Below are 261,332 nucleotides of genomic sequence, written 5' to 3' on the forward strand. Positions count from 1 at the left end.
GATGTGCAAATGTATCCCCAATTCACAAAGGGGGATCGAAGGGTGACACGAGTAATTACAGACCAGTCAGTTTAACTTCTCTTCCAGGTAAAATAATGGAGTCACTGGTTAAAGGTGCATTGCAGGATCATCTAGACAAGACATCAGCAATAATTCAGACACAGCATGGGTTTGTTAAGGGAAAGTCTTGTCTGAGAAATTTGATTGGTTATTATGATGTGATCAGAAAGGAACTGGATGCAAAAGTTAATTTTGATATCATATACTTGGATTTCAGGAAAGCTTTTGACACTGTTGTGCATGGAAGACTACTGTACAATTTGGAGCAGAATGGTATTAAGGGTAAGTTGCTACAATGGATAAAAGGATGGTTAAGTGTGAGAAGACAGAGGGTGGTAATCAATGGGTGCTGCTCTTCGTGGACTAATGTTATTAGTGGAGTCCCACAGGGTTCGGTGTTGGGTCCACTGTTGTTCTGTTTATTTATCAATGGTACTGATGAAGGTATATCAGGCTTAATATCGAAGTTTGCAGATGATACAAAGGTTGGCAGGGTTGTTAATGACAGTAAAGGCAGTGTGCTACTGCAACAGGATCTAGATAATTTGGGCAGATGGGCTAAGAAGTGGCAACTGAAGTTTAACCTTGACAAATGCAAAGTACTGCATATGGGTAGAAGTAACCCCAGAGAAACGTACCAAATGTGTGGTACTACACTAAGGTGGTAGAAAATGAAAAAGACCTGGGAGTAATTGTGCAGTCAGATATGAAGTTTTCTGAGCAATGCAGACAGGCAGCCAGGGCAGGTCATGGAGTTTTGTCAATGATATATAGGAATTTTGCTAGCAGGGAAAAGAAGGTGATTGTCCCTCTGTATAAGGCAATGGTCAGGCCACGCCTTGAGTACTGCGTACAGGTCTGGAGCCCTTATTTTAGGAAGGATGTAGATTTGCTTGAGCGTGTACAGAGAAGGGCAACAAGATTGGTGAGGGGAATGAAGGGATCCTCTTACCAAGAGAGGCTTAAGTTGTACAAATTGCAGTGGCTGGAGACTAGGCACCTGCGCAGTGATCTGATTGAGGTGTATAAGGCCTTGAATGGATTGAGCACGCTGAATTCTGATGGGATCCTTCCACTTGTTCAGATTACGAAGCTAAGGGGGCATAAATTCAAATTAAGAAAAGACAGATGTAGAATAGATGTGCGGAAATTTGCCTTTAGCCATCGGGTGGTTAATTGGTGGAACAAACTTCCATCTGTCGTTGTGGAAGTTGATAGGTTAAATAAATTTAAGGAGGAACTGGATAGGCATTTGGGGGGAATGGTGTGATTTTTTTTTTGCTGATGCTGCATAAGCTCATACACTTGCTTTCTTGAATCACATGCCCCTACTACTACTACTACTACTACTACTATTACTACTACTACCCCTAATGGTAGTTACCTCTTTGAGTAAATCCCACTTCAGCAGACTGTGATCACTGTCACCTAGTGGTTCATTTATCTGCAGATTCTTAATGCATTAAGAATCACCTGTGATAATCAGATCCAGAGTATTACTACCTCTAGTTGCCTCCCGATCATGCTGGTGTAGAAAACCGTCATCCAATAAGTCCACAAAAGCCTTGCTAATGTGCGAGTGACCACCCCCAAATTCCAGACAATATCTAGGAAATTTAAATCCCACAATATAAGACTCTCTGATTTACTGACCCACTCTATTTCCCTGTACAGTTTCTTATTATACACATCAGAGTCATTAGGCCTATAGCACACTGGTACTCTCAATTTTGATCTCCCAATGCTTGTCACAGCAAACTGGCTCGACACTGCATTGTTCGTCGATGTCGACTGGCCTCACTTCCTTGGATTTTATGTGTTTCTTAACTAATAACATAACCCCTCCTCCCTTCCTGCCCTGTCTATCCTTTCTGTACACATTGCACTCCCCAAATTCCAGTTCTGCACTCCTTATATCTGTGTGACACCACGTCTCTGATATCACAACAATATCCGGTTTTGATGTTTTGAGCAACACCTCAAATTCATCAAATTTATTTACCAAACTCCTAGCATTGGTGTACACGCAAGTATATATGCACCTGTTCTTATTCTTAACTACCCTAACACAACCGATGTGTTTACTTGTCCCGCGATGACTCCCAGCAGTGTGTGAAATACCGTGCATCTTGTTTTCCAGGCCGCTGCTCATTCCAATAGAAGCAGTGCAAGAATCACTTTCACCTCTGCCAGTGGCTACTGTTAATATGTTAGTCCTTGTATCTCCCCAAAATATCAGTTTTCTGACCCACCTAACACTGCCTCGATAGCATCAGCAAATATTCTTGCACCCTTTCTATTTAAGTGTATCCCATCCATGTAGAATTCTCAGGAAAGACGCTATTGTTGACAAAGTGGAGTATCGAGCAGTGATCAAGTTCCTACATTTGTATGGCAATAAAGCTCACGAAATTGACGAAGAAATGGAAGCTGTGTATGGGCAGAATTGCCCATCCTATGACACTGTGAAAAAGTGCGAAAGGGAGTTCAATGCAATCGTAAAAGTGTCTTTGACGAGCCAAGAGAAGGGAGACCTTTAACAATCATACACAGTGAAACGGTTGCAAAGGTTGAGCAGCTGGTGCTGAGTGACAGACTTGTGAGAATTCGTTTTTATTGCAAATGAAGTGGGCATTACTTATGGGTCTGTCCACAGTATTTTACCCTACCAAACTATTATTTTAGGCCACCCGGTAATTAAATTGATCTGCCGTGCATTCTGTATTATGTCCATAAATTCCGTGTGTTCTGTGGTCGATTTGCCAATTTTGCTGAACGAAAAACCACTGTGATACCCGCGCAGACATTTTGCAGGACCAAAAAAAAACCAAACTACATTATTATATTTAGCCCACCCGAATTATTAAATTCATTTACCGTGCTGTGTCTTATGTCTGTTAATTGCGTGTGTTCTATGGTCGATTTGTCTGTTTCCAGGAAAAAAAATCCTACTTTCTGGGGAAAACCTTGCTATCTACGCCTGAAACCGACTAACTCACTCACGGAGTGAATAAAGTCCATTAAAATTCTTCACGCGAACAACGGGATTTGAACCCGGGCCTTTTCCACCTGGTGTGCGGAGGACTGTGACGATACTACTGTACTGGCGCAGACCAGTTTGCATTATCATCTGCATATGTCTAAAGTCTCCGCACAATGGGTTCCAAGATTGCTGACGCCTTTGCAGAAGCAAAGTTAAATGCAATGTTCTAGCTAACTGTTGGATTTGTGTAATGCGAATGTTGAGGATTTTTTGATCGGTTGGTGACAAATGCTGGGTTTGCTAGTATGATCCGGAGACTAAAGACATATCAAAGCAGTGGAAGCACACCTCCCAAAAAGGAAAAGACCATTCCATCTGAGAAGAAGGCGATGTTGTCCGTATTTTGGGATAGAAAACCGATTATCCTGACAGATTACCTACTTCGTGATTCAACACTTACCAGAGAATACTACAAAAATCTTTTGAAAAAGTTACGCGATGCTTTGAAGGTGAACAGACGTGCACTGTTAACCAAAGCTGTCATCTGACAGACAATGCATCGGCTCACACGGCCGACCACCACCAATTTTGTTGCGCAGTGCGTCGAACTATTGCAGCACCCACTCTATTCTCTTGACCTATCACCGCCAGACTTCTTGTTTCGAGAAATGACGGAACCATTGCGTGGACGCCGCTTTGATTCTTCACAGGAAGTCATGAATGTAGTGGAATCGTCGTTTCAGATAAAAAGTGCAGTCTTCTATGATTAAGGCCTTAAACCATTGATCCTTAGATGGGAGAAATATGTTACTATACGTGGAGAGTACATTGAAAAGGATTCAAGTTCCCGAGAAGTTCACGCTTTCTAGGGCTATTATTCCTAGTTAAGGGTACGAACTTTTTGATGCCCCCTCGTATAAGCACACGTCAATCAAATCCAAGATTCTTCAACTCCCGCCTCTGGGTCATAGCTTTAAATTGTTGAATGAAATCGAAGAATGTGGATAAGGTACGGGCTCAAACGAGTTGAAAAGTTTTGTAAAAATTATGTTTTACCTGAAGAAGTGCTTAGCAAAATCGGTACACAAGAAGCATATGTTGAGGAGGTATTGAATTTCGACTTTAATTTAGATATTTATTTTATATTAAAAACAGAAAATAAATAACCATTTATATATAATATATTTTTTAAATCCTTACAAACAAATGAAGGTTAAATCTTATTAATGGGGGCCATAAAAATAAAAAAAAATATATGCTTAAAAAAGTTAGAAAAAATTTAGTACATAAAAAAATAGGGAAAATCCAAATTCAATTAACTTTCAAAACACAAAAATTTACCATTCTTATTTATTCATTTCTAAAATAAGATAATTAAATAATTTCTTTTTAGAAAAGTTTCTTCTAAATAGAAACTCATATAGATAACCTTCTAGTAGACTATCCTGTGTTCCAAATTGGTATTTTAATTTTCCTTTGGCATGTAACCAAATGTTTTCAATATTTTGAGTATGAGCACTTGAATCTTCCTCATCATGGGTATGATTAATGTCTCGGTAGAGATCTTTATATGTAGACCATCCATCACTGATGATTCTTGTACCTGGCAAAATTCTCTCTCTTATAATTGATAATAGAGTTGTTTTATCTCTATTTTCTACAGTAACTAAAAAAATATCGTTTGATAATTCTTTCGAATGCAACAAAAACCAATTGGGTTCCTATTAGTCGTCCTCAATTATATTTTCTTTTGAAAAATGTTGATTCAACTTCGATAGGTATTCCATTTTCTGAACCACCCCCCCCCCCTTATTAACTATCTGAATCAATTATTGATATCATGCAGGTCTCCCTGAGAACTCTGCATTTTTCAATAACACTGTTTTTATTGATATTTAAATTAAGAGCAATGCCATCTTGATTGCAATCTTGGGAACAGAAGTATAGAAATAATAAATTTTCAGATAACGATAATCGTCTATCATTAAAAAATGAGTTATGTCTAATACTTTCTGTTTTACGGCAAGGTTCCTTTCAACCCCATCTAAACACATCAGTTTTACATTTACTTTTTGTTAGCCGCATTTGAATATTGCAAACTTCACAAAAAGCTGTGTCGACCGGGTTAGCCGGGTGGGTAAAGTGCTTGCCTCGCAACTCAAATGTCACGGGTTCGAATTCCGCCTCGGATTGAATCACAGTAAAAGGCAAAAATTGTGGGAGGTGCATTATGGCCACAGAAACTGATGCACAAACAAAAAAATTTAAGGCACCTGTTGTTTATTATGGCACCATTAATAGGATTTAACCCAAATGAAAATTTCAAAAGTTAGTGGGTTAAGTGTTAAAAATAGCGGAATTTGAGCATGAGGGAAGTATTATTAAGAGTTAGCAACACTACTCCCTTGTACAACAAGTCATTAAAGACTACTCCAGCAAAGAAATAAAGGCAAATCGTTATACTGAAATTGGAAAAGAAATGTTTCCGAACTGAGATGGACTACGTTGAAATATTACAATAAATGTCTATTTCGTACTGTTTCATTAGTTAACAAAAGACAGATTTGTTCACTTGCCGAGACAATTTATTGGTAGATTCCATTCTAGGTTATCTGGGTAGGGAATCAAGAATGTACATAACTTAAGTTAATAAAGAACCTTATTAATATTAAATAAGATGAAAACAGTAATCGGAAAACTGCTGAAGAATATCGACTGCAGCAGTACAACTTATGTCGGCGTTGACAAAAGAATAAAGCGCGCTCTCTGTCTTCTTCCTAAACCCTTTTCGTTTCAAACATAACTTCGGTGTCTTTCTTTATTGAAAAGTATTGTGAAAGCAAGCAATAAGCCGCAAAGTACAGAGTCGTATTTGTATATATATAGTGTGCTACTGCACACCCTCGCTTGCCACTCGGCTAAGGAGGCCGTTCATAAAAATTTCTAAATATATAATCTACATATAATAATGAATTTGAACACGAACAAAACGTGATGATATAGATTTTCAGTTCCTCGAAAGTTTAAAATTTCCAAAATGACGCATCTGTCAGAGAAAATAATTATGAAAAATAAGGTTCGACTTCTTCATCACACTTCACATGAACACGTGTGAAATTCAATATTTTATTCCATTAAATTATAAATTTCTTACCGTTTATATCCATGGACATCATTTTAGCCGGCAAATCGCAAAACTCTTCCAGAAAAATGTTCACTGATTAATTTCGAGAAATGCCATTACTCAGGCAGAAGAATTGATTAACACCACTTGTGAACTGCATTCTTTGTGGGGAAACTGAACCGCTTTGTCTATGGTGGCTCTCTCCCTCACTTCGTTCTTTTCTTGTATTGGTGGATGTCATGTGACTTTGTACAATGAAGAAAGCCTGAAGGCAACTACCGTACTTTGCAGACCGAGTGGTAAAGCCCAGCAGTAATATCAGAAAGTGGGAAAGGGGAAATTCGAAGTTTCGTTCGATTAAGGGATTTCTATAAATTAGAGGATATATTTTGCGTTGGTCCATCGGCAGGTGACATTTCAATATACAGTATACAGTTTCGGTCGGCCTTTGTCGCCTCTGCGATGAACGGGGAGATTAATCCCCTTAAGGTAAACAGCTCGAAAGGAAAGGGGAGAGGGAACTGCCTATCGTTCCAAAATTTCGGACCCGGATTCCTTGAATTTATCAGGTATTCAGTGATTTTCACGTAAAGATTATCAAGAGCACGGCCGTATAAAGGGAAGATTAAAAGGCCAGAAGATTAAAATATCAGAAAGGATTTATAGGGGGTGGGGTGATGGTAATGAAGTTGCTATTTAACGTCTCTTTTCAAATAAGACTATCACAGGAACTGAAATAAAACTTTCATTGAATGAATACAAGGACCTAATTAAAAGTGAATCAGGCAACCCTTGACTCCTGGTGAACGGTTTTAATATTAGATAAAACCATGTTGCACAGTGCACCGTACGATTTCCTCAGTAAGTCATCATGAATATCAAGAATGAAATGAAAATTATAATCACAATAGCAATAATAATAATTAATAAAGAAATTAATAGAAAAATTGTAAATTTTGACCACAAGAAAATCCAAAGCGAATATGAACATTAGTACTCGCAAATGCTGCAAAAAAAAAAAATAAATAAATAAATAATAATAATAAATAAACCTACAGCATCGGCAAAAAAAAATTCACTTATCGATTCAAAACAAACGTTTGTCCAGTTCTTCCATGAATTTATTTCACAAAAACAATGGAAATTCGTTCTATGAATCACCGGTCGCTAGCTAAGGGAAAATTTCCGCACATCTATTCTACAACTGTCTTTCTTCAATTTGAATTTATGACCGTCAATTGTATAATCTAAACAAGAAGAACAATCCCGTCAGCATCGAGCTTTCTAAAAACCATTCAAGGCCTCATACACCTCAATAAGATCACCTGGCGGGTGCCTAGTCTTCAGACTCTATAGTTTGCAGAATTGAAACCTTTCTTGCTAAGAGCATCCCTTTGTTCTCCTCGCCAATCTCCTTGCTCTTCTCTGTTTTCGTTCCAGCAGCTTACTTCTTTCTTATATGAAGCCTCCAGACCGGTATGCTGTACTCAAAGAGGGGCCTGACCATTGTCTTTTACAAAGGGATGATTATCTACTTTTCCCTGCTAGCAAAGTTCCTGTTTATCATTCAGAAGGTCTCATGGATTGCCCAGGCAACCAGTGTGCACTGCACAGAAAACTTCATAACTGACTCAACAATTACCTCAATTCTTTGTCATTATCCACTAGAGTTGGTGGAGAACGAAACATCCTGTAAAAAGAAGTTTACTGTCATTAACACCCTGCCACCTTTGTATCATCTGCACACTTTGACGTTAAGCATGGTATACCTTCATCAGTATCATTACTAAATATAGAAAACAAGAATTGACCCAACGCCGAAACCTGCAGGTGTACGGTAATAACTTTAGTTCATGAAGAGCGGTGTCCATTGATTACCACTCTCTGCCTTCTCCCATTCAAACATTCCTTTAGTCCAGTGCAGCACCTTGACCGTAATACCACACTGTGCCAATTTGAACAGCAGTCTTTAATGTGCAAAACCCTCAAACTCTTTCCTGAATTCCAAGTGTAACAGTAAATTCTCGCTACTCCGGGTTAATTGGGGAGGTTTCATCCGGATTAAGCGATAATCTGATTCAGGGAAGCAAAAGATGCTTTAAAGACAAAGCAACTTGGAACAGAAATAAATGAAAAATTTAATGATATATGTAGTGGTGATGAAAATAAAAAACAAATATCACTATAAAGCCATTATTTAAAAATTATAAAAAGACAATCCATCGATAGATTAATAAATGTCTTGTGTTTTTATACATTTACCTCTAAAGTTGAGTTAAGCAAAAGGGAAAGTGCACAGATATGAAACGTTTTGCACTTTTGCCATCTGATTTTTTTTCTAGCATATTCACAAAGGGATAGACTCATTCTCAGCAAATAATTTTAATTTTTCGATTTTTGTAATCCATTTTATGAAAACTACAATTTTAAGGGAAGAAGAGTTATTTTTAAGCAGAGTTTTTTTGCTTTTGTCAAAGTGTGAAATGGCTGATATTCTATATCAGCCATTTCACCGGTGGATACAAGTCAGTTTGGATATGTAGTCATTAGAATCACGCTATACTCATTGTACATTGGTGCACAAAATGTAAATCCAGACTTTCTAGACCACACTCCAATCGAAACATTAGTAATCCACTGATAAAGAGTTCAGTAATCGAGAGAAAGAGTTAGTAATCGAATTATTAATAGTTACAGTACCAACTAATATCGATTAAGGAAAGTCGAAATAATCATTTCATTATTTGGACTTTCCTTAATCGATTTATCATCAGAATTGGGAGATTCATTCATAGGATGTGAAGTTAAGCAAAAGAAATGGTTCGTTACGACTATTACTAATAGGCACACGACTAACCCCTTGGAATAGTACAGTTTCCAATGGATAAGGCAAATAAAGATTCCTTCCAATACAATGGATCTTTATTTGCCTAAAATGAATTTTTCAGTCATTTTCTGCAGACTGTACTCTCTGTTCTGACACACAATCCGCTTTAAATTCCAACGATTTCGTTATTCAATACCAGCTTTCTGCCGCATTTTTTTCTTTTAGACCTGCAATCTCCTATAGTCTTCCTCTAACCTGTATTCTTTGATATGGTTGCTTTCGACAAACCAATGATTTCCTTTGTTTTCTGAATTATGGCTCTTGCTTAATGTGCATCAATAATAACACCTTTCTGAAAATCGTGAAGATCAACTCTTTTAGCCACGATGGGATTCAGTACGCACAAATGGATGGACATATGTTAATGTGTTATTGAAAGGGGTGGCTCCTTGAACCTGTTCACCTCGGCCTCCTGTCTTTGTAAAACACACTACTGTACCGTGCTTGGGTTGGAGGATCAGAAGACAAAAGAAGATATTTGTTGTCATTGGAATTGAAATTCTGGAGACCTTACATTTCAGTAAATACGTATGAAGAAAGATTTTGTTCGAGAAAACGGCATTGAATGAATAAACGAGGAAGATGAAAAGTTGGTTCTGTTAGCTTGAAGTTGGACAGTAAATGGATTTTGGCTGGTGGCGGCACGTGTTCGGACAGTTTTGAAAGAGAGAGCGGGAATTATAGAAGCCAATTCAGAAGAACAGTGCCCATGGAAGTATTTGTAGAAGAGGCATACAGCACAAACATTACGTGTATGAGACAGCGAGTGGACAGACTGTGTTAGAGAGGAGTCATTAATTAAATTAACTGCCCTCTTGTGAACGCATTCCAGAAGCCTGAGAGAAGTTTTCTGGCCACCACCCCGGATGTGGGAACAATATTCCATGGGTGGGCGGATTTGCGATTTATACACAGCGAGCAGCTGTTTGGAAGAAAAGTAACGCCGAGAGTGAAAGAGAAAACCAAGTTTTTTAGATGCAGAGGAAACAGTATTTTTAACTTTCTTGTGCCAAGAGAGAAGGAAGTCAGAGTAATCCCCAAAAGAGATATATCATCTTGCCTAGAAATCGGAGTGTCACCGAAGATAAGCATAGGAGCAGAAGAACCTTTTTGCGATATAACACAGGACTGTCTTTTAGGAGGATTGAAAACAAATTAGTTGTCTTTGCCACAGAGGTGGATTACCTGGAGATCGGCATTTAAGGAATTGGTAACGGAAAATTGAGAACTTGAAACTGATTGAGCAGGGCAAGGTTTCTCAAAATGGAAAGTGGAATGCAATGTGTTATCAGCGGCAAAACTATGGATAGGATTTCCAGTCAATGGAAGAAGGTCATTAATATACAAGCCGAAAAGAGTGGAGGAAAGAACTGAACCTTGGGGAACAGCAGCATAAGTGGAGAAGTTGGAAGACAAAAAGCCATTTGCCATCACCTTCAGTGAACGATCAGAGAGAAAACTTGATAACCAAGTACAAAAAAACAGTTGGCAAACCATAAGATGGAACCTTGTTTAGAAGAACTTCACTCCAAACAGGAACGAAAGCCTATGAGATGCCAAGAGCAACTGCTTGTGTTTCGCAGAACTTTTCCATTGAATTAGTCCATAAATGGGTAATACAAGTCAGACTATCACAAGTGGATCGACACTGATGGAATCCATACTGCCGATTATTGATCAGACAGAAGGTTTCTAGGTAGTTTAAGAGTTGGCAGTTAATTCATTTCTCAATTACTTTAGAAAGAACAGAAGTAATTGCAATGGGACAATAATTGGATGGGTGGTATTTGACACTCTTTTTAGGAACTGGCTGGTTATGAGCAAATTTCGAAGCAGAAGGAAACACACTTTTGGGATAAGAAAATGAAAAAAGCCGGCAAAGAACAGGAGTAACTTCAGAAGCAGAGGTTTTGAGAACAAGTGGAGAAATACCATTAGGACCTGGAGCTTTCTTAGCATTAAGATTCGTCAAAATCCTTCTGAAGGAAGACCATAGGAGTAATTGAGTGGAGCGTGTTGGGAATGGTGGGGAGTGTTTTACCAAGGTCATTAATACATGAGTTCTAAGAAAAGTGGGATACTAGCAGGTCAGCTTTATCCTTCGCTGAAGTGACAACAGAACCACCTGGTTTTGAAAGAGGCGGGAACAGAGATGGGCAAAAGTTGCGGCCAATAGTTTTGCCAAGCGACTAGAATGCTTGGCTACCATTAGGGCAAGAAGCAAGTTTTGTACTCTTACCTGTTGAAACTCTAGTTTGAACTGATTAATAACTGCTTTATAATTGTTGTGAAGTTTGGTGTAGGCAGAAAATGAACCTGAAGAATTAGAAACAAGCCAATTATGATATGCAAAGTTCTTCTCTTGAACAACCTTAGCACATTTATTGGAAAACCAAGATTTAGATGAAGGACGAGATTTTAAACTGGAGTGTGGGATAAAGGATTCCATTCCTGCAAGAATAATTTTACTGACACGATATGAGCAAACGTTGACATCAGAAGTTTTGAAACTATAATCCGACCAAAGAAAAGAAGTAAAGAAATCTTGCAGGTCATCCCATTTTGCATACTTGTAATTCAAAACAATACGAGGTTGTAAATAGCCATGAGATAAAGGCTCCTTTGGAGAGGAGAAAATCAGTTGTGATCTGCGCTGCCTAAAGGACCTCTCACTTCGACCGTGCACTTAGAAGGGATGTTTGTGAGAAAAAGATCAAGCGTGTTGGCTGTATGATTAGGATTGTACTGTATTCTTGTACGTAAATGAACAATCTGCGCAAGGTCATTACTAATTGCAAAATCTCAGCATCTCGACCAGCTGGGTCAGTGTGACTAGAAAACGGACCCAGCTGGAGTTGTGAGCATTAAAATCACCAAGGAAAATTTCCTCACCGTTAGGAAAGTTGAACTGGGAAAGTCAAGTTGCAAAGAGAGCAAGTCAAAGAGCTCCAACTGATTAGTGCAGTTGGGAGAAAGGTAGAGAGAACAAATTAATTTGACACAATGTGGTAGAGATTTCAAACCAGAGAAGATCGAAAAGCGGAGATTCCGAATTACCAGATGTCAGACAAGGAATATCTGAACGGACATATGCAGAAGTACCACCTTTGAGGCGGAAGGAATCGTACAGCGATTAAACAGATAATTGAATTCTGTTAGAAAAATTACATGGGGTTTGGCAGAGTGCAAGTGGAAATCGTTGAGATTACAATTGAGACCACGCATATTTTGGAAATGAACTAGGAAGTGTTTGGGAGGTTTACATCTTTTCGCAGACAAACTTACTCTATTAGTGACAATGCATGGTGAAGTAATGAAATTTTTGGATATGGCGTATACATGGTAAGAATATAGTATATATATGCAGATCCTTGACATAACGTAGCCTCGACAATGTCCCCGCATACACTGTACTCGGACTCCCTCCAGTCATTATCTGGCACAGTAAAGGTAGCAAGATTATACACTAGCTGATCCGGAAGCCTTCGAAAGGAAACCAACAGGTTCAGTCCAGTGTGTGCTATTAGTGGCGGGCCTGTGAACGCCGTTTTAGAACTGTACGCTCGAAATGTAAGGAAGATTGGTTCTCGCCACGATGTTCACCATAACCTCAAAAGTCAACAATCATACTGCATGATGGAAGAGATGGGGAAGGGTTGACCGGAACTTAGCTCTGGAGACTAAACAAGGGTTCCACCTCTTCAAGCCTTCAATAAGCGAAGTGGTGGTATTGCACTGGTTGACCAGAGTCATCTACCACAACTGGAACTGACTTTGTTTTGATCCATTTTACTGCAACTTTTTGACTTCGTTTTTTTGTCCTGTTTGAAGTAGTCTGAATTTTTAAGTAGTCTCATATCCCTAAATACGTTAATAATGTGGCGTATTTCCATTACAGTATTTAACAATTTAACTTTTCTTGTTTGAAAATATCCATAGAGTCTGTAATTTAAAGAAAGCAGTTTACCCGACGTAAAATTTCCGATCCGAAAAGGAAACATGCATATCACATTTCGTAATGGTAATGAATATTTTCGTAATTAGAAATCAATAGATTATAATAATGATAATATCAATGTGTTTTCTTTTTTTGATGAAGCATCCTGGTTTTCTAATTTAATGGTTTCGAGAGTTGAAACAGTTGAAACATTGAACAAATGGTTCAATGAAGCATTCCGGAAATCACAACGAGTTCCCATAAATCTTTACTAAGGTTACAATTGAGTTTGGCTTCATTTCCATAATAGTATTTTGAGGTGCAGCAGGATTGCTTTAAGCAGAAAAAATGTGCAAACTTCGGAAAGGACATTGAGGGCATTTCGGATATCAGCAACTGAAGTACATTCGGATAAAAATGATTTAAGTAGTGTGCTTTAGATTGTGTATATAAATCTTTTGTTTTTTTTTTTTTTTTTCTTAGAATTGCATCAGCAAGTCGAAATTGTCCACAAATTGTTTTAAATTAAGATTTGTGTCTAGTGATATTTTCTCTATTATAAATTTAAGTGAAGTGCAAGTCACATCAATTACTGGAACAAGGCGAATACCACTAACTTTCTATTTTAATCATTAACTTAACAAACACAGCAAAAACTGCACCACTTTTACAAAGTTGGCAGTGTTAAAACAGTAAATTTTAGATTTCCTAACCTTACTCACATTTGTTTGTATAATGTTATCAAATATACTGATTATGTGATTTTGTACTACGGCACTTGTATACATTGCGTTGCCAGCACTTATTCATAAATGTTCCTCCAAAACCTTATTCTCGCCATTTAAGGACATGGCAGCCAGGACTGGCTCAGCAGTTGACAATATTTTAGAATATTTTTAGTTAGAAATTGCCAATATTCGTCTACCACACACCCGTGTTATTTGTATCCTACACGCAAGTTTCTTTCTATTTTGGATGATGACCCGTACACGATTTGAATCGAGCTGATCAATTGTTTTTGTTAAATAATTTTTTATTATTTACCAGCACTGACTCCTGAATTTTTATTATATTTTGTAGGTCCATGTTTTTAAACAATTTTTCTTAATTTTGCATGATTGATTAACCAACTCTATAGGTACAAAAGAAGTAGGCTCTCCGGACAACGCACATTCACAAAATAACATTTTTTTCACTTGCGAATAACTCAGGCATTTATATTTTTTAAACGACTCTGTTATTCACATGAAAACACTCATATATTTAAGTTGAAATTTCCGTATATAAGGGCCTTCGTCTTCAGTTGGAAAAGCATACTTTGCAGATGGAAATGCAATAAACACATCGCTCAGTAACACAATCTTTTCTTCATCGGTTAACATTAATCTCTTTTACAGTATCAATATATAATTTTATATTTATTTATAATATCAAATAGTGTATTATAATAGACTGCTTTTTTTTGAATAAAAAGTAGGTGCTGGTATTCATTCTTTGCTATCAGGAACATTTGAAAATTAAAAGAATATGAAAAGTGCTCCAAAATTTTAATTCTCCTGATATTGTTGCTTTAGTAGTAATGTTTTTAGAATTAGAACAACAGATTAAGTATATTAACACAGTTTATAAAGTATAAATTTATACTTCAATATATAAAGAAATATATAAATTGTGAGATAAATAAGTAAAAATAATTTCATAATAAAATTTTAGTAGTATATTGCAAATATTTATTACGTTCTCATCCGGCACCCTTAGCTGACTTTTTTTCTTTCTCTTTCTGTGTCTGTTGCTGAATGACGTTTCAGAAGCAAGAACAAATCGACATATTTTGCTGGATTGAAGCCGGTCAGCGGTGGGCCTACAATTTTAAGAAACAGTAGTGAAGAAACTGTTTTTGTCATCAACGAAGCGCTGGCGATCAGATTCATTTGTACGTGGGACAGGTGGTCCGATAGGTTTTACTAGTTACCACTACGTTGTAGAATGCTAATCCCTTTAGCTTTCTTAATTCGTGCAGCAGCACTAATTGCCTAAATTCCTTGAACTCCAGAAATGTAACTTCCAAGTGGAATTTACTTTATTCCAACTAAATCAGTCAGGCACTAAAAAAAGCCGGTATAGTTCTTTACATCATCAACGGGATTCGAACCCGAGATTTTTCCACCAGATATGTAGGAAATGGTCACTATACTACTGCGCTATAAGCGCATGCGCTTTGAGCATATACACTATTTACAAGATATTGAGTGTTATTACTGATCACTCCTACGGTCCTCATGGGTAGCATGGTTGGTATGATCGCCGTCCCCCCAAACCAGATGGAAAAGATCTGACTTCTAATCTCGTCGATGAAGGGAGGAAATTTTATAGGTGTTTTTCAAACATGGCTGAATTGTTTTTTTCTTCCAGAGACTCGGGTTTTTCGTATAGCAAAGAGAAAATCGACCTCAGAACACAGGAAAATACCCATATCCCAGTCATAAGAAACATTTAGTAATGATTGTAAAAGGTGGAAATTTATGGGAATAAAAACCCCAAAATATTCCCTTCATACATAATATTACTTCTGAAGCTCAGGACTCGCAATGATAACACAGTGTACATCAAAAGACAACCATGTTGTATTGTTGAATCTAATCGAGAAAATTTGATCTACTCCATAAAAAGAAATCCAGTTCATCTCAACTCTTACTGTACAAAGAACTGCACAAATTATCGTGAACCATATTGAAAGAATTCGAGTAACGGAAACTCTTTACTCTGAGGTAGGGTAAAGGGGCGGCTGATAACACCACTCACTCACTCACATTGACAGCGACAATAGTAAGTACGAGACGTGGCGTCGGCAAAATGGGAATCACTGAACAAGAGGGCGATTAAGCAATACAAATTAAAGAAAATTAGGTGCCATAAAAGGTGAAAGAACTGCACGATATTTGTGTCTACAGCAGTGACGGATTTAGCACTTGAGAGGCCCCAGGCGCAATTTAATTTTGAGGCCCCCATCTAAATATTTTCGGTACCACTACAGTGTGCATTCTATGCGCACGTTTTAACTATAGCACGCGCTCTAGATTTGGTGTTGCGATTTTAATCATTTTGGTTGAGCAATTCTTTCATACATATTTTAACAAATGTTTAAAGGAAAAAATGACACAACTTCCATCCTTCCCAAATCTAACATTAATACATAAAATCTAGCATTAATGATAATATGTTCATTTGGAGTGTAGAAAACAATGAAGAATACTGAGGGAAAAAATGGCAGAAGAAACCCATTCCGAAATTAGGATAGAAACAGACAGTAAAGTTCTTTATGCGGTACAGACAGCTGGCAACAGCGACATATGGTGTTCTGTGCACAACTTATTGAACAATTTCTTTCAGCGATAATTAATTAGGAAATTTCAGAGGCCAGCAGGAATCACTATGGTTTTAATTTGATTTTAAAAAAGAATAACTGAATTATCCAAATGAATAAATAACTAAAATATGTGTAATGGAATGTTATTTTTAAAGAGAAATTCATCAGAAATATGCAGATATCAACTCAGTAGAGGTTTTATTCAATGCGTTTCATTTTTCAAAAGGAATTTCTTGCCACACAGCTGTTACATGCATATTTATTTTGATCTGGTTGAAAATCTAGCAGTTCTTGTTTATTAGGTCTTTTTAATGTTTCCTACAGCTAAATGGTTTCTTCTTCCAACTGATGATGTGCAGTTTTTAAAAGAATCTTTTTTTTTCTTGGAGCCTCCTAGCGATGAAAACCGGCGGAATGATTTCACTGTTGCATTCAAACTCAGATGGTTTGAGATATATATATCACAGCACTGAGCACTTGAAGGTGTTTATCCTGTATGAATTCTTAGGTGTCCTGCAAGTTGTCCTCTGTGTGAGAACTTCTTATCTCATGTTGGGCGGCAAAACGGTTTTCCTCCACTATGAATTCTGAGATGACTTGTGAGGTGTCTTTTTTCTGAAAACTTCTTCTCACATGTTGGACAACTGAAAGGTTTTTCTCCTGTATGAATTCTTAGGTGTACTCTACGTTGTCCTCTGTCTGAGAATTTCTTCTCACATGTTGGGCAGCAGAACGGTTTTTCTCCACTATGAATTCTGAGGTGACTTGTGAGGTTTCCTTTTTCTGAAAACTTCTTCTCACATGTTGGACAGCTGAAAGGTTTTTCTCCTGCATGAATTCTTAGGTGTGTTGTAAGTGCTCCTCTCATTGAGAACTTCTTCTCACAGGTTGGACAGCTGAAAGGTTTTTCTCCAGTATGAATTCTGAGGTGACTTGTGAGGTGTCCTTTTTCTGAAAACTTCTTCTCACATGTTGGACAGCTGAAAGGTTTTTCTCCTGTATGAATTCTTAGGTGTACTCTAAGTTGTCCTCTGTATGAGAACTTCTTCTCACATGTTGGGCAGGAGAATGGCCTTTCTCCACTATGACTTCTGAGGTGACGTGTGAGGTGTCCTTTTTCTGAAAACTTCTTCTCACAGGTTGGACAGCAAAATGGTTTTTCGTTGGTATGAACTCTAAGATGCATTTGGAGGTCTGATTTCCATGAAAACATCTTCTCACATGATGGACAGCTGAAAGGTTTTTCTCCTGTATGAATTCTTAAGTGTCTTGAAAGTTGGTCTTTGCGTGAAAACTTCTTGTCACAAGTTGGACAGCAGAATGGTTTTTCTCCATTATGCATTCTGAGGTGACTTGTGAGGGATCCTTGTAGTGAGAACTTCTTATCACATGTTGGACAGCTGAAAGGTTTTTCTCCACTATGAATTCTGAAGTGTCTTCTAAAGTGTTCTCGTTGTGAGAACTTTTTCTCACATGTTGGACAGGTGAAAGGTTTTTCTCCTGTATGAATTCTTAGGTGTGTTGTAAGTGCTCCTCTCATTGAGAACTTCTTCTCACAGGTTGGACAGCTGAAAGGTTTTTCTCCTGTATGAATTCTTAGGTGTCTTGTAATTGCTCCTCTCCGTGAGAACTTCTGCTCACATTTTGGACAGCTGAAAGGTTTTTCTCCTGTATGAATTGTTAGGTGTGTTGTAAGTTGTCCACTCAGTGAAAACTTCTTCTTACATGTTGGACAGCTGAAAGGTTTTTCTCCGGTATGATCTGTTAGATGTCTTGTAAGTACTTCTCTCCTTGAGAACTTCTTTTCACAGGTTGGACAGCTGAAAGGTTTTTCTCCTGTATGAATTCTTAGGTGTAATCTAAGGTGTTCTCTTTTTGAGAACTTCTGCTCACATGTTGGACAGCTGAAAGGTTTTTCTCCTGTATGAATTCTTAGGTGTCCTGTAAGGTGTGATCTCGATAAGAACTTCTTCTCACATGTTGGACAGCTGAAAGGTTTTTCTGCTGTATGAATTCTTAGGTGTCCTGTAAGTTGTTCTCTGCGTGAGAACTTTTTCTCACAAGTTGGACAGCTGAAAGGTTTTTCTCCTGTATGAATTCTTAGGTGTTCTGTAAGGTGTGATCTCCATGAGAACTTCATCTCACATGTTGGACAGCTGAAAGGTGTTTCTCCACTATGAATTCTAAGGTGTCTTTTGAGGTCTCCTCTTTGTGAGGACTTCTCACTGGTTGGACAACTGAATTGTTTATCCTTAAAGTCACCTCTCAGGAGATTTTTAAGCATTTCACTCTCTGAGAACTTCTCACTCTTAAATAACAGAAGGTTCTACCCACTAAGAACTCATGAAATATCCGATTTATGAGACATTCATACCACAAGTTAAACAGCTGAAGGGTTTTTCAACAAAGTGATATTTGAAATAACTTTCAAGACTTCGAATTATTGAGAATTTGTGAGCACAGTTTGAACAGATGAAAGGTTTCTCCTGATTATTATGTTCTCTGGGGTCTGTTTCAAGATTATTTTCTGTAAAAACTTCTTCCAACCAGTTTTACAAATTAAAAATCTTTCCTTATCAGAAAGGGAGAATGTGTTTTGTGAGTTCTTCTTTGTTTCAGCTTCTTACAAGTGTTACAGCAAGTGTATTCATAAATTTGACAATTGCCAGACGTTGTGAGCAAGAAATGATCATTTCTATTATGACATAATTGCAAGATCAAAAAAGGTTTCATCTTAGGTATACTTGTTATACCAAATTGTTCCCAGTGATGTGGGGTAAACCAACTTAGCCGATGAGAATTCCCTTGAGTACTTTGTGTGAGATCAGCTGACACAAAATACCCTCGGTGGATAAAGTTTTGGCTATGTTATGAACACATTTGAGGAAATTTTTACTTCCAAATAAACTGTGTGCTCTTACATTTTTTTTTATCATATATGAAATTAAAATTGTGTGTAGAATAAATTTATTGTAATCTTCTATATGGTAACATAGAAGGTAACACAGTGAATAAAATTTTGATGTTATATTCGGGATTTATGATAGGTAAAAATATATTCCTTCAGTTTAAGTCATGATTGAGATTGACTAATTTTTGAATAATTAATAACGGTTTCTTCTAAGGAAGAAAATATGTAGAAAAGTACTTGATCAGCCATGTTCTTTATTAGAGATCTTAACTGTGTTTTTAATAGTTCCTTTAAAAGTGTTTCTTCACTAGTGATTCAGGTTTCTGTAATCTTGTCCTTTCCATTAACATGGTTCTCTTGGGTTGTATGAACACCTACAAAAAGAAAGAAAATAAGATATATAAATTCTATGTTCAACAAAGAGATATATACACTCACCAGCCAAAAAAATGTGAAAGCTATATTGAATATCATAGGAGCTTTATTCCAAACTGTGGACTGTAATTTTCATGGCATGGATTTCGCCATTTGAGGGAGCGTAGGCTCCGTGATTTTCATGAGCTGTTGTATTGTGATTTGGCACAGAAGACCGAGTCCCAATTTGACCTATCCAACATATCCCAGGCATTCTCATTTTGAATCTGATCTGGAATATTTAGTGTCAGAACAAATCTTGGAAATATTTGGAATGTCACTCGTACTATTCAGTGACAAATTTTGTGTGGGGAGAGTTGTATTTTTTTTTTTTTTTCAGCATTGTTGTGTTGAAAGAATATATAGCTATAGGGTAAAATTGAGGGCTGTTGAGTGAATGTGGGGGGAAATAAAAAAAAAAAAAACAAATGTATAGTTCAGGTCACATATCATGTTAATGGTATGATTGGATCTAGTTTTTAGCAAGAGAATCTATCCTAATATCAGACTTGCCATGTTCATCCACTTGAATAGTGGAAAGGGGAAAGTCTGGATGCTTGGATTGATGACTTCACGCCATGCATTGATACAACCTTGGGCCAAAAAGTGTAAATTAAAGGTCAGCAGACCACGTGATTGTTTTACTGCTCTTCAAATCGTGTATTGGCGATGGCGGCAATTCAAATCGTTTCAATTTTTAAAAGAATGAAGTCGCTTTCGTGTAACCGCGTGTCAACCAAAATCCCATATTCTTCAACAACCGGCGCACAGTTCGATTGGACACCGCCTTTTAATTTTAATTATTTGAAAATTTCAGACTTTTCTATTCTGACACACAATTCGATTAAAATTCTTGTTTTATGGCAATTATTCCATTTAGATTGCTTTCTGCTTTCGTCCTCCACTCATTTTATTCTTTTGAGTTGATTCCTAATGAGACACCAGGCGGTTCTCTTGTTTTCTGAAGTGTGACTCTTGCTAAACGTGCCCCAAGACAACAGCTTTCTAAAAATCTGAATGATCACCTGAATTGCCCAAGCATGCATTAATCATCCGGCCCCTGGAAAGCTTGCAGTATTTATCTGAAAGCAAGGAACTTTTTTAACGTATGTGGAAATTTATATTCTCATAATTTACGTTTGATTATCTACTGAAACCAATTGGAAAAAGTTTCTAATTTTTTGGCCAGTGAATGAAAATTTTCTCTGTTCCTTTTTGAAGTATAAAAATAGAGATGAAAGAAAAGTTTAGTACAAGATCAACATTTCATAATAGAGACTCCAAGCAAATAAATAAACAAACTCAATCTTATGCACATTACTGTAAAAATATCATGACCTATTGGAGAAATGCGACTATCAAATTCTAGGATAATAAAAGGTTCAATCAAAGGAATACCGACGTAAATAAGAGTGAAAGAGTAAATTTAAATTGAAAAGTGGAGAAGGGTTGCTCAGCTGGCTATATATATATTTAATCATTCGATATTTATTTCATTGCGCTCCCAACCAAAATCAAGTTAACAAAATAGAAGCGCCATAAAAATGTTTGTTTTTTTCCTATTAATCGTTTAAAGGGTTTGAATTTAATCCAAAATTTATGATTGTAGAGGAGGACGGAAGCCTAAATGAAAGTTCATTTCTATGAAAACTACATTGCTCGACAAATTTAAGAACACAAAATTTTTATGAATAATTTTTGTGAGCGGTATCACCAAAGGCAATTATTTACTGGAATAGACGTCCTGGTAAGCAAATGCGGTGTTTCCAAAAGGAATCGATCTACCATGTTAGAGTCCCATTATAAATATGATTTTTTATCTCAAGGTGCACAAGATCACTCAGGTACCATGATTTTACAAAACTCTTCACGGCACCATGATAGGTATTATGCAAATTAACACAGCTTGCGATTATATTACTTTAATCTAATATTTTTGTTTGCTCACTCGAATAGCCACATCTCCAATACTCAGGTTGGCAAGTGATCGTCGTCTAGACCAGTCCTACTCAAAGTGTGATGCGCGTCGAATTGGAAATTGGTAGCGGATCTTACTGGTTCCCGAAGATTCGTCAGTCATCATTCCACGAGATTTACATTTTACAAAAGTACCTGGCCCCGACGGATTGGAAATAAAAGAAACTGGTCTTTCACCACAGTTAGTTTGAGAAACACTGGACTCCAGATCAGTGGTACTCAAAGTCTGGTCGGCTGAATAGTTGTGATACGAGACAAATTGGAATTTTGTCGTGGATGCTAGCGGTCCGCAACCATTCCTCGGTTTCTGCTCCGCGAGGATTGCATTTTACAGAAGTACCCCTCCGGGATGGATAGGAAATAAAATACACTGGTCCTTCATTACATATAGCTTGAGAAGAACTGGGACTCTATTTGATTCTTTGAGATGGAGGGCTGTTTGACGAATTGAAGCCAGGAAATCGAAGTCCTGTTGCCCTTTGGCTTAATATGTTACACAGTGTCGTCTTGGCACTAAGGAAGCAGTTTCAGGAGTGAGGAATGATAGCCGAAGGCTTGGGAAACTAGAACAGACCGTTATTTTGTTGTACCAGGGTTCTGTTATCAATACCTGTCGAGGTAGCTGTGGCGAGAGCTGAAGATATTTCCAACCGGTTTGTCTTAAGAAAGCTCAATTCAAGAAGACATTGCGCAAGGTAACCAATGGAGTTTATATCCCGATTAATAGCTAAAATAATTACAATAGTATTCGCCATATAATGCAAAGAAGCTAAAGGCTTTTTCTGCAGTGGAGAAAAAAAACAAATAGACACGGAAACACAAATTATATTCTTTCCTCTTCACACAAGAAATATCCAGTTGATCTTTGAAGTTCTTCAAACTGTCAGCCTGAAATAACTGGGAGGACAATTTGTTCCAGTTATCAACGACCGGTATGTATCCAAATACTTACTGCTACTTGTCCCGTGGTGGTCGTCGGTTAGAAAGTGGGAAATTCCCGCCTTGTTTTTGTTTTATATGTAGTAATGCTATTACTGAGTAGTCGCGCTAATTGTATAAAGTGGTCTGATGGTGAATTCGCTGCGGGTTCGGATATCGTATGTCAAAGCTTCTAGGGAGGTGGTTTGAAATTGGGAGAAAACTACCGACGTGATACGATGGTAGAAATGATATTTATTATAAATGAAATATATATATAAAAGAATAAATGTTTTTACAAACGTATTTACAATTGTTTTGCCATTCCTTGGGGTGGGCCGGTATAGCTTTTCTAAGGCATAACGACCCGTATATGTCCAATGGGATGGCTATTTATATAATTACAGCCTCCTTCTAAGTGAATCATTTTACCCTGTGTCACTATCCGTGATACTGTCAAGTTGGTTCGGTGGTATTTTCCTTTACTAAATTTGTCAGTTTTAAATTTTCAAGGAATTTCAGTTTGGTGTGGAGGGAATTGTTTGAATTCGGTTTGCAGTACGGTCAGAAGACGAGCCTCCTCTGAGCACAATAGACCAGTGTAACAGATATGGGGATTAATTAACTTATTGCTTTGGTATTTTTAGACAACTTGGTAGCAGTGATCTATGGGCCGTTGGTAGTTTAAATTGGTTTCATAATGTTTTCGATGAATGTATATGGGTTGACGTTAGGGTGGTGTGTTTTGAGATTCGAATGAATGGCCGCTTTTATATGATGCCTGCTGTAGTTATTGGGTATTTTATTTTTAATGAGTTTTTGAATAGTTTCCGTAGTACTTTTAATATTATTGCATATGTGAACCAATCTATTTGGTTGATGTCCTAATGGTGTTTCCGTGTATGTGTTTAGCTATGTTGCTCTCCCAGTGCATGAGCTTTATTGCTGTGAAGTTGAAATAGTCTCTCTTATCATAGTTTTCCGTGTAGATATTGTCTGGTGTGATGGTAATTTCGCTATCGAGGTAGTAAGCTTGCCGGTTGCTTTCAGGGTTTCTGCGTTCAATAGTTAGGTCTGTAGGGTAAATTTCCTGGGCTAATGTGCCAAAGTTGTCGTGTTTGATTACCAGGACGTCAGTGATATATCTGTAAAAGGTAAAAGTTTCTTTGATGTTGCTTTCGAAGTGATGCAGGTATAGATTAGCTGTGGAGCATTAACTGCTAGATCCCATAGCTACCCTCCTGTTCTGTATGTATATTTTGTTTCCCATAAGCACGTAGTTGTTTTTGATACTGAGGTTGATGAGATCGTGCAATACTGTTTATTGCCTTTGATAACATTGTCGTATTTTTGGTAGTATTGCAAGAGGACCTTAATTAGATTGTCGTGAGATATGCTGGTGAAAAGATTTTTAAAATCGTACGTGTATGTGCTTCTGATGTTATTGTATTGGTTTTTGATATGTTCTAAATATTTTTTGTTGTTGGAAATAATTTTGGTGTCTTTGATTCCACTAGTTATGTTAGTTAATTTTTCTTCCTTTTATCCTACTGTATTGTTTTATCTAAATGTTTTTGCCTGATGTGATAAATCTTTTTCCAGTCGATACCTTATGAAATATGGGGATCCAATAAATGTAAGGGTATTGTATCTTGTTTATTTTTATTTTCAGTTTTTTGTGTATAGCGAAAATTTTCTTGCTGATCCTGTTTGGAGTGGAGTTTATAGATTTGTATGCGTCATTGAGGTTCATCTCCTCTTTAAGTGTGTCTATATAGAATTTTTTACAAGTAATGCTGAAATTGTTATTTGCCTTATCTGTGTTTGTGATATACAAATTTATTTTGTATATCACGAACACAGATAAGGCAAAAAAATATATACAAATTTATTTTGTATATCTTTTGCTTTGTATTTGATGTTATTGAGGTTAACTTGTTTATCATATTTTGAAGCGGTATGTTTTCTTTGAAACTGGTCAGTATGGTTTCTGTGGTAGTGTTTATCCAGCTTTGAAAAGCTTCTACTGGTGCGCTGTGCTTGCTTGCAGTTTTAAATGAAAACTGTAGTAGGTCTGTGTATATTGATTTGTGTATATTTTTTAGGCTGACTGGGGTGTTGGGTCTAAATTTGGTACCCTTTTTCATTGTCTCTGTTAGTGTATTATCTTCAATAATGCCGAGGTCGCCTGTGACTATATGTTTGTAATGTGGATCAATGTAATCTTAATATTTGTTATATTGGGAGAAGCAAGTTTGGTCTGTTTTATTCATATCGGAAATGATGTTTTTGTAGATGCAGATTGCGAATCCAATCGGTTTCATGTAACTGTTTCTAACTTTGATGTTGATGTTTTTAATAAGTACGTAATTCTTATTTTTATTGATAATATCCCTAATGTTGACATCGTCGAATGACCGGTTAAGGAATTTAATTATGCCGTATTCTTTTTTGTACAGTCTGCCGATTCCGAAATCCACCCTCCCTCCCTACACGCTTTGACATAGGATATCGGGACCTCAACACTGTATACAATTAGCGCGACTGCGCAGTAATAGCATTACTACATATAAAACAAAAAGACGGCAGGAATTTTCCCCCTTTCTAACCGACCACCACAGGACAAGCAGCAGTAAGCAGAGCCTTCCAACTTATTCGGATACATACCGATTGGGCTTTATATCAATGCTCTCAGTTTGCTATTCCAGTTGCTTACAAAAATTTTAAATAGAAACTAAAACTATAAAACGAAATTAAAATTTAAAATCAAAACTAAAACTATAAAACGAATATTAAATGAAACATTATAAGTATCCTAAACAAAAATATAGCTTAAATAATATCTTAGCGAAATAATGAATGTCAAAAGTGGTATTGGTACAACAGAAATCGGTAGGTATGTGACATTCCGTCAGAATGGCTATGGAACCACTGAAAGCCCCCGGTGAAGTACTGGATTGATGGCCATGTGGGGAATGTCTCTTCAAAAATTCCATTGCACATTATCATTTAGTACTGATATTTTCATTATCATTTAGGAATGATCGCTTCAAAGTACTTTACATGTTCACATTAACTTACAGGCCCAACGGATAAAGATAGCCTATAATTGCTAACTTGATTACCTGATCCGTTTACACAATAATGCCTATTGTAAAATACCTCTCAAATGAAATAATCGACCAATTGCCTATAATGTACGTATAAAAACACCCATTAATTGAATTTATCGACATTTATTAAATCAAGCAGGTATAATGTCTAATTGCCATATGTACAATGGCATTAACTTTGCACAAATGACAAAAACTATAAAATACAATTGTCTCATTATAAACAATAAACATCATATATACAAGATACTTTTTACCCTGCATTGCTAACCAGCTACTGGGACTACAGTTATAACTGAGATTAAAAATTAAGTTATAAATCCAAGGTAAAATTCCTTTCACAAGGTATTAGTGTGTTATCACATGGAAAATGAGCCTAAGAATCTCATATATAATATAAACTACACACTTAAAAATAAACATGAACAAAAAACGCAAATAAGAAACTCAAACCTGGACTAGAATGACCACACAGGAACCGTCATTTCCTGAAAACGGTCAAATTGCATAAATGCTGCAACAGGAAAAGTGAATAACACGATACCCATTGAACCTAATTGCCGCAATCTCCCACACAACGAAGACTATGGTGCTTACATACTCCAGAAAAGAAAACTTAAATGTAAAAAAATGTAACAGTAAACTACGTAAAACTTGTCCATGCATGCATAACCAACACCAACAAAACTCCGATGACACACCTTTATTCTGTCATACAAAAAACGTCATTTACTTAATTACATGTAAAATTTGTGGAATACAACATATATGGCAAACTATCATAGAGCTACACATTAGATTGAACCTTCACCGCTCACAAAATACGGCAAAAACCGCACGAAAGATAGAAGCTCCGACAATGCACAGAAATACAATGAAATCGAATATAAACACTTTCAAAAACACAAATTCACCGATATATCCCTTGCCATTCTGGCAATTATTGAAAATACCGCCAAAAGAGAAATGATGGAAGACATGTTTATACTCCTGTATAAATCCCTCTACCCATATGGTTTAAACAATAGATTTGATGGCAGAAACTTCACATACACTAACCACGAATAATGCAAATCCACCAGTTTTCAACTCAATGAAATCTGGCGGAAGTACGAGATTAAATACGGTAAAATCTTACAAGAACAAAAGGAAAGTAACAAGATAAAGCCACAAACCCTTAAAGACTTTGAAAAACTCCTCACAGAATGGGACACAGAACCTACAAATATAAAAAACCTCCACAATACCCTATTTGCAGTTACTATCAGCAAACCAAAAGCCCTAAATAAGATTCACCCAAAGCTCGAAACCCAGACAAAAACACTTCAAACATGCTCTAGAAGACATTTTTAAATTCGGAATCGGCATTACCTTTGCAGACTGTACAAAAAAGAATACTGCATAATTAAATTCCATAACCGGTCATTCCACAATGCCAACATCAATGATATTATCAATAAAAATAAGAATTACCTACCTATTAAAAACATCAACATCAAAGTTAGAAACAGTTACATCACACCGATTGGATTAGCAATCTGCAACTACAAAAACACCATTTCCGATATGAATAAAACAGACCAAACCTGCCACTGCCAATATAACAAATATAAAGATTACATTGATCCACATTACATCCATATAGTCACAGGCGACATCAGCATTATTGAAAATATACACTAAGAGAGACAATGAAAACGGGTACCAAATTTAGAGCCAACACTGCAGTCAGCCTAAAACATACGCAAATCAATATACACAGACATACTACAGTTTTCATTTAAAACAGCAAGCAAGCACATCCACCAGTAGAAGCTTTTCAAAGCTGGATAAACACTAGCACAGAAAGCACACTGACCGGTTTCAAAGAAAATATGCCGCTACAAAAATATGATAAATAAGATAACCTCAAAAACATCAAATACAAAGCAAAAGATATACAAAATAAATTTGTCATCGCAAACACAGATAAGGCAAATAACAATTTCAGCATTATTTGTAAAAAAATTCTATATAGACACATTTAAAGAGGAGATGAACCTCAATGACACTTACAAATCTATAAACTCTACTCCGAACAGCATCAGCAAGAAAATTTTAGCTGTGCTCAAAAAACTCAAAATAAAAATAGACAAGATGCAATACCCTTTCATTTATTGGATCCCCAAATTTCATAAGGTACCGAGTGGGAAAAAGATTTATCACATCAGGCAAAAACAGTTAAATAAAACAATACAGTAGGATGATGGAAGAAAAATTAAATAACATCACTAATGAAATCAAACAGACCAAAATTATTTCCAACAACAAAAAATATTTAGAACGTATCAAAAACCAATACAATAAAATCAGAAGCATATACACGTACGACTTTAAAAATCTTTTCTCCAGCATATCTCTCGACAATCTAATTAAGGTCCACTTGCAATACAACCAAAAATATCTAAATGTTATGAAAAGCAATAAACAGTATTGGCACCACCTCATCAACCTCAGTATCAAAAACAACCACGTGCTTATGGGAGACAAAATATACATACAGAACAGGGGGTAGCTATGGGATCTAGCAGTTTTGGTCCACAGCTAACCTTTACGTGCATCACTTCCAAAGCAACATCAAGGAAAATATTACCTTTTACAAATATATCGATGACGTCCTGGTAAACAAACACGACAACGTTGGCACATTAGTCCAGGAAATTTACCATACAGACATAGATATTGATCGCAGAAACCCGAAAAGCAACCGTCAAGCTCACTACTCGACAGCGAAATTATCATCACCCAAGACAATATCTACACGGAAAACGATGATAAAAGAGACTATTTCAACCTCATAGCAATAAGCTCATCCACTGGGAGAGCAATATAGCTAAACATGTACACGGAAACACCATTAGAAATCAACCAAACAGGTTGATTCACATAAGCAATAAAATTAAAAGTACCACGGAAGCTATTCAAAAACTCATTAAAAATAAAATGCCCACCAACTAAAGCAGGCATCATATAAAAGCGGCCATACATTCGAATCTCAAAACACACCACCCTGACGTCAACACCTATACATTCATTGAAAACTCTATGAAACCAATTTAAACTACCATTGGCCCATAGATCACTACTACCAATTTGTCTAAAAATACCAAAGCAATAAGTTAATTAATCCCCATGTTTGTTACACTGGTTTATTGCGCTCAGACGAGGCTCGTCTTCTGACCGCACTACAACCCGAATTCAAAAAATCCCCTCCAAACCAAACTAAAATACCTTGAAAATTTTAAACTGACAAATTTAGTAAAGAAAAATACCACCGAAACAACTTGACAGTATCACGGATAGTGACACAGGGTAAAATGATTCACTTAGAAGGAGGCTGTAAGTTTGTAAATAGCCATCCCATTGGAGATATACGGGTCGGTAAAGCCTTAGAAAAGCTATACCGGCCCAGCCCAAGGAATGGCATAACAATTGTAAATACGTTTGTAAAAACATTTAATCTTTTTTAAACATATTTCATGTATAATAAACATCATTTCTACCATCGTATCATGTCGGAAGGTTTCTCCCGATTTTCCCCCCCCCCCCTCCTACAGGCTTTGACTTAGGATTTCGGGACCTGAAGCTAATTCACCATCACACCACTGCATACAATTAGCGCGACTTCTCAGTAATAGCATTACTACACATAAAACAAAAAGAAGGCGGGAATTTACCCTTTTCTAAGCGACGACCACCACAGGACAAATAGCACTAAGTAGAAGCTTCCCGCTTATTCAGATAAATAACGGTTGGGCGTTTTTTGACCTATCCCAGTTTGCTACTCCAGTTGCTTACAAAAATTTAAAATCAAAACTTAAACAATAAAACGAAATTAAAATTTAAATTCAAACCTAAAAATTTTAAATCAAAACTAACCATAAAACGAATATTAAATGAAACATTATATGTATCCTAAACAAAAATATCCCTTAAATAAACCTTAGCGAAATAATGAATGTGAAATGTGGTATGTGGGCAACAGAAACGGGTAGGTATGTGACATTCCGTCAGAAGGACTATCGAGCCGCTCAAACCCCCGATGAAGTAGTAGATTGATGGCCATGTGAGGGAAAGTCTTTTCAAAAATTGCATTGCACGTTATCATTTAGCATTGATATTTTCATAATCGTTTAGTATTGAATTTTCATTATCATTTAGTAATGAATGCTTCCTAGTACTTTATATGTTGATATTAACTTATGGGCCCAACAGACTTAAGACAGCCTATAATTGCTAGCTTCATTACCCGATCCGTATACACAATAATACCTATTGCAAAATACCACTTAAAGGAAAAATCGACCAATTGTATATAATGTACGTATAAAAACTCCAATTAGTTGAATTTATCGACATGTAGATTTTTAGTCCAAAGGTTGAAAATTTCCAAAATGGCACTTATATTAAGTGCTAAACCTATTTAAGAAAATAATTATAAAAAATAAAGTTCGGATTCTTCATTACACTGTACTTGAACTCTGAAATTCGCTATTTTATTTCTTTAAATAAAATTTCTTACCTTTCATATCCATGGACAGTGATGTGGAATCAGAAAAACTGGAAAGTTGCAAAACTGTTCCCAAAAAATTTAAAGGTTCCCAAAAGCATTGCAAATGTAGCAGAAGTGAATAAAATAACTTGTGAACTGTACTCTTTCTTGAGAAACTGAACTGCTTTTTCCCTGTTGCTTGTACAATCTCCCACTGTGTCCCTTTCTCGGACTGGTGGACATTGGCCTTGGTGGGTGTCATGTGACTTTTATTATTGCTTCCCTAACAGTGGGAAGGCACTACTTGAATGACAGGATGGATGTGCCTAGCAGTGAGGGGGGAAAGGTGTGATATTGGAGAAGGGAAAGGGAAAATTTGAAGATTCGTCGGATGAAGGGATTTCTGAAAATTACAGCATATAGAGGGCGTTGGTCAAACGGGAGTATATCAAAACATTGTCGTTTTAATATTAAAGAAGGAAAATGAAGATAACCAAGATATTAAACCTTCTAAACATGAAATGTTGGCAAATTTCAATCTTCGTGGTGGCCTGCCAAGTATGTTAAAACAACTGTGCGGGACTGTGGGTTTATTTATTTTTTTAAAACTGACTGTAGATTTATTTTATCATGGCACTTTAGGAGGTGTTCTGCTCATCCAAGGAGTACCACAATTTTCGGTAAACTCGTGTACCTTTTTCTTGACTCCTCCCCCTTTCAAAATGTCATTTCCTAATGCTCCTTTGTTTCCCCAGTCGAAAATTTGTTCAACACTAATAACTGTGCATTTATGCATTTTCAAATCAGACGCAACAAGTTTATTTAACTGTCCTTGAGGAAACGACATTGTGAGTGAATTACAAAAACATGCTAAGTAAAAGATGAAAATAATTAATAGTTTCTTTTTAACCGCCTGCAGTTAAAAAAAATTAAAAACAAGTGAAAATGTGAATGAAGACTTCACTATAGGAACTGTTTCAAAGACTGTTTTTGTTCCTCATGGTGTCCGTCTCCAAAAGCAAGGGATGGTTTATTTTCAAATGATTGTCCAAGTTGCTGGACGGCTGATCAAAAAAATGACTTCTGTGAGAAGAATAATTGGTTAATTTATCAAAATAAGAGACTCTGCATGAGATAAACAAATTAAAATTTTTGGAGTAGTAAAGAAGTGGCTTGAAGATTTTTAAGGAATGGGCAAATAATGAGGTAAAGCTACTTGCGGAAATTGAGAAAGAGCCCCTTAAATCTGTGTCTATACAGTTTAACTCATGGAAAATTAATAACAGCAAAACTACATTGCTAATGAAATAAGAAATGTTGTCTTAATATAATCGTTAAGTCGAACAATAAAATTTCATTGATATTTCAGGAATTGACTAACGAACCATTCAATATCAATATCTCCAGGTAAAAATACCATGTAAATGAATTATCCCGTGTGTCGAAAAAAATGATGAGCATTGTCGTGATCCTGAACTTTTGTAAACGAAACGTTTTGGGCCTTGGTGATGATTTTGAAGTCCACTGTATGCTGTCTTGCTTCTTTCGTGGGACGAATTGAAATATCTAACACTCATCTCAAGTGATATTACAATCCAGGAACTTAGGACTATCTTGGCAAGTACGGATGAAATCTTCGCAGTGGCATCCTCCCTTGCTTTCGCTCATCTATGAGGATGAATGGCACAAATTTTGCACAGACCGTCAAATAATAAATATTCACACCACAGAATTTGACGAGCATCTTCATACTCATATCCAAATGAGTGTTATCAGCCATTATTGGTGTCAAACGATGTTTTCTTGGCACAATTTCCAAAACTTTCCAACTCTTTCAGCATTTTGAGATGTTGACGTACACCCATTACGTGCTTCTATGCAAACATGAACACGTTCCACTTTGAAACATATATGTCATGAAAACACACAGGAAAGACTTAACCATCACCATAAATTGTTTTTACTTTTCATGTGTTTCTCCGGAACATCAATGCTACTAACGAAACTGGCTAACACTTGCAGCCTGTCAGCCTACTGGACAGTCTCTATACCACCACGTGTTAAAGAAATTTGAAATACAACGTGTATCTTCAGTTTATTTTCAAAGCCATTGAACATAACTATATCAGCAGAAGTTTGGTTAGTTTTTTTGCTAAAAAACTAACCAAACTGTTGATAAGCATATTCAACAATGTGATGTAAATCAGGATATCTGTTTTTATATGAGGCCATTGGCATCATATAAAAACAGATATCCTGATTTACATCACATTGTAATGTAAATTTAATGTAAATGTAATTTACATTAAATTTACATTACAATGTGATTAAATTTAATGTAAATGTAAATGTAAATGTAATGTATTGCATCGCATAAAAACCCATAACCGGAAACGTCACCGTAAGTCGGTACACGGCGCTGTTCATTAGTTCTTACTGGCTTTCTAGCTTGTGGGACAACGTGGACAATAAACTACTTTGGGCCTACACTCTTGAGTAATGGTGAAATTTGGAAACTACATGGTTGTTAAAATTAAAGTATCCCTATTTGGATGGCTCTGTAGCGAGTTCTAAGAATCGTAATGAAGAGAAATTTGGACAGCAGGTACAATGAAGAATGTGCTCGTAATTTATTGGAAAAAAAAAAAAGTTGCAAAATTTTTCACTGCATGGCGCATAGCTATCTTAGTGACGATTATGCAAACAACTTACCTTATTTGCATAATCTATTATTTGGCCAGGGAACATCCTTTGCAGTGATGAAGCCTACTTCTGCTTAAATGGACAAGTGAACAGGCACAACTTTCGCATTTGGGCAACGGAAAACCCGTCAGTTACCCAAGCGGTCCCGTTGCATTCTCCAAAAGTGAGAGTGTGGTGTGGATTTATGGCCACATTCATGATTGTGCCATATTATTTTGAACAGGTAACACCGAATGGACCCCGCAACTGTTCCGTCACTTGATAGCGATATTATAAAATGTTGGCAAAATACTGCTTTACCGCTGTTTGATAATTCTTCTTCTTTCGTTATATCATATAAGATATTCACATTCTTCTCGCTTTCACACGCCCAAATCTACAGATGCTGCTATTCTTCTATTGGTTTCGGTATTTTGTGTAGTATACGCAACCATCTTCGCACTTTTCAACAGACTTATTAATTCTACCTCACAATCGTAAAATTTTGTATCCTTTGTTGTTGCTTTGTCATATCATCTCTATGATTATTTTAACCCCTTTAGTCCCATTTCACGTTTCAACCCATTATTATACTTATTTATATATATACAGGGTGTCTGAAATATATTGGTACAAAAGATTAGAGGAGGTAGGTAATGGAATGTGAATCGCATAAAAACCCATAACCGGAAACGTCACCGTAAGTCGGTACACGGCGCTGTTCATTAGTTCGCTGGAGGGAAAATTTCTGGTTCACTCATTCAAGCATTAGTCGCCACACGAACAGTGAGCAGCCAGACATGCACCTAGGGTATAGATTAGCAGAGGGCAATGGACGAGCCGCTCAACGAATTTATGGAGAACGCTTTCCAGACAGACATGTTCCATACAACCGTTTTACGCGTGTGCATCAAAATTTGTGCGATTATGGGTCATTTAGAGGTAACAGGAATAGGGTGGGTAGACCACGTTCGGCGCGAATTCCCGCCATGGAAGAAAGTGTGTTGAATGCCGTCCAGAATAATCCTACTACCAGCACATGTGCCGTGGCCTCTTCTTTAGGAGTGTCTCATTACAGAGTACAGCGTGTCTGCGATGATGATTCCTTACACCCCTTTCATCTCCAAAGGGTTCAGTTACTGCTCCCCCAAGATCATCCTGCAAGCGTGGCTTTTGCGCAGTGGTTTTCCAAGAAAGTGTTCAAGACTTGAATTTTCCAGCCTATGTTTTGTTGACGGATGAGGCTTATTTCACTCGCGAATGCTTATTTAATCAGCACAATGCTCATGTGTGGGCTCACGACAACTCGCACGGTGTGTGTCCCCATGCGGCACAACATCGCTTAGCAATAAATGTATGGGCAGGTATGGATGGTGACTGCGTAGGCGGCTCATACCTGTTACCATCCCGCATGAACTCCGCTAAATATCGGATCTTTCTTGAACAAGTTCTACCAGGGTTACTTGACGATGTTCCAACAAATGCGAGACGCAACATTTGGTTTCAACATGACGGGGCGCCTGCCCATTATGGAAGATGTGTTCGTGACCATTTGAACAGGCGTTTTGGGCGTTGATGGATTGGCCCTGGTGTACCCGTTGCCTGGCCCCTACGCTCACCTGATTTATCAAGCCTTGATTTCTTTCTGTGGGGGGCCCTCAAATCTATCGTGTATGAATCGCCTGTAGAGACGGAAATGGATCTGGTGGCAAGACTCTTCTGCGCTGCTGCTACTGTCAAAGAAACTCCTGGTGTGTTCGACCGTGTCCGCCAATCCATGCTGCGTCGGTGTCATGCATGCATCGCGTCTCGTGGTGGAACCTTCGAGCATCTGTTGTAACATCATGAAATGCATCCATGTCGTACTCCATTGTAAATATTATGTCAAATAAATGTTTGCCATTAATTACTGTTTTGTGTCATTTCTGCTTCTTGTGCCTCTGCTACTACTTTCCCGTGACGTTTCCGGTTATGGGTTCCTATGCAATTCACATTTCTTTAGATTTTACCTACCTCCCTTTAACGTTTGTACCAATATTTTTGAGACACCCTGTATATATACTGCGTCTAACCCCTTACTGACTACACCTTTAACGCCTTCACCTTAAGAATGAAAGGTCACAATGTGCACATAAAGTGTCCATGTGCTAGGAGAAAAACTGAAATATTGTAGTATCGCGCTCGTTTCTCCGATATTCCACCGTCGTATTTCTTGGTCTTTCCTGCCCTGAAATCCATTCGTCGTGGGAAGCACTTTGTTGCTGATGATCAGCCGATTTCCGTTGTAGAATTATGGTTTTGAAGGACAGACAGAGGACTGCGGGCAAAACTTGCCCTGCGGAAGTATACTGAGGGGTGCTAAAAAATTTGTTATTGTGTCTGATGACTATGTTGAAAAAAATGTAACACCTGGTGTTTGTTACAATCTTCTATCACAACTTCTAGTTCAATATAAATCCTTTTATTCCCACCCCCCCGCTCCAACATATACTTGCAAACAAAAATATTGTGTTTTCTTTAGATGTGAATGTCAACTCTGAGTTTTGGTTTAGTTCAACTACTAATGAACATTGGTCAACACTTGGAGGATTTTTTTACTAGTGGCAATCTCGGTATTCATAACAATCCTAATTTACCATCAATATTGTGTGGTGGCAAGGGTGAATCAAATATCCATTTCATTTTATCCATTTCTGGCCTTGATTCCACTGTTCATAACTGGAATATTTACATTGATGGGACTTCAAGAGATCACCGTAATATTGTTTTTAATGTTAACGCGGCTACTCCTTGTAGCAATAGACAACATTTCTTACCTAAGTTTATACGATTCTCAATTTAAAAAGTTGATTGGTCTAATTCTGATGCATTTTTTCCTTTAGACTTTCCATCTGAACACCTGCTTTTCCTACAATCCAAACTGGTTGATATTACAGAGCAATCAATCATAAATGCATCTTATAAATCGTCCAAAAAGAAAACAATTCGTTCTAAAGACTGTTCTTAGGGGTCCAGTGTGATATCTGCAATGCGTCGAGAAATAGTATATTGCACTCGCCTTAGTTCCAGAGACACCGGCATTGTCTCCTAAAGAGTGGGAAAATTTCATAGTAATTATTTAAGCGGCAAAGCTATTGCGAAGAGATGTGAAATCTGGATCAGTTTTGTTGAAAGCTGTGGAAATTCTGCCTGATGAAGTTTACTTTACAAAATCAGAAAAGATAAGATTCATACCACACTGATTGTTTTTGGCAGAATGAGAAAATCATTCTGATGGAGCAGCTGGAAGAACTGATCACATTGAAACCGTTCTTAATAAACTCTTTTCTTCCTGACAACATTCAAGATCACTCTCCTGCTCACACTTTGATCTGACAGGCCAATGCAATGTATAATTCTTGCCATCAATCTTCACTCTTCATTCTTTTCGAACTATCAATTATTCTCAAAAATATCAATGTTGACAAATGTCTTGGTATGGATACCACTGAAATATCTTTACTCTTCGAATTTTAAGATCCCTACCAAAGTTTATGTTATTTGTATTTAACAAATATTTTCAAAAAAGCCTATTTCCATTTCCTTGGAAATATGCTTGGGTAAACTGATTAAAAAAACAGAAAAATCCGTGGCGATCCGGAGGGTTTTCGTAATATAGTCCTTCCAAAACCAAGATCTACTTTTCAAGATCATTTACTTCTACGTATTTCACCTAAAGATGGGTTCTGTGTGCAGCAATTCCGCCCTCGTAGATTTTCTGTGTGGTGTTAATAATTCAATCTGTAAACACCCTTTGGCCATTTTTGTAGCCTTCGAGGATACATTTGGCTCTGTGTGATGGGAGGCTGCGCTCGATTATACACGTGAGGGTGCCCTCGATTACATACGTGATGTACCTTACCGTCTTAGATAACCGAAATGTAAAAGTGAATAGGTGCTTTGCATCGATCTTTACTAGACTATTCGGGTTGAGTAGTGGCTAAGCAACTGTGGTGAGCCATAAGAAATTGGGGATTTCAAAATTACAGATGACAGCTTATTAGAAAATCTTTCGCCCATAAAGGAAAATAAGGCTCCCATGGTTGATGGTATACCGAGTATCGGGAGATACGACCGGGAGAGCGAATTGAACCAGTGAGGTTAAACCTGGTATGAGGTTAAAGTTTTACAGCGAACGTATTTGTCATTATTAATTCCCAGATATCCGGGTCGAAAATTTTCAGTGTGTAGTGACAGACGTCTAATGCTTTTATTTAGAACATATATTGAAATTTTACTTTTGAAAAAATGTTTGCTATTACTGTTTTTACCATTTGGACCCAGAATCTGTGTGAATAAATTCAAATTAATGCCCAGTTCCGACAACATTTTGAAAAGGTCCTTGATATAATTTTCGAGATATACTGTATAAGGCTTTTGTTAGACACACACTTGGAATATTGTGTTCAAGTATGGAGACCGCACCTAAAGAAAGACATCGAGCTTTTTGAAAGGGTGCAAAGACGGGTAACTCGCCTAGTGAGGTCAGCAAAAGGGCGTCCTTACGAAGAAAGACTTGGAAAATGTGGATTGCAGAGTTTGGAAACTAAATACCTTAGAGGAGATTCGATTGAGGTGTTTAAGGCTCTGAAAGGCATCAGTAAAATGAATGTGGGCAAAATTTTCAAGATTATAAATGATGCTAGAAGTAGGGGACATAAATTCAAGTTACGGGGGGAAACATTTTAGCCAGCGAGTTATAAATTACTGGAATAAGTTGCCTTCATGGGTGGTAGAGGCTGACAGTTTGGGGTAATTCAAAGGTCATCTGGACAGTACCTTCGGGTGTGGGAAGCGCATCGGATGATAGGTTTAATTTCCTTTTCTTTTATTAATTATTATTTATCATTGTTTTATTCGGAGGTTTTTTTTTTTTTTTTTTAGCTGGTGCAGCATAAGCCACAGGCTTTCTTGCACCATGCGGCCATTTCTAATACTAATACTCCCAGTTAAGTTCTGCTATTTGTGACACTATACACAGAAAACCTTTAAAAAAAAAACTGGTTAGAATAGGCGAAGCAGGTGCTAAGCATGTAATTTCGGTTCTCTCATTTCAAATTATATGGAATTTTTAGATTATTAGAAATTTTCACTCTGCTTTAAATATTTTTATCAGCATTCTTTAAAACTTATAATTCAGTTGTGATTCCATTTCTTAGGATATATATTTCTCTCCTTTAAGAGGTTCACCTTAACTCTGTTTTCTCATTATATGCTGCTTGTTCCCTAAAATAACCAGTAAAAATTCATATAAATATCACCGTCAGTAATGAAATATACTCAGTGTCCAAAATATTGAAACCTTTGTTCAATCGGTAGGTAGAATCAACTTTTTCCGAAATACTGCCTGGAAACCTCGTGGCAGGGATTTCACTAAATGTTTCAGGGAGTCTAGCCCGAGATTTGCATATTCTTCCATAAAGATATTCGTCAGCTGCTGTACTGCGGTTGGCATAACACTGCCAAGCTGATATGGCATTTCCAACATATTCTATGCATCCTAAAGTGGACTTAGATCTGAAAAATTAACGTGATTAGATATTGGAACTACTGGTAATGTCCGTTGGACTAATCAGTTATAATATTTGCACTGTGGACAGTTGTGCTTATTGTACTAAAACAATTCACCGTAGTAGTGGTAAAAGTGAAGCACTGCAGGATGAATCCGGTCGGATACGACAAAAAAAATATAAAATTATTGGAGGTGACCTGACCATTTAAAGCTATGACCGGTTCCAGTTCGTAGCAAAAGAATACAACGAATATTATAAGTGTCTCTACTCGTGGAGTGGTGGGCAGTTGTCAGTCTGGATGCATGGCTTCACGGGGCCCAGGCCATCGTTTCATGCTACCACTGATGGAAAACAAATTGTAATTTTCACTCATTATACCAAATGATCTTTTTTTTTTTAACTATTCCACAGTTCAGTCTTAGCGTTTGAGGCACCGCTTCATTAAAATCTTTCCAATTTTTAAATATAGCACAGGCTTTTGTGTGAGCACACGGCTGAAAAATCCCATATTTCTGAATATCGAAATATTTCTCAATGGAAATGGGCATTTCTTTGCCAAAACTGAAATTTCAGTAATTTGCTGCACAATGGACCCTCTATTCTGACTCACAATTTATATTAAATCTCTGTGGCCTCATCCTTAAACTAGCGACTTTCGGTTGCATCGTTCATTTTAGAGCTGCATTTTCCTTTTTGCTTCACTCTTTATATGTTTTTGACATGACTTTTTCAAACACGCTACTGGTTTTCTGTTTTCTCAAATTAGACTACTGCTAATCGTGCTCTAAGACCAACAGCTTTCTGAAAATTAAATCACCTGTCTTTTTCATGATTGGATTGAGTAAGAAACACCAAGAAAGCTTACAGTATTTACCAGGTAAGAAGGATCTTTTGACCATACCATTTTGCAATTTATAATCTCCTAACTTAAGTTTGATATCTATTGAGGGCAAATGCAAAAGGTTTCTAATATTTTGGGCAGTGGGTGAAAATTCTCTGCATTACATTTAATATGGATAACACAATACATTAATATTTGTATATTTAAAAGAATTTTTTTCAGAGTTCTCTCTTCGTCATCCAGAAAAGTATTTCCAGACTTTTACGTGCTGTGTAGGTTCATGGTGCTCTCAAAACTTATTAATGTACAAAAGTATTTTTGGAATTTTTATGGTATTTTTAAGTGTCATGTTTTTTAATAATTTTTCATGCTTGATTAATCGAAAAATAGAATATACGTTTGGAGATTGATTCGATTAATTAGAATAGTGAACAATTAAAAATTGCAGAGGAAGATGAAGAAAGTCGTTCAGAAATTATGATACAGACAGACAATAAAATTCTGCGCAGTAAAAGCAGGTGGATATTTGTACCTGTGTTATCCTTCAGATAATTTATGGAAGCGTTGCGACAAGAGAGGCAGGGAGGGTCACAATTCCATTATATGACTGGATGTGGGTATATATTGGGTGTTGAGACCGACAGTTTTTGGAAATTCAAAGGCCACGACGAATTTTTTTTTATTTTTTCAATTTGAATAAACAATTTTAAGTTAGCTATCGGAATTTATAAAGTTTTAAAATAACAGTGTAATGGAATATCATTTTGTATCAGAAATAGTGAGATTTTAGCTCATTATAGTTTGTATTTATTGAAAGTAGTAACAAGATATTCATATATATGCAGAGAAGGAATTGTTTTTATTGAATGCTTTTCGATTTTCCAAATGAAATGATTGCCCTACAGATGTTGCTTGTTTACAAATTGTGAACATGCAGTATGCCGATCACTGGTATTATAAACAGCAGTTTAATTAAGCAATACGTCTCAAAGGGAAGCAGAAGTAAAATTGAGAGTTCTTCAGTCAAGGCCTGAGGTAGCCCAGTTGTCAGGAGCGAGAGTGCATAGCACGCGTTCCTTGGGTGGACCGGGGTTCCAGCCCGTGACTCCTAAATACGATAAATATTTGTATTGACGATTTATTATAAACTCTACTGACTTGGTTGTCGTGGCGGAGTATAAACAGAAAATTTATTTATTTATTCAAAATTATTGCAATTACAGTCTCACATTAAACGCTAATGTGATTTGAGAAACCAGAAAAAGATAACGTGAAGGGAAATGCTACAAAGTAGACGAAACTCTGTTCGTTTGGTTCAAGCAGGCCAGCTTATTTAATGCACCAATCAATCGTCGCATTCTTCTTCAAAAAGCTAATGATTTTGCTGAAAAAGTAAACGAGGAGTAAGGCGATGAACAGAAGGCTGACAAGATGGCAGTTGAAGCACGATATTGTTTACAAAAAACTTCACGGAGAAAAACAGGATTCCCATGATGCTCCAGCTCACAACTGGTTGAAAACCTCTTGGGAAACTGTGTTAAGCACTTATAATCCTGAAGGTATTTTCAATACAGATGAAACAGGGATGTAGTACAGTGCTAACCTAGACAATTGCAAGAATTTTAAAAATTCCTTTTCTTTTCTTCTGCAGGAAGGGTCAAAGACAGATAACATTTCTTTTAACATGCATAACGGGAACATTCAAGATGAAGCCGTCAGTTGTAAGCAAGAGTAAATCGCCAAATAAGCGGTTCCCACACTGGGCGCCTTGGACCAGTTCCAGGGGTTCCGCGATATGACCTTCTGGAACTGGCCAAGTTTTTCGTTCTATGTATAGCAAATTGATTCAACAGAATTACTTCAACAGTTCAACAGAACTGATCACCTCAAAAATAGCTAGACACTGATTAACACGGTATAAGGAGTGCGAATTCTATAGAGCAGCGGTCGCCAACCTTTCGGACTTCACGGACCACTAAACTGAAAATTTCAAATCCCGAAAACATTATTACCATGATGTTTTCCATAAAATAACATTCCAAATATGAAATGGTACTTACACTTGTTTTTGTACTCCAAATTATTTGCGAAAAATTTTATATCATTAATGTTAATATAATTAGTAATACAATGGGTTTATAATGATAAAAAAGTATAATGAATAAACACAGATATATTCATTATGAAAAATGCAAAAAAAAAAACATTTTAAATTTCATTTTATTAAAAAAAGAATTAAGAGAAACAATTAATATTAACAATTAACAAATATCGAGTTCACCGCGACATAGAGTTGTATAAAGGATTAATTATAGCAAAATAATCAGCGTGACATTTGTTGCTGCTTGTTTGAAATAAGCGGTTGGATTCTAGGTTCCAATGACGTTTCTACAACACGGAGAGCCGTTTGTATTTCTAGTCGACAGCGGTACTTGTTTTTAATTGCTGTGACTGATGAAAATGTCTTTTCACACATACAGGGTGATTCACTACCAGTGCGACAAACTTGCAGGAGGTGTAGGGGGCACAAAGTCGAATCGGAATCACATATCATTGCAGGGTCCGAAATGCCTTCGTCATGCAGTAGAGGACGTTGAACTGGAGGTCGCGTGTACAGAGATTCCGCTGGAAGTCAGCATTTCCGAACCGGTTCCTGAGGCAGTAGGATGGAAGAGTATTCAAACGTTGAACTGGCCGACATGCACCTCGCGTATGGAGCTGCGGACTGTAACGGGCGCGTCGCTCTGCGCTTGTACCAGAAACGTTTCCCGCACAGGCCTGCTCCTCATACGATTTTCGCACGTGTGCACAGAAGGTTACGTGAGAATGGTTGTTTCACGAGAGGTACCATGAATGGAGAGCGAACGACGGGGACGCCAGACAATGAGGAGAATGTCCTACGTCTTGCAAAAGGCAATCCGAGGACAAGTACTCGAGCGATAGGCCAACGATTGGGTATTTCCCAATCCACTGTAGGGACGAGTGGAATTTACTTTTGAGACTGTCGTCGTATGATAGATCGATTAGGCTTTCTTTTTCTTTCATGTTCAAATTACTATCCTCGATTTTCACCGAAAATGGATCTATTATCCACATATTTCCGTGTCTGGGGTCCTCTTCCTTTGGGTAATAACGACCAAAAGAGTCAGTGAGCGACTGTAAGTGCAATCGAACAAGAGTTATTACCTGTCGGTTGACATCCTCCTGTTTCATGTAATCATCAAAATTTTTGAACATTTCCAGATCTTCTTCAGCCAACCGCTTTTGCCAGAGCAATATCTTCCTTTGAAATGCACCCATTTTGCCTCGCAGTGTGAAGAAGTCTGTAAGCTGTCCTTGCAAGGACGTGTTCAGCTTGTTTAACAGAGAAAAAATATCTGCCAGGTATGCAAGCTTGGCTAGCCAATCATTGTCGGACAAGAGATCACGGAGCCTCGAATTATTTTGCTGGTGGAAGAATAACTTGACTTCTTGGCGCAGGTCGAACAATCGGGTTAGCACTTTGCTCCTCGACAGCCATCTCACCTCAAAGTGAAGAAGAACATGAGTATGCTGAGAGCCCATTTCTTCACAAAGTGCCTCGAATATTCGAGAATTGAGTGCTTTGTGGCGAATTTCGCTTACAATTTTAATTACATCAGAGAGCTTCGTGTAGTTCTGGAGATAATTGCTTCGCCACAAGTTGCTCACAATGTATAATACAATGAGTAAACAAGATGTCTGGGTGTCCAACATCTTTCACTTTTGCAACAACTCCTGAAAGATGTACAGTCATATTTGCGGCACAGTCTGTGCCTATTCCAACACATTTCTTCCATTCAATACTGTGTTTCAGGAAATAACCATTAAGTGCATTGAATATTTCGAAGCCGGTTGTTCTACCCGACAAGATTAGCGAACAACTGCCTTGTTAGTTATGTCTGTTGATCCGTTAAGTTGAATTGAATAAAACGTAGAATTTTTCACAAGTGCAATTACTTGATTTTCAATATCTTCGGCCATGTCTTCAATTCTGCACTTCACAGTGTTAGCGGACATAGGAATTCCTTTCAGTTTCTGGACAGCCTGTTTCCCCGGAACCTCTTCAAAGGCGTGTAACAAGCAAGGCTTAATTAATTCTTCTCCAATCGTATACGGCTTTTTACATCTCGCGATTTGAAGTGCTATCAAATAAGAAGATTTTACTAAGGACTTATCTTCAACAATCATTGTTGCTAATGGACTTTTTTGCTTTTGCAAATTTTCACGCATCCTTTGAAAGTATTCAACTGGCCTTTTACCTAAATCTGGGTGTTTTGACTGCAAGTGCCTGCCGAGTTTCGAAGTTTTCATGCCATCATTGAATAAACTCTCAGACCATATAACACAAAGCATCCATGGATCCAGTTCACTTCCAGGTTCTTGAATAAATCCAAACTTCAAGTAGTCCGCATCATATTTTCATGATATTTTGAACTGTTTCTTCTCCCCGACTCCAGTTCTAATGTCCTTCCTGATGATGCCTTGCGGTGGCTGCGGAGGCTCTGATTCATTTAACCAACTCATGACAATGCGGTGTATTCCCTATGAAGCGCAAAAGGCTTGTTTGCTTTTTCTCACTCATTGGGGTTATTTTATGTGAATCTAAAATCAAACAAGAAATAAGATAGTTATCAAACTCAAGCTCTTTGATGCCATTAAATATCACACTCTGCACAGTTAAAATTAAAATATCACTGATCACCTACCAAAGAAGAGTATCGTATTGAATAAACACCAGTATAGCGTTGACGAAAATTCCCTTCTTGAATAAGCCCAACAATAGAAATAGTTTTCTATATTTTTTACAATAAAAGCATCACTAATACCGGATATTGCATCGGGCTTTTTATAAACATGCAACGTAATAAGGCGCAAATTGCAAAAAAGTAGAATCAGAATGTAATGAAACATTTTAATAAACACGAAAATTGCAAATATATTCAAATTACTCTGCGGACCACCAAAATTCTCTTGCTGACCACTGGTTGCCGATCACTGCAATAGAGCAGTGGAGAAGAGTCGAGGTTTGAATTCGACCAGTCTGATGGCCGTCCTGGGTGTGGCGAATGCCAGGGGAACAGTTCCTTCCTGACTGTATCCTCCAAACAACGAAGTTTGGTGGAGGCAGTGTCGTAATATGGAGCTGCTTTTCACAGTTTGGCTTGGGCCCATTAGTCGTTATCTACAAATGATGAAAGAAAAGATTAGGTTTAATTACAAAAGAAAACTACAAATGATGAAACCCGTTTATATAAACGAATAAACTATAGATGGCAGTACAGGCGCAGCGTTAGCAATTCGCCCAATACTATCATGTGACATAATTATATTTAAATAATGTTGGAAAAGCAATATTACTTCATAAAAATAAAAAGGAGGGTACAGGTGATATTTCACATAAATTTGGACCTGGTGCACATCAGAGGGGGCACCGCTAAATTATCTATTTAATTGGCTTTAAATTTCAATGAATTATTATTCGTATAATTAGATTTTCTAAATTAATTTAGAGTTTCCGTTGCAATATATTTTATTATTGTTACCTCTCTCTTCCCTCCCTGTTTAGATTTGAATTTAGGTTTAATTTTGTTTTTTCGCTCTTGTCTTGCCGTACTGCTGGCATTATTTTATTTTAAACCTTATTCTAATTTATATGACTATTTCAAGCCTCAAATAGAGGAATATGCTTTTTGCTGCCTCTGATGTGTGCTGTGCTGTACCCTCCTTTTTATTTTTATGAAGTAATACTTCTTTTCCTACATTATTTAAATATATATAAAGATTTTGAAAAGTGCAAAGATTTTCGGCATTGATTTTTAAGAAGAGACTTACCTTGATGGCTAGGGCTATTTGAAGGACTTCTGGACTTGTCGATAAAAAACTTAGTACTGGACCGTAATTTGGTATTGAAATTTTTATTCTGTTTTGTTTAGTGCTGGCTTGTGCCAAGTTGAAAAGTTTTTATTTAACATTGCATATACTAAGGTACTATATATTTCTGAACAATTATTACTCTTCGGTTTATTATTATTTTTATCAATTCCATACTGTTCAGTGTGGCATTGATTTAAGTATAGCTTAAATATTGGAGGCTTTTCTTAAGCTTGGATGTTAAATGCAAACTTATTTGGTACACAGCTTAATATTATAATTATAAGTCTGATTGGCTTACTGCTTGGAGGGAATTAATGTGTACATAACTTAAATCTAATTGATTTTAGAATTGTTAATAATGTTATTTTACTGATTATTTCATTTGAAGATAGCTGACATGTTTATCTATTTCTTGACTAAAAAAATGTCTTATTTTCGACAAAAATCATGTTTATCCTTAGCTCGGTCAGAGTCTTGTATATTTCATCACTATTTTTTTTTTTCCCCTGCAGATTGGACAACCTGTGGGATAGAGCGCGTCCATTGGTTTTAAGTTTTTTTTTAAATATTGGGGGAGTTAATTGTAGAGTAAACAGTCAGTTTTCAGCTCAAATATCTTGTGTTAGGAAACACTGGAATTTGAAAGTTATTCCAGACACTCCCAGCTTAAGTTATATCCCTCGATTGTAAAGGATTCCTCAGTGAGTCATTAGTTGTAATAGACCGAAACAAATCCCATTTAAGACAGGGGCATACACTCAAGAGAAGAGGGCACTGAGTACGGAAGTACCCTCTTAAAAATTTCACGGTGCGACTACTAGCAGGTGTGGGTGACATAGTAATGGATGTGAGTATGAGGTCACAAGAGGATCTGGAATTTTCTTAGATGACCGGAACTTCCGTTTGCTTTTCGCGAAAGTTCCAGAAATTGCTAGAGAAACGGAAGTTCTGACATAAAGGATGGAATGACACGCCCACGGAAGAGGAGAAGAGACGAATAAGAATCGCGAAGGAAGGGGTGTGAATGTCAACGATTGGCCAGGAAGAAAGCGGAGGGAATTTTGAAGGGAACCAAGAGAGAGGTTTGTGGGGGTATTCGTGAGAGAGTCGTGGTCTAGTTTGGGTGGTAGCTGCAGTCCTGGGGTAGATGGAAGTTGTAGTGGGGAGAATTTGTGATAAGAACTTTGTGTAAGACTAGAGGAGGAAGGAATGTTCACTTGTAGAAGCTAAGGCAGTATGGAGGAAGAAAGGAGAAACGCACACAGAATTCTAGAGGCAAATTTAATTAAATGAGCTGTTGAGCGACTGGTCGACTCGGAAAATACCTCAGTCAACGGACGCTATGCAGACTAAGAAAGAATATAGGATCCTGATTTAAGTCCAGCAGTGCAGTACCCGGTAGGGAAACATCAGATAGATTACAGTGTTCCCCGGATGGGCAACCTTCCGCATTCCAGTCCACGCCGAGGGTAGACAAGAAAGGAGACCGAGCAGGGAGAAATGCCCGATCAATTACGTAAGTGTTAAGAAATTTACTGAAAATAAAAGAACCTAAATTAATAAGGAAAAGGACTATAGGAGAACGATATAAAATTTAGGAGGGAATGTCTAAGTAATAAATATATAAATGTAAAGACGTAATACATAAAGAAAGATAATCAGTCTAGTGGAGGGAATAAGAGTAATGTAATTAAGGTATAAGTTAGTCTGTAATTGGAAGTGAAGTTCTGTATTAATATTTGATTGAAGGAAATGATCTAAGAAGTAACTAAGAATTGTTAAAAATTAGGTAATGGATTACTAACTAGTGTGGAGTTAGAAGTTGAAATTTGAATTATTGAGAATGTTGATTTATAATGAATATACCTTATTGGAGTGAGATTGATTAAACAGGTAGACCATTAAGGGATTGTTGATTGGCTGAACAGGAAGGTAACTAATTAATTTAGTTGATTATTGTTGATTGTTGACCTGGCTACAAGGAAAGGTGATTGAATATATGTACAAATTTGTATTTTCCTAACAATTTTGTGAAACGAACACTTAGTGAATTTTATAGCCTGTTCATTAGCTGGTAGTTGATTATTCATTTATACGGACTGTTTAGGAGTAAAGAGAGACGGATTGTGTGTGGTGAATACCATGACCTACTGAAACCTAAGTAGAACATGAAGAGACACAATGATATATATGTATTAGAATTGGGTAGTTGTTGATGATATACTTTGATTTTGATTACACGATATATACACATTTAAACGTTAGTAGGATAACAAGTTCCCACTAAATATGGTATTCAGTTAGAAGTTGTAGCAAGTTTTATTATGTATGATATGCCAATAAACATTGTATTATTCTACACTTATGTGTTTGTCTGTCATTCCGAACCTCAGCCAGTCCTGTGGATATTTGGGGTCCCCGTGAATCTGGGATTTTTTGAAATCAAACAAGTCAGGTGTTAAAGTGGGAGGGGTTAATAAGGGGATATATACAATAACAAAAAAAAAAAAATAAATAAAGAAACACAACCCCCCCCACACCAGAACCGGTTCCAACTAAACGCGCCTAGGAAACGGGTGCAAGGAAGCGATTGTCCAGGTGTTGACTGTGTTTGTTTACATAAACACACAGACTTAACATTCGCAGTCCTTTAGCCAGTTTTACCGTTTCTAACAGAGATTTAAAAGTGGAATTTGATTTGCGTCCAGATGCCACCCGAAACATGTGATAGATACATACAGTTTCTATTACATAGAATGGATACAGATATAAGAGAATGTACATAAAATATGTATAAAAATTCTTGAGACAGTATATAAAACTGTGTATAATAAATGAAATGAAAAAATGCCTGGATGTTTTAAAAAGTAGTAAACCCGCTGCTTGTTGAATATGAATAAAGATGTTATCCAAGTTTTACTTGGATGGCAGCTTCTTTATTTGAAGATTATATTCGTAAATGCGATTAGCAATGGATAAGAAAAGCAAAAAAATAAAATAAAAAATATCCATTGATTTTAGACAAATATCCAGCTCATCCTAAGTTGACTTTCGAAAACATCAGTTTTTCTACGTTGGATAGGACATCACCGATTCAACCTCTCAACCAGGGAACAAAAAATACTTTTAAGACCTTTTATAGATTGGATATGAGGCGAAGAATCATCCACTCTATAGAAGACGGTTTGGGAACATTCGGTATTGCAAAGCAGATATCTGTTCTAGAAGCACTTCATATGAATTATTATTAATTGAATTATTTAATGATTTTTTGAGATGTCTTTTCCCCGAGAATTTCTCACATGTTCGGAGAATTTCCGGGTGAATAGCACGGAGGTTTTTGTATACTGCGAACTAGGAGATAATTTCTGTGGGTTCGACTATATGAAAACTTCTAACGTATTGGACATATGAATGACTTCTGCACAGTGTGTTCTCTGAAATTATATTTGGGACATTTCTCTGGGCGATCTTCTTATATATGAATTCTGAGATGATTTTTAAGACTTTGATTATTTGAGAACTTCTTTTCACAGGTTGGACAGCACAAAGGTTTTTTTTTTCACTGTGAATTCTGCGATGGATTTTGAGGGTTTGTGTTCCTGAAAACTTCTCCTCACAGGTTGGACAGCTGAAAGGTTTTTCTCCAGTATGAACTCTGAGATGGTAATCTAGATGTCTTCTCTGTGAGAACTTCTTTTGACAGGTTGGACAGCAGAAAGGTTTTTCTCCACTATGAATTCTGCGTTGGATTTTGAGGACTTGTGTACCTGAAAACTTCTTCTCACAGGTTGGACAGCTGAAAGTATATTCTCCTGTATGAATTCTGAGATGCCGTTTGAAGGCTTGTTTGATTAAAAACTTCATCTCACAGTTCGGACAGCTGAAAGGTTTTTCTCCAGTATGAATTCTGAAGTGTCTTTTGAGTGTTCCGCTCTGGGACAACTTTATCTCACAGTTTTTTGGACAGATGAAAGGTTTTTCACTACAATGAATTCTGAGATGTATTTTGAGGGATCCTTTCAGTGAAAATTTCTTTTCACGGTGTGGACAGCTGAACGGTTTATCTCCAGTATGAATTCTTAGATGGGTTTGGAAGGTTTTTCTCTGTGTAAACTTTTTCCCACAGGTTGGACAGCTGAAAGGTTCTTCTCCAGTATGAATTTTTAGATGTCGTTTGAGGGCTTTTTTGTATGAGAACTTATTCTCGCAGATTGGACAGCTGAAAGGTTTTTCTCCAGTATGAATTCTGAGATGGTGTCGGAGATATACGCTCTGTGGGAACTTCTGATAACAGATTGGACAGCTAAAAGGTTTTTCTCCAGTATTAATTCTGAGATGTTTTCTGAGGTTTTTCTCCCTCTGAGAAATTCTTTTTCACAGTTTGGACGGTTGAAATTTTTTTTCTCCTGTATGAATTCTGCGATGACGGCTGAGCTGTCCTGTCGCTGAGAACTTATTCTCACATGTTGGACAGCTGAAAGGACTTTCACCGCTACGAATTCTGAGGTGGTGTTTTAGGGTTCTACTTTGTGAGAAATTATTCTCACATGTTATATCTGAAAGTCTTTTCCCCAGTGTGAGCCTTGAGATGGCGTTTCAGGTCTCCACTCTACAAGTGCTTTTTCTCACATGTTTGATAATTGAACGGTTTCTCATTAATACGTGCTGTGAAATGATATTTGAGGACACTTGTCTGCAAGAACTTCTCGTAGGTTGGACAGCTGAAATATTTTTCACCCTTATGGATTTTGAGGTGGTGTCAGAGGGCACTAATCCATGCGAAATTCTCAAAGGTTTTGCAGCTGATCGTTTTCTTGTTAAAATCATCTCTGAAGTGATTTTTGAATATTTTTTTTTCAAAGAGAAATTTTCCCAGGTTGGACGGCCAAAAGCTGTATTTTCTGAAGTATCCTTCTACAAGAAACCTTTATGAGTTGGATAGGTGAAAGTCTTTTTCCCGCTGGGTGAATTTGAGATGACTTAATACTTTTTTTCCTTAACATTTTCTAAGCACATATTCTCTGAGGTATGTTTGAGGTTTTCACATATGTGTCTATTTATTCCTGCAATTGAAATATCTCTTTATCATCTTTATCTCAGTAAAGCTTTACGAACCGAATTAATTATAATCAGACGGTAGTTTGTTACTGATAAGTTGTGATGACTTTTTGGCAGCAATGGTAATTGGTGGAAGTGGCATTGTTTCATTTATTTTCTAGGTTCTGCTCTGGGTACAGAAAAGTGTTTCCGAAAACCTTGTTTGAATAATCAAAGCGGGTGCTGTTTAAGTTTCGAGTTAGTAATTTTATATTTCGTGGAGCTTTTCGATCATCGGAAAGCTTCAATCTTACTTTAAATATTTTCCTATTGAATTCTTTGAAATTGTTCCTTCAGAACTGTTTCAAGTTCTTATGTTTTTTTTTTTTTCCCTTAACAGCCTCACTTTAACTATGAGGCATTTTTCTCCAAGATCCCTACAAATGAACAGAAAAGAAATTATATAAATGTCATGTTGAATAAAATTTATATATATACACTCAATGGGTAAAAAATTCGAAATATTTATTCAATATCTAGGTAAAACCACATTTACCCCCTGTATAGCTGCATATTTAATAATTCAACTATTAGGATGTTTGTCAACAGCAGCATTGTGGTTGTCACAGAAGTGCAAATCTTAACAGCCCTTTCCAATCCAACATATTTGAGACATTCTTAATCGAATTCAGATAGGGAGAACAGAGCACCCAGAGTAGATGTTGGAAATACTACGATTGTCTCTCAAAATATTCAGTTAATTATTTTTTTTTTCGTAGAGGATTGATGCGCTGTTCTATAGAAAGAATCCATCGGAATAAAAATCGGTGAAAATGAAAAAAACGCAGACTGAAGATGGGCCTGTACGACGAAAAAATGCACCTTTTTCGAGGTGCCATGAGCTTGTAATAGTATGATCGAACGTACTTAGTAACAACAGAAAATACTCCTATGTCATAGTACCACCTCCATCTATTTGAATGGTCTAAAAGAGACTGTATGGAAGCAGGGTTTCATGAGGGTCATGCTTTCAACCTGCGGCTGGTGGAAAAAGAGTATATTTAAACTTTTTAGACCACATGTTCTTTTCCTAGTGTTCCTTAATCCAGTCTGGGCATTGGTAGGACGATTCCAGTCAAATTTTTCTAATGAAAGAAGTGGATTTCGTATAAGGAAATGACCATCAGATTGCAGATTTTTAAACTCCTGCTCATATTTCGATTGGAAATGGGGACTTTTTTGGCTAATTTTAAATTTTTCTTCATTTTCTGCAAACCGTTTGTTGTTGTATTTTGTCCAAGGGCCTCTTGAGCCATATTGTACCTGTTCGTTATTTCTTTATGACTATTTAAACATGTTATTATTATCAGAGATAATTATACAAATGTATCTCTTTCAAACAGTAAAGCAGTTCTTTTAAATCGGCATCGTTGCAATGAATATGTGATAGAGTTAAGAGTTCCTTCCTGCATGTTGGATTGTTAGCTAAAGCTGGATTTTCATAGAGTAGATTCTACGAAAATAGATAGAGTAGTCACAACAATGCCAATGAGAATATTGGTATTGTTCTTAGGGCACAAGGAAATTGGGCAAAAATATGCCTGTTTCTATCTTATAATTTCTTGTAATAAATCGGTCGAAACTGGCATCCGTGGAAGTCATATATGCATATTTTATAAAGAATGGCAAACATTTAGATTTGCATCATCGCCAACAATATGGGTGAGTGAAAAGTATCCTTGCAATTGTGACAGAGTGAAAGGTATTTTTCTGATATGGGTATAGTAAGTTTAATGCAATCTAGGAATATATGGGTGTGATCGTTTATTTTTGGAGGGTTGGAAGACCTTATCTAAATTTTCATCTCTACCCTCTGTGGACTTTTCCATCTCGAAATATGCTCCTTTGAACTCTACCCACTTTCTCTGGTGTCATATCTATGCATTAAATAGTGTAATGTCATTTTTCGAAAGAGTGCGAAGTGTTTACGTTGAGGCTCTGCAAGCATTGCTGTTACAGACTCGAACCCCTTGCTTTTCAGTTTTCTTGATACCTAGAAACAGGAATAAATCATATTGGATTAAGTCCAGTGAATCATATTGGACTAAGTCCAGGCTGTGGCAGAACCTCCGCACCTATGGCAGTGATCAGTGCCTCCACATTATTAGCCGTATGGGGGCCTACAAATTGTCTTGATGAAGAGCACTTCAGCCACTGGAAAGATCCCTTACTCTGGAATAAAGGTAGAGTGGTGCCATTATCAACCAACTGCAGGATGGAAGTTTCCTCAACAATTCATGCTGAGGGAAATGGACCATAATCTGCCACCCTGGCCAGTGCGTGTTAGCAAATCGACCGTATTCAGCAGTCAGGCGCTTGAACCCCGGTCTACTCAAGTAGCGTGTGCTACTGCACTCCGGCTCCTGACTACTCGGCTACAGAGGCCTCAGAATATGGTAGACCTACTGAAATACTCCTTCCATATGCTTCAGTCATATTTTTAACTCTTTCCGATGCATTTACGGCTATCTGAGATAACAACATCACATATCGCTGTTCAATCTGTAGGTCTCTGATATTTGCTTTAAAACGATTGTCAGTGAGTTGCGGGTAAAGAACTCTCTCTTCACACAACACTAGCACGAAAAGTACCAGCATGGGCACACAGAGTCTGCTCAGTGACAATCAGAGAGAACCACGATAGCGGATGTTATAAAATCGTCCACCAGTCCACGAATTAAATGATTAGCCCTCGTATATTTAACAGTAAGTGGTGATGAACAAGCATGAATACAGTGCTAAATAAATTTGAGATATTAATTATAAAAAAATTAAGTTCGACTTGGTCGTTACACTTTAATTAAACTCTGAAATTCATTATATTATTTCATTATATTAAAGACTTCTTACCTTTCGTATCCATCGATAGTAATGTGGAATCAGAATAATTGGAAAATCTCAAAACTGTTCCACAAAAAACTCGCTGAGGAATGGAATTGAAAATGCAGCAGAGGTGAATAAGATCTTGTGAACTGCACTCTTTCTTGAGAAACTGAATCGCATTGTCTACGTTGTCTGTAAACAAACATCTCCTACGGCGTCCTTTTCCGTCACTGGTGGACCTTGGAGTTGGTGGGTGTCTTGTGACTTTGTTATTCCTTCCGGTGGCAGCGGGAAGGCAATGTGCCCTATTTTACGGGTGGGCGGTTGCGCCCAGAGAGGAAGGAAGAAAGAGCAAATTTGAAGTTTCTTCCTAAAAAGGGATTTCTGCAAATTAGAGCATATATTTTGCCTTGGTCATATGGGCGGTGCCATTTTAAATTACACTTTATTTTGTCCGTTGTCGCCTCTGCAAATGAAGGGGAGATTAAATGCGTTAAGTTAGAGGGCTAGCCAGAAAGGTCGGCGCGGTAGCACAGTTATATCATCACCGTCCTTTCCAAACCGCTTTGAAACTACTCGGGTTCTAATCCCATCGACGATAGAACGAAATTTTATAGGAATTTTTCCGCTCCGTGGCTGAGTTAGGCGGTCACAGTTGAGAAACAGAAAAGTAATGTGCCATCGGATCTCGGGGTTTTTTGTTCATCTAACGCATACAATTTAGAGACACGATACGCAAATGGGTAGACGAAGTAACTTTCAGAGACCTTAACAAAGCTTTTTTTTTAGCTCGAAAAAAATAAAAGTTTTTCCTTTGGGCCCTCTCATACGTTTTCTACCGTTCGTCATCAAGAGGGAAACATACTGTACAGTATAAGGGAATGGTGTAATCAGTGCTTGTTTTGAAACGGTATGGTATACTGGCACCTTTATTAACAGTGACGTGACATTTGGACGTAGTGCATTTCGAAATTTGAAATATTGGATAACTTGTTTCGCATGTTTAATTATTATTCAAATAAGCTTAAAGTGATTTATCTAAATTTGCATTTTTCCCTATTTATTGTTGACATTTTTCTATGTAAAACTTTAAAATCACTTTAAATAACCTAGTCGGACTTGTTTAACGAACTCCTTTATAGCGATTTTTTTCAATTCCCTTGGAGACTGCGTTTAAAATCGTTTCGGTTGAGGGAAGAAAAATGTTCATATAATGAACGGATTAGGAGACTTAAATGGGTACAAACTTGTGGCCTTCAGGCAATTTAGCCAATTAGTGCCGCTGTCCGAATTAGGAGAGCTAAAGGGATTACCATCCTACAACTTGGAGTACTCCTAACATCTATCTGGCCACCTGTCCAACATACCCAGAAGTTTTGCCGATCAAGAGCTCTGGTCAACCTGCTACTGTACAGGGCCCTGTCCTGGAATTTGTAGAGTTTTACTCCAACAAATGATCAACGGTGGTTTCGTCGAAGTGCGTTATCCATATTTTTTTGTAAATTTTCTGTTTACATAGTCGCAGTATCTCAATGGCTCAAACAGTTTGGATATTTTCCAAAAAAAAAAAAAAAAATACATTCAAATTTAAATCGAAGAACTGATGACAATATCAATGATGAGAGAAGGAAAATGAGGATAAAGAAGGTATAAAAGATGAAATGCTGGCAGTTTTTAAAACTTCGTTGAGGCCTGCAGTGTGAAGAAAATATTCCTGAAAATAGAAGGTATGTTATACAAATGCGGACATTTTTTAAATGATCCATGCACAGTAAATCAAGTGTAAACAAAAGAGAACCAAATATTTTGCAACATAATTCGCAAAATATTTTGCAGAATAAGTGTAGTAATATTGTGCGCATCATGTACTTACTGTGAAACCCACTGCATCTATTTATAGATTTAAAACGTTTATTGATCAACTTTCTACATTTGCTGAGAATGAAGTTACAAAACTGTCAATTAGGTTTCAGTTCAGTTTAGGTTTCTGCTGTGGGGGTTGTGACAACTTTCAACAGGACGAAAGAAATGATTAGCTAACTTTGAAGCTAAAGTTGGGGCTTTGTATACAATTTTAGCTTCCGACTACCTTGGAACCTCAATCGGCTGTCACTTAAATTTTTTATTCTGAGACAGGGGTCCTCACCTCCCTTCCAAGACCCACAAGCTATCTGCTGGTTATTAATTTAACTCCATTAATTCTTTCTCTATTATTTTAAATCAGAAGATCCAAGTACTGAAGAATTTTATTTCTTTTAGCTTCCCTTGTCTCGACAATTCTTGTTACTTGTAGTAATGCTGTGGGGTCTCTCCCGCAAAGACGAAGCATAAGATAATAACATAACAAGATTTATTTTACCGTTTTATACAATATCTATTTACACACATTTGAATACACCTTGTATCAACCTTTTTCACAATTCTGTCATTACTATGCACAAAATGTCTTCCCCGCTTACTTTTCTCCCTTACAAAGGGCATAACCTCAAACAGTCCTTTTTCTTTTTTGGTTATGCAACTACTAATCATACTAACCTATACAATCATATACAGTGATATACATATGTATCTGTAGTATATAGAATAATTCAATTAATTTCCCACTCCTCTTCTGTAAATTTATCTTCTAGAGATCAATTGTACTCTGTAAATTTATCTCTAGAAGATAAATTTACAGAGTACAATTCATCTCGTTAACAACAGTTTAACAGTTCATGTTATCCAATTTCTCACACCTAATACATCTCTTTATATTTTACAGATACTTCTAATAACAGATAAGTAACTCTCACACTCTCTATCTACTCATCATCATCATCAGCCATTTTCAATCCACTGCAGGATGAAGGCCTCTCTAGCAACTTTCCAGTTCCTTCTGTTTTGAGCACTGGCCATCCATTTACTACCCACAAATTCATGAATTTCATCTATCCATCTCCGCCTTTGTCTTCTAGGTTTTCTTCCAGCTCCTCTTGGGTACCACTCTGTTATTGTCTTATTCTATCTGTCATCATGTTTTCGAGCTTCCTGCCCAAGACCATTTTAGTTAAGTTTTGATTAGAATGTCCTTTACTTGAGTTTTCTGCCTAATCCATGTGTTTCTCTTCTTATCCAACAGTCGGATTCCCAATATAATTCGTTCCATTCTTCGCTGTGTATTTCTCAGCTTCTCTTCCATTCTTTTGGTGAGTGCCCAAGTTTCACTTCCATAAGTCATGGTGGGGAGTATACATTGATTCATTATTTTACGTTTCAGGCAAACGGGGATATTCCTCTTCAGTATGTGACTATGTTTCCTGAATGCTATCCATCCAAAATTTATTCTTCTCTTGACTTCCAGCCATTTATCATTATTACAGATAATAACTTGTCCTAGATAAGTATTACTGCTCCTTCAATCATTATTTCCCTTTCTGTGGCATACTTGTTCATCATTACTTTTGTTTTAGCCATATTCATCTTTAGTCCAAAATCCTTAATAAATGTGCATAACTGATTAAGGTTTTCCTCTAATTCTTTGGAATCATGGCTTATGACCACAATGTCATCTGCAAATCGCAAATGGTTTAGGTACTCTCCGTTCACATTGACTCCTTTCTGCGACCAGTCTAATCTTCTGAAAGCTTCCTCAAGGGCAGCAGTAAACAGCTTCGGAGATATTGTGTCTCCTTGTCGAACGCCTTCCTCAATTTTAAATTTCCTACTGTCTTTGTCTAGTCTAATAAAGGAGGTAGCACTCTTATATATTTTCTTCAAAATCATAATATGCGGGGTATCAATGCCTTGTCTTTCCAGTGCCCGAAACATTGCCTTATGCTGTATGGAGTCAAATGCCTTTTCATAATCCACAAATGCCAGTCATAATGGTGTTTTTTATTCATTTGCTTTCTCCATTAGCTGTGACATTACGTGAATGTTATCCATAAGTTGAGAATCCTGTCCTTAAGCCAGCTTGCTCTTTCGGTTGTTTCTCATCAAGTATTCTTTCTAATCTGTTAGTAATGACCCTTGTGAACAACTTGTAGATGTGGGATAACAAGCCAATTTGTCTATAATTTCCAATTTCTGATTTATCTCCTTTCTTATGCAGCAAAACTATGATTGCATTATTCCACTGCTTAGGCGTCGCACCTTTTCTAATGCACTTTGTGAAGAGCCTTGCCAGTTTTTGTGTTATGTCTCTTCCTCCAAATTTTAACAACTCTACAGTAACTTCATCTTCCCCCGGGGCTTTCCGATTCTTCATTTTCCTCAATGCATGTTCTACCTCATCAGGAAGAATATCGGGTATGTCCTATGTGTTGCTATTATGCAATCCATCTTCCCCACTGCTGGCATCATTCCCCTGCTCCTTGTATAATTCTCTATAATTATGCCTTCTCTGCTGTTTATAAGTACACCATCGCTATTCTTTAGTTTCAGTATCATTTGTCTTTCTGTATTACTGCTCATGGCTGCTGATTTAAATCCTTTGTTTTCCCTTAATGCTTGTTCTACTTTTCTCGTGTTAAATCTTCTTATATCCTCTTCGAGTATCTTTCTAATGGCTTTGCATAACTCAGTATACTCAATTTTCTCCCTGTCAGTGTTTTTTTCCTTTTCATTTGTTGTCTTCGGTTCATCATGACAAGCGTTTCTTCACTAATTTTTTCTTCTTTGGATTTCTTTTTCCCTATAGGTTTCTTGGGCTTTTTCACTTCTAGAAAGTTGTAATATTCCTCGTCAATATCTTGGTCCTGAGCAGTCTGCTGAAGCTCAAACTTGTTCTTAAGTTCCTGTACATACTGCTTTTTCTCCTCTTATGTTATCTTCAAGACCTTTTGTATTCTTTACTCCAGTCAGTTTTTTCCTTTCCTTTCCTACATCTATATAAAGTGTACATCTTACCATTCTGTGATCACTTTACCTTATTTAGGAGGACTGTAACATCATTCACAATATATCTTCTGTTAGTGAGGATAAAATCGATTTCATTGGACTCTTCCATGTCCACTTTCTGTTCACCCTTTTCCTGAAAAAAGGGTTCATTACTGACAGTCCTTGAGATTCTGCAAATTCCACAAGTCTTTCATTTCTTTCACCAATTCCAAAATTTCCTATAGTTCCCCTTTCTGCACTGTTTCGTTTTTTTCCAACCTTGGCATTGAAGTCCCCCATAATAATAGTGTAGTGGATTTTCTGCTCATCTAGACGACTCTCAATTACAGTGTACATTTCTTCAACCTCTTCATCATCATAGCTCGATGTTGTGCATAAATCATTATAACCTTTAGCTTGTACCTATTAGAAATCTTGAGTATTAGTGTTGACACCCTTGGTGATGTACTTTTGAATTCCGAAATGTTGTTTTTAAAATATTTATGGAACAGAAACCCAACTCCACCTTCACTCCTTTCACTGTTTCCATTGGTGTACAGCAGATTTCCACTTGATAAACTTATAAGTGATTCAGTTCTTGTTTCAGCCAAACCGATGATATTCCAATTCACATTTTCTAATTCCTTTTCCAGCTCTAATATCCTGTCTTCACCAATGACTGATCTTACATTATAACAAGTTAAGTTTCGTGCATGGCAGCCTGGTTGTACCCAGAGATTCTTAGCACCCTCTGCTTCCACTGTGATCCTCTCGCTGCCGTAAGAGGGGGAGTGAAAGCTGCTGGGGACAGAGGGCCATTTGTTTTGTCGTGCTGTCATATGCTGAAGGGTTTGGTCTTTTCCACTTCAGGCTGACCAGGAGTCTTGAAGGGAACCACTCTACACGTTCGTTGCCACCTAAGTGACTTGACAAGGCTTACCATCGAGAAGGTGTGCATGAGTGGATTTTAGGGAGGCAGGCCAACCGGACTTCTAAATCTTCTGTATTAGAGAAATATTGGATCCATCAGTGTTTTAGGCTGAGTGTCTGATAACACACAGGATACCTGTTCCCATCTAAGCACGTTGGCTTAATGTGTCACAAAGTGCCCGTCGTCTTGGCAATAAGGAAGCAGTTTCGGAAGACAGGAATGCTGGCCGAAGGCTAGGGAAACTAGAACAGACCGTTATTCTGCTCTAACAAGGTTCTTTTATCAATATCTGTTGAGGTAACTGTGGAGAGAGCTGAAGATATTTCCAATCGGATTGTCCAACCGAAAGCTAAGTCCAAGAGGACTCTGCGCAAGGTAGCCAAGGGAGTTTATATCCCGATTAATAGCTAAAATAATTGCAATAGTATTCGCCATATAATGCAACGAAGCTAAAGGCTTTTGCTGCAATGGAAAAAAAAAGTGGACAAGGAAACAAATTATATGCTTTCCTCTTCACACAAGAAGTATCCAGTTGATCTTTGTAGTTCTTCAGGTTGTCAGCCTGAACTAACTGCGAGGGCAATTTGTTCCATTTATCAAAGACTCGCAGACTAAAAGGAAACTTCCTGCTGTCTAATGTAAATGTAAAACTCAAACCTGCAATTTCAATTTATGATTGTTATCAATTATTGGTGGTTTTTACATATAGGCATTAGTGTTCATACAATTCTGGTCATTAAGCTAGCCTTATTTAGGTCATCTTAATTCCGCATGGCCTATACATATTAGTTTTAGAAGCTTAATGATAATGAATTTTCATGACCAATTACTGATAAATTTTTTTATCTCTAGCAATAGGTAGTTATTAGTTGTACTTCTTTATTACTGTTATACCTTTTTTACTATAATACTTTTTGCATTCCATCACGTGGCCGTGAGTCTCCTACTTCGTTGGGGGCTTTCAGTGGATTGACACCCTTTCGATGTAATGCCTCATACTTACTCGTTTCTGTTCATACCTATCACAGTTTTGCTATTTTATTTAATTTCTAAATTTCCTTCTGTAATTTAAATTTTTAAATTTTTAATTCCTTAATTATTGTTTGCATAACTATTTATAGCATTAATTAGTTAATTTTTATTTTTTATGATCTTTTCAGAGTACACAAAGCCCAAGGTGTAAGTATCCGATGGAGGCGGTAGAATAGAAAGGGGGAATTTCCCGCCTTCTATTTGTTTTATATGGAGCGATTTCTTTAGCGCAGTCGCACTAATGATACGCTGTGTGTTGATGGTGCATTGGACAAAGCTCCAATTTACAGGCTAATTCCTGAATGTGGAGGTTTGTTGTTGGATCGATGATTTTCTGTAATCTTTAAGTGTTGTGTTAATGTGTATTAAAATCTTTTATTTACATTATTTTAACATGCGTTTTTTGTACTTTTATTGTACTCCGCCCACTCACTGCGTTTCCCCTCCTCTCCTCGCCCGGTGGATTTGAAATGACACGCGGACGGCACTTGGCACAGCAACAAATATGGCGGCTGAAAACAAATGAAGAAAAACAATTTTTAAAAAACCAAGAAACAAAAATTTACACGAAATGCAATCACTGATTCTGCTCACCCGTACATAACGAGACTATTTCGCGAGCATTAACAACGATAATTTCTGATGCCAGTGAACACATAAATGCTTCTTTTTTTTGCGAGTGAACACATAAATGCTTCTTTTTTTTTTTTAATTTTTGGTGGGGGCTGCCCCCCCCCCCCTTCCCCTACAAAATTGTAGCTGAAAAAGAAAAGATAATTTAAGGGTAAATAGAGGGGAAATTTTACAAAACAAATGCACGTTTTTCAATGCTATTTTACGTGCATTAACAATGAGAAAGGCTCAAAAGCAAACGAAAAGGCAATTTTAGGGGAAATTTTACAAAACAAACAAAAATGCATGTTTTTTTATGAAAAACATAAATACACGTTTTTCTATGCTATTTTACGAGCACTAACAATGTGAAAGGCTGAAAAAAGGAAAAGGTAATTTTAGGGGACATTTTACGAAAGAAACAAAAACGCACACTTTTCTATGCTATTACTATGAAAAACAATCAGATTGAACTGAGACAAAGTAAAACCACTCACCTCATCGGTCGGGTGTCCTCGTTCAATCCTCGGTTTCAGGTTTATACACTAAGCTCACAGCTTTTAAAAATTCCATAGTTAAATCGCTGCTGCCGGAATGTTTCCTTCGCCACATATACTCTTCGAGGTAGGAGTTGAACTGATCATTGACAGTTGCCGTTTAATAGCGCTCCATGTTCCTCGATTTTGTTAGTGTTTGCCCGTTTCCTGTGAAAAATACCTGTGACAAAGGAGATTTCACGGCAGCAAGCAACAGGCACCCCCACAAATCAAGAACTGACCAAAATGTGATTACGCAATCGTAATCAGCCAATCACAGAGTTAAGTTACTTTATTTTTTTTTTAAAATTTAATTTTTATTATTTTTTTACTTTTTTTCTGGGGCCCCCAAACCCCCGTCTGTGGGGGCTCCAGCCCCCACACCCCCGGAATTATTTAGCCGAGAACAATACCAATAAACAATAGTTCCTTTTTTTTTTAATTTTTCGGTTTGGTTTTGGGTTTCGTAACCCAGAAAAACCTCAGCGTGCTTCGTGTTGCCAGTGCCGGTAGGTACATGGCACGGTTAACACGGCTGAGCGGGGTTCGGCCACCTCACCCGCTAGTTTTATTTCACCTTTAAATTCAGATAAGCATGATTTTTTTAAAATTACGAATGTAATTAAGAAAGAAAGACCGATGATTAAATCGGCACCACGTGACATCCAAACACCGGAAGTAACAAGAGGGGGAAAGTGGCCACGTCACTTTCATCAGTCGACATTTCAAAATTAAATTTATTTTTTTTTTCTGAGTCTCTGCCCACAGACCCCCGTTTCAGCGGGGGGTTCGGCCCCATCACCCACTTAATTTCACCTTTAAATTCGGATAAGTATAATTTTTTTAAAATTACGATTGTAATTAAGACCGATGATTACACCGCAACCACGTGATATCAAAACACCACAGGTAATAGGTGCGGCACAAGGTGACACCCACTGCGAGGCACCCGTGTCAGTTGTGATCGTCTAGAGGCTTAAGGTAAACAGCTGGAAAGGAAAGGGGAGAGAGGGAACTGCCTATCGTTCCAAAATTGACCACTAAATTTCGGATCCCCATTCCTGGAATTTAGCAGGTATTCAGTGATTTTCAGATAAAAGATTATCAAGAGCACGGCGATTATCAAGATTGCCCAAGGCTCGAAGATTAAAATGTCAGAAAGGATGTATATTAGGGTTATGAATTAATAATCAGATTGTTATAATAAATATCAGAATTATCGGTTGGCTCCCGGATTGGAGCTTTGCCTCAAGACTTGAGTTAGTTTTGCATGGCAGTGATCAAGAGAGAAGGATTTATAGGGGACCGGGAGAGGGTAATGAAGTTGCTATTTATAGTTTCCTTTGAAATAAGACTATCACAGGACTCGAAATAAAACTTTCATTGAAATGAATACAATGACCTAATTAAAAGTGAATCAGGCAACCCTTGACTTCTGGTGAACTGTTTTAATTTTAGCAATAAAACCAGGTTGAACAGTGCGCCGTAAGATATCCTCAGTAAGCCGGCATCAGAATATCAAGAATGAAATGAAAACTGTAGTCACAATAGTATAATGATAATAATAATTAATAAATAAATTAAGAGAAAAATTGTAAATTTTTGAACCACAAGAAAATCCAAAGCAAATATGAGGATTACTAGTCGCAAATGCTAAAAAAAAAAAAAAAAAAACAAACATACATCATCGGCAAAAAAAAAAAAAAAATTCACTTATCCATTCAAAACAAACGTTTGTCCCCTTCTTCCATGAATTTATTTCAGCTGTCAAATTTCACAACAGTGGAAGTTTGTTCCAGGAATCACCACTCGCAAGCTAAGGGAAAATTTCCATATATCTATTCTACAACTATTTTTCCTCAATTTGAATTTACGACCCTCAATTGCGTAATCTAAAGAAGAAAAACAATCCCATCAGCATTGAGCTTTCTGAAACCATTCAAGGCCACGTACACCTCAATAAGTTCAACTGGCAGGTGCCTAGTCTTCAGACTCTGTAGTTTTCAGAACTGAAGCCTTTCTTGCTAAGAGCATCCCTTTGTTCTCCTCACCAATCTCTTTGCTCTTCTTTGTACTCGTACCGGCAGCTTTACTTCTTTCCTAAAATGAAGCCTTCAGACCGGTATGCAGTACTCAAGAGAGGCCTGACCATTGTCTTATACAAAGGGATGATTACCTACTTTTCCCTGCTAGCAAAGATCCTGTATATCATTCAGAAGGTCTCATGTGTTGCTCTGCCAACCAGTGTGCACTGCACTGAAAACTTCATAACTGACTGAACAATTACTCCCAATTCTTTTTCATTATCCTGTAGTGCTGGTGGAGAACAAAACATCCTGTACAAAGTAGTTTACTGTCATTAACCCTGCCAACCTTTGTATCATCTGCACTCTTTGACGTTAAGCATGGTATACCTTCATCAGTATCATTACTAAATATAGAAAACAAGAATGGGCCCAACGAAGAAACCCACAGGTGTACGGTAATAACTTTAGTTCAGGAAGAGCAGTGTCCATTGATTACCACTCTCTGCCTTCTCCCATTCAACCATTCCTTTTGTCCAGTGCAGCACCTTGCCCTTAATCCCACACTCTACCAATTTGAACAGCAGTTTGTGACGTGCAAAAGTATCAAACTCTTTCCTGAATTCCAAGTGTAACAGTAAACTCTCGCTAATCCGGGTTAATTGGGGAGAGATCATCCGGATTAAGCAATAATCTGAATCAGTAGAGCAAAAGATTCTCTAAAAGACAAAGCGAATTGGAACACAAATAAATTAAAAAAATAATATATGTAGTGGTGATGAAAATAAATAAACAAACCAAATATTGTATCTATATCAAGCCATTATTTAAAAATTATAAAAACACAATCCATCGATAGATTAATAAATGTTTTTATACATTTGCTTCTAAAGTTGAGTTAAGGAAAAGGGAAAGTGCAGAAATGGGAAACGTTTTGCACTTTTCCCATCTGATTTTTTTTCTAGCATATTAACAAAGGGATAGACTCATTCTCAGTAAATAATTTTAATTTTTCGATTTTTGTAATTCATTTTATGAAAATTACAATTTTAGGGGAAGAAGAGTTCTTTTTAAGGATAGATTTGTTTGCTTTGTAAAAGTGTACGTTGTCCCAGAATACTCATTTTCTGTACTACCATAGACTCTTTTATTGCTCAAAAACTATCGGTTTATGTTACTATTTCATTACAAATTGCAAGCACGTCCCCTAAATTTAGAAACCTTTATTCGATACTTTTGGAGCCAACTTATTATTTGAATTGCAGCCCATACACGTCGAATCAGGTTACTCTAATTTTCTGAAGGAATCTAGCTTTAAACTTTACCATTCTTAATTCAGAATAATTGTAGGCTTCTCTATCGGGGCTGATGTGAAAAATAAAGTGGAAAGGGTAAGTCGTGTAAAAACTACATCCCAACTGGTTCCTCAATCCGTTTGGATACAATTCTTGCACAATCGATAGCTACACAGTGGATAATTTTGAAAGAATCCATTCTAATCCGCTTAATAATGAAGCACTGCATAATGAAGGCAGTCCGTTAAGAGAGAAATTGAATTAATTACAGGTTACAAAACCTGCGAACTGAATGAGTGAACTTGTCTGTGCCAAGAGAACATAATCTATACCTTCAGCCATTTCATTGGTGGATACAAGTCAGTTTGGATATGTAGGGTCGTTAGAATCACGCTACACTCACTGTACATTGGTGCAGAAAAATGTAAATCCAGACTTTCTAGACCACATCTCCTTTTTGTGGATTAATTCACAGTCCAGTCCTTTCGAATGAAGGAATAATCGAGAGAAAGAATTAGTAATCGAATTATTAGTAGTTACAGTACTAACTAATATCGATTAAGGAAAGTCGAAATAATCATTTAATTGTTTCGACTTTCCTTAATCGATTTATCATCAGAATTGGGAGATTCATTCATATGATGTGAAGTTAAGCGAAAGAAATGGTTGATTATGACCATTACTAATAGACACACGACTAATCCCGTTTAATAGTTCAGTTTGCAATGGATTAGGCGAATAAAGATTCATTCCAATGCAATGGATCCTTATTTGCCTAAAATGAATTTTTCAGTCGTTTGCTGCAGATTGTACTCTCTATTCTGACACACAATCCACTTTAAATTCCAACGATTTCGTTATTCAATACCAGCTTTGTGCCGCATTTATCCCTTTTAGAGCTGTATTCTCCTATAGACTTCCTCTAAAATATATTCTTTGATTTGTTTGCTTTCGACAAAGCAATGATTTCCTTTGTTTTCTCAATTATAGCTCTTGCTTAACGTGCTCCAACAATAACACCTTTCTGAAAATCGTGAAGATCAACTGGTTTGCTCACGATGGGATTCACTACGCACAAATGTTCATGTGTTATTGAAAGGGGTTGCTCCTTGAACGCTCTTGAACTCGGCCTCCTGTCTTTGTGAAACACAGTACTATTGTCAGTGGGCCAAGTGCGCGATATATAATTCTTTGTGTACAATGTGCGTTGTGTTGTTGCATTCTTCTGGCCACTTGTCCTCCCCAGAAGCAGCAATCACTTGGTAAGCTGCTTTAGTACTCCAACTGTTAAAATAAACAACATTCAGATCTCTTATTCAGCTGAAAATAAACACTTGGGAATTATTATTGATGACAGCTATCATTTTTATCCCATGTAAAAAAAAAAAAAAAAATTGGAAGATAACAAAAAGCGTTTTACGGCGAATGTAACAAGATTGACAAGATCTGATTGGGGTGTAAAGCCAAAAAACCCTGGCTTACATAAGGCTGTATTTCCGCCTATTGTGTCCATTGCGACCGGAGTGTGGTTTTTGAGGGTTACCCCTGTTAAAATTAGAGCCAAGCTGCTGCCCTTGCAACGAGTGATGCTATTAGCCACAGATCATTGCTGTATCACTACCTCGACGAATGCTCTACAAGTACTCTCGGTGATGATTACACTAGAATTATATACAGCATAAAAAGGTATGCTCTATCATCTCAAGAAAGGAGTATCTATCAAAATTACGGACATTGAGAGTAATCCTATTATGGTTTAAATCATTAAAAGTTTAATGAGTTTGGCAGGCCAGATGACTGGAAAATGAGACTGAAAAAACTACACAGAAATTTATTGGAAATGCTATGTTTGCACAAGGCAAAAAGAGGATGGCATGGGGCTATTCTTCAATGACTACCTCCTTCATTATAACTGGGTCATGAATCCCTAAATGAAAAAGATTTCAACTTTGGATTGGTGGCCAGTCCCTTCTGCTTCTGTGGAGAAAGAGAAGATTAGCAGCACGTGCTGTTCTATTGTCCAGCTTATCATGAAGAAAAGGCTGATTTATTTAGTTCCTTCCCGAGTGTCAATGAAGACAATGCTATTGTTTTTGTTGTGATTGCCGAACACTTTGAAGCTCTGCAGAAATTTTCTGATGAAGTGTTTAAAAAGAGATTGACTTTTGTGGGTAATAGTACCTGACACCCAAAAACTGCCTTAAATGACATGAATTGTAGCACTGTTTCCTGGTTATTGTGGCCGAGTATAAGTATTTCTTTTTACCAGCATTTACTTGCTTAAATGGTTGATTCTAAACCTTTGTAAGATCCAGTTAATATTTGCTGAATTATATGGTGGTTCTAATTTTCTCAATTTTAAAATATTTATTGACTCAATCCTGACAGCGGGAAAGGTTGCAGAGAAGCATAAAGAATATCTGATAGCGAGTAATTCTTTATCTTTCCATGTGACAACTTATACTTGCATACCGCCCGTTTAATTGCCTGTTGACGCCATTCGGAGAAATTTCTAGTTTTTGTGGCCAGTAAGCACAAAGAACACACAACCGAGAAGTCATAGAAAGAGACTGCTCTGGCATCGGATTGGCCAAAGATGACACATAGACCAAAAGAACATATCTAAAACTTGGGTTATGTTGGAAGAAAAAAAAAAAAAAAAGCGTGTACATTTGGAGTAAAGCAAATAATGAAGAATACTGAAGAATTAGAAATGTAAGAGGAAGAAAGCCGTTTTGAAATTAGGATACGGACAGACATAGCATCAAGGGCATATGGTTCCCTTTTAATAACTCATTGAACACTTTGTTTCAACGGTAGGGAGGGTTATAATTCCATTATATGATTGTAAATCAATATACATCTGTCGTTGAGATAGAACGAAGTTACTGAGTAAAATTCCCACGCCACCATGAAATTTTGTTTTTCAATTTGATTTACAAAAAAATTAGTAAAAAATTATTCAAATGAATAAAGTTCTAAAGGATGGAATGTTATTTTTTTAACAAAAGAAATTCTCCAGAAATGTGTTGTGATTTTTGCTGATTACGGTTTGTATATATAGAAAGAAGTAACAAAAAAAAAAACACATATACAAATATATTGATTTGATTTACTTTGTTTTGTTCAATGCTATTGCAAAGGAAAGTTTTTCCGAAGGAATTCATTGCCACAGAGATTTCACCTGCACAACGAAATTTTATCACAATATAAGAACTGGTAGAAAATCTAGAAATGTTCGTTTTCTTGAAAAATAATAGTTTTTGAGCTAAAAGGTTTTTCCTTGGAAGGAATGCTGTTCTCTTTTTATGAGAAACCTTTCTTTCTAGGAGCTTCTTAGCATTGAAGACTGGCTGGCGGTTTCTGTCTTTAACGCACCCTTAGATAATTTCAGATTTATTTCTCAGCATCCTCCACTGACTGTAGTGATGAATGGTTTTCTCCATTACGAATTCAAAGATGTCTTATGACAGGCCCATTTCTTGAAGCAGTTGTATGACAAATAGGAGAGTTGAAAGAATTTTCTTCTCTATAAGAATCCAGCCATGCTTTTTAGTTCTATTTTTTATGCACTTTCTTTCGCAAGTTGCAAAACCGCAATATCTCTTAACTAAGAATTGTCACAGATCTTTTGTTTCTTCTAATTAATTTTTGTATTTCTCAAGGTTTCTTGTCGATACGTACAATAAAACGACATTGATTGTTCTTCTCTTGAACGTCTTAAAGTTTTCATAGTAGCAAGGTAAGCTCTCACATTTGATTGCTGATTTTTCGAGAAGGGGTTCATACAAATTTGGAAAGCAGAAAAACGTTTCTCCCATTACGATGTTTTAAATAAATATTGAGACGACTTCTTGCCGAAAACATACTCTCACTGGTACGTCAGGAGAAGGTTTTCTCTAGAGTCAACTAAGTTGGTTTCTTATTTTCCTGTAATGAAAACTTCTAACAGATTGAACAGTTAAAAGGTATTACCCCAGTATGAATATCTTATGAAACTTTCGTTTCGAGAAATGGTGTTCCATCTCAAAGTTTCTGCTCTGTATTTACAATAAGATGATTCTGGAGGTGACATTCCTTTGAGTACTTTCAAAGCGAATTGGCCAATTCAAATTCTATTCTTCAGTATGACCAATCAGATGGTATTTGAGGTTTGCACTCATTGAAAATTCTTCTCACAGATTCGACAGCTGAATCGATTTTTTCCATTACAAATTTTGAGACGCTGTTGAGATTTTGCATCCATCAGAACTTTTCACAGATTGGACAGCTGAAAGATTTTTCTCCAGTATGAATTCGGAGGTGTGTTTGAGAATTCAACCCTCTGGTAACTTCTTCTGACAGGTTGGACAGCTGAAAGTTTTTTCTCCACTATGAATTCTCAGGTGTCTTGCGAGTTACTTGGTATGAGAACTGCTTTTCACATGTTGGACAGCTGAAAGGTTTTTCTCCACCATGAATTCCGATTTGTCTCTTTAGGATCCTTCTCTCTGACAACTTCTCAGAGATTGGGCAGCTGAAATGTTTTTCTCCACTATGAATTTGGAGGTGTCCTTTTAGGGTCCATCTCACTGAGAACTGCTTCTCAAACGTTGCACAATAAAGATTTTTCTCCACTATGAATTCCGAGGTGTTTTCTGAGGCGTCCTCTCCTTGAGAACTTCTTCCCACAGGTTGGACAGATGAAAGGTTTTTCTCCACTGTGAATTTTGAAGTGTTTTTTGAGGTGTCCTTGATCTGAGAATGTCTTCTCACAAGTTTGACATTTGAAACGTTTTTCTCCAGTATGAATTTTGAGGTGTGTTTTTAAGTTTCCTCTTAATGAGAACTTCTTCTCACACATCGGACAGCTGAAAGGTTTTTCTCCAGTATGAATTCTGAGGTGTGCTTTGAGATTTCCACTATTTGAGAACTTCTTCTCACAGGTTGGACAGCTGAAAGGTTTTTCTCCACTATGAACTCTGAGATGTCTTGTGAGGTTTACTCTTTTTGCAAACGTCTTCCCACAGGTTGGACAGATGAAAGGTTTTTCTCCACTGTGAATTTTGAAGTGTTTTTTGAGGTGTCCTTGATCTGAGAATGTCTTCTCACAAGTTGGACATTTGAAACGTTTTTCTCCACTATGAATTCCGAGGTGTGCTTTGAGAGTTCCACTATTTGAGAACTTCTTCTCACACATCGGACAGCTGAAAGGTTTTTCTCCAGTATGAATTCAGAGGTGTGCTTTGAGATTTCCACTATTTGAGAACTTCTTCTCACAGGTTGGACAGCTGAAAGGTTTTTCTCCATCATGAATTCCGATGTGCCTTTTTAGGGTGCATCTGTCAGAGAACTTCTTCTCACAGATGAGACAGCTGAAATGTTTTTCTCCACTATGGATTTTGAGGTGTCTTTTTAGGGTCGATCTCGCTGAGAACTGCTTCTCACACGTTGGACAACTGAAAGCTTTTTCTCCGCTATGAATTCCGAGGTGTAGTGCGAGGTTTCCGCGCTGTGAGAACTTTTTCTCACACGTTGGACAGCTGAAAGGTTTTTCTCCACTATGAATTTTGAGGTGTAGTGCGAGGTTTCCGCGCTGTGAGAACTTCTTCTCACATGTTGGACAGCTGAAAGGTTTTTCTCCACTATGAATTTTGAGGTGTAGTGCGAGGTATCCGTGCTGTGAGAACTTCTTCTCACACGTTGGACAGCTGAAAGGTTTTTCTCCAGTATGAACTCTAAGATGGATTTGGAACTGCGATCTCGTTGAAAACTTCTTCCCACAGGTTGGACAGATGAAAGGTTTTTCTTCACTATGAATTTTGAGGTGTGTTGTGAGGTTTGCTTGGTCTGAGAATGACTTCTCACAGGTTGGACATTTGAAAAGTTTTTCTCCAGTATGAATTCTGAGATGGATTAGGAGGGTCTGTCTGTATGAGAACTTCTTCTCGCAGGTTGGACAGCTGTAAGGTTTTTCTGCACTATGAATTCTGAGGTGTGTTTTGAGGTCTCCTTGCCGTCGGAACTTCTTTTCGCACGTTGGACAGCTGAAAGGGGTTTCTCCAGTATGAATTCTGAGGTGTGTTGTTAAATGTCCTCTTTGTGAGAACTTCTTCTCACAAGTTGGACAGCTGAAAGGTTTTATTCCAGTATGAACTGTGAGGTGTCTTGTTAGATGTCCCCTCTCCGTGAACTTCTTCTCACAAGTTGGACAGCTGAACGGTTTTATTCCAGTATGAAGTCTGAGGTGTGTTCTTAGGTGTCAGCTCTCCGTGAACTTCTTGCCACAGGTTGGACAACTGAAAGGTTTTTCTTCACTATGAATTTTGAGGTGTGTTGTGAGGTTTGCTTGGTCTGAGAATGACTTCTCACAGGTTGGACATTTGAAAAGTTTTTCTCCAGTATGAATTCTGAGATGGATTAGGAGGGTCTGTCTGTATGAGAACTTCTTCTCGCAGGTTGGACAGCTGTAAGGTTTTTCTGCACTATGAATTCTGAGGTGTGTTTTGAGGTCTCCTTGCCGTCGGAACTTCTTTTCGCACGTTGGACAGCTGAAAGGGGTTTCTCCAGTATGAATTCTGAGGTGTGTTGTTAAATGTCCTCTTTGTGAGAACTTCTTCTCACAAGTTGGACAGCTGAAAGGTTTTATTCCAGTATGAACTGTGAGGTGTCTTGTTAGATGTCCCCTCTCCGTGAACTTCTTCTCACAAGTTGGACAGCTGAACGGTTTTATTCCAGTATGAAGTCTGAGGTGTGTTCTTAGGTGTCCGCTCTCCGTGAACTTCTTGCCACAGGTTGGACAGCTGAAAGGTTTTTCTTTAGTATGAACTGTGAGGTGTCTTTTTAGATGTCCCCTCTCCGTGAACTTCTTCTCACAAGTTGGACAGCTGAAAGGTTTTATTCCAGTATGAACTCTGAGGTGTGTTGTTAAATGTCCTCTTTGTGAGAACTTCTTCTCACAAGTTGGACAGCTGAAAGGTTTTATTCCAGTATGAACTCTGAGATGTGTTGTTAATTGTCCTCTTTGGGAGAACTTCTTCTTACAATAAGGACAGCAAAAATCATTATCTCGAATATGAATATTGAGGTGTGTTGTGAGGTTTTCCCTGTCTGAGAATTGCTTCTCACAGGTTGGACAGCTAAACGGTTTTTCTCTACTTCGAATTTTAAGGTGTGTTCTACTTCTTTCTCTGTTTTTTAGATGGGATTCCCAGCTGAACGGTTTATCCTTAAATTCATTCTTGAGATAATTTGTAAGCATTTCTCTATGTGGGAACTGCTCACAGTTTGGACGATCAAGAGGCTTTTCCCAATATAAACTGAGATGTTTTGTGAAATACACCTGCCATGAGAAACTCATACCATAATTAGTCATCTGAAAGCTTTTTCAGCAAAGAGAACATTTAATGAATTTTATACTTCCAAATACTAAGAATTTTTGAGGAAAGATTTTACTGCTGAAATTTTTCTCTCGAGGTGGGTTTCAAGATTTTTTCTCTGTGAAAAGGTCTTCCAACAAGTTTTGCGACTGAAATATATCTCCTTGTCTTGAAGGTACAGATGAATTTCAATTGCTCTCCTTCCCTCTAGTTTTACAGCAAGTGCATTTGTCAATATTGCTTAATACTAGATATCCTGAGTGAGAAATATCCAATTAAAACAGAACTACAAGGCTAGTCCTGAGTAACACTTTGAGCATTTCTTTTGTCGACTGTTGTTGTTAAAACCCCATCATCGTGTGATTTTTCTTGACTACGTTGTTCGAGAATAGCTGAAAAGTAATACTCGCACTGGTTAAAGTTTTCACTCTGTTAAGGTTGGTTGGTTGATATGATGTTTAATGGCACAAGGGCTGCTAAGACCATATTGTGCCTTCACTCTGTTAAGAACATATCTCTGGAAATTGTACTTCTGAAAAATCTGTATTGTCTTCCTCTTTTTGCTATTTGTACTCAAAGCAGTGCTTAGATTAAAGTCAAATGAATCCTCATAGCAGGCAACATTGAGAATAAATTTCTGATATTATTGTTTAGATGTGTTTGCTTCATATTTCTTCTTGATCAAGTTGTATGCATTCTGAATAGCCCATATGTTTCTTCTGTGGAAGAAAATGTGTATAGAAATCTTTGATTGCTCTCATTTTTTTTATGAAGTGTAGTCGCTTTTACATAGTATTCTTGATTAGTGCTATTTGTATTTTATCAATTACGGTAGGTTCTGCTGGTTGTATGACTCTCCACGGAAACCTTGTAAGATCAGGCGAATCAGTTGCTAAATTTCGAGTCTCTCATTTAGAAATATATGCGGCTTTTCGACTATTAAAAATCTTCAATTTTAAATATTTTGTTATTGAATTCTTCAAAATTATTTCTTCACTAGTGATTCATGCTTTTGATGTTCTTTCCCTTAACAGGGTTCACTTTGGATGTTTCTATTCATATGCTTCCTAGAAAATAAAAGAAAAAAAGGAAAATAATCATATAAATGTCATATTCAATAAAGAAATATACACTCTCTGGCCAAAAGAATTGAAACATGTTTGAATACCAAGGGAGAGCCAGAATTTTTCCGAATTGCAAGCTGTAAACTTTGTGGCATGGATTTCAATAAGCCTTTATGGGCGTCTCCGTGATTTTGACCAGACTTTCCTCAGGATATTTGTCAGCTGTTGTAGTGTAATTGGCAGAGAATTGCGAAACCAAACAGGCCTGTACAACACATCACAGGCATTCTCGATTGGAACGAAACATGCATTATGTTGCGGTTCGAATACATCGTGAAAATATTTGAAATGTCTCTCGAATTATTTAATTTCAAGTTTTGTATGTTTATTAGATGCAATGTTGTTTGAAAGAATCTGTAGCAATGGGGTAACATCGAGAGACTGCAGGGAGAAATTGGTCACATAACCTTCTGCGGAATGACCGGTCCCGGTTCTTAGGAAAAGAATATATCTCAATATTATAATACCATCTCCATCCGCTTGACTGGTGCAGATAATAAACTCTAGATGCTTGGCTTCATGATATTCACGCCAAGCTCTCACACTGCTACTGTTGAAAAAAGTGCAGATGAACAATCAGTAGATCCATGATCATATTCTACGACTCCTCAGCCGAGTCTTGGCATTGCGGCAAGTACTATCGTTTGATTTTTAAAGAAAGAAGTTGTTCTTGTTTCGGCAAACGTCAATAGAATCCCTCATTCTTCAACTCCCTCCCCATAACTCGATTGAAATGGGCGTGTTTATTTGATTAATTTGAATATTTCAGCCGTTTTCTGCAATTCTCCTTCTATTCTGAAACACAATTGGCTAAAATTATCTGTGGTCGCTTTCTCACACCAGGGAATTTCTGTGTGGTGATTTTATACTTTTGAGTCATCTCAAAACACAAGGGATTTCTTGTTTTCTGAATTGTGACTCCTGCCAAACGTGCCCCAAGAACAACAGCTTTTTGAAAACGGAGAGGTCACCTGACTTGCCCATGCCTGGATCGACTAGACACCCTCAGGAAAGCGTATAGGATTTATCTGATAGCAAGGAACTTTTCTACGTACCATGTCGCAAATTATATTCTGAGAACTTAGTTTTAATTTTCTACTGATTCCAGTTGCAAAAAGTTTCTAATTATTTGGCCAATGAATGAAAAATATTCGCTATTCCTTTTTTAATGCATATAATATATTACATTTTGTATATTAAAAATAATTTTTGTTTAAATTTGTTTATATCATCCTATAACAAGATGCAGAAATTTACAATAATGAAATACTTTTAACTGTCGTCACGTAAACTGAACTTAGGTTATGTCATCACTTAAACTCTTTCGTTATCCAGAGTTATATACGGCCATTTACCAGCTTTTGTATCTACTGGGATTGTCAATTTTTTTTAATGTACAGAAGAAGTGTTGCCAATGACTTCAGACTGAGCTACGTTGACCTGGAAGATCCTTTAAACCAGGATTTCTCATCCGGAGTTCCGCGAGAGGTCGTGATTGAACAAAAAAAATAAAGACCGCTTTTGAACAGGATGCTAGCGCTCTCAGTGACTGAGCATATAAATATGCACACCGGGCTTCAAACAGACAATTGCAAAAGTGAGCATGTAAGATGTAACGTTCAATAGAATTAACAGACTCCCGAAGTGGAATGATAGTAGGATGCCATAGAAATAAACGCGCAGTCACTCTGGAGAACCCTAGGTCATCGGGTGTGACGTCACATGAAAATAAGATAGTACTGTTTGAACTCCAAGATTATCTAGGACGCCTGGGACTTAAACTGAAACCCTAGAAAGCAGATCAATTGACCTTCACAAAAGGGAGGACTAATAATGAATGGGACTAACAACAAATGGGACCGCATTAAAAACCTCCACTCCCACACGGAGATCAGGTTGAAGTATTATGACAGGCTTAATTTCAAAGACGAATTCAATATGGCCAGGCTAAAAATGCTTCCAGCGCTCAAGGCAATCCGGCAGAAGTTGGTCGGTCGTAGGCCTCTAGGGTTCCTTTGGGAATACGTCTGAAGGAATTTGACACCCATACCGCTCTACTCTTTGGTACTCTGGTCAGGATCCCCCTCTACTCAACTGAAAAGATATCTTGGGATTGAATATTGGCTCCTGAGATTGCTAAACAGAGAGATGCGCTACCCTTTTACCATATCTAGGAGCGTGCTCAATGCAAACCTTGGCGAGAAACCCTGGGAAACCATCATCAAAGAGAAGAACCTGAATTCCTTGGCACAAATTCTATGCTACCAAATGAATTCGACTGACATCTGGGAAGTGGCGAAAACACGTGGAACTTCAGAACGAACCCGATGCAGTTCAACACTTTCTTCATAATCTTCCCTGCGAAACATGCTATACCTTAAATCAGTGTTTACAGCGAATACGTTCGGAATTTATAACTCCCTGAAAATTGAAGCCTTACTGTTCTGCAGCTCAAAGCGCTATAGACCGGACACTTTGAAAGAAGTCTAAAAAGATGAAAAATAATCGTAATGTGGAAGGAATTCCCTGCCATTGTTTATTTTATTTATTTATTTTTGGCTTGTATTTCTAATCTGTATTGATTACTTGTAATTCCAATCAATGTATTCAACTCGAATTTGCATGATGTACACCTTTCTAGCCGATCCAAGCTGTTCTGGGGGTTCCGGGTGTGAAGGGAAAATAATAATAATATGGAAATGCTGAGGAATGGGATTAAGGCCTGGTAAACCATGAAAATTTAAAAGAACGGGAGAAGAGAATTCTGCGAAGAACTGTGCGCGCAAATCGTAATTTCCCATTGCCAAATCCCACAAATCCACGGTGAGAATATTTAGATTAATATCAGAAATAGTACAATTCGAAGGACACTCCATGATATGGATTACAATGGTCGTGTAGCTGTTCACAAGCGATAGATCACCTCAACAAATAGTAGAGATCGATTAGCACGGTGTAAGGTTCGCGAATTCTGGACTGTAGAGCAGTGAAAAAGACCTATGGACAGACGAGTCGAGGTTCGCACTCTACCAGTCTGATGGCCGTTCTTAGGTGTGGCGAATTCCAGTGGAATAGTGCCTTCCTGATTGTATCCGCCCATCAATGAAGTGTGGTGGATACAATATCATGGTATGGCTTAGCCCATTAGTCGTTATCAATAAAACCATGAATGATATGCAATATCAGGGCATCCTGGACAATAATTATTATGCACTTCCAACCTTATGACAATATTTCGGGGAAGAATCATAACTTGTATCAGCAAGGCAGCGCGCCATGCCATACTGCTCAGGTCGTAACAGAGTGGTTTGAGGACATGGGTATGGAAAGGTTGGATTGGCTAGCCCAGAGTACTGATATGAACCCTATCGAGTCTCTTTGGGATGTATTGGGTAGTCGGCTATCTGCACGTCGAGATCGTCCAAAGAACAAGGCCGAATTGGTGGCTGCGTTCAAGGCCAAGTGGAGGAACATATCACCTGACATTTATAGAATGCTAGTTGAGAGTATGCCGCGAGGCCTGAAGCCCCTCATTAAAGCAAAAGATTTTTAGCACAACGTATCAAATGACACAATAAAAGCTCTTTTTTTTTTTGTCTAAAGGCAAGTGTCCCGATATTAATGGTGGGACAGTGTATATATATTTATGCGTCGTATATCATGGACATATGTTTTTGTAAGGGGCGGCTCCTAAAACATCAGTCATCTCGGCTTTCTATCTCTGTGAAGAACAGTACCACGGTAAAAGGCCCAGAAAAGTGAGTAATATAGGTTTCTGTGTATTATATGTGTTCTGTTGTTATGTTCTGGCCCTTGGCTACCCAGAAGCATCAATCACCTGGACAGATGATTCTTAGTACTCGTGCACACCACGAGTACGAAGAAAGAAGGTGGGCCAGTCCCAATGCAGCACGTACTGTCACGATACGAGACTCTGACCCACTTGATGTTGCCAAAAGGCGGGCCAGATTTCTCTGTGGGCCCACTCCAGAGAGAGAGAAAAAAAAATTAATAATAAATAAATATATAAAAATCCCCGTGGTGAAAAAAATATAGACCAATAAAATTAAAATTAAATAAATAGGGGTTAAGGACTTGGCGGTATTTTGACTTAACTATTATTGTGCATTGTGAGAAGTAGCTTCTGAACAGCCAGTAAAGGTTGTTTGGGTATTCTGCTGTGCGAAGACGTCCGTCTTTACGATGAAAGTTACTTATCAATGGGTTTTATATCGGCTGGTAATCAAAGTTGTCCTATTTATTGGTCGTCGTCTGTGGTAAATGATTTACAAAAGCAGCAATGAAATTGAAAAGTGAAATTGAAAAGACAATTAGTAACAAATCATAGCCATTTGACAACCAAAGGTGCTAATTCGTTTAAAGGCACCTCGGTAGCCAGGTGGGAAGGAGCAGCAGTGCGTAGCACAAGCTTCTTTTTTAGACCGGAGTTCGAGCCCGTCAGCACTAAGTACGGAGGATGCGGAAAGGTCAGAGAATGACCACCGCATATCCCGGAGCAATATGGCCTTAGTTGCTAATGCTCCTAAAAACCAAACAACAAACAAACAAACAACTCGTTTAAACGGCTATTGGAATCTCAAAACAAACAGAAAAAAGCTTTTGTTAAAAATGTCACGTTCAGTGAAACGGTTGAGGAACCAAAGTTATTTAGTAGAAGAACTTATTAAGCAGAAAAGGAAGTCACACAGTTGGTGAGAACGTAAGAATGCCAGCATGTAAAATAATAGTGAGTAAAATGCTATGACAAGATGCAGTACGAGAATTTGAAAAGGTTCCACTCTAAAACAGAACGATAATTCGACGTATTGATGATATGTCACATGATGCTGAACAGGTTTTGTGTAATAAACTGAAAAACAATAGCTTCTCTATCCAGGTTGATGAAACAACAGGTTTAACCTGTAAACGTCATGCTGTAGCATTTGTAAGATTTGTAAATTATGGTGAAATTCAAGAAAACGTTTTCTGCTGCAAAGAGCTGAAAGAAGCAAAGACCAAGATTTATTTAATGTTTTGTCTTCATATCTGGAAACAAAAGGTCTGTCTTGGAGAAACTGCATTGGCATCTGAACTATTGGTGCCCCATCAATGGTTGGCTCCATATGAGGTTTCGCCTCTCTTGTAAAAAAAGAAATGCTGACATTGTCACAAAACACTGCTTTCTTCACAGAGAGGTGCTGTTGTCAAAAAATCTTGGAGAAATAATGAAAATAAGTTCTGGATGATGCTACAAAAATGCTTAACTTTATTAAACAAAAAGCAGTTCACTCGAGAATGTTTAAAAAACGGTGCGAGAACCAGAACAAAGAGAACATTAATCTCCAGCTACAAACAGAAATCCGGTGGCTTAGCAGAGGAAGAGTTCTCCACAGGGTATTTCAGCTGAAAAGTGAATTGCAGGCAGTGGCGGATTTCCGCACAGGCGCACGAGGCGCGCGCTGGGGCCTCTTAAATAGAGGGGCCTCAAATCTCAGGTCTCAAAAAAAAATAAAATTGTTTCATTTTTATATTTTACACTCGTCATTATTACCGTTACTGAATAAAATTATAATTTAAGATGAGAAGTTAGTAAACTCTTAAGCGGATATCCCTACATATTGTATGTAATATCTATGCGAACTAAGTGAATCTGAAGTAGAATACGTATTATCATTAATGCTTAGTTGTGCCATTTTTTCATTTAAACAGTAGTTAAAATATGTATGAAAGAATTGAGCAACCAAACTGATTAAAACCGCAACGACAAATCTAGAGCGCGTGCGATAGTAAAAACGAGTGCGTAGAATGATGCGCACTGTAGTGGTGCCGAAAATATTTAGAGGGGCGGCCTCAAAATTGAATTGCGCCTGGGGCCTCTCAAGTGCTAAATCACTGATTGCAGGCGTACTTTCAAGAAAATAGTAGGCCACATTTTGCTAAGTGATTGAAGATGAAGAATGGCTGAAAAAACTAGCCTAATTAGCAGACATTTTTCATCACATGAACCAGCTATACAAGTCTCTGCATGGCCCAGGAAAAAATGTTTTTACTTCAAGTAACAAGATTCTTGGATTTACAAGGAAAATGAATCTTTAGAAAATCTTGTTGTTTCCACTGCTTGCTGCTTGAGCTTGAGAGTGAGAAAGGATATCAGCAAGTATCGAGCCTTATTAAAAAACACCAGGAAAAACTGAAGAAAAAAATTAACAGTATTTTCCCTCCCTTTCAAAACACAAGCGAGCGATCCTTTCTCTGAATCTTGCTCACACTGAGAATTTTAAAGAATCTCGTGAGCCGCAGTCTGATTGTACACTAAATCTCATCTTAAGTTTTACTGATCATCCACTAGACAAGTTCTGGATTTCTTTGAAAGGCGAGTATCCGCCATTTGTCGGAATTCAATGAATTTTGTTGCAGTTTTCAACTTCTTACATGTGTGAGCAAGCTTTTTCTTGTATTGTAAAGGTCAAGGACAGAAATTGCCTCATTTCAATGGAAGTTGTATAAAAACATTAGGAGAATCCTGTTGTCCAGACTTTTCCAGACATGTTGGATTGACAACTTGTGTGATCGAGACCCGTTAATATTCGTAAAATCGGACAAATGCTAAATTCTTGTGATTTTCTCTTGTAGAAAATCCCTGTACTCGTTTTAATTTTAACCTAATAAAAATAAAGTATTGCAATACCAGGGTACCTGCCCACCCGAAGAGGAGCCAACGAGTTTTGAAACGATGCCGTCTGGGTGGTGGTATCCGCTGAGAATAAATAACGATAGTCTTCGATAGTGAAGTGCTATTTATTCGAGATAGTTCAATACCATGGCAACTTGTCGAGAAGGCCTTCACAATATGAGATATAACCAAAATGATGCCAATTTAATTAATTAATTTAACTACTTTGGTATAAAAGCTATGTTAAAATGATGCATTTTCAGTAACCTACATGTTAGCCTAATAAAAATAATAAATAAGATATTAAGAAATATTATGTTTTAAGTCTGGATTTCTTTTACCTTAGATATTTTTCGGAATAACTGCAACCATATAAGACGTAATCAAAATAGAAGGAAATTATTTCAAAGATCTGCTTAAAAGATGGAAGAACCCTGCAACAAGACAAAGGAATAAAAACAAGCTTAACCCTTAAGGAAGGGGGATGCCGGAAACTTTGCTCTAGAGACTAAACATGGGTTTCACCACTTCAAGCCTCCAATAAGCAAAGTGGTGGTATTTCACCGGTTGATGAAAGTCATCTACCACCTATAAATTATACTGTCTTCAAAGAGGGAAGCGAACACGTGTCGAAGTCTGTATATATAACCCCAGTACGTTCCATCGACGTATTTCAAACATGTGTGGGGGGGGGGTTGAGTAAGTAGGCAGAAGGAAGAGAAGCAGGATAGAAAGAAAATTTCCGCTCACTCGTATAGTATTTCACAAAGAGTTTGGGAATTTGAAAACCTGGGGATTTAGAACAGTTTAGAGATCATGTAGAGGAAAGAAAATGATCGTTTCCACTCGGAAAGCCGGTTGCGTTAATAACTGTTCACGTTAGTAGAGATCCTGGACATTCTCAGGACCATTCAGTTAGAAAATAATTATAAAAAATAAATTCGACTTCGTCATTACAATTTACTTGTACTCATGAACTCACTATTTCATTCCAGTAACTGTAAAATTCTCACCTTTCATATCCATCGAGAGCAATTTGGAATCCATACATAAAAGTCAAATCAGAAAAGTGTTCCATCAATAAATTCACTGATTAATCGCAAGAAATGCCATTGCAAAGGCAGCAGAAGGGAATCAAATCAGTTGTGAAGTGCACTCTTTCGTGAGAAACTGAACCGCTTTCTCTACGTTGCCTGTAAACAAACACTACTTCTCCCACTGTGTCCTTTTCCAGCACTGGTGGACCTTGGCATTGGTGGGTGTCACGTGACTTGTTTATTCCCTCCCCCTCGAGGTAATGTCAACTATTTTGAAGGCGGAATGGACGTGCCCAGCAATGACATCAGACAGGGAGAAAGGGGAAAGTTGAAGTTTCTTCCAATAAAGGGAATTCTGTAAATTACAGCATATATTTTGCGCTGATCAAACAGGAGTCACCATTTTAATTAATATACACATTCGTTTGGCCATTCTCGCGGCTGCAAGGGAAGGGGAGGTTAATCTCCTTAAGGTAAACAATTCGGTAAAAATATTTGGTAGCATAGTGATATCGTCACCGTTCTCTCCACACCAGGTGGAAACTGCACAGTTTCGAATCCTATATCGATGAGATTCGAACCTGTGCAAAATTGCGCACAAAATTCTCATTGTGCGATGAGAATTGTGGTCATTTTCCACTCCCTTGCTGAGTTAGTCGGTCTCAGTCGAAAAAACAAAGTTTTTTCTCAGGAACGCGGGGTTTTACGCCCAGCAAATTGACCAGAGAACACACGGAATTTACAGACCCAATACAAATGAGTAGACGAAATAACTTTCCGAGAATCTCTGATAAAATTTAGTTTTTCTTTTTTTTTTTTTTTTGTTAAAACAAAAAAAAATCTGAACGAGGTAAATGTTGCCTTAATTCTGAACACTCAATCGCGGACGCCCCTGGATTTCAAGAGTGATTTTCAGGTAGAAAATCATCAAGAGCAGGATCGTGCAATAGGCGATGGTTTCCGGGGCTGAGGGTTAAATTTCAGAATAGAGGATTATCGCGAGTTACGAATTATATTCAAAATTATCGGGTAGAAACAGAAATAGAGGTTTGCCTGAGGGCCCATTCATACGTTCAAACGGCTCTGATCAAGAGGGAAACATTTATTGGGGAAAGTGGAGGGTGCGATGAAATTACTATTAATTGCCTCTCTTCAAATATGGCTATCACAACAAACGTCAAACGAAAAACGAAAATATTGATATGATTACACTGACATAAACAAAAGTGAAAGAGGCAAACCATAATTGGGCCGTGAAAAAAAAAAAATAAAATAAAATACCCCTTCCCATTTCACTCATACATTACGTACAAAAATACGACATATAGATAAAAAATAAATTTTCTGTTTATACTCCGGGACTACCAAACGGTCAGAGGAGTTCACAATATAGACAGAATACAAGAAACAGCACCGTATTCAGCAGTCACGGGCTTGAATCCCGGTCATGTATGTTCCAGCAATCAACCTCTCGCTGGATACACGAAAATTTCCGCACATCTGTTATGCAAATATGTTTCTTCATTTGAATTCATGTCTTCTCATGTGCATAATCTCAGCAAGAGGAAAGATCCCATAAGCTATGAGCATACTAAAACCGTTCAAATTCTTACACCCCTCAATCACATTGCCTCGCAGGTGCCTAATCATGACACACCGCAATTCGCCCAACTGAAGCTTTTATTCTGATAAGCACTCATTTCTTCTCCTCACCAATCTCGTTGTTTTCTCTGTTCTCGATACTGAGGCTCTGTATCCTTCCTAAACCAAGGGTCCAGATCTGTATGTAGTAGTCAAGGTGTAGCCAAAGTGTTGCCACACACAAAGAATTAATTACCCCCTTATCCCTGCTAGAAAAATTCTTATACAGGACCTCATGAGCTGCTCTGGCAGTCTGTCTGCACTATTCAGAAAATTTCATATCTGTCTGAACAATTACCCCAGGTCTTTCTCATTCTTCACTACCCTGAGTGTAGTACCGCACATTTGGTACTTTACCCTGGGGTTACTGTTTCCCACATGCAGTACTTCGCATTTCTCAAAGTTACTTTTCAGTTGCCACTTCTCAGTCCGGCTACTCGACCTTTCTAGATCCAGTTGCAGTACCGTACTGCCACTACTATCATTAACAACCTTTTCAAACTGTGTATCATTGGTAAACTTGGACATTAAGGCTGATATACCTCCATCAAAGGGCCTCCGTAGCCGAGTGGGCAGGAGCGGGAGTGCAGTAGCACACGCTCTTTGAGTAGACCGGGGTTCAAGCCCCTGACTGGTGAATACGGTCGATCTGCCAACCCGCACTGGACCAGCGTGGCAGATTATGGTCCATTTCCCTCAACATGAATTGTTGAGGAGGCTTCCATCCTGGAGTGGGTTGATAAAGGCTGCACTTTACTTTACTTTTTTGCCTCCATCAAAACGGCCTCCGTAACCGAGTGGTCAAGAGCGCGAGGTAGTAGCACACGCTCTTTGAGTAGACCTGGGTTCAAGAACCTGACTGCTGAATACGATCGATTTGCCAACCAGCACTGGACCAGGGTGGCAGATTATGGTCCATTTCCCTCAACATGAATTGTTGAGGATTCTTACATCCTGCAGTGGGTTGATAATGGCTGCACTTTACCTCCATCAATATCAGTGACCAATATTGAAAACAACAATGTGATCTACTCCGATTCCTGGGGAACTTGTCTGCTGTTAATCTCATTACTTCTTCTGACGTCACATTTAGATCTAAATCTTGAAGAGTATTTCTTACTTGGTACGAAAAGACTAGCAGTTTTCAAGATTAATTCCTTCAATGCTTCCCATTTAGAATTTACTGTTGGTAACATCATCAGTTGGTGCCACCGTATAGCATTTAAAAGTGAGTGAGATCGCCATTGTCACCTTTACGAAAGTATAAAACCTTCCCATTTCCTCCTCGTGGATGGTAATTATATCTTCAATTAAATAGCATATCATTACACTGTGATCACTGCCACCTAGTGGCTCCTTTATCTACAGAATCTTAAAGCATGGATAATCAATGCTGATTATCAGATCAAGAGGGTTACTCCCTCTGGTTTCTTCTGGAACATGCTGCTGTAGAGAACAGTCATCGAATAAATCCAAAATGCTGTTGCGAGTGAGTGAACAAACTACAAATTTTAGTCAATATGTGGAAAATTAAATTCCACATTACCACATATTTTGATTTAATGGCCCACTCGCTTTCTCTGTACAGTAGTTCGTTGTAATCATCAGAGTCGTTAGGCTCTGAAGATTAACACACTGTTATTTTTAATTTTGCTTCCCCAGTGCTAATGTCATACCAAACTCACTCTACATTGCACTTGCCACCCATGTCAACTGGATGAATTGCTTTAGTTGTTTGTTAGCTAACAGCATAACCCTACTTTCCTTCTCTCCTGTCTGTCAAGAGCGCTCCAAGATTAAGCCTTTTGTAAGGAATGATGAGGGAAATACTGTGAATGTTTTTTTTTTTTTTTTTTAACGAACCTGTGGATGTCAGTGACGGGTATTGAAATTCTGATATTAAGGGTTCCCCTGAGATATTGAAAGAAAGTATTAAAGCAAGGTAATAAGCTAAAGACTGAAGGGGACGAATTTGAGAGGTTAAGCAACATGACCCTCCTTCTGTTGACCAATGCTGTGTTGATTGGGCTATGGCTGTTTCTGGCAGGGCCTTGGAATGTGACTTGGATGTCGACAGATCTGCTTACTCAAGAAGAAGAAACCCTGATAATTATGTTATGAAAAGAAGGGGTAGACGGGTTTATCGTGACGGAGCAGATAATTCTGTGGGCACTCCTCATTCGGTTAAGAGAAAATCTCCTATTTTCAGAAGGAGAGAAAGGAGGAGCAATAAATATAAGAAAACACTGACTAATGTATTAAATGAGGCAGATGTATTTAAGGATAATGATAAAGTCAACAGGAATATCGAAATGGACTTAAACATTGACAGTAAACATACGAATCCAGTTGACAATTTTAATAATTCTCTCAACATTGACAGAATGAGATTTAGTGGAAAACAAACTGGATTATGCACCAGATTTAATAGATTCACAGTTGTCTGATAGAGATGGACCGAATAACTAAAATAAGCATTTAACCATATCCATAATGAAACAATCCATGTTGTCTAAACATGTTCGAGAAGAAAGTTAGAAAAATTTTTATTTGCTAAAGAACATGGTATCAACAACTAACACTGAAATATTTGTTATATGGGATTATCTGGAAAGTTTGTCTTTGAAATTGAGAATAGATGTTTCGAGTGGTCACTAACTGAACACATAGCAATAATTACAGGTTTGATGTTTACTGGCAAGCTAAACAGCGAGGTTTTTAAATATGAAAATTGGACGGATAACATAACTAATTATGACAGCTATGCAAAGCAGAATAATGGGCTTGAAAATAATGTCAGTTCTAATAATGTGCTTCTGATGAAGCCTGAGCATGATTCTAAACTTAATTCTATCAAGGATATACAAAAGGCGGTCTATAACTTCATCGAAAATTCGCTCGAAAAGGTACGAATTAGGAGAATGCGAAGACTACCTGACAAGGGCATTGCGACTGAGTCTGAGTCTGACAAGGAGCTTGAAGATATTACGAAAAATGACCTCATAAAGAAATTGAGATTGAATATCACCAAGCCTAAGAAATGTGGTTTAAAAATAATATTGTATGATGTAATCAAGGACATAAATAAAGATCAACTTAATGAGTTATATGAAAGAAACCTAATACATATGAGTCTATGCAGAGTCTATACATATGCAGAGATAATATCAGTGATCAGGTGAAAATACTTTCTTATGATGAAAACAATAACGGAATTAACTGGATCTTGGAAATATCCCGAAAAGTTGAAAAGTTCCTTGATAAAGGAACAAGATTCTTTATTGGATTGATGTCATGCAGGTTTAAGGAATTAATGGTGAGTGTAACATAGATGTAACATTAGCCAATAGTACGGCCTTCAATTTCCTATTTAATTGGCAAGTTAAACTTGATTGAATTAACAGCGATCACTTTCAACTTAGGCTCTGCTATAAGCAGATTTATTGAGCTTCATTCGTTACAACTTCGAAGATTTGTTTTAAGCACACTGACTGGGGTAAGTTGTCTGCGCGGTAGCACAGTGGTTTCGTCACCCTCCTCCCCACCCAGGGTGTGAAAGGCCTGAGTTCGAATCCTGTCGATGAGGCGAGGAACTTTAATGGGCTTTTTTTCACTCCGTGGCTGAGTTAGTCGGTCTGAGGCGTAGATAGCAAGGTTTTTCTCCCCAGTAATTGGGGTTTTTTCGTCCAGCAAAACATGCAAATCGACCATAGAACATACGCAATTTACAGACACAAATACGGGTTAATGTATTTAATTACGGGTAACCCTAAAATAATAATTTGATTTTTTTTTTTTTTTTTTTTTTGACTGGGGTAAGTTTGAAAGATTTGTTAAGACAAATTTGGTGAAATGTCGTTAGCTGATTTGAATATCATTAATGCATTTGATTAGTTTCAATTATTACAACAGAAGTTATTTGATGCCTCGAGGGAGTCAATGAAAATAAAGCAAAGTAAATAAAGCAAAGTAAACGTGCTCTGGTGCAATGGTGGTCTTCTGATCCCCGGAGAGATGTCGACAGGGCTCATAAGAAGTTCCAACGTCAGAAATTGTAGGATAATAAAGAATCTACTGTTAGGTTTACAACTGAGTATGAATTGATCAAATGAAAATATGCCTGTTTGATATGATAGCTAAATGGAATTTGATGCATTGAAAAAAGTACTGCAAGCAGCTCGGTAATGAGGATCGAGGTATTGCTTATAAGTTGTTTGCACAAATTAAGGTCATCTGGGAATGTGATAAGTTCTATGCGTTGTGGAGACTCTGAAAGCGTAGATTGGGTCGGCAGTATAAATGTCATACTTGGTCACCTTGTCAGTGGATCTCATCAGTATATGGATGAAGTGGAGCATTTTGACAGTACTGATCGGTTAGTTTGTGGTTGTGTTAGCGATATTCAAGAGGAACCATTTTCAATGAAAGATCTTAATTCAGCTGTAAACAAAATTCGTAATAGCAGGTGTACTGGTATGGACCTCTTTGAAGTGGAAGTTATTAAACGTTTCTTCAAAATATTTCCTGAGCATCTTCTTCTTATTTTCAACAAATTCCTGCTTGAAGAAATTTTCCCTCGCCTTGGAAGGATGCTCTTCTTAAGATCATTTATTTTATATATCTCATAATTTGACTATCTTCACAACGAGATACCACTTTTTGCAGTACCTCGAATAAGTAACATTTCACAAATGGAAAAGTCTTGTTACATATTCTCCACCAACCAGGGTGGTCGACTATATTAGGCAGCACTGAGAATTAATTAGAGCATGCAGTTTATCTAGTTGTTTAATATTTTCACGTGCCAGAGATTTCTTTCCCCATTGCTGAAAACAGGTATCACAGTGAAGGAAAATTTCAGTCCACGTACATCGGTCTCTTGAAGTATATTTTCAAAGTTAATGTACCAGGTTTGTAGCAAATTCTTTATTATTATATTAGAGGGCCTATTCTCAGTCGAATTGCTAATATACAGGGTGTCTCAAAAATATTGGTACAAACGTTTAGGGGAGGTAGGTAACATCTAAAGGAATGTGAATCACATAGGAACACATAACCGGAAACGTCACGGGAAAGTAGTAGCAGAGGCACAAGAAGCAGAAATGACACAAGACAGTAATTAGTGGCAAACATTTATATTGAAATAATATTAACAATGGAGAACGAGATGGATGCATTTCATGATGTTACAACAGATGCTCGAAGGTTCCACCATGAGATGCGATGCATGCTTGACACCGAAGCAGCATGGATTGGCGGACACAGTCGAACACACCTGGAGTTTCTTTGACAGTAACAGCAGCGCAGAAGAGTCTCGCCGCGAGATCCATTTCCGTCTCCACAGGCGATTCACACACGATTGATTTGAGGGCTCCCGCAGAAAGAAATCAAGGCTCCATAAATCAGGTGAGCGTGGGGGCCAGGCAACGGGTCCACCATGGCCAATCTATCGACGCCCAAAACGCCTGTTCAAATGGTCACGAACACACCATCCATAATGGGCAAGCGCCCTGTCATGTTGAAACAAAATGTCGCATCTCACATTTGCTCTAACATCGTCAAGTAACTCTGGTAGAACTTGTTCAAGAAAGATCCGATATTTAGCGGAGTTCATGCAGGATGGTAACAGGTATGGGCTGACTAAGCAGTCACCGACCATACCTGCTCACATTTATTGCAAAGCGATGTTGCGCTGCATCGGGGCGCCCACCATGTAGGCCCTCTGCTAATCCATACCTTAGATGCATGTCTGCAAGTTCACAGTTCGTATATCGATGCATGCCCTTCGTGCGGCGACTACTGCTTGAATGACTAACCCAGAAATTTTCCCTCTCGCTGTCTGATGAATAGCGCCGTCTACCGACTTACGGTGACGTTTCCGGTAATGGGTTCCTATGCGATTCACATTCCTTTAGATGTTACCTACCTCACCTAAACGTTTGTACCAATATTTTTGAGACACTCTGTAGAATGCTGCCTATTCAGGTTTAAAGAGCAACTGTTCAATGGGAGGGCTGGAAAACTTTGAAATTTAATCGAAGAGTAGCATTTTCCCTCTAAGGTGAAGTGCGGTTAATTTATCTATACATGGTCTCTGGACAGGGGATTTTCTAAATACAGGTAGTGCAGTTTTCCGGGCACAGTGTTGGATTGTACGACGGGTGATAATTTAATTCGCGGACTGTTGCAGGATTTTGTTTCCGTGTCCGCTTTCCATAATTGTCACTGGAGGTGCTCCCCATGATCGCTACTAAACGCACACTCTGTGTGAGGATGCCAATACTTGTCGAGCTACTGTTTTGTGAAGAGTTATTTTAGCTGTGTGACACTGACGATTATTTTGAAGCAAGTATCATGTGGGATATACAAATTGAACTTGATACGTGATTCCATATCGTGTCAGACGGTGTTTAAATGCATTGGAAACAGTTAAAAGAGATGAATGAAGCGTATGGTAATGAGTGTTTTGGTAGGACATCCATATTCCGGTGTGACCGAAATTTCCGATGTGAAGTGATTTCCCCATCAAGACAATGCGGGGCACCATACAGTTAATATTGTGCAGGCAGTGATCACTGCCATAGGCACTGCAGTTTTGTCGCATCCCTCTTATTCATCGGAGTTGATCGAAGTCACGAGAAATCACGTTGTGTCATTTCTTCTTGTTTCCACGTCTGGAGTAAGTTCTGAAAGTCAAGCGTTTTGTATATTCAAAATTATTTTAATTTATTTTTGTATCAAACTTAAACAGCGAAGAACATCCTTTCTCACGTAAAGCAAAAATAGGACTCTTTCTTTTTGGGGTCAACTGCACGTAACTCGCCATCCTGACACAAGCAAAGAAAGACTGCAACTCTTGCAGAGCGTGCTTATGTAGCTGGAAGAAAGAGCTTACGCAATATTACATCATCACCTGCGCGTGTCAATCTTATCTGATGCAATCTGTAAGAATACTTACGTTACTCCGACGAAAATTACAATTAAAGAATGATTCACTTTCTTTGAATACCAGTGCATGTGTGCAAGCATGGCTGCCCATTCGTTAGTTGTTACAGACTGTAGTAGTGCTTACGTATATAGTCTGTGCCAGTAGCATAGTGGTATCCTCACCATCCTCCCCATACCAGGAGGGAAAGGCATGGGTTCGAATCCCGTCGATGACGCGAAGAACTGAACTTAAATGGGTTTTTTTCACTCCGTGGCTGAATTAGTCGGTCTCAGGCGTAGATAGCAAGGTTTGTCCCCAGAAACTGGAGTTTTTTCGTCCAGCAAAATAGGCAAATCGACCAGAGAACACACCTAGACAGCAGACAAAATTCATATTTAGGTCTATATTAGAAATAATGGTGGCGCTAATATAACAAATTAATTTTTTTTTTGTTTTGAGTGCTTATGAACTGTGATTTTCAATAGAAGCAATTCCTTCGTCTTCATCGCAAGTATTTGCCACCAATATCAGGCGGGAACTTAGGAATTGACAACTACCATATTGTGATGAGAGCCCTCTGGCTCCATGTGTACTTATTTCCTAAATCATAGAAGGAATGGAAATTAGTTAGATCAATATATAGAGAATATATAAAAGTTGGGCTTGTTTTGGGCAATACTTTATGTTCTTCTAGCAAGCTTCCTATTGGTCATTCAGGAATGTTGCTTGGGACTTTACCACCCTCCTACAATTTCTTATTTTATGTATATTTTTGTGACTCCCCTGGTGGCTGCATTTGCAGATATAAAAATCAAAATTTTGACTTTTTTAAAATAGAGTTCAATATTGTCCCATCTTTGAAAAATCGGCCACAAGCATAAAATTCTGTTTATCTAGATAGATACTGTGAGATAGGTCCCGAATATATAATTTAGTGCTACTCGTGTCTATAAGAAGACTTGGAGGAATTCCTCAAACCAGTTCCTTTCTGGACATTGAAGAAATTTCGACAAATAAAGACAATTTCTTTCAGGATTATTGAACTAGTGTATTACCTTGTGACTTTAAGTCTTGTGTGTGTGTGTATATATATAAACATTCACAAACATACAGATTACGGAGCCGAAAAACGGCAAGTCAGGTAAACAAGATGATAAAGACGCTAAAAACCCATCTTCAGAAGAACATGATGGTGTTGTGGAGGATTATCCTTTCCTTTCAGCCTCAGCATTGCGTCAGTCTAGTCAAACCACCGAACCTCATACTGCCGAGAGAAAACGCAAGAATGCGAAAGTTACTCTCACTAGGATAGATCAATCTTCTGTAGAGGAGGGTATTAAGTCTGCCCACTCAAGCAGCAAATTCTTAGTTCTGATTCTGGTGAAATTGATAATGAGAGAGAAAATTCCGTAAATGTAAATAACAATAATGAGGTATCTTCCCTTCCTAGAGAAACTAACACAGGATTGGTGGACGTAAATGCTAGTCCTCATTTTCACATGCAGTTCACCTTGGGCCATCAGGTAGAAGGCTCGGCTATTCATGAAATTATGAATAAACTTAAAAGAAGGTTAAGTAAATTTATGGCAGCAGGGTACAGTAAGGTCACTAAAATGGCCTCTAATTATATTCATGGTTTGCTTATTGGAGCTACCTGGAAACTATAACTGCAACATTGCTAATAGAAAACGAAAAATTAAAAGCGAGAGCAGAGAAAATGTAAATTAGAACCAATCTTTTTGACCTGCTTATGTCAAGTAGCTCTTCTCCAATAGTTCATCTAACTGATATGTTAACACAACGATATAGTGGACATCTTACTATTCTGCGTACTACACAGGACAGAGTCCCTTTTGGGGCAACATCTTCCCAGCTCAGAGAAATCGTAAGAAGCTTAACGGGGACCGAGGTGTCGCAAGTTTCTCCCCAACGTGGGCCATCTTTCGGCCTATTGAAAGTTGTAACCTTACTTCGAGTTCTGAGGTGAAAGATATAATTTCCAATTCTTTACGGTTTGAACATAAACATATCAAGATTGAACATAAACATGTGTTAGGATTTCACGAAACAAGGACGTTCTGATAGAAACCACAAATATAGAAGATTTAGACAAAATAAAAACATTACATCATTTAATGAAGCGGGCCTGAATCAGATAAGCCAAGATTTTCGTATCAAACGATTTTAATATATGATGTCCCGAAAGAGATGTACAAAGAAGAAATCGTAGAGGATCTTTTTCAGAAGAACGTTAGGGATTATAGCTTCACTTCTGAAGAAATTCAAGGAGACAACTTTTCGATTTAGTTCAGGTAAAAAGAACAAGGTCATTAACTGGGTCATAGGCTTCTTGCCTAGAATCCTGAAACACATCTTAAAATATGAGACAATATTCTTCAGCTTTTCCACGTTTAAATATAGACTTTCTACCGTAGTTGCTAAGTGTTTCAGATGCTCAGCTTACGGAAACCTGACTGAATTCTGTTCTCATAAAACAGTCTCATCTGGACATTGTACTGGAGGCGGGCATATTTTTGTAGACTGTCCCAAAAAGAAGAATCTTCTAGGTGCATTAATGTCAAACGAAGGAATAGGGATCCAAATAATTTAGTTGGGGATTCACATTGTCCCGAATATATGCGTGCAGTCTATCTCGCAAGACAAAGGATTATACATGAATAATACAAAATTTTCTCAGCTAAAGGACAATGCCCGATTAAGTGAATATTAATTAAAAATTATGCAGGTTAAAGCGCAAGGCTCAAAGGCGGTTGTAGATGAGCTCAGAATAGTAGCCTTGGAAGGCGAATATGATATCCTGATGCTACAGGGACATTTTAGTTCCCTTCATGGATTTGACAATATATATAAAGTTATGGGGAACCCACTATCTGCAAGAACTATTGCTACTGACTCCGTACAGCCTAAAACCGCTATTGCTATCTTCAATAATAATCTGTCAGTTACAACAATTTCTCGCTTTTGCTCGCCTATTTCCACATGTGTACGTATCTCTGCATAGCTCATTGGTTTTTATCTGATCTCTTTATACTGTGCTCCAAGTGTGGATATAACTGTATCAATACATCTACTTGAAGAAATCTGCAATCAGTTTCCACATTCTCTTTTATTAGTCAAAATGGATTCCAAATCTAGATTGCATTTGTGGTTTAGCAAATAAGAACTTCGAGGAATTAGTTATGACTTCACTTTGGACTGTTTCTAACTGTCCAAACATGCCAACGACTTTTTGTTATGTCCACGGAAGCAAATATTGACTTGGCAATTATGTCCCCTGGATTCTTACAGCATGTGTCTGAATGAAATGTTAAGGAAAATATTTGTAATAGTAACCTTCGAATTATTTCATTTAAAGTGGTAATTTCTGACAATGGCAGGACAGTAAATAATAATCTACAAACTCAGAAGATTCTGAATGAAGTCAACAAAAAACTGAACTAAATTTCCTGATTTCCTACACCCTGATTTAATGGAAGACAATCAGAAAACGCTGACCAGCGTCTTGCTACTGGGATATGCAAATTACGTCAAAAATTTAATATACAGCGCTCTTTTATCGTCTTCAAAGAGGAAACTGTGAAGGTAATTTCTACCCCTTGGTGGACGTCTCGGGTCTCTATATTAAGAATACGAGTAAAGGTGCAAGACGTGGCTACCAGCTCCACCGGCACTGTTCACTTCAAGATGTTCAGTATCTTAAAGGCATTACGTCCAGCAAAACAGAAAAATTGACCAGAGAACACGCGCACTTTAGAGACACAACACATAATGAGTATACTGAAGAAATTCTGGGTGACAATAAAATAATTTGAGTTTTTTTTTTTTAAATCTACAGTTATACCTGGCCGCTTACACCTTGCTGTAAGACGCATGGAAACACTGGACTGCACTGTAAATAACGTGAAAACCTCCAAATATTAGGAACGCTTGCTCTTGGAGGATTCCACAGCCAAGCCTAAGGTCGGTACCAGCACTCGTGGCTCACCACAACAGGCTTGTACTCACTGAGAGATTTCTTCCCAAGCAGATGCTCGCCGCCCTGAACCGAGGAGTCATGGAAAGAGACTGCACTAGCATCGGATCGGCTGAAGATGACACACAGCCCAAAAGATCTCCAAAACTTGGGTATCACGGCTATGTTGAAAAACAAAAAAAAAAAAAAGAAAAAAAAAAAAAAAGAAATAGCGTGAAGATTTGGAGTGGAACAGATATTGACGAATACTCAAGAATTACAAATGTAAGAAGGAGAAAGCCGTTTAGAAATTAGGATACGGACAGACAGTGTAGTTTCTATGCGGTACAGACAGATGACATCAAGGACATATGGTACCCTTTCAATAACTAATTGAAAACTTTGTTTCAACGATAGGGAAGGCTAAAATTCCACTCCATCATTGTAAATCGATATATATCAGTTGTTGAGATAGAAAGAAATTACTGAGGAAAATTCGCACGCCACCATTAAATATTGTTTTTCTATTTGATTTAAAAAAAAAATAGTAAAAAATCAATCAAAGGTATGAAGTAGTATACAGTCTGCCCTCGTATAGCACGATATTTGCGTTCCTAGAAATCCTCGTGCAATGCAAAATCGTGCAATATAAACAACAGGCCCTATGGGAAAAGTAGGGTTAGGTGCCGACCACCCAAGATTGAACACACATTCGGAACCAAAACATTACCAAACACAATAAATAATCGGGTAATGTTAATCGTTATAAAATACTTACGTATTTTAAAACGATTAAAATACGTAATAAAAATAATATTATATTATAATAAAGTATTTTTAGTATTTTTTAATACTAAAAAAGTATTTTTTACGAATAAAATACGTATTTTATTCGTAAAAAAATTATTATATTAAATAAAATAGTCGTAATAAAATACTTACGTATTTTATAATACGTAAGTATAAATTATAATACGTAATAAAATATTGCTAATGCTTTTGCTTCTATCGTAAGCAAACTTGCTTTTTGTTTGATTTTCTATCCAAAGAGATGACAGCCGTTCCATCTCTTCCAATTCTTTGTGTCTTAATCTAATGGATTTTAATTACACTTTGAGTTGTTCCCGCTATGAAAGTTGTTTTTATTTTCTCCGCATTCTTTGTAATTCTCGGCGTTGCCTCATTTAGTTCTGTAGCACGTGCAATATCACATGGTCTTTCATTTCGCTCAAAGCGTTTCGCAATTTCATATTTTTTCTCTATTGACAGAAGCGGACTGGCCATAAGCCTTACGGGAGAAACCATGGTGGGCTGGAGGCCGGTGTGATTTTGGCCATAAACCATAGTATGAGGCCACTATAAATTTTCCCGGGTAAGAATTTTTGATCCAGTCCGCCTCTGTTTATCGATATTGCTTTTTTTTTTTTTTCTCTGAATTTGCAGTGTCTTCACCAGGATGCTTCCTTTTCACACCTTTTAGTATTTTACTCATTTTTAGGGAATAAAGCACAATCACAAAATGAGGAGGCACACACATAAACAAAGCTGCCTGCGTGTAGCAACTGAATAAACAACACCGTAAAGGCCGAGATACACTATTAACACCTCGCATTTTACTAAAGCACATTTTTGGAGGTTACTACCATAAAACAATAAAAACAATTTCCAGTTGCCTTTCTGCTAGTGGAATCTGTTACAAACGGGTAGTAAACTCAATCTAATTGCATTTGCGATAATACCGATAGCTGCAATTGTGGCTTTTTTTGTTATTATGGTGAAATGTGTTCCCTTCACTGAAACCTCCAATCCTATGAAAAACATAAATACATTTCTGGGGAGTTACTACCATAAAACAATAAAAACAATTTCCAGTTGCGTTTCTGCTAGTGGAATCTGTTATAAACTGGTAGTAAACTCCATCTAATTGCATTTGCGATTATATCGATAGCTGGAATTGTGTTGGTTTTTACGTTATTATGGTGAAATGTGTTTCCCCTTCACTGATATAAAACACATAAATACATTTTCAGAATCTTCTTCATTCCTATCGTGTTGCTTTCAGTTGGGGTGATTCCGCGTTCGACTACCATTTCTTGTAAACACAAAGGCGAATCGTGTATAATAAATACATAAATAAATTTTCTAATTATACTCCGGGTTAAGTCAGAGGAGTTAACAAGATAGACAGAATACAAGAAACAGCACCGTATTCAGTAGTCACGGGCTTGAACCCCGGTCACTCAAGGCACGTGTACTTATGCACCCGCGCGCCTGACCACTAGGCTACGGCGGCCCTATAAGCGAATTCGGTTCGTGTTATATAAGATAACGTTCCCCTATTTATAAATCGTGTATGATCGAATTCGTGTAATGCAAACACGTGTTATACGAGAACCGACTATATTTTGAAATGTTATTTTTTAAAAAAAAGAAATTCTCTAGAAATATTGTGTGATTTTTGCTCACTACGGATGATATTTATAGAAAGAAGTAACAAAAATTCATATATAGATTTTATTTAATTTTGTTTTTGTTCAATGTCATTGCAAGGGAAAGTTTTTCCGTGGGAATTCATTCCCACACAACTGTGACCTGTACAACGTAATGGATGACACAATAAGAATTGGTAGAAAATCTAGAAGTTTTCGTTTTTTGAGCACTAATAGTGTTTAAAGCTAAAAGGATCCTCCTTGGAACGAATGCTGTTCTCTTTTTATGATAATATTTTCTTTCTAGGAGCTTCTTGGCAGTGAAGATTGGCTGAAGGTTTTACGCACCGTGAGATGATTTCAGATATATTTCTCACCATCCTCCTCCACTGGCTGTAGTGATGAATATAGCTGTCCATTAGGAACTAAAAGTTGTTTTCCGACACGCCCATTTCTTGAAGCAGTTGCATGACAGATAGGACAGCTGAAAAAATTTCCAAATGTCGTATTTACAAAATCTCTTGCCTAAAAATTGCCAAAGAAATTGTGTTTCTTCCAATGAATGCTTGTATTTCTGAAAGGGTTGTTCTCGTTATGTACAGTAAAATGAACTTGATTATTCTTTTCTTGAACGTCTCAAATGTTTTTTAGTTGCAAGGTTATATACTTTTACCTATGCTTTTACATTTGATTGCTTATTTTTCGAGGGAACTGGTTCTAATAGATTGGAGAGCCGAAAAATGTTTCTCCCATTTCGATGCCTTAAATAAAATTTGAGACTTCTTGGCAGAAACATCCACTCACTGGTATGTCAACAGAACTTTTTCTCTAGAGTGAACTCAGATGGTTTTTGTCTTTCCTGTTCTGAAAACGTCTCATAGAGTGAACAGCTAAAGAGTTTTACCACAGTATGAACTTTGAAATGTCTTATGAAATGTTTGTTTTCCTAAAACGTGTTCCATCTGAAAGGTTTCTGCTCTGCATGTAGAAAAAGTTGATTCTTCAGGCGACTTTTTTTTGAGAACTTTCAAAGCGGATTGGAAAATTGAAATGCTATTCTCCAGTATGACCAATCAGATGGTATTTGAGGTTTTCACCAAGTGAAAATTATTCTCGCAGACTAGACAGCTGAATCGCTTTTCTCTATTACAAAATTTGAGATGGTTTATGAGATTTTGTGTCCATCAGAACTTATCACAGGTTGGATAGCTGAAAGTTTTTTCTCCCTTTTGAATTCTGAGGTGTCTTTTAAGGTTCCTTCCCTCTGAGAATTTTTTATCACGTATCTGACAGCTGAAAGGTTTTCCCCAGTATGGATTCTGAGGTGTGCTGTTAGATGTTTTCTCTGTGAGAACTTCTTCTCACAGGTTGGACAGCTGAAAGAATTTTCACCACTATGAATCCTGAGGTGTGTTGTTAGCTGTTCTGTCTCTGAGAACTTCTTCTCACAGGTGGGACGACTGAAAGGTTTTTCTCAACTGTGAATTTTAGGTGTCTTTTTAGGCTCGATCTCGCTGAGAACTTCTCGCACATCGGACATCTGAAAGGTTTTTCTCCACTGTGAATTCTAAGATGTGTTGTTAGCTGTCCTCTCTCCGAGAACTTGTTCTCACAGGTTGGATAGCTGAATCGTTTTTCTCCACTGTGAATTCTGAGGTGTCTCGTGACAGTTAATTGGTATGAGAATTTCTTATCACATGTTGGACAGCTGAAAGGTTTTTCTCTACCACGAATTCCAAGGTGTCTTTTCAGGGTCTCTCTCTCTGAGAACTTCTCACAGATTGAACGACTGAAATGTTTTTCTCTACCATGAATTCCAAGGTGTCTTTTCAGAATCCCTCTCTCTAAGAACTTCTCACAGATTGAACAATTGAAATGTTTTTCTCCACCATGATTTCTGAGCTGTCTTTCTAGGGTCTCTCTTTCTGAGAACTTCGTCTCACAGATAGGTTTTTCTGCTGAAAGGTTCTTTTATCTGAAAGGTTTTTCTCCACTATGAATTATGAGGTATTTTTTGAGGGATCCTTGTTTAAGAACTTCTTCCCACAGGCTGGACAGATGAAAGGTTTCTCTTCATTACGAATTCTGAGGTGTGTTTTGAGGTTTATTCGCAGTGAGAATGTCTTCTGACAGGTTCGACATGTGAAACGTTTTTCTCCACTATGAACTCTCAGATAGTTTATGAGGCAATGTCTCCAAGAGAAAGTCTTCTCACAGTTTGGACAGCTGTAAGGTTTTTCTCCAGTATATATTCTGAAGTGTTTTGTGAGATCTCCTTGCCATGGGAACTTCTTTTCACACGTGGGACAGCTGAAAGGTTTTTCTCCAGTATGAATTCTAAGATGTGTTGTGAGGTGTTTTTTCTGTGAGAGAGTTTCTTCCCACAGGTTAGACAGCTGAAAAGTTTTCCTTTAGTGTGAACTCTGAGTTGGTTTTGGAGAGAATGACTCGGTGAGAATGTTTTCTCACATGTGGGACAGCTAAAAGTTTTTTCTTTATTATGAACTCTGAGATGTTTTGTTAATTGTCCGCTCTCGGTGAACTTTTTCTCACAAGTTGGACAGGTGAAAGGTTTTTCTCCACTATGATTTCTGAGGTGTTTTTTTAGGTGTTCTCTCCGTGAGAACGCCTGCTCACAGGTTGGACAGCTGAAAGGTTTAATTCCCGTATCAACTCCGGGGTGGTCTGTGAATTGTCTTCTCTGTGAAAATTTCTTCTTACAATTTGGACAGCAAAAATGTTACTGAGCTGAACAGTTTATCATTAAATTGATCTCTGAGATGATTTTTAAGCTTTCTCACTTTCTCTAAGTGAGAACTACTCCTAATATGGACGATCGAGTTTTTCTCAATAGGAAGTGAGATTCTTTGTGAAATGTACCTTTCAAGAGAAACTCATACCATAATTTAGACAGCTGAATGCTTTTTTAGCAAAGTGAAGTTTTAAAGAATTTTATAATTACAATTTCTAAGAATTTTTGAGGAAAGGTTGTACTGCAGAAAGGTTTCTCTCGTTTATATTCTCTGAGTTTCAAGATTTACTCTCTGCGAAAAGGTTTTCCAACAAGTTTTGTAACTGAAATATATCTCCATATCTTGAAGTTACAGATGCATTTCAATTGATCTACCTCCCTTTTATCGAGGAGTGCATGCAATTATGCTGTTATATTAAAGAATCCATCTCAAACTGGGTAAATATGAAGCACTGAAAGTTGATTTCTGTGTTCGTGACGTATCAGATTTACGCCACAATTTCAACCTACTATTGGCACAAAAAAATTACAAATCGAGACTCATCAGATGATATGATTTCTTTCACAGTCCAGTCTTGCCGTAGGGGGCACATCACCAGTCTAATTTTTCGATTGTTTTACAGAGAAAATTGATTTTTGTATAGATCCACGACTAAGAGATCCCTGATTTTTCACTATCGTCTCACTTTTCTTTGCCTAAATTGAATTTTGCGATGCGTTTGTGCACATTTCACCTTCTATTCTGATAAATATGTTTCTTTAAATTCATTCTGTCTCATTCTTCGCATGTTGTTAAACCTTAGACACTAGTTTAGCCTTAACACCTTCCAGCGTGAAACATACATCGTTTTTCAAAACAAGACATTTCAGATTTGGAATGGGTAGAGCAAGTAAAATGCCAATGATAATAGGCATTTAATTCTTCCTCAAATTTAAGGCAACTGGGGGGCGTAATTTAATATTGACGAAGTATCGTTGAAGCATAGTTGTGCGGAGGTTTTCATTGAGCATGTGGGTGGTCGTTTGTTGGATCGACCAATGATCTGCTATTGTATCTTGAATTTTATGTGTTTTTTAACTAATAGCATAACCCATTCTGCCTTGCTATCTTGTCTATCCTTCCTGTACACATTGTCTGCGTGGGTAGCACAGTGGTATCGTCACCGTCCTCCCCACACCGGGTTGAAAAGTCCCGGGTTCGAATCCCGTCGATGACGCAAGGAACTTTAGTGGGCTTTTTTCACTCCGTGGCTGAGTTAGTCGGTCTCAGGCGTAGAGAGCAAGTTTGTTTTTCTTGAGAAACTGGGGTTTTTTCGTCCAGCAAAACAGGCAAATCGACCAGAGAACACACGCAATTTACAGACACGAATACGGGTTAATGTAATCATTTACGGGTAACCCTAATATAGTAATTTGATTTTTTTTTTTTTTTTTTCGGTACACATTGTACTCCGAAAATTCCAGTTCTGCTTTTCTTATATTGTGTTACCACGTCTCTGATGTCCCAACAATAATATCTGTCTTCGATGTTTTGACGAACACCTAAAATTCATCAAATTTATTTACCAAACTTCAAGCATTCGTATACATGCAAGGATACATGCATCTGTTCCTATTCTTAGCTACCCTAACACAACCCATGTGTTTACTTGTACCGCATTGGCTCTCAACAGTCGGTGAAATATCCTGCATCTTGTTTTCCAGGCTGCTGCTCATTCCAATAGGAGCAGTGCTAGAATCACTTTCACCTCTGCCAGCGGCTACTGTTAATCTATTAGTCCTTGTATCCCCCCAAGCTAGCAGTTTTCCGACACACCTAACACTGCCTCGATAGCATCAGCAAACATTCTTGCTCCCTTTCTATTTAAGTGTAGCCCATCCCTGTAGAAGCAGACTCTCCTGTTAACTTTGCCCCTCGCAGACATACCCTGGTCCTGTTCTGCCTATCCTTTTTACATACCATATTCCCCATTTCCCTGTCAATAGTCACTAACAACTACTAGTTCCTGTGGGACCAGCCCATTATTCCTTGGTGGTTGCCGGTATGTTGCGTGATGATCAAGTGCAAGCTCTGGAGTTGATGTGGGCAGCTGAGAGCTTGTTGGGCCCTTCAATTTAGGTCCTTCGATGCCCTCCACCCTCTCCTTCAAGCTCTCATATAGGCCCATAACAAAGCTGAGTTTCCGCCTGTTGGATATCATACAGTTGGATTTAAGGAAAATGTTCGATAGAGTTTCAGAGGAAAATCTGCTGAACAAATTGAAGCACTATGGCATAAAGGACAAGTTGTTACTATGGATAAAGGGATGGGTGAGTGGCAGTAGACAGAGAGTGGTAATCAATGGACGCTGCTCTGTTATTCATGAAGGTACCATTGTTACTGTCACAGTTTGCAATTGGTACAAAGGTTTTGCAAGGTTGTTAATGACAGTATGCTACAGCAACAGGTTCTAGAAATTTCGGCATTTGGACTGAAAAGTGGCAGCTGAAGCTTAATATTTACAAATGCAAAATACTGCAGATGAATAGCAGTATTTGCAGAGTAAAGTACCAACTGTACGGACGAAACTCGGCGTAGACGAGAATAAAAGAGACCTGGGGATAATTGTGCCGTGAGATATGTAATTTTCTGAGCGGTGCAGACAGGTTGGCAGAGTAGGTCATGGGATCTTCTCAATGATATACAGCAATTTTGCGAGCAGGGATAAGGACGTGGTTATCCCTTTGTATAAGGCACAGTGTGCGTAGTATTAGGGTCAGGCGCCACCTGTGGTTTCCCACATCTGCGCCATATATTCGCTGTGAAGGAATACAGTACTACTGTAAATGCCCGAAAAGTGTTGTATATGACATATTGCGTTATGTTGTGTTGTGTGTCCTGGCATTTGGCCGCAGGGCCCCTGGTGGGACTCCACGTTTCCCGCACACACCACTAGGAGGTAGCCAGTCTGCCCATTATTCTCTGGCTTGTCTCCGCCAGGGTCGCCAGAGCTCTCTGGACGGAGACAAAAAAAAAAAAAAAAAAAGGTAGAATCGGGGAAGTACAGAGTGTAAGCAAGAAAGGAGGGTATAGCTAGAAATAGGGAGGATGTAGGCAAAGGTATCCTCCAGGTTATCAATGGAGCAATAAGCGCCATCATTTGAAAGGGGAACCCGGGAAGGACGATAAATAAGACAGGAAGGGAGCCGTGTGCAAGTTGCCACTGAGGAATGAGGTGGCCCATACGCCAGTTGATCCTATCCAGGTTAAGATCGGTTGGTCAGTTAGGTAAGAATCAGATGTTTGGGTTGTTTCTATTTTGTGTTGGCAATAGGGTGCTCCATCTTGTGAAGAGGGCTTGTGCAAACTTGGTAAACTCATAGTAGTAGTTTTCTTCTGTGATGAATAAATGTTCATTTCCTTGAGGGTTATCTTGTATACGAGTAAACAGGATGCTGCGGAGGTCCTCATAGTGTTGACAGGTATATACTAGATGGTTCCAGTCTTCTATTTCACCACATGCACAGTAGGGGTTGTCAATGATTCCCATGGTTGTTAATCTATGGTTTATTGATCCGTGTCCAGTAATGAGGGAGGTGGTATAAAGACCAGGAGAATACCAATTTGGAGATTTAGGAAATACGGCATTCACATACGGTATAAATTTCTTGGTGATTGGGCCCTTGTCGGTAGCAGTCCATCTGTCCTGCCAGGTCTGAAGTAGTAGGATGGCAATTTTTTTCTTTTCCTGCCTGATTTCATTCAGGTTATTGATAGACAGTAGTGGAGGCTACTGTCTATCAATAGACAGTAGTGGAGGCCCCTTCGAATAACCTCCAGATCAAGCGGAAGGACGCCCGCAAGAACCTGAAGGGTTGGGTTGCTATCTGTGCAGCATGCCCTTGTAATAGTAAGAAGGATGGTGCGCTGGATGATTTCCAGTTTACGTTTGTTGTTGTAAAGAGTTGCCCTGCGAAACCAGACCCCTTGTATAAGGCAATGGTCAGGACACACATTGAGTACTGTGTAAAGGTCTGGAAGCCTCATTTTAAGAAGGATATAGCGTTGCTAGAACGAATACAGCGAAGGGCAACAAGATTGGTGAGGGGAACAAAGGGGTAGTCTTAGGAAGAAAGGCTAAGTTCTGCAGATTGCAGCGTCTGGAGAGTAGGCACCTGTGAGAAGATCTGATTGAGCTGTACAAGGTTTTGAATCATATGAGAAGCTCGATGATGATGATGGAATTTTTTCCTCTTGCTTAGATTACGTGCCTGAGAGGTCACAAATTGAAATCAAGAATAGCCAATTGCAGAATAGATGGGCGGAAATTTTCCAATAGCCAGCGGGTGAGTGTTTGCTGGACTAAATTTCCATCAATCGTCGTGGAAGTCGGTAGCTTAAATAAATCCAAGGAAGAATTGGATAAGCATTTGGAGCGAATGCATACTGAAATTAGAAATGTTTCTTTTTTTTTTTTTTTGCCTAATGCTGCATAAGCTTGATTCCTTGCATCTTATGCCTCTAGCAATGCTAAATTGGTAGTTCAAAAATACATTCAAGGAAGAATTAAACAAATCATTGGAAGAGGTGCACGGGTGTGACCTAGGAAGGTTAATTTCGACTGCTGTTATATTACAGTGCTTTCTGGCATCAGATTGAACTACTAATTCAAATAAGACAATGAGACGGACGAGAGTATATTCCTTGAATAACAGGCAGTAACAGAGGTCCATAAAACTCTTAAAAGGGATTCGTGCTTAGTTACCAAATTTTCATCTGCCTGCTAGAATTATCAAACTCTAGCAGGCAGATGACAGAGGTTCTTCAAATCTCTAAATGATTATGTGATAACTCAGTGCTCCTCAAAGTGAGCGATATCGCTCGCTGGGGGTGATTGAATTATCGATGGGGGCGTTACGCGTGAAAGAGGGAGACAAGGGGGGAGGCGATAGGCGTGAAAAGGAGCGGTTGGAGCACCATCAATGATTGGCGGTTACAAGAGTTTTATGGCTTATTTAAAAAAATGATGTGCCAATTATTATTACTGTTCATTATGTCATTCACCATCAGCATTTAGTTGCAAAAAAACTTGGTGATCAACTGTACAATTCTCTACAATCTGTTATTACTGTTATAAACAAAATTAAAGCACATTCTTTGAATGGTCGTATATTTCGAAAGCTTTGTGATCAAAACAATTTGTTTGTTTGTTATTTGGTTTTTAGGAGCATCGGCAACAAAGGCAATCCGGGGATATGCGGTGGTCATTCCCTGACCTTTCCGCATTCTCCGTATTTGGTAGTCACGGGCTGGAACCTCGGTCTAATCAAGAAGCGCGTGCTACGCACTGGTGTTCCTTCCCACCTGGCTACTGAGGCGCGTCATCAAAACATTGAAGATTTTGAACGATTGCTACTTCACTCTGAGGTTCGATGGCTGGCAAAATGCAACTGTCTCAACCTTAGTAATGACCTCAAGAAAATTAAAACTGATATTGGTTATCTTGCAGATTTATTTAGTAGATTCAACTCAATGAACTTACATTTACAAGGACAAGATGTAACTCTTATTAAAGCGAAAACTCAAATTTCAGCATTTATTTCAAAATTAAAGCTTTTTATGTGCAACGTAGGACAACATGAATTGTATCAATTTCCAAATCTGTTGGAAATAGAGAAAAAAGAAAAAAAAAGCTGATGAAACTCTACTAATTTTTGTAATCATCTAGAAATTTTGCGGAGAGATATGTAGGAAAGGTTCGAAGATCTCCTTAATTTGAAAATTCCAGATTGGGTTATAAATCCATTTTTAAATAAGGACGATGGTGAACGTTTTGTAGAAGAAGAATTGATTGAGTTACAAAACGAATTTGAACTGAAGCCAAAATTTCAAAATTCATATCAGGAATTTTGGTTAGAAAAGAATATCCCTGACCATTATTCTGCATTGTGGGGAATTCTATAGAAAACTACTTTCCTTTCCAGCATCATATCTAGTCGAAACCGGTTTCAATGCTGTATCTCAATTGCTGACAAAACAAAGAAATTGTCTGGATGTTGTTAATCGTGGCGATTTACGAATTCTACTTACAGAAATTAAACCTAATATTGATAAACTAATAAATCTCCAACAAACTCATCCATCGCATTAAATATAATTAACTATTTTCATTAATATAATGACTTATTTATGTAATTAACTTTAATTTTTATAACTTAATTTAAGTGACTACGAGGTGGGAAGGTCTCCCTAGCCGAGCGATCACGAGCGGGAATGCAGTAGCACACGCTCTTTGAGTAGACCGGGGTTCAAGCCCCTGAATACAGTTAACCTGCACTGGACTAGCGTGGCAGATTATGGTCCATTTCCCTCAGCATGAATTGTTGAGGAAGCTTCCATCCTGCAGTGGGTTAATAATAGCTGTACTTTACAATTTTATAGAGGTGGGCTAAAAAAAAGCTCTACCGAGGGTTTTTTTACCCAACCTCTTTTTAGCCCACCTAAAAAAAAGCCCTAGCGAGGGCTTTTTTTTTAGGTGGGCGGTGATGCAAAAAAGTTTGAGAAGCACTGTGATAACTGAAAGGTATTTGAATTGGAATTTGTATTAGGTAAACATAAATATTATTAATAGAGGCAACAGTGACGGTCAGCAAACCTTTAGCCATGTCTATGAGAGCATATTGGATACAGAGAAGTCCTTATGGACTGAAGGTTTGAACGTCTCCACAGTTCAAAAGGGGAGAACCAAAAGGCGACATGAGTAATTAGACACCTGTCAGCTTAACTTCCGTTTTAGAGAAAATGAAGGAGTCACTGACTGGCGAATGAAGTAATGCAGGATCATTAAACATGAATGCTTTTATTTTATAGTTACAGCAAAGATTATGTTAAGATTATGTTCTTGTCTCACCAATAACTTTGGATACCGTGATGCAGTAATCACATGTTTGGATTTCAAGAAAGCTTTTTAATACCGTTGCACCTAAAAGATTGCTGTATAAATTAGCGCAATGTGTCATTAAGTTCAAGGTACTAGTTGTGGATAAAGATCTGAGAGGGCCAGAACATAGAAGTGCAGGGTGTTCTGCTATTTCTTGCTTAAAATTAATAAAATATGGTAACCGGATGATGGTAGTACAGAATGACTTTGATAATTGGAAACATTATGTATTAAATACATTTTTTATTTTTTATTAAAAAAAGTATTTAAAAAATAAAAAAATAGGAAAAAATAGATAAAACAAAACCTGGAGACATCCTTATTTTAACTGTTTATCTGATTTCCACATATATATTTTTTTTTTTTTTTTTTTTTATGAAAACCCAAACATAAAACCCCGATAGATATTAGGACCTATAGTACTTAGCACTGTACCGTGCTTGGGTTGGAGGTTCAGAAGACAAAGGAATATATTTGTTGACATTGGACTTGAACTTCTGTAGACTGTAATTTTCAGGAAATACGTATGAAGGAAGGTTGTTCGAGAAAACGGGAGTTGAATGAATAAACGACGAAGATGAAAAGTTGGCTCTTTGAGTTTGAAGTTGGACAGTAAATGGATGTTGTCTGGTGGCTGCACATCTTCGGACTATTTTGAAAGAGACCAGGAATTATATAAGCCAATTCAGAAGAACAGTGCCCATGGAAGTATCTGTAGAAGAGGCATGCAGCAGAAACAGTACGTCTATGAGAAAGCGAGTGGAGAGACTCTGTTAGAGATGAATCATTAATTAACATAAATGCCCTCTTCTGAATGGAATCAAGAAGCCTGAGAGAGGTTTTGGGGGCACCACCCCCAGAGTTGGGAACAATATTCTATGGCTGGGCGGATTTACGATTTATACAAAGTGAGTAGCTGTTTGGAAGAAAAGTAACGCTGAGAGTGAAAGAGAAAATCAAGTTTTTTAGAGGAAGCAATATTTGTAATGTGCTTGTACCAAGAGAGATTAGAAGTGAGGGCAATCCCCAAAAGAGATATATTATCTTGCCTAGAAATCGGAATGTCACCAAAGAGAAGCATAGGAGCAGAAAATTCTTTTTGCAAGATATAAGACAAGACTTGGTTTTAGAAGGATTGAAATCAACTAAGTTGTCTTTACCCCACTGGAGGATTACCTGGAGATCGGCATTTAAGGAATAGATAACGTATATTCAAGAAGTTGAATGCAATGTGCTATCACCGGCAAAACTGTGTATAGGATTTCAAGTCAATGGAAGAAGGTCATTAATATACGAGGGGAAAGAGTGGAGGAAAGAACTGGTCCTTGTCGGACACCAGATTTAGTGGAGAAGTTCGAAGGCGGATAGCCATTTGTCATCACCCTAACTGAACGTACAGAGAGAAAACTGGATAACGAATCACAAAAAACAGTTGGCAAACCATAAGATGGAAGCTTGTTAAGAAGACATTTAGGCCAAACAAAAACGAAAGGCTTTGAGAGATCAAGAGCAACTGCTTGTGTTTCACAGAACTTTTCCATTCAATTAGTCCATAAATGGGTAACATAAGGCAGAATATCACCAGTGGAACGACACTGACGGAATCCCTACTATCAATTGTTGATCAGACAGAAGGTTTCTAGGTAGTTTAAGAGTTGGGGGATAATGGATTTGTCCATTAATTTAGAGAGAGTAGAAGTAATTGGAATGGGACGATAAATGGATGGGAGGGATTTGACACCCTTTTTTAGGAACTGGCTGGTTAGTAGCAAATTTCCAAGCAGTAGGAAACACATTTGGATTAAGAAAGTGAAAAAAGGCGCCAAAGAACAGGAATAAGTTCAGGAGCAGAGGATTTGAGAACAAGTGGAGAAATACCATTGGGACCTGGACATTTTTTAACATCAAGATTCGTCAAAATCCTTCTGACATACTTTTGATGGAAGACCACAGGAGGCATTGAATGGTGGGTGTTGGGAATAGTGGGAGGTGTTTTACCAAGAGCATTAATACAGGAGTTTGAAGAAAAATGGGATGCTAGCAGGTCAGATTTATCCTTGGCTGAAGTGACAAGAGAACCATCAGGTTTGGACAGCGGGAACAGTGATGGGCAAATGTTGCGATCAATAGCGTTGGCAAGCGACCAAAATGCTAGGCTACCATTAGGGCAAGAAGAAAGTTTTCTACTCTTAGCCTGTTGAAACTCGAATTTGGACTGATTAATAACTCCTTTACAATTGTTGCGAGGTTTGGTGTAGGCAGAAAATGAAACTGAAGAATTAGAAACAAGCCAATTACGATATGCAAAGTTCTTCTCTTGAACAGCCTCAGCCCATTTATTGGAAAACAAAGGTTTAGACATCAGAAGTTTTGAAACTGTAATCCGACCAAAGAAAAGAAGAAAAGAAATCTTGCAGGTCATCCCATTTTGCATTCTTGTAATGCCAAACAATACAAGGTTGGGAGTAGATTAGGAGGTGATTTAAACACATTTGCATAAAGTTGGAGGGCTTTAAACACATTTGCATAAAGTCTGGATGGATTTAAACACATTTGATTATATTTAGTTCTTATTTCGTACCCTAGATGGCGTCACATGCTTACCGAATTCTTTTTAGTTCGTATTTTAGTCCCTAGGTGGCTAGGTATAGTTCGTATTTTAGTCCCTAGGTATATTTCTCTATTTTAATTTTTCTTCTCTCACATTCAGCATTACAGGTGGCAAAACACCATGTCTTCTCATAGTTCATTGGGTGTTATTGTATATTTTCTTTGGTACATTTTTTTTTAATTAGAGCCTTTTTATTATTATTGAATATCTTCTCATATTATTGTTTTTGTGTAAATATTATCATCTCATATTTTTTAACCTTTTATTATTGTCTTAACTTACGTGTGTAAACCATTTTATTGACACATTTCCTAAAATCCAAAAACTCGAACATCAAAAAAATTTCTGCTTTTTAATGAACATTTTTAAAAAAAGGTACATCTATGAACAAACAGTAACATTTTCAGAACACGAACAGCCTTTTTAATAATCAAAAAGGCACAGTCTAATGAAATGGGAATAAATGAGCATAACGTTCAATATAACTCTTCCTTAACTCTGATATCATCCCAAGTACTGCCTGCAGAATATTATAAGGATTAATTTCTGGTTCTTTCTGCTGCAAAGTACATCTAGCCATAAAGTCTGTTACCACGTTATACGGAATCAGATGTCGAACCATATACTCGTAGGCTTCTTGAAATGTGATATCACTGGTGGTGAACTGCCGACGTTGTCGCAAACACTCGCGAGCGGAGTCCAGTACTTCCATCACAGATTCTTGCATCAAAGTGAATAGCTTAGTTTCATTCCCAAGCACAGATACAAACTCGTCAACATAGAGTATTTTTTGTGAAAGAGGCTTACATTCACTCAAGTCGAGAATAAAATCGCACAACTCACCATTGGAAATTGTAGCACGACCAGCTTCTGTCTCAATCTCCAACCCGCCTGTAAATGTAATAGTTTCATGTGCACGACCCCGAACTAATAGTAATACTTCAGGCCATTTTAACATTATCTTACTCCATTGATCTGCCGTTAGTTTTAGATAACACGAGGCACATTCCAAAACAATCGATACTTCGAAATCAAGCAGGAGAACTCGTAGAATAGTGCTTGAGCTGAGGCGACGAAAAAACACATAGTTCTTCTTTGGAGCAGTACTCATCTTAGCAGTTGCTGAAAAATCACAAATGTAACGACGGAACGTATAACAGTCATATATAAAGCAGTCCCCAACCCAGATATGCGACTAATAATATTACTCAAGAAGAAGTGTGTCATCGGAAATTGCCTAATAAGGAGCTCTTACTGGATGACGTACTATTTTGGAACAGGTTTCCTTTTGACAAAATAGTCGGATCGATGACCTAAAAAGGCGACCCAGTTACACTCTTACAGGATGTCCGTACTGTTTCGGAACAAGTTTCTTTTTGACAAAAATAGTCGGATCGATGACCGATAATGTCGTAAGGCTACTGGAGAAACTTTAAAACGCGACCCCAGTCACAGAATCGTTACAGAAAAAAAAATGGACACTTGGAAGTGTGATGATGATTCCATGGAGAGTGAAGCTGTTAGTCTTGCTGAACTTATTGAAGCTGAAATACTGTATACGAATAGTGTACAGTATACAGAGGTGAGTGAATTTCCTCCTATTTTATCACTTTTTATTTTAAAAGTGATAAAAATACAGTTTTTATAACAATGTTTAATATTCATTTTCAGAATGCAGAATTCTTTTCATTGTCTCCACGTGTCGAGACTTCATGGATGATGGTAAAATTATTCACGATGCGCGACTAGTCACTGAAGAAAAAATGCTGATAGCATACAGTGTTCTTGAAGGTACAGAAGCCCCATATCGCAAAGGAAACGCTGTAATAGGGTCCTTTGTTGCTTCTTAAGGACGAATTAAACTGTATAAAGCCATCGCACCTCTAGGAGAGCGTTTAATTTATGCAGATACTGATAGTATGGTATTCTCATATAAGCCAGGCGATACACTTCCATCTACAGGCCACTCACTAGGTGAACTAGTAGATGAATTGGAAGGTGACATTATTTTAGAATTTGCTACTTCAGGACCCAAATCGTATTCGTCCAGAACACGCTCGGGCAAATCTGTAACAAAATGTAAAGGCATTACCCTAAACGAGAACAACAGCCGACTCGTAAACTTGGATGTAATGCGATCAGCGGCGATGGGTGAACAGGTTGAAGTGACAGTTCCTGTACCATTCAACGTGAAACGTGACAAATGGCAGTGCAAGCTACTCCATACATCGTTAACCAGGCGGTATGGTTTCACATTTAAAAAGCGCATAGTTGGAGAGGACACCCGTACATTCCCATATGGATACTTCCGTGAAAAACACAATCAAAAATGATTCGTCAGTTATAACTCTGTCACTATGTGTTCCTTTATCCACCCCTTCACATGTGTCGCGGCCGGTGGTACTCAATGCGGTAAAACTACCTTCATTCTGTCCCTTATTAAAAACAGCAAACAGCTAATTTCACCCCCTCCGGAGAGAATAATTTACTGCTACTCGGAAGAGCAGGACCCCTTCTTACAGTTCCCGCACATTGAATTCGTAAAAGGTTTGAAACTGCCCGAAGTGGATAGATGTGTCAGAAATCTAATTATAATCGACGATCTCCTACACGTTGTGAGAGACAGTTCCGAAATTGCTGAAATATTCATTAAAGGAAGCCATCACAGGAACACAAGTATCTGTCTTCTCTCCCAAAATTTGTTCTGTCAGGGTAGTCAATATCGGACCATCAGTCTTAACTCCCACTATTTAATCGTTGTTAAAAATCCCAGAGATTTCCAACAAACATCTCACCTAGCCTCGCAAGTATTTCCCGGGCGTTCGAGTGTTCTAGTCGATATTTATAAGGAGGCCACAGAAAAACCGTTTTCATATTTATTACTGGACTTTCAACAAGATACACCAGAACAATTACGTCTGCGCTCATGCATATTACCGGAGGACGGCCTGTCGATCGCATATGTACCTACATGGCTAAAAGGCTCCGAAAACATAGTGACTTCATCAGGTTTTTGTCTGGTGCCAGCCCCAAGCAAGCAAATACAATTTTGAGACAGGCATCACATTCTCAGGTCACGGTTTTGTGCGAACTGTGTAAGAATTTACTAAGAGGTAACATACCACTCACCCCCCAAGAACGCCTTAGACTGCAGCGCAAAAAGAAACTGTTGCGTGTTCTAGCGGATAAAACGGTCCCCTTCACACGGCGACGGAGACTTATTACCCAGCAAGGAGGAGCACTGTTTCCCTTACTGGGCAGTCTGATAATTCCACTGATAACATCGCTAATAAGAAAATGAATGACTCGTTCAAAAAATATTTACTACTGGCACCACCAGAACACCAACGGATGATTTCTCTGGACGAAGAGATGTCCGAAATTCTGAAGAGACAGGACATGTCGATCGAATCCAAGGTGAAGGCTTACCTTCAAACATTGCAGGCTTTTCTGGGGCTGAAGAAGAAAAGAGGGCCTCCGGAGGAGGCCCTCGTGCTCCCTCCCGCGGCGGCCGGAGAAAAGTGCGCGCCCAAACGTGCAAGGAAGAAACCGTTGATTCTGACGTCTCCCCGTCGCTTGAGAGGAAGGAAAATACAGTGGGTAAGCATGTAAGTAGACAATTTTTTTTTTAAATTTGTTTATTTAAATGATTGATTACATCTAAAGTGGCAATAATATCATTGCCCCACAAATTTTTACAATAACATTCGTTAACAATCTGTCTCATAGTAATACCGCGACATCTATGGGTTAAAAAGAAAACACAATGCAGTCCACAAGCTATAGATTCCCGATGTTGTATTACAGTCTTGTTATGAGTCCACTTGCGACTTTGCCTTTTCAGAAATGCCGCAAAATCTTCGGGCGGGGGGCGGGCAAACGTGTCGAAGTAATCAGCTTCTTCTTCTCCGAGGTAAATAGCTATCCAATAGGTTCCTGGTCTGTCGGAGGGATCGGTGTTGACAACGAGAAGAACAGGTTTACTAAGAATGTTTGTAGGCAGTTCGTCGCGAGCACATACACTTATGGGGTAATCTTTAACAACACTTTCCAACAAACGTGCTATTTCTTTAGTGTTCATAATCAAGAAGAACGGATCTGTCTGTTGTCAGCGAAACCACGTTCTCAAATTCACTGTACAAGACACACGTGACGTTTTCAGGCAATGGTGAGGAAAATTTAAGTTCGAGACGTACGCTCCCCCGCCTCAGTGCACTAACGTGTTCACCGATGGCGTTTTCGTCCGGTGATAGGTCAAAACCATACAATACATTACCGACTGAATACTCGGAATATGACAAATCGTTTCCGGTGTCTTCCGTCCATTTATTTAATGAAGAGAAGAGTGACAGATACGATCTCGTATACTGTCCTGTCTTGACGTCAGGAGTCAGAGGTATTGACGGGTGTGCGGAAGATGCTTCCTAAACCGTAACCTCTCTGGGTAGAGGGCCCAGCGAAGTAGGGGTTCCCCCCTGCTTGCATTTAGTAATGGATGTATGCATTCATCGTTCACGGAAATGGAGTTTAATTGTAGTCTTTCCGTCACTGAACGGCACAAATTCAGCGCTATCTGTATGCACTTGGATGGTAATGGTATGGAACGTGCTTAACTGGAGGGGATAATAATCTAAATGCGAGAACTCTCCGTTATTGGAAAACGATACGACACGTAACAGTGGTGCTTTCGTATCGCCTACAATCTGATCCTCAATTAGATTACAATAGACGAAATAGGAACTGACACCTCTATATATATCTGCCTGGTACTTAGCGTAAACTCTACCTTCTAAGTCTCTGCCTAGTTTTTCGAAACCTAACATTTTTGGGAAGCGAAGGTAAACTGAAGGATCGATTTCGATAGATACTATACCTATGGAGTTCACGTTTGCGTCGAGTTGGGGTGCCAGCTTCATCATGGCGTTAAGCACCTGTGATATACTTTTGTAGCTCCCTCGTGGTAGTTTACAGACCTGAACAGCTTCTGCTTTCACACACCGATATGTGATCGTTCTATTGGATGTTTCTTTAGGCATTGTGATTTCCTTCTTGGAAACCCACTCGCCGACTTGATAATTTCTGAAAATATGGAACCCTCCTTGATCCTCGCTAAATGTCTTATCGAGACCTATAACCCGTGTAAAAACTTTAGAGATTTTCACCATACCCTCGTTCTTCACCCTTAACGTGAACTGTTCTTTCGCTCCGTCTGTTTTCACTTTCAGTTGAATGTCACTGTCGACAGAATTAACATCATCGATAAGTTTTGAGGAAGTGGTATACTTTTCTTTTAATACTGTCATCATTCTGACTTCTTTTTTCTTTTTGGGGTACAGTGAGAATATGTTCCATCCATCGGAGATATTATCCCATGAAAGAGGGAAATGTACTTCGGCTAGTGCTACTTCCCATTTGCCCGAGAGAGAAACAACATTAGGCAGTTCCACTGTGAATTGTGACTGAGAATTTCTGGGATGAGATCCATACTAGCATTACCGGGTAGTGTAAGGAAAAACATCTTGTGAGCTGACCCAACTGTTGAAGCTTTGTGGGTAGCCTAACCATTTGACTAATAACTGACGTTGTCCTCTAACTGTCTTTTGTTTAAGTACCTTTTCGATGGGGTAGACGTCAGGGGGAAGAATATCGTCAAAGTTAACTTTCTGTAACTGTGTTTCGTAAAATGTTCCTTCTATCTGCTCACCATCACGGCCTGTCACACTGTACACAACAGGGTTACGCTTCAAAACACGTGTAATAGTAAACACTTCTCTCGTCCAATTCCCCCAGTAACCTTTGCGAAAAGGGTGAGACCCGCTGCTCAAAACAACTCTATCTCCGATTTTAAATTTCGGTTTCAGGGTTTTGGTATGGCTGTGGTAGAGTCTATTATACACTTCTTCTTCGTTAGCAAGAGTGACTTTTACAGGGGCCATACCTATAGAACGATGGGTAGTACGATTATACGTAGCCACAATATCGCCGAGTACGTGAATATATTTCTGACTTTTGGAATAAGCAATCCATTTATAAATTTTTTCTTTCAGTGTCCGAATGAACCGTTCGGCAATAGCTGCCTTCTTTTCTGATCTTGTTGTATAGAAATTGATACCAAGGGAATGGAATAACCGACGAAGAGGAGCATTAGTGAATTCTTTTCCTTGGTCGGTGTTAACACAAAATGGTGTTTCTTCTTCGAAAATAGATTTGAATGCCTGCACCACCTCGTTGGCTTTTTTGCTTTTCAGTTTTCTGACCCAAGAATATCGCGAGAAGCAATCCACACAAACCAGAAGGTAACCATATCCATCGTTTGAGTCGGCGAGAGCTGACAGGTCACCCAGGTCACATTGAAAAGTGTGATTAAGTCCGGGAACTATAATTTGGTTCCTCCGAAAATTAATTCTTTGCTGTCGATGTCTCACGTAATTAGGTTGACTAGCTAGGAATTCGCGCACAACATGTCTTGGTAATTTAGTATGTTTTTGAAGAGCATCAATGGAACTGAAACTACCTATTACTTTAGGATTATAATAGTCTGCTAACATTTCTCTATCTCCACAGGTAGGAATGGACAGTGTCGAAGACATCGCACTACTTATATTTGTCATCATCCTGATAGTGATTATTATTATCTCGGAACAGCAGCATGAGGATGGGAGGATGGAGTGCTTCCACACATCTGAAAATGTTACTGTTTGTTCATAGATGTATCTTTTTAAAAAATGTTCATTAAAAAGCAGAAATTTTCTTTAATGTTTGAGTTTTTTTCGGCACATAAGTTAAGACAATAATAAAAGGTTAAAAAATATGAGACGATAATAATTACACAAAAACAATAATAAAAAATATGAGAAGATATACAATAACAATAAAAAGGCTCTAATTAAAAAAAAAAAATGTACCAAAGAAAATATACAATAACACACAATGAACTATGAGAAGACATGGGGTTTTGCCACCTGTAATGCTGAATGTGAGAGAAAAAAAAAATTAAAATAGAGAAATACACGTGGCGCCACCTAGGGACTAAAATACGAACTAAAACGAATTCGGTAAGCATGTGGCGCCATCTAGGGTACAAAATAAGAACTAAATATAATTTTCACACCAGCGCTCGTGGCACAGTATGCAAATGTGTTTAAATCCCTCCAGACATTATGCAATTGTGTTTAAAGCCCTCCAACTTTATGCAAATGTGTTTAAATCACCTCCTAATCTACTGTTGGGAATATCCATGAGATAAAGGCTCCATTGGAGAAGAGACAATCATTTTTGATCTGAGCTGCGTAAAGGATCTCTCGCTTCGACCTTGTACTTAGAAGGGATGTTTGTATGAAAAAGATCAAACGTGTTGGCTGTATGGTTAGGATTGTCCGGCATCCTTGTAGGTAAATGAACAATCTGTGCAAGGACATTAGTAACTGCAAAAGTCTCAGCATCTTGTCCAGCTGGGTCAGTGTGACTAGAAAACGGAAACCAGCTGTAGTTGTGAACATTAAAATCATCAAGGAAAATTCCCTCACTGTTAGGAAAGTTGGACTGGAGTAAGTCAATTTGCAAAGAGAGGAAGCAAAGAGCTCCAAGTGATTAGTGCAGCTGGGAGAACGGCAGAGAGAACAGATGAATTTGACACAATGAAGTAGAGAGATTTTAAACCAGAGAAGATCGAAAAGAGGATTTTCCAAATTAACAAGTCTCTGACAGGGAATATCGGACGGATATATGCAACATTACCAGCTTTGAGGCGAAAGGAACCATACATCGAATAATTTGGGGAACTGAGATGAACAGTAGTTGAATATACCGATAACTGAATTCTGTCAGAAAAATTACATAGGGTTTGGCAGACTGCGAGTGGAAATGGACATCGTTGAGATTAGAATTGAGACCACGTATATTTGTGAAATGAACTAGGAAGTGTTTGGAAGGTTTAGGTCTATTCGCAGATAAACTTACTCTATTAGTTTGACAATTCATGGTGTATTCAATAGAGAGAAAAAGTGGGTGGGACATGATGTATGAAGTACTGAAATTTTTGGATATGGCGTACACGTGGTAAGAATATATCCAGATCCTTGACATAACGTGGCGGCGCCAATGCCCCCCCACATACACTCTACTCGGACTTCCTCCAGTCACTATCTGGCACAGTAGAGGTAGCAAGATTATACACTATATGATGCAGAATTATTCTAAAGTAAACCAATAGGTTCAGTCCAGTGTACCCTAGTGGCCGGGCCATGAACACTGGTTTAGAGCTGTAGCCTCGAAATGTAAGGAAGATTTGTTCTCGCCACGATGTTCACCATAAACTCAAAAGCCATCATTCATAATGTATGATGGAAGAGATGGGGAAGGGTTGACCGGAACTCAGGTCTGGAGACTAAACATGGGTTCCACCACTTCAATCCTCCAATAAGCAAAGTGGTGGTATTGCACCGGTTGACCAGAGATTCATCTACCACAACTGGAATTGACTTTGTTTTAATCCATTTTACTGCAACTTATTTGATTTCGTTTTAGTGTCGTATTTGAAGTAGTCTGAATCCTCTCTCATATCCCTAAATACATTAATAATGTCGCAGATTTCCATTGCAGTATTTAACAATTTAACTTTTCTTGTTTGAAAATATTCAAAGAGTCTGGTAGTTAAAGACAGCAGTTTACCTGCAGTAAAATTTGCGATCCGGAAAGGAAACATGCATATGCTATTTTCGTAATTGGAAATAAAGAGTTCATGTTAATAATAATAATAACAATAATGTGTTTGCCTTTTTTGATGAACCATCCTTGTGTTCTAATTTAATGGTTTCGAGAGTTGAAACAATTGGTTCAATGAAACATTCCGTAAATCCCAACGAGTTCCCATAAAGTCTTTGCTAAGGTTACAATTGAGTTTGGCTTCAATTCCGTAATAATATTTTTAGGTAAAGCAGGATTGCTTTTTTGCAGAAAAAACGTGCAAACTTCGGAAAAAACATTGAATGCATTTCGGATATCAGCAACTGCAGTACAGACGGATAAAAATTATTTAAGTAGTGTGTTTTCGATTGTGTATATAAAGCTTTAGGTTTTTTTTTTTTTTTTTTCTTAGAATCGCTAGAGCAACTCGAAATTGTCCACAAATTGTTTAAATTCAGACTGGTGTCTAGTGATATTTTCTCTATTATAAATTTAAGTGAAGTGCAAGTCACGTCAATTACTGATGCTATGGCGAGTACCAGTAACTTCCTATTTTCCTCATTAACTTACCAAACACAGCAAAACCTGCTGCACTTTTACAATGTCAGCAATGTTAAAACAGAGAAAATTTTAGATTTACTAACCTCATTCACATTTCTTGTTTGTATAATATTATCAAATATACTAATTATGCCATTTTGTACTACTGCACTTGAATACAGTGCGTAGCCAGCACTTATTCTTAAATGTTCCTCCAAAACCTTATCCTCGCCATTTCACGGTATCGCAGCCGGGACTGGCTCAGCAGTTCACAACATTTCAGAATATTTTTAGTTAGAAATTGCCAATATTCGTCTACCACACACCCGTATTATTTGTATCATACACGCAAATTACTTTCTTGATTCTTGATCTCAGCAGTTGACAACTTATATTTGCAAAACACACGCTATATTACCTGTTGGTGCCATTTGCAACCATTTCTAATTTTTTATCCAAATATATATAAAATTCTCGAAAGAGGCTTCATGGAAACAGAGTACGCTGGCACCAATTGGCAGATGATGAAGAGCACCAAAAATCACTTCCAAAACTTGGATATCACTTTTTTTATTCAAAAAATTGCATGTAAATTTGAAGTGGAGAAAAAAAATGAAGAATACTGAGGAATTAAAATGTAATGAAGAATTAAAAGTAATGAATTAAAAGTAATGAAGGATACTGAGGAATTAAAATGGCAGAGGAATTAGAAAGTCATTTCGAAATTAGGATAGAAGCGGAGAGTAAAGTTCTATAAGCGGTACAGAGAGCTGGCAACAGGGACATATGGTGTTCTGTGCACAACTTACTGAACAATTTCTTTCAGCGATAGGGAAGTTTATAATTGCACTATATGTATGTACGTTAATATATATATATTGGTGGTTGAGACAGACAAGAATTTACTTAGGAAAATTCAGAGGCCAGCATGATATACTATGATTTTAATTTGGATTTAAAAAAGAATATTAAGTAAATTATCCAAATGAATAAATACAAAAATATGTGTAACGGAATGTTATTTTTAAAGAGAAATTCATTAGAAATATGGAGATTTTAACTCATTAGAGTTTTCTGTATTCAAAGGAAGCAGTAACATAAAAAATTCATGTACAGCATATAAATATAGCTCATTTCTCTTTTTATTCAATGCCTTTCATTTTTAAAAAAGAATTCGTTACCACACATCTGTTACATGCATATTTGTTTTGATCATACATTTTGAACTTGTTGAAAATCTAGCAGATCGTTTTTATTCGGTGTTTTTAATGTTTTCTACGGCTAAAATGTTTCTCTTGCCACTAATGATGTGCAGTTTTTATAAGAATCTTTTTTTTTTCTTGTAGCATCCTAGCGATGAAAATCGAGGGAAGGATTTCACTGTTGCATACAAACTGAGATGGTTTGAGATATATTTTTCAGCACTGGCCACTGGCTGCTGCGATGAATCATATCTCCCTTATGAAATCAAAGATTTCGTAAGAGAGGCCCATTTCCTTAAAAGTGATTCATGAAAAATTGGACAGCTGACAGGTTTTTCTCCTGCATGAATTCTTAGGTGTCCTGTAAGTTGTCCCTGGGTGAGAACTTCTCACATATTGGACAGCTGAAAGGTTTTTCTCCTGTATGAATTCTTAGGTGTGTTGTAAGGTGTCCTCTCTGTGAGAACTTCTTCTCACATGTTGGACAGCTGAAAGGTTTTTCTCCAGTATGAATTGTTAGGTGTCTTGTAAGTTGATCTCTCCGTGAGAACTTCTTCTCACATGTTGGACAGCTGAAAGGTTTTTCTCCTGTATGAATTCTTAGGTGTCTTTTAAGGTGTTCTCTCTCTGAGAACTTCTTCTCACATGTTGGACAGCTGAAAGGTTTTTCTCCTGTATGAATTTTCAGGTGTGTTGCAAGGTCTCCTCTCTGTGAGAACTTCTTCTCACATGTTGGACAGCTGAAAGGTTTTTCTCCTGTATGAATTCTTAGGTGTGTTGTAAGTTTTCCTCTCTGTGAGAACTTCTTCTCACATGTTGGACAGCTGAAAGGTTTTTCTCCTGTATGAATTCTTAGGTGTGTTGCAAGGTCTCCTCTCAGTGAGAACTTCTTCTCACATGTTGGACAGCTGAAAGGTTTTTCTACTGTATGAATTCTTAGGTGTGTTGTAAGTTTTCCTCTCTGTGAGAACTTCTTCTCACATGTTGGACAGCTGAAAGGTTTTTCTCCTGTATGAATTCTTAGGTGTGTTGCAAGGTCTCTTCTCTGTGAAAACGTCTTCTCACATGTTGGACAGCTGAAAGGTTTTTCTCCTGTATGAATTCTTAGGTGTCTTGTAAGTTGATCTCTCCATGAGAATTTCTTCTCACATGTTGGACAGCTGAAAGGTTTTTCTCCTGTATGAATTCTTAGGTGATTTGTAAGTTGATCTCTCCGTGTGAACTTCATCTCACAGGATTGACAGCAGAATGGTTTTTCTCCACTGTGAATTCTGAGGTGACTTGTGAGGGATCCTCTTTTTGAAAACTTCTTCTCACATGTTGGACAGCTGAAATGTTTTTCTCCTGTATGAATTCTTAGGTGTGTTGCAAGGTCTCCTCTGTGTGAGTACTTCTTCTCACATGTTGGACAGCTGAAAGGTTTTTCTCCTGTATGAATTCTTAGGTGTGTTTTAAGTTGTCCTCTCTGTGAGAACTTCTTCTCACATGTTGGACAGCTGAAAGGTTTTTCTCCTGTATGAATTCTTAGGTGTGTTGCAAGGTCTCCTCTCTGTGAGAACTTCTTCTCACATGTCGGACAGCTGAAAGGTTTTTCTCCTGTATGAATTCTTAGGTGTCTTGTAAGGTGAACTCTCTGTGAGAACTTCTTCTCACATGTTGGACAGCTGAAAGATTTTTCTCCTGTATGAATTCTTAGGTGACTTGTAAGTTGATCTCTCCGTGTGAACTTCATCTCACAGGTTTGACAGCAGAATGGTTTTTCTCCACTGTGAATTCTGAGGTGACTTTTGAGGGATCCTCTTTCTGGAAACTTCTTTTCACATGATGGACAGCTAAAAGGTTTTTCTCCTGTATGAATTCTTATGTGTTTTTTAAGCTGTCCTCTGTGTGAGAATTTCTTCTCACATGTTGGACAGCTGAAAGTTTTTTCTCCACTATGAATTCTGAGGTATCTTGTGAGGTCTCCTCTCTGTGAGAACTTCTGACTGGTTGGATAGCTGAATTGTTTATCCTTAAAGTCACCTCGCATGAGATTTTTAAGCATTTCCCTCTCTAGATGACAGAAGATTTTTTCCACTAAGAACTCAGATGTTTCATGAAATATCCGTTTCATAAGACATTCTTACCGCACGTTAAACAGCAGGACGGTTTTTCAGAAACGTGAACTTTGAGATGAGTTTTCAGACTTCCAATTATTGAGAATTTTTGAGCACAGATTGAACAACTGAAAGTTTTTTTTTTTTACTATTATGTACCCTGGGGTCTGTTTCAAGATTATTCTCTGTGAAAACTTCTTCCAAACAGCTCTCCTTATCATGAAGGGTGAATGTGTTTCGTGAGTTCTTTGTTTCAGCTTGTCATCACAAGCAAATGTAGTCGTAAATTTGGGAATTGCCAGATGTTCTGAGCAAGAAAGGATTATTTCTATGATGATAGAAATGCAAGGATAAAGAAAGGTCTCATGTTAGGTACACTTGTTTTACCATTTTTTCCCCAAGTGATGTGTGGTTAATAAACCACTTAACCAATGAGAATTCACTTGAATACCTTGGGTGAGATCAGCCGACAGGAAATACCCTCAGTGGTTAAAGTTTTGGCAGGGTTATGAACACATTTGACGAAACTTTTACTTCTAAAAAAACTGTATGCTCTTACTTTTTTATGATATATGAACTGAAAATTGTGTTTAGAATAAATTCATTGCAATCCTCTATATGTTACCATAGAAGGTAACATAATGAATAACATTTTGCTGTTATATTCGAGATTTATGATGTGTATACTTATATTTTTTCAGCTTAAGTCATGTTTGACGTTGACTACCTTTTGAATTGTTAATAACGGTTTCTTCTAAGTAAGAAAATATGTAAAAAAAAAATCCTTGATCACCCACATTCTTTATGAAGTGATTTCATTATAACCAGATGATCGTTTGGCTCATAAACTTTTGTAACTTTTGCTTTATATTCTTCATTGGTGATACTTGCATTGTACAGTTATTTTTCATTTATGTTTGGTTCAGCTGGCTGTACAAATGTTTGCACATAAATCTTTCGAATCTCTCTCTATGGAATTTTTAGATTATTAGAGATATTACCTGTGTTTTTAATACTTTCTTTAAAAGTGTTCCTTCACTAGTGATTCAGGTTTCTCTAATCTTGTCCTTTCCACGAACAGGGTTCACTTGGGTTGTATCTTTTAATGTTTTATGCTTCCTACAAAAAAGAAAGAAAATATGCTATAAAATTACCATGTTCAACAAAGAGATATACACTCACAAGCCAAAAAATTTGGAAAGCTATATTAAATATAATGGAATCGCCACCTTTATCCCAAACTGAGGACTGCAATATTCGTGGCATGTATTTCACTGTTTTACTGTTTCATGGATTTCGTTGTTTCAATTTTAATAATTTGAAATCTTCAGACTTTTCTGCAGTGGACTTTCTATTCTGGCACACAATTCGCTTAAAATTGTTGCCGTTTCTTTCTTAGAGTACCGAATTTTTGTGACAATTATTCCTTTTAGGTTGCTTTCCGCTTTTGTCCTCCACTCATTTTATTCTTTTGATCTGATTGCTTCCGACACACCAAGCGGTTCTTTTGTTTTCTGAAGTGTGACTCTTGCTAAATGTGCTCCAAGAACAACAGTTTTCTAAAAATCTGAACGTTCTCCTGACTTGCCTAAGCACGGATTGTCCATGCGGCCCAAGAAAAGCGTGCAGTATTTAACTGAAAGCAAGGAACTTTTGTTAACGCATGTGTCAACTTATATTCTCATAATTTAAGTTTGAATATCGACTGAAACCAATTGGAAAAGGTTTCTAATTGTATTGCTAGTGAATGAAAATTTTCTCTGAAGTATATAAAAATAGAGATGAAAGAAGAGGCCAGCACAAAATCAACATTTAATAATAGAGATTCCAAGAAAATAAATAAACAAAGTCAATCTTATAAACTTTATAGGCGCCTCCGTATTCAGGTGGGCAGGAGCAGTAATGCCTAGCACATGCTTCTTGATTACACCGGGGTTCGAGCCTGTGAGCCCCCAAATGCAAAGGATGTGGAAGGTCAGGGAATGACCATCGCATATCCCCAGCCCGGATAAAGGGTGAGGGCTGGCGTCAGGAAGGGGATCCGGCCGTCAACATTGCATGCCAAAAAATAAAAAAACGCTGACCTTATATGCTGTGAAACTTCTCCTAACGGACACCTCTCTGAAACGGACATTTTCAAATTCTCCAACTCTGCTCTATTGGTTTTAACGTGTTTCCAGCTTCTGTCTAGCGGATATTCTCTGTAACGGACGCGGACAGGCAATCTGCACTGTTTCGTTTAGATTAGCACTTAATTTGATCTCCCCATAACGGATTCTGGGATAGCTCACGGCCCTGTTTCTAGGCACGTTTCTTCCACGTATTGCCACAATTGTGTGTTTATTTTCTATTTCTGATTCTCAGAATTTTATCAAAGTCTATGTCGCGGTTCTAAACCCTTTTTCAATAATTTTAAGGCACGTGTAAAACTTCTGACGAATTCGGTATGTGCAAGGGGAGATGGGGATTTGGTCGGCCTTTCGCCTTTTGAGTTTCAGTTTTCAGTTTTGTTCGGTGTCGTGTGAAGTGCACAATGTATTTTCGTAAACATTTAACTTTAAAAGATAAAGTCGAACTCATTAATGTGTATAATCGGCAAAAAATAGTGTTCGCAATCTCGCTGCAAAATTCAAAATCGGGAAGACGCAGGTAAGCGACATCCTAAAGAAAAAAAATGAACTGCTCAAACAATTTTGGCAACACGGAAATGATCAGGTTCAAAAATCATTTCCGAAAAATGTTGGACTTCAAATTGACAATGTTACGTATGAGTGGGTTTGTCGCGCACGTGCTAAAAAAATTCCCATTAATGAGCCTATTATTAGGGAAAAGTCTTTGGAGGTTGCAAAATCTATGGGAGTAAATGAGTTCAAAGCTTCTGCGGGATGACTAGACAAGTTCAAAATTCGGCATAAAATTTCTTGGAAAACCTTAAGTGGTGAAGATGGATCTGTTGATACTGGGGTTGTAACAGAGTGGACCGTCAAATTGGAAGATTTATGTCGTTATTTTGAAGCTAAGGATATTTACAACTGTGACGAAACAGGGTTGTTTTTTAAACGTTTAACGATTTTTCTTTATCTGTTGTGTATGTAATTGTATATTATGTACAAAAATATTGTTCAAAATCTGTATATATTTTAATTTAATTTTACATTAAACGTTTAATAATTTTTCTTTCTTTCTTTTTTTTTTTCTCCCTCAGACTTCTTGTTAGCGGACACTTCTCTCTAACGGACAAATTTTCGTTCCCCAGAGCTGTCCGTTAAAGGGAAGTTTCCCTATATATATATATATATATATTTGGAAATCAGATAAACATTTATAATAAGGATGTGTCTCCATATTTTGTTTTATCTATTTTTTCCTAATTTGTTATTTTTTAAATAATTTTTTTAATAAACAATAGAAAAAATGTAATTAGTATATAATCTGTCCAATTATCAAAGTGATTCTGTACTGCAATCATCCGGTTACTATGTTTTATTAATTTTTAGCAAGAAATAGCAAAATAACCTGCACCTCTCTGTTCTGTCCCCTCAGATCTTTTATCCATTACTAGTATCTTGATCTTAATGACGCAAGGCTCTAATTTATGCAGTAATATTTTAGGCGCAACAGTTGCAAAAGCTTTCTTGAAATCCAAATGTGTGATTACTGCCTCACGGTGACCAAGTTCATTGGTGAGACAAGAACAGCCCCTTAACATAATCTTTGCTGTAACTAGAGAATAACAGCATTCCTGTCTAAATAATCCTGCATTTCTTCTTTCTTCAACAGTGACTTCTTCATTTTCTCTAAAACAGAAGTTAAGCTGACAGTCTGTAATTACTGATGTCGCCTTTTGATTCCCTCCTTTTGAACGTGGAGTCATTCATATTTTCAGTCCACAGGGACTCTCTGGATCCAATATGCTCTCATAGACAGGGCTAAAGGTTTGCTGACTGTCACTGTTGCCTCCCTTAATAATATTTATGTTTACCTACTACAAATGCCAATTCAATTTCCTTTCAGTTATCACATAATCATTTAGAGATTTGATGAACCTCTGTCATCTGCCTGCTAGAGTTTGATTACTCTACCACACAGACGAAAATTTGGAACTCTGGAAGGCAGATGATTTAATAACTAAGCCCGAATCCCTATAAGAGTTTTATGGACCTCTGTGAACTTCCTGCCATTCAAAGAATATACACTCATCCGTCTCATTGTGTTACTTGAATTAGTAGTTGAATCTGATGCCAGAAAGCAAGCTTATAAAACAGCAGTCGAAAATAACCTTCTTATGTCACCTGTCCACCTCCTCCAATCATTTGTTTAATTCTTCCTTGTATTTATTTCTACTACCAATTTAGCATTACTAGAGGCATATGATGCAAGGAATTAAGCTTATGCAGTATGAGGCAAAAAAAAAAAAAAAAAAGAAAAAAAAAAACACTTCCAATTTTAGTATGCATTCGCTACAAATGCTTATCCATTTCTTCCTTGGATTCATTTAAGTTACCAACTTCCACGACGATTGATGGAAATTTAGTCCAGTAAACAACCACCCGCTGGATATTGGAAAATATCCACCCATCTATTCTGCAATTGGCTTTCCTCGATTTCGATTTCTGTCCTCTCAGGCGCGTAAATTAAGCAAGGGGAAAAAATCTCATCATCATCGAGTTTCTCATCATCATCACCGAGCTTCTCATAACTTGTGCAATTCAATCAGATCTGCTCACAGGTGCCTACTCTCCAGACGCTGCAGTTTGCAGAACTTATGCCTTTCTTCGTAACAGCACCACTTTTTTCCCCTCACCAGTTTTGTTGCTCTTCGCTGTATTACATCCTTCTTAAAATGAGGTTTCCAGACCTGTACGCAGTACTCAATGTGTGTCCTGACCATTGCCTTATACAAGGGGATAATCACCTCCTAATCCCTGTTCGCAAAATTGCTGTATATCATTGAGAACATCCCATGACCTGCTCTGGCAATCTGTCTGCACCACTCAGAAACTACATATCTGCCTGCACAATTACCCTCAGGTCTCTTTTATTCTCTCCTACGCCGATTGTAGTAAGCACAGTTGGTAATTTACTCTGCAAATACTGCTATCCCATTGCAGGATTTTGCATTTGTCAAGGTTAAACTTCATTTGCCACTTCTCAATCCAAATTTCTATAACCTGTTGCTGTAGCATACTGTCATTATTGTTATCAACACCTTGCAAAACCTTTGTACCAATTGCAAACTGGGACATTAAGAATGATACCTTCATGAATAACAGAGCAGCGTCCGTTGATTACCCCTCTCTGTCTATGGCCACTCACACATCGCTTTATCCATAGCAACAGCTTGTCGTTTATGCCATAGTGCTTCTACTAGCACGCAGATTTTCATCTGAAATTCTATCGAATTTTTCCTTAAATCTATGATATCCAATAGGCGACAACTCAGAATTGTTATCGGCCTATATGAGAGCTTGAAGGAGAGGATGGATGGCATCGAAGGATCTAAATGAGGGACCCATGAAGATCTTAGCTGCCCACATCAAAGCCAGAGCATGCACTTGATCATCACACAACAGAGCGGCAACCCCCAAGGCAGAATGCGCTGGTCCAAATGGAACTAATAGTTGTTAGTGACTCTGGTCCTGTCAAATCTATCCTCTTTACATGGTATGTGAACAGGACCAGGTTATGTCTGCGAGGCAAAGGTTGATGACGTTGTAGAGCGGATATCATCTTTTATGGGCACAAAGGATGATATTGTTGTAAAAGTTAGCACTAATGATATAAGAGTAGGAGTCCGGCAGAATTACTTAACAAGTATACGTCACTGTTGAAAAAAAAGCCGTAAACTAGGGTTGAATTTGAAAGTGTCTGCAATTCTGCCCAGACACGATAGAAGGGAGTATGAGATGGGAGCCTTGTCAATCAATTGGGCCCTGGACAGATTGTGCAAGTCTCAAGGAGTAGAATTTTTTTCAGACTGGTCTGAAAAAAAGTCTTAGAACATTTATTGGAAAACGAAGGTTTAGATAAAGGACTAGATTTTAAAGTGGGGTGTTGGATAAAGGATTCCATTCCTGCAAGAATAATTTCACTGACACGATTTGAGCAAACGTTGACATCAGAAAGTTTGAAACATTAATCCGACAAAGGAAAAGAAATCTTACAGGTCCACCCATTTTGCATATTTGTAATGCCAAACAATACGAGGTTGGGAATAGCCATGAGATGAAGGCTCCATTGGAGAAGAGACAATCAGTTGTGATCAAAGGTGCCTAAAGGACCTCTCACTTTAACCGTGCACTTAGAAGGGATGTTTGAGAGAAAAAGATCATGCGTGTTTGCTGTATGATGAGGATTGTCGGGAATTCTTTTAGGTAAATGAACAATCTGTGCAAGGTCATTAGTAATTACAAAAGGCACAGCATCTCGACCAGCTGGGTCGGTGTGACTAGAAAACGGAAACCAGCTGGAGTTGTGAACGTTAAAATCACCAAGGAAAATAACCTCGTTGTCAGAAAAGTTGGACTGGAGAAAGTAAGTTGCAAAGAGAGGAAGTCAAAGAGGCACAAGTGAAAAGTGCAGTTGGGAGAACGGTAGAGAAAACAGTTGAATTTGACACAATGATGTAGAGAGATTATAAACCAGAGAAGAACGAAAAGAGGAGATTCCAAAATACCAAGTCTCTGACAGGGAATATCGGAACGGAAATATGCACAAATACCACCTCCGAGTCGAAAGGAATCATACAGCGAATAATTTGGGCAACTGAGTTGAGGAGTAGTTGAATCAACCGATAACTGAGATTTTGTCAGAAAAAGTACATGGGGTTTAGCAGACTGCAAGTGGCAATGGACATCGTTGAGATTAGAATTGAGACCACGGATATTTCTGAAATGAACCAGGAAGTGTTTAGGAGGTTTAGATCTTTTCGCAGATAAACTTACTCTATTAGTTTGACAATTCATGGTGTATTCAACAGAGAGAAAAAGTAGGTTGGATATGCTGTATGAAGTAATTAAATTTTTGGATATGGCGTGCACGTGGTAAGAATATACTCAGTTCCTTGACATATTCGTTGACAAGGATCTCGATATAGAATATATCGAGATCCTTGACATAACGCGTCGTCGCTAATGCCCACCCCGCATACACACCACTCAGACTCCCTCCGGTCATTATCTGGCACAGTAGAAGGAGCAAGATTATACATTAGCTGATCCGGAAGCCTTCTAAAGAAAACCAATCGGTTCAGTCCACTGTACTAACTAGGTGCCGGCCTGTGAACACCGTTTTAGAGATGTACCCTCGAAGTGTAAGACATATCGAATCTCGCCACAATGTTCACCTTAACCTCAAACGTCATCAATCATACTACAGGATAAAAGAGATAAAAATCTCAAACGAGGCGTCATGGAAACAAACTGCACTGGCAACAAATTGACAGAAGATGATGTAGAGCACCCAAAAACATTTCCAAAACTTTGGTGTCAATTTTTTATTTAAAAAATAGCGTGTATATTTGGAATGGAGAAAATAATGAAGAATACTGAGGATTTAAAATGGCAGAAGAAACCAATTTTGAAATTAGGATAGAGGCAAACAGTGAGGTTCTTTATGCGGTACAGACAGCTGTCAACAGTGACATATGGTGTTCAACAATTTGTGCACAAATTATTAAACAATTTCTTTCAGATATAGGTTAGTTTATAATAGCACTATGTGTATGTACATGAAAATACATATATTTGTGGTGGAGACAAGAAACAATTTACCCTGGAAAATTCCGAGTTCAGCATGAAATACTATGGTTTTAATTTCATTTTAAAAATGAATAATAAGTAAATTATCCAAATGAATAAATAACTAAAATATGTGTAACGGAATTTTATTTTAAAAGAGAAATTCATCAGAAATATGGAGATTTTAGCTAATTACAGTTTGTTTGTATTTAAAGGAAGCAGTAACAAAATATTTCATGTTCAATATATAGTTATTGCCTATTTCTGTTTTTATTCAATGCATTTCATTATTCAAAAGGAATTCCTTACCACCAGCTGTTACATGCATATTAATTTGATCATACATTTTGAACTGGTTGAAAATACAGCAGTTCGTTTTTATTAGCTCTTTTTAGTGTTTCCTACGGCTAATTGGTTTCTTCTTGTAACTATTGATGTGCAGTATTTTTAAGAATCTTTTTTTCTTGGAGCCTCCTAGCGACGAAAACCGACGGAAGGATTTCACTGTTGCATGCAAACTGAGATGGTTTGAGATATAATTCTCAGCACTGACCACTCGCTGCTGCGAAGAATAATATCTCCATTATGAAATCAAATTTCTCTTAAGAGAGGCCCATTTCCTTAAAAGTGTTTCATGAAAAATTGGACAGCTGAAAGGTTTTTCTCCTGTATGAACACTTAGGTGTCCTGTAAGTTGTCATCTGAATGAGAACTTCTTCTCAGATGTTTGGCAGCAGAAAGCTTTTTCTCCACTATGAATTCTGAGGTGGCGCGTGAGATATCCGCATTGTGAAAACTTCTTTTCAGATGTTGGACAGCTGAAAGGTTTTTTCCGGTATGAATTCTTAAGTGTCTTGTAAGGTGTTCTCTCCGCGAGAACGTCTTCTCACAGTTTGGACAGCTGTAAGGTTTTTCGTTGGTATGAACTCTGAGATGGATTTGGTGTGATTTCCATGAAAACATCTCACATGTTGGACAGCTGAAAGGTTTTTCTCCTGTATGAATTCTTAGGTGTAATGTAAGGTGTCCTCTGTGTGAAAACGTCTTCTCACATGTTGGGCAGCAGAAAGGTTTTTCTGCACTATGAATTCTGAGGTGTTGTATGAGGTGTCCTCTGTGTGAGAACTTCTTCTCACATGTTGGGCAGCAGAAAGGTTTTTCTCCTGTATGAATTCTTAGGTGTCCTGTCAATTGTCCTCTTTGTGAGAACTTCTTCTCACACGTTGGACAGCTGAAAGGTTTTTCATTGGTATGAACTCTAAGATGGATTTGGAGGTATGATTTCAGTGAAAACATCTTCTCACACGTTGGACAGCTAAAAGGTTTTCTCCTATATGAATTCTTAGGTGTCCTGTCAATTGTCCTCTTCGTGAGAATTTCTTCTCACACGTTGGACAGCTGAAAGGTTTTTCATTGGTATGAACTCTAAGATGGATTTGGAGTGCTGATTTCTGTGAGAACTTCTTCTCACATGTTGGGCAGCAGAAAGGTTTTTCTCCACTGTGAATACTGAGGTGGCTTGTAAGTTGTTCTCTCCGTGAGAACTTCTTCTCACATGTTGGACAGCTGAAAGGTTTTTCTCCTGTATGAATTCTTAGATGTCTTGTAAGATATTTTCTGCGTGAGAACGTCTTCTCACATATTGGACAGCTGAAAGGTTTTTCTCCTGTATGAATTCTTAGGTGTAATGTAAGGTTTCCTCTCTGCGAAAACTTCTTCTCACATGTTGGGCAGCAGAAAGGTTTTTCTCCACTATGAATTCTGAGGTGTCGTATGAGGTTTCCTCTGTGTGAGAACTTCTTCTCACATGTTGGGCAGCAGAAAGGTTTATCTCCACTGTGAATACTGAGGTGGCTTGTAAGTTGTTCTCTCAGTGAGAACTTCTTCTCACATGTTGGGCAGCTCAATGGGTTTTCTCCTGTATGAATTCTTAGGTGTCTTTTAAGGTGTTCTCTCTCTGAGAACTTCTTCTCACATGTTGGACAGCTGAAAGGTTTTTCTCTTGTATGAATTCTTAGGTGTCTTGTAAGATATCTTCTGCGTGAGAACGTCTTCTCACATGTTGGACAGCTGAAAGATTTGTCTCCACTATGAATTCTGAGGAGTCTTGTGCGATATCCTCTCTGTGAGAACTTCTCACCTGTTGGACAGCTGAATTGTTTATCCTTAATGTCAACTCTCGGCAGATTATTAGGCATTTCCCTCTCTGAGAACTTCTCACTCTTAAATGACAGAAGGTTTTTTCCACTAAAAACTCAGATGTTTCATGAAATATCCAATTCATGTGACATTGATACCACCAGTTATACAGCTGAAAGGTTTTTCAGCAAAGTGATCTTTGAGATATATTTTTAGACTTCCAATTATTGTGAATTTTTCAGCACAGATTGAACAGCTGAAGGGTTTCTGCTGATTATTTTGTTCCCTGCGGTCAGTTTCAAGCTTATTCTCTGTGAAAACCTCTTCCAAACAGCTCTCCTTATCATGAGGAGTGAATGCGTTTCGTCAGATCTTGTTTGTTTCAGCTTCTTACCACAAGTTTTACAGCAAGTGTAGTATTAAATTTGGCAATTGCCAGATGTTCTGAGCAAGAAATGATCATTTCTGTTATGACATAACTGCAAGATGAAAGAAGGTCTCATCTTAGGTACACCTGTTGTACCATTTTTTTTCCAAATGATGGGTGGTAAAGTACTTAGCCGGTGAGAATTCTTTTGACTACGTTGTGTGAGATCATCCGAAAAGAAATACCCTTAGTTGTTAAAGTTTTGGCTGTGTTATGAACATATTTGAGGAAATTTGTACTTCTAAAAAAACTGTATGGTCTAACTTTTTTTATCATATATATTAACTCAAAATTTTGTGTTTAGAATAAATTCATAGTAATCCTCTATATGTTAAAAGGAGGTAACATAGTGAATAACATTTTGATGTTGTTTTCGAGATTTATGATATGTATACATATATTCCTTCAGCTTAAATCATGGTTGACGTTGACTGCCTTTTGAATAGTTAATAAGGGTTTCTTCTAAGGAAGAAAATATGTATAAACTCCTTGATCACCCACATTCTTGATGAACTGATTTCATTATAACGAGATGATAGTTTGGCTCATAAACTCTTGTTACTTTTCTGTTATGTCCTTCATTGGTGATACTTGTATTGTAAAGTTATTTTTCGGTTATGTTTGGTTCAGCTGGCTGTAAAAATGTTTGCCAAAAATTTGCACAGAAACCTTTCGGATCCCTCTTTAATATTATATGGAATTTTTCGATTATTAGAGATCTTAACTGTGTTTTTAATAGTTTCTTTAAAAGTGTTTCTTCACTAATGATTCAGGTTTCTGTAATCTTGTTCTTTCCATTAAGAAGGTTCTCTTAGGTTGTATCAACACCTTTAAAAAAGAAAGAAAATAAGTTATATAAATGTCATGTTCAACAAAGAGGTATACACTCAGCAGCCAAAAAATTTGAAAGCTATATTGAATATCATGGAAGCGCCACCTTTATTCCAAACTGTCATCTGTAATATTCGTGGCATGGATTTCACTGTTTCAGGGAGCGCGATCTCCCTGACTTTCATCATGATTTTTATGAGCTGTTGTATTTTGGTTTGGCACAGAAGACCGCTGCCCACTTTGACCTATCCAACCTATCCCAGACATTCTCATTTTGAATCAGATCTGGAGTATGAAGTGTGAGAACAAATCTTGGAAATATTTGGATTGTCACTCGTTCTATACAGTGTCAACTTTTGTGTGGGGAGATTTGTATTTTTTTTTTTTTTCAGCACTGTTGTGTTGAAAGAATATATAGCAATGGGGCAAAATTGATGGCTGCTGAGTGAATGTGGTGGGAAATGGAAAAAAATCCAAATGTATATTTCAGGTTAAATATCCTGTTAATGGTATAATTAGATCGAGTTTTTAGCAAGGGAATCTATCCGAATATCCTAATGCCAGGTCAGACCCCTTGAATGGTGAAAAGGAGAAAGTCTGGATGCTTGACTTCATGACGTTCTCGCCATGCATTGATATTACATTGGCGCAAAAAGTCTAAATTAACAGTCAGAAAATTTCGTGATTTTTTTACTGCTCTTCAAATCGAGTATTGGCGATGGCGGCAATTCAAATCGTTCGATATTTAAAAGAAAGAAGTCGCTTTCGTGTAACCGCATATCAACCAAAATCAACAAGCTTGAACAAGCAGCGCTCAGTTCGATTGGACACGGCTATTTCATTTTAATAATTTGAAATTTTCAGACTTTTCTGCAGTAGACTTTCTATTCTGACACACAATTGGCTTAAAATTGTTGTGGTTTCTTTATTAGAGTAGGGAATTTTTTTGGCAATTATTCCTTTTAGATTGCTTTCCGCTTTTGTCCTCTCAATTTATTCGTTTGAGCTGATTCCTTCCGATACACCAAGCGGTTCTTCTGATTTCTGAAGTGTGACCCTTGCTAAACTTGCACCAAGAACAAAAGATTTTTAAAAAAATCTGAATGATCACCTGACTTCGCTAAGCAGGTTTTGACCAAGCGACCCCTGAAAACCGTGTAGTATTTATCTGAAAGCAAGCAACTTTTGTTAACGCATGTGTCAACTTATATTCTTATAATTTACGCTTGATTATCTATTGAAACCAATTCGAAAATGATTTTGATTTTTTGGGCAGTGAATGAAACTTTTCTCTATTCCTTTTTGAAGCATATAGAAATAGAGATGAAAGTAAAGGTCAACACAAAATGAACATTTCATAATAGAGATTCCAAGCAAATAAATAAACAAAATCAATTTTATACACTTTACATTAAAAATATCATGACCTATTGGAGAGTATGTCCTTTTGCAGCGAGTACTTGCCACATTGCAGAACATGAACATCAAAAAATTAACGAATATTTTGGGGACCTGGAATTCAGAGGATGATCAGTGATTTTTGGGTAAAGCTTGTCAAAAGACAAATATTAAAGTGTAAAAGTGGAGACAGTTATGTAATCACCATTTCATTATTCAATCAGTTATAAACGGTTTGTGTGGGTGTTTAAAATTGGTGGTATGAATAATAATTCCAACCTCAGAGGCCTTATTGCAGATATCTTACAGAGGCTCCCATTATAAATATGATTTTTATCTCAAGTGCGCAAGATCACTCAGGTACCATGATTTTACAAACTCTTCATGGCACCATTCCATGGATTATGCAAATTAACACAGCTTGCCATGATATCACTTCAATCTCATTTTTTTGGCTTGCTTAATTGTATAGCCGCATTTCCGGTACTCAGGTTGGCAAGTGATCATCGTCTAGATCAGTGCTACTCAAAGTGTGGTGCGCGATGAATTGGAAGTTTGTAGCGGATATTACCGGTTCCCGAAGTTTCGTCAGTTATCGGTCCACGAGATTTACATTTTACAAAAGTACCTTTTCGCGACGCCATTAGAAATATAAGAAACTGGTCCTTCACCACAGTTAGTTTGAGAAACACTGGACACAAGATCAGTGGTACTCAAAGTCTGGTCGGCAGAATAGTTGTGGTACGAGATAAATTGGAATTTTGTCGCGGACATTAAAGGTCCGCAATGATTTCTCCGTTAACAGTCCACGAGGATTGCATTTCACAGAAGTACCTCTCCGGGATGGATAGGAAATAAAATACACTGGTCCTATATTGGATATAGCTTGAGAAGGACTGGGACTCTATTTGATTTTTTGAGTTGGAGGGCTGTTTGGCGAATTGAAGACAGGAAATCGAAGGCCTGTTGCACGTTGGCTTCATCATCATCAGCCATTTTCAATCCACTGCAGGATGAAGGCCTCTCCAGCAACTTTCCAGTTCCTTCTGTTTTGAGCACTGGTAGTCCATTTACTACCCACAAATTCATGAATTTCATCTATCCATCTCTGCCTTTGTCTTCCAGGGTTTCTTCTAGCTCCTCTTGGGTACCATTCTGTTATTTTCTTAGTCCATCTGTCATATTGTACCTGTCATATTGTACCTGTACCTGGGATATTGTACCTGTTGTCCAAATTTCTCTTCATTACGATTCTTAGAACTCGCTCCAGGGCCCTCTACATAGGGATACTTTAATTTTAACAACACTGCAGTTTCCAAATTTCACCATAACTAAAGAATGTAGTCCCAAGGAAGTTTATTGTCCACGTTGGCCCAAAAGCCAGAAAGCCAGTAATTTCCGTACGTATTTTGCCAACGGCCTCATATAAAGAACAGATATCCTGATTTACATCACATTGTTGAATATGCTTACATTGATCCAAATGGACCAATGGACTTCATCATCAGCCAGTTTTAAGCTACTGCAGGACGAAGGCCTCTCCAGCAACTTTCCAGTTCCTTCTGTTTCGAGCACTCGCCATCCATTTACTACCCACAAATCCATGAATTTCAACTATCTATCTCCGCCTTTGTCTTCCAGGTTTTCGTCTAACTCCACTTGGGTACCATTCTGTTATTTCCTTAGTCCGTCTGTCATCATGTCTTCGAGCTATGTGTCCTGTCCAAGACCATTTTAGTTCTTTAGTTTTGATAACAATCTCCTTTACTTGAGTTTGCTGCCTAATCCATGTGTTTCTCTTCTTATCTAACAGTCTGATTCCCAATATAATTCGTTCGTTCCATTCTTCGCTGTGTAGTTCTCAGCTTCTCTTCCATTCTTTTGGTGAGTGCCCAAGTTTCACTTCCATAAGTCATGGTGGGGAGTATACATTGCTTCATTATTTTACGTTTCAGACAAACTGGGATATTGCTCTTCAGTATGTGACTATATTTCCTGAATGCTATCCACCCAAAATTTATTCTTCTCTTGACTTCCAGCCATTTATCATTATTACAGCTAATAACTTGTCCCAGATAAGTATATGACTCCACCTTTTCAATTACTCCTCCTTCAATCATTATTTCTCTTTCTGTGCCATACTTGTTCTCATTACTTTTGTTATAGCCATATTCAACTTTAGTCCAAATTCTTTACTAACTGTGCATAACTGATTAAGATTTTCGTCTAATTCTTTGGAATCATGGCTTGTGACCACCATGTCATCTGCAAATCGTAAATGGTTTAGGTACTCTCCGTTCACATTGACTCCTTTCTGTGACCAATCTAATCTTCTGAAAGCTTCCTCAAGGGCAGCAGTAAACAGCTTCGGAGATATTGTGTCTCCTTGTCGAACTCCTTTCCCAATCTTAAATTCCCTACTGTCTTTGGCTAGTGTAATAAAGGAGGTAGCACTCTCATGTATTTTCTTCAAAATCATAATATGCGGGGTATCCATGCCTTGTCTTTCCAGTGCCCGAAACATTGCCTTATGCTGTATGGAGTCAAATGCCTTTTCATAATCCACAAATTCCAGGCATAATGGTGTTTTATATTCATTTGCTTTCTCCATTGGTTGTGATATTTCGTGTAGGTGATACATAGTTGAGAATCCTGTCCTAAAGCCAGCTAGTTCTTTCGGTTTATTCTCATCAAGTATTCTTTCTAATCTATTAGTAATGACCCTTTTGAACAAATTGTAGATTTGGGATAACAAGTTAATTGGTCTATAATTTCAAATTTCTGATTTATCTCCTTTCTTATGCAGCAAAACTATGATTGCTTTATTCTACTGCTTAGGCGTCACACCTTTTCTAATGCACTTTGTGAAGAGCCTTGCCAGTTTTTGTGTTATGTCTCTTCCTCCCAATTTTAATAACTCTACTGTAACTTCATCTTCCCTGGAGCTTTCCGATTCTTCATTTTCTTCAATGCATGTTCTACCTCATCAGGAAAAATATCGGGTATATATGGTATGTGTTGCTACTTTGCAATCTATCTTCCCCGCTCCTGGTATCATTCCCTCGCTCCTTGTATAATTCTCTATAGTAGCCTTCAGCTATTTGAATTATGCCTTCTCTGCTGTTTGTAAGTACACCATCGCTATTTTTCAGTTTCAGTATGATTTGTCTTTCTGTATTACTGCTGATTTAAATCCTTTGTTTTCCCTTAATGCTTGTTCTACTTTTCTTGTGTAAAATCTCCTTATGTCCTCTCTGTGTCTCTTTCTAATGGCTTTGCATTACTCAGTATACTCAATTTTCTCCCTGTCAGTGTTTTTCTTGCTCTTCATTTGTCGTCTGCGATTCATCATGACAAGTGTTTCTTGACTAATTTTTTCTTCTTTGGATTTATTCTTCCCTATAGGTTTCTTGGGCTTTATCACTTGCAGAAAGTTATAATATGTTTATAATAAACATATTACAACTGTTAATAATAAAATAGTACAATTTGAAGGACACTCTATGATATGTATTACAATGGTCGTGTAGCTGTTCACAAGCGACAGATCAACTCAACAAATAGTAGACATCGATTAGCACGGTGTAAGGTGCGCGAATTCTGGACTGCACACCAGTGGAAAAGTCCTATGGACAGACGATTCGAAGTTCGCACTCTGCCAGTCTGATGGCCGTTCCTAGATGTGGCGAATTCCAGTGGAATAGTGCCTTCCTGATCGTATCAGCTAACAATGAAGTGTGGTGGATACAATTTCATCCTATGGCTTGGCCCATTAGTCGTTATCAATAAAACCATGAAGGATATGCAATACCAGGGCATCTGGACAATTATGCACTTCCAACATTATGACAATATTTCGGGGAAGAACCATAACTTGTATCAGCAAGGCATCGCGCCATGCCATACTGCTCAGGTCGTAACAGAGTGGTTTGAGGACATGGGCGTGGAAAGGTTGGATTGGCTAGCCCAGGATACTGATATAAACCCTATCGATCCTCTTTGGGATGTATTGGGTAGTCGGCTATCTGCACTTCGAGATCGTCCAAAGAACAAGGCCGAATTGGTGGCTGCGTTAAAGGCCGAGTGGAGGAACATATCACCTGACATTTATAAAATGCTAGTTGAGAGTATGCCGCGAGGCCTGAAGCCCCTCATAAAAGAAAAAGATTTTTAGCACAACGTATCAAATGACACAATAAAAGCTCTTTTTTTTGTCTAAGGGCAAGTGTCGCGATATTAATGTTGGGGCAGTGTATATATATTTATGCGTCGTATATCATGGACATATGTTTTTGTAAGGGGTGGCTTCTAGAACATGAGTCATCTCGGCTTTCTATCTCTGTGAAGAACAGTACCACGGTAAGAGGCCCAGAAAAGTGAGTAATATAGGTTTCTGTGTATTATATGTGTTCTGTTGTTATGTTCTGGCCCTTGGCTACCCAGAAGCATCAATCACCTGGACAGATGATTCTTAGTACTTGGTGAGCCAGTCCCAATGCAACACGTACTGTCACGATACGAGACTCTGACCCACTTGATGTTGCCAAAAGGTGGGCCAGATTTTTCTGTGGGCCCACTCCAGAGAAAGAGAGAAAAAATAAATAAATAATAAATAAATATATAAAAATCCTAGTAGTGAAAAAAATATAGACCAATAAAATTAAAATTAAATAAATAGGGGTTAAGAACTTGGCGATATTTTGACTTAACTATTATTGTGCATTGTGAGAAGTAGCTTCTAAAGAGCCAGTAAAGGTTGTTTGGGTATTCTGCTGTGCGAAGACGTCCGTCTTTACGATGAAAGTTACTTATCAATGGGTTTTATATCGGCTGGTAATCAAAGTTGTCCTATTTATTTTGCGTCGTCTGTGGTAAATGATTTACAAAAGCAGCAATGGTTCCAGTGAAATTGAAAAGACAATTAGAAACAAATCATAGCCATTTGACAACCAAAGGTGCTAATTCGTTTAAAGGCACCTCCATAGCCAGGCGAGAAGGAGCAGGAGTGCGTTGCACACGCTTCCTGTTTAGACCGGGGTTCGAGCCCGTCACCACCAAATACGGAGGATGCGGAAAGGTCAGGGAATGACCACCGCAGATCCTGGAGCAATATGGCCTTAGTTGCTGATGCTCCTAAAAACCAAACAACAAACAAACAAACAAACAATTCGTTTAAACGGCTATTGGAATCTCAAAACAAACAGAAAAAAGCTTTTGTTAAAAATGTCACGTTCAGTGAAACGGTTGAGGAACCAAAGTTATTTAGTAGAAGAACTTATTACCCAGAAAAGGAAGTCACACAGTTGGTGAGAACCTAAGAATGCCAGCATGTAAAATAATAGTGAGTAAAATGCTATGACAAGATGCAGTACGAGAATTTGAAAAGGTTTCACTCTTAACAGAACGATAATTCGACGTATTGAAGATATATCACATGATGCTGAAGAGGTTTTGTGTAATAAACTGAAAAACAATAGCTTCTCTATCCAGGTTGATGAAACAACAGGTTTAACCTGTAAACGTCATGCTGTAGCATTTGTAAGATTTGTAAATGATGGTGAAATTCAAGAAAACGTTTTCTGCTGCAAAGAACTGCCCGAAAGAAGCAAAGATCAAGATTTATTTAATGTTTTGTCTTCATATCTGGAAACAAAAGTTCTGTCTTGGAGAAACTGCATTGGAATCTGAACTATTGGTGCCCCATCAGTTGTTGGCTCCATAAGAAGTTTCGCCTCTCTTGTAAAAAAAGAAATGCTGACATTGTCACAAAACACTGCTTTCTTCATATAGAGGTGCTGGTGTCAAAATATCTTGGAGAAACAATGAAAATTAAGTTCTGGATGATGGTATAAAAATGGTTAACTTTATTAAACAAAAAGCAGTTCACTCGAGAATGTTTAAAAAACCGTGCGAGAACCAGAACAAAGAGAACATTAATCTCCAGCTACAAACAGAAATTCGGCTGATTAGCAGAGGAAGAGTTCTGCACAGGGTGTTTCAGCTGAAAAGTGAACTGCAGGCAGTGGCGGATTTCCGCACAGGCGCGCGCCCGGGGCCTCTTAAATAGAGGGGCCTCAAATCTCAGGTCTCAAAAAAAAAAAAAATTGTTTCATTTTTAAATTTTACACTCGTCATTATTACCGTTTCTGAATAAAATTATAATTTAATATGAGAAGTTAGTAAACTCTTAAGCGGATATCCCTACATATTGTATGTAATATCTATGCGAACTAAGTGAATCTGAAGTAGAATACGTATTATCATTAATGCTTAGTTGTGCCATTTTTTTCATTTAAACAGTAGTTAAAATATGTATGAAAGAATTGAGCAACGAAACTGATTAAAACCGCAACGACAAATCTAAAGCTCGTGCGATAGTAAAAACGTGTGCGTAGAATGATGCACACTGTAGAGTTGCCGAAAATATTTAGAGGGGCGGCCTCAAAATTGAATTGCGCCTGGGGCCTCACACGTGCTAAATCACTGATTGCAGGCGTACTTTCAAGAAAATTGTAGGCCACATTTTGCTTGGTGCTTGAGCTTGAGAGTGAGAAAGGATATCAGCAAGTCTCGAGCCTTATTAAAAAACACCCGGAAAAACTGTAGAAAAAAATTAACAGTATTTTCCCTCCCTTTCAACACAAGCGAGGGATCCTTTCGCTGAATCTTGCTCACACAGAGAATTTTAAAGAATCTCGTGAGCCGCAGTCTGATTGTACACTAAATCTCATCTTAAGTTTTACTGATCATCCACTAGACAAGTTCTGGATTTCTTTGAAAGGTGAGTATCCGCCATTTGTCGGAATTCAATGAATTTTGTGGCAGTTTTCAACTTCTTACATGTGTGAGCAAGCTTTTTCTTGTATTGTAAAGAGCAAGGACAGCAATTGCCTCATTTCAATTGAAGTTGTATAAAAACATTAGGAGAATCCTGTTGTCCAGACTTTTCCAGACATTTTGGACTGACAACTTGTGTGATCGAGACCCGTTAATATTCGTAAAATCGGACAAATGCTAAATTCTTGTGATTTTCTCTTGTAGAAAATCCCTGTACTCGTTTGGATTTTAACCTAAGAAAAATAAAGTATTGCAACACCAGGGTTCCTGCCCACCCGAAGCGGAGCCATCAAGTTTCGAAACGGTGCCGTCTGGGTGGTGGTATCCGCTGAGAATAAATAACGATAGTCTTCGATAGTGAAGTGTTATTTATTCGAGATAGTACAATACCATGGCAACTTGTCGAGAAGGCTATCACAATATGAGATTTAACCAAAACGATGCCAATTTAATTAATTAATTTAACTACTTTGGTAGAAAAGCTATGTTAAAATGATGCATTTGCATTAACCTACATGTTACCCTAATAAAAATAATAAATAGGATATCAAGAAATATTAAAATTTAGAAATATTAAGTCTGGATTTCTTTTACCTCAGATATTTTTCGGAATAACTGCAACCATATAAGACGTAATCAAAATAGAAGGAAATTATTTCAAAGATCTGCTTAAAAGATGGAAGAACGCTGCAACAAGACAAAGGAATAAAAACAAGCTTAACCCTAAATTCATGCATGGCGAAAGTATAATGGGAGAAGAATACCCCAAGCTTGATGGGGGTTGGGTTCATTTATACTGTCTTCAAAGAGGGAAGGAAGCAAACACGTGTCGAAGTTCGTATATATAACCCCAGTACGTTCCATCGACGTATTTCAAACATGTGTGTGTGTGTGGGGGGGGGGGGGGGTTGAGTAAGTAGGCAGAAGGAAGAGAAGTAGGATAGAAAGAAAATTTCCGCTCACTCGTATAGTATTTCACTAAGAGTTTGGGAATTTGAAAATCTGGGGATTTAGAACAGTTTAAAGATCATGTAGAGGAAAGAAAATGATCGTTTCCACTCGGAAAGCCGGTTGCGTTAATAACTGTTCACGTTAGTAGAAATCCTGGCCATTTTCAGGACCATTCAGTTAGAAAATAATTATAAAAAATGAATTCAACTTCGTCATTACAATTTACTTGAACTCCGCAACTCACCATTTCATTATATTAATTGTAAATTTCTTACCTTTCATATCCATCGAGAGCAATGTGGAATCCATACATAAAAGTCAAATCAGAAAAGTGTTCCATCAATAAATTCACTGATTAATCGCAAGAAATGCCATTGCAAAGGCAGCAGAAGTGAATGAAATCAGTTGTGAAGTACACCCTTTCGTGAGAAACTGAACCGCTTTCTGTATGTTGCCTGTACACAAACACTCCCTCTCCCACCGTGTCCTTTTTCCCGCACTGGTGGACCTTGGCATTGGTGGGTGTCACGTGACTTGTTTATTCCCTCCCCCTGGAGGTATTGTGAACTATTTTGAAGGCGGGATGGACGTGCCCAGCAATGACATCAGACAGGGAGAAAGGGGAAAGTTGAAGTTTACAGAATACAGGATTATCGCGAGTTTTGAATATAATTCGTAACTCGCGTAAATCCTGTATTTTGAAATTTAACCCTCGGTCCCGGAAACCATCGCCTATTGAACAACCCTGCGCCTGTTCAAAATTTAGGCAACACTTACCTCGTTCAGATTTTTTTTTTGTTTTAACAAAAAAAAAAAAAAGAAAACCTAAATTTTATCAGAGATTCTCGGAAAGTTATTTCGTCTACTCATTTGTTTTGTGTCTCTAAATTCCGTGTGTTCTCTGGTCAATTTGCTGGACGAAAAACCCCGCGTTCCTGAGAAAAACTTTGTTTTTTTCGACTGAGACCGACTAACTCAGCAAGGGAGTGGAAAATGACCACAATTCTCATCGCACAATGATAATTTTGTGCGCATTTTTGCACAGGTTCGAATCTCATCGATATAGGATTCGAAACTGTGCAGTTTCCACCTGGTGTGGAGAGAACGGTGACGATATCGGATAGAAACGGAAATATAGGTTTGCCTGAGGGCCCATTCATACGTTCAAACGGCTCTGATCAAGAGGGAAACATTTATAGGTGGAAGTGAGGGGTGCGATGAAATTACTATTAATTGCCTCTCTTCAAATATGGCTATCACAACAAACGTCAAACGAAAAACGAAAATATTGATATGATTACACTGACATAAACAAAAGTGAAAGAGGCAAACCATAATTGGGCCGTGAACAAAAATAAAATAAATAAAATACCCCCTCCCATTTCGCTCATACATTACGTACGAAAATACGACATATAGATAAAAAATATATTTTCTGTTTATACTCCTGGACGACCAAACGGTCAGAGGAGTTCACAAGATAGACAGAATACAAGAAACAGCACCGTATTCAGCAGTCACGGGCTTGAACCCCGGTCATGTTTGTTCCAGCAATCAACCTCCCGCTGGGTACACGAAAATTTCCGCACTGTTATGCAAAATTTCCACAACTGCAATGCAAGTATGTTTCTTCATTTGAATTCATGTCTTCTCATGTGCGTAATCTCAGCAAGAGGAAAGATCCCATAAGCAATGAGCATACTAAAATCGTTCAAATTCTTATACCCCTCAATCACATTGCCTCATGGCACACCGCAATTCGCACAACTGAAGCCGTACTTCTTATAAGCACTCATTTGTTCTCCTCACCAATCTCGTTGTTTTCACTGTTCTCGATACAGAGGCTCTGTATCCTTCCTAAACCAAGGGTTCAGATCTGTATGTAGTAGTCAAGGTGTAGCCAAAGTGTTGCCACACACAAAGAATTAATTATCCCCTTATCCCAGGTAGAAAAATTCTTATACAAGACCTCATGAACTGCTCTGACAGTCTGTCTGCACTGTTCAGAAAATTTCATATCTGTCTGAACAATTACCCCAGGTCTTTTTCATTCTTCACTACCCTCAGTGTAGTACCGCACATTTGGTACTTTACCCTGGGGTTACTGCTTCCCATATGCAGTACTTCGCATTTCTCAAAGTTACTTTTCAGTTGCCACTTCTCAGTCCGTCTACCCGACCTTTCTAGATCCAGTTGCAGTAGCGTACTGCCACTACTATCATTAACAACCTTTTCAAACTGTGTATCATTGGTAAACTTGGACATTAAAGCTGATATACCTCCATCAAAACGGCCTCCGTAGCCGAGTGGTCAGGAGCGGGAGGACGGTAGCACACGTTCTTTGAGTACACCTGAGTTCAAGCCCCTGACTGCTGAATACGATCGATCTGCCCACCCGCACTGGTCCAGGGTGGCAGATTATGGTCCATTTCCTCAACATGAATTGTTGAGGAGGCTTCCATCCTGCAGTGGGTTGATAATGGCTGCACTTTACCTCCATCAATATCAGTGACCAATATTGAAAACAACAATGTGATCTACTCCGATTCCTGGTGAACTTGTCTGCTGTCAATCTCATTACTTCTTCTGACGTCACATTTTGATTTAAAGCTTGAAGAGTATTTCTTACTTGGTACGAAAAGACTAGCAGTTTTCAAGATTAATTCCTTCAATGCTTCTCATTTAGAATTTTCTGTTGGTAACATCATCAGTTGGTCCCACCGTATAGCATTTAAAAGTGAGTGAGATCGCCATTGTCACCTTTACGAAAGTATAAAACCTTCCCATTTCCTCCTCGTGGATGGTAATTATATCTTCAATTAAATAGCATATAATTACACTGTGATCACTGCCACCTAGTGGCTCCTTTATCTACAGATTCTTAAAGCATGGATTATCAATGCTGATTATCAGATCAAGAGGGTTACTCCCTCTGGTTTCTTCTGGAATATGCTGCTATAGAGAACAGTCATCGAATAAATCCAAAATGGGGTTGCTAGTGTGCCAGTGAACAAACCACAAATTTTAGTCAATATGTGGAAAGTTAAATTCCGCGTTACCACATATTTTGATTTACTGGCCCACTCGACTTCTTTGTACAGTAGTTCGTTGTAATCATCAGAATAGTTAGGCTCTGAGGATTAACACACTCTCTTATTCTTAATTTTGCCTCCCCAGTGCTAATGTCATACCAAACTCACACTACTTTGGACATGCCACCCATGTCAACTGGATGAATTGCTTTAGTTGTTTCTTAACTAACAGCATAACCCTACTTTCTTTCTATCCTGTCAAGAGCGCTCCAAGATTAAGCCTTTTGCAAGGAATGATGAGGGAAATAATGTGAATGTTTTTTTTTTTTTTTAACGAACCTGTGGAAGTCAGTGACAGGTATTGAAATTCTGATATTAAGGGTTCCCCTAAGATATTTAAAGAAAGTATAAAGCAACGTTATAAGCTAAAGACTGAAGGGGACGAATTTGAGAGATTAAGCAACATGACCCTCCGTCTGTTGACCAATGCTGTGTTGATTGGGCTATGGCTGTTTCTGGCAGGGCCTTGGAATGTGACTTGGATGTCGACAGATCTGCTTCCTCCAGAAGAAGAAACCCTGATAATTATGTTATGACAAGAAGTGGTAGACGGGTTTATCGTGACGAAGGAGATAATTCTGTGGGCACTCCTACTTCGGTTAAGAGTAAATCTCCTGTTTTCAGAAGGACAGAAAGGAGGAGCAATAAATATAAGAAAACACTGACTAATGTATTAAATGAAGTAGATGAATTTAAGGATAATGATAAAGTCAACAGGAATACCGAAATGGACTTAAACATTGACAGTAAACATACGAATCCAGTTGACAATTTTAATAATTCTCTCAACATTGACAGAATTAGATTTAGTGGAAAACGAACTGGATTATGCACCAGATTTAATAGATTCACAGTTGTCTGATAGAGATGGACTGAATAACTAAAATAAGCATTTAACGATATCCATAATGAAAAAATCCATGTTGTCTTAACACGTTCGAGAAGAAAGTTAGAACAATTTTTATTTGCTAAAGAACATGGTATCAACAACTAACACTGAAATATTAGTTATATGGGATTATCTGGAAAGTTTGGCTTTGAAATTGAGAATAGATATTTAGGGTGGTCACTAACTGAATACATAGAAATAATTACAGGTTTGATATTTACTGGCAAGCTAAACAGCGAGGTTTTTAAATATGAAAATTGGACGGATAACATAACTAATTATGACAGCTATGCAAAGCAGAATAATGGGCTTGAAAATAATGTCAGTTCTAATAATGTGCTTCTGATGAAGCCTGAGCATTATTCTAAACTTAATTCTAGCATGGATGTACAAAAGGCGGTCTCTAAAGTCATCGAAAATTCCCTCAAAAAGGTACGAATTAGGAGAATGCGAAGACTACCTGACAAGGGCATTGCGACTGAGTCTGAGTCTGACAAGGAGGTTGAAGATATTACGAAAAATGACCTCATAAAGAAATTGAAATTGAATATCACCAAGCCTAAGAAATGTGGTTTAAAAATAATATTGTATGATGTAATCAAGGACATAAATAAAGAAGATCAACTTAAGGAGTTATATGAAAGAAACCTAATACATATGAGTCTATGCAGAGATAATATCATGATCAGGTGAAAATACTTTCTTATAATGAAAACAATAACGGAATTAACTGGATCTTGGAAATATCCCGAAAAGTTGAAAAGTTCCTTAATAAACGAATAAGATTCTTTATTGGATTGATGTCCTGCAGGTTTAAGGAATTAATGGTGAGTGTAACATTGATGTAACATTAGCCAATAGTACGGCCTTCAATTTCCTATCTAATTGGCAAATTAAACTTGATTGAATTAACAGCGATCACTTTCAACTTAGGCTCTGCTATAAGCAGATTTATTGAGCTTCATTCGTTACAACTTCGAAGATTTGTTTTAAGCACACTGACTGGGTTAAGTTGTCTGCGCGGTAGCACAGTGGTTTCGTCACCCTCCTCCCCACACCGGGTGTGAAAGGCCTGAGTTCGAATCCTGTCGATGAGGCGAGGAACTTTAATGGGCTTTTTTTCACTCCGTGGCTGAGTTAGTCAGTCTCAGGCGTAGATAGCAAGGTTTTTCTCCCCAGTAACTGGGGTTTTTTCTTCCAGCAAAACATGCAAATCGACCATAGAACATACGCAATTTACAGACACAAATATACGGGTTAATATATTTAATTACGGGTAACCCTAAAATAATAATTTGATTTTTTTTTTTTTTTTTTTTTTGACTGGAGTAAGTTTGAAAGATTTGTTAGGACAAATTTGGTGAAATGTCGTTAGCTGATTTGGATATCATTAATGCATTTGATTAGTTTCAATTCTTACAACAGAAGTTATTTGATGCCTTCAGGGAGTCAATGAAAATAAAGCAAAATAAACGTGCTCTGGTGCAATGGTGGTCTTCTGATCTTTCTGATCCCCGGGAGTGGTCGACAGGGCTCGTAAGAAGTTCCAACGTCAGAAATTGTAGGATAATATAGAATCTACTGTTAGGTTTACAACTGAGTATGAATTAATCAAAAGAAAATATACCTGTTTGATATGATAGCTAAATGGAATTTGATGCATTGAAAAAAGTAGTGCAAGCAGCTCGGTAATGAGGATCTATGAGGTATTGTTTATAAGTTGTTTGCACAAATTAAGGTCATCTGGGAATGTGATAAGTTCTATGCGTTGTGGAGACTCTGAAAGCGTAGATTGGGTCGGCAGTATAAATGTCATACTTGATCTCCTTGTCAGTGGATCTCATCATTATATGGATGAGGTAGAGTATTCTGACAGTACTGATCGGTTAGTTTGTGGTTGCGTTAGCGATATTCAAGAGGAACCATTTTCAATGGAAGATCTTAATTCAGCTCTTAACAAAATTCGTAATAGCAGGTGTACTGGTATGGACCTCTTTGAAGTGGAAGTTATTAAACGTTTCTTCAAAATATTTCCTGAGCATCTTCTTCTTATTTTCAACAAATTCCTGCTTGAAGGAATTTTCCCTCGCCTTGGAAGGATGCTCTTCTTAAGATCATTTTTTGTATGTATCTCATAATTTGACTATCTTCCCAACGAGATACCACTTATTGCAGTACCTCGAATAAGTAACATTTCACCAATGGAAAAGACTTGTTACTTATTCTCCACCAACCAGGGTGGTCGACTATATTAGGCAGCACTGAGAATTAATTAGAGCATGCAGTTTATCTAGTTGTTTAATATTTTCACGTGCCAGAGATTTCTTTCCCCATTGCTGAAAACAGGTATCACAGTGAAGGAGAATTTCAGACCACGAACATCGCTCTCTTGAAGTATATTGTCAAAGTTAATGTACCAGGTTTGTAGCAAATTCTTTATTATTATATTAGAGGGCCTATTCTCTTTCGAATTGCTAATATAAATAAATAAATAAATAAATCTTTATTGTGAAGTAGATTTACAGGGTGTCTCAAAAATATTGGTACAAACGTTTAGGGGAGGTAGGTAACATCTAAAGTAATGTGAATCGCATAGGAACACATAACCGGAAACGTCACTGGAAAGTAGTAGCAGAGGCACAAGAAGCAGAAATGACACAAGACAGTAATTAGTGGCAAACATTTATATTGAAATAATATTAACAATGGAGAACGAGATGGATGCATTTCATGATGTTACAACGGATGCTCGAAGGTTCCACCATGAGATGCGATGCATGCGTGACACCGAAGCAGCATGGATTGGCGGACACGGTCGAACACACCTGGAGTTTCTTTGACAGTAGCAGCAGCGCAGAAGAGTCTCGCCGCGAGATCCATTTCCGTCTCCACAGGTGATTCACACACGGTTGATTTGAGGGCTCCCGCAGAAAGAAATGAAGGCTCGATAAATCAGGTGAGCGTGGGGGCCAGGCAACGGGTCCACCATGGCTAATCTATCGACGCCCAAAACGCCTGTTCAAATGGTCACGAACACGCCATCCATAATGGGCAAGCGCCCTGTCATGTTGAAACAAAATGCCGCGTCTCACATTTTCTGGAACATCGCCAAGTAACTTTGGTAGAACTTGTTCAAGAAAGATCCGATATTTAGCGGAGTTCATGCAGGATGGTAATAGGTATGGGCTGACTAAGCAGTCACCGACCATAACTGCCTACATTTATTGCAAAGCGATGTTGCGCTGCATGGGGGCGCCCACCGTGTGGGCCCTCTGCTAATCCATACCTTAGATGCATGTCTGCAAGTTCACAGTTCGTATATCGATGCCCTTCGTGCGGCGACTACTGCTTGAATGAGTAACCCAGAAATTTTTCCTCTCGCGGTCTGATGAACAGCGCCGTCTACCGACTTACGGGGACGTTTCCGGTTATGGGTTCCTATGCGATTCACATTCCTTTAGATGTTACCTACCTCCCCTAAACGTTTGTACCAATATTTTTGAGACACTCTGTAGAATGGTGCCTATTCAGGTTTGAAGAGCAACTGTTCAATGGGATGGGCTAAAAAACTTTGAAATTTAATCGAAGAATAGCATTTTCCCTCTAAGGTGAAGTGCGGTTAATTTATCTAAACATGGTCTCTGGACAGGGGATTTTCTAAATACACGTAGTGCAGTTTTCCGGGCACAGTGTTGGATTGTACGACGGGTGATCATTTAATTCGCGGACTGTTGCAGGATTTTGTTTCCGTGCCAGCTTTCCATAATTGCCACTGGAGGTGCTCCCCATGATCGCTACTAAACACACACTATGTGCGCGGATGCCAATACTTGTCGAGCTACTGTTTTGTGAAGAGTTATTTTAGCTGTGTGACACTGACGATTATTTTGAAGCAAGTATCATGTGGGACATACAGATTATTTAAACGTGATACATATCGTGTCAGACGGTGTTTAAATGCATTGGAAACAGTTAAAAGAGATGAATGAAGCGTATGGTAATGAGTGTTTTGGTAGGACATCCATATTCCGGTGTGACCGAAATTTCCGGTGGGAAGTGATTTCCCCATCAAGACAATGCGAGGCACCATACAGTTATTATTGGGCAGGCAGTGATCACTGCCATAGGCACTGCAGTTTTGTCGCATCTCTCTAATTCATCGGAGTTGATCGAAATCACGAGAAATCACTTTGTGTCATTTCTTCCTGTTTCCACGTCTGGAGAAAGTTCTGAAAGTCAAGCGTTTTGCTGTCGACACAGTGATGCTAGAAGAGCCACAACGGCTGCACTTCACAGTCTTTCGAAAAACGGCTTGGAAGAAGCATTTAATGCGAGGGTACGACGGTTGCGAAAATGTGTAAAGTTCAAGGGAGAATATTTCGTGAAAGAGAACTCAGCCCATGTTTCTGCATATAAATTAAGTGTTTCCGCGAGAGATTTTCTGTTTGCTGGACAAAAATCCCGAATTTTCTGGAGAAAAAGCAACGATACCCTTGACTTAGGGCGAATTACTCAATCAGGTTGTAAAAAGTGCCCATAAAATTCCCCACGTGACTAAAAATTAGGTCCCACTCATCATGAACAGGATGGTGATCCTACGAACTCTGCTACCCACAAGGCCAATGCATTATCAGTAAAGCTGTTGGTTCTAATTATTTTCAGAAAATTGAGGTTATGATCGATTCTGCGTGTGTCAGTCAGTATTCAGTCTGTTTGCTCCAGTTGTGAACATTTAACACAATACATGGTTGCGCCTTTTAGCTCTGAGAGAGAGACTTTCTTCTCCCAGGTCACGTACCCCACATTATTGAGGCAGGAACGGTGCCAAGCAGTGACCAAGTGATGAGAAGAACGCAGTACATTTCAAGTGGCGATAACTGTAACTCTACTAGCGAAAGTTGCAGTGATGTTGCAAGCGGAGAATGAGTTTTGAAAAGCTAATAATCCCCCTAGTAAAACACTGGAAAATTGCCCTAGAAATATGTTGAAGGCTATTGCTCGGCAATCCATACAGACAGTAAACTAGACCTTTTATTCTGACTCACAATTCGCTTTCAATCTCTAAGTTGTCTATCACCTAGACAGCAGAGATTGTCTATGAATCTATCGTCTAATAGATTCAAATTTCTGCCATTAGTCTTCCTTTTGCAGTTGTATTCAAATTTTGTCTTCCTCTCTCTGTATACTTTTAAGATGATTGCTACAGACTCCTCAGTTATTTCCTAGGTTTCTCAATTGTGACTCCCAGTGAAACGTGCTCTAAGGACAACAGATTTCGGAAAATCGGAAATTTCACCTGTTTTCCCCATGCTTGTTGTTGTAGTAAGTTTTAGGGGAATCAGCGACTAACACCATATTGTTCCGTCTGTATATTGCGTTTTCCCTGGTCGATTTTCTGTTTTACTCGCCGAATACCCTCTCTGGAGGCGGACTAAATCAGCCACGTTTGGAATAATGCCCATAAAATTCCTCACCTCATCAACGAGACTTGAACTCAAATCTTTTCTGCCTGGTGGGTTCTCCACGCACGGATCGACTATGGAGCTTCAGAAACGTATCCAGTATTTAACTACTGAGAACAAAGTTCGTTTGATCATAATATGTGGTAACTTTAATTCCCGCTACCTACATTAAATAAATTATCTATTATTGCCAATTCCAAAAGGTTTCTAATTTTCTATCCAGTGAGCGAATATTCTCTCCACTCCTTTCTTAATGTACGCAACACAATATTTAAGGTTTTGTATATTCAAAATTATTTTAATTTATGTTTGTATCAAACTTAAACAGCGAAGAACATCCTTTCTCACGTAAAGCAAAAATAGGACTCTTTCTTTTTGGGGTCAACTGCACGTAACTTGCCATCTGACACAAGCAAGGAAAGACTGCAACTCTTGCAGAGCGTGCTTATGTAGCTGGAAGAAAGAGCTTACGCAATATTACATCATCACTTGCGCGTGTCAATCTTATCTGATGCAGTCTGTAAGAAATATTGCAATATACTTCGTTATTCGGACGACAATTACAATTAAAGGGTGATTCACTTTCTTTGAATACCAGTGCATATGTGCAAGCATGGCTGCCCATTCATTAGTTGCTACAGACTGTAGTAGTGCTTACGTATATAGTCTGCGCCAGTAGCAAGTGGTATCCTCACCGTCCTCCCCATACCAGGAGGGAAAGGCATGGGTTCGAATCCCGTCGATGACGCGAAGAACTAAACTTAAATGGGTTTTTACACTCCGTGGCTGAATTAGTCGGTCTCAGGCGTAGATAGCAAGGTTTGTCCCCAGAAACTGGAGTTTTTTCGTCCAGCAAAATAGGCAAATCGACCAGAGAACACACCTAGACAGCAGACAAAATTCATATTCAGGTCTATATTAGAAATAATGGTGGCGCTAATATAACAAATTAATTTCTTTTTGTTTTGAGTGCTTATGAACTGTGATTTTCAATAGAAGCAATTCCTTCGTCTTCATCGCAAATATTTGCCACCAATATAAGGCGGGAACTTAGGAATTGACAACAACCATATTGTGATGAGAGCCCTCTGGCTACATGTGTACTAATTTCCTAAATCATAGAAGGAATGGGAATTAGCTAGATCAATATATAGAGAATATATAAAAGTTGGGCTTGTTTTGGGCAATATTTTATGTTCTTCTAGCAAGCTTCCTATTGGTCATTCAGGAATGTTGCCTGGGACTTTACCACCCTCCTACAATTTTTTATTTTATGTATATTTTTGTAACTCCCCTGGTGGCTGCATTTGCAGATATAAAAATCGAAATTTTTACTTTTTTTAAATAGAGTTCAATATTGTCCCGTCTTTGAAAAATCGGCCACAAGCATAAAATTCTGTTTATCTAGATAGATACTGTCAGGTAGATCCCGAATATATAATTTAGTGCTACTCGTGTCTATAAGAAGACTTGGAGGAATTCCTCGAACTAGTTCCTTTCTGGACATTGAAGAAATTTCTACAAATAAAGACAATTTCTTTCAAGATTATTGAACTAGTGTATTACCTTGTGACTTTAAGTCTTGTGTGTTTGTATATATATATAAACATTCACAAACATACAGATTATGGAGCCGAAAAAACGGCAAGTCAGGTAAACAAGATGATAAAGACGCTAAAAATCCATCTTCAGAAGAACATGATGGTGTTGTGGAGGATTATCCTTTCGTTTCAGCGTCAGCATTGCGTCAGTCTAGTCAAACCACCGAACCTCATACTGCCGAGAGAAAATGCAAGAATGCGAAAGTTACTCTCACTAGGATAGATCAATCTTCTGTAGAGGACGGTATTAAGTCTGCCCACTGAAGCAGCAAATTCTTAGTTCTAATTCTGGTGAAATTGATAATGAGAGAGAAAATTCCGTAAATGTAAATAACAATAATGAGGTATCTTCCCTTCCTAGAGAAACTAACACAGGAATGGTGGACGTAAATGCTAGTCCTCATTCTCACATGCAGTTCACCTTGGGCCATCAGGTGGAAGGCTCGACTATTCATGAAATTATGAATAAACTTAAAAGAAGGTTAAGTAAATTTATGGCAGCAGAGTCCAGTGAGGTCACTAAAATGGCCTCTAATTATATTCATGGTTTGCTTATTGGAGCTACCTGGAAACTATAACTGCAACGTTGCTAATAGAAAATGAAAAATTAAAAGCGAGAGCAGAGAAAATGTAAATTAGAACCAATCTTTTTGACCTGCTTATGTCAAGTAGCTCTTCTCCAATAGTTCATCTAATTGATGTGTTAACACAACGATATAGTGGACATCTTACTATTCTGCGTACTACACAGGACAGGGTCCCTTTTGGGGCAACATCTTCCCAGCTCAGAGAAATCGTAAGAAGCTTAACGGGGACCGAGGTGTCGCAAGTTTCTCCCCAACATGGGCCATCTTTCCCCGGCCTATTGAAAGTTCTAACCTTACCTCTATTTCTGAGGTGAAAGATGTAATTACCAATTCTTTACGGTTTGAACATAAACATATCAAGATTGAACACAAACATGTGTTAGGATTTCACGAAACAAGGATGTTCTGATAGAAACCACAAATATGGAAGATTTAGACAAAATAAAAACATTACATCATTTAATGAAGCGGGCCTGAATCAGATAAGCCAAGATTTTCGTCTCCAATGATTTTCATATATGACGTCCCGAAAGAGATGTACAAAGAAGAAATCGTAGAGGAACTTTTTCAGAAGAACGTTAGGGATTATAGCTTCACTTCTGAAGAAATTCAAGGAGACAACTTTTCGATTTAGTTCAGGTAAAAAGAACAAGGTCATTAACTGGGTCATAGGCTTCTTGCCTAGAATCCTGAAACACATCTTAAAATATGAGACAATATTCTTCAGCTTTTCCGCGTTTAAATATAGACTTTCTACCGTAGTTGCTAAGTGTCTCAGATGCTCAGCTTACGGAAACCTGACTGAATTCTGTTCTCATAAAACAGTCTCATCTGGACATTGTACTCGAGGCGGGCATATTTTTGCAGACTGTCCCAAAAAGAAGAATCTTCTAGGTGCATTAATGTCAAACGATGGAATAGGGATCCAAATAATTTAGTTGGTGATTCACATTGTCCCAAATATATGCGTGCAGTCTATCTCGCAAGACAAAGGATAATACAAGAATAATACAAAATTTTCTCAGCTAAAGGACAATGCCCGATTAAGTGAATATTATTTAAAAATTATGCAGGTTAAAGCCCAAGGCTCAAAGGCGGTTGCAGATGAGCTCAGAATAGTAGCCTTGGAAGGCGAATATGATATCCTGATGCTACAGGAACCTTTTAGTTCCCTTCATGGATTTGACAATATATATAAAGTTATGGGGAACCCACTATCTGCAACAACTATTGCTACTGACTCCGTACAGCCTAAAACCGCTATTGCTATCTTCAATAATAATCTGTCAGTTACAACAATTTCTCGCTTTTGCACGCCTATTTCCACATGTGTACATATCTCTGCATAACTCATTGGTTTTTATCTGATCTCGTTATACTGTGCCCCAAGTGTGGATATAACTGTATCAATACATGTACTTGAAGAAATCTGCAATCAGTTCCCACATTCTATTTTATTAGTCAAAATGGATTCCAACTCTAGATTGCATTTGTGGTTTAGCAAATAGGAACTTCGGGGAATTAGTTATGACTTCACTTTGGACTGTTTCTAAATGTCCAAACATGCCAACGTCTTTTTGTAATGTCCACGGACAAGCAAATATTGACTTGGCAATTATGTCCCCTGGATTCTCACAGCATATGTCTGAATGAAATGTTAAGGAAAATATTTGTAATAGTAACCTTCGAATTATTTCATTTAAAGTGGCAATTTCAGACAATGGCAGGACAGTAAATAATAATCTACAAACTCAGAAGATTCTGAATGAAGTCAACAAAAAACTGAACTAAATTTCCTGATTTCCTACACCCTGATTTAATGGAAGACAATCAGAAAACACTGACCAGCGTCTTGCTACTGGAATATGCAAATTACGTCCAAAATTTAATATACAGCGCTCTTTTATCGTCTTCAAAGAGGAAACTGTGAAGGTAATTTCTACCCCTTGGTGGACGTCTCGGTTCTCTATTTTAAGAATACAAGTAAAGGGTGCAAGACGTGACTTCCAGCTCCACCGGCACTGTTCACTTCAGGATGTTCAGTATCTTAAAGACATCACGTCCAGCAAAACAGACAAATTGACCAGAGAACACGCGCACTTTAGAGACACAACACATAATGAGTATATTGAAGAAATTCTGGGTGACACTAATAAAATAATTTGAATGTTTTTTTTAAATCTAAAGTTATGCCTGGCCACTTACACCTTGCTGTAACACGCATGGAAACATTGGACTGCACTGTAAACAACTTGAAAACTTTTGGAGCACAAAAATCCGCAACTACACTCAATCCCGACAGCGGGCAAAGGTTGCATAGGAGCAGACAGAATATGTGATAGCCAGTAATTCTTGATCTTATCATGTGACAACTTATATTTGCATCCCGTCCGTTTAATTACCTGATAACTCCATTTGCAAAAAAAAACTATTTTTTTGGCCAGTAAGTACAAAGGACACTCAACCGAGGAGTCATGGAAAGAGACTGCACTAGCATCGGATCGGCTGAAGATGACACACAGCCCAAAAGATCTCCAAATCTAGGGTATCACGGCTATGTTGAAAAACAAAAAAAAAAGAAAAAAAAAAAAAAAAAGAAATAGCGTGAAGATTTGGAGTGGAGCAGATATTAACGAATACTCAAGAATTAGAAATGTAAGAAGAAGAAAGCCGTTTAGAAATTAGGATACGGACAGACAGTGAAGTTTCTATGCGGTAGAGACAGATGGCATCAAGGTCCATATGGTACCCTTTCAATAACTCATTGAAAACTTTGTTTCAACGATAGGGAGGGCTAAAATTCCACTCTATTATTGTAAATCAATATATATGAGTTGTTGAGATAGAAAGAAATTACTGAGGAAAATTCGCACGCCACCATTAAATATTGTTTTTCTATTTGATTTAAAAAAAAAATAGTAAAAAATCAATCAAAGGTATGAAGTAGTATACTTTGAAATGTTATTTTTTTAAAAAAAAAGAAATTCTCTAGAAATATTGAGTGATTTTTGCTCATTACGGATGATATTTATAGAAAGAAGTAACAAAAATTCATATATAGATTTTATTTAATTTTGTTTTTGTTCAATGTCATTGCAAGGGAAAGTTTTTCCGAGGGAATTCATTCCCACACAACTGTGACCTGTACAACGTAATGGATCACACAATAAGAACTGGTAGAAAATCTAGAATTTTCGTTTTTTGAGAAATAATAGTTTTTGAGAAATAATAGTTTTTAAAGCTAAAAGGTTCCTCCTTGGAACGAATGCTGTTCTCTTTTTATGAGAATATTTTCTTTCTAGGAGCTTCTTTGCAGTGAAGATTGGCTGACGGTTTGTCTTTTACACACTGTGAGATGATTTCCGATATATTTCTCACCATCCTCCTCCACTGGCTGTAGTGATGAATGAAGCTGTCCATTACGAACTCAAAGATGTTTTACGACAAGCCCATTTCTTGAAGCAGTTGCATGACAAATAAGACAGCTGAAAGAATTTCCAAATGTCGTATTTACAAAATCTCTTGCCCAAAAATTGCCAAAGAAATTGTGTTTCTTCCAATGAATGCTTGTATTTCTGAAAGGGTTGTTCTCGTTATGTACAGTAAAATTACCTTGATTGTTCTTTTCTTGAACGTCTCAAATGTTTTCCTAGTTGCAAGCTTATATACTTTTACGTATGCTTTTACATTTGATTGCTTGTTTTTCGAGGGAACTGGTTCTAATAGATTGGAGAGCCGAAAAATGTTTCTCCCATTTCGAGGCCTTAAATAAAATTTGAGACTTGTTGGCGGAAATATCCACTCACTGGTAGGTCAACAGAACTTTTTCTCTAGAGCGAACTCAGATGGTTTTTGACTTTCCTGTTCTGAAAACGTCTCACAGAGTGAACAGCTAAAGAGTTTTACCACAGTATGAACTTTGAAATGTGTTATGAAATGTTTGTTTTCCTAAAACGTGTTCCATCTGAAAGGTTTCTGCTCTGCATGTAGAAAAAGTTGATTCTTCAGGCGACTTTTTTTGAGAACTTTCAAAGCGGATTGGAAAATTGAAATGTTATTCTCCAGTATGACCAATCAGATGGTATTTGAGGTTTTCACCAAGTGAAAATTATTCTCGCAGATTAGACAGCTGAATCGCTTTTCTCTATTACAAAATTTGAGATGGTTTATGAGATTTTTTGTCCATCAGAACTTATCACAGGTTGGATAGCTGAACGTTTTTTCTCCCTTATGAATTCCGAGGTGTCTTTTTAGGTTCCTTCCCTCTGAGAATTTTTTATCACGTATCGGACAGCTGAAAGGTTTTCCCCAGTATGGATTCTGAGGTGTGTTGTTAGATGTTTTCTCTGCGAGAACTTCTTCTCACAGGTTGGACAGCTGAAAGGTTTTTCACCACTATGAATCCTGAGGTGTGTTGTTAGCTCTTCTGTCTCTGAGACCGTCTTCTTACAGGTTGGACAACTGAAAAGTTTTTCTCAACTGTGAATTTTAGGTGTCTTTTTAGGCTCGATCTCGCTGAGAACTTCTCGACATCGGACAGCTGAAAGGTTTTTCTCCACTATGAATTCTAAGATGTGTTGTTAGCTGTCCTCTGTCCGAGAACTTGTACTCACAGGTTGAACAGCTGAATCGTTTTTCTCCACTGTGAATTCTGAGGTGTCTCGTGACAGTTACTTGGTATGAGAATTTCTTATCACATGTTGGACAGCTGAAAGGTTTTTCTCTACCACGAATTCCAAGGTGTCTTTTCAGGGTCCGTCTCTCTGAGAACTTCTCACAGATTGAACGACTGAAATGTTTTTCTCTACCATGAATTCCAAGGTGTCTTTTCAGAGTCCCTCTCTCTAAGAACTTCTCACAGATTGAACAATTGAAATGTTTTTCTCCACCATGATTTCTGATGTGTCTTTTTAGGATCTCTCTTTCTGAGAACTCCGTCTCACAGATAGGACAGCTGAAAGGTTTTTCTCCACTATGAATTATGAGGTATTTTTTGAGGGATCATTGCTATGAGAACTTCTTCCCACAGGCTGGACAGATGAAAGGTTTCTCTTTATTACGAATTCTGAGGTGTGTTTTGAGGTTTATTCTCAGTGAGAATTTCTTCTGACAGGCTCGACATCTGAAAAGTTTTTCTCCATTATGAACTCTCAGATGGTTTTTGAGGCAATGTCTCCAAGAGAAATTCTTCTCACAGGTTGGACATCTGTAAGGTTTTTCTCCAATATATATTCTGAAGTGTTTTGTGAGATCTCCTTGCCGTGGGAACTTCTTTTCACACGTAGGACAGCTGAAAGGTTTTTCTCCACTATGAATTATGAGGTAATTTTTGAGGGATCATTGCTATGAGAACTTCTTCCCACAGGCTGGACAGATGAAAGGTTTCTCTTCATTACGAATTCTGAGGTGTGTTTTGAGATTTATTCGCAGTGAGAATGTCTTCTGACAGGTTCGACATCTGAAACGTTTTTCTCCACTATGAACTCTCAGATAGTTTTTGAGGCAATGTCTCCAAGAGAAATTCTTCTCACAGGTTGGACAGCTGTAAGGTTTTTCTCCAGTATATATTCTGAAGTGTTTTGTGAGATCTCCTTCCAGTGGGAACTTCTTTTAACACGTGGGACAGCTGAAAGGTTTTTCTCCACTATGAATTATGAGGTATTTTTTGAGGGACCATTGCTATGAGAACTTCTTCCCACAGGCTGGACAGATGAAAGGTTTCCCTTCATTACGAATTCTGAGGTGTGTTTTGAGGTTTATTCGCAGTGAGAATGTCTTCTGACAGGTTCGACCTTTGAAAAGTTTTTTTTCATTATGAACTCTCAGATGGTTTTTGAGGCAATGTTTCCAAGAGAAATTCTTCTCACAGGTTGGACAGCTGTAAGGTTTTTCTCCAATATATATTCTGAAGTGTTTTGTGAAATCTCCTTGCCGTGGGAACTTCTTTTCACACGTGGGACAGCTGAAAGGTTTTTCTCCAGTATGAATTCTAAGATTTGTTTTCTCTGTGAGAGAGTTTCTTCCCACAGGTTAGACAGCTGAAAAGCTTTCCTTTATTGTGAACTGTGTGTTGGTTTTGGAGAGAATGACTCGGTGAGAATGTTTTCTCACATGTGGGACAGTTGAAAAGTTTTTCTTTATTATGATCTCTGAGATGTTGTTTTGTTAGTTGTCCGCTCTCGGTGAACATTTTCTCAAAAGTTGGACAGGTGAAAGGTTTTTCTCCACTATGATTTCTGAGGTGTTTTGTTAGGTGTTCTCTCCGTGAGAACGCCTGCTCACAGGTTGGACAGCTGAAAGGTTTAATTCCCGTATCAACTCCGGGGTGCTCTGTGAATTGTCCTCTCTGTGAAAATTTCTTCTTACAATTTGGACAGCAAAAATGTTACTGAGCTGAACAGTTTATCATTAAATTGATCTCTGAGATGATTTGTAGGCTTTCTCACTTTCTGTAAGTGACAACTACTCCCAATATGGACGATCGAGTTTTTCTCAATAGGAAGTGAGATTCTTTGTGAAATATACCTTTCAAGAGAAACTCATACCATAATTTAGACAGCTGAATGCTTTTTCAGCAAAGTGAAGTTTTAAAGAATTTTATAATTCCAATTTCTAAGAATTTTTGAGGAAAGGTTGTACTGCAGAAAGGTTTCTCTTGTTTATATTCTCTGAGTTTCAAGATTTACTCTCTGCGAAAAGGTTTTCCAACAAGTTTTGTAACTGAAATATATCTCCATATCTTGAAGTTACAGATGCATTTCAATTGATCTACCTCCCTTTTATCGAGGAGTGTATGCAATTATGCTGTTATATTAAAAGAATCCATCTCAAACTGGGTAAATAGGAAGCACTGAAAGTTGATTTCTGTGTTCGTGACGTATCAGATTTACGCCAAAATTTCAACCTACTATTGGCACAAAAAATTGTAAATCGCGACACATCAGATGATATGATTTCTTTCTTGCCGTAGGGGGCACATCTCCAGTCCAATTTTTTGATTGTTTTACAGAGAAAATTGATTTTAGTATAGATCCACGACTAGCAGATCCCTGATTTTTCCCTATTGTCTCACTTTTCTTTGCCTAAATTGAATTTTGCGATGCGTTTGTGCACATTTCACCTTCTATTCTGATGAATATGTTTCTTTAAATTCATTCCGTCTCATTCTTCGCATGTTGTTAAACCTTAGACACTAGTTTAGCCTTAACACCTTCCAAGCGTTAAACATACATCGTTTTTCAAAACAAGACATTTCAGATTTGGAATGGGTAGAGCAAGTAAAATGCCAATGATAATAGGCATTTAATTCTTCCTCAAATTTAAGGCAATTGGGGGGCGTAATTTAATATTGACAAAGTATCGTTGCAGCATAGTTGTGCGGAGGTTTGCATTGAGCATGTGGGTGGTCGTTTGTTGGAACGAACATTGATCTGCTATTGTAGAAATCAAAGTGGAGTAAAAATTGCTGAAGTTAAACATAAGAAAGGCTACTGGGGTGGATCGGGCCTATTCAGTTATATTAAGTGAGGCTGCAGAGGAAGTAAGAAAACCCTTAGCCATAATTACTAGACCATCCTTTGATATAGTAGAAGGTACACACGAACTGGAGAAGTACAAATGTACCCATAATTGACAAAGAAGGATCAAAGGGTGACACAAGAAATTATAAACCTGTTAGATTAACAGATCACCTCGCAGGGGTCTAGTCTCCAGACACTGTAAATTGCAAAGTTTAAACCTATCTTCGTAAGAGGAACCCTTTGTTCCATTCACTAATCTTGTTGCCCTTCTCTGTACTCGTTCCAGCAGCTCTACATCCTTTGTGAAATGAAGCCTCCAGACAATATACTGTATTAAAGGTGTGGCCTGACCATTGCTTTATACAAGGTGATAATCACCTCCATATCCCTCCTAGAAAAATTCCTGTATATCATTGACAAGACACTCTTGTGGACCGTCTGCACTGCTCACAAAACTTCATACCTTCCTGCACAATTACCCCCAGGTCCTTTTCGTTCTCTACTACTATCAGCGTAGTACCACAGAGTTGATACGTTTCTCTGTTTCCTGTATGTAGTACTTTACATTTGTCAATGTTAAACTTCGTTTGCCACCTCTCAGCACAACTTTTCTAGATCCTATTGCAGCAGCGTACTGTCATCAGTGTCCTTAACAACCCTGCCAACCTTCGTATCGTCTGCAAACTTGGACATTAAACTTGATATATCATCATCAATATCATTTATTAATACAGAAAACAACAATGGAGCCAACACTGAACCCTGAAGGACTCCACTAATAAGATTAGTCCACGATGTGCAGTGTCAATTGATTTCCACTCTCGGTCTTCTCGCACTCAACCATCCCTTTATCCATAGCAGCAATTTGCTTCCTATGCCACACTGCTCCAATTTGTTCAGCAGTCTTCCATGTGAAACAGTACCAAAAGCCTTCCTAAGATCCAAGTATAAAATATCAAAGTTATTCCCTTTATCATAGTATCCAATCAAATTGGTGAGGCAAGACTTTCCCTTAACAAAACAATGCTGTGTCCGAACTATAACTGAAGTCCTGTCTAGATGATCCTGCAATGCTTCTTTAGCCAGTGCCTCCATTAAGTTTCTTGGAACAGAAGTTAAACTAACCGGTCTATAATTGCTTGTGATGGCCTGTGGTCCTCCTTTGTGAATTGGGGTCACATTTGCGCATCTCCATTCCATGGGTACCTCCCTAGAGTCCAAAAGAAGCTATGATAGTTTTGGCTAAAAGTTTCTTGCTTCCTTTGCTGACTCCTTGATTTTTTAACTGGATAGACCCCATCCACACCGGGTGCCTGTTTTATATTTATCTTCAACAGTTTACTCTCAGTTATTACAAAATCATGTAAATCACTGCCAGAGTTTACTTGACCTCTGGCGTTCGCCTTCCTGAATAAATCCTCATGTGTGAATGTAGATTCAAAATACTCATTTAGTGTGCTAGCCACCTGAGCAGGTTCATCAACTGTTAAACCATTGGACCAGTCTGATTCTTCCCTTTTCTTCTAGAGTTTACATAGGTAAAGAACTCTTTTCTGTTTGTCTTTGGATCCTTTGCCAAGGATTTCTCATAATCTGCCTTTCTCTGCCTAATCTCTTTTGTGACTTGGTTGCAGACCAGCTTATATCTATCATAGGCTTTCATGTCACCCATTAATTTATATAGATTACGCGCCTGTGAGGTCACAAATTGAAATCGAGAATAGCCAATTGCAGAATAGATGGGCGGAAATTTTCCAATAGCCAGCGGGTGAGTGTTTGCTGGACTAAATTTCCATCAATCGTCGTGGAAGTTGGTAGCTTAAATAAATCCAAGGAAGAATTGGATAAGCATTTGGAGCGAATGCATACTGAAATTGGAAATGTTTCTTTCTTTTTTTTTTTTTTTTTTGCCTAATGCTGCATAAGCTTGATTCCTTGCATCTTATGCCGCTAGCAATGCTAAATTGGCAGTTGAAAAATACATTCAAGGAAGAATTAAACAAATCATTGGAAGAGGTGGACGGGTGTGACCTAGGAAGATTAATTTCGACTGCTGTTTTATTACCGTGCTTTCTGACATCAGATTGAACTACTAATTCAAATAACACAATGAGACGGACGAGAGTATAATCCTTGAATAGCAGGCAGTAACAGAGGTCCATAAAACTCTTAAAAGGGATTCCTGCTTGGTTACCAAATTTTCATCTGCCTGCTAGAATTATCAAACTCTAGCAGGCAGATGACAGAGGTTCTTCAAATCTCTAAATGATTATGTGATAACTCAGTGCTTCTCAAAGTGGGCCGTATCGCTCGCTGGGGGTGATTGAATTATCCATGGGGGCGTTAGGCATGAAAGAGGGAGACAAGGGGGGAGGCGATAGGCGTGAAAAGGAGCGGTGGGAGCACCATCAATGATTGGCGGTTACAAGCGTTTTATGGCTTATTTAAAACAATGCTGTGCCAAATATTATTACTGTTCATTGTGTCGTTCACCATCAGCATTTAGTTGGAAAAAAACTTGGTGATCAACTGTACAATTCTCTACAAACTGTTATTACTTTTATAAACAAAATTAAAGCACATTCTTTGAATGGTCGTATATTTCGAAAGCTTTGTGATCAAAACAATTTGTTTGTTTGTTATTTGGTTTTTAGGAGCATTGGCAACAAAGGGCATATTGCTCCGGGGATATGCGGTGGTCATTCCCTGACCTTTCCGCATTCTTCGTATTTGGTAGTCACGGGCTGGAACCCCGGTCTAATCAAGAAGCGCGTGTTACGCACTGGTGTTCCTGCCCACCTGGCTACGGAGGCGCCTCATCAAAACAGTGAAGATTTTGAACGAATGCTACTTCACTCCGAGGTTCGATGGCTGTCAAAAGGCAACTGTCTCAACCTTAGTAATGACTTCAAGAAAATAATGACGATGGTGAACGTTTTGTAGAAGAAGAATTGATTGAGTTACAAAACGAATTTGAACTGAAGCCAAAATTTCAAAATTCATATCAGGAATTTTGCTTAGAAAAGAAATTCCCTGACCATTATCCTGCATTGTGGGGAATTGTATAAAAAAACTACTTTCCTTTCCAGCATCATATCTAGTCGAAACCGGTTTCAATGCTGTATCTCAATTGCTGACAAAACAAAGAATTTGTCTGGATGTTGTTAAACGTGGCGATTTACGACTTCTACTTACAGAAATTAAACCTAATATTGATAAACTAATAAATCTCCAACAAACTCATCCCTCGCATTAAATATAATTAACTATTTTCATTAATATAATGATTTATTTATGTAATTAACAGGCAAACAGACAAATATTTATTTCAGTTATTTAGCTTCACTTTATGTAGGTGGGAAGGTCTCCGTAGCCGAGTGGTCACGAGCGGGAGTGTAGTAGCACACGCTTCTTTGAGTAGACCGCGGTTCAAACCCCTGAATACGGTCAACCTGCACTGGACCAGCGTGGCAGATTATGGTCCATTTCCCTCAGCATGAATTGTTGAGGAGGCTTCCAAACTGCAGTGGGTTGATAATGGCTGCACTTTACCTTTTTATATAGGTGGGCTAAAAAAAAGCTCTATCGAGGGTTTTTTTAGCCCACCTGAAAAAAAGCCCTAGCGAGGGCTTTTTTTTAGGTGGGCGGTGATGGAAAAAAGTTTGAGAAGCACTGTGATAACTGAAAGGTATTTGAATTGGAATTTGTATTAAATAAATATAAATATTATTAAGGGAGGCAACAGTGACGGTCAGCAAACCTTTAGCCGTGTCTATGAGAGCATATTGGATACAGAGAAGTCCTTATGGACTGAAGGTTTGAACGTCTCCACAGTTCAAAAGGGGAGAATCAAAAGGCGACATGAGTAATTACAGACCTGTCAGCTTAACTTCTGTTTTAGAGAAAATGGAGTCACTGACTGGCGAAAAAAGTAATGCAGGATCATTAAACATGAATGCTGTTATTTTATAGTTACAGCAAAGATTATGTTAAGATTATGTTCTTGTCTCACCAATAACTCTGGTTACAGTGATGCAGTAATCACATCTTTGGATTTCAATAAAGCTTTTTAATACCGTTGCACCTAAAAGATTGCTGTATAAATTAGCGCAATGTGTCATTAAGTTCAAGGTACTAGTAATGGATAAAGATCTGAGAGGGCCAGAACATAGAAGTGCAGGGTGCTCTGCTATTTCTTGCTTAAAATTAATAAAATATGGTAACCGGATGATGGTAGTACAGAATGACTTTGACAATTGGAAACATTATATATTAAATACATTTTTTATTTTTTATTAAAAAAACTATTTAAAAAATAAAAAATTAGGAAAAAATAGATAAAACAAAACCTGGAGACATCCTTATTGTAACTGTTTATATGATTTCCACATATATATATATTTTTTTTTTATGAAAACCCAAACATAAAACCCCGATAGGTATTAGAACCCCGATAGATATTAAGACCTATAGTACTTAGCACTGTACCGTGCTTGGGTTGGAGGTTCAGAAGACAAAGGAATATATTTTTTGACATTGCACTTGAACTTCTCTAGACTGTAATTTTCAGGAAATACGTATGAAGGAAGGTTGTTCGAGAAAACGGCAGTTGAATGAATAAACGAGGAAGATGAAAAGTTGGCTCTTTGAGTTTGAAGTTGGACAGTAAATGGATGTTGTCCGGTGGCTGCACATCTTCGGACTGTTTTGAAAGTGACCAGGAATTATAGAAGCCAATTCAGAAGAACAGTGCCCATGGAAAAGTGATGCATATCACTTTTCCATGCAAATTATATCTGTAGAAGAGGCATGCAGCAGAAACAATACGTCCATGAGAGAGCGAGTGGAGAGACTCTGTTAGAGATGAATCATTAATTAACCTAACTGCCCTCTTCTGAATGGAATCAAGAAGCCTGAGAGAGCTTTGGGGCGCACCACCCCCAGAGTTGGGAACAATGTTCTATGGCTGGGTGGATTTTCGATTTATACAAAGTGAATAGCTGTTTGGAAGAAAAGTAACGCTGAGAGTGAAAGAGAAAACCAAATTTATTAGATGCAGAGCAAGCAATATTTGTAATGTGTTCGTACCAAGAGAGATTAGAAGTGAGGGTAATCCCCAAAAGAGATATATCATCTTTCCTAGAAATCGGAATGTCACCAAAGAGAAGCATAGGAGCAGAAAATTCTTTTTGCAAGATATAAGACAAAACTTAGTTTTAGAAGGATTGAAATCAACTAAGTTGTCTTTACCCCACTGGAGGATTACCTGGAGATCGGCATTTAAGGAATAGGTAACGTATATTCAAGAAGTTGAAGCTGATTGAGCAGGACAAGGTTTCTCAAAATGGAAAGTGCAATGCAATGTGCTATCATCGCCAAAACTGTGTATAGGATTTCAAGTCAATGGAAGAAGGTCATTACCATACAAGGGGACAGAGTGGAGGAAAGAACTGGTCCTTGTCGGACACCAGATTTAGTGGAGAAGTTCGAAGGCGGAGAGCCATTTGTCATCACCCTAACTGAACGTACAGAGAGAAAACTGGATAAGGAATCACAAAAAACAGTTGGCAAACCATAAGATGGGAGCTTGTTAAGAAGACATTTTGGCCAAACAAAAACGAAAGGCTTTGAGAGGTCAAGAGCAACTGCTTGTGTTTCACAGAACTTCTCCATTCAATTAGTCTATAAATGGGTAACATAAGGCAGAATATCACCAGTGGATCGACACTGACGGAATCCATACTATCAATTGTTGATCAGACAGAAGGTTTCTAGGTAGTTTAAGAGTTGGCGGTTAATTAATTTCTCCATTATAGAGAGAGTAGAAGTAATTGGAATGGGACGGTAAATGGATGGGAGGGATTTGACACCCTTTTTTAGGAACTGGCTGGTTAGTAGCAAATTTCCAAGCAGAAGGAAACACATTTGGATTAAGAAAGTGAAAAAAGGCGGCAAAGAACAGGAGTAAATTCAGGAGCAGAGGATTTGAGAACAAGTGGAAAAATACCATTGGGACCTGGACATTTTTTAACATCAAGATTCGTCAAAATCCTTCTGACATTCTTTTGATGGAAGACCACAGGAGGCATTGAATGGTGTGTGTTGGGAATAGTGGGAGGTGTTTTACCAAGATCATTAATACATGAGTTTGAAGAAAAATGGGATGCTAGCAGGTCATATTTATCCTTGGCTGAAGTGACAAGAGAACCATCTGGTTTGGACAGCGGGAGCAGTGATGGGCAAATGTTGCGATCAATAGCGTTGGCAAGCGACCAGAATGCTCGGCTACCATTAGGACAAGAAGAAAGTTTTCTACTCTTAGCCTGTTGAAACTCGAATTTGGACTGATTAATAAATCCTTTACAATTGTTGCGCGAGGTTTGGTGTAGGCAGAAAATGAAACTGAAGAATTAGAAACAAGCCAATTACGATATGCAAAGTTCTTCTCTTGAATAGCCTCAGCACATTTATTGGAAAACAAAGGTTTAGACATCAGAAGTTTTGAAACTGTAATCCGAACAAAGAAAAGAAGAAAAGAAATCTTGCAGGTCATCCCATTTTACATACTCGTAATGCCAAACAATACGAGGTTGGGAATAGCCATGAGATAAAGGCTCCATTGGAGAAGAGACAATCATTTTTGATCTGATCTGCGTAAAGGACCTCTCGCATCGACCGTGTACTTAGAAGGGATGTTTGTGTGAAAAAGATCAAGCGTTTTGGCTGTATGGTTAGGATTGTCCGGTATTCTTGTACGTAAATGAACAATCTGTGCAAGGACATTAGTAATTGCAAAAGTCTAAGCATCTCGACCAGCTGGGTCAGTGTGACTAGAAAACAGAAACAAGCTGGAGTTGTGAACATTAAAATCACCAAGAAAAATTACCTCACTGTTAGGAAAGTTGGACTGGAGTAAGTCAATTTGCAAAGAGAGGAAGTCAAAGAGCTCCAAGTGATTAGTGCAGCTGGGAGAACGACAGAGAGAACAGTTGAATTTGACACAATGAAGTAGAAAGATTTTAAACCAGAGAAGATCGAAAAGAGGATATTCCAAATTACCAAGTCTCTGACATGGAATATCGTACGGATATATGCAACATTACCAGCTTTGAGGGGAAAGGAACCATACATCAAATAATTTGAGGAACTGAGATGAACATTAGTTGAATATACCGATAACTGAATTCTGTCAGAAAAATTACATAGGGTTTGGAAGACTGCAAGTGGAAATGGACATCGTTGAGATTAGAAATGAGACCACGTATATTTGTGAAATGAACTAGGAAGTGTTTGGAAGGTTTAGGTCTATTCGCAGATAAACTTACTCTATGAGTTTGACAATTCATGGTGTATTCAACAGAGAGAAAAAGTGGGTGGGACATGCTGTATGAAGTACTGAAATTTTTGGATATGGCGTTCGCGTGGTAAGAATATATCCAGATCCTTGACATAACGTGGCCTCGACAATGCACCCCGCATACACTGTACTCGGACTTCCTCCAGTCACTATCTGGCACAGTAGAGGTAGCAAGATTATACACTTGCTGATGCAGACGCATTCTAAAGTAAACCAATAGGTTCAGTCCAGTGTACCCTAGTGGCCGGGCCGTGAACACTGGTTTAGAGCTGTAGCTTCGAAATGTAAGGAAGATTTGTTCTCGCCACGATGTTCTCTATAACCTCAAAAGTCATCATTCATAATGTATGATGGAAGAGATGGGGAAGGGTTGACCGGAACTTAGGTCTGGAGACTAAACATGTGTTCCACCACTTCAATCCTCGAATAAGCAAAGTGGTGGTATTGCACCGTTTGATCAGAGATTCATCTACCACAACTGGAACTGACTTTGTTTTATCCATTTTACTGGAACTTATTTGATTTCGTTTTAGTGTCCTGTTTGAAGTAGTCTGAATCCTCTCTCATATCCCTAAATACATTAATAATGTCGCGGATTTCCATTGCGGTATTTAACAATTTAACTTTTCTTGTTTGAAAATATTCAAAGAGTCTGGTAGTTAAAGACAGCAGTTTACCTGCAGTAAAATTTGCGATCCGGAAATTAAACATGCATATGCTATTTTCGTAATTGGAAATAAAGAGTTCATGTTAATAATAATAATAACAATAATGTGTTTGCCTTTTTTGATGAACCATCCTTGTGTTCTAATTTAATGGTTTCGAGAGTTGAAACAATTGGTATAATGAAACATTCCGTAAATCCCAACGAGTTCCCATAAAGTCTTTGCTAAGGTTACAATTGAGTTTGGCTTCAATTCCGTAATAATGCTTTTTTGCAGAAAAAATGTGCAAACTTCGGAAAGAACATTGAATGCATTTCGGATATCAGCAACTGCAGTACAGACGGATAAAAATTAATTAAGTAGTGTGCTTTCGATTGTGTATATAAAGCTTTAGGGTTCTTTTTTTTTTTTCTTAGAATCGCTAGAGCAACTCGAAATTGTCCACAAATCGTTTAAATTCAAACTGGTGTCTAGTGATATTTTCTCTATTATAAATTTAAGTGAAGTGCAGGTTACATCAATTACTGGTACAAAGGCGAGTACCAGTAACTTCCTATTTTCCTCATTAACTTACCAAACACAGCAAAACCTGCTGCACTTTTACAATGTTGGCAGTGTTAAAACAGAGAAAATTTTAGATTTACTAACCTCATTCACATTTCTTGTTTGTATAATATTATCAAATATACTAATTATGTCATTTTGTACTACTGCACTTGCATACATTGCGTAGCCAGCACATATTCTTAAATGTTCCTCCAAAACCTTATCCTCGCCATTTCACGACATCGCAGCCGGGACTGGCTCAGCAGTTGACAACATTTCAGAATATTTTTAGTTAGAAATTGCCAATATTCGTCTACTACACACCCGTATTATTTGTATCATACACGCAAATTACTTTCTATTTTGAATGATGCCCCGTATCCGAATTGAATCGAGCTGATCGATTGTTTTGTTTAATAATTTTGCACGATTTACTAGCAGTGACTTCGAATTTTTATGGTATTTTGTAGATCCATGTTTTTAAATAATTTTAAAGAACTTTTGTGGTAATTTGTACGTTCATGCTTTTAAACAATTTTAAAGAATATTTCATAATTTTGCATGATTGATTAACGAACGCTCTAGGTACAAAAGGAGTTGGCTCTCAGAACAACGCACATTCACAAAATAACTTTTTTTCACTTGCAAATAACTCCGGCATTTATATTTTTTAAACGACTGTGTTAATGAAAGGATAACACTTGTATATTTAAGTTGAAATTTACGTATTTAAGGGCCTTCCTGTTCAATTGGAAAAGCATATTTTGCAGATGGAAATACAATAAACACATTGCTCAATAATACAACCTTTTCTTCATCGGTTTACATTAATCTCTTTTACAGTATCAATATATAATCTTATATTTATTTATAATATCAAATAGAGAATTATAATAGAGAGTGCTTTTTTTGGAAAAGGAGAATGTGCTGGTATTCATTCTTTGATATCAGGAAAAATTGAAAATTAAAAGGATATGAAAAGTACTCCAAAATTTCTATTCCCCTGATATTGTAGCTTTTGTAGCAATGTTTTTATAATTAGAACAACAGATTAAATATATTAGTACAGTTTATAAAGTATAAATTTTTTATAAAGAAATATGTAAATTGTGAGATAAATAAGTAAAAATAATTTCATAATGAAGTTTTAGTAGAATATTCCAAATTTTTATTAAGTTCTCATCCGACACCTTTAGTTGACTTTTTTTCTTCCTCTTTGTGTGTCGCTTGCTGAATGACCTTTCCGAAGCAGTCACGAATCAACTTATTTTGCTATATCGAAGGGGGTGAGCGGTGGTCCTACAATTTTAAGAAACAGTTGTGAAAAACATGTTTTTGTCATCAAAGAAGCGCTCTTTGGGCTGGCGATCAGATTCATTTGTATGTGGGACAGGTGGTCCGATAGGTTGTAGAATGCTAATCCCTTTAGATCTCTTAATTCGCGCAACAGCACTAATTGCCTAACTTCCCTGAACTCCAGAAATGCGAACAGTGCATACCGAGTTAATTTTCTTCTAATCCGTTCCTTATATGAAAATTTTCTGGCTCAACAGGCAGTATTTTTTATGTAACTTCCAAGAGGAATTTAAAATAATTCGCAATGAAAGGACCTCGTTAAACAGAGGTCCGACTTAGTAAGTTTGAATTATAAAAATGGATATACAGTTTTATGTAGTAAATATCTTAACAGACACTAAAAATTGCAAATTTAGTTAAATCATTTAAAGTTTATTTCAATAGTAGTTAAACATATGAAATTCGCATGTTGATCTGCTATGAAAATCGGAAAACTGTATAGTATATATATTTCAGTGTTATGTGGAAACTTCATACATGTACCCACGTGTACTGTGTTTTCTTTGGCCAATTTGTCTGTTTTACTGAAAGAAAAAGGTTTCCTGGGGAAAAGACCTTGCTATCTATGCCTGAGATCAACTAAATAAGTCACGGACTAAAAAAAGCTAGTATAGTTCCTTGCGTCATCAACGGGATTCGAACCCGGGACTTTTCCACCAGAAGTGTGGAAAACGGTCACTATACTACTGTGTTACCAGCGCAGGTGTCTTGATCCTCAGCATATACACTACACTGAGTGTTATTACTCATTAACACTCCCAAGGTCCTCACCGGTAGCACGGTTGGTAGGACCGCCGTCCCCCCACACAGATGGAAAAAACCTGATTTCGAATCTTGTCGATCAAGGGAGGAAATTTAATGAGACTTTTTCAACGTGAATTGTCGGTCTCAGATGAGCATAGCATGGTTTTTCTTCCAGAGACTCGGGATTTTCGTAGAGCAAACAGAAAATCGACCTCAGAACACACGAATGTGCCCATATCGCAGTCATAAGAAACATTTAGTAATCATTGTAAAAGGTTGAAATCTATGGGAGTAAAACCCAAAAATATTCTTTTCATACATAATACTACTTCTAAAGTTTGGGATTCGCAATGATAACAGAGTGTACGTCAAAAACGACCAAGTTTTATTGTTGAGTATAAGAGTGAAGTTTTGATCTACTACATAAAAGAAAACCACAGTTCATTTAAACTCTTATTGTACAAAGAACTGCACAAATTATCGCGAACCATATTGAAAGAATTCGAGTAATTGAAACCGTTTACTCTGAGGTAGGGTAAAGGGATGGCTGCTAACACAACTCATTCACATTGACAGCAGCAATAGTAAGTACGAGACGTGGTGTCGATAAAATGGCAGTCACTGAACAAGAGGGCGATTGACCAATACAAATTAAAGAATTTTATATACCACAAAAGGAGAAGAACTGCAAGATATATATATAAGCCTTGCTATAACATGCATGGGAACAATGGATTTCTTTCGATAGAGGCGGATTTAGCGGTAAGAGGCCGCGTAGGGCCCGGAATACTAAGGGGCCGGAGATCTTAAAATGTCTTTTCATTAGGATTCGAGAAAAGTTATGTTTTTTTGTATACAATCAACCCTCCTTTAACGCGGTATTATTTAAGCTTTTGAAGGGAATTTATTTGAGTTTTCGGAATTCCACTCCCGGTATTTCGCATGTCGATCAACTATCTTTTGTGTTAAGATATGTTTCATCCTGCGGTAATATAATGGAAAGAATTGTGGAATTCATTCCCATAGTTAAACACACGTCTTCATATTTGGAACAAGAAGTTTTGCAAACTTTAATAAAATGAGGTGTGAATATTAAAAACTGTCGACGACAATCATTTGATAATGCTTCTAATATGTCAGGGAAGTATTCAGGTTTGCAAGCACGTATTAAAGGAAATAGCCCAAGCAGTTTTTATTCCGTGTGGCAATCATTCCTTAAATTTAAATGGAAATTTCGGTGCAGAAAGTTGTAGCGCTGAAATTGAGTATTTTTCATTTGTGCAGAATTTATTCCCATTTTTTTCTGCGTCAACACATCGCTGGAAAATTTTGACCAGAAATCTAGAAATGTGAAAAAAAAGTTATCATAGTGCAGGCGACTTCACTGCTGAAGAAAATGGACAAATATGAAACCGCCCTAATGCCAGTTTTTTTTTTTTTTTTTTCATGTGAACCCCAAACACGAGAGGTATTAGTACTTAGAACCGTGTTTGGGTTGGAGGTTGAGAAGAAGAAAGAAGATATTTGTTGTCTTTGGACTTGAACTTCTGTCGATTGTAATTTTCAGGAAATACGTATGAAGGAAGGTTGTTCCAGAAAACGGCAGTTGAATGAATAAATGAGGAAGATGAAAATTTGATTCTGTGGGTTTGAAGTTGGACAGTAAATGGATTTTGGCTGCTGGCGGCACGTGTTCAGACTGTTTTGAAAGAGAGAGTGGAACTATAGAAGCCAATTCAGAAGAACAGTGCCCATGCAAGTATCTGTAGAGAAGGCATACAGCAGAAACAGTACATCTTTGAGACAGACTCTGTTAGAGATGAATCATTAATTAACTTAACTGCCCTCTACTCAATGGAATCTAGAAGCCTGAGAAAGGTTTTGGGGGCACCACCCCAGATATGGGAACAATATTCCATGGTAGGGCGGATTTGCGATTTGTACAGAGTGAACAGCTGTTTGAAAGAGAAAACCAAGTTTTTTAGATGCAGAGGAAGCAATATTTGTAATGTGCTTGTGCCAAGAGAGATTAGAAGTCAGGGTAATTCCCAAAAGAGATATATCATCTTGCCTAGAAATCGGAGTGTCACTAAAGATAAGCATAGGAGCAGAAGAATCCTTTTTGCGAGATATAAGACGAGACTGAGTTTTAGAAGGGTCGAAAGTAACTAAGTTGTCTTTGCCCCACTGGAGATTTAACTGAAGATCGGCATTTAAGGAAATTGGTAGCAGATTTTCTAGAAGTTGATGCTGATTGAGCAGGACAAGGTTTCTCAAAATGGAAAGTGGAATGCAATGTGCTACCATCGGCAAAACTATGGATAGGATTTCCAGTCAATGGAAGAAGGTCATTAATATAAAAGAGGAAAAGAGCAGGGGAAAGAACTGAACCTTGGGGGACACCGGCATTAGTGGAGAAGTTAGAAGACAGAGAGACATCTACCACCACCCTCAGTGAGCAATCAGAGAGAAAACTGAATAACTAATTACTAAAAACAGTTGGCAAACCATAAGATGGAAGCTTGTTTAGAAGACCTTTATGCCAAACAGCATCAAAAGCCTTTGAGATGTCAAGAGCAACTACTTGTGTTTCACCGAACCTTTCCATTGAATTAGTCCATAAATGGGTAACATAAGCCAGAATATCACCAATGGATCGACACTGACGGAATCCATACTGGCGATCGTTGATCAGACGGAAGGTTTCTAGGTAGTTTATGAGTTGGCGGTTAATTGATTTCTCTATTGCTTTAGAAAGAGTAGAAGTAATTGCAATGGCACGATAATTGGATGGGAGGGATTTGTCACCCTGTTTAGGAACTGGCTGGATATCAGCAAATTTCCAAGCAGAAGGAAAAACACCTTTGGAATAAGAAAGTGAAAAAAGGCGGCAAAGAATAGGAGGAAGTTCAGGAGCACAGGTTTTGAGAACAAGTGGAGAAATACCATCAGGACCTGGAGGTTTCTTAGCATCAATATTCATCAAAATCCTCCTGATATCCTTTTGACGGAAGACCACAGGAGGCATTGAATGGACCGTGTTGGGAATGGTGGGAGGTGTTTTACCAAGATCATTAATACATTAGCTTGAAGAAAAATGGGATACTAGCAGGTCAGATTTATCCTTGGCTGAACGGACAACAGAACCATCTGGTTTGGACAAAAGTGGGTGCAGAGATGGGCAAAAGTTGCGGGCAATAGCTTTGGCAAGAGACCAGAATACACCGATACCATTAGGGCATGAAGCAAGTTTTCTACTGTTTGTCTGTTGAAACTCTAATTTGGACTGATTAATAACTGCTTTACAATTGTTGCGAGCTTTGGTGTAGGCAGAAAATGAAACTGAAGAATTAGAAACAAGCCAATTACGATATGCAACATTCTTCTCTTGAACAGTCTTCGCACATTTATTGGAAAACCAAGGTTTAGAGAAAGGACGAGATTTTAAAGTTGAGTGTGGGATAAAGGATTTCATTCCTGCAAGAATAATTTCACTGACACGATCTGAGCAAACGTTGATATCAGAAGTTTTGAAACAGTAATCCGGCCAAAGAAAAGAAGAAAAGATGTCTCGCAGGTCATACCATTTTGCATTCTTGTAATGGCAAACAACATGCGGTTGGGAATAGCCATGAGATAACGTTTCCATTGGAGAAGAGACAATCACCAAGCTGTGATCTGAAGTGCCTAAAGGATCTCTCACTTCGAAGGATTGTTTGTGAGAAAAAGATCAAGCGTACTGGCTGTATGATTAGGATTGTCCGGTATTCTTGTATGTAAATGAACAATCTGTGCTAGGTTATTAGTAATTGCAAAAGCCTCAGCATCTCGACCTGCTGGGTCGGTGTGACTAGAAAACGGAAGCCAGCTGGAGCTGTGAATATTAAAATTACCAAGGAAAATTACCTCACTGTTAGGAAGGTTGGACTGGAGAAAGTAAAGTTGGAAAGAGAGGAAGTCGAAGAGCTCCAAGTGATTAGTGGAGTTGGGAGAACGGTACATAGAACAGAGGAATTTGACTCAATGATGTAGAGAGATTTTGAGCCAGAGAAGATAAAAGAGAGGAGATTCCAAATTGCGAAGTCTCTGACAGGGAATATCAGAACGGACATATGCACAAGTACCACCTTTGAGGCGAAAGGAATCATACAGCGAATAATTTCGGCATCTGAGATGAGCAGTATTTGAATCAACCGATAACTGAGATCCTGTTAGAAAAAGTTCATGGGGTTTGGCAGAATGCAAATGGAAATGAACATTGTGGAGATTAGAATTGAGACCACATATATTTGTGAAATGAATCAGAAAGTGCTTCTGAGGTTTAGATCTTTTCGCAGATAAGCTTGCTCTATTAGTTTGACAATTCATGGGGTATTCATTAGTAAGAGAAAGTGGGTGGGACATGCTGTGTGGAGTAATGAAATTTTTGGATATGGCGTACACGCGTTAAGAATATACCCAGATCCTCGACAAAACGTGGCCTCGACAATTTTCCCCGCATACACACTAGTCCATCTCCCTGTAGTCTATCTGGCAGAGTAGAGGTAGCAAGATTATGCACTAGCTGATCCGGAAGCCTCCTAGTGTGTTACCAATAGGTTCGTTCCGGTGTAATAACTAGGGTCCCGGCCTGTGAACACCGTTTTAGAGCTGTACCCTCGAAGTGTAAGGAATATTGGATCTCGCCACGACGTTCATCATAACCTCAAAAGTCATCAATCGTACTGCATAATGGAATAGATAGGGAAGGGTTGGCCGGAACTTAGCTCTAGAGACTAAACATGCGTTCCACCACTTCAAGCCACCAATAAGCAAAGTGGTGGTATTTCACCGGTTGATGAGAGTCATCTACCACCTAGTACTGCCTGGTAACATAGAGGGGCGACGTTCCTCCATGTGGTGTGGGCGCCACACCTCGACCCCTGCTTACGTTGGTTAACACCTGGGTGGTCACCCACCATTGACAGTGATTTCGAATACTATTTTACAAAGAATAAATGCTACTAGAAAATCACTGCAATCAGTGGAGTGCGAACTATTGAAAGGATCTACCCTTCTGAAGTCATTAGAAAATTTTAACAATAATTTCAGAGAAGATTTTGAAAAAGTTGAAAAGCGGCAACTGATTTATCAGGGCTATCACTTAGCATTAGCATTAGCATTAGCATTAGTAGAGGCATTTGATGCAAAAAAGCAAGCTTATGCAGCATCAGCCAAAAAAAAAAAAAAAAAAAAAAAAAAAAAAAAAAAGTAACATAAATAAATAAAAATAACCACTTCCACTTCACCCCTCTGTTCGTTCGAAATACCTGTCCAGCTGAGCCTTAAACTTATTTAAGCTATCAACTTCCACGACAAGGGATGGAAGTCTGTTCCACCCACCAACCACCCGCTGGCTAAAGGCAAATTTCCGCACATCTATCCTACATCTGTCTTTCCTCAATTTGAATTTATGCCCTCTCAGGTGATTATTCTGAGCAAGAGGAAGAATCCCATCAGCATTGAGCATGCTCAAACCATCAAGGCTTTGTACACCTCTATCAGATCACCTCGCTGGTGCCTAGTTTCCAGACACTGTAATTCGCAAAACTTAAGCCTTTCTTCGTAAGAGAACCCCTTTGTCCCATTCACCAATCTAGTTGCCCTTCTCTGTACTCGTTCCAGCAGCTCTACATCCTTCTTGAAATGAGGCCTCCAGGCCTGTATACAGTACTCTAGGTGTGGCCTGACCATTGCCTTATACAAGGGAATAATCACCTCCTTATCCCTGCTAGAAAAATTCCTATATATCATTGACAATACACCATGAGCTACTCTTGCAGCCCGTCTGCACTGCTCAGAGAACTTCATATCTGCCTGCACAACCACCCCCAGGTCCCCTTCATTCTCTACCACTGTCAGTGTAGTACCACAGAGTTGATACGTTGCTCTGGGGTTGCTGTTTCCCATATGTAGTACTTTACATTTGTCAATGTTAAACTTCATTTGCCACCTCGAAGCCCATCTGCTCAACCTTTCCAAATCCTGTTGCAGCAGCATAGTGTCAGTAGTGTCCTTGACAACCCTGCCAACCTTCGTATCGTCTGCAAACTTGGACATTAAGCCTGATATACCATCATCAATATCATTTATAAATACAGAAAACAATAAAGGCCCCAATACTGAACCCTGAGGGACTCCACTAATAACATTAGTCCACGATGAGCAGTGTCCATTGATTACCACTCTCTGTCTTCTCCCCCTCAACCACCCCTTTATCCATAGCAGCAATTTGCCTCCAATGCCACACTGCTCCAATTTGTGCAGCAGTCTTCCATGTGCAACAGTATCAAAAGCCTTTCTAAGATCCAAGTATATAATATCAAAGTTATTCCCTGCATCCAGTTCTTTTGTGACTGCATCATAGTGTCCAATCAAATTGGTCAGGCAAGACTTCCCCTTAACAAAACCATGCTGTGTCCTAGCTATAACTGAAGTCTTGTCTAGATGATCCTGCAGTGCTTCTTTCACCAGTGCCTCCATTAATTTTCCGGGAACAGAAGTTAAACTCACAGGTCTATAATTACTTGTGTCAGCCTTTGATCCCCCTTTGTGAATTGGGGTCACATTTGCACATCTCCAGTCCATGGGTACCTCCCCTGAGTCCAAGGAAGCTCTCATAATTATGGCTAAAGGTTTGCTTACCTCCTTTGCTGCCTCCTTTAATATAACTGGATAGATCCCATCCACCCCAGGTGCCTTTCTTGTGTTTATCTTCAACAAATTCTCCTCCACTTTGCTCTCAGTTATTACAAGATTCTCTAGCTTACTGCTAGAGTTGAATACACCTCTGGCATTCCCCTCGCTGAATAACTCCTCATGTGTGAATGTCGATGCAAAATATTCATTTAGTTTGTTAGCTACCTGAGCAGGGTCATCAACAGTTGACCCATCGATCTCAAGTGGACCAATCTGATTCATCCCTTTCCTTCTAGAGTTTACATAAGTAAAGAACTCTTTGCTGTTTTTCTTCGCATCCCTTGCCCAGGATCTCTCGTAATCTGCCTTCGCCTGCCTAACCTCCTTTGTAACTTGGTTACAGATCAACTTGTATCTATCATAGGCGTCTGTGTCACGTGTTAATTTGTATGTATCCCATGCATTTTTCTTCTCTGCCATATGCCTCATTAGTTCATCTGACAACCATTTAGGCCTAAACCTTGAACAATATTTCTTAGTTGGTATGTAAAGCCTAGTAGCTTCCACGATAAGTTCTTTGAATGCTTCCCATTTTGAATTTGCTGTTGGCAATATCATCAGTTGATCCCACTGTATAGAATTTAAATACTGTCTCAGTCCATTGTAGTCGCCTTTACGAAAGCAATACCCCTTCCCTTTACCCCTAATGGTAGTTACCTCTTTGAGTAACTCCCACTTCAGCACACTGTGATCACTGCCACCAAGTGGTTCATTTATCTGCAGATTCTTAATGCATGAAGAATCACTACTGATAATCAAATCAAGAGTATTACTCCCTCTAGTTGCCTCCCGAACATGCTGACGTAGAAAACAATCATCCAATAAATCCACAAAAGCCTTGCTACTGTGTGAGTGACCAGCCCCCAAATTCCAGTCAATATCCGGGAAATTAAAATCCCCCATTATAAGACTCTTTGATTTACTGGCCCACTCTATTTCTCCGAACAGTTTCTTATTATACTCATCAGAGTCATTAGGCCTATAGCACACTCCTACTCTCAATTTTGATCTCCCAATGCTTATGTCACACCAAACTGACTCGACACTGCACTGTCCAGCGATGTCGACTGGCTTCACTTCCTTGGATTTTATGTGTTTTTTAACTAATAGCATAACCCCTCCTCCCTTCCTATCCTGTCTATCCTTTCTGTAGACATTGTACTCCCCAAATTCCAGTTCTGCATTTCTTATATCTGTGTGACACCACGTCTCTGAAACCCCACAATATCTGCCTTTGATGTTTTGAGCAATACCTCAAATTCATCAAATTTATTTACTAAACTCCTAGCATTGGTGTACACACAAGTATACATGAACCTGTTCTTTTTCTTAGCTACCCTAACACAACCCATGTGTTTACTTGTACCCCAATGATTCCCAGCAGTCTCTGAAATATCCTGCATCTTATTTTCCAGGCTGCGGCTCATTCCAATAGAAGCAGTGCAAGAATCACTTTCACCTCTGCCAGTGGCTACTGTTAATCTATTAGTCCTTGTATCCCCCCAATCTAGCAGTTTTCCGACCCACCTAACGTTGCCTCGATAGCATCAGCAAACATTCTTGCACCCTTTCTATTTAAGTGTATCCCATCCCTGTAGAAGCAGTCTCTCCTGTTAACAAGTACAGACCAGGCTGAAAAAAATTCTACCCCTTGAGCCCTGTACAATCTTTCCAGGGCCGAATTGATTGACAGGGCTCTCATCATGTACTCCCTCCTATCGTGTCTGGGCAGAATTGCAGACACTTTCAATTTCAACCCTAATTCACGGCTTTTTTTCATCAGTGACCTGTACTTGTCAAGTAATTCCGCCGGTCTCCTACTCTTAATGTCATTAGTGCCAACGTGTACAACTATATCACCTTTTGTGCCCTTAAAAGATGATATCCGCTCTACAACGTCATCAACTTTTGCCCCTGGCAGACATACCCTGGTCCTGTTCCACCTATCCTTTTTACAAAGCATGTTTCCCGTTTCCCTGACAATAGAGTCACCAACAACTACTAGTTCCTTTGGGACCAGCGCATTCTGCCTTGGGGGTTGCCGCTGTGTTGCGCGATGACCAAGTGCAAGCTCTGGCATTGGTGTGGGCAGCTGAGAGCTTGATGGGCCCCTCACTTGTAATCCTTCGAGGGCATCCACCCTACCTTCAAGCTCTCATATAGGCCCATAACAACGCTGAGTTGTCGCCTTATCTCCTTACACTCCTTGCATCGCACACACACAAAGACATCCCCCATGGCAGTGTCATGTCCCATACTTGACTGCTCCGCAAACATCAAGCAAATAGTGCATCTTACAAGGCTGTGATGCAGAGGACAACTGCCCCCCTCAGTTCTCCCCTGGGCCACAGCATTCCCATTAGCTTGAGCTAATGGGAATGCTGTGGAAGATGTATTCATCTTCCACACTTAATGTGGAAGATGAACAAACTCGCAGCCAAACAAAAGAGAAAAATGTTTTTTGATGAAAACAAAAAAGTCGGACATGAATTTACAATAAGAGAAAATTTCATAGTCAATTCATTTTATGTCATATATGATAACTCCAAGGCAGAACTATCTCGAAGAACTCAGACGTATCAAGTTGTTGTAGAGCCTTTTCGAATATTTTATTATTGGAATTTATCAATAGAAAAAAAAAAAAAAAGAACGCGATAAAAAAGTTTAAGGATATTTACAAAAATGACATTGATGTTTGTATTTTTGAAGATGACTTTGCCCATTTTTTAATATTTCTAAAAGGAAACGAGGAAACCATAAAAACCACACCAGACATCTATCGAGCGGTGAAAGAAATGTTACGCACATATATGAATGTTGAAATATTATTGAAAATTTTTTTAACAATTCCCTTATCTAATGCGTCAGGAGAAAGACCGTTGTGTGTTTTAAAGCGTGCAAAAAATTATTTAGGGAGTACTATGGACAAGAATGATTAAATAATATGGCCGTTCTGTATATAGAGCAGGAAATTTTATGCCGAATTGACACTGCAAAAATAATTGACGAATTTGCAAGAAATAAAGCAAGCCAGAAATTCATGTAAAAAATATGTTTCTATTAAATTCATTTAATGTGTTATGGTATGAAATTTTTGATTACTTTTCTATTTATATATAACTGAATGAGAGTTTTCTTGAAATTTTTTTTTTCTAACTTTAGTTTGAGTGCCCCGAAATTGTTACCGCTTGGAGCCCCCACTTGTCTTGATCCGCCTCTGGCTTTCGAAATAACATAAAAATTACAAAAAATTGGAGTACTAAAGCCTGAAACTATACTCTAACCCACGCATGACTAAATGTTGCAGGAATTCTCACACAAAAGCTGATAGTAAGTGAATCTTGATCTCAGCAGTTGACAACTTATATTTGCAAAACACACGCTATATTACCTGTTGGTGCCATTTGCAAACATTTCTAATTTTTTTATCCAAATATATATAAAATTCTCGAAAGAGGCTTCATGGAAACAGAGTACGCTGGCACCAATTGGCAGATGATGTAGAGCACCAAAAAAACACTTCCAAAACTTGGATATCACTTTTTTTATTCAAAAAATTGCATGTACATTTGAAGTGGAGAAAATAATGAAGAATACTGAGGAATTAAAATGGCAGAATTAAAAGTAATGAAGAATACTGAGGAATTAAAATGGCAGAATTAAAAGTAATGAAGAATACTGAGGAATTAAAATGGCAGAATTAAAAGTAATGAAGAATACTGAGGAATTAAAATGGCAGAATTAAAAGTAATGAAGAATACTGAGGAATTAAAATGGCAGAGGAATTAAAAAGTCAGTTCGAAATTAGGATAGAAGCGGAGAGTAAAGTTCTATAAGCGGTACAGAGAGCTGGCAACAGGGACATATGGTGTTCTGTGCACAACTTATTGAACAATTTCTTTCAGCGATAAGGAAGTTTATAATTGCACTATATGTATGTACGTTAATATACATATATTGGTGGTTGAGACAGACAAGAATTTACTTAGGAAAATTCAGAGGCCAGCATGATATACTATGATTTTAATTTGGATTTAAAAAAGAATATTAAGTAAATTATCCAAATGAATAAATATAAAAATATGTGTAACGGAATGTTATTTTTAAAGAGAAATTCATTAGAAATATGGAGATTTTAACTCATTAGAGTTTTCTGTATTCAAAGGAAGCAGTAATATAAAACAATTCATGTACAGTATATAAATAAGGCTTATTTCTCTTTTTATTCAATGCATTTCATTTTTCAAAAGGAATTCCTGCAACACAGCTGTTACATGTATATATGTTTTGATCATAAATTTTGAACTTGTTGAAAATCTAGCAGATCGTTTTTATTCGGTGTTTTTAATGTTTTCTACGGCTAAAATGTTTCTCTTGCCACTAATGATGTGCAGTTTTTATAAGAATCTCTTTTTTTTCTTGTAGCATCCTAGCGATGAAAATCGGGGGGAAGGATTTCACTGTTGCATGCAAACTGAGATGGTTTGAGATATATTTTTCAGCACTGACCACTGGCTGCTGCTATGAATCATATCTCCATTATGAAATCAAAGATTTCGTAAGAGGGGCCCATTTCCTTAAAAGTGTTTCATGAAAAATTGGACAGCTGAAAGGTTTTTCTCCTGCATGAATTCTTAGGTGTCCTGTAAGTTGTCCTCTGTGTGAGAACTTCTCACATGTTGGACAGCTGAAAGGTTTTTCTCCTGTATGAATTCTTAGGTGTCCTGTAAGTTGATATCTCCATGAGAACTTCTTCTCACAGGTTGGACAGCTGAAAGGTTTTTCTTTGGTATGAACTCTAAGATGGATTCGGAGGTCTGATTTCCGTGAAAACATCTGCTCACATATTGGACAGCTGAAAGGTTTTTCTCCTGTATGAATTCTTAGGTGTGTTGTAAGTTGTCCTCTCTGTGAGAACTTCTTCTCACATGTTGGACAGCTGAAAGGTTTTTCTCCTGTATGAATTCTTAGGTGTGTTGTAAGTCGTCCTCTCTGTGAGAACTTCTTCTCACATGTTGGACAGCTGAAAGGTTTTTCTCCTGTATGATCTCTTAGGTGTCTTGTAAGTTGTGCTCTGTGTGAGAACTTCTTCTCACATGTTGGGCAGCAGAAACGTTTTTCTCTTGTATGAATTCTTAGGTGTCCTGTAAGATGTCCTCTCTGTGAGAACTTCTTCTCACAGGTTGGACAGCTGAAAGGTTTTTCTTTGGTATGAACTCTAAGATGGATTCGGAGGTCTGATTTCCGTGAAAACATCTGCTCACATATTGGACAGCTGAAAGGTTTTTCTCCTGTATGGATTCTTAGGTGTGTTGTAAGTTGTCCTCTCTCTGAGAACTTCTTCTCACATGTTGGACAGCTGAAAGGTTTTTCTCCTGTATGATATCTTAGGTGTCTTGTAAGTTGTGCTCTGTGTGAGAACTTCTTCTCACATATTGGGCAGCAGAAAAGTTTTTCTCCTGTATGAATTCTTAGGTGTCCTGTTAGTTGTCTTCTCTGTGAGAACTTCTTCTCACAGGTTGGACAGCTGAAAGGTTTTTCTTTGGTATGAAATCTAAGATGGATTCGGAGGTCTGATTTCCGTGAAAACATCTTCTCACATATTGGACAGCTGAAAGGTTTTTCTCCTGTATGAATTCTTAGGTGTCTTGTAAGCTGATCTCTCCATGAGAACGTCTTCTCACAGATTGGACAGCTGAAAGGTTTTTCGTTGGTATGAATCCTAAGATGGATTCGGACGTTTGATTTCCGTGAAAACGTTTTCTCACATATTGGACAGCTGAAAGGTTTTTCTGCTGTATGAATTCTTAGGTGTCCTGTAAGTTGATCTCTCCGTGTGAACTTCATCTCACAGGTTTGACAGCAGAATGGTTTTTCTCCACTGTGAATTCTGAGGTGACGTTTGAGGGATCCTCTTTATGAAAACTTTTCACATGATGGACAGCTAAAAGGTTTTTCTCCTGTATGAATTCTTATGTGTTTGTAAGTTTTCCTCTGTGCAAGAACTTCTTCTCACAGGTTGGACAGCTGAAAGGTTTTTCTCCTGTATGGATTCTTAGGTGTTCTGTAAGTTGTCCTCTGTGTGAGAATTTCTTCTCACATGTTGGACAGCTGAAAGGTTTTTCTCCACTATGAATTCTGAGCTATCTTGTGAGGTCTCCTCTCTGTGAGAACTTCTGACTGGTTGGATAGCTGAATTGTTTATCCTTAAAGTCACCTCGCAGGAGATTTTTAAGCATTTCCCTCTCTAGATGACAGAAGATTTTTTCCATTAAGAACTCAGATGTTTCATGAAATATACGTTTCATAAGACATTCTTACCGCACGATAAACAGCTGGAAGGTTTTTCAGAAAAGTGAACTTTGAGATGAGTTTTCAGACTTCCAATTATTGAGAATTTTTGAGCACAGATTGAACAACTGAAAGGTTTTCTTGATTATTACGTTCCCTGGGGTCTGTTTCAAGATGATTCTCTGTGAAAACTTCTTCCAAACAGCTCTCCTTTTCATGAAGGATGAATTTGTTTCGTGAGTTCTTCTTTGTTTCAGCTTGTTATCACAAGCAAATGTAGTCATAAATTTGGGAATTGCCAGATGTTCTGAGCTAGAAAGGATTATTTCTATGATTATAGAAATGCAAGGTGAAAGAAGGTCTCATGTTAGGTACACTTGTTGTTCCATTGTTTTCCCAAGTGATGTGTGGTTAAACCACTTAACCAAAGAGAATTCACTTGAATACCTTGGTGAGATCAGCCGACAGGAAATACCCTCAGTGGTTAAAGTTTTGGCAGGGTTATGAACACATTTGACGAAATTTTCACTTCTAAAAAACTGTATGCTCTTACGTTTTTATGATATATGAACTGAAAATTGTGTTTAGAATAAATTCATTGCAATCCTCTATATGTTAACATAGAAGGTAACATAATGAATAACATTTTGCTGTTATATTCGAGATTTATGATATGTATACCTATATTTTTTCAGCTTAAGTCATGGTTGACGTTGACTACCTTTTGAATAGTTAATAACGGTTTCTTCTAAGGAAGAAAATATGTATAAAAGTCCTTGATCACCCACATTCTTTATGAAGTGATTTCATTAAAAAAACAGATGAAGGTTTGGCTCATAAACTGTTGTAACTTTTGCGTTATATTCTTCATTGGTGATACTTGCATTGTACAGTTATTTTTCGTTCATGTTTGGTTCAGCTGGCTGTACAAATGTTTGCACATAAATCTTTCGAATCTCTCTAAATGGAATTTTTAGATTATTAGAGATATTACCTGTGTTTTTAATACTTTCTTTAAAAGTGTTCCTTCACTATTGATTCAGGTTTCTCTAATCTTGTCCTTTCCACGAACAGGGTTCACTTGGGTTGTAGCTTTTAATGTTTTATGCTTCCTACAAAAAAGAAAGAAAATATGCTATAAAATTACCATGTTCAACAAAGAGATATGCACTCACAAGCCAAAAAATTTGAAAGCTATATTAAATATCATGGAAGCGCCACCTTTATCCCAAACTGAGGACTGTAATCTTCGTGGCATTAATTTCACAGTTTTACTGTTTCATGGATTTCTTTGTTTCAATTTTAATAATTTGAAATCTTCGACTTTTCTGCAGTGGACTTTCTATTCTGGCACACAATTCGCTTAAAATTGTTGCCGTTTCTTTCTTAGAGTACCGAATTTTTGTGACAATTATTCCTTTTAGGTTGCTTTCCGCTTTTGTCCTCCACTCATTTTATTCTTTTGAGCTGATTGCTTCCGACACACCAGGCGGTTCTTTTGTTTTCTGAAGTGTGACTCTTGCTAAACGTGCTTCAAGAACAACAGTTTTCTAAAAATCTGAACGTTCTCCTGACTTGCCTAAGCACGGATTGTCCATGCGGCCCAAGAAAGCCGTGCAGTATTTATCTGAAAGCAAGGAACTTTTGTTAACGCATGTGTCAACTTATATTCTCATAATTTAAGTTTGAATATCGACTGAAACCAATTGGAAAAGGTTTCTAATTTTATTGCTAGTGAATGAAAATTTTCTCTGAAGTATATAAAAATAGAGATGAAAGAAGAGGCCAGCACAAAATCGACATTTAATAATAGAGATTCCAAGAAAATAAATAAACAAAGTCAATCTTATAAACTTTATAGGCGCCTCCGTATTCAGGTGGGCAGGAGCAGTAATGCGTAGCACATGCTTCTTGATTACACCGGGGTTCGAGCCAGTGAGCCCCCAAATGCGGAGGATGTGGAAGGTCAGGGAATGACCACCGCATATCCCCACCCCGGATAAAGGGTGAGGGCTGGCGTCAGGAAGGGGATCCGGCCGTAAACATTGCATGCCAAAACAATAAAAAAACGCTGACCTTATATTCTGTGAAACTTCTCCTAACGGACACCTCTCCAAAACGGACATTTTCAAATTTTCCAACTCTGCTCTATTGGTTTTAACGTGTTTTCAGCTTCTGTCTAGCGGACATTCTCTGTAACGGAAGCGAACAGGAAATGTGCACGGTTTCGTTTAGATTAGCACTGAATTTGATCTCCCCATTACGGATTCTGGGATAGCTCACGGCCCCTTTTCTAGGAACGTTTCTTCCACGTATTGCCTCAATCGTGTGTTTATTTTCTATTTCCGATTCTCAGAATTTTATCAAGGTTTACGTCGCGGTTTTAAACCCTTTTTCAAGAATTTTAAGGCAAGACTAAAACTTCTGACGAATTCGGTGTGTGCAGGGGGGGCGGATTTGGTCGGCCTTTCGTCTTTTGAGTTTCAGTTTTCAGTTTTGTTCGGTGTCGTGTGAAGTGCACAATGTATTCTCCTAAACATGTAACTTTAAAAGATAAAGTCGAACTCATTAATGTGTATGATCGGAAAAAAAATAGTGTTCGCAATCTCGCTGCAAAATTCAAAATCGGGAAGACGCAGGTAAGCGACATCCTAAAGAAAAAAATGAACTGCTCAAACAATTTTGGCAACACGGAAATGATCAGGTTCAAAAATCATTCCTGAAAACTGATGGACTTCAAATTGACAATGTTACGTATGAGTGGGATTGTCGCGCACGTGCTAAAAAAATTCCCATTAATGAGCCTATTATTAGGGAAAAGGCTTTGGAGGTTGCAAAATCTATGGGAGTAAATGAGTTCAAAGCTTCTGTGGGATGGCTAGACAAGTTCAAAATTCGGCATAAAATTTCTTGGAAAACCATAAGTGGTGAAGGTGGATCTCTTGATACTGGGGTTGTAACAGAGTGGACCGTCAAATTGGAAGATTTATGTCGTGATTTTGAAGCTAAGGATATTTACAACTGTGACGAAACAGGATTGTTTTTTAAACGTTTAACGATTTTGCTTTATCTGTTGTGTATGTAATTGTATATTATTTACAAAAATATTGTTCAAAATCTGTATATATTTTAATTTAATTTTACATTAAACGTGTAATGTTTTCCTTTCTTTCTTTTTTTTTTCTCCCTCAGACTTCTTGTTAGCGGACACTTCTCTCTAACGGACAAATTTTCGTTCCCCAGAGCTGTCCGTTAAAGGGAAGTTTCCCTATATATATTTATATATATATATATTTGGAAATCAGATAAACATTTATAATAAGGATGTGTCTCCATATTTTGTTTTATCTATTTTTTCCTAATTTGTTATTTTTTAAATAATATTTTTAATAAACAATAGAATAAAATGGAATTAGTATATAATCTGTCCAATTATTAAAGTGATTCTGTACTGCAATCATCCGGTTACTATGTTTTATTAATTTTTATCAAGAAATAGCAAAACAACCTGCACCTCTCTGTTCTGTCCCCTCAGATCTCTTATCCATTACTAGTATCTTGATCTTAATGACGCAATGCTCTAATTTATACAGTAATATTTTAGGTGCAACAGTTGCAAAAGCTTTCTTGAAATCCAAATGTGTGATCACTGCCCCACGGTGTGCAAGTTTATTGGTGAGACAAGAACAGCCCCTTAACATAATCTTTGCTGTAACTAGAGAATAACAACATTCCTGTCTAAATAATCCTGCATTTCTTCTTTCTTCATCAGTGACTTCTTCATTTTCTCTAAAACAGAAGTTAAGCTGACAGTCTGTAATTACTCATGTCGCCTTTTGATTCCCTCCTTTTGAACGTGGAGTCATTCATATTTTCAGTCCACAGGGACTTTCTCTGTATCCAAAATGCTCTCATAGACAGGGCTAAAGGTTTGCTGACTGTCACTGTTGCCTCCCTTAATAATATTTATGTTTACCTACTACAAATGCCAATTCAATTTCCTTTCAGTTATCACATAATCATTTAGAGATTTGATGAACCTCTGTCATCTGCCTGCTAGAGTTTGATTACTCTACCATGCAGACGAAAATTTGGAACTCTGGAAGGCAGATGATTTAATAACTAAGCCCGAATCCCTATAAGAGTTTTATGGACCTCTGTGAACTTCCTGCTATTCAAAGAATATACTCTCATCCGTCTCATTGTGTTACTTGAATTAGTAGTTGAATCTGACGCCAGAAAGCAAGCTTATAAAACAGCAGTCGAAAATTACCTTCTTATGTCACATGTCCACCTCTTCCAATGATTTGTTTAATTCTTCCATGTATTTATTTCTACAACCAATTTAGCATTACTAGAGGCATATGATGCAAGGAATTAAGCTTTTGCCATATGAGGCAAAAAAAAAAAAAAAAAAAAAAAAGTAACACTTCCAATTTTAGTACGCATTCGCTACAAATGCTTATCCAATTCTTCCTTGGATTCATTTAAGTTACCAACTTCCATGACGATTGATGGAAATTTAGTCCAGCAAAGAACCACCCGTTGGATATTGGAAAATATCCACCCATCTATTCTGCAATTGGCTTTCCTCGAGTTCAATTTCTGTCCTCTCAGGCGCGTAAACTAAGCAAGGGGAAAAAATCTCATCATCATCACCGAGCTTCTCATAACTTGTGCAATTCAATCAGATCTGCTCACAGGTGCCTACTCTCCAGACGCTGCAGTTTGCAGAACTTATGCCTTTCTTCGTAACAGCACCACTTTTTTCCCCTCACCAGTTTTGTTGCCCTTCGCTGTATTCGCTGTATTACATCCTTCTTAAAATGAGGTTTCCAGACCTGTACGCAGTACTCAATGTGTGTCCTGACCATTGCCTTATACAAGGGGATAATCACCTCCTAATCCCTGTTCGCAAAATTGCTGTATATCATTGAGAACATCCCATGACCTGCTCTGGCAATCTGTCTACACCACTCAGAAACTACATATCTGACTGCACAATTACCCCCAGTTCTCTTTTATTCTCTCCTACGCCGTGTGTATTACGCACAGTTGGTAATTTACTCTGCAAATACTGCTATCCAACTGCATTATTTTGCATTTGTCAATGTTAAACTTCATTTGCCACTTCTCAGTTCAAATTTCTATAACCTGTTGCTGTAGCATACTGTCATTAATGTTATCAACACCTTGCCAAACCTTTGTACCAATTGCAAACTGGGACATTAAGAATGATACCATCATGAATAACAGAGCAGCGTCCATTGATTACCCCTCTCTGTCTACGGCCACTCACACATCCCTTTATCCATAGCAACAGCTTGTCGTTTATGCCATAGTGCTTCTACTTGTACAGCAGATTTTCATCTGAAATTCTATCGAATTTTTTCCTTAAATCTATGATAACCAATAGGCGACAACTCAGAATTGTTATCGGCCTATATGAGAGCTTGAAGGTGAGGATGGATGGCATCGAAGGATCTAAATTGAGGGGCCCATGAAGATCTTAGCTGCCCACATCAAAGCCAGAGCATGCACTTGATCATCACACAACACAGCGGCAAACCCCAAGGCAGAATGCGCTGGTCCAAATGGAACTAATAGTTGTTAGTGACTCTGGTCCTGTCAAATCTATCCTCTTTACATTGTATGTGAACAGGACCAGGTTATGTCTGCGAGGCAAAGGTTGATGACGTTGTAGAGCGGATATCATCTTTTATGGGCACAAAAGATGATATTGTTGTAAAAGTTAGCACTAATGATATAAGAGTAGGAGTCCGGCAGAATTACTTAACAAGTATACGTCACTGTTGAAAAAAAAGCCGTAAACTAGGGTTGAATTTGAAAGTGTCTGCAATTCTGCCCAGACACGATAGAAGGGAGTATGAGATGGGAGCCTTGTCAATCAATTGGGCCCTGGACAGATTGTGCAAGTCTCAAGGAGTAGAATTTTTTTCAGACTGGTCTGAAAAAAAGTCTTAGCACATTTATTGGAAAACGAAGGTTTAGATAAAGGACTAGATTTTAAAGTGGGGTGTTGGATAAAGGATTCCATTCCTGCAAGAATAATTTCACTGACACGATCTGAGCAAACGTTGACATCAGAAAGTTTGAAACATTAATCCGACAAAGGAAAAGAAATCTTACAGGTCAACCCATTTTGCATATTTGTAATGCCAAACAATACGAGGTTGGGAATAGCCATGAGATGAAGGCTCCATTGGAGAAGAGACAATCAGTTGTGATCAAAGGTGCCTAAAGGACCTCTCACTTTAACCGTGCCCTTAGAAGGGATGTTTGTGAGAAAAAGATCAAGCGTGTTTGCTGTATGATGAGGATTGTCGGGAATTCTTTTAGGTAAATGAACAATCTGTGCAAGGTCATTAGTAATTACAAAAGGCACAGCATCTCGACCAGCTGGGTCGGTGTGACTAGAAAACGGAAACCAGCTGGAGTTGTGAACGTTAAAATCACCAAGGAAAATAACCTCGCTGTCAGAAAAGTTGGACTGGAGAAAGTCAAGTTGCAAAGAGAGGAAGTCAAAGAGGCACAAGTGAAAAGTGCAGTTGGGAGAACGGTAGAGAAAACAGTTGAATTTGACACAATGATGTAGAGAGATTATAAACCAGAGAAGATCGAAAAGAGGAGATTCCAAAATACCAAGTCTCTGACAGGGAATATCGGAACGGAAATATGCACAAATACCACCTCCGAGGCGAAAGGAATCATACAGCGAATAATTTGGGCAACTGAGTTGAGCAGTAGTTGAATCAACCGATAACTGAGATTTTGTCAGAAAAAGTACATGGGGTTTGATAGACTGCAAGTGGCAATGGACATCGTTGAGATTAGAATTGAGACCACGGATATTTCTGAAATGAACCAGGAAGTGTTTAGGAGGTTTAGATCTTTTCGCAGATAAACTTACTCTATTAGTTTGACAATTCATGGTGTATTCAACAGAGAGAAAAAGTGGGTGGGATATGCTGTATGAAGTAATTAAATTTTTGGATATGGCGTGCACGTGGTAAGATATACTCAGTTCCTTGACATAACGTGTCGTCACTAATGCCCACCCCGCATACACACCACTCAGACTCCCTCCGGTCAATATCTGGCACAGTAGAAGGAGCAAGATTATACACTAGCTGATCCGGAAGCCTTCTAAAGAAAACCAATCGGTTCAGTCCACTGTACTAACTAGGTGCCGGCCTGTGAACACCATTTTAGAGATGTACCCTCGAAGTGTAAGACATATCGAATCTCGCCGCGATGTTCACCTTAACCTCAAACGTCGTCAATCATACTACAGGATAGAAGAGATAAAAATCTCAAACGAGGCGTCATGGAAACAGACTGCACTGGCAACAAATTGACAGATGATGTAGAGCACCAAAAAAACACTTCCAAAACTTTGGTGTCAATTTTTTATTTAAAAAATAGCGTGTACATTTGGAATGAAGAAAATAATGAAGAATACTGAGGAATTAAAATGGCAGAAGAAACCAATTTTGAAATTAGGATAGAGGCAAACAGTGAGGTTCTTTATGCGGCACAGACAGCTGTCAACAGTGACATATGGTGTTCAACAATTTATGCACAAATTATTAAACAATTTCTTTCAGATATAGGGAAGTTTATAATAGCACTATGTGTATGTACATGAAAATACATATATTTGTGGTGGAGACAAAAAAGAATTATCCTGGAAAATTCCGAGTCCAGCATGAAATACTATGGTTTTAATTTCATTTTAAAAATGAATAATAAGTAAATTATCCAAATGAATAAATAACTAAAATATGTGTAACGGAATTTTATTTTAAAAGAGAAATTCATCAGAAATATGGAGATTTTAGCTAATTACAGTTTGTTTGTATTTAAAGGAAGCAGTTACAAAAAAATGCATATACAGTATATAAATATAGCTTATTTCTGTTTTTATTCAATGCATTTCATTATTCAAAAGGAATTCCTTACCACACAGCTGATACATGCATATTAATTTGATCATACATTTTGAACTGGTTGAAAATATAGCAGTTCGTTTTTATTAGCTCTTTTTAGTGTTCTACAGCTAAATGGTTTTTTCTTGTAACTAATGATGTGCAGTATTTTAAGAATTTTTTTTTCTTGGAGCCTCCTAGCAATGAAAACCGACGGAAGGATTTCACTGTTGCATGCAAACTGAGATGGTTTGAGATATAATTCTCAGCCCTGACCACTCGCTGCTGCGATGAATAATATCTCCATTATGAAATCAAATTTCTCTTAAGAGAGGCCCATTTCCTTAAAAGTGTTTCATGAAAAATTGGACACCTGAAAGGTTTTTCTCCTGTATGAATACTTAGGTGTCCTGTAAGTTGTCATCTGCATGAGAACTTCTTCTCAGATGTTGGGCAGCAGTAAGCTTTTTCTCCACTATGAATTCTGAGGTGGCGTGTGAGATGTCCGCATTGTGAAAACTTCTTTTCAGTTGTTGGACAGCTGAAAGGTTTTCTCCGGTATGAATTCTTAAGTGTCTTGTAAGGTGTTCTCTCCGTGAGAACTTCTTCTCACATGTTGGACAGCTGAAAGGTTTTTCTCCTGTATGAATTCTTAGGTGTCCTGTCAATTGTCCTCTTTGTGAGAACTTCTTCTCACACGTTGGACAGCTGAAAGGTTTTCATTTGTATGAACTCTAAGATGGATTTGGAGTTCTGATTTCCGTGAGAACTTCTTCTCACAAGTTGGGCAGCAGAAAGGTTTTTCTCCACTGTGAATACTGAGGTGGCTTGTAAGTTGTTCTCTCCGTGAGAACTCCTTCTCACATGTTGGGCTGCTGCATGGTTTTTCTCCTGTATGAATTCTTAGGTGGCTTTTAAGGTGTTCTCTCCGTGAGAACTTCTTCTCACATGTTGGACAGCTGAAAGGTTTTTCTCCTGTATGAATTCTTAGGTGTCTTATAAGATATTTTCTGCGTGAGAACATCTTCTCACATATTGGACAGCTGAAAGGTTTTTCTCCTGTATGAATTCTTAGGTGTAATGTAAGGTGTCCTCTCTGTGAAAACGTCTTCTCACATGTTGGGCAGCAGAAAGGTTTTTCTCCGCTATGAATTCTGAGGTGTCCTATGAGGTTTGCTCTGTGTGAGAACGTCTTCTCACATGTTGGACAGCTGAAAGGTTTTTCTCCTGAATGAATTCTTAGGTGTCCTGTAAGTTGTGCTCTTTGTGAGAACTTCTCCTCACATGTTGGACAGCTGAAAGGTTTTTCATTGGTATGAACTCTAAGATGGATTTGGAGGTATGATTTCAGTGAAAACATCTTCTCACACGTTGGACAGCTGAAAGGTTTTTCTCCTGTATGAATTCTTAGGTGTCCTGTCAATTGTCTTCTTTGTGAGAACTTCTTCTCACATGTTGGACAGCTGAAAGGTTTTTCTCTTGTATGAATTCTTAGGTGTCTTGTAAGATATCTTCTGCATGAGAACGTCTTCTCACATGTTGGACAGCTGAAAGATTTGTCTCCACTATGAATTCTGAGGAGTGTTGTGCGATATCCTCTCTGTGAGAACTTCTCACCTGTTGGACAGCTGAATTGTTTATCCTTAATGTCAACTCTAGGCAGATTATTAGGCATTTTCCTCTCTGAGAACTTCTCACTCTTAAATGACAGAAGGGTTTTTCCACTAAGAACTCAGATGTTTCATGAAATATCCTATTCATGTGACATTGATACCACAAGTTAAACAGCTGAAAGGTTTTTCAGCAAAGTTATCTTTGAGATATCTTTTCAGACTTCCAATTATTGTGAATTTTTCAGCACAGATTGAACAGCTGAAGGGTTTCTGCTGATTATTTTGTTCCCTACGGTCAGTTTCAAGCTTATTCTCTGTGAAAACGTCTTCCAAACAGCTCTCCTTATCATGAGGAGTGAATGCGTTTCGTGAGATCTTGTTTGTTTCAGCTTCTTACCACAAGTTTTACAGCAAGTGTAGTATTAAATTTGGCAATTGCCAGATATTCTGAGCAAGAAATGATCATTTCTATTATGACATAATTGCAAGATGAAAGAAGGTCTCATCTTAGGTACACCTGTTGTACCATTTTTTCCCAAATGATGTGTGGTAAAATACTTAGCCGGTGAGAATTCTCTTGACTACGTTGTGTGAGATCATCCGAAAAGAAATACCCTTAGTTGTTAAAGTTTTGGCTGTGTTATGAACATATTTGAGGAAATTTGTACTTCTAAAAAAACTGTATGCTCTAACTTTTTGTTATCATATATGAACTCAAAATTGTGTTTAGAATAAATTCATAGTAATCCTCTATATGTTAACAGGAGGTAACATAGTGAATAACATTTTGATGTTGTTTTCGAGATTTATGATATGTATACATATATTTCTTCAGCTTAAATCATGATTGACGTTGACTGCCTTTTGTATAGTTAATAAGGGTTTCTTCTAAGGAAGAAAATATGTATAAACTCCTTGATCACCCACATTCTTTATGAACTGATTTCATTATAACGAGATGATAGTTTGGCTCATAAACTCTTGTTACTTTTCTGTTATGTTCTTCATTGGTGATACTTTTATTGTAAAGTTATTTTTCTGTTATGTTTGGTTCAGCTGGCTGTAAAAATGTTTGCCAAAAATTTGCACAGAAACCTTTCGGATCCCTCTTTAATATTATATGGATTTTTTTCGATTTTTAGAGATCTTAACTGTGTTTTTAAGTTTCTTTAAAAGTGTTTCTTCACTAATGATTCAGGTTTCTGTAATCTTGTTCTTTCCATTAAGAGGGTTCGCTTAGGTTGTATCAACACCTATAAAAAAGAAAGAAAATAAGTTATATAAATGTCATGTTCAACAAAGAAGTATACACTCAGCAGCCAAAACATATGAAAGCTATATTGAATATCATGGAAACGCCACCTTTATTCCAAACTGTCATCTGTAATGTTCGTGGCATGGATTTCACTGTTTCAGGGAACGCGATCTCCCTGACTTTCATCATGATTTTTATGAGCTGTTGTATTTTGATTTGGCACAGAAGCCCGCTGCCCAGTTTGACCTATCCAACCTATCCCAGACATTCTCATTTTGAATCAGATCTGGAGTATGAAGTGTGAGAACAAATCTTGGAAATATTTGGATTGTCACTCGTTCTATACAGTGTCAACATTTGTGTGGGGAGATTTGTATATATATTTTTTTTTTTCAGCACTGTTGTGTTGAAAGAATATATAGCAATTGGGCAAAATTGATGGCTGCTGAGTGAAGGTGGTGCGAAATGGAAAAATATCCAAATGGATATTTCAGGTTAAATATCCTGTTAATGGTATAATTAGATCGAGTTTTTAGCAAGGGAATCTCTCCGAATATCCTAATGCCAGGTCAGACCCCTTGAATTGTGAAAAGGAGAAAGTCTGGATGCTTGGCTTCATGACGTTCTCGCCATGCATTGATATTACATTGGCGCAAAAAGTCTAAATTAACAGTCAGAAAATTACGTGACTTTTTTACTGCTCTTCAAATCGAGTATTGGCGAAGGCGGCAATTCAAATCGTTCGATATTTAAAAGAAAGAAGTCGCTTTCGTGTAACCGCATATCAACCAAAATCAACCAGCTTGAACAAGCAGCGCTCAGTTCGATTGGACACGGCCATTTCATTTTAATAATTTGAAATTTTCAGACTTTTCTGCAGTAGACTTTCTATTCTGACACACAATTCGCTTAAAATTGTTGTGGTTTCTTTATTAGAGCAGGGAATTTTTTTGGCAATTATTCCTTTTAGATTGCTTTCCGCTTTTGTCCTCTCATTTTATTCGTTTGAGCTGATTCCTTCCGACACACCAAGCGATTCTTCTGATTTCTGAAGTGTGACCCTTGCTAAACTTGCACCAAGAACAAAAGATTTTTTAAAAAAATCTGAATGATCACCTGACTTCCCCAAGCAGGGTTTGACCAAGCGACCCCTGGAAACTGTGCAGTATTTATCTGAAAGCAAGCAACTTTTGTTAACCCATGTGGCAACTTATATTCTTATAATTTACGCTTGATTATCTATTGAAACCAATTCGAAAAGGTTTTTGATTTTTTGGGCAGTGAATGAAACTTTTCTCTATTCCTTTTTGAAGCATATAGAAATAGAGATGAAAATAAAGGTCAACACAAAATGAACATTTCATAATAGAGATTCCAAGCAAATAAATAAACAAAATCAATTTTATACACTTTACATTAAAAATATCATGACCTATTGGAGAGTATGTCCTTTTGCAGCGAGTACTTGCCACATGGCAGAACATGAACATAAAAAAATTAACGAATATTTTGGGGACCTGGAATTCAGAGGATGATCAGTGATTTTTGGGTAAAGCTTGTCAAAAGACAAATATTAAAGGGAAAAAGTGGAGACAGTTATGTAGTCACCATTTACTGTCTCCTTTGAAATGCGACTGTCAAATTCCAGGACAATAAAACGTTCAGTGAAAGGAAGACTGACGTAAATAAGAGTGAAAGAGTAAATTTAAATTGAAAAGTGGAGATGATTTCTTCAGCTGGCTATATATATTTAATCATTCGATATTTATTTAATTTTGCTTTCAAACAAAATCAAGTTAACAAAACAAAAGCACCGTAAAAATGTTTTTTTCTTTTAATCATTTAAAAGTTCGAAATTAATCCAAAATTTATGATTGTAGAGGAGGACGGAATCCATTACTAAATTAAAGTTCATTTCTATGAAAACTACACTGCTCCTGTCGCCGAAGGCAATTACTTACTATTGTAGACGTCCTGGCAAGCAAATGGGGTGTATCCAATAGAAATTGATCTAATATCTTACAGAGGGCGCATAAATTCTGGGACCGCAAGTGGCTAGAAAGTCTGTGGATTGGATCCTCTGGTAACATTAGTATGAATAGAGACAGGGGAGTTAGGTTTCACCCCCTTTTTGAGGCGGTGGTTTTGGCCAGAGATAAACATTTAATTTTCCACGTCTCCAGACCACTTCCGGTTCTGGTACAAGTGAAAGGAATGCTGAGTATAGGCCTGGTCATCCACGTGTGCCGTGAACCTGGTATTTAAGGATGTGTCACTTAAGTCTCACTATTACTGAGGAAGGAGGCAGACACCTCCGAAAGCTCTAATAGTGTTTTTATCGTCTTTTTATCGCTTTTATATTTATATTTTAATGCATTTTAACTTATTTTATTTTTGTTATAGTTTAGTTTTTTGTAAATAATTAAAAGTTTTTTGCAAATATTATTTTATTTTATTTTATTTCATTATTCAATCAGTTATAAACGGTTGGTGTGTGTGTTTAAAATTGGTGGTATGAATAATCCCAATCTCAGAGGCGTTATTGCAGATATCCTACAGAGGCTCCCATTATAAATATGATTTTTATCTCAAGTGCGCAAGATCACTCAGGTACCATGATTTTACAAAACTCTTCATGGCACCATTCCATGGATTATGCAAATTAACACAACTTGCCATGATATCACTTCAATCTCATTTTTTTGGCTTGCTTAATTGTATAGCCGCATTTCCGGTACTCAGGTTGGCAAGTGATCATCGTCTAGATCAGTGCTACTCAAAGTGTGGTGCGCGATGAATTGGAAATTTGTAGCGGATCTTACCGGTTCCCGAAGATTCGTCAGTTATCGGTCCACGAGATTTACATTTTACAAAAGTACCTGTTCGCGACGCCATTAGAAATATAAGAAACTGGTCCTTCACCACAGTTAGTTTGAGAAACACTGGACTCAAAATCAGTGGTACTCAAAGTCTGGTCGGCAGAATAGTTGTGGTCCGAGATAAATTGGAATTTTGTCGGGGACATTAAAGGTCCGCAATGATTCCTCCGTTAACAGTCCACGAGGATTGTATTTCACAGAAGTCCCTCTCCGGGATGGATAGGAAATAAAATACACTGGTCCTACATTGGACATAGCTTGAGAAGGACTGGGACTCTATTTGATTTTTTGAGTTGGAGGGCTGGTTGGCGAATTGAAACCAGGAAATCGAAGGCCTGTTGCACGTTGGCTTCATCAACATCAGCCATTTTTAATCCACTGGAGGACGAAGGCCTCTCCAGCAACTTTCCAGTTCCTTCTGTTTTGAGCACTCGCCATCCATTTACTACCCACAAATCCATGAATTTCAACTATATATCTCCGCCTTTGTCTTCAGGTTTTCGTCTAACTCCACTTGGGTACCATTCTGTTATTTCCTTAGTCCATCTGTCATCATGTCTTCGAGCTATGTGTCCTGTCCAAGACCATTTTAGTTCTTTAGTTTTGATAACAATGTCCTTTACTTGAGTTTGCTGCCTAATCCATGTGTTTCTCTTCTTATCTAACAGTCTGATTCCCAATATAATTCGTTCGTTCCATTGTTCGCTATTTAGTTCTCAGCTTCTCTTCCATTCTTTTGGTGAGTGCCCAAGTTTCACTTCCATAAGTCATGGTGGGGAGCATACATTGGTTCATTATTTTACGTTTCAGACAAACTCGGATATTGCTCTTCAGTATGTGACTATATTTCCTGAATGCTATCCATCCAAAATTTATTCTTCTCTTGACTTCCAGCCATTTATCATTATTACAGCTAATAACTTGTCCTAGATAAGTATATGACTCCACCTTTTCAATTACTCCTCCTTCAATCATTATTTCTCTTTCTTTGCCATACTTGTTCTCATTACTTTTGTTTTAGCCATATTCAACTTTAGTCCAAAATCCTTACTAACGGTGCATAACAGATTAAGATTTTCCTCTAATTCTTTGGAGTAGATGAATCCTTTTTGCGATATGCAAGACAAGACTGAGTTTTAGAAGGGTTGCAATCAACTAAATTGTCCTGGGCACTCTGCCGAAGCTCAAACTTGTTCTTAAGTTACAGAATATACTGCTTTTCCTCCTCCTCTGTTATCTCAAAGAACTTTGTATTATTTACTCGAGACAGTTTCTACCTTTCCTTTCCTGCATCTATATCAAATGTACTGTAAGGACCTGTCCTTACAACTGTTATTTAATAATGGGTATTGATATTGAAAAAAAAAATAAGGAATATTAATACAGACAACCATTTGAATTATATCAGGTCAAAATTAATAACAGAATTTGTATAGGATAGTTCAGATAAGTCACAGGATTAATTGTGCTCGTTTCGCCTATTACCTTCAAGCAAGAGGAAGATTAATGTAGCAACGGGGGAGAAAGCGTTTCTAACACGCGATACAATAGTAAACACTGATGGAGCCGACTGTAGTTAAGGAGCACAGATCAGAGTCGAATTTCGCCCCTAAAGAACAATGAGCCGAAACAAAAACAATTAAGATAGAGATGGAGCTCAATAATGGAAGTACTCATGAAATTCAAGTGCACACTTTAAAATTTCATGGGGGCAATTAACGACAGGTGTAGCCAAGACAAATACAGGGTGTAGTTGGGCAAACACAAAGAACATCTAGAAACTTCCAAATTTTCGATCTTCTTTCTATAAAGTAAGTTCCAGAAATTGCTGGAAACCGGAAGCCCTCTCTAAAAAGAATGGAAGACACGCCCACGGAAGAGTAAAGGAGACGAATAGGAATTACAGGGGAAGAGATGTACAGGTCAGCGATTGGTCAGAGTGAAAGCGTAGGAAATTTTGAAATTCAGAGGAAAGAGAAATAAAAGTTTTTAGAGAGAGTCTTTGGAAGTGCGTGGAGGAAGACAGAGTCGTTGTTGAGTTTTGGGGAGATGGTTTAGTAATGGGAAGGAAATTTTCCTTGTAAGAAATTTTGTTAGTCTAAAGTTGGGGAAAAATGTGTCCATGTGGAAGAAAGAAGATACAGAGTGGCCAATGAATACAACAACAGTGTGAGAAGCTGATGAAATTCAAAGTGAAGGAAGGAGAGCGCCCAAGGAGAATTCTAGAGAATGACGAAAGAAAGGATCCTTATTCAACTCAACAGAGTAGTGCCTACGGGAGAGCGAACCTCAGGTAGATTAATGTATTCCAAGGTTAAGCAACCATCCGCTTTCTAGTCTACGCCATTATGCTGATGGTTATGGCAGCCCTGAATAGAAAGCCCAGAATAGAAAATATCAATTACGGTAAGATCTGCTGGTTGTACGACTCTCCACGGAAACCTTGTAAGATCAGACGAATCAGTTTCTAAATTTCGAATCTCTCATTTAGAATTATATGCGGCTTTTCGACTGTTAAAAATCTTCACTCTGTTTTAAATATTTTGTTATTGAATTCTTCAAAATTATTTGTTTACTAGTGATTCATTGCTTTTGATGTTCTTTCCATTAACAGGGTTCACTTTGGATGTTTCTATTCATATGCTTCCTTGAAAATAAAAGAAAAAAAGGAAAACAATCATATAAATGTCATAGTCAATAAAGCAATATACACTCTCTGGCCAAAAGAATTGAAACATGTTTGAATATCTAGGGAGAACCAGCATTTTTCTGAATTGCGAGCTGTAAACTTTGTGGCATGGATTTCAATAAGCCTTTAAGGGCGTCTGCGTGATTTTGACCAGACGTTCCTCAGGATATTTGTCAGCTGTTGTAGTGTAATTGGCAGAGAATTGCGAAGCCAAACAGGCCTGTCCAACACATCCCAGGCATTGTCGATTGGAACGAGACATGCATTATGTTGCGGTTCGGATACATTGTGAAAATATTTGAAATGTCTCTCGAACCATTTAATTTCAAATTGTGTATGTTTATTAGATGCAATGTTGTTTGAAAGAATCTGTAGCAATGGGGTAACATCGAGAGACTGCAGGGAGAACCTGGTCACATAACCTTCTACAGAATGACTGTTCCCGGTTCTTAGGAATAGAATATATCTCAATATTATAATACCATCTCCATCCGCTTGACTGGTGCAGATAATAAACTCTAGATGCTTGGCTTCATGATATTTACGCCATGCTCTCACACTGCTACTGTTGAAAAAAGTCCAAATGAACAATCAGTAGATCCATGATCATATTCTACGACTCCTCAGCCGAGTCTTGGCATTGCGGCAAGCAATATCGTTTGATTTTTTAAAGAAAGAAGTTGTTTTTGTTTCAGCACACATCAATAGAAAATGGGCGTGTTTATTTGATTAATTTGAATATTTCAGCAGTTTTCTGCACTTCTCCTTCTATTCTGAAACACAATTGGCTAAAATTATCTGTGGTCGCTTTCTCACACCAGCGAATTTCTGTGTGGTGATTGTATACTTTTGAGTCATCTCAAAACACGAGGTATTTCTTTTGTTTTCTGAATTGTGACTCCTGCCAAACGTGCCCCAAGAACAACAGCTTTTTGAAAATTGGAGAGGTCACCTGACCTGCCCATGCCTGGATCGACTATACACCCTCAGGAAAGCGTATAGGATTTAGCTGATTGCAAGGAACTTTTCTACGTACCAAATTATATTCTGAGAACTTAGTTTTAATTTTCTACTGATTCCATTTGCAAAAAGTTTCTAATTATTTGGCCAATGAGTGAAAAATATTCGCTATTCCTTTTTTAATGCATATAATATATTACATTTTGTATATTAAAAATATTTTTTGTTTAAATTTGTTTATCTCATCCTATAACAAGATGCAGAAACTTACAATAATAAACTACTTTTAACTGTCATCACGTAAACTGAACTTAGTTTATGTCATCACTTAAACTCTTTCGTTATCCGGAGTTATATACGGCCATTTACCAGCTTTTGTATCTACTGGGATTGTCAAAATTTTTTAATGTATAGAAGAAGTGTTGCCGATGAGCTCAGACTGAGCTACGTTGACCTGGAAGATCCTTTAAACCAAGAGTTCTCAAATGGGGTTCCGCGAGAGGTCGTGATTGAACAAAAAATAAAGATCGCTTTTGAACACGTCGCAGGTTGCTAGCGCTCTCAGTGACTGAGCATATAAATATGCACACCGGGCTTCAAACAGACAATTGCAAAAGTGAGCATGTAAGATGTAACGTTCAATAGAATTAACTGACTTCCAACGTGGAATGATAGTAGGATGCCATAGAAATAAACGCGCAGTCACTCTGGAGAACCCTAGGTCATCGGGTGTGACGTCACATGAAAATAAGATAGTACTGTTTGAACTCCAAGATTATCTAGGACGCCTGGGACTTAAACTGAAACCCTAGAAAGCAGATCAATTGACCTTCACAAAAGGGAGGACTAATAATGAATGGGACTAACAATAAATGGGACCGCATTAAAAACCTTCACTCCCACACGGAGATCAGGTTGAAGTATTATGACAGGCTTAATTTCAAAGACGAATTCAATATGGTCAGGCTAAAAATGCTTCCAGCGCTCAAGGCAATCCGGCAGGAGTTGGTAGGTCGTAGGCCTCGAGGGTTCCTTTTGGAATACGTCTGAAGGAATTTGACACCCATACCGCTCTACTGTTTGGTACTCTGGTCAGGATCCTCCTCTACTCAACTGAAAAGATATCTTGGGGTTGAATATTGGCTTCTGAGATGCCTAAACTGAGATGCGCTACCCTTTTACCATATCTTGGAGCGTGCTCTATGCAAACCTTGGCGAGAAACCCTTGGAAACTATCATCAAAGAGAAGAACCTGCATGCCTTGGAACAAATTCTATGCTACCAAAAGAATTCGCCTGATATCTGGGAAGTGGCGAAAAACCGTCGAACTTCAAAACGAACCCGATGCAGTTAACACTTTGTTCACAATCTTCCCTGCGAAACATGCAATACCTTAAATCAGTGTTTACAGCGAATATGTTCGGAATGTATAGCTCCCTGAAAAGTGATGTCTCACTGTTCTGCAGCTCAGAGTGCTATAGATCGGACACTTTGAAAGATGTCTAAAAAGAGGAAAAATAATCGTAATGTGCAAGGAATTCCCTGCCATTGTTTATTTTATTTATTTATTTTTGGCTTGTATTTTCAATCTGTATTGATTTCTTGTAATTCCAATCAATGAATTCAACTCGAATTTGCATAATGTACATCTTTCTAGCCGATCCAGGCTGTTCTGTGGGTTCCGGATGTGAAGGTAAAATAATAATAATATGCAAATGCTGAGGAATGGGATTAAGGCCTGGTAAACCCTGAAAATTTAACAGAACGGAAGAAGAGAATTCTTCAAAGAACTGTGCGCGCAAATCGTAATTTCCCATTGCCAAATCCCACAAACCCACTGTGAGAATATTTAGATTAATATCAGAAATAGTAAAATTCGAAGGACACTCCATGATATGGATTACAATGGTCGTGTAGCTGTTCACAAGCGATAGATCACCTCAACAAATAGTAGACATCGATTAGTAGAGACGGTGTAAGGTGCGAGAATTCTGGACTGTAGAGCAGTGGAAACGTCCTATGGACAGACGAGTCGAGTTTCGCACTCTGCCAATCTGATAGCCGTTCCTAGGTGTGGGGAATTCCAGTGGAATAGTGCCTTCCTGATTGTATCCGCCCAACAATGATGTGTGGTGGATACAATATCATGGTATGGCTTGGCCCATTAGTCGTTATCAATAAAACCATGAATGATATGGAACACCAGGGCATCTGGACAATTATGCACTTCCAACATTATGACAATATTTCGGGGAAGAACCATAACTTGTATCAGCAAGGCATCGCGCCATGCCATACTGCTCAGGTCATAACAGATTTGTTTGGGGACATGGGCGTGGAAAGGTTGGATTGGCTAGCCCAGAATACTGATATGAACCCTATTGAGCCTCTTTGGGATGTACTGGGTAGTCGGCTATCTGCACGTCGAGATCGTCCAAAGAACAAGGCCGAATTGGTGGCTGCGTTAAAGGCCGAGTGGAGGAACATATCACCTGACATTTATAAAATGCTAGTTGAGAGTATGCCGCGAGGCCTGAAGCCCCTCATAAAAGCAAAAGATTTTTAGCACAACGTATCCAATGACACAATAAAAGCTCTTTTTTTTTTGTCTAAAGGCAAGTGTCCCGATATTAATGGTGGGACAGTGTATATATATTTATGCGTCGTATATCATGGACATATGTTTTTGTAAGGGGCGGCTCCTAGAACATGAGTCATCTCGGCTTTCTATCTCTGTGAAGAACAGTACCACGGTAAGAGGCCCAGAAAAGTGAGTATTATAGGTTTCTGTGTATTATATGTGTTCTGTTGTTATGTTCTGGCCCTTGGCTACCCAGAAGCATCAATCACCTGGACAGATGATTCTTAGTACTCGTGCACACCACGAGTACGAAGAAAGAAGGTGGGCCAGTCCCAATGCAGCACGTACTGTCGCGATACGAGACTCTCACCCACTTGATATTGCCAAAAGGTGGGCCAGATTTCTCTGTGGGCCCACTCCAGAGAGAGAAAAAAAAAAAAATAAATAATAAATAAATATATAAAAATCCCCGTGGTGAAAAAAATATAGACCAATAAAATTAAAATTAAGTAAATAGGGGTTAAGGACTTGGCGGTATTTTGATTTAACTATTATTGTGCATTGTGAGAAGTAACTTCTGAACAGCCAGTAAAGGTTGTTTGGGTATTCTGCTGTGTGAAGACGTCCGTCTTTACGATGAAAGTTACTTATCAATGGGTTTTATATCGGCTGGTAATCAAAGTTGTCCTATTTATTGGGCGTCGTCTGTGGTAAATGATTTACAAAAGCAGAAATGGTTCCAGTGAAATTGAAAAGACGCTTAATAACAAATCATAGCCATTTGACAACCAAAGGTGCTAATTCGTTTAAAGGCACCTCCGTAGCCAGGTGGGAAGGAGCAGCAGTGCGTTGCACACGCTTCTTGTTTAGACCGTAGTTCGAGCCCGTCACCACTAAATACGGAGGATGCGGAAAGGTCAGGTAATGACCACCGCATATCCCGGAGCAATATGGCCTTAGTTGCTAATGCTCCTAAAGACCAAATAACAAACAAACAAACAATTCGTTTAAACGGCTATTGGAATCTCAAAACAAACAGAAAAAAGCTTTTGTTAAAAATGTCACGTTCAGTGAAACGGTTGAGGAACCAAAGTTATTTAGTAGAAGAACTTATTACCCAGAAAAGGAAGTCACACAGTTCGTGAGAACCTAAGAATGCCAGGATGTAAAATGATAGTGAGTGAAATGCTATGACAAGATGCAGTACGAGAATTTGAAAAGGTTCCACTCTAAACAGAACGATAATTCGACGTATGGATGATATATCACATGATGCTGAAGAGGTTTTGTGTAATGAACTGAAAAAAATAGCTTCTGTATCCAGGTTGATGAAACAACAGGTTTAACCTGTAAACGTCATTCTGTAGCATTTGTAAGATTTGTAAATGATGTTGAAATTGAAGAAAACGTTTTCTGCTGCAAAGAAATGCCCGAAAGAAGCAAAGACCAAGAGTTATTTAATGTTTTCTCTTCATATCTGGAAACAAAAGGTCTGTCTTGGAGAAACTGCATTGGCATCTGAACTATTGGTGCCCCATCAGTGGTTGGCTACGAGTTTCGCCTCTCTTGTAAAAAAAGAAATGCTGACTTTGTCACAAAACACTGCTTTCTTCATATGGAGGTGCTAGTGTCAAAAAATCTTGGAGAAATAATGAAAATAAGTTCTGAATGATGCTACAAAAATGGTTAACTTTATTAAACAAAAAGCAGTTCACTCGAGAATGTTTAAAAAACGGTGCGAGAACCAGAACAAAGAGAACATTAATCTCCAGCTACAAACAGAAATCCGGTGGCTTAGCAGAGGAAGAGTTCTCCACAGGGTGTTTCAGCTGAAAAGTGAACTGCGGGCAGTGGCGAATTTCCGCACAGGCGCACGAGGCGCGCGCCTGGGGCCTCTTAAATAGAGGGGCCTCAAATCTCAGGTCTCAAAAAAAAAAATAAAATTGTTTCATTTTTAAATTTTACACTCGTCATTATTACCGTTACTGAATAAAATTATAATTTAAGATGAGAAGTTAGTAAACTCTTATGCGGATATCCCTACATATTATATGAAATATCTATGCGAACTAAGTGAATCTGAAGTAGAATACGTATTATCATTAATGCTTAGTTGTGCCATTTTTTCATTTAAACAGTAGTTAAAATATGTATGAAAGAATTGAGCAACCAAACTGATTAAAACCGCAACGACAAATCAAGAGCGCGTTCGATAGTAAAAACGTGTGCGTAGAATGCACACTGTAGTGGTGCCGAAAATATTTAGAGGGGCGCCTCAAAATTGAATTGCGCCTGGGGCCTCTCAAGTGCTAAATCACTGATTGCAGGCGTACTTTCAAGAAAATAGTAGGCCACATTTTGCTAAGTGATTGAAGATGAAGAATGGCTGAAAAAACTAGCCTAATTAGCAGACATTTTTCATCACATGAACCAGCTATACAAGTCTCTGCATGGCCCAGGAAAAAATGTTTTGACTTCAAGTAACAAGATTCTTGGATTTACAAGGAAAATGAATCTTTGGAAAATCATTTTGTTTCCACTGCTTGCTGCTTGAGCTTGAGAGTGAGAAAGGATATCAGCAAGTCTCGAGCCTTATTAAAAAACACCCGGAAAAACTGTAGAAAAAAAATAACAGTATTTTCCCTCCCTTTCAACACAAGCGAGCGATCCTTTCTCTGAATCTTGCTCACACTGAGAATTTTAAAGAATCTCGTGAACCGCAGTCTGATTGTACACTAAATCTCATCTTAAGTTTTACTGATCATCCACTAGACAAGTTCTGGATTTCTTTGAAAGGTGAGTATCCGCCATTTGTCGGAATTCAATGAATTTTGTTGCAGTTTTCAACTTCTTACATGTGTGAGCAAGCTTTTTCTTGTATTGTAAAGGTCAAGGACAGAAATTGCCTCATTTCAATTGAAGTTGTATAAAAACATTAGGAGAATCCTGTTGTCCAGACTTTTCCAGACATGTTGGATTGACGACTTGTGTGATCGAGACCCGTTAATATTCGTAAAATCGGACAAATGCTAAATTGTTGTGATTTTCTCTTGTAGAAAATCCCTGTACTCGTTTTGATTTTAACCTAATAAAAATAAAGTATTGCAATACCAGGGTACCTGCCCACCCGAAGAGGAGCCAACGAGTTTTGAAACGATGCCGTCTGGGTGGTGGTATCCGCTGAGAATAAATAAGTGTTATTTATTCGAGATAGTTCAATACCAATGCAACTTGTCGAGAAGGCCTTCACAATATGAGATATAACCAAAATGATGCCAATTTAATTAATTAATTTAACTACTTTGGTATAAAAGCTATGTTAAAATGATGCATTTGCAGTAACCTACATGTTAGCCTAATAAAAATAATAAATAAGATATTAAGAAATATTATGTTTTAAGTCTGGATTTCTTTTACCTTAGATATTTTTCGGAATAACTGCAACCATATAAGACGTAATCAAAATAGAAGGAAATTATTTCAAAGATCTGCTTAAAAGATGGAAGAACCCTGCAACAAGACAAAGGAATAAAAACAAGCTTAACCCTTAAGGAAGGGGGATGCCGGAAACTTTGCTCTAGAGACTAAACATAGGTTTCACCACTTCAAGCCTCCAATAAGCAAAGTGGTGGTATTTCACCGGTTGATGAAAGTCATCTACCACCTATAAATTATACTGTCTTCAAAGAGGGAAGCGAACACGTGTCGAAGTCTGTATATATAACCCCAGTACGTTCCATCGACGTATTTCAAACATGTATGGGGGGGGGGGTTGAGTAAGTAGGCAGAAGGAAGAGAAGCAGGATAGAAAGAAAATTTCCGCTCACTCGTATAGTATTTCACTAAGAGTTTGGGAATTTGAAAACCTGGGGATTTAGAACAGTTTAAAGATCATGTAGAGGAAAGAAAATGATCGTTTCCACTCGGAAAGCCGGTTGCGTTAATAACTGTTCACGTTAGTAGAGATCCTGGACATTCTCAGGACCATTCAGTTAGAAAATAATTATAAAAAATAAATTCGACTTCGTCATTACAATTTACTTGTACTCATGAACTCACTATTTCATTCCAGTAACTGTAAAATTCTTACCTTTCATATCCATCGAGAGCAATTTGGAATCCATACATAAAAGTCAAATCAGAAAAGTGTTCCATCAATAAATTCACTGATTAATCGCAAGAAATGCCATTGCAAAGGCAGCAGAAGGGAACGAAATCAGTTGTGAAGTGCACTCTTTCGTGAGAAACTGAACCGCTTTGTCTCGTTGCCTGTAAACAAACACTACTTCTCCCACTGTGTCCTTTTCCAGCACTGGTGGACCTTGGCATTGGTGGGTGTCACGTGACTTGTTTATTCCCTCCTCCTCGAGGTAATGTCAACTATTTTGAAGGCGGAATGGACGTGCCCAGCAATGACATCAGACAGGGAGAAAGGGGAAAGTTGAAGTTTCTTCCAATAAAGGGAATTCTGCAAATTACAGCATATATTTTGCGCTGATCAAACAGGAGTCACCATTTTAATTAATATACACATTCGTTTGGCCATTCTCGCGGCTGCAAGGGAAGGGGAGGTTAATCTCCTTAAGGTAAACAATTCGGTAAAAATATTCGGTAGCATAGTGATATCGTCACCGTTCTCTCCACACCAGGTGGAAACTGCACAGTTTCGAATCCTATATCGATGAGATTCGAACCTCTGCAAAATTGCGCACAAAATTCTCATTGTGCGATGAGAATTGTGGTCATTTTCCACTCCCTTGCTGAGTTAGTCGGTCTCAGTCGAAAAAACAAAGTTTTTTCTCAGGAACGCGGGGTTTTTCGCCCAGCAAATTGTCCAGAGAACACACGGAATTTACAGACCCAATACAAATGAGTAGACGAAATAACTTTCCGAGAACCTCTGATAAAATTTAGTTTTTCTTTTTTTTTTTTTTTTGTTAAAACAAAAAAAAATCTGAACGAGGTAAATGTTGCCTTAATTTTGAACACTCAATCGCGGACGCCCCTGGATTTCAAGAGTGATTTTCAGGTAGAAAATCATCAAGAGCAGGGTCGTGCAATAGGCGATGGTTTCCGGGGCTGAGGGTTAAATTTCAGAATAGAGGATTATCGCGAGTTACGAATTATATTCAAAATTATCGGGTAGAAACAGGAATAGAGGTTTGCCTGAGGGCCCATTCATACGTTCAAACGGCTCTGATCAAGAGGGAAACATTTATTGGGGAAAGTGGAGGGTGCGATGAAATTACTATTAATTGCCTCTCTTCAAATTGGCTATCACAACAAACGTCAAACGAAAAACGGAAAGATTGATATGATTACTCTGACATAAACAAAAGTGAAAGAGGCAAACCATAATTGGGCCGTGAAAAAAATAAATAAATAAATAAAATACCCCTTCCCATTTCACTCATTACCATTTCATACATTACGTACAAAAATACGACATATAGATAAAAAATATATTTTCTGTTTATACTCCGGGACGACCAAACGGTCAGAGGAGTTCACAAGGTAGACAGAATACAAGAAACAGCACCGTATTCAGCAGTCACGGGCTGGAACCCCGGTCATGTTTGTTCCAGCAATCAACCTCCCGCTGGATACACGAAAATTTCCGCACATCTGTTATGCAAATATGTTTCTTCATTTGAATTCATGTCTTCTCATGTGCGTAATCTCAGCAAGAGGAAAGATCCCATAAGCAATGAGCATACTAAAACCATTCAAATTCTTATACCCCTCAATCACATTGCCTCGCAGGTGCCTAATCATGACACACCGCAATTCGCACAACTGAAGCCTTCCTTCTGATAAGCACTCATTTCTTCTCCTCACCAATCTCGTTGTGTTCTCTGTTCTCGATACTGAGGCTCTGTATCCTTCCTAAACCAAGGGTCCAGATCTGTATGTAGTAGTCACGGTGTAGCCAAAGTGTTGCCACACACAAAGAATTAATTACCCCCTTATCTCTGCTAGCAAAATTCCTATACAAGACCTCATGAGCGGCTCTGGCAGTCTGTCTGCACTGTTCAGAAAATTTAATATCTGTCTGAACAATTTAATTACCCCAGGTCTTTTTCATTCTTCACTACCATGAGTGTACTACCGCACATTTGGTACTTTACCCTGGGGTTACTGCTTCCCACATGCAGTACTTCGCATTTCTCAAAGTTACTTTTCAGTTGCCACTTCTCAGTCCGTCTACCCGACCTTTCTAGATCCAGTTGCTGTACCGTACTGCCACTACTATCATTAACAACCTTTTCAAACTGTGTATCATTGGTAAACTTGGACATTAACGCTGATATACCTCCATCAAAACGGCCTCCGTAGCCGAGTGGTCAGCAGCGGGAGGACAGTAGCACACGCTCTTTGAGTAGACCTGGGTTCAAGCCCCTGACTGCTGAATACGATCGATCTGCAAACCCGCACTGGACCAGGGTGGCAGATTATGGTCCATTTCCCTCAACATGAATTGTTGAGGAGGCTTCCATCCTGCACTGGGTTGATAATGGCTGCATTTTACCTCCATCAATATCAGTGACCAATATTGAAAACAACAATGGGATCTACTCCGATTCCTGGGGAACTTGTCTGCTGTTAATCTCATTACTTCTTCTGACGTCACATTTAGATCTAAATCTTGAAGAGTATTTCTTACTTGGTACGAAAAGACTAGCAGTTTTCAAGATTAATTCCTTCAATGCTTCCCATTTAGAATTTACTGTTGGTAACATCATCAGTTGGTCCCACCGTATAGCATTTAAAAAGTGACTGAGACTACCATTGTCACCTTTACGAAAGTATAAAACCTTTCCATTTCCTCCTCGTGGATGGTAATTATATCTTCAATTAAATAGCATATCATTACACTGTGATCACTTCCACCTAGTGGCTCCTTTATCTACAGATTCTTAAAGCATGGATAATCAATGCTGATTATCAGATCAAGAGGGTTACTCCCTCTGGTTTCTTCTGGAATATGCTGCTGTAGAGAACAGTCATCCAATAAATCCAAAATAGAGTTGCTAGTGTGCGAGTGAACAAACCACAAATTTTAGTCAATATGTGGAAAGTTAAATTACACATTACCACATATTTTGATTTACTGGCCCACTCGACATCTCTGTACAGTAGTTCGTTGTAATCATCAGAGTCGTTAGGCTCTGAAGATTAACACACTGTTATTTTTAATTTTGCTTCCCCAGTGCTAATGTCATACCAAACTCACTCTACATTGCACTTGCCACCCATGTCAACTGGATGAATTGCTTTAGTTGTTTGTTAGCTAACAGCATAACCCTACTTTCCTTCTCTCCTATCTGTCAAGAGCGCTCCAAGATTAAGCCTTTTGTAAGGAATGATGAGGGAAATACTGTGAATGTTTTTTTTTTTTTTTTTTTTTAACGAACCTGTGGATGTCAGTGACGGGTATTGAAATTCTGATGTTAAGGGTTCCCCTGAGATATTGAAAGAAAGTATTAAAGCAAGGTAATAAGCTAAAGACTGAAGGGGACGAATTTGAGAGGTTAAGCAACATGACCTTCCTTCTGTTGACCAATGCTGTGTTGATTGGGCTATGGCTGTTTCTGGCAGGGCCTTGGAATGTGACTTGGATGTCGACAGATCTGCTTCCTCAAGAAGAAGAAACCCTGATAATTATGTTATGACAAGAAGGGGTAGACGGGTTTATCGTGACGGAGCAGATAATTCTGTGGGCACTCCTACTTCGGTTAAGAGTAAATCTCCTGTTTTCAGAAGGAGAGAAAGGAGGAGCAATAAATATAAGAAAACACTGACTAATGTATTAAATGAGGCAGATGTATTTAAGGATAATGATAAAGTCAACAGGAATATCGAAATGGACTTAAACATTGACAGTAAACATACGAATCCAGTTGACAATTTTAATAATTCTCTCAACATTGACAGAATTAGATTTAGTGGAAAACGAACTGGATCATGCACCACATTTAATAGATTCACAGTTGTCTGATAGAGATGGACCGAATAACTAAAATAAGCATTTAACCATATCCATAATGAAACAATCCATGTTCTCTAAACATGTTCGAGAAGAAAGTTAGAAAAATTTTTATTTGCTAAAGAACATGGTATCAACAACTAACACTGAAATATTAGTTATATGGGATTATCTGGAAAGTTTGTCTTTGAAATTGAGAATAGATGTTTCGAGTGGTCACTAACTGAACACATAGCAATAATTACAGGTTTGATGTTTACTGGCAAGCTAAACAGCGAGGTTTTTAAATATGAAAATTGGACGGATAACATAACTAATTATGACAGCTATGCAAAGCAGAATAATGGGCTTGAAAATAATGTGAGTTCTAATAATGTGCTTCTGATGAAGCCTGAGCATGATTCTAAACTTAATTCTATCATGGATATACAAAAGGCGGTCTATAACTTCATCGAAAATTCGCTCGAAAAGGTACGAATTAGGAGAATGCAAAGACTATCTGACAAGGGCATTGCGACTGAGTCTGAGTCTAACAAGGAGCTTGAAGATATTACGAAAAATGACCTCATAAAGAAATTGAGATTGAATATCACCAAGCCTAAGAAATGTGGTTTAAAAATAATATTGTATGATGTAATCAAGGACATAAATAAAGAAGATCAACTTAATGAGTTATACGAAAGAAACCTAATACATATGAGTCTATGCAGAGTCTATACATATGCAGAGATAATATCAGTGATCAGGTGAAAATACTTTCTTATGATGAAAACAATAACGGAATTAACTGGATCTTGGAAATATCCCGAAAAGTTGAAAAGTTCCTTGATAAAGGAACAAGATTCTTTATTGGATTGATGTCATGCAGGTTTAAGGAATTAATGGTGAGTGTAACATAGATGTAACATTAGCCAATAGTACGGCCTTCAATTTCCTATCTAATTGGCAAGTTAAACTTGATTGAATTAACAGCGATCACTTTCAACTTAGGCTCTGCTATAAGCAGATTTATTGAGCTTCATTCGTTACAACTTCGAAGATTTGTTTTAAGCACACTGACTGGGGTAAGTTGTCTGCGCGGTAGCACAGTGGTTTCGTCACCCTCCTCCCCACCCAGGGTGTGAAAGGCCTGAGTTCGAATCCTGTCGATGAGGCGAGGAACTTTAATGGGCTTTTTTTCCCTCCGTGGCTGAGTTAGTCGGTCTGAGGCGTAGATAGCAAGGTTTTTCTCCCCAGTAATTGGGGTTTTTTCGTCCAGCAAAACATGCAAATCGACCATAGAACATACGCAATTTACAGACACAAATACGGGTTAATGTATTTAATTACGGGTAACCCTAAAATAATAATTTAATTTTTTTTTTTTTTTTTGACTGAAATAAGCATTTGTTTGAAAGATTTGTTAGGACAAATTTGGTGAAATGTCGTTAGCTGATTTGGATATCATTAATGCATTTGATTAGTTTCAATTATTACAACAGAAGTTATTTGATGCCTCGAGGGAGTCAATGAAAATAAAGCAAAGTAAATAAAGCAAAGTAAACGTGCTCTGGTGCAATGGTGGTCTTCTGATCCCCGGAGAGAGGTCGACAGGGCTCATAAGAAGTTCCAACGTCAGAAATTGTTGGATAATAAAGAATCTACTGTTAGGTTTACAACTGAGTATGAATTGATCAAATGAAAATATACCTGTTTGATATGATAGCTAAATGGAATTTGATGCATTGAAAAAAGTAGTGCAAGCAGCTCGGTAATGAGGATCGAGGTATTGCTTATAAGTTGTTTGCACAAATTAAGGTCATCTGGGAATGTGATAAGTTCTATGCGTTGTGGAGACTCTGAAAGCGTAGATTGGGTCGGCAGTGTAAATGTCATACTTGGTCACCTTGTCAGTGGATCTCATCAGTATATGGATGAAGTGGAGCATTTTGACAGTACTGATCGGTTAGTTTGTGGTTGTGTTAGCGATATTCAAGAGGAACCATTTTCAATGAAAGATCTTAATTCAGCTGTAAACAAAATTCGTAATAGCAGGTGTACTGGTATGGACCTCTTTGAAGTGGAAGTTATTAAACGTTTCTTCAAAATATTTCCTGAGCATCTTCTTCTTATTTTCAACAAATTCCTGCTTGAAGAAATTTTCCCTCGCCTTGGAAGGATGCTCTTCTTAAGATCATTTATTGTATATATCTCATAATTTGACTATCTTCACAACGAGATACCACTTATTGCAGTACCTCGAATAAGTAACATTTCACAAATGGAAAAGTCTTGTTACATATTCTCCACCAACCAGGGTGGTCGACTATATTAGGCAGCACTGAGAATTAATTAGAGCATGCAGTTTATCTAGTTGTTTAATATTTTCACGTGCCAGAGATTTCTTTCCCCATTGCTGAAAACAGGTATCAATGTGAAGGAAAATTTCAGTCCACGTACATCGGTCTCTTGAAGTATATTTTCAAAGTTAATGTACCAGGTTTGTAGCAAATTCTTTATTATTATATTAGAGGGCCTATTCTCAGTCGAATTGCTAATATACAAGGTGTCTCAAAAATATTGGTACAAACGTTTAGGGGAGGTAGGTAACATCTAAAGGAATGTGAATCGCATAGGAACACATAACCGGAAACGTCACGGGAAAGTAGTAGCAGAGGCACAAGAAGCAGAAATGACACAAGACAGTAATTAGTGGAAAACATTTATATTGAAATAATATTAACAATGGAGAACGAGATGGATGCATTTCATGATGTTACAACAGATGCTCGAAGGTTCCACCATGAGATGCGATGCATGCGTGACACCGAAGCAGCATGGATTGGCGGACACAGTCGAACACACCTGGAGTTTCTTTGACAGTAACAGCAGCGCAGAAGAGTCTCGCCACGAGATCCATTTCCGTCTCCACAGGCGATTCACACACGATTGATTTGAGGGCTCCCGCAGAAAGAAATCAAGGCTCCATAAATCAGGTGAGCGTGGGGGCCAGGCAACGGGTCCACCATGGCCAATCTATCGACGCCCAAAACGCCTGTTCAAATGGTCACGAACACACCATCCATAATGGGCAAGCGCCCTGTCATGTTGAAACAAAATGTCGCATCTCACATTTGCTGGAACATCGTCAAGTAACTCTGGTAGAACTTGTTCAAGAAAGATCCGATATTTAGCGGAGTTCATGCAGGATGGTAACAGGTATGGGCTGACTAAGCAGTCACCGACCATACCTGCTCACATTTATTGCAAAGCGATGTTGTGCTGCATCGGGGCGCCCACCATGTAGGCCCTCTGCTAATCCATACCTTAGATGCATGTCTGCAAGTTCACAGTTCGTATATCGATGCATGCCCTTCGTGCGGCGACTACTGCTTGAATGACTAACCCAGAAATTTTCCCTCTCGCTGTCTGATGAATAGCGCCGTCTACCGACTTACGGTGACGTTTCCGGTAATGTGTTCCTATGCGATTCACATTCCTTTAGATGTTACCTACCTCCCCTAAACGTTTGTATCAATATTTTTGAGACACTCTGTAGAATGCTGCCTATTCAGGTTTAAAGAACAACTGTTCAATGGGAGGGCTGGAAAACTTTGAAATTTAATCGAAGAGTAGCATTTTCCCTCTAAGGTGAAGTGCGGTTAATTTATCTATACATGGTCTCTGGACAGGGGATTTTCTAAATACAGGTAGTGCAGTTTTCCGGGCACAGTGTTGGATTGTACGACGGGTGATAATTTAATTCGTGGACTGTTGCAGGATTTTGTTTCCGTGTCCGCTTTCCATAATTGTCACTGGAGGTGTTCCCCATGATCGCTACTAAACACACACTCTGTGTGCGGATGTCAATACTTGTCGAGCTACTGTTTTGTGAAGAGTTATTTTAGTTGTGTGACACTGACGATTATTTTGAAGCAAGTATCATGTGGGATATACAAATTGAACTTGATACGTGATTCCATATCGTGTCAGACGGTGTTTAAATGCATTGGAAACAGTTAAAAAAGATGAATGAAGCGTATGGTAATGAGTGTTTTGGTAGGACATCCATATTCCGGTGTGACCGAAATTTCCGATGTGCAGTGATTTTCCCATCAAGACAATGCGGGACACCATACAGTTAATATTGTGCAGGCAGTGATCACTGCCATAGGCACTGCAGTTTTGTCGCATCCCTCTCATTCATCGGAGTTGATCGAAGTCACGAGAAATCACGTTGTGTCATTTCTTCTTGTTTCCACGTCTGGAGAAAGTTCTGAAAGTCAAGCGTTTTGTATATTCAAAATTATTTTAATTTATTTTTGTATCAAACTTAACACTTATGGGGTAATCTTTAACAACACTTTCCAACAAACGTGCTATTTCTTTAGTGTGTTCATAATCAAGAAGAACGGATCTGTCTGTTGCCAGCGAAACCACGTTCTCATATTCACTGTACAAGACACACGTGACGTTTTCAGGCAATGGTGAGGAAAATTTAAGTTCGAGACGTACGCTCCCCCGTCTCAGTGCACTAACGTGTTCACCGATGGCGTTTTCGTCCGGTGATAGGTCAAAACCATACAATACATTACCGACTGAATACTCGGAATATGACAAATCGTTTCCGGTGTCTTCCGTCCATTTATTTAATGAAGAGAAGAGCGACAGATACGATCTCGTATACTGTCCTGTCTTGAAGTCAGGAGTCAGAGGTATTGACGGTAATGAATACCATATGCCGTCACTTGTAACACAGGTTGAAGTGAGAGAAGTTAAAAGGGTTACGAGTGTACGATCCATTGAAACCTTCGCTCGACACCAAACCCACAATCACGCGCGATGGAATTTGTCCTAGGAATATATTATCACGTGTGGAATCTACCATTCCTTTGGGAATAGAAAAGTATGTCACGTTCACGCGATTAATCGGGTACACGAGCGGGTTCTTCTCTAAAACACTGATGTGTGCGAGTTGGATCTGGGGATTCAATTTCACTTTACGTACGAATAACGTTGCTTCCATAATGTTCAACTTGGCGGTTGACGAATCGTTGGAAAGCAAACAAAATTCGGGGTACTTCTTACAAGTCGTAAACGGAGGGAGACGTTATTCACTATGTATTTAATCTGGTGACACTGATCGAGTCGAAGTCTTCCTAACATCTCTGCAGTTTTCGATTTTGAGAAGGATTTCAATCGTTGGTACATACCACTGTCGTCCTTCTCGAACATCTGTTTAATATCGGGGTACTGATCTTTGATGTACATCTCTGTTGTCAGTTGCGAATTCTTGGCTTCCCGTCCATAGTTAAGAAGCATTTCCAGGTATGCACGATAAGGGTACGTATTCGACGATGGGTTAATCAGTTTGTCTTGTACAAAAAGATCGACTTGACTGAATAGAGAGTGAAAGAAATTGTTAACGACTCCTACTTTATCATTTTCTTCCAGATCTTTTCCATCGCTTCTCGTGATTCGCACCTTCAACCGCAAATAACTTTTCCCGAGGTCTAGATATTCTTCTGAAGTCCCCGGAATATAGAATTCGATCGGGCCTACACTATCTACAGATGCCAGAGGAAGGAAAGTAATATACAACGACCGTTCGACACACATATTAGTGGCAGGTTTACTGAAAAGATCCAACTGAGACATCATAACTTCCATCGAAAATATCGCGGCGTCTACATTTACCACCGCTCTGATTACGCACCTTGTCTTTAATGGCTTGCCCGACTTCTGATACACAATTTAAAAACGAACGTTTAGGTGGAATGCCTGATACGACATCATCAACAATATTACGTCCTGCCGACAGTACTTGTCGACCGATGAAAGCTGCTGCAGGTTTCAGTATCGGTATGAGAAAACGGAATGCTGTGCGGAAGATGCTTCCTAAGCCGTAACCTCTCTGGTTAGAGGGCCCAGCGAAGTAGGGGTTCCCCCCTGCTTGCATTGTTTAGTAATGGATGTACGCATTCATCGTTCACGGAAATGGAGTTTAATTGTAGCCTTTCCGTCACTGAACGGCACGAATTCAGCACTATCTGTACGCACTTGGATGGTAATGGTATGGAACGTGCTTAACTGGAGGGGATAATAATCTAAATGCGAGAACTCTCCGTTATTGGAAAACTATACGACACGTAACAGTGGTGCTTTCGTATCGCCTACAATCTGATCCTCAATTAGATTACAATAGACGAAATAGGAACTGACACCTCTATATATATCTGCCTGGTACTTAGTGTAAACTCTACCTTCTAAGACTCTGCCTAGTTTAAACCTAACATCTGACCGAGTCCTGTTTTTGGGAAGCGAAGGTAAACTGAAGGATCGATTTCGATAGACACTATACCTATGGAGTTCACTTTTGCGTCGAGTTGGGGTGACAGCTTCATCATGGCATTAAGCACCTGTGATATACTTTTGTAGCTCCCTCGTGGTAGTTTACAGACCTGAACAGCTTCTGCTTTCACACCCCGATATGTGATCGTTCTATTGGATGTTTCTTTAGGCATTGTGATTCCCTTCTTGGAAACCCACTCGCCGACGTGATAATTTCTGAAAATATGGAACCCTCCTTGATCCTTGCTAAATGTCTTATCGAGACCTATAACCCGTGTAAAAACTTTAGAGATTTTCACCATACCCTCGTTCTTCACCCTTAACGTGAACTGTTCTTTCGCTCCGTCTGTTTTCACTTTCAGTTGAATGTCACTGTCGACAGAATTAACATCATCGATAAGTTTTGAGGAAGTGGTATACTTTTCTTTTAATACTGTCATCGTTCTGACTTCTTTTTTCTTTTTGGGGTACAGTGAGAATATGTTCCATCCATCGGAGATATTATCCCATGAAAGAGGGAAATGTACTTCGGCTAGTGCTACTTCCCATTTGCCCGAGAGAGAAACAACATTAGGCAGTTCCACTGTGAATTGTGACTGAGAATTTCTGGGATGCAGATCCATACTAGCATTACTGGGTAGTGTAAGGAAAAACATCTTGTGAGCTGACCCAACTGTTGAAGCTTTGTGGGTAGCCTAACCATTTGAATAATAACTGACGTTGTCCTCTAACTGTCTTTTGTTTAAGTACCTTTTCGATGGGGTAGACGTCAGGGGGAAGAATATCGTCAAAGTTAACATTCTGTAACTGTGTTTTGTAAAATGTTCCTTCTATCTGCTCACCATCACGGCCTGTCACACTGTACACAACAGGGTTACGCTTCAAAACACATGTAATAGTAAACACTTCTCTCGTCCAATTCCCCCAGTAACCTTTGCGAAAAGGGTGAGACCCGCTGCTCAAAACAACTCTATCTCCGATTTTAAATTTCGGTTTCAGGGTTTTGGTATGGCTGTGGTAGAGTCTATTATACACTTCTTCTTCGTTAGCAAGAGTGACTTTTACAGGGGCCATACCTATAGAACGATGGGTAGTACGATTATACGTAGCCACAATATCGTCGAGTACGTGAATATATTTCTGACTTTTGGAATAAGAAATCCACTTATAAATTTTTTCTTTCAGTGTCCGTATGAACCGTTTGGCAATAGCTGCCTTCTTTTCTGATCTTGTTGTATAGAAATTGATACCAAGGGAATGGAATAACTGACGAAGAGGAGCATTAGTGAATTCTTTTCCTTGGTCGGTGTTAACACAAAATGGTGTTTCTTCTTCGAAAATTGATTTGAATGCCTGCACCACCTCGTTGGCTTTTTTGCTTTTCAGTTTTCTGACCCAAGAATATCGCGAGAAGCAATCCACACAAACCAGAAGGTAACGATATCCATCGTTTGAGTCGGCGAGAGCCGACAGGTCACACAGGTCACATTGAAAAGTGTGATTAAGTCCGGGAACTATAATTTGGTTCCTCCGAAAATTAATTCTTTGCTGTCGATGTCTCACATAAGTAGGTTGACTAGCTAGGAATTCGCGCACAACATGTCTTGGTAATTTAGTATGTTTTTGAAGAGCATCAATAGAACTGAAACTACCTATTACTTTATATTAGTCTGCTAACATTTCTCTATCTCCACAGGTAGGAATGGACAGTGTCGAAGACATCGCACTACTTATATTTGTCATCATCCTGATAGTGATTATTATTATCTCGGAACAGCAGCATGAGGATGGGAGGATGGAGTGCTTCCACAAATCTGAAAATGTTACTGTTTGTTCATAGATGTATCTTTTTAAAAAATGTTCATTAAAAAGCAGAAATTTTCTTTGATGTTTCAGTTTTTTTCGGCACATAAGTTAAGACAATAATAAAAGGTTAAAAAATATGAGACGATAATAATTACACAAAAACAATAATAAAAAATATGAGAAGATATACAATAACAATAAAAAGGCTCTAATTAAAAAAAAATGTACCAAAGAAAATATACAATAACACACAATGAACTATGAGAAGACATGGGGTTTTGCCACCTGTAATGCTGAATGTGAGAGAAAAAAAAATTAAAATAGAGAAATACACGTGGCGCCACCTAGGGACTAAAATACGAACTAAAACGAATTCGGTAAGCATGTGGCGCCATCTAGGGTACGAAATAAGACCTAAATATAATTTTCACACCAGCGCTCGTGGCACAGTATGCAAATGTGTTTAAATCCCTCCAGACATTATGCAATTGTGTTTAAAGCCCTCCAACTTTATGCAAATGTGTTTAAATCACCTCCTAATCTACTGTTGGGAATATCCATGAGATAAAGGCTCCATTGGAGAAGAGACAATCATTTTTGATCTGAGCTGCGTAAGGGATCTCTCGCTTCGACCTTGTACTTAGAAGGGATGTTTGTATGAAAAAGATCAAGCGTGTTGGCTGTATGGTTAGGATTGTCTGGCATCCTTGTTGGTAAATGTACAATCTGTGCAAGGACATTAGTGACTGCAAAAGTCTCAGCATCTCGACCAGCTGGTTCAGTGTGACTAGAAAACGGAAACCAGCTGTAGTTGTGAACATTAAAATCATCAAGGAAAATTACCTCACTGTTAGGAAAGTTGGACTGGAGTAAGTCAATTTGCAAAGAGAGGAAGCAAAGAGCTCCAAGTGATTAGTGCAGCTGGGAGAACGGCAGAGAGAACAGATGAATTTGACACAATGAAGTAGAGAGATTTTAAACCAGAGAAGATCGAAAAGAGGATTTTCCAAATTACCAAGTCTCTGACAGGGAATATCGGATGGATATATGCAACATTACCAGCTTTGAGGCGAAAGGAACCATACATCGAATAATTTGGGGAACTGAGATGAACAGTAGTTGAATATACCGATAACTGAATTCTGTCAGAAAAATTACATAGGGTTTGGCAGACTGCGAGTGGAAATGGACATCGTTGAGATTAGAATTGAGACCACGTATATTTGTGAAATGAACTAGGAAGTGTTTGGAAGGTTTAGGTCTATTTGCAGATAAACTTACTCTATCAGTTTGACAATTCATGGTGTATTCAATAGAGAGAAAAAGTGGGTGGGACATGATGTATGAAGTACTGAAATTTTTGGATATGGCGTACACGTGGTAAGAATATATCCAGATCCTTGACATAACGTGGCCGCGCCAATGCCCCCCACATACACTCTACTCGGACTTCCTCCAGTCACTATCTGGCACAGTAGATGTAGCAAGATTATACACTATATGATGCAGACTTTTTCTAAAGTAAACCAATAGGTTCAGTCCAGTGTACCCTAGTGGCTGGGCCATGAACACTGGTTTAGAGCTGTACCTTCGAAATGTAAGGAAGATTTATTCTCGCCACGATGTTCACCATAAACCAAAAGCCATCATTCATAATGTATGATGGAAGAGATTGGGAAGGGTTGACCAGAACTCAGGTCTGGAGACTAAACATGGGTTCCACCACTTCAATCCTCCAATAAGCAAAGTGGTGGAATTGCACCGGTTGATCAGAGATTCATCTACCACAACTGGAATTGACTTTGTTTTAATCCATTTTACTGCAACTTATTTGATTTCGTTTTATTGTCGTGTTTGAAGTAGTCTGAATCCTCTCTCATATCCCTAAATACATTAATAATGTCGCGGATTTCCATTGCAGTATTTAACAATTTAACTTTTCTTGTTTGAAAATATTCAAAGAGTCTGGTAGTTAAAGACAGCAGTTTACCTGCAGTAAAATTTGCGATCCGGAAAGGAAACATGCATATGCTATTTTCGTAATTGGAAATAAAGAGTTCATGTTAATAATAATAATAACAATAATGTGTTTGCCTTTTTTGATGAACCATCCTTGTGTTCTAATTTAATGGTTTCGAGAGTTGAAACAATTGGTTCAATGAAACATTCCGTAAATCACAACGAGTTCCCATAAAGTCTTTGCTACAATTGAGTTTGGCTTCAATTCCGTAATAATATTTTTAGGTAAAGCAGGTTTGCTTTTTTGCAGAAAAAACGTGCAAACTTCGGAAAAAACATTGAATGCATTTCGGATATCAGCAACTGCAGTACAGACGGATAAAAATTATTTAAGTAGTGTGTTTTCGATTGTGTATATAAAGCTTTAGGTTTTTTTTTTTTTTTTTTTCTTAGAATCGCTAGAGCAACTCGAAATTGTCCACAAATTGTTTAAATTCAGACTGGTGTCTAGTGATATTTTCTCTATTATAAATTTAAGTGAAGTGCAAGTCACGTCAATTACTGATGCTATGGCGACTACCAGTAACTTCCTATTTTCCTCATTAACTTACCAAACACAGCAAAACCTGCTGCACTTTTACAATGTTGGCAATGTTAAAACAGAGAAAATTTTAGATTTATTAACCTCATTCACATTTCTTGTTTGTATAATATTATCAAATATACTAATTATGCCATTTTGTACTACTGCACTTGAATACAGTGCGTAGCCAGAACTTATTCTTAAATGTTCCTCCAAAACCTTATCCTCGCCATTTCACGATATCGCAGCCGGGACTGGCTCAGCAGTTCACAACATTTCAGAATATTTTTAGTTAGAAATTGCCAATATTCGTCTACCACACACCCGTATTATTTGTATCATACACGCAAATTACTTTCTTGATTCTTGATCTCAGCAGTTGACAACTTATATTTGCAAAACACACGCTATATTACCTGTTGGTGCCATTTGCAACCATTTCTAATTTTTTATCCAAATATATATAAAATTCTCGAAAGAGGCTTCATGGAAACAGAGTACGCTGGCACCAATTGGCAGATGATGAAGAGCACCAAAAATCACTTCCAAAACTTGGATATCACTTTTTTTATTCAAAAAATTGCATGTAAATTTGAAGGGGAGAAAATAATGAAGAATACTGAGGAATTAAAATGTAATGAAGAATTAAAAGTAATGAATTAAAAGTAATGAAGAATACTGAGGAATTAAAATGGCAGAGGAATTAAAAAGTCATTTGGAAATTAGGATAGAAGCGGAGAGTAAAGTTCTATAAGCGGTACAGAGAGCTGGCAACAGGGACATATGGTGTTCTGTGCACAACTTACTGAACAATTTCTTTCAGCGATAGGGAAGTTTATAATTGCACTATATGTATGTACGTTAATATACATATATTGGTGGTTGAGACAGAGAAGAATTTACTTAGGAAAATTCAGAGGCCAGCATGATATACTATGATTTTAATTTGGATTTAAAAAAGAATATTAAGTAAATTATCCAAATGAATAAATACAAAAATATGTGTAACGGAATGTTATTTTTAAAGAGAAATTCATTAGAAATATGGAGATTTTAACTCATTAGAGTTTTCTGTATTCAAAGGAAGCAGTAACATAAAAAATTCATGTACAGCATATAAATATAGCTCATTTCTCTTTTTATTCAATGCCTTTCATTTTTCAAAAGGAATTCGTTACCACACATCTGTTACATGCATATTTGTTTTGATCATACATTTTGAACTTGTTGAAAATCTAGCAGATCGTTTTTATTCGGTGTTTTTAATGTTTTCTACGGCTAAAATGTTTCTCTTGCCACTAATGATGTGCAGTTTTTATAAGAATCTTTTTTTTTTCTTGTAGCATCCTAGCGATGAAAATCGAGGGAAGGATTTCACTGCTGCATTCAAACTGAGATGGTTTGAGATATATTTTTCAGCACTGGCCACTGGCTGCTGCAATGAATCATATCTCCCTATTGAAATCAAAGATTTCGTAAGAGAGGCCCATTTCCTTAAAAGTGATTCATGAAAAATTGGACAGCTGAAAGGTTTTTCTCCTGCATGAATTCTTAGGTGTCCTGTAAGTTGTCCCTGTGTGAGAACTTCTCACATATTGGACAGCTGAAAGGTTTTTCTCCTGTATGAATTCTTAGGTGTGTTGTAAGGTGTCCTCTCTGTGAGAACTTCTTCTCACATGTTGGACAGCTGAAAGGTTTTTCTCCAGTATGAAATCTTAGGTGTCTTGCAAGTTGATCTCTCCGTGAGAACTTCTTCTCACATGTTGGACAGCTGAAAGGTTTTTCTCCTGTATGAATTCTTAGGTGTCTTTTAAGGTGTTCTCTCTCTGAGAACTTCTTCTCACATGTTGGACAGCTGAAAGGTTTTTCTCCTGTATGAATTTTCAGGTGTGTTGCAAGGTCTCCTCTCTGTGAGAACTTCTTCTCACATGTTGGACAGCTGAAAGGTTTTTCTCCTGTATGAATTCTTAGGTGTGTTGTAAGTTTTCCTCTCTGTGAGAACTTCTTCTCACATGTTGGACAGCTGAAAGGTTTTTCTCCTGTATGAATTCTTAGGTGTGTTGCAAGGTCTCCTCTCAGTGAGAACTTCTTCTCACATGTTGGACAGCTGAAAGGTTTTTCTACTCTATGAATTCTTAGGTGTGTTGTAAGTTTTCCTCTCTGTGAGAACTTCTTCTCACATGTTGGACAGCTGAAAGGTTTTTCTCCTGTATGAATTCTTAGGTGTGTTGCAAGGTCTCTTCTCTGTGAAAACTTCTTCTCACATGTTGGACAGCTGAAAGGTTTTTCTCCTGTATGAATTATTAGGTGTCTTGTAAGTTGATCTCTCCATGAGAACTTCTTCTCACATGTTGGACAGCTGAAAGGTTTTTCTCCTGTATGAATTCTTAGGTGACTTGTAAGTTGATCTCTCCGTGTGAACTTCATCTCACAGGTTTGACAGCAGAATGGTTTTTCTCCACTGTGAATTCTGAGGTGACTTGTGAGGGATCCTCTTTTTGAAAACTTCTTCTCACATGTTGGACAGCTGAAATGTTTTTCTCCTGTATGAATTCTTAGGTGTGTTTTAAGTTGTCCTCTCTGTGAGAACTTCTTCTCACATGTTGGACAGCTGAAAGGTTTTTCTCCTGTATGAATTCTTAGGTGTGTTTTAAGTTGTCCTCTCTGTGAGAACTTCTTCTCACATGTTGGACAGCTGAAAGGTTTTTCTCCTGTATGAATTCTTAGGTGTGTTGCAAGGTCTCCTCTCTGTGAGAACTTCTTCTCACATGCTGGACAGCTGAAAGGTTTTTCTCCTGTACGAATTCTTAGGTGTCTTGTAAGGTGAACTCTCCGTGAGAACGTCTTCTCACATGTTGGACAGCTGAAAGATTTTTCTCCTGTATGAATTCTTAGGTGACTTGTAAGTTGATCTCTCCGCGTGAACTTCATCTCACAGGTTTGACAGCAGAATGGTTTTTCTCCACTGTGAATTCTGAGGTGACTTTTGAGGGATCCTCTTTCTGGAAACTTCTTTTCACATGATGGATAGCTAAAAGGTTTTTCTCCTGTATGAATTCTTATGTGTTTTGTAAGCTGTCCTCTGTGTGAGAATTTCTTCTCACATGTTGGACAGCTGAAAGTTTTTTCTCCACTATGAATTCTGAGGTATCTTGTGAGGTCTCCTCTCTGTGAGAACTTCTGACTGGTTGGATAGCTGAATTGTTTATCCTTAAAGTCACCTCGCATGAGAATTTTAAGCATTTCCCTCTCTAGATGACAGAAGATTTTTTCCACTAAGAACTCAGATGTTTCATGAAATATCCGTTTCATAAGACATTCTTACCGCACGTTAAACAGCAGGAAGGTTTTTCAGAAACGTGAACTTTGAGATGAGTTTTCAGACTTCCAATTATTGAGAATTTTTGAGCACAGATTGAACAACTGAAAGTTTTTTTTTTTTACTATTATGTACCCTGGGGTCTGTTTCAAGATTATTCTCTGTGAAAACTTCTTCCAAACAGCTCTCCTTATCATGAAGGGTGAATGTGTTTCGTGAGTTCTTTGTTTCAGCTTGTCATCACAAGCAAATGTAGTCGTAAATTTGGGAATTGCCAGATGTTCTGAGCAATAAAGGATTATTTCTATGATGATAGAAATGCAAGGATAAAGAAGGTCTCATGTTAGGTACACTTGTTGTACCATTTTTTCCCCAAGTGAAGTGTGGTTAATAAACCATTTAACCAATGAGAATTCACTTGAATACCTTGGGTGAGATCAGCCGACAGGAAATACCCTCAGTGGTTAAAGTTTTGGCAGGGTTAAGAACACATTTGACGAAACTTTTACTTCTAAAAAAACTGTATGCTCTTACTTTTTTATGATATATGAACTGAAAATTGTGTTTAGAATAAATTCATTGCAATCCTCTATATGTTAACATAGAAGGTAACATAATGAATAACATTTTGCTGTTATATTCGAGATTTATGATGTGTATACCTATATTTTTTCAGCTTAAGTCATGGTTGACGTTGACTACCTTTTGAATAGTTAATAACGGTTTCTTCTAAGTAAGAAAATATGTAAAAAAAAATCCTTGATCACCCACATTCTTTATGAAGTGATTTCATTATAACCAGATGATGGTTTGGCTCATAAACTTTTGTAACTTTTGCGTTATATTCTTCATTGGTGATACTTGCATTGTACAGTTATTTTTCATTTATGTTTGGTTCAGCTGGCTGTACAAATGTTTGCACATAAATCTTTCGAATCTCTCTATATGGAATTTTTAGATTATTAGAGATATTACCTGTGTTTTTAATACTTTCTTTAAAAGTGTTCCTTCACTAGTGATTCAGGTTTCTCTAATCTTGTCCTTTCCACGAACAGGGTTCACTTGGGTTGTATCTTTTAATGTTTTATGCTTCCTACAAAAAAGAAAGAAAATATGCTATAAAATTACCATGTTCAACAAATAGATATACACTCACAAGCCAAAAAATTTGAAAGCTATATTAAATATCATGGAAGCGCCACCTTTATCCCAAACTGAGGACTGTAATATTCGTGGCATGTATTTCACTGTTTTACTGTTTCATGGATTTCGTTGTTTCAATTTTAATAATTTGAAATCTTCAGACTTTTCTGCAGTGGACTTTCTATTCTGGCACACAATTCGCTTAAAATTGTTGCCGTTTCTTTCTTAGAGTACCGAATTTTTGTGACAATTATTCCTTTTAGGTTGCTTTCCGCTTTTGTCCTCCACTCATTTTATTCTTTTGATCTGATTGCTTCCGACACACCAAGCGGTTCTTTTGTTTTCTGAAGTGTGACTCTTGCTAAATGTGCTCCAAGAACAACAGTTTTCTAAAAATCTGAACGTTCTCCTGACTTGCCTAAGCACGGATTGTCCATGCGGCCCAAGAAAAGCGTGCAGTATTTATCTGAAAGCAAGGAACTTTTGTTAACGCATGTGTCAACTTATATTCTCATAATTTAAGTTTGAATATCGACTGAAACCAATTGGAAAAGGTTTCTAATTGTATTGCTAGTGAATGAAAATTTTCTCTGAAGTATATAAAAATAGAGATGAAAGAAGAGGCCAGCACAAAATCGACATTTAATAATAGAGATTCCAAGATAATAAATAAACAAAGTCAATCTTATAAACTTTATAGGCGCCTCCGTATTCAGGTGGGCAGGAGCAGTAATGCGTAGCACATGCTTCTTGATTACACCGGGGTTCGAGTCTGTGAGCCCCCAAATGCAAAGGATGTGGAAGGTCAGGGAATGACCATCGCATATCCCCAGCCCGGATAAAGGGTGAGGGCTGGCGTCAGGAAGGGGATCCGGCCGTCAACATTGCATGCCAAAACAATAAAAAAACGCTGACCTTATATGCTGTGAAACTTCTCCTAACGGATACCTCTCTGAAACGGACATTTTCAAATTCTCCAACTCTGCTCTATTGGTTTTAACGTGTTTTCAGCTTCTGTCTAGCGGACATTCTCTGTAACGGACGCGGACAGGCAATCTGCACTGTTTCGTTTAGATTAGCACTTAATTTGATCTTCCCATAACGGATTCTGGGATAGCTCACGGCCCTTTTTCTAGGGACGTTTCTTCCACGTATTGCCACAATTGTGTGTTTATTTTCTATTTCCGGTTCTCAGAATTTTATCAAAGTCTATGTCGCGGTTCTAAACCCTTTTTCAATAATTTTAAGGCACGTGTAAAACTTCTGACGAATTCGGTATGTGCAAGGGGAGGGGGGATTTGGTCGGCCTTTCGTCTTTTGAGTTTCAGTTTTCAGTTTTGTTCGGTGTCGTGTGAAGTGCACAATGTATTCTCGTAAACATTTAACTTTAAAAGATAAAGTCGAACTCATTAATGTGTATAATCGGCAAAAAATAGTGTTCGCAATCTCGCTGCAAAATTCAAAATCGGGAAGACGCAGGTAAGCGACATCCTAAAGAAAAAAAATGAACTGCTCAAACAATTTTGGCAACACGGAAATGATCAGGTTCAAAAATCATTTCCGAAAAATGTTGGACTTCAAATTGACAATGTTACGTATGAGTGGGATTGTCGCGCACGTGCTAAAAAAATTCCCATTAATGAGCCTATTATTAGGGAAAAGTCTTTGGAGGTTGCAAAATCTATGGGAGTAAATGAGTTCAAAGCTTCTGCGGGATGACTAGACAAGTTCAAAATTCGGCATAAAATTTCTTGGAAAACCGTAAGTGGTGAAGATGGATCTGTTGATACTGGGGTTGTAACAGGGTGGACCGTCAAATTGGAAGATTTATGTCGTTATTTTGAAGCTAAGGATATTTACAACTGTGACGAAACAGGGTTGTTTTTTAAACGTTTAATGATTTTTCTTTATCTGTTGTGTATGTAATTGTATATTATGTACAAAAATATTGTTTAAAATCTGTATATATTTTAATTTAATTTTACATTAAACGTTTAATAATTTTTCTTTCTTTCTTTTTTTTTTTTTTCTCCCTCAGACTTCTTGTTAGCGGACACTTCTCTCTAACGGACAAATTTTCGTTCACCAGAGCTGTCCGTTAAAGGGAAGTTTCCCTATATATATATATATATATTTGGAAATCAGATAAACATTTATAATAAGGATGTGTCTCCATATTTTTTTTTATCTATTTTTCCTAATTTGTTATTTTTTAAATAATTTTTTTAATAAACAATAGAAAAAAATGTAATTAGTACAAAGGGTACTAGGAAAGTTTTGCAATACATCTTTGTTTATTTAATTTTTTCAAAGTAATTTCCTCTACATTCAATACACCTCTCCATCCTTCGAAATCAATCTTTAAACCAGTTCTGCCAAGTTTCACTAGGGAGTAAAGCACACTCGTTGTCCCAAGCCCGTAGAAGATCCTCATCACTGGAAAACTGCCTCCCTTTTAGCTTCATTTTCACATGCGGGAACAGTGCAAAGTCGCAGGGAGCAAGGTCTGGACTGTAGGGAGGGTGCTCGAGAAGTTTCAGTCCTGTCGTGGTTAAATATTCGGTGCAGGCTTTGGCGCGGTGAGCTGGAGCATTATCGTGATGGAGGTACCAGGTGTCCATTCTTGACTTTGGCCGCAGGTTCTTCATAGATCCAATGACTTTAGGCAGGCATTGTTCAGTATACCACTTAGCTGTGACTGTCTTCTGCGTGTCCAAAACGACACGTTCCACAATTCCACTCGATTTGAAAAATACAGCTATCATTTTCTTCTTTACAGATCAGGATTTTCTGACAATTACGGGTGTGTCGTCATCATCAAAGACCCAAACTTTGTTTTGAGCCTTGGTCGGCAGATCGTAATAGTACAGCCAAGTCTCGTCACCTGTCACGATGTTGTTCACATACCGAGATTGTCCCTTATCAAACTTTTTTAACATCTCCCGGCACCAAGTCACACGTGTCATCTGCTCTTTAGTCAGTTGATGCGGCACCCAGAGAGAACAAAGTTTCTTCACGTGCAAATGATCTTGCAGAATCGAACGAATTGCTGGTGCATTTAGGCCCAAAGTATCCTCTATCTGTTGGTAGGTCACTCGCCTGTTTTCGTCAAGCATTTTCCTCACAGCAGTAACGTTTTCCTCCGTAACTGACGTTCGTGGCCTTCCCGGCCTCTCAGAATCCTCCAGAGTGAAATTTCCCCTTTGGAATTCTCTATACCACCTGAATATCGTTGTACGATGTGGACAATCATCATCTAGTGCAAGAGTCATTTCTTCTAAGCACTGGTCTATGGTTAAACCACGCACGAAATTATACCGCAAAACTGACCTTATCTCATTTCGTGACCACGATGCCATCGCAAGCACTTTACACTCTCACTACTAATGAATAACTGAGCCCATCGACTTGGCGCGGCGGCTACTATGCACGTATGAACATGTCTCAACATGCAGCAACAAGCAGCTTCCTGCGAGTCATTGTTGCGTCATATTGCAAAACTTTCCTAGTACCCTTTGTATATAATCTGTCCAATTATCAAAGTGATTCTGTACTGCAATCATCCGGTTACTATGTTTTATTAATTTTTAGCAAGAAATAGCAAAATAACCTGCACCTCTCTGTTCTGTCCCCTCAGATCTCTTATCCATTACTAGTATCTTGATCTTAATGACACAATGCTCTAATTTAAACAGTAATATTTTAGGGGCAACAGTTGCAAAAGCTTTCTTGAAATCCAAATGTGTGATTATTGCCTCACGGTGACCAAGTTTATTGGTGAGACAAGAAGAGCCCCTTAACATAATCTTTGCTGTAACCAGCATTCCTGTCTAAATAATCCTGCATTTCTTCTTTCTTCAACAGTGACTTCTTCATTTTCTCTAAAACAGAAGTTAAGCTGACAGTCTGTAATTACTGATGTCGCCTTTTGATTCCCTCCTTTTGAACGTGGAGTCATTCATATTTTCAGTCCACAGGGACTCTCTGGATCCAATATGCTCCCATAGACAGGGCTAAAGGTTTGCTGACTGTCACTGTTGCCTCCCTTAATAATATTTATGTTTACCTACTACAAATGCCAATTCAATTTCCTTTCAGTTATCACATAATCATTTAGAGATTTAATGAACCTGTGTCATCTGCCTGCTAGAGTTTGATTACTCTACCATGCAGACGAAAATTTGGAACTCCGGAAGGCAGATGATTTAATAACTAAGCCCGAATCCCTATAAGAGTTTTATGGACCTCTGTGAACTTCCTGCCATTCAAAGAATATACACTCATCCGTCTCATTGTGCTACTTGAATTAGTAGTTGAATCTGATGCCAGAAAGCAAGCTTATAAAACAGCAGTCGAAAATAACCTTCTTATGTCACCTGTCCACCTCCTCTAATCATTTGTTTAATTCTTCCATGTATTTATTTCTACAACCAATTTAGCATTACTAGAGGCATATGATGCAAGGAATTAAGCTTATGCAGTATGAGGCAAAAAAAAAAAAAAAAAGAAAAAGAAATACTTCCAATTTTAGTATGCATTCGCTACAAATGCTTATCCATTTCTTCCTTGGATTCATTTAAGTTACCAACTTCAACGACGATTGATGGAAATTTAGTCCAGTAAACAACCACCCGCTGGATATTGGAAAATATCCACCCATCTATTCTGCAATTGGCTTTCCTCGATTTCGATTTCTGTCCTCTCAGGCGAGTAAATTAAGCAAGGGGAAAAAATCTCATCATCATCGAGTTTCTCATCATCATCACCGAGCTTCTCATAACTTGTGCAATTCAATCAGATCTGCTCACAGGTGCCTACTCTCCAGACGCTACAGTTTGCAGAACTTATGCCTTTCTTCGTAACAGCACCACTTTTTTCCCCTCACCAGTTTTGTTGCCCTTCGCTGTATTACATCCTTCTTAAATGAGGTTTCCAGACCTGAACGCAGTACTCAATGTATGTCCTGACCATTGCCTTATACAAGGGGATAATCACCTCCTAATCCCTGTTCGCAAAATTGCTGTATATCATTGAGAACATCCCATGACCTGCCCTGGCAATCTGTCTGCACCACTCAGAAACTACATATCTGACTGCACAATTACTCCCAGGTCTCTTTTATTCTCTCATACGCCGAGTGTAGTAAGCACAGTTGGTAATTTACTCTGCAAATACTGCTATCCCATTGCAGGGTTTTGCATTTGTCAAGGTTAAACTTCATTTGCCAGTTCTCAGTCCAAATTTCTATAACCTGTTGCTGTAGCATACTGTCATTATTGTTATCAACACCTTGCAAAACCTTTGTACCAATTGCAAACTGGGACATTAAGAAAGATACATTCATGAATAACAGAGCAGCATCCGTTGATTACCCCTCTCTGTCTATGGCCACTCACACATCCCTTTAGGCATAACAACAGCTTGTCGTTTATGCCATAGTGCTTCTACTTGCACAGCAGATTTTCATCTGAAATTCTATCGAATTTTTTCCTTAAATCTATGATATCCAATAGGCGACAACTCAGAATTGTTATCGGCCTATATGAGAGCTTGAAGGAGAGGATGGATGGCATCGAAGGATCTAAATTGAGGGCCCATGAAGCTCTTAGCAGCCCACATCAAAGCCAGAGCATGCACTTGATCATCACACAACACAGCGGCAACCCCCAAGGCAGAATGCGCTGGTCAAAATGGAACTAATAGTTGTTAGTGACTCTGGTCCTGTCAAATCTATCCTCTTTACATGGTATGTGAACAGGACCAGGTTATGTCTGCGAGGCAAAGGTTGATGACGTTGTAGAGCGGATATCATCTTTTATGGGCACAAAGGGTGATATTTTTGTAAAAGTTAGCACTAATGATATAAGAGTTGGAGTCCGGCAGAATTACTTAACAAGTATACGTCACTGTTGAAAAAAAAAGCCGTAAATTAGGGTTGAATTTGAAAGTGTCTGCAATTCTGCCCAGACACGATAGAAGGGAGTATGAGATGGGAGCTTTGTCAATCAATTGGGCCCTGGACAGATTGTGCAAGTCTCAAGGAGTAGAATTTTTTTCAGACTGGTCTGAAAAAAAGTCTTAGCACATTTATTGGAAAACGAAGGTTTAGATAAAGGACGAGATTTTAAAGTGGGGTGTGGGATAAAGGATTAGATTCCTGCAAGAATAATTTCACTGACACGATCTGAGCAAACGTTGACATCAGATAGTTTGAAACATTAATCCGACAAAGGAAAAGAAATCTTGCAGGTCAACCCATTTTGCATATTTCTAATACCAAACAATACGAGGTTGGGAACAGCCATGAGATGAAGGCTCCATTGGAGAAGAGACAATCAGTTGTGATCAAAGGTGCCTAAAGGACCTCTCATTTTTAACCGTGCACTTAGAAGGGATGTTTGTGAGAAAAAGATCAAGCGTGTTGGCCGTATGATCAGGATTGTCGGGTATTCTTGTAGGTAAATGAACAATCTGTGCAAGGTCATTAGTAATTACAAAAGGCACAGCATCTCGACCAGCTGGGTCGGTGTGACTAGAAAACGGAAACCAGCTGGAGTTGTGAACGTTAAAATCACCAAGGAAAATTACCTCGCTGTCAGTAAAGTTGGACTGGAGAAAGTCAAGTTGCAAAGAGAGGAAGTCAAAGAGGCACAAGTGAAAAGTGCAGTTTTTTTTTTTTTTTTTTTAGGAGCATTAGCAACTAAGGCCATATTGCTCCGGGGTATGCGGTGGTCATTCCCTGACCTTTCCGCATCCTCCGTATTTGGTGGTGACGGGCTTGAACCCCGGTCTAATCAAGAAGCGTGTGCTACGCACTGCTCCTTCCCACCTGGCTACGGAGGCGCCGAAAAGTGCAGTTGGAAGAACGGTAGAGAAAACAGTTGAATTTGACACAATGATGTAGAGAGATTATAAACCAGAGAAGATCGAAAAGAGGAGATTCCAAAATACCAAGTCTCTGACAGGGAATATCGGAACAGAAATATGCACAAATACCACCTCCGAGGCGAAAGGAATCATACAGCGAATAATTTGGGCAACTGAGATGAGCAGTAGTTGAATAAGCGGATAACTGAATTCTGTCAGAAAAAGTACATGGGGTTTGGCAAACTGCAAGTGGAAATGGACGTCATTGAGATTAGAATTGAGACCACGGATATTTCTGAAATGAACCAGGAAGTGTTTAGGAGGTTTAGATCTTTTCGCAGATAAACTTACTCTATTAGTTTGACAATTCATGGTGTATTCAACAGAGAGAAAAAGTGGGTGGGATATGCTGTATGAAGTAATTAAATTTTTCGATATGGCGTGCACGTGGTAAGAATATACTCAGTTCCTTGACATATTCCTTGACAAGGATCTCGATACAGAATATATCGAGATCCTTGACATAACGTGTCCTCGCTAATGCCCACCCCGCATACACACCACTCAGACTCCCTCCGGTCAATATCTGGCACAGTAGAAGGAGCAAGATTATACACTAGCTGATCCGGAAGCCTTCTAAAGAAAACCAATCGGTTCAGTCCACTGTACTAACTAGGTGCCGGCCTGTGAACACCGTTTTAGAGATGTACCCTCGAAGTTTAAGATATATCGAATCTCGCCACGATGTTCACCTTAACCTCAAACGTCATCAATCATACTACAGGATAGAAGAGATAAAAATCTCAAACGAGGCGTCATGGAAACAGACTGCACTGGCAACAAATTGACAGAAGATGATGTAGAGCACCCAGAAACACTTCCAAAACTTTGGTGTCAATTTTTTATTTAAAAAATAGCGTGTATATTTGGAATGGAGAAAATAATGAAGAGTACTGAGGATTTAAAATGGCAGAAGAAACCAATTTTGAAATTAGGATAGAGGCAAACAGTGAGGTTTTTTATGCGGTACAGACAGCTGTCAACAGTGACATACGGTGTTCAACAATTTGTGCACAAATTATTAAACAATTTCTTTCAGATATAGGGAAGTTTATAATAGCACTGTGTGTATGTACATGAATATACATATATTTGTGGTGGAGACAAAAAAGAATTTACCCTGGAAAATTCCGAGTCCAGCATGAAATACTATGGTTTTAATTTCATTTTAAAAATGAATAATATGTAAATTATCCAAATGAATAAATAACTAAAATATGTCTAACGGAATTTTATTTTAAAAGAGAAATTCATCAGAAATATGGAGATTTTAGCTAATTGCAGTTTGTTTGTATTTATAGGAAGCAGTAACAAAATATTTCATGTACAGTATATAGATATTGCCTATTTCTGTTTTTATTCAATGCATTTTATTATTCAAAAGGAATTCCTTACCACACAGTTGTTACATGCATATTAATTTGATCATACATTTTGAACTGGTTGAAAATATAGCAGTTCGTTTTTATTAGCTCTTTTTATTGTTTCCTACGGCTAAATGGTTTCTTCTTGTAACTAATGATGTGCATTATTTTTAAGAATCTTTTTTTTTCTTGGAACCTCCTAGGGATGAAAACCGACTAAAGGATTTCACTGTTGCATGCAAACTGAGATGGTTTGAGATATAATTCTCAGCACTGACCACTGGCTGCTGCGATGAATAATATCTCCATTATGAAATCAAATTTCTCTTAAGAGAGGCCCATTTCCTTAAAAGTGTTTCATGAAAAATTGGACAGCTGAAAGGTTTTTCTCCTGTATGAATACTTAGGTGTCCTGTAAGTTGTCATCTGCGTGAGAACTTCTTCTCAGATGTTGGGCAGCAGAAAGCTTATTCTCCACTATGAATTCTGAGGTGGCGTGTGAGATGTCCGCATTGTGAAAACTTCTTCTCACAGGTTGGACAGCTGTAAGGTTTTTCGTTGGTATGAACTCTGAGATGGATTTGGAGGTGTGATTTCCATGAAAACATCTTCTCACATGTTGGACAGCTGAAAGGTTTTTCTCCTGTATGAATTCTTAGGTGTCCTGTCAATTGTCCTCTTTGTGAGAACTTCTTCTCACACGTTGGACAGCTGAAAGGTTTTTCATTGGTATGAACTCTAAGATGGATTTGGAGGTATGATTTCAGTGAAAACATCTTCTCACACGTTGGACAGCTGAAAGGTTTTTCTCCTGTATGAATTCTTAGGTGTCCTGTCAATTGTCCTCTTCGTGAGAACTTCTTCTCACACGTTGGACAGCTGAAAGATTTTTCATTGGTATGAACTCTAAGATGGATTTGGAGGTGTGATTTCTGTGAGAACTTCTTCTCACATGTTGGGCAGCAGAAAGGTTTTTCTCCACTGTGAATACTGAGGTGGCTTGTAAGTTGTTCTCTCTGTGAGAACTTCTTCTCACATGTTGGACAGCTGAAAGGTTTTTCTCCTGTATGAATTCTTAGGTGTCTTGTAAGATATTTTCTGCGTGAGAACGTCTTCTCACATATTGCACAGCTGAAAGGTTTTTCTCCTGTATGAATTCTTAGGTGTAATGTAAGGTGTCCTCTCTGTGAAAACTTCTTCTCACATGTTGGGCAGCAGAAAGGTTTTTCTCCACTATGAATTCTGAGGTGTTGTATGAGATGTCCTCTGTGTGAGAACTTCTTCTCACATGTTGGGCAGCAGAAAGGTTTAGCTCCACTATGAATTCTGAGGTGTTGTATGAGATGTCCTCTGTGTGAGAACTTCTTCTCACATGTTGGGCAGCAGAAAGGTTTATCTCCACTGTGAATACTGAGGTGCCTTGTAAGTTGTTCTCTCCGTGAGAACTTCTTCTCACATGTTGGGCAGCTGAATGGGTTTTCTCCTGTATGAATTCTTAGGTGTCTTTTAAGGTGTTCTCTCTCTGAGAACTTCTTCTCACATGTTGGATAGCTGAAAGGTTTTTCTCTTGTATGAATTCTTAGGTGTCTTGTAAGATATCTTCTGCGTGAGAACGTCTTCTCACATGTTGGACAGCTGAAAGATTTGTGTCCACTATGAATTCTGAGGAGACTTGTGCGATATCCTCTCTGTGAGAACTTCTCACCTGTTGGACAGCTGAATTGTTTATCCTTAATGTCAACTCTAGGCAGATTATTAGGCATTTTCCTCTCTGAGAACTTCTCACTCTTAAATGACAGAAGTTTTTTTTCCACTAATAACTCAGATGTTTCCTGAAATATCCAATTCATGTGACATTGATACCACAAGTTAAACAGTTGAAAGGTTTTTCAGCAAAGTTATCTTTGAGATATCTTTTTAGACTTCCAATTATTGTGAATTTTTCAGCACAGATTGAACAGCTGAAGGGTTTCTGCTGATTCTTTTGTTCCCTACGGTCAGTTTCAAGCTTATTCTCTGTGAAAACGTCTTCCAAACAGCTCTCCTTATCATGAGGAGTGAATGCGTTTCGTGAGATCTTGTTTGTTTCAGCTTCTTACCACAAGTTTTACAGCACGTGTAGTATTAAATTTGGCAATTGCCAGATGTTCTGAGCAAGAAATGATCATTTCTATTATGACATAATTGCAAGATGAAAGAAGGTCTCATCTTAGGTACACCTGTTGTACCATTTTTTTCCAAATGATGTGTGATAAAGTACTTAGCCGGTGAGAATTCTCTTGACTACGTTGTGTGAGATCATCCGAAAAGAAATACCCTTAGTTGTTAAAATTTTGGCTGTGTTATGAACATATTTGAGGAAATTTGTACTTCTAAAAAAACTATATGCTCTAACTTTTTTTATCATATATGAACTCAAAATTTTGTGTTTAAAATAAATTCATAGTAATCCTCTATATATTAAAAGGAGGTAACATAGTGAATAACATTTTGATGTTGTTTCGAGATTTATGATATGTATACATATATTTCTTCAGCTTAAATCATGATTGACGTTGACTGCCTTTTGAATAGTTAATAAGGGTTTCTTCTAAGTAAGAAAATACGTATAAACTCCTTGATCACCCACATACTTTATGAACTGATTTCATTATAACGAGATGATAGTTTGGCTCATAAACTCTTGTTACTTTTCTGTTATGTTCTTCATTGGTGATACTTGTATTGTAAAGTTATTTTTCGGTTATGTTTGGTTCAGCTGGCTGGAAAAATGTTTGCCAAAAATTTGCACAGTAGCCTTTCGGATCCCTCTTTAATATTATATGGAAGTTTTCGATTATTAGAGATCTTAACTGTGTTTTTAAGTTTCTTTAAAAGTGTTTCTTCACTAATGATTCAGGTTTCTGTAATCTTGTTCTTTCCATTAAGAGGGTTCGCTTAGGTTGTGTCAACACCTATAAAAAAGAAAGAAAATAAGTTATATAAATGTCATGTTCAACAAAGAGGTATACACTCAGCAGCCAAAAAATTTGAAAGCTATATTGAATATCATGGAAACGCCACCTTTATTCCAAACTGTCATCTGTAATGTTCGTAGCATGGATTTCACTGATTCAGGGAGCGCAATCTCCCTGACTTTCATCATGATTTTTATGAGCTGTTGTATTTTGATTTGGCACAGAATCCCGCTGCCCAGTTTGACCTATCCAACCTATCCCAGACATTCTCATTTTGAATCAGATCTGGAGTATGAAGTGTGAGAACAAATCTTGGAAATATTTGGATTGTCACTCGTTCTATACAGTGTCAACATTTGTATGGGGAGATTTGTATATATATATATTTTTTTTTCAGCACTGTTGTGTTGAAAGGATATATAGCAATTGGGCAAAATTGATGGCTGCTGAGTGAAGGTGGTGGGAAATGGAAAAATATCCAAATGGATATTTCAGGTTAAATATCCTGTTAATGGTATATTTAGATCGAATTTTTAGCAAGGGGATCTATCCGAATATCCTAATGTCAAGTCAATCTCCTTGAATGGTGAAAAGGAGAAAGTCTGGATGCTTGGCTTCATGACGTTCTCGCGATGCATTGATATTACATTGGCGCAAAAATTCTAAATTAACAGTCAGAAAATTACGTGATTTTTTTACTGCTCTTCAAATCGAGTATTGGCGATGGAGGCAATTCAAATCGTTCGATATTTAAAAGAAAGAAGTCGCTTTCGTCTAACCGCATATCAACCGAACTCAACCAGCTTGAACAACCAGCGCTCAGTTCGATTGGACACGGCCATTTCATTTTAATAATTTGAAATTTTCAGACTTTTCTGCAGTAGACTTTCTATTCTGACACACAATTCGCTTAAAATTGTTGTGGTTTCTTTATTAGAGTAGGGAATTTTTTTGGCAATTATTCCTTTTAGATTGCTTTCCGCTTTTGTCCTCTCATTTTATTCGTTTGAGCTGATTCCTTCCGATACACCAAGCGGTTCTTCTGATTTCTGAAGTGTGACCCTCGCTAATCTTGCACAAAGAACAAAAGATTTTTAAAAAAATCTGAATGATCACCTGACTTCGCGAAGCAGGATTTGACCAAGCGACCCCTGAAAACTGTGTAGTATTTATATGAAAGCAAGCAACTTTTGTTAACCCATGTGGCAACTTTTATTCTTATAATTTACGCCTGATTATCTATTGAAACCAATTCGAAAAGGTTTTTGATTTTTTGGGCAGTGAATGAAAATTTTCTCTATTCCTTTTTGAAGCATATAGAAATAGAGATGAAAGTAAAGGTCAACACAAAATGAACATTTCATAATAGAGATTCCAAGCAAATAAATAAACAAAATCAATTTTATACACTTTACATTAAAAATATCATGACCTATTGGAGAGTATGTCCTTTTGCAGCGAGTACTTGCCACATGGCAGAACATGAACATAAAAAAATTAACGAATATTTTGGGGACCTGGAATTCAGAGGATGATCAGTGATTTTTGGGTAAAGCTTGTCAAAAGACAAATATTAAAGAGTAAAAGTGGAGACAGTTATGTAATCACCATTTACTGTTTCCTTTGAAATGCGACTGTCAAATTCCAGGACAATAAAACGTTCAGTGAAAGGAAGACTGACGTAAATAAGAGTGAAAGAGTAAATTTAAATTGAAAAGTGGAGATGATTTCTTCAGCTGGCTATATATATTTAATCATTCGATATTTATTTAATTTTGCTCTCAAACAAAATCAAGTTAACAAAACAAAAGCACCGTAAAAATGTTTTTTTCTTTTAATCATTTAAAAGTTCGAAATTAATCCAAAATTTATGATTGTAGAGGAGGACGGAACCCATTACTAAATTAAAGTTCATTTCTATGAAAACTACCTTGAGTGGACCGGGGTTCAAGCCCGTGATTACTAAATACGATAAATATTTGTATTGACGATTTATTGTAAACTCTACTGACTTGGTTGTCGTGCCGGAGTATAAACAGAAAATTTATTTATTTTTACAATGCTCCTGTCGCCGAAGGCAATTACTTACTATTGTAGACGTCCTGGCAAGCAAATGGAGTGTATCTAATAGAAATCGATCTAACATCTTACAGAGGGCGCATAAATTCTGGGACCGCAAGTGGCTGGAAAGTCTGTGGATTGGATCCTCTGGTAACATTAGTATGAACAGAGACAGGGGAGTTAGGTTTCACCCCCTTTTTGAGGCGGTGGTTTTGGCCAGAGATAAACGTTTTAATTTTCCACGTCTCCAGACCACTTCCGGTTCTGGTACAAGTGAAAGGAATGCTGAGTATAGGCCTGGTCATCCACGTGTGCCGTGAACCTGGTATTTAAGGATGTGTCACTTAAGTCTCACTATTACTGAGGAAGGAGGCAGACACCTCCGAAAGCTCTAATAGTGTTTTTTATCGTCTTTTTATCGCTTTTATATTTATATTTTAATGCATTTTAACTTATTTTATTTTTGTTATAGTTTAGTTTTTTGTAAATAATTAAACGTTTTTTGCAAATATTATTTTACAGTCTTTTCTATCATTTTATTTTATTTTATTTCATTATTCAATCAGTTATAAACGGTTGGTGTGTGTGTTTAAAATTGGTGGTAGGAATAATCCCAATCTCAGAGGCCTTATTGCAGATATCTTACAGAGGCTCCCATTATGTCTATGTGTCTGCAATTCTGCCCAGACACGATAGGAGGGATTATATGTTAAGAGCCTTGTGGATTATCTCAAGACTTGAAGGAATCTGCAAGGCTTTAGGGGGGAAATTTCTATCAGCATGGCCCACACTTGTAGGTAGAAGGAATTTGTTTTGTAGAGACGGGATACACTTAAACAAAGGTGGTGCAAAGGTTTTTGCCAGTATTATTGAGGATACCTTAAAGGTTCAGGGAAACTGCTAGTTAGGGGGGAAGTGGGTAATACTGACACGCGTTTATCTGATAATATTCGTCAAAGTAACTCTTGCACATACCTTAAGAGTTCTTATCTGTTACCCCAACTGGACGTATTATCTAGATGTTCGGGGGGCAGAAACGTTTCACGTGGGCGGGTAGCTAATGCCAGGGAAGAGAGCCTAAAAAACTTCAAAGGTTGTGTTAGGGTTGTTAAATATACAAGAACAGTAAATCTTAATTGTTTATACAGTAACGTTAGAAGTGTTGTCAATAAAATGAGCGAATTCGAACTGCTGGTTAAAACAAGTAACGCGGACATAATAGGGCTTACGGAGACGTGGTGCCACCCGGAAATTGGAGATGATGAGTTTCAGTACGGCTTGTATAATGTATTTAGGAAGGATAGGGTAGATAGAAGTGGTGGTGGGATAATGCTTCTTCCCAGAAGCAGTCTGAGTACGATGATAGCCTTTCCGGATTCAGATGTGTTACATGCAGTATAGAATCTGTATGGAAGAGATAGTTGGAAACAAAGGTACAATGCGAGTAGGAGTAATCTACAGACCAGGTGATTGTGAAGATTATGATAAAAGCCTCTACATGCAAATGGAATGGGCAAGTAAGCGTCAATGTCTTATAACGGGGGATTTCAATTTGTCTCTAATTGATTGGAGTAAATGGGAAGGAAACTCGACATGGGGAACAAAATTTTTAAATCAACTAGATGACTGTTATTTGTATCAACATGTCAGGGAAAGTACTAGAGAAAAGAATGTCCTAGACCTCATCATCACCCATGAATCAGATGACATAACAGGGCTGACAGTAGAGGAACCAGTAGCAGGAAGTGATCAAGGAGTTCTACGGTGGATAATGAAGAGAGAGGTAGCAGCAGTAAAAGGCAAAGGAATGGGTTTTAACTTCAGAAAAGGAAATTACGATGCCTTAAGGTACTACATGGCCTCTATTGACTGGGTAAATATCGCTCAGAGAATGAATACATTTGAACTATGGTACGCTTTTAAAACATTAATCACAGATCCCTTGAATGCGTATATACCATTAAAGAAATACTCCACGAGGAGGGTTCCATGTTGGATGAACAGTGAAGTTGCCACATTACTTGAGCAGAAAAAGGTGGCATGGAAAGGTTACAGAGCAATACAAAGTACTGAAGCCTATAACAATTACAAGGTGATGTGTAATAGAGCCACAGAAAAGGTTCGACAGGCAAAGGCAGTTTATGAGAAATCACTAGCAAACAGAGCAAAGAGGGGGGATAAAGAATTCTTCACATATATAAATGCCAAGAAGAGCAGGACAAACTAAATCGGACCTTTACGTAAGGGAAAGGGGATAGTATTAAATACACCAGCTGCCGTTGCAGATGAACTCAACAGTTATTTTGCATCGATATTTACAAATGAAAAACCTTTTGTGGCAATGGGAAATTGTGGGAGCGAAGTTAAAAAATATGTAATTAATAATATTGAAATTTCGCAAGATTATTTAATGAAAAAACTTTCGAGCCTACAGACCAGTAATGCTCCTGGAGTTGATGGAATATACCCTATAATCTTAAGGGAGGCGGCAAGCGAGTGCATTGAACCATTGAGGCTAATTATGCGAGCATCACTAGACTCTGGGGAGATTCCCTTGGATTGGAAAAGTGCAAATGTATCTCCCATACATAAGGGTGGCTCTAAAAGTGAAGTTGGAAATTATCGACCTGTCAGTCTGACTTCAGTAGTAGGGAAAATCATGGAGGCAATGATCAAGTGTGGAATTCAGGATCATTTGGATCGAATTGAAATTCTCAAGGATACTCAGCATGGTTTTGTAAAGGCAAAATCATGTTTAACAAATTTGGTTCGCTATTTCGAAAGGGTCACTCACGAGCTGGATTTAGGAAATAATTTCGACATTGTTTATTTAGATTTCAGCAAAGCTTTTGACTTAGTCCCACATGAGCGGTTGCTTTATAAGCTGGAACAGGTTGGAATCACTGGGAAAATCCTTAGATGGATAGCAAGATGGCTTCAGGGTAGGAGGCAGAGGGTTGTGATAAATGGCTATTCCTCAGATTGGGTTGATGTAAGAAGTGGGGTTCCCCAGGGATCAGTATTAGGACCACTGTTGTTTTTAATTTTCATAAACGACATTGATGAAGGGATAGAGGGCGTGATGTCTAAATTTGCAGATGATGTTAAAATTGGTAGAGTAGTTAATGATCACTGTCAAGCTCAGCTTCTTCAGAGAGACCTAGCTAGACTCCAGGAATGGTCAGAAAAATGTCAGCTATGTTTTAATCCAACAAAGTGTAAGGTATTACACCTGGGAAACAGTAATCCCAAAATAACTTATTCACTTGGTGGAGTTCAACTAAATCCAGTACTGGAGGAAAGGGACTTGGGTGTTACGATACGGTCAGACATGAAATTCTCTGAGCATTGTAAACAGGTTGCATGGAAACCCATGGGGTCCTATCGATGATCTATCGAACTTTTGCAAGTAGAGATAGGGACGTGATAATCCCATTATATAAGGCTTATGTTAGACCACACTTGGAATACTGTGTTCAAGTATGGAGACCGCACCTAAAGAAAGACATCGAGCTTCTTGAAAGGGTGCAAAGACGGGTAACTCGCCTGGTGAGATCGGCAAAAGGGCGTCCTTATGAAGAAAGACTTCGAATATGTGGGTTGCAGAGTTTGGAAACTAGACACCTTAGAGGAGATTTGATTGAGGTGTTTAAGGCTCAGAGCCGCATCAGTAAAATGAATGAGGACGAAATTTTCAAGATTATAAATGATGCTAGAACTAGGGGACATAAATTCAAGTTACGGGGGGAAATGTTTAGATTGGACTGCAGGAAGTTTTATTTTAGCCAAAGAGTTATAAATTACTGGAATAAGTTGCCTTCATGGGTGGTAGAGGCCGACAGTTTGGGGAAATTCAAAGGTCATCTGGATAGTACTTTCGGGTAAGGGAAACGCATGGGATGATAGTTAATATCCTTTTTTTTTATTAATTATTATTATTATTTTATTTTATTATCATTGTTTTGTTCGGATTTTTTTTTTTTTTTTTTTTTGGCTGGTGCAGCATAAGCCATAGGCTTTCTTGCGCCATCCGGCCATTACTAATACTAATACTAATACTAATTATAAATATGATTTTTATCTCAATTGCGCAAGATCACTCAGGTACCATGATTTTACAAAACTCTTCATGGCACCATTCCATGGATTATGCAAATTAACACAGCTTGCCATGATATCACTTCAATCTCATTTTTTTGGCTTGCTTAATTGTATAGCCGCATTTCCGGTACTTAGGTTGGCAAGTGATCATCGTCTAGATCAGTGCTACTCAAAGTGTGGTGCGCGATGAATTGGAAATTTGTAGCGGATCTTACCGGTTCCCGAAGATTCGTCAGTTATCGGTCCACGAGATTTACATTTTACAAAAGTACCTGTTCGCGACGCCATTAGGAATATAAGAAACTGGTCCTTCACCACAGTTAGTTTGAGAAACACTGGACTCAAAATCACTGGTACTCAAAGGTCGGCAAAATAGTTGTGGTCCGAGATAAATTGGAATTTTGTCGGGGACATTAAAGGTCCGCAATGATTCCTCCTTTAACAGTCCACGAGGATTGCATTTCACAGAAGTTCCTCTCCGGGATGGATAGGAAATAAAATACACTGGTCCTACATTGGATATAGCTTGAGAAGGACTGGGACTCTATTTGATTTTTTGAGTTGGAGGGCTGTTTGGCGAATTGAAACCAGGAAATCGAAGGCCTGTTGCACATTGGCTTCATCATCATCAGCCATTTTTGATCCACTGCAGGACGAAGGCCTCTCCAGCAACTTTCCAGTTCCTTCTGTTTTGAGCACTCGCCATCCATTTACTACCCACAAATCCATGAATTTCAACTATCCATCTCCGCCTTGTCTTCCAGGTTTTCGTCTAACTCCACTTGGGTACCATTCTGTTATTTCCTTAGCCCATCTGTCATCATGTCTTCGAGCTATGTGTCCTGTCCAAGACCATTTTAGTTCTTTAGTTTTGATAACAATGTCCTTTACTTGAGTTTGCTGCCTAATCCATGTGTTTCTCTTCTTATCTAATAGTCTGATACCCAATATAATTCGTTCGTTCTATTCTTCTCTGTTTAGTTCTCAGCTTCTCTTCCATTCTTTTGGTGAGTGCCCAAGTTTCACTTCCATAAGTCATGGTGGGGAGTACACATTGCTTCATTATTTTACGTTTCAGACAAACTGGGATATCGCTCTTCAGTACGTGACTATATTTCCTGAATGCTATCCACCCGAAATGTATTCTTCTCTTGACTTCCAGCCATTTATCACTATTACAGCTAATAACTTGTCCTAGATAAGTATATGACTCCACCTTTTGAATTACTCCTCCTTTAATCATTATTTCTCTTTCTGTGCCATACTTGTTCTCATTACTTTTGTTTTAGCCATATTCATCTTTAGTCCAAAATCCTTACTAACGGTGCATAACAGATTAAGATTTTCCTGTAATTCTTTGGAATCATGGCTTATGACCACAATGTAATCTGCAAATCGTAAATGGTTTAGGTACTCTCCGTTCACATTGACTCCTTTCTGCGACCAGTCTAATCTTCTGAAAGCTTCTTCAAGGGCAGCAGTAAACAGCTTCGGAGATATTGTGTCTCCTTGTCGAACTCCTTTCTCAATCTTAAATTTGCTACTGTCTTTGTCTAGTCTAATAAAGGAGGTAGCACTCTCAAGTATTTTCTTCAAAATCGTAATATGCGGGGTATCCATGCCTTGTCTTTCCAGTGCCCGAAATATTGCCTTATGCTGTATGGAGTCAAATGCCTTTTCATAATCCACAAATTCCAGGCATAATGGTGTTTTATATTCATTTGCTTTCTCCATTGGCTGTGATATTTCGTGTAGGTGATCCATAGTTAAGAATCCTGTCCTAAAGCCAGCTAGCTCTTTCGGTTGATTCTCATCAAGTATTCTTTCTAATCTATTAGTAATGACCCTTGCGAACAAATTGTAGATGTGGGATAACAAGCTAATTGGTCTATAATTTCCAATTTCTGATTTATCTCCTTTCTTATGCAGCAAAACTATGATTGCATAATTCCACTGCTTAGGCGTCACACCTTTTCTAATGCACTTTGTGAAGAGCCTTGCTCGTTTTTGTGTTATGCCTCTTCCTCCGAATTTTAACAACTCTACTGTAACTTCATCTTCCCTGGGGCTTTCTTATTCTTCATTTTCTTCAATGCATGTTCTACCTCATCAGGAAAAATATGGGGTATATCGCATGTGTTGCTACATTGCAATCCATCTTCCCCATTGCTGGAATCATTGCCTCGCTCCTTGTATAATTCTCTACAACAGTCTTCTGCTTTTTGAATTATGCCTTCTCTGCTGTTTATAAGTACACCATCGCTATTTTACAGTTTCAGTATGATTTGTCTTTCTGTATTACTGCTGACTTAAATCCTTTGTTTTCCCTTAATGCTTGTTCTACTTTTCTTGTGTTAAATCTTCTTATGTCCTCTCTGAGTCTCTTTCTAATGGCTTTGCATAACTCAGTATACTCAATTTTCTCCCTGTCAGTGTTTTTCTTGCTCTTCATTTGTCGTCTTCGATTCATCATGACAAGTGTTTCTTGACTAATTTTTTCTTCTTTGGATTTCTTTTTCCCTATAGGTTTCTTGGGCTATATCACTTCCAGAAAGTTGTAATATTCCTCGTAGATATCTTGGTCCTCAGCAGTCTGCAGAAGCTCAAACTTGTTTTTAAGTTCCAGTACATACTGCTTTTTCTCCTCTTCTGTTATCTCAAAGACCTTTGTATTATTTACTCGAGCCAGTTTTTTCCTTTCCTTTCCTTTTTTTTTTATGTGAACCCCAAACACGAGAGGTATTAGAACCTATAGTACTTAGTACCGTGCTTGAGTTGGAGGTTGAGAAGACGAAAGAAGATATTTGTTGACATTGGACTTGAACGTCTGCCGATTGTAATTTTCAGGAAATACGTATGAAGGAAGGTTGTGTAAGGACCCAGCCTTACAATAAATTATAAAGTTTGTTAAATATTGGAAGAATTAATTGTGGCGAATATAGTTAGTTTCAGTTAAGTATCATTTGTTAAGAAACACTGGAATTCGAAGGTTAGTCCAAACACTCCAAATCTCGGTTGTAAAGAATTCCTTAAGCGAGTCAGTAAAAGTAATTATAATGAACCGAAACAAATCCCACTTAAGACAGGAGCATATACACTATAGAAAGGGCACTGAGTGCGGAAGTGGCCCTATTATAGATTTCACGGTTCGACCTCTAGCAGGTGTGGGCGACTAGAAATGGATATGGGGGTGAGGTCACAAAGAAAGCCTGAAACTCTTAGCTGACCGGAACTTACGTTTAATTTCTAGAAATTACCAGAATTTTCCAGATTATCGGAAGTTCGGTCACACTAGGAAAAAGAAAGCACGCCCACGGAAATGAAGGGAGACGAATAGGATCACGAAGGAAAGGATAGGGAAGTCAACGATTGGCCAGGAAGAAAGCGGTGGGAAATTTGAGAGAAAGGAGAGAAGGGAAGAAAAAATTGATACTGATCATTCGGAGAGGAGTTTTTGTGGTGGAAGCAGTCCTGGAGAGATGGAAGCTGTAGTGGGAGAATTGATTATAAGAATTTATTTTGTGAAAGTCTAGAGTCGGAAGTATCGTTCCCTTGAAGAAGTTAATGCAGTCTATGGAGGAAGAATGGTGAAACGCCCTAGAGGCAAATTTCTCGATTGAGCAGTTGAGTGACTAGTCGACCCGGAAGGTATCCCAGTCCTCGGACGCAACGCAGATGGAGGAAGAAAGGAGATAAGATCCGGTATTATCTTCAGCCGTGCAGTACCCGGTAGAGAAACCCAGGATAGATTACTGTGTTCCCCGGATGAGCAACCTTTCGCTTTCCAGTCCTCAACCCGAGCAGATAGGAAGAGAGACCGAGCAGGGAGGAATACCAGACCATTGCGTAAGTGTTAGAATAAGTACTGAGAATATAATTTGAAAAAAAAGGGGAACTAATTTAATAATGAAAAGGACTCTAGGAGGACGCTATAAGTTTTAAGAGAGAATGTCAAAGTACTAAATATATATACATATATATTTGAACGAGTGTAATACTTAAGGAGTGATAATTCAATTTAGTATAGAGATCAGAGTAATGCAATTTAAGAGTAAGTTAATCTGTAGTAGGAAGTAAAAATTTTGTCCTTGAATTATTGTGAATGTTAAATTGCTGTGAGTATGACTTATTTGGGGTAGAAAATGATTAAACAGGTAAACAATTAAATGAGCATCTAGCCCTAATTGTGAAATAGTGGATTAATTGAACGGAAAGGTAACTAAGTAAATTGGTTGGATATTGTTGACTGTTGACATGTTTGCAAGTAAGGATTCTGGAATGAATATATATGTATTTCCTAATAAGTTGGGAAACGAGCACTTATGAAATTATATTTTGTCTGTTCATTGGCTGATGGTGGTTTATTGACTTACATGGACTGTTAAGGAGCAAAGAGACAGATTGTGCGTTGTGAGGGGTAATAAATGGCCGGACCTACTGAAATCTTTGTAGAGCAACATGAAGAGACACAGTGATATATATAAGTATTAGGATTTAGTAGTTCTTTTGATAACAAGGTTGACTGTAAATTACAAGATATATACACATTTAAAAATTAGTAAAATAACAAGTGTCAAACTAAATACTGTATTCTGTTAAAGGTTATTGTAATTTTCTTATATATAATATGACAATAATAAACAAATTTGTATATTCTACATTCTTGTGTGTGTGTCTGTCATTTCTAAACTCAGCCAGTCCAGTGGAAGAATACCTTATTATATTAGGGGTCCCCGTGAGTCTGGGAATTTTCTGAAATCAATCAAGTCAGGTGTTAAAGTGGGAGGGGTTAAAATAAGGGGATATAAAAAAAATATAACATAAATAATATAATTGTAGGCCTCTTTGAGGAATAGGATTTTCAGAAAAAAAAAAATAACTAAACCCCCACCCCCCCACAGTTGTTCCAGAAAACGGCAGTTGAAAGAATAAATGAGGAAGATGAAAAGTTGGTGCTGTGGGTTTGACGTTGGACAGTAAATGGATGTTGGCTGGTCGCGGCACGTGTTTGGACTGTTTTGAAGAGAAAGCGGGAATTATAGAAGCCAATTCAGAAGAACAGTGCCCATGGAAGTATCTGTAGAAGAGGCATGCAGCAGAAACGGTATGTCCATGAGAAAGCGAGTGGAGAGACCCTGTTAGAGATGAATCATTAATTAACCTAACTGCCCTCTTCTGAATGGAATCAAGAAGCCTGAGAGAGGTTTTGGGGGCACCTCCCCAGATTTCGGAACAATATTCCATGGCAGGACGAATTTGCGATTTATACAGAGTGAGCAGCTGTTTGGAAGAAAAGTAACGCCGAGGTCGAAAGAGAAAACCAAGTTTTTTAGATGCAGAGGAAGCAATATTTGTAATGTGCTTGTGCCAAGAGAGATTAGAAGTCAGGGTAATCCCCAAAAGAGATATATCATTTTGCCCAGAAATCGGAGTGTCACTAAAGATAAGCCACTAATGATAAGCATAGGAGCAGAAGAATCCTTTTTGCGAGATGCAAGACAAGACTGAGTTTTAGAAGGGTTGCAATCAACTAAGTTGTCCTGGGCACTCTGCAGAAGCTCAAACTTGTTCTTAAGTTACAGAACATACTGCTTTTTCTCCTCCTCTGTTATCTCAAAGAACTTTGTATTATTTACTCGAGACAGTTTCTACCTTTCCTTTCCTGCATCTATATCAAATGTACTGAAAGGACCTGTCCTTACAACTGTGATTTAATAATGGTTATTGATATTGAAAAAAAATAAGGAATATTAATACAGACAACCATTTGAATTATATCAGGTCAAAATTAATAACAGAATTTGTATAGGATAGTTCAGATAAGTCACAGGATTAATTGTGCTCGTTTCGCCTATTACCTTCAAGCAAGAGGAAGATTAACATAGCAACGGGGGGGAGAAGCGTTTCTAACACGCGATACAATAGGAAACACTGATGGAGCAGACCGTAGTTAAGGAGCACAGATCAGAGTCGAATTTCGCCCCTAAAGAACAATGAGCCGAAACAAAAACAATTAAGATAGAGATGGAGCTCAATAATGGAAGTACTCATGAAATTTAAGTGCACACTTTAAAATTTCATGGGGGCAATTAACGACAGGTGTAGCCAAGACAAATACAGGGCGTAGCTGGGCAAACACAAAGAACATCTAGAAACTTCCAAATTTCCGGTCTTCTTTCTATAAAGTAAGTTCCAGAAATTGCTGGAAACAGGAAGCCCTCTCTAAAAAGAATGGAAGACACGCCCAAGGAAGAGTAAAGGAGACGAATAGGAATTACAGGGGAAGAGATGTACAGGTCAGAGATTGGTCAGAGTGAAAGCGTAGGAAATATTGAAATTCAGAGGAAAGAGAAATAAAAGTTTTTAGAGAGAGTCTTTGGAAGTGCGTGGAGGAAGACAGTCGTGTGCAGAGTCGTTGTTGAGTTTTGGGGAGATGGTTTAGTAATGGAAAGGAAATTTTCCTTGTAAGAAATTTTGTTAGTCTAAAGTTGGGGAAAAATGTGTCCATGTGGAAGAAAGAAGATACAGAGTGGCCAATGAATACAACAACAGTGTGAGAAGCTGATGAAATTCAAAATGAAGGAAGAAGAGCGCCCAAGGAGAATTCTAGAGAATGACGAAAGAAAGGATCCTTATTCAACTCAACAGAGTAGTGCCTACGGGAGAGCGAACCTCAGGTAGATTAATGTATTCCAAGGTTAAGCAACCACCCGCTTTCTAGTCTATGCCGTTATGCTGATGGTTATGGCAGCCCTGAATAGAAAGCCCAGAATAGAAAATATCAATTACGGTAAGATCTGCTGGTTGTACGACTCTCCACGGAAACCTTGTAAGATCAGACGAATCAGTTGCTAAATTCGAATCTCTCATTTAGAATTATATGCGGCTTTTCGACTATTAAAAATCTTCACTCTGTTTTAAATATTTTGTTATTGATTTCTTCAAAATTATTTGTTTACTAGTGATTCATTGCTTTTGATGTTCTTTCCATTAACAGGGTTCACTTTGGATGTTTCTATTCATATGCTTCCTTGAAAATAAAAGAAAAAAAGGAAAACAATCATATAAATGTCATAGTCAATAAAGCAATATACACTCTCTGGCCAAAAGAATTGAAACATGTTTGAATATCTAGGGAGAGCCAGCATTTTTCCGAATTGCAAGCTGTAAACTTTGTGGCATGGATTTCAATAAGCCTTTAAGGGCGTCTGCGTGATTTTGACCAGACTTTCCTCAGGATATTTGTCAGCTGTTGTAGTGTAATTGGCAGAGAATTGCGAAGCCAAACAGGCCTGTCCAACACATCCCAGGCATTGTCGATTGGAACGACACATGCATTATGTTGCGGTTCGGATACATCGTGAAAATATTTGAAATGTCTCTCGAACCATTTAATTTCAAATTTTGTATGTTTATTAGATGCAATGTTGTTTGAAAGAATCTGTAGCAATGGGGTAACATCGAGAGACTGCAGGGAGAAGCTGGTCACATAACCTTCTACGGAATGACCGTTCCCGGTTCTTAGGAAAAGAATATATCTCAATATTAAAATACCATCTCCATCCGTTTGACTGGTGCAGATAATAAACTCTAGATGCTTGGCTTCATGATATTTACGCCATGCTCTCCCACTGCTACTGTTGAAAAAAGTCCAAATGAACAATCAGTAGATCCATGATCATATCCAACGACTCCTCAGCCGAGTCTTGGCATTGCAGAAAGTAATATCGTTTGATTTTTTAAAGAAAGAAATTGTTTTTGTTTCAGCACACATCAATAGAAAATGGGCGTGTTTATTTGATTAATTTGAATATTTCAGCAGTTTTCTGCACTTCTCCTTCTATTCTGAAACACAATTGGCTAAAATTATGTTTCTTTAGAAAAAAATGAATCTTTAGAAAATCTTGTTGTTTCCACTGCTTGCTGCTTGAGCTTGAGAGTGAGAAAGGATATCAGCAAGTCTCGAGCCTTATTAAAAAACATCAGGAAAAACTGTAGAAAAAAATTAACAGTATTTTCCCTCCCTTTCAAAACACAAGCGAGCGATCCTTTCTCTGAATCTTGCTCACACTGAGAATTTTAAAGAATCTCGTGAGCCGCAGTCTGATTGTACACTAAATCTCATCTTAAGTTTTACTGATCATCCACTAGACAAGTTCTGGATTTCTTTGAAAGGCGAATATCCGCCATTTGTCAGAATTCAATGAATTTTGTTGCAGTTTTCAACTTCTTACATGTGTGAGCAAGCTTTTTCTTGTATCGTAAAGAGCAAGGACAGAAATTGCCTCATTTCAATTGAAGTTGTATAAAAACATTAGGAGAATCCTGTTGTCCAGACTTTTCCAGACATGTTGGATTGACAACTTGTGTGATCGAGACCCGTTAATATTCGTAAAATCGGACAAATGCTAAATTCTTGTGATTTTCTCTTGTAGAGAATCCCTGTACTCGTTTTGATTTTAACCTAATAAAAATAAAGTATTGCAATACCAGGGTACCTGCCCACCCGAAGAGGAGCCAACGAGTTTTGAAACGATGCCGTCTGGGTGGTGGTATCCGCTGAGAATAAACAAGTGCTATTTATTCGAGATAGTTCAATACCATGGCAACTTGTCGAGAAGGCCTTCACAATATGAGATATAACCAAAATGATGCCAATTTAATTAATTAATTTAACTACTTTGGTATAAAAGCTATGTTAAAATGATGCATTTGCAGTAACCTACATGTTAGCCTAATAAAAATAATAAATAAGATATTAAAAAATATTATGTTTTAAGTCTGGATTTCTTTTACCTTAGATATTTTTCGGAATAACTGCAACCATATAAGACGTAATCAAAATAGAAGGAAATTATTTCAAAGATCTGCTTAAAAGATGGAAGAACCCTGCAACAAGACAAAGGAATAAAAACAAGCTTAACCCATAAGGAAGGGGGATGCCGGAAACTTTGCTCTAGAGACTAAACATGGGTTTCACCACTTCAAGCCTCCAATAAGCAAAGTGGTGGTATTTCACCGGTTAATGAAAGTCATCTACCACCTATAAATTATACTGTCTTCAAAGAGGGAAGCGAACACGTGTCGAAGTCTGTATATATAACCCCAGTACGTTCCATCGACGTATTTCAAACATGTGTGTGTGGGGGGGGGGGGGGTTGAGTAAGTAGGCAGAAGGAAGAGAAGCAGGATAGAAAGAAAATTTCCGCTCACTCGTATAGTATTTCACAAAGAGGTTGGGAATTTGAAAACCTGGGGATTTAGAACAGTTTAGAAATCATGTAGAGGAACGAAAATGATCGTTTCCACTCGGAAAGCCGGTTGCGTTAATAACTGTTCACGTTAGTAGAGATCCTGGACATTCTCAGGACCATTCAGTTAGAAAATAATTATAAAAAATAAATTCGACTTCGTCATTACAATTTACTTGTACTCATGAACTCACTATTTCATTCCAGTAACTGTACAATTCTCACCTTTCATATCCATCGAGAGCAATTTGGAATCCATACATAAAAGTCAAATCAGAAAAGTGTTCCATCAATAAATTCACTGATTAATCGCAAGAAATGCCATTGCAAAGGCAGCAGAAGGGAACGAAATCAGTTGTGAAGTGCACTCTTTCGTGAGAAACTGAACCGCTTTCTCTACGTTGCCTGTAAACAAACACTACTTCTCCCACTGTGTCCTTTTCCAGCACTGGTGGACCTTGGCATTGGTGGGTGTCACGTGACTTGTTTATTCCCTCCCCCTCGAGGTAATGTCAACTATTTTGAAGGCGGAATGGACGTGCCCAGCAATGACATCAGACAGGGAGAAAGGGGAAAGTTGAAGTTTCTTCCAATAAAGGGAATTCTGTAAATTACAGCATATATTTTGCGCTGATCAAACAGGAGTCACCATTTTAATTAATATACACATTCGTTTGGCCATTGTCGCGGCTGCAAGGGAAGGGGAGGTTAATCTCCTTAAGGTAAACAATTCGGTAAAAATATTTGGTAGCATAGTGATATCGTCACCGTTCTCTCCACACCAGGTGGAAACTGCACAGTTTCGAATCCTATATCGATGAGATTCGAACCTGTGCAAAATTGCGCACAAAATTCTCATTGTGCGATGAGAATTGTGGTCATTTTCCACTCCCTTGCTGAGTTAGTCGGTTTCAGTCGAAAAAACAAAGTTTTTTCTCAGGAACGCGGGGTTTTTCGCCCAGCAAATTGACCGGAGAACACACGGAATTTACAGACACAATACAAATGTGTAGACGAAATAACTTTCCGAGAATCTCTGATAAAATTTAGTTTTTCTTTTTTTTTTTTTTCGTAAAAACAAAAGAAATCTGAACGAGGTAAATGTTGCCTTAATTTTGAACACTCAATCGCGGACGCCCCTGGATTTCAAGAGTGATTTTCAGGTAGAAAATCATCAAGAGCAGGATCGTGCAATAGGCGATGGTTTCCGGGGCTGGGGGTTAAATTTCAGAATAGAGGATTATCGCGAGTTACGAATTATATTCAAAATTATCGGGTAGAAACAGAAATAGAGGTTTGCCTGAGGGCCCATTCATACGTTCGAACGGCTCTGATCAAGAGGGAAACATTTATTGGGGAAAGTGGAGGGTGCGATGAAATTACTATTAATTGCCTCTCTTCAAATATGGCTATCACAACAAACGTCAAACGAAAAACGAAAATATTGATATGATTACACTGACATAAACAAAAGTGAAAGAGGCAAACCATAATTGGGCCGTGAAAAAAAAAAAAAATAAATAAAATACCCCCTCCATTTGGCTCATACATTACGTACAAAAATACGACATATAGATAAAAAATATATTTTCTGTTTATACTCCGGGACGACCAAACGGTCAGAGGAGTTCACAAGGTAGACAGAATACAAGAAACAGCACCGTATTCAGCAGTCACGGGCTGGAACCCCGGTCATGTTTGTTCCAGCAATCAACCTCCCGCTGGGTACACGAAAATTTCCGCACAACTGTGATGCAAATATGTTTCTTCATTTGAATTTATGTCTTCTCATGTGCGTAATCTCAGCAAGAGGAAAGATCCCATAAGCAATGAGCATACTAAAACCGTTCAAATTCTTACACCCCTCAATCACATTGCCTCGCAGGTGCCTAATCATGACACACCGCAATTCGCACAACTGAAGCCTTCCTTCTGATAAGCACTCATTTCTTCTCCTCACCAATCTCGTTGTGTTCTCTGTTCTCGATTCTGAGGCTCTGTATCCTTCCTAAACCAAGGGTCCAGATCTGTATGTAGTAGTCAAGGTGTAGCCAAAGTTTTGCCACACACAAAGAATTAATTACCCCCTTATCCTTGGGGTTGAGGTTGTCACAGACATTCTCTCAGATATGCCAGACAAGCTGTATTTGCAACCTGGGAGTCTAAAACGCTGACGGAACTGATATTCGGGTGACACTCAAGTCAAGTGGACCCAATTTCGGCGAAGTCCGGACGGTCTGTGACAGCCAAATCCTGTGCTTGCACCTTCACGATGGTGGGACTGTTAGTAATCCTGGGTATAACCTCAATGCACAAGTACATGATGGGTGACCACCCAGGTGTGAACCAACGTAAGCAGGGGTGGAGGTGTGGCACCCACACCACATGGAGGAACACCGCCCCCTCTATGTTACCAGGCAGTACTAGGTGGTAGTTGACTCTCATGAATCGGTGAAATACCACCACTTTGCTTATTGAAGGCTTGAAGTGGTGGAACCCATGTTTAGTCTCCACAGCTAAGTTCGGGTCAACCCTTCCCTATCTCTTCCATCATGCAGTATGATTGATGACTTTTGAGATTATGATGAACGTCGTTGCGAGATCCAATATTCCTTACATTTCGAGGGGTACAGCTCTAAAACGGTGTTCGCAGGCTGGCCGCTACTTAGTTCGCCTGACTGAACCTATTCGTAACTCTCTAGGAAGCTTCCGGATCAGCTAGTGAATAATCTTGCTACCTCTACTCTGCCAGATAGTGACTGGAGGCTGTCCGAGAAGTGTGTATGCGGGGAGCATTGTCGAGGCCACGTAATGTCAAGGATCTGGGCATATTCTTACCACATGTACGCCATATCCAAAAATTTCATTACTTCATACAGCGTGTCCAACCTACTTTTTCTTACTATTGAATACACCATGAATTTTCAAACTAATAGAGCAAGCTTATCTGCGAAAAGATCTGAACCTCCCAAGGACTTCCTAAATCATTTCACAAATATACGTGGTCTCAATTCTAATCTCAACGATGTCAATTTCCACTTGCAGTCTGCCAAACCCCATGTACTTTTTCTGACAGAATCTCAGTTATCGGTTGATTCAACTACTGCTCATCTCAGATGCCCAAATTATTCCTGTATGATTCCTTTCGGCTCAAAGGCGGTACTTGTGCATATGTCTGTTTTGATATTCCCAGTCAGAGACTTGGCAATTTGGAATCTCCTCTCTTTGATCTTCTCTGGCTTAAAATCTCTCTACCTCATTGTGTCAAATTCATCTGTTGTCTCTACCGTTCTCCCAACTCCACTAATCACTTGGAGCTCTTTGACTTCCTCTCTTTGCAACTTGACTTTCTCCAGTCCAGCTTTCCTAACAGTGAAGTAATTTTCCTTGGTGATTTTAATGTTCACAACTCCAGCTGGCTTCCGTTTTCTAGTCACACCGACCCAGCAGGTCGAGATGCTGAGGCTTTTGCAATTACTAATGACCTAGCACAGATTGTTCATTTACCTACAAGAATACCGGAGAATCCTAATCATACAGCCAATACGCTTGATCTTTTTCTCACAAACAACCCTTCTAAGTATACGGTCGAAGTGAGAGGTCCTTTAGGCACTTCAGATCACAACTTGGTGATTGTCTCTTCTCCAATGGAACGTTTATCTCATGGCTATTCCCAACCACGTGTTGTTTGGCATTACAAGAATGCAAAATGGGATGACCTGCGAGACTTCTTTTCTTCTTTTCCTTGGTCGGATTACTGTTTCAAAACTTCTGATGTCAACGTTTGCTCAGATCGTGTCAGTGAAATTATTCTTGTAGGAATGGAATCCCTTATCGCACACTCCACTTTAAAATCTCGTCCTTTCTGTAAACCTTGGTTTTCCAATAAATGTGCTAAGGCTGTCCAAGAGAAGAATGTTGCATATCGTAATTGGCTTGTTTCTAATTCTTCAGTTTCATTTTCTGCCTACACCAAAGCTCGCAACAGTTGTAAAACAGTTATTAATCAGTCCAAACTAGAGTTTGAACAGGCTAAGAGTAGAAAATTTGCTTCTTGCCCTAATGGTAGCCGAGTATTCTGGTCTCTTGCCGATGCTATTGGCCGCAACTTTTGCCCATCTTTGCTCCCACCTCTGTCCAAACCAGATGGATCTGTTGGAACTTCAGCCAAGGATAAAGCTGACCTGCTAGCATCCCATTTTTCTTCCAGCTCACGTATTAATGATCTTGGTAAAACACCTCCCACCATTCCCAACACGCTCCATTCAATGCCTCCTGTGGTCTTCCGTCAAAAGGATATCAGAAGGATTTTGATGAATCTTGATGCTAAGAAAGCTCCAGGTCCTGATCGTATTTCTCCACTTGTTCTCAAAACCTGTGCTCCTGAACTTACTCCTATTCTTTGCCGCCTTTTTTCACTTTCTTATTCCAAAGGTGTTTTTCCATCTGCTTGGAAATTTGCTCATATCCAGCCAGTTCCTAAAAAGGGTGACAAATCCCTCCCATCCAATTATCGTCCCATTGCAATTACTTCTACTCTTTCTAAAGTAATGGAGAAATCAATTAACCGCCAACTCTTAAACTACCTAGAAACCTTCCGTCTGATCAACGATCACCAGTATGGATTCCGCCAGTGTCGATCCACTGGAGATATTCTGCCTTATGTTACATATTTATGGACTAATTCAATGGAAAGGTTTGGTGAAACACAAGTAGTTGCTCTTGACATCTCAAAGGCTTTTGATCGTGTTTGGCATAAAGCTCTTCTAAACAAGCTCCCATCTTATGGTTTGCCAACTGTTTTTAGTAATTGGTTATCCAATTTTCTCTCTGATCGCTCACTGAGGGTGATGGTAGATGGCTCTCTGTCTTCTAACTTCTCCACTAATGCCGGTGTCCCCCAAGGTTCAGTCCTTTCCCCCACTCTTTTCCTCTTTTATATCAATGACCTTCTTCCATTAACTGGAAATCCTATCCATAGTTTTGCCGATGATAGCACATTGCATTCAACTTTCCATTTTGAGAAACCTTGTCCTGCTCAATCAGCTTCAACTTATCGAATATCTGCTACCAATTCCTTAAATGCCGATCTTCAGGTAATTCTGCAGTGGGACAAAGACAACTTAGTTGATTTCAACCCTTCGAAAACTCAGTCTTGTCTTATATCTCGCAAAAAGGATTCTTCTGCTCCTATGCTTATCTTTAGTGACACTCCGATTTCTAGGCAAAATGATATATCTCTTTTGGGGATTACCCTGACTTCTAATCTCTCTTGGCACAAGCACATTACAAATATTGCTTCCTCTGCATCTAAAAAACTTGGTTTTCTCTTTCGCTCTAGGCGTTACTTTTCTTTCAAACAGCTGCTCACTCTGTATAAATCGCAAATCCGCCCTACCATGGAATATTGTTCTCACATCTGGGGTGGTGCCTCCAAAACCTCTCTCAAGCTGCTTGATTCCATTCAGAAGAGGGCAGTTAGGTTAATTAATGATTCATCTCTAACAGAGTCTCTGCACTCGCTTTCACATAGACGTACTGTTCCTGCTGCATGCCTCTTCTACAGACACTTCCATGGGCACTGTTCTTCTGAATTGGCTTCTATAATTCCTGCTCTCTCTTTCAAAACAGTCCGAACACGTGCCGCCACCAACCAACATCCATTTACTGTCCAACTCCAAACTCACAGAACCAACTTTTTATCTTCCTCGTTTATTCATTCAACTGCCGTTTTCTGGAACAACCTTCCTTCATACGTATTTCCTGAAAATTACAATCTACAGAAGTTCAAGTCCAATGTCAACAAATATCGTCTTTCGTCTTCTCAACCTCCAACCCAAGCACGGTACTAAGTTCTACAGGTTCTAATACCTCTCGTGTTTGGGGTTCACGTAAAAAAAAAAATCCCTGCTAGCAAAATTCCTATACAAGACCTCATGAGCTGCTCTGGCAGTCTGTCTGCACTGTTTAGAAAATTTCATATGGGTCTGAACAATTACCCCAGGTCTTTTTCATTCTTCACTACCCTGAGTGTAGTACCGCACATTTGGTACTTTACCCTTGGGTTACTGCTTCCCATATGCGGTACTTCGCATTTCTCAAAGTTACTTTTCAGTTGCCACTTCTCAGTCCGTCTACCCGACCTTTCTAGATCCAGTTGCAGTACCATACTGCCACTACTATCATTAACAACCTTTTCAAACTGTGTGTCATTGGTAAACTTGGACATTAAGGCTGATATACCTCCATCAAAACGGCCTCCGTAGCCGAGTGGTCAGGACCGGGAGAGCAGTGGCACACGCTCTTTGAGTAGACCCGGGTTCAAGCCCCTGACTGCTGAATACGATCGATCTGCCAACCCGCACTGGACCAGGGTGGCAGATTATGGTCCATTTCCGTCAACATGAATTGTTGAGGAGGCTTCCGTCCTGCAGTGGGTTGATAATGGCTGCACTTTACCTCCATCAATATCAGTGACCAATATTGAAAACAACAATATGATCTACTCCGATTCCTGGGGAACTTGTCTGCTGTTAATCTCATTACTTCTTCTGACGTCACATTTAGATCTAAATCTTGAAGAGTATTTCTTACTTGGTACGAAAAGACTAGCAGTTTTCAAGATTAATTTCTTCAATGCTTCCCATTTAGAATTTACTGTTGGTAACATCATCAGTTGGTGCCACCGTATAGCATTTAAAAGTGAGTGAGATCGCCATTGTCACCTTTACGAAAGTATAAAACCTTCCCCTTTCCTCCTCGTGGATGGTAATTATATCTTCAATTAAATAGCATATCATTACACTGTGATCACTGCCACCTAGTGGCTCCTTTATCTACAGATTCTTAAAGCATGGATAATCAATGCTGATTTTCAGATCAAGAGGGTTACTCCCCTTGGTTTTTTCTGGAATATGCTGCTGTAGAGAACAGTCATCCAATTAAGCAACATGACCCTCCTTCTGTTGACCAATGCTGTCTTGATTGTGCTATGGCTGTTTCTGGCAGGGCCTTGGAATGTGACTTGGATGTCGACAGATCTGCTTTCTCAAGAAGAAACCCTGATAATTATGTTATGACAAGAAGTGGTAGACGGGTTTATCGTGACGGAGCAGATAATTCTGTGGGTACTCCTACTTCGGTTAAGAGTAAATCTCCTGTTTTTAGAAGGAGAGAAAGGAGGAGCAATAAATATAAGAAAACACTGACTAATATATTAACTGAAGCAGATGTATTTAAGGATAATGATAAAGTAAACAGGAATATCGAAAGTAAACATAAATAACTTCATCGACAGTAAACATTGACAGTAAACATACGAATCCAGTTGACAATTTTAATAATTCTCTCAACATTGACATAATTAGATTTAGTGGAAAACGAACTGGATCACGCACCACATTTCATAGATTCACAGTTGTCTGATAGAGATGGACTGAATAACTAAAATAAGCATTTAACGATATCCATAATGAAACAATCCATGTTGTTTTAACATGTCCGAGAAGAAAGTTAGAACAATTTTTATTTGCTAAAGAACATGGTATCAACAACTAACACTGAAATATTAGTTATATGGGATTATCTGGAAAGTTTGGCTTTGAAATTGAGAATAGATGTTTAGAGTGGTCACTAACTGAATACATAGCAATAATTACATGTTTGATATTTACTGGCAAGCTAAACAGGGAGGTTTTTAAATATGAAAATTGGACGGATAACATAACTAATTATGACAGCTATGCAAAGCAGAATAATGGGCTTGAAAATAATGTCAGTTCTAATAATGTGCTTCTGATGAAGCCTGAGCATGATTCTAAACTTAATTCTATGATAGATATACAAAAGGCGGTCTATAACTTCATCGAAAATTCGCTCAAAAAGGTACGAATTAGGAGAATGCGAAGACTACCTGACAAGGGCATTGCGACTGAGTCTGAGTCTGACAAGGAGCTTGAAGATATTACGAAAAAGGACCTCATAAAGAAATTGAGATTGAATATCACCAAGTCTAAGAAACGTGGTTTAAATATAATATTGTATGATGTAATCAAGGTCATAAATAAAGAAGATCAAC

General features: G+C 38.1%; 5 protein-coding genes across 5 annotated transcripts; all 5 read right to left on the reverse strand.

The window, feature by feature from the left end:
* Nucleotides 1-16,905: 16,905 nt before the first annotated feature.
* Nucleotides 16,906-18,642, reverse strand: LOC150079712 (uncharacterized). Its single transcript, XM_090383179.1, has one exon. It carries the CDS (start codon nt 18,640-18,642, stop codon nt 16,906-16,908), a length of 1,737 nt encoding a protein of 578 aa, XP_090239305.1.
* A 99,985-nt stretch (nt 18,643-118,627) lies between these two features.
* Nucleotides 118,628-130,308, reverse strand: LOC150079713 (uncharacterized). Its single transcript, XM_090383180.1, has 3 exons — nt 129,500-130,308; nt 129,153-129,425; nt 118,628-120,191 (listed from the first exon to the last, which is right to left on the reverse strand). Exons 1-3 carry the CDS (start codon nt 130,306-130,308, stop codon nt 118,628-118,630), a joined length of 2,646 nt encoding a protein of 881 aa, XP_090239306.1.
* Nucleotides 130,309-158,003: 27,695 nt separating this feature from the next.
* On the reverse strand, nt 158,004-183,825 carry LOC150079714 (uncharacterized). The gene is given in 5 exon segments (XM_090383181.1): nt 158,004-158,329; nt 158,415-158,685; nt 181,820-183,234; nt 183,237-183,393; nt 183,694-183,825. Coding segments are annotated over 5 exon segments (2,301 nt in total).
* An 8,329-nt stretch (nt 183,826-192,154) lies between these two features.
* On the reverse strand, nt 192,155-234,954 carry LOC150079715 (uncharacterized). Its single transcript, XM_090383182.1, has 6 exons — nt 234,917-234,954; nt 223,688-225,247; nt 218,535-218,928; nt 216,522-217,175; nt 206,815-206,822; nt 192,155-193,037 (listed from the first exon to the last, which is right to left on the reverse strand). Exons 1-6 carry the CDS (start codon nt 234,952-234,954, stop codon nt 192,155-192,157), a joined length of 3,537 nt encoding a protein of 1,178 aa, XP_090239308.1.
* Nucleotides 234,955-235,352: 398 nt separating this feature from the next.
* On the reverse strand, nt 235,353-236,735 carry LOC150079716 (uncharacterized). Its single transcript, XM_090383183.1, has one exon. It carries the CDS (start codon nt 236,733-236,735, stop codon nt 235,353-235,355), a length of 1,383 nt encoding a protein of 460 aa, XP_090239309.1.
* Nucleotides 236,736-261,332: the final 24,597 nt, after the last annotated feature.

This window comes from Mastigoproctus giganteus, chromosome 10 (genome assembly GCF_048544385.1).
Source record: "Mastigoproctus giganteus isolate SK-2022 chromosome 10, ASM4854438v1, whole genome shotgun sequence".
Taxonomy (NCBI): domain Eukaryota; kingdom Metazoa; phylum Arthropoda; class Arachnida; order Uropygi; family Thelyphonidae; genus Mastigoproctus; species Mastigoproctus giganteus.

Excerpts from the sequence above, each read along its gene's own strand:
- LOC150079712 (XM_090383179.1), bottom strand. The coding sequence starts at position 18,642 with ATGCTTAAAAATCTCCTGAGAGGTGACTTTAAGGATAAACAATTCAGT.
- LOC150079713 (XM_090383180.1), bottom strand. The coding sequence starts at position 130,308 with ATGCCTAATAATCTGCCGAGAGTTGACATTAAGGATAAACAATTCAGC. Across the intron at positions 129,426-129,499 it reads AAACCTTTCAGCTGTCCAAC|CTGTCCAACGTGTGAGAAGA; the intron begins GTGTGAGAAGAA and ends AAAACCTTTTAG. Across the intron at positions 120,192-129,152 it reads TGCCCAACATGTGAGAAGAC|CTGTCCAACATGTGAGAAGA; the intron begins GTTTTCACACAG and ends AAAAACTTTCAG.
- LOC150079715 (XM_090383182.1), bottom strand. The coding sequence starts at position 234,954 with ATGTATGATCAAATTAATATGCATGTAACAACTGTGTG. Across the intron at positions 225,248-234,916 it reads ATGCATGTAACAACTGTGTG|CTGTCCAACATGTGAGAAGA; the intron begins GTAAGGAATTCC and ends AAAAACTTTCAG. Across the intron at positions 217,176-218,534 it reads ACGTCTACCCCATCGAAAAG|AAGTCGGGCAAGCCATTAAA; the intron begins GTACTTAAACAA and ends ATTGTGTATCAG.
- LOC150079716 (XM_090383183.1), bottom strand. The coding sequence starts at position 236,735 with ATGAATTGGATATTTCAGGAAACATCTGAGTTATTAGTGGAAAAAAAA.